The sequence below is a fragment of the Cyprinodon tularosa genome, unplaced genomic scaffold (assembly GCF_016077235.1).
Source record: "Cyprinodon tularosa strain WSP-4 unplaced genomic scaffold, ASM1607723v1 ctg908, whole genome shotgun sequence".
Lineage (NCBI taxonomy): Eukaryota > Metazoa > Chordata > Actinopteri > Cyprinodontiformes > Cyprinodontidae > Cyprinodon > Cyprinodon tularosa.
Window position 1 is genome coordinate 3,907 of NW_024039683.1, and position 288,358 is coordinate 292,264.

The window sequence follows — 288,358 nt, forward strand, 5'->3', positions numbered from 1 at the left end:
TTTTTTCAAAGTTTAAGTGTCTGATTTCTGACAATATCAGACCAACCAAACAAAGCCTTATTTTCAACAATTATTTTTGGACTAAATCAAGACTATGACGGTCTGATTAGATTTAACTTAAAATCCAACGTATAAATGATGCCTGGTGTTTAGGGGATGAGTCCAGTTTGAGTTTAGAATCCTTGAAGATGCGCAGACAGGGAATTTTACAAGAGCACAGAAAGAACAGGCTTCATTGTAGACGAGGAGTAACACATGTAAAACAGGTTTTCTTGAATCCTTAAAAGGACACTTCTAATGAGCCCTAATCATGGACACCAGTGCTCATCTGGAGCCGTAATGCAGGACAAGAGGTGAGACACAAAAGGCCGCTATACTGACACAACAAAATAAATATTAAACATATTTTTTCAGATAAATTCAACAGCTGGGGAATTGTGCCTATAAGAACTGTACTTTTACCCTTTTGCTTTTAATAGGAAAAAAAATCTAATTAACTTTTAATCCATCTTATCATTTGATTATTTATCTTTCTGCTTTAATTGCCTTTAAATGTACTCCCAAATGTACACTTAAATATTTCATAATCAAGTTTTTGCAGCAATTCCATCTTCCTTATTAAACAAGCACAAGTAGTGACATTAAAATGCGATATTAATTTATTTGGATTTAAATATTTCCTTAATTGGAGGATAAAGACCAACTTTCATTAAAAAGTGATGCAACAATGAATTGCAACACACTCAGACTCTGTTTTCAAAAACTACTTAGAAACACTCAAAATAAAGAAATAAAGTAAAAATAAAAACTGTTAAAAAACACAAGCCGTGTTCTGGACGGGTTTGTCTTTGTTTAAATGTTTTTTTTTTTTTATCTCCAAGAAGCATTTGACTCAACTTTTGGGGATTTAAAAGTATTTTCCTAATTCATCATGATTTATTTGCAGCTCTAAGCGCTACATAATAAAGTTACAGTTGTCATACTTTGGGGAGTAATATCTGAGTAACATCAGTCCTCATTACCTAAAGTGTGATGTTGCTGAATAAGCATAAATGCTGGAGATAAACATCATCCTTCTGCATGTATACCATCTGTTGTTCACTACTGTAAATCGCTGTAATTATTACACAGTAGCTTTTGGTACATTTTCTTGTATATCTGTGTCTAATACAGGAGCCCAAATAGTTCAAACTCTATGATATCATTCTAGCCCTGGCAGCACCAAGCAGGCAACATCTAAAACTCTTATTAAATTGCATAAGCAGATTTTTTGTAGGCTATAACAGAGGTTTCTTTAATTTTGAATGTCACTGTGTGGGATGAATAAAGTAAGGACTCCATCGAGACATTGTTGGCTGCATCTGACTGAGGCTCAGTGGGTTTATAATGATAAGCAATTTTTCAATGCTTAGACAGAAGCTCCCTGAAGAGCCCCTCTGTCCTTCAACAACACAGAGCAGTCTAAACTGGTTGCATTGACTATTTCAGACTGTTTTGGAGGAACATAAAAGGCCTCTTCTTAAAGATCCATTGCAAGTTTAGAGGGCAAATATTGTTTTCTCTCCCCTACATGTCGTCACAATTGCCTGACATAAAAATAAGCTTTGGTCTACTTGCCACAGTGGCCTCCATTGGCTCTGTTGGCTGCCGTACTGAGAGTACAGGGGAGATTGTTTTTGAAGATGGATTTCAAAGGACCAGCCACAAGTGTGCCTCAAACCCCATCAGTCTCCCCACAAGAATAAAAACATAAAACTTTCATTTACTGTGCCGTCCAGGGCCAATTTGGACTTCGATCGATTACTGAAAAAGATGACAAAATGTCGGGGATGCTTTTAAAACGGAGGGAGAAGTGTTCTGATCATATTTGCTAAAATGGTAAGATGCTCCGTTAGAAATAACTTTCCCAAGCCTCTAAACAAAAGACCTGGGCAATCACAGCGGCCAACTCTGGTGCTTTTTTCTTACATTCTTGTCGCCAGAGGATGGCGAACTTCTGCAAAAATCCTTGTGCTATGCTCTGTTAAACAAGGTGTAAAAACGGGTTTCATCACCTTGTGTGTCTGGTCACCCTTGCTTATGAACAAGCTTTAAGGTTTCTACGGTGTTCTACGGTGTGAAATGTGTTTAAAAAGACATACATGTTTCTTCTGTGGATACAGAGAATCTTATGCTTCAAGGGCTAGATTTTTAGCTTTGTATGTGTATGCCCCACACATATAAAGCCACTACACCCAGAGGGTCCCCAGCTGGTGAAATGCAGGAGGGAAAACACTTTAATTACATTTGCTGGTCTCCAGTATTAAGGATGAATACTAAACAAGCAACAGCCTCCATGGAAATGAATTCATCTGTATGAGTGTGTGTATGTGGAGTGCAATGAATTACTAACCCTTAGATATCTTTATATTTTAGAGAGTTTTATCAGGATTTAATGTGACAGGCCCTCAAAAGGTGGGGTCTATTTGTTATGAACAGGGAAAACAGTACATGTTTTCAAAACATACACCATGGAGAAATTCTACACAGGGTTAAGTTGAAAAAGACAAAAACAAACATTTTTGATCATTTAAAAAGTGGAAAGGTAGAGGTACATTAGCATAAATTGAGACAAGAGAACACCAACCAAGATATGAGAATCTACCTAAAATGACAGACGGGGAGCAAGCAGAGGATTAGCAAATCTGGAGGTCCACCTCTCAGGTGAGTAGTCATCTCTCTATCCAGCTTTGCCAAGCTTCAGTTATATTGCAAAGAAGAATGTGAGAGACAGTACCCAAAAGACTTAGACCTCATAATGCAGTGGAAGGCTGAACAGATTATTGTCCACTGTTTCCATTTGCCATATGTTTCTTATATTAGTCTATTAAATAAAACACAGATAACACATACTAAAAATAATGGTTGGAAAGATACAAAAGCTGAAAACAATTAAGGAGTATAAATATGTTTGGTTTTGGTCATTGTATGCTAGAAACTGGCGCTACCTTTTAATGAAAGACTAAGCAGCCCTGGGAAGGTGCTGGAAATAGTTTCTCACGCAAACTGTGCAAACATATTTTGGTAAAGCATGATCCTGTTGGGTTTGGCTATTTGCCGAATGACACTTCCCATGCTCTGTAAGTTTGGGTTCGTTTTGTAACATTATGTTAAGTGTTGTTTTGAAAATATGTTCACTTATTAATACCAGTTAACTAGCAGGGGAAACTGGACACATAAACGTTAGATACTGTAGACAGTTTAAATGTTTTGTAGTAAAACCCTTTTTAAAGATAAATAACAAGCTGATTAAAAAATGGTGGTGCTTAAATTTTTTTCTATAAAGAAAATATCCACTAAGTTCCATAAAGAACAAAATGTTTGAGCTATTTTTTTTTCCGATCGAAGATTTCTACAGCTTGAAGATTGTATATAGTTGCATTTCTAGGTTTTCCTTTTGAAGATTATGGGCCGGATTTATCAAGATCCAATTTTGCGTGCAGTAATTTGCGCTTGCAAACTGGAATTTTGCGCGAGGGGCGGAACCATGGTTTGCGGGTGATTTAACAAGAGCGATTGCGTAACTGGTGGCAGGTGCAAAACTGTTGGAGACACCCTATTTAAATGATGGTTTTGCGCGTTTTGTGGTTTGCGGCATGGCGAGTTTGGACAGCAGAAGGCGCAAAAGGAAATTCGACCGCATGGAAATGGAGGTATTGGTGGATGAAGCCAACAAACATTTAAGTGAGCTACAGCAAAGAAGTGTGCCTGTCACAGAGAGGAACGCTATATGTGAACAAATCTGTAATAAAGTAAACGCTGTTGGTGAAACCTTGCGAACAGTGGATGAAGTAAAAAGAAGATGCCAGGATACTAGAAGGCGAACCAAAGAAAAACTGGCATATAACAAAACATCTGCGAACAAAATAGGAGGGGGCACAGAGATGCCTCTGACCAGCATTGAGGAACAAGTACAGCTGACGCTCTGTGAGGAGCAAATCACTGGAATTGCAGCTCCAAAATGGCAATGCTGGATAAACGAAATGTTTTGATGATCGTTTCCTCGTTCATTCCAAAAATATTCACACGGAGTGAAAAAATGCGTTCTCTGCGTCTCCTTGCTTCATTTCGATGTATCCTTCTTGCGGCAATAACCGCTGCCATGTGTGCGCAATTACGCATACAGACCATTTGCACCTTCTTTTGAAACGTGTTAAATATAGAGTCAGATACCGTTAGCAAAATTGCTTTCAGGTTTGATAAATCACTTTGCGAGTGCTAAATTAATATATTTACATGTTCTCCTCCCACAAGACGCACTTTTGCGTGTAAACGCCCCATATTGCATATTCATTGCAGAAAAAGTACTAAATGGATAAGAGGCGCTATTTAGCACGTTTTAAAGACCAAATCCTTTTAGCACGCTGTTGATAGATCAGTTTGTACATTTCTTAGCGTGCGCAGTGAAATAGCTCACGTTTTTATACACGCAAACCTTTGATAGATCCGGCCCTAAAACTGTAAAACCAATATCTGCATTTCTTTATAATATCAGTCCAGATAATGGCTAAGTGTGTAGTATTTGTGCAAATAATATTAGATATAACACTTTCAGGATGAAATTAACTGCTTCATATACAAAAAAATTCACTCAGACGGCGGTTGAATGCTAAAGTTTTAAAACTGCAGAAATTATTTATTTAAAACACCAGCAGGACAATATGTTGAGACTGTAAAGGTATTTAAGGATGATATTAAAGGTATCCTTTATACTTTAATAATCTTCTTAAAAACCAATGTAAGAAGCTTGGATTCTTTTGTATAGCTGCTTTTATGAAAAAAAGAAAATGTCTTAAATACAATATGGCTGTTTATAAATATGAAAAATACAACGTTCTGCCTGCCATTATAAGATTGACTTTAAGATCTATCTTCTTCTTAGTGAGGTATTATGGCCTTTAAAAGAGGAGAAAGCTTCATATTGGCATTCTGCATGTAAATGGAAACACAAGGATATTTTATTTACTCTCTTACTTAGAGTAGCAGCAAAGAAAAAGTTGTTCACCTTGGAAAAAAGCTCAACATCTGCCGAAATAAAAACAATAAGCAAATTGATACAGGAGTTTGTTTGTTTGTTTTTTCTTATTCCAATTTTTTTTTTTTTTTGCTGTGAGCCACATGTCTAAGTTTATTTAAAACCAATTGGAAGTTCATACTTTTTAAAAGGATGTTAATTTTACTTTGTAGTTATCAACTTATTGTTGTTACTCATATCTTCTGTTCAGAGATTGTTCATGCAACTCACTTAATCAGATCCTTTCAACTCCTTTCAACACTTGGAGGAAAAACTAAACCAATAAGATAGAGTTTTATGACAAGTTGTGGAGATCTGATTCCTGCAATAGCAAATAATGTATGCTTAAAGGAATAGTACACCCAAAACATGATTAGCCTTCATTTTCTACTCACCTCCATGCTGAACAACACTCTGGAGTACTTTTTTGATATCTCAAATGCATCTGGAGATCTGGGAGGCTTCTTGCTGTCTGCTGACATTCAAATAATGGAGGTCCATGGCGCCCGAGACAGAAAGGTCCATAAAAGTCCACAAAAACGTGTCAATATTCCTCCATACTGCTCGTCCAATGTAATCCAAGTGTCCTGAGTGGGTAGCATCCAGAATTTACTCGAAACGAAGTCATTTAGAATGTTTTTAGAGCATAAACAGTAGTGTATAGGATTTCCTAATAGCGCCCCCATGCGCGCTCACGATTCTACGGAAGCCGGCAGACCAAACCGGAAGGAAGTGCGCATTCAGCGTCTGGTCTGCCGATAATGCAAGCGTAGAAGAAGAAATGTGCTGTTTACCTGTGCAAAGAAAGAAACAACGAAAGAAAAATGTCTGAGGACTTCAGTGTTGAGGAAGAGCATGAGTTCTTTGCCGAGCTGAATGCGCTGGTTTGGTCTGCCGGCTTCCGTAGAATCGTGAGCGCGCATGGGGGCGCTATTAGGAAATCCTATACACTACTGTTTAGGCTCTAAAACGTTCTAAATGACTTCGTTTCGAGTAAATTCTGGATGCTACCCACTCAGGACACTTGGATTACATTGGACGAGCAGTATGGAGGAATATTGACAAGTTTTTGTGGACTTTTGTGGACCTTTCTGTCTCGGGCGCCATAGACCTCCATTATTTGAATGTCAGCAGACAGCAAGAAGTCTCCCAGATCTCCAGATGCATTTGAGATATCAAAAAAGTACTCCAGAGTGTTGTTCAGCATGGAGGTGAGTAGAAAATGAAGGCTAATCATGTTTTGGGTGTACTATTCCTTTAACGAGGGCCCAAAGAACCTCCCAGAGAAGTTCACTAACTCAGGCAAGAACTATTAATTATAGGCAAGAACCTATTAATGTATTTTAGTATAAACGACTGATTCCAGTTTCCATTAACTGTTTGTAGTCATTCACTTACTTACAACAATAAACACAATGTGAATAAGAATATCAAGCACAGTGTCTTTGTCTAAGATCGAACAGTAATTCACTGAGGATAGTTACAAAACCATCTGACCGACATAAGTAGCCAAATTTCTCAGGAATCTTTATCTTTGTCTTTAAATTTGTTGAATTGTCAGAGTCAGTTCACATCATTATTATTATTGCCTTCGTCTGCAGCAATAAACTTGATCTCAGCATTAGCAGTCCTTGAAGCCATGCTACTATCTCTGACCTTGTGTTTAAACAGGAATGGGAAGGTTTTTCTAAAGGACTTTTGAAAGCTCGCTCCCATAAAGCCATAAACTATGGGGTTGACTGAGGAATTGGCGTAGGACATGCAGTTAGCCCAGGTCTTGATCTTGTACATTGTGTAGTTAGGTTGGTACTTTGGATAGAAGGATTGGAAAAGCACAAAGATCTGGATGGGACCCCAACAGATGGCGAAAAGAAGGACAATCACCACCACCATCTTGGAGACTTTGCTCCTGATGCTGATCGTTCTTTCAGACAGGAGGTTGACCTGAGAAGGAAATCAGAGCAGATTTTTTGTCACATTTTTCATTAAGAAAAATATTTTGATCATGGCCTTAGTTGTGGTTAGACCATTTAAGGTTTTTTTTTGTCAAACATTAATGTTCTTTGGGGTATGACACCACTTGGACAACATCTATATCTTCAATTAGAAAAGAAATGGGGAGTCCAAAAGGGGTACACCTTTTCAATTTTTCAAGGAGTCTATTTTAATTTACTTCTGAATAAGTTGATGCCAGCAGAATCTTCACATTGCAGGGGGGTAAATTCATTTCTAGCCAGGAATGAAGACCATGCACTTTCTTTTCTCTACCTTCAAGATTTTGCTCAGTGATTATGAATCCTGATCATTAGACATGATTTTTTAATATTGATAAAGTAAAACAACCTCCTTACAGTAAAAATAATTTCAGTAAAACTATCTTCACATCATTGTTCAAATGAAGATTTTAAAAGTAATTTCTTCTTATCGACTGCAGACACAATCTTTAAGAATTGGCATAATTTCTGATAATGATAAGCTGCATAACCGGATATAAAACTCCAAGCCTCAAGGGCCAGTGTCCTGCATGTTTTAGATACATTTTTGTTAAACACACCTGAATCAAATAGTCGGATCACTAGAAGGACTCTGCAGAATTCGGTTGCGTGCTGAGAAGGTGACTCAGGTGTCTTAGATCATGGGACATATCTCAAAGATGCTGGACACAGCCCTCGAGGATTTGAGTTTGACAACCCTGCTTTATAGTGGCCTGTGCATCTTATTTACACTTTAACAAGGAATTGGAGTAACATGGCCTTCTATCTGCTACAAGTAAACACAATAATGTAAGGATTCCTGTCTGTGAAGCTGCTGTGTACATTCCCATGATGTTAGCCTTGCTCCCTCTGCTGCATGGGCAATCAAGTCTGAGCAGTTACACCTGTGATGGTTTATATTACAGCGAGTATCTGCACATGGGATGTGGACTATATATTTCAGGCTTTCACAGTGTGCAACCCCTATGTTAGTGAAAGATGGTAGTGTTTGTAGACCTTCCAGGAATCCTTCTTTTGCCCTCTTGATCTTGAACTGTCTTGTTCCTTTTTTCTGTTGTCTGGCATGCCCCTGTTGGATATTCCTAAAGCCTACTGATCTCTTGAAATCTACCTCCTGCCAGACATGCGCAATGTGGAGTCAACAAGTCATCTCCATGTCATTTATTTAATCTACCCAGCCAATTAACCAGGTGAGTCCAATCTGCACAGGTTAATTCATTGTGAAAATTGGACTCACCTGCTTCAGTGGCTGGGTAGAACAAATACATGACATGGAGATGACTTGTTGACTCCACATTGCCCATGTCTGCCTCCTGCCTTGCCTCACAACCGAGTCTGTTGGCCACTGACCCTTTCTTGATTGTACTGTCAATCATTTAGGAACAAACCCTGGATCTCGGTTCTGCCTCTTGCCTTTGTCAGTCTGGAAATCTCTGCTTTGTCAGGGGCGTCCTGTTACTGATTCTGTCAAGTAGATTTTGTATTTGAAACCTTCAAGAAAACACCGCCCCCTGTACAGTTTCTCTGTGCATGACCGCCAGACTGACAATGATTCCCCCACTATTCTTTGCCATGTCTAGCAGCATTAAAGGCACACTATGCAACATTTTTCAGTTAATTAATGTGTTCCATAACGTTTTGGATGATTAAATGAGTCATTTCAGGTTGAACAAAGGTATTCTCGGCCGCCCTGGTGGTCTGTGGAGGAAATACCGCACTTGCAATTGCAGGAGCCCTTGGCCCGCACCCACAGGCTCAGTAGTCTCGCGAGAGTCGGTCTTGCTTTACGGCGAGAACTGCTACATGCCCCCAGTTAAAAGCATGCTCGTTGCTAGCGCAGTGGCGATATTTGTGCAGTTATCATGGCGGAACCAGCGTGAAAACAGTGAAAGCCCATGTCGGAGCAGGCAAGAAAGAGGAAAAGGGCTCCGGACAGAGAGAGGAGTCTTACACGGGTGAACATCGGGCAAGCTTTTTCCGAATGGCGAGAGCTAAAATAAAAAGAAGGCTGCAAGGCTGACGCGGACCTCGCGTTTCTGCTGATGCGATTGTAAGTAACATTGGAATGGTTTCTCTCTCTCTGTGTGCATGTTCATACTTTCACTGTGTTAGTCATTCGTTGCGTTCGCCTGTCTGCTAAGCTCAAAACAACCGCGCCTGGCTTGACGGAGAAACCAGGAGAACAGCTGTGCATATTTACGACAGTGCACTTTTAATTTCGCCCTCTGGCGGGAGCCTCGCTGGAAAATCAACACCGGTTGCATAGTATACCTTTAATATTTAGATCAGTCATTCAGTGATCTGAATCATCTAAACAGTGCAACTGGGATAAATCATCAGAGACAGCACAATTTCACAGCTTTTGAGAAGGGAATCCAGTTCCAGTCAGCTCCTGTTCCTAATACTAAATGTTACTTTTGAATACATTTTTTTAACCCTTACTATGTGTGTCAGCTGAATTATTGGGTCTCCTATTCTGCCCAGGCATTATACAAAAATGTCCATTTGGTCTTTTTTTTAAGATTGTAGAAGTTTAGTGGATTTTGCTTTTTTTAAATTGTATATACAAGTCAAGCTTGGAAATATAGATTGGTAGTTCAGAATAGCAAACAAAACAAAAAAATATGCAAATGTAACATTTGTTTTAGGTTTTTGTGGTGAATCCTTGTGTAGTCTCTTTGGCAGCTCCAAAGTTTATATCTGTGCAAATGTTGGATATCTCATGGCTATTAACTACTAACGACAATCATCAAAACAATATCACTTAATTTTTTTATTTAGGAGAAACTTTTTTTTTATGTTTTACCTGATAATTGTTGTCAACAGGCTCTACAGTGGGTTGACCTACTCTCTTTACCATCATAGAGTAGCAGAAAGAAATTGTGAGCACCGGCAGCAGGTAGGCGGCAATAAACTGGTAGAGGATAAATGCACGCTCATGCGTCTTGGAGGGAAATCTCTCCATACAATATTGTCTCGGACCATACCAGTAGCCCTCCTCTATCCGCTGGTACATTAAAATTGGGGTGGAAAGGATGAAGGAGCCTGGAGAAATTAAATATACTTGTATTTAGAAAAACACAATTCTTTTACACATTTAGTATTGTTTTTGTTACATTTTTGTTTTTCTGTATATCAGCATAGATAAATCAAAGTTGCATACCAATCCAAATGCAAACACTGACTATCATGGCCACTTTTGGAGTCCGGTGACGGAGAGATTTAAGAGGATAGACTGTGATGTAACATCGGTCTCCACTCATGGCAGTCAGGGTGATACATGTTGCTTGCACCGTCACCTAAGAAGGAATCACAGTCAAACACATTTTATATATGGACTCTCATTATGTTTCTTAAACATATAAAACAAAAGCATGGTGTGTAGGAGGTGTATTAAATAGCTGACTTTTAAATAAACAACAAATCAATACACCTATAAGAATTATGTTAAATAGGGAACACATGTAAGCACTGAAAACAGACATCTGATTCTTTGCTGTTTCATAAAACCACTCACGATGTTTTTTTTCCTGATCCCTTTGTGAGAATTTCCCAAATAATAATGCAATACTACTGCATTATATCGAGGATATACTTAATAGAATACCATTACTTAAAAATTGTATTTATTAAGAAATTTTCACCTCCAAAACCGCAAATTTTCAAAATCACTGCCACAATAGGTATACATCAGCTTGGGTGGTTTAGGAAAGTTAGTCCATGAAAACTGTTAAAATATATGATAGATATGCGTAGTGTAGATTGGAGATAGAAACCAGCATCCCTCACGACGCCAGCAGGGATAAGTGTGTCAGAAAATGGATGGATGGATGGATGGATGGATGGATGGATGGATGGATGGATGGATGGATGGATGGATGGATGGATGGATGGATGGATGGATGGATGGATGGATGGATGGATGGATGGATGGATGGATGGATGGATGGATTATAACCAAATACTAAAGACAAGCAGTGTCTTGTGATTGCAATCCTGTACATGCTGACTCCTTGGTGAGGTTTGCACTTCTATATATCTTGCATCTCTATGTATTAATATGTACATGCCCCCTCTAACATATTATAATAAACAACAATTTAAGTTATGTTGTGGGGGAAAAACAGTATTCAACTATTCGCTTCCGTTAAATAAATGGAGGTTGATGGATTTCACTCAGTCGGCATTTCATTACATCTTTGCAAAGAGAGAACAAGACATCATTATTGCATGGTAATCAGCTCTGATCTGGCTAGCGTTTGTCTTCCTTACTTACAATAATAGAAAGTATTCAGAGTTAAAACACATTACAGACACTTTGGTTAAACAGTAACATATTATGAATAAACCTTGAGAAAGGATCTGGCTTGTTATGGGAATAGTATTTTCTTCTATGCAAACACTCCTCACTCAGACATTTTGTGGCCTTGCAGGTGAAACAGATTGAGTAAAAACATTTTTCAGTGGATAAATAGCATAACTTAATGTATGAAATAAGAGAAAAATAAATTTTCTTACTACAGTTATCATAACAATGCACACAACACATATCTATACTTAACCATGTTACTAGATTACTATGAACCCATTTAAGAGCTGGGTAAGGGTGTAGAAGTAATCAATGTGTCTCCTTTGTAGATTCTGCACAGTGATACAGTTTGTAGCACTGTTTCCTTGCAGAAAAAAGCTCTTGGATTTAATTCCCAGTCTTCCTACATGGAGTGTGAATGTTATTTCTGTACACCTATGGGTTCTCTTTGGGTACTAAGACTTGCTCCCACAGTCCAAAAAAAGAGAAAGTACATTATTAGGTTAACTGGCCTCTCCAAATTGCCCTTAGGTGCTAATGTGTGTGTAGGGTTATACACTCTGTGCAGAATTATTAGGCAAGTTGTAGTTTTGAGGATTATTTTTTATTATTGGGACACAGTTGTGTTCTCAATCAACCCAAGACTCCTTAATATCAAAGTTTCATATTTTTGGAAGTTGATGTGTTTTTGTTTTTTTGTTTTTAGATTTGGCCGTTTTATGAGGATGTCTGTGTGTGCAGGTAAATATTACGTTACGAATTATTAGGCAAGATAATAAAAAACAAATATATACGCATCTCACTTTTTTTATTTTCAACAGATAAACCAATGTAACAACTCAAAATTCAGAAATAAACATTTGCGACATTCAAAAACAAAAAAACTAATCAGTGACCAATATAGCCACCTTTCTTCACCATGATGCTCAAAAGCCTTCCATCAATAGATTCTTTCTTGATCTGTTCGCGATCCATATTGCCTGCAGCAGCCACAGAAGCCTCCCTGACACTGTTCAGAGAGGTGTACTGTTTTCCCTCCCTATAGATCTCACATTTCATGAAGGACCACAGGTTCTCGATGGGGTTCAGATCAGGTGAAGAAGGGGGCCATGTCATTATTTTTTCTCCTTTTAGACTTTTTCTGGCCAGCCACGCTGTGGTGTACTTTGATGCGTGTGACAGAGCATTGTATTCTCATGAGTGTGGTCTTTTTTCATTTTCCAATAAAAAATAAAAAATAAAAGCATTTTAAAAGAAACACTTTTGAAAATTTCGGATTCATTATTTTCCTGTTTTGTGTGTCAACTTTCACTGTTGCTAGGCTACAGAGTGTTCACAGAGAAAGCTGCAGAAGGCTAGACCTGTTTGAATTCACAGCCTAATCTCTTTCGATCTCCTTATTTTCAAGGACTTCGAAGGATCCAGTCCAGGTAGATTGCATCCTTGGAAGCCCATAAATTCAAACACAGCCTGACTCTCGTTAAAAGTTGAGAGAGAGACTAAGAGAGAGAGAGAGAGAGTGCAAGAACCGTCCTTTTCCAGGACCTGGTTTAGCAAAAAAAAAGCTTGGCTAAGTGCATGTGTATGGAGGATAAAGTGCCAAAATTAAATAAATTTATGGGGTTAACGCGAATCGAGTCGCCACCTACTGTATCAGAGTATGTTTACAACCTGTGGATCACAGTCTCTGTAATCGATTTGCTTCGCCTTAATGTGCAGGGTGACCAATCAGGTGTTAGATAACCGCCCCCTAACTTTGATGGGTAAGTTTGACAGATTCTTTTAATGGTTTCGATGCACTGCGACACAGGACCATGAAATAATTAAATACACACTGAAATAATTATATATATTTTTTTTATAAAATGAAGACGTATTTTATTAAATTAATGACACATTTATATATTTAATTCCTTATTTATTTAATGAATTACACATTTAATTAATTGTTTATCGCTGTATTTATTTATTTAATTGTGGCACTTTATATGAGTGACGTGGTTTTAATTAATGAATGACACATTTATTTATTTAATTCCACATTTAATTAATTATTGACACATTTCATTATTTATTTTATGCTGTATTTATTTATTTAATTTTGGCACTTTTTATCCTCCATACATCTGGCGAGGCTTACACTTTATTCCGCTTTCCCTACCTCTTTTTTCAAACGTCAGACCCAAAGACAAGTTTTCTGTCCAAAATCACTGATGAACTGCATAGCAGCATTGTATCTGCAGCAATTGTAGTATCTAGGCAAGAGCCAAGGTTAGCTGTTTTATGAATTGCAACATAAAACTGATTAAAACTAAACTAAAACCTTTTTAAGTTTTAGTTAACTAAAACTATCAAATATAGTAATGACTACAATGTTACTAAAACTCATCAGAGTTTTCGCAATCTAAGATGGCTGTCAAAACAATACTGCAAGGGGTGAGGTGAGCAAGAGGAATCCAGGCTGAGGTGGAACATCTGTCTGATGAGGCGTGCCATATGAGGGAGCTGAGCATTACCCTGGAGTTAGCAGGAATGCAGATGAGGTTTGCAGTTTGCAAATGAAGGTAGAGTTCTGGTTTAAGCTCTTAGGTGAGTTAGGGCAGCAAAACAGCCTGGATGAGAGTAAACAGAGAGCTGAGTAGAACTGTCAGCAGATGTTTCGCAAGCAGTATAAAAGAATAAGCTGTTAACAAGCTCTAAGGTTAACAAAGCACAGGAGAGCAAGAGATCACCATTGATGTGTAATCATCCAGTGGAGAGTGGAGGTCCTGGCCTTCCTTAAATACTTCCAGCTTGATGACCCAAAAGAGCTGGAAGTGCTCCAAAATGCTCCCGTCAGAGAGGGGGGGGCATGGACACACAAATAGATCATGGCACTTTTAGATATTTAATTCAGTCTGCACTATTGCCACCTTCTGCAGGTGTTTTTATTATGTTTGGAGCATCATATTAAGATATAAAAGGACTGGTTGTAAAAAAAAAAACTGAGAGGGGTCATCATAAGTTCAGCACTTTAGCTGCTGAGAAAATGATCCCATAAAAAATGATATTGTAATGTGTAGGACCCATGTTGTAATACACCGCACTTGGAAAAATATATGGTGATTCAAATCTAGATATTTACTAGCAAATTTAAGTTTGGAAAATAATTGTTGGATTATTTAAAGCAAACATACAGTGATTATCAGGATTATCAGATTTTATTAACAGAGAGCTTCAATCCATGTGAGGAAGCAATGCTGTTTTTATTATTGTACTTTACTCTTAACATACAAATCTTCACCTTTCTCCATATTTTCATGTTATATGCATCAACTGTATTAATGTGAAGGTTGAAGTACAAAAAGGTTAAAGTACAAGACAATCTTTTTGATTTTGATATCCAAATACTGTAGATATAGAGTAGAATTTAATGTTCTTGTCCTGGTAAACCAATTTAGAGGTAATGTGTTGGATGTACTGTAATCTGACCTAAAACTGTAACTTCATATTACATGATGATATTTTTTTGGCCTACCTGTTAAGCTATAACATTGCTGATAACTTCATGCCTGACCTTTTTTGCATTTTTGAAAATGTTATTTGCTGATTAACTTGGTCCACAGCGTTTTTTTTGTTTTATTTTGTTTTGTTTTTGTCTTTCTCTGATACATCAGAAGGATAATATTTTAGCTTTTTAAGAAATCCTTTAAATCAAAATGTTTAAATACATTGGTATTATTGTGGATTTGAACTTAGATTTGGGAATTACCATGTAATCTTTATACAGTTTTTTAAGCTTATGAACCCCATATATCTACTGTACCCAGACCTAAGTTGGTAGATATATCTAAACAAATTAGGGCCATCAAACCTTTACCAATTTCCTTATATTCAATTGAATTCAAAGAAATCAGTAGGCTGGATAGGTAAGATTAGGTGGTTGAATGCCATTAAAATAATTTGAGTTCAATCAGAGGATTTTGAACAGCTCTGAAGAAGGGCAAACAGAAAGGCTTAAGGTAGTTCAATAATAAACTCAAAGTAAACAGAAGAAGACATAGAGTAGCCAAACACTAAGGGGGAAAACATGAACAATGATCTAAGAGCAGTCTTTTGAATAACTGCATTTCATAGTGTTAGTTTCTCATTAACTGAGTAATCAAACTAATTATTTTTCCCATACTGGTAAAGATGCTGTATTACTTCCTGTTATTGGGACGGTTATCTGTGCTATTCGAAATGACTTCTTTCTGTTTTCTCTACAAGGGCGGATAATGAGAGCTGAGATAGAGGCATAAGTGTCTCCGACTGAGGAGCTGTAATGTGAATGGTTGTTTAGCATTCCTTTGTTACATTTACATGGAAATCAGCAATCAAAATAAATAGCCGATCAGACTAAAAAGATTTTATGTAAATATGCCAGTTTGAATATTTTGATCAGATTCGGCAGGATCAGAATAAAATTGTATTACGACTTCACAATTGAAAATTGAAAAAGAAAGTTATTATACATGAGTCAAGATGACTAACGTTTATGCATCACTGCATCAACGTGACATATTTTCGCTTTGTGTGGCTTGCTGCACCGGCTAGATGCTGTTGGTATATTCCGATTTGCATGTTTCAATTACACACTTTGTGCATTCTTCATGTGCTTCTTATTATTTATTAATGTATTTTTAACAATTAAACGTAGTAAACATTTAAAAAATTAAGATTATAATGAATCTGTTATTCTAATCAAATCAGATTAATAATAATTAGATATTTCAGGTACATTGGATTATACTGATTGAGGGCTAACAGCCTTTAATCATTATAATTAACAGTTTGGATTAATAAGTGAATTTTGAACTCATTTATCTCACACAGGAGGAATTTGCCTCTGCATTTCACCCATCCCCTTGGGGAGCAGTGGGCTGGCACTGTGCAGCACCCGGGGAGCAGTGTGGGGTTAAAGGTCTTACTTAGAGACCCAGATTGCAGGCTGTGGGGATAGAACTGGGTATTCGCAACCTTCTCAGAGCACATGGGCAGTGCTGTAATCACTAGGCCAACACTCCCCTATTGTTCAATAATTATTAACTAAATTTACCAGCAGCTATGGTTGCTTAAACCAGTTGTGGAACTAGGCATTGTTTAACCACAAGTTAATTATTTTGATCTATATAATTTTAGTTGGTAATTATCAGTCTATAATTAATAATAAATGACTGTTTATCAAGGGCGTAGGTTTGATTTGAACTTTGGTAGGGACAGCTTAGCAACAGCACAGAGTCAATAACAACCATATGTTCAACACCTTTCGCAGAATTGTTTGATTAGCACGTTTGGAGTCGATTGTCATGATCTGGCTTGTTTGCTCCTCCCTAATTAGTAATTCCTCTCACTTGCCATTTTCCCTCCCTGCCTCAATTACAATTTATTCCCCTCACCTGTTTCCTCTGGTTTAAATTCAATTCAGCCTGAGCATTCAGTGTCAGATCATTATTTGTTTTTCTTTAGCCTCTCTGTTATTTTGATTCCTTGGTTCATGTTTTGGATCCTGGCGGCCAGTGGAAAGAGGGTTTTGTGTTTGTCTCGTCTCCTGATCGTCCACTGTTCCTCCCCCGCTGAGTCCTCTGGGTTTTTGGCTCTATATGTGGGGAGGTTCAGTTTTTATCCAAGTAAGCCTGGCTCCAGGGAGGAGACCAGTTTAAAGGTCCTCCATTCAAGTTCTGGTTCCAGGTCCTGTCTCTGCTACCCTCTGCCACTGAGCCAGCCCATCTGCACCTGATCCCGTCTGCTCCTGTGCGTGACCACCTGGTCACGCTTCCAGTCCCAGTCAGACTCGGAACCCGCCTGGGAGCTCTTTGATGCATGGAAGCCTGGATCCTGCCACCTGTCTGTTCCAGCCTGATCTGGATCCTGTTCCTGTCTGTTCTGAATCCCTGACCAGGATCGGCTTCCTGCAAGACCTCTGGAACTGCAGCACTGGGGACATTCTAGGACCGGACTGTTAAACTAGAGTGTCCCCTCCTGCAGTATCCGCAAGCCACAGCTCCGCTTTTGTTTTGGTTATGTTATTTAATAAACGTTTTGAACTTTCCTACTGACTTTCTCTCCTTGAATACTGGGTCCATCTGCATCGGTTCATGACATCGATAGAAAAGGCAGTTCCATCCACCAGGGTTTCTTCTTTTGAGGAACTCTTATATTAGTAGAACAGTGTAAGACTCGGTGGCCCAACTGACTACAATTGAGAGTCCCTCCCTCAAACAACAATGGCGCTCTGCAGGAGGAAGGCAAGACCTATCAAGCTCAATAGGTTCCTCAAGCAAAACATATGGACTGGAATACAAAGGGGAAGCAGACTCAGGAGTGGGAGTATGCCAGGACTTAGAATCACCTGTCACATTGTGTCTCCTTTGTTTCTGTGAGAAGTTGTTTGAAGAAGCCTGTTCTCTCCTACATTCATAAAGTCTTTTTTCAATCTTATCAAAAAGGATATAAGAGAGTCCGAATCCTAAGGTAAATCCAACAGTGCCAAATTATCCTTGAAAGAAAGACCATTTAAAAAGGCATCAAAAAGAGCGGCTTGGTTCCAATGACTGCCAGCTGCCAAGGTACAAAACTCAAAAGCATGGTCCAAAACACATCACATGTTCTGACCACCTCCCACCCAGGTCTGGTGTGCTGAAAAATATGGGTGTAACTCTTAGTGAAAAGATCAAGTGACCCACAAGTGGGAGATTTTCGTTCCCAATCCTAAGTGGCCCATGCTTCTGCTCTGCCAGAAAGATGGCTGATTATGAAAGCAATCTTGGCTCTTTCAGTAGGGTAGGAATATTACTGAAAATGGAGGCCCAATTGTGTCAAAAATGTCTCACACTGACCAGAGTCCACAGAAAATTTCTCCAGACAAGCAAGATGAACAGGAGGGAGCGGAAGCGATGAAGGCTTGGCAGAACAAGCTTCTCAAATTTGACTGAACCAGATCCTGATTACTGGCAGGCTGGTCAGAGGAGCAGTCGACCAGGAAGCTTAATGGGTCTGTGACAGCGGACATGAACTGCTTTGTTGTATATTCAGCCCTTTAACTTGTAAAAAAGCAAGTTGCTATTCCTGTTGGTAGATCAATCTCCCCTGGCCACCCAAGACATTTAAAACAGAGTAGGAGTCCGCTGAGTCGATTGTTGGCCAGTTCATACTGTCTTACAACTCAGAAAAGGGAGGACTCAAAAGCAGGCTTAAAAACAGTTTGTTTTGTTTGAAATAGGAATGGAAAAGAATAAATAACACAAGTAGCTTTTTACTAACATGAAAGCACCTGACAATCTGTTTTCGGCTTCCGCTTTGACAGACATGTTTAGGGTTGGGCTGCTGTCGCACATTTATTACTGTTTGGTTGGCTCATCTGATCCACTTTCCGGGGGGCTTTCCTTGGATACAGACTGTTAAGGGTTCATTTTCCCCTGTCTTTTTTTCTTTAAATAACAACATAAAAAACAACAAAAAAGCATCAAAGAAGGATGAAAAACTTGCAAACTGAATAATAAATCAAATGCTTCAACTCTTAACCTGTATCTGAGTCCTAAATTCGCAAGGAGAGGAAATCAGGTAGTAAACCCACAATGGCAGAGTTAACAGAAAAAAGCAAGGAGAAAATACAGGAAAAAGCTATCACAAAATGAAAACCACACTTCAAAGGATTATTGGGAAATATGTTTTTTCTTGTCATTTGTTTTAATTTTTTTTTCAGATTCGGGTTGTGAATGTAATATTTTGGTCTTGCCATTTAATTCATTTATTGTATTTTGTGTCATACTAATGCCTTTTTATCTGTTCTCTGTATTTTTTTTTTCTTGTGATAGTTAAGCTTTTTCACTTTTTTATATAAACATATCTTTTGTTTTTCAATTCAGCTCAGCTATGATAATTTCACTCCTTACCTTAATCACCAGAGTTTACACTCTCCCTGAGATGATCTAAATCTATCTGATTAAGCTCTCATGGCTTTAGGGCCACTTGTCTTCCTTTGCACGGTACTTTAGCTTCTTGGGTTTCATTGATCCATGCTGTCGTCTTCCTTATTACACAGATTCATGTCTGGTTCATGTTTATCAATGTGGGAAGTTTCTTTATTTTCATTAATTCTCTAATCATTGTGCAGCTTCAAAATTTCTCTTTGCAATTTGGTCCGACTCAGACACCCATGTCTTCCATTTACTGCATGCTTTGCTGTTGCTTTCTGATTCTTTGTAACCATTTTTTTAGAATCCTAAAAATGTGTATGCATTTTTTGTTTTTTCCAGCTTTTATGCCCTGCCGGCTTTTGTGTCTTTCCTCATAAGGGTCCTTATATATATAGTCAACCAGCCATTTCCTCCTGTTAAGTTTGATTTCAGTTTGTTCTCTTTCCTCACAGCTAGACGCTGTAACCAATCAACCACCTGCTCCTCATTCATAATAATATCTCCAGGTAGAATCTCTTCTGTGGTCAACTCTTAGCTTGCTTTTTTTTTGTTGGTCCTGGCAGTATCTCCCTCAGTCTCCATGTAACCGGCCTTTTAATTTTCACCTTATATAAATAAAATCGATAGTTTTTAGACTGCAGTCAGTTTGAAAGCAGCTACTTATCTTCCTTTTTCTTATTTCATAGGGTTTGCTAAAACATAATAACTATGGATTGGAATAAGAAGTATTGCAGATATTGTATTATGTCACTCTTGTGAGTTAATAGAAACAAACTTTGAGTACATTTTGCATATACTTATGATAATTGCATTATTGCATAAATAAGTAAAGTAGAGATTAACACAAATGTGCTTAATTCCAAAGCTATTTAAGACCCCTGCTGATGAAGATTCTATTTAAGACTAACACAGCTTGTACTTGTAGCTTTATTTACTAACAAGATCAAATGTTGGCTAAAACCCTATTAGTTCAAAGTGGTTCTGAATTATGCTTTTGTTAAATTATTGAATATAATGAATAAATGTACTTTTTTAATGAGAACAGTAAAATCCTGTCTAAATAAAGAACTGTTGTCGTTTTTACACACAATACAAAAGATCTCGCATACTTTTTTGAGGGTAAAAAAGGCGGTATCAAAAGTAACTAGTAACTTTATTATTGTGTATAAGTAGAATAACAGGTTATTACTCTTTTAAATCAGTTGTTAACTTAACAATAACCCTTATACATACCTACTATGCCCCCCTTAACATTTCTGAACTGGCATTTGTATATAGCAATAGTGACCTTATTCAGGGTATTTTTTTAGATGATTTTCTATGACACACATTTTAGTTAGCCAACTTATCTTTTAGTTGAACAATTTATTATCAAACCTAAAATGTAAAACAATGCATAACAATTTGCTAAAAGACAACTTAAGAAAATGATTGTCTATGCATTTTGTTTTACTTTTTTAGCCCTATCATTCTTCTACCCCATACTTTAAAGATTCTATCCCTGCAAATTGAAGAGATTTTTTTAGTCTTAAAATGACATAATATACTCACTAAAAACTGTAAAGTTGTCTACAAAAAGCCTTCAAACTAATCTGGATACATATTTTAATTGTTTTTTGTTTTTTTTTTGTTTTTACATACATATTCAGTGCAATGAAAGAAATTACACTTGAGCATTCCTCTTCTTGATTCCCGAGACTCATTCCCTCTCCAGACTCTCCAAGTTCTCCAGAGTCATTTCATCTTCCAACCAATAAGCTTCAGAGGTGTAGCCCGAACATTTTTATAAGGGTGGCCAGGTAATAACTAATGCAAACTGAGGGGTGGCCGAAAGTGGATAGGCACCAGAACCTCAGGGTAACTCTACACTGTTCCAATGGGAAAATTAACAAGCAAAACATCCATATTTTTAAAATGAAGACAAACTATTCTTTCCCATAGCTTTTGCTGTCATGATCTGCTGTGGTAGCTGGCCTTAATTACTCATGCCTTTCACCTGCTTCACTCTTTCCAGCTCCTAATTATCATTCATCTCATCCACCTGCCAGTTTGCCTTATATTGGGCTCGGTTCCAGCTATCAGGGCCAGATCATTAGATGTTGTTTTCTGTTAAGTCCTGTTGATTCTAGGGTTTATGTTCTGGATCCTGGCAGCCAGAGGAAAGATGTTTTTTTGTCTGTCTCGTCTCCTGCTCGTCCACTGTTCCTCCCCTGCTGAGTCCTCAGGGTCTTTTGTTCTTTACGCGGGGAGGTTAAGTTTTTATTCCAGGATGCCTGGCTCCAAGGTGGAGACCAGTTTAAAGGTCCTGCTTAAGTTCTGGTTACACGTCCTGTCTCGTCCTGTCCCTGCCCTTCTGTACCTGATCCTGTCTGCTCCTGTGCGTATCCGCCTGGTCACGCTTCTGGATTCTTAACCTGCCTGGGAGCTCTAGGATGCCTGGAAGCCTGGATCCTGCTTGTTCTGTCTGTTTCTGCCTGTTCTGAATCCCTGTCCAGGATCGGCTTCCTGCAAGTTCTCTAGGACTGCTACACCAAGGACACTCAGTAATCCATACCGCGTCTGTCTTCAGTCCAGCGGCTGGATTGTGCCCATTTCCAGGGAGATGGACTGGACTGTTGAGTGTCAGAGATTGGGCGGTGTCAAGCCCCCCTCCTGCAGAATCCAAGAGTCGCAGGTCGTTGTAGCTCCACTTTAGTTTCAGTTTGTTTATGTTTTTATATTAATAAACGTTTTGAACTTTCCTACTGACTGTCTCACCTTGAATACTGGGTCCAATAAAAAATATTAAAAATATAAAAAAATTAAAAATAAAATACTGGGTCCATCTGTCCTTTTTTTGACATTTGCAAACAAATACAAAAATATATTTAAACATCCATGCTTTCTAGATAAATGGTATATGGAATAAAATTCTTTTAGGTTTGAGTTCTGGGGCAAACATCTTTTCCATTGTCATTTCTTACTTACTTTTATTAATAATCATTATGCATAAAACTGATATTTACAAGTATTAATACCTACATAAATTAACTATTTAATAAGCTTTTACTAAAATATTTATTTATCTATGATTTCACTGAAGACTCCAAGACGAATCTTCTTTACCCCATATAACATAAAATGTAACTCTGAAAAAAGCATGAATTCTGTACTTATCATCTTTAATGTAAGTATATTGATGTGCATAATTAACCACAGCGTTTTTTGTCAAATAATTGTTGATATATTAAAATGTTTTGAACATTCCACTTGAGAGGTATCACTGCTGCCATCATCTGTAGTAGAGGGGGAAAAAATGTTAGGGGTGGCAACAGGGGTGGCCAATGATTGGCTAAGGGTGGCCATGGCCACCCCTGGCCCCCCATCTAGCTCTGCCCCTGATAAGCTTAGAGAATGCTTAGTTATTCTTCAGTAGTCCCTCTATGTGCTCCATTCTTACATAATAGGTAATGATCACAAGTGAACCTAAACAACTATTGATTTTGTTGCAAAAGCTGTACTTTACAGTTGACAAGTGAAAAAGTTTTAACCAGTAAAATAATTCCTGTTGTCAAAGCATTTTCATGAACAATAGTCAGTGATGGTATGAACGTCTTCAAGATTATAGCTAGTGATGCATGATGTCCACCTTTGCGAATGGATAGTTAAATGCAGTTTAACCATCACTGATGGTTCTAATCCCATAATGCTATTGGATTAGAACCATAGCATTTTTTGCCAGGTAGAGCAGTCATATGCTATCAGATTATGTGGAAAATGTTTAACCTGTTGGACTGGTAAGATGCGTTGACGGCTTTTTCCTGAAGAGGTTCCCAGCACTGGGCACTGGGCTATTTAACCTTGCTTGTTTTCCAAGCACCTTAGACCCAGACTGGAGCTGTGTCATTATAACCATATAACTTATTGTTTGATCAACCCCATCCCCACATTAAAAAGATGTGTATCAATAATCGTCCAACGCACCAGTTAAACATTGGAATTAATTGATTTAAAGCAAAACAAGCAGGTTAGAATAAATATAAAACATTATTTAGGATTAAAGACAAGAGAATGAGTCAGTCTGTTACCTGTTGTAGAAAGGCAACAAATTTGCACATGAAATTGCCAAAGATCCATCCGGGGAGGGGATAGAGAGTGGCAGTGAAGGGGACACAGCAAACCAAAAAGATAATATCGGTAGCAGCCAGGTTTGCTGAAGAGAAAGAAAAATGAATGTCAGGTTAACAATCTGCATAAGATATGCTCGAGTGTCTTTCACATAAAAAGGTATGGGCACAAGCAAGACAGCCCAATCAGTTGATCAGTGTCTGCTTACAAACTACTTTTACATCAGTAAATCATCACAGGCTGAGAAAGAAAATACAGACAGACAGACAGACAGACAGACAGACAGACAGACAGACAGACAGACAGACAGACAGACAGACAGACAGACAGACAGACAGACAGATAGATAGATAGATAGATAGATAGATAGATAGATAGATAGATAGATAGATAGATAGATAGATAGATAGATAGATAGATAGATAGATAGATATTTGGAACAATCTACAAAAGAGTTTGTATTGTAGTGTCCAGATGAAAGTCAAACCCTAGTAAAAGGCACATCACAGTTTGTCTGGAGTTTACCAAAGGCCACTTGAAGGACTCTAAGACCATGACAACAAAAAGCTCTGGGGCCTGATATACAATACTGAATAGAACTGTCTGTCAGTCTCAACTACTGCAATGTACAACAAGTCATTACAATTTACATAAAAACTCCCATATTTCTAATAGGCACAAGTCATCCCACAAACTAACGTGAAGAATAATCAATGTTCAAAATGATGCAGGACCTCACAAAAATGAAAATAATAAAATAAAATAGAAGCAAGCCATCGCGCATAGTCTGCTCTTTGACATTGAAAAAACATTTATGCTCCTCTGCACACAGACTAATATGGATTTAACCAGATCGAAAGGAATTTTTACATTAACATCTAACCAAGGCTTTTTCTATTATCTTTCAAAGTTAGGTTGCATTATTATTTAAGGCTAAACTCTTAAAAAAAAAACAGGTAGGTAAGCTTTGGTGGTTCATAGATTATTTCTCTATTTACCACACACTTTCAAATCTCTCAAAGGAGTGGCTTCAGAACCAGTTTTTTAATTTGAGTGGCCAAGCCAGAGTCCAGACTTGACTCCAAAGAAGAGGGTCAAACCACCTTAAGATAGATGAACCAGGCAAGTGTCAACATATTCTAGAAGACTTTGGGCTCTGATTGCTGTTGAAGGTAGAGTGCTATAGTTAATAAGCAAAGGTTGTGAGTAATAGTATTCATTACTTCTCTGTTTATACTAAATTTGAAGTCTAGACTAGTTGTCAGACACAGAATCCTCCCACTTTCCTAAAAAGTCTATAGACTTTCTTTTTAAACCTTTATGTGACTCATACCTTCGAGCAATGGGAGTATCTATTTCCTTTGCAAATCTCAGGTTAGTTTGTATTGCACCAATTCACAACACATGACATCTTAAGTCACTTTACAGAGACAATTCAACCAGATCATACAGTCAGATTGGTTCACAGTTTTCTGTCTCAGGAAAAACAGCTGACTGCATCAACTCATTAACTCTAAGGCAATCCCTCAAGCATGCATGTAGCGACAGTGGAGAGGAAAACTCATTTAGGAACTTATGTGCCTGGATAGTTTCCTCTGCCCAAAGTTCAATGACAGCCTCATTATCTGCATCATCCCAGGTTGCACCACGCTCTTTTTATGCCATTTATTGTTAATAGGCTGAGAAGAATTTTGTGTTGTGAACAAGATCTGTGAATTGCAAAGCCAGACACACTGGAAAACACATGAAATGAGTCAGCTGACTGTAAATAGGAGTTGACGCGGGCTGCTCATCTGCTCTTTGTTATCAGAGAACTGAGCCGCAACTGAAGCATGCCAAACCCTAATGTTAAACTAGTACTAGATTTAGCGCAGTTACAGTAGGTTGTGTCTGGCACGGTCCGGTTAGGTTGCATTTAATTTACACTCAACAGTTATCACAGTTACTGTGTTCAGACTGTTCTCAACATGGTTTCACAAGGATAGTGTAAATGGAGCAACAGGGGAAAAAGAGGCAGGGACACAAAATGCAATGTTTCAGAGACATCCAGGCTGTGAACTAAAGAAGAAAAGGACTGCCTTTAAAAAGTGTGAAATTCTAAATGGATAGAATATCTGTCCCTTTAAAGTACCAACATTTGGAACTTATAAACAATGGTCTTAGTTTTCTAAAAAGAACACTAACTTTTGTACAGTCTGAACCAATCAAGTTGACATTCATGCATGATACATGATGAAACTTTAGTCCAGATCTGTCACTGGTATCATGAGCCAAGAGACTGCCTTGGAATCATATGTTTTTTTTTTTCATTGTGAGTGTTTGTTTTTTTATGTCTGCAATTGTGTTAATCATTTTATGGACTATTTATCAGTCTTTATATCCACAATCAATTAAGCTTGGGAATTTAAATTCTAGTCATAAAAGCCAGAGCCCAGAAAATGCATTGATGTGTTGATAACATATCAGTCAGAGGTCTGCAGTCTGGCTCACATCTTCCTCCTTTATCCCTCAAAGCGGCAAAGATGTCAAACATAATTCCCATTTGTTTTATTAGCTGATCTAATCCCATTCCAACCTATGTCTGATGATGTGGTTGCAAGTGAAATTATGGTGAATATGTCACTCTTTTAGTGCTGTGCCGCTGGGATATATTAACCAAGATCAAATTATTCTCAACATCCAGACTGCAATATACAAACACAGACACTCTTAGTTCATGCACAAGGTCACCTAGCTGCAAAAACATTATTTTAATTCACAGTTAGGTGTTTTTTTCTCCTATTATTTCTTGCCTCTGTGAATGAAACCGAGGTAAGTTATAGTTTTGTTAATAGCTGGTATCAATACCTGTCGGATTGCAAAGATATCCATATTCATGCCTTTATCTCCATGTAGTATTTTTATGCATATCTTTTGTCCTTGGTGCTTCAAATAATGAGCTGGTTTTAAACACTACCATCAGATTCATGAGATGTGATATGTCGCAGTTTTTCATGTCCTCTTCCGCATCTGCAGTATACTCATTTAGCCTCATTCAGGTGTGAGCACACAAAAGTGGAAAAACAATCATTGTTCAGCAGCAAGGTTTGGGAGCACATATTGATTTGCAGGGGCTTCATTAACTAGACACTTGTGAAATCTCCAATGTGCATGCTTTATGTTCAAATAAAATCCACACAAACCCTTTAATGATTATATTCTTCTAAAACTGGTTTTATTTAGAAGAGATTATCATGTTTTCAAGGCTTAGAGCAAATGCAAAAACTCACTATTATGTACATTAAGTCTTGGTATATCAGGATATTGTATGACATATTTTACTTTTAACCCGATACAACTGAAAATCATCATATCTTTTTTAAAGTGGTGCATAATCAAATGAAAAAGAAAAAAGTGAAAAAAATTTTAACATTATTTTTTTTTACATCTTGGTAAACAAACTAAACATCCTCAAGAAGAATGTTAACAGTCAGGTCAGAGTATGGTAAGGCAAAACGGCAAACTTAATTAGACATGCATGTGTGCACCAAGCTTGCAGGTCCGGGAAGCAGGGCAATGATCAAACGCAGTCAAGATCCACAATATAACTATGAGGAGAAGCTTCAAAGATTCAAAACCCATGTGGGAGAGTCAGTTAAAAACACAAATAATGGTGTTACACTCCAAAAATCTGACTTTTGTGGTAACGTATTTTTTGCCAAAAGCCATGTAGAGGAAACAACATCATATGGAAAACTGAACCTGTCACCTTCTTTGCAATATCTCAGTAATGATGGAAGATCCTTACATTACTCTGAACACACCACCCTGACATGTAATATTTTGGTGGTATAATGTCCTGTTGTTGAGATCATCTTGTGCAAATAGAGCCTTACATGTTTCTTTTGGAACATTAATAAACGTAGCTATATAAATATCAAGAAACACAGCACATGGACTGGTGATGAGAGGACAAAAAGAAAGTGTAAAGATATGTGCTTTAATGCTTTCTCATGGTAGAGGTATCATAATGCTGTGGGTATAATTTTCTCCAGCACATGGACAGCTGTTGAGTTACTTGTTGAAAAACAACAGGAGAAGAAAAATCCACTTTTTACATTTGATAGACTAAAAGACAAAAAAACAACAACCCTTGAACCGCAAATGAATGCAAAGATGGCCCTACTAAAAGATTGGCTTAGAGAATTGAATACAAATGCATGTGTTTCAAAGTTAATCTTCGTAAATAAAGCTGAAAACCGTCTGTCGTTTTCCTTGGTATATTCCATAAAAACCCTCCCAAAATCCTAACCCTAAAATGTTGTAAAATGTCATATCTTATGAATACTTTTGACAGGCACTGTGTATCATTCCTTCTAGCATTCTTTGTCTTCTTTGTGATCAGTGTTGCCGGTAACGCGTTACTTAGTAACGCATTACTGTAGTCGGACTACTTTTTTCAATAACGAGTAATCTAACGCAACTACAATTCCAAAACTAGTAGTCAGATTAAAGTTACTTTTATAAAACACCTTGCGTTACTACTGCGCGGGTTGTTTAGGTCTACCATAAATTTTTTCTTTTCTTTTTTTTTGTCTATCTCTTACGAGGTACGTCATATCTGTTCCGCGGCGCCAAAATCAGATCAAAGATTCTATCTCGTCAGATCAGATGTGATGTGAACAATGAACATGGAAGGAGAGAAGTCCGCCTTTAGCAGCTGGAAATACAGGCATTATTTTGAATTTATTTCGGTTAAGGATGACAACATTAAGGTCCGTTGTACACTTTGCGCTGGTGACAGAGTGTTGTCTACATTCAAAAACACGACATCAAACCTAAAAAAACATCTGGAGAAACAGCACAGCACAACGAAGCTGACGGAGCAAGTCCCACCCGCAAAAGACACAGATGAAGGAGGTCCCAGACCCAGCAAGCAGAGGAAGCTGGATTTCGGTGTAAAACCAGTAAGTGGGGCGGAGTTGAACAGGATGGTTGGGCATTATGTGGTCGAGGAAATGCTGCCTGTGAATACTGTTGACTCACCATCGTTTCGAGCCATCATATCTAAGATCCCTACCAGTAATGATACCGAGCTGCCTCACAGAACATGCTTTTCTAGTTACCTGGACAAACAATATGAAGCGATGGAAAAAAATCTGAAGGCTGCGCTACATGAGGTCGATTTTGTGTCAACAACAGCTGATATTTGGACAGCTAACAATAAAAGTTACATCGGGGTGACATTACACTGGCTTAGTAAAGACACGTTAGAACGTAAAAAGGCCGCTTTAGCATACAGAAGAGTGCGAGGGAGACACACGTATGACGTAATTGGACAAGAAATTGAAGACATCCACTCGGCGTATGGGATTGGGAACAAGGTGGTTGCAACAGTGACAGATAACGGCTCGAACTTTGTTAAGGCGTTTCGAGTTTACCAGGCTGTGTCTAGCGATGATGAGATGGAGGAAGAGCCAAACCCCGATGATGACGTCACGTTTTTACCTATGGCAGAACTCTTGTCAGCTGAACATGAAAGTGATGCCGAGGCGCAGATTGTGCTTCCTCCACACCACAGGTGTGCTTCCCACACAATCAACCTAATTTCCACAAGCGATGTGGAAAAATATTTAACATCTAATGCGGACATTAAGGTTGTTTACAGGAGCAGCACAGCAAAATGCTCAGCTCTTTGGACAAAAGCAAGTAGGTCCACCAGCGCATCAGAGGCAGTAGAGGAAGTCAGTAGAAGAAAGCTCCTGGTACCAACCTCCACTAGGTGGAACTCATTTTTTGATGCTTTGAAGAGGGTTACAGAAATCCCCATGAATGAGCTGAATACTCTGTGCACAAAGCTGGGAGTGAAATGCTTCAAAGAGAGAGAATACCAATTCCTTAATGAATACTGCACGGCCACAAAGCCCCTGACTGTGGCTCTGGACATTCTCCAAGCAGACTGTCCTTATGGAACTTTATTACCAACACTGGAAGTCCTGATGCAGAGGACCCTGGCTGTCAAAGATGCCCTTTCCACCATGACCGCAGGCCTTCCAGATGCTATAGTGCAGGTATGATCCACGTTTAAGCTATTCCACTTAACACTATACACATTCACAATGAGAGTCAAAATGCTCACTTATGCCAATATTATGTTCAACAGTGTGCTATTTAATAAAAAAAAAAATGAATAAATAAATAAATACACATACACAAACAAATGGGATATTTACATCACAGCACAAAAGAGAAAAAAATGAAAAGAGAAACAGAAACACAGACAGACAGGTTATTGCACGTATCCTAAACATAGCAATTTATTTTTATTTTTCAGGCGGTCAAGACCCGGTTTGGTGATCTCCTGCAAGACAGAGATGCCCTTCTAGCAGCTGTGAGCTGCCCAAAATTCAAACTCAGGTGGCTGAGAGATGCCGATAGGAGGGAGCAAGTCAAACAGCTTCTAACCGAAGAATGCCGCGCAACTGCTCCTCCAATACAGAGCTCTGCCAGTGTGGCCAACACAGCTGTCACCCAGGGTGAGATGAACTTCTTCAATTTTGAGGCAGAGCCAGAGGAGACCTACTCTGCAGAAAAGGAGGTCATGAACTACCTGAGCTCATCCCATGATCTGCAGATCCTGCATCGGTTTACAAACATCAAGAAGATCTTCATGAAGTATAACACTCCAACCCCATCCAGTGCTCCTGTGGAGCGTCTCTTCAGTCTGGGGGGTTTGGTACTCACGCCAAGAAGAAATAGACTGTCTGACCAGAGGTTTGAAAAGCTTCTGTTAATGAGGTACAATCAGTGGTTCACCTGCCCCACCCAACAGTTCCTTGCATACTTACAACTAAGTGAAGTCATGAATACAGATACAGGTTTGATTTTTTTTGTAAAACTCCTTGCTGTTCTAATGTGGGACAACTACAGGTTCATTAAAATGTTAACTATAACTTCAGTGTTACAGTAATTCATACAGATAAATTCAATCAGAGTTAAATGCATGGAGTCAAGAATGTCTATTGTATTTTGTTTTTGTTTAAAGAAGTGTTTATGTCAAATTGAGCCAAGAAAAGCTACTTTATTTTTTATAGGAAGTATTTAAGTTGGATTTAAGGGAGTCAACAAAACCGTTTTATTTGTAATAAGTATTTCAGTTAAATATAGTGAAGAGTATTTTGATTTTTTTTTATATGGTTTTATTTCCCTAAAACCAATTTTTGCTGCTCTAATGTTAGACAACTACAGGTTCATTAAAATGTTAACTATAACTTCAGTGTTACAGTAATTCATACAGATAAATTCAATCAGAGTTAAATGCATGGAGTCAAGAATGTCTATTGTATTTTGTTTTTGTTTAAAGAAGTGTTTATGTCAAATTGAGCCAAGAAAAGCTACTTTATTTTTTATAGGAAGTATTTAAGTTGGATTTAAGGGAGTCAACAAAACCGTTTTATTTGTAATAAGTATTTCAGTTAAATATAGTGAAGAGTATTTTGATTTTTTTTAATATGGTTTTATTTCCCTAAAACCAATTTTTGCTGCTCTAATGTTAGACAACTACAGGTTCAATGTGATGTTCAATATAGGCCTACATGTTCATTCATTTATCCTGAAGGAGGGGGGGATATTAAGCCTATGTACTACTTTTATTTGTAAGAGTTTTTTGAAAAAGATATTTCAAGTAAAGTCAAGAAAGACTGTCTTTTATTTATTCTTCATTTAAAAAACAAGTAAGCCTATTTCCAGAAAATGTTTGCAAATGTTGGAGTCAATAAAGTGAGTATTGGCAGAACTGGTGGTCATTTTCATGTTATAGGGCTGGGCCGGGGATCTGCTGAAAGTAACTAAAAGTAATCTCATTTAGTTACTTTTAAAAGCAAGTAATCAGTAACTTAACTAAGTTACTTTTTAAAGAAGTAGTCAGTAGTCGGATTACTGTTTCAAAGTAACTATGGCAACACTGTTTGTGATACACCATGAATAAAACATTGGGCTCTTAAAATATGCTGCTGTAAACATGTTTTTTTCAGGGATGTGCGTGCAATTTCCAGTAATATCACACAGAACCACATTCTGATATAAAATACATGGACTGGCCTGCCTAATCTTTCCACTTGCCAAATGAATGAAAAAAAGCAACATTTCGTTTGATTTGAAAGCTACACTGCTTTTGCAGAAATTATTGTGCAAACATCACTTCTTAAATTCTTTGTCACTCTTTTCCTCTACTACTAGCAGAGTGAAATAAGGGATGAAGAGCCCTGTCAGTCTAATTGTTGCTTTACTTATTGGCTGATTATTTTATTGACACATTTTAGAAAGTCATGGTATCTCACTCTCATGTCCTCATGTATTTCTGTCACATTTTTCACTGTCTAAAAATAATAAATATAGTTTAAGCTTACCTATGTAGAAGTTGGTGGCAGTTCTCATCTGCCTGTGTTTAGAAATAACATAAATAACAAGAGAGTTGCCCACTAGTCCAACCAGCATAATGAGAGAGAAGAACAGCGGAACCAGCCAGGCGTCTGTGAGAAATGGATGCTGGTTCCCCTCCTCATCTATGTCATATGAGCGTCTTACGAGAGATGCGTTTGCTTCTGATCCATTGAGCCCGACCTGATCTGTGGAGTTCCATGGCTCCTCAAACATTGTGTTAGAAAGAAGGGTGGCTGCAGCGAGGGAAGATGAAAAAGATACTGAGGAGGGCAGGTTGTGGATTATGAGAATATTTGTGTTGCAATATGCTTGCTTTATGTCCACTTTCCTCTGGGGCTGAGAACGAAGGTCGAGAAAAACAAGGAGAATCCAATAAGAAACTTGAAAAACTGTGATTGTGAAAGGTTTGAGATTGCAGCAAAATTTGGAAATTCAAGAGAAAATGTAATAGAATACGTATAATATCTGTCTGCAAAAAGTTCTAAACTCCCAAATTAGAAAAATAAAAACTACAAAAAAACAAATTTCTTTCAAACTCAAATTGCAAACATAGTGACAGAATCGATATTTTTGCGGGGGGAAAAAGGAGCGTTTCCAGAGCCAGCTGACATAGTTATGTCACCAATGCATGACTTAAAGCATGCTGGGTCACGGTCTAGTGAGATCTGCCATCCACCAAACAAGAATCCAAGTGCAGACAGGCAGAGAGAGGTTTTCTCTGAGCTTTTTCACAAGCAAGAGTCCACAGCTTTTTTAAACCTCTCCTCGTTTCATATCCCTTCCTTTCAGAGTGAACCAAACCTTTCAGCGCTTCCACATACTTTGAAAAAAAAAAAGAAAAAGAGCAACTTGATGAATCAGAGATGGTAAAGATGCTTATCAGTGTAGGAGTTAAGGTTTGTTCTTCGGTCCTGACAAACTGTGCTTAAAAAAGGAAACAACCCCAAGCATTATCAGCTTTTTGTCCTCCCAGCAGAGCTTAGTTGATTTTCCTTTGTTTGTGCTTCAGTGAAAATCACAGAGAGTGTAGTGAGTGAACCCGATGCTGGCGGCTTTTATAGAATGAGCAAGAGCAAGGACACACAGGCGCAATAGACAGGGGAGGTGTGCTCCTATACACGTACAAAACTCAGAGCACGTGGGCAGCTGGATGACTTCGGGATAAACGTCTTCATGTTCGGGTCTCCTAGCAACATTATCCCTTAATGTTGCTTGATGGAACAAATTGCTATTCTATAAATAAAGATCAGGACCAAAAACGGTAACAATTAACTGATACTATCTGCCACAGGAAAATTAGGAACTTAAATTCTGTAAAAAAAAATGCCTCAATGAAAAAAAATTATGTCAGAAAGAGTTGTACATGTTTCATTCCTTGTTTTGAGAAATATCAATATGTACTCCTGATTAAAAAGGAAGACCCTAAGACAGCCTTTTTGTTTCTCAATTATCTTTGAAAGATTCACATAGAAATACTGAAAAAACAACTCATAAAAACAGGGCTTTTTAAATGTATTTCCAAATTTAAACGGTTCGATTGTGTAATAGACATTATTACTCAACATCTATCTGAAACATCTATCCATTGTTCCAGTGGGGGACTTCAACGCCCACGTGGGCAGCGACAGTGAGACCTGGACAGGGGTGATCGGTAGGAATGGCCTCCCCTATCTGAATCCGAGTGGTGTTCTGGTATTGGACTTCTGTGCTAATCACAGTTTGTCCATAACGAACACCATGTTTGAGCAGAAGGATGTCCATAAGTGCATGTGGCACCAGGACAACCTAGGCCGGAGGTCGATGATCGGCTTTGTAATTGTGTCATTTGATCTATCTCGGACACTCAGGTGAAGAGAGGGGCTGAGCTATCAACCGATCACCACCTGGTGGTGAGCGGGATCTGCTGGCAGGGTAGGAAGCCAGTCAGACCTGGCAGGCTTAAGCATGTCTGTTGGGAACTTCTGGTGGATCCCTCTGTTAGTGCAGTCTTTAACTCCCACCTCCGGACGAGTTCTTACCAGATGCCATGGGAGGTTGGAGACATGGAGTCGGAGTGGTCCATGTTCTCCTCCTCCATTGTCCATGCGGCCATTCGTAGCTGTGGCCGTAACGTCTCTGGTTCTTGTCGTGGTGGCAATCCCTAAGCTTCCGTGGTAAGGTCTACTCCAGAGTGCTGGAAAGGATCCAGCTGATAGTTGAACCTCGGATCCAGGAGGAACAATGCGGTTTTTGTCCCGGTCCAGGCACACCGGACCAGCTCTATACCCTTCATCGAGTGCTCAAGGGTTCGTGGAAGTTCACCCAACCAGTCCACATGTGTTTTGTCGATCTGGAGAAGGCGTTCGAACGTGTCCCTTGTGGTGCCTTTGAGAGTTACTCAGGGAGTATGGGGTGTGGGGCCCTCTGTTAAGTACTGTCCATTCTCTGTATGACCGCAGTAGGAGCTACGTTTGCATTGCCGGCAGTAGGTCAGACCTGCTCCCAGTGCATGTTGGCCTCCGACAGGGCTGCCCTTTGGACAGAATTTCTAGGTGCAGCCAGAGAACGGAGGGTGTCCGGTTGTGGAAGCTCAGGATATCATTTCTGCAGTTTGCAGATGATGTTGTCCTGTTGGCCTCATCAAACCAGGATCTTCAGCATGCACTGGGGTGGTTTGCAGCCGACTGTGAAGCGGCCGGGTTGAGGACCAGCACCTCCAGATCTGAAGCCATGGTTCTCCACCTGAGAAAGGTGGACTCCCCTCTTCAGGTCGGTGGAGAGTCCTTGTCTCAAATGGAGGAGTTCACGTATCTCAGGGTCTTGTTCACGAGTGAGGGATGGATGGAGTGGGAGATCGATAGACGGATTGGTGCAGCATTGGCAGCATAAATCCGGACTCCACATCAAAAGGAGCAAGCTGAGGTGGCACAGGCATCTGTTCCGGATGCCTCCTGGTTGCCTCCTTCGGGAAGTGTTCCAGGTATGTCATATTAAGAGGAGGCCTCGTGGAAGGCCCAGGACCCACTGGAGGGAGTATATGAGCTGGCCAGATGTCACTTTGGGGTCCCCCCAGAGCAGCTGGAGAAGGTGAGTGTTGATCCTGAAATCTGGGCATCTCTGCTTAGACTACTGCCATCGTGACCCGACCCCGGATAAAGCAGAAGAAAATGAATGGTTCTATCTGAGGCCTATAGAGATAATATTTTGGCATCATTTAAATCTAATAAGGGTTTTAATGAGATTTCAAAAGATTGTAAAGTCAGTCACTGGTTACAGTAAATATATACGACACTGGACAGTCAGCCTCCAAGTGTGTGCTCACGTCATCCAAGCAAGTTTCTCCTGAAAACAGAAAATGCTATATGCTAAAGGACTTGTATAAAATCCTAAAATGTCTTCATTTGAGGACCTACACCAGGATCTTATAAATATTTACCTTTAACTGTACCAAAATGCCAAATCCGTCAAGTTTGCTAGATAAACACATTGATTATTAAGAGGATCTCTGAAATAATGTTCTTCAAACTGAGCTGTGTCTAAATTTGTGACATTTCAACACTAAAACAGAGGAAATGTTTGGTATAAACCTACATTAGCAATCAAGTTTAACAAAGCCTCTTTCAAACTTTGAAGCATTAAACAGGAAGTTTCATGGTTTGGAGGCACCTGTTGCAGCAGCTCAACAACATAATAATCCACCATGTCTACTGTGTATCAGAGAGTATCTAAAGAAAATGTGTGACCATTCATGCTGAAGCTAAACTGGACCCTGTAGTATGATGACCTCAAATATAACAGTGCTGACACCAAGAACTGGCCTAATTAGGAAACAGAAAGTCCTGAGTGGGTCTCCTTACATCTCCACTTTCTTAGCTAGAGCTAATATCTCTTTTATTTAATGACAAAATTGTTTTGTTTTTTTTACTGAAAATAATATAACTTTTTTGTAAATAAATACAGAAATAAATGGGTGAACATTTGTTTGAAGGAAAAAATATTTAATACGTTTTTTTAAGTTTTCCAAATGATATGGTGGCATCCATTTAGACCCACCCTGTTCAGACCTGTTATCGCACAATATCCTTGGTGATTCAGATGTAAAGAGACAAGCCAAGCAGCAAAGATTTCCTCTTTGCATTAAAAGTCTTCTTTAATGATGAGAAAACAGGTAAATTCTTTAATGTGAATAAACCACATCACAGAGTTGTCTGTCAGATGATAAAGTAATCAAAAGAACCTCAACAGGTCAGTCGATGACTCTGTGTCTGATATGTTTAGTTGCTTGGTGTAACAATCAACATATACCGAATCGAACCGAACCGAAAACCGTGACCACGCAACCGTGAATCGAACCGAACCTTGGATTTTGTGAACCGTTCCACCCTTAAAGCAGCAGTCTGTAACATTGAGAAGAGAGCAGACTTCGACTGAAAATTTGAAGTACTATTGGGAAAATTACAAAATCCAGATATCCATGATACTGTAACTTTAACAAATCATTATACTTTTAACCATTGATGAGAATTTAATCAAAACATGTTTACATTTTCTTCATACACTGTTCTCCTGGAGGTGCAGAGTTACTAGAAGAGTTAGAAAGAGCATTTCCAAAGATTACAAACCATTAAAAGGTGGCTCCTAAAGGCAACAGCAGGGCAGACAGACACAATCTCAAAATAGTCATAGGGCCAGCACAGAAGTACTGTTAATTGGAAATTAAGTGCAGAGAAGCATCTCCCAGTACCATTCAATCTGTTAAGTTAGACCCACCGAGGTCACATGGAAGGGTCCATCATACAACAACCCTTGAACCACATATCCTGCTAAGGCAACCAGCTTAGCACACAAGGTTGAATGTAATAAAAAATAAATAAACAAAAACATTTTAATCCATTATGAGAAATATAGCATTATATGTCAATTTCAAAGATGTATCAGCAATAATAACAATGCAATCCCTTGAGATTTCAGATAAGTACAGCATGCTATGAAGCTGGCAAAGTTATCTCTGAATCGTGATGTGAGCTTTGATTGCTTTAAGAAATATGGCCCAGGCCGTTCCCTCCTTGAAGTTATATTTTATTTTCATATTTTCAATGCTAACACACGAGCCATCCTTTATTATATCAACAGGGATGAACAACCTTAGAGGATGGAGCGGGAAAGAAAAAAAAAACTACAATCGAAACAAGAGCAAAAATCCACTGCTGAGAGTAATAGCTTTAGGTGATAGCTTCACAATGCTTATGTAGTCTCATCTGTTCACCAACTAAGCCTAACCTTCTGAGAACCCTGCAAACGTTAGAAACTGACGTGCCAGTGTGGAGGGAGGCATTCACTTGGGCAATATGAGGAATTGTCTCTTGGCTGCCAGGTTTATCATTAGCTCTTGTCTATAGTATTAACTCGGTCTGACTGAACAAATAATGAGATTTGGGTATAACATTAAAAAAATCAAAGGCAATTCATTTTCAAAAAACAATACCCTTCTCTCTTTTTGGTACCCCAAATAGACCTTGAAAATAAATGCATCTACAGTACATTTATTATTGCGGGAAGTTAGTCTTACACAGATATCCTTTGAAGAAAATGCAATATTTGCTTGGAGTAAATATGTCCTGTGGGTTGAAAGAGGAGAAAACATGTTTGCATCCAAGTTGGCATTTGTTTTATGCAATCTCAATTTACTCATTGCACAATAATAGGCAACATTTAATATTTCTCTATCTTATTTCACAGAGCAATAGGAGTAAAGATTTTGAGAAATCTTTGAACATGGAATCTGTCTGCATGGAATCAATAGTTTATCCTTAATCCTGGAATCTCTGCAGTGGCCCATTTAGATCAGCCTACAGGTTATCAGAGACACTTATTATGGGGGAAAGACTGCTATTAGAAGAATATATAGAAGAATATATTTATATTTATATACGTACATATAAATACCTATGCGTGGACCGGGCCAATGAACTGAACTTATGGTGTAGTCTATATTATTGTAGTGGGTATACTGTGCTTAGAAATAAGCACGCCAGTAAGTGCAATGTAATTGACCATTTTTTTTATTTTTAAGCATATTTAACATTGCTTAATTTCTCAGTTGCTTACATTTGAATCAATCAACAACAAACTGTGCTACAGTTGGCTTTGTATTGAAAAGACGTAGAATCTATAAAACAGTACAACAAAACATGCTTAAGTATCAAGTACTACATGTAAGTACAGAAGTACTATGCAGGTTAAAACTGTGTCTATAAAATGTCCCAGACATGTTTGTTTTGAGGCTCCTTATGTTTCACTTGTCTTCTTGTTTCTGTTGCAGAGCGGTGGTTTCTTAACCATGTGGTCACATACTTCCTAGGTTCAAGAAGATTAACAGGAGGCCCTTTTATACTGATCATCATGAGATGACTTATATTTGACAACAACAGAGAAGATCTTTTATCTGTACAGATATTGTTCATTAAGCTGAACCCTCTTTCACACTCAGCTGTGCTACATGGAATGGTTTGCAAGCAAGTGATCAGTGGTTTAAGGTTTTCAGGCTCCCTGCTCTATCCTTTCTTTGCCTTGCAGCTATATTTGCTGTGATCAGTGGGATAAAGTAGTTTAATATGTTTTTAAGTGGGAAAGTCCACCTGAAAACTTCATCAGTGCTGTCAGTTCCTCCAGATTACCATTCTGCCTTGCAATATTATTTCTGCCGGAGCCGCTCAGACCCCCCCCATACCGACGGTGCACTGTCAGTAGGAATCCCATTTAACAGCAGCCTATGGCCCGGTCGCCACCTCCTAACGGTTCGCTGCGGCGGCTGGAAGCGGTTTTCATGCACGTAATCCAAACTGCAGGCACCAGGATAATAAAAGCAAACACGCTTTGTTGGCAGGTTTGAGCATTGTAAGTTAATTTAGGCATTAATAAACTGTTTCAGATGAGTGATCATAGCGCTCTGTATCATCAGCGATGTGTCTGTCACCCTGCCAGCTCCCAGATCAGCGTCTCTGATTGGTTGATGCGGCACGTCCAGCAGCAAAAGTTACATTTTTCCTTCTCGAACAGCAGTGCATTTGCGGCGCGTCGCGCGCGCCTGCTGCTCAAAAGCGCTGCGGGACCTTTTGCTGCGCCTTGACGCGTGTCAACCATTGACTTTGCATGTAAACTTGCTGCGCCTGCTGCGTCCAGTGTGAACGCAGCATTATTGGGCACTTTTAAGGTGTTATACGGAAATTCACAAGCTTTTCTAGACTACACCACTGGTTTGATAGCTGCGGGCCCCGATGGTGTACTCCCCTGGGTGCTCAAAGCTTGTTCCAACCAGCTGTGTGGAATATTTAGCCTAGTCTTCAGTCTGAGCATGCTCCTCCAGAGAGTACCTGTGCTGTGGAAGACGTCCTGCCTCATTCCGGTGCCAAAGACGTCGCGCCCTAGCGACCCTCAGGACTACAGACCGGTAGCACTGACGTCCCATATCATGAAGACCTTTGAGAGGCTAGTCCTGAAGCAGCTAAGGCCCATGGTCAGGCCCTTCACTGATCCAGTACAGTTCACCTACCAGCCCCGCCTGGGAGTTGAGGACAGCATCATCTTCCTGCTGAACAGAGTCTATAATCACCTGGACAAGCCGGCGAGCACAGTGATAATCATGTTCTTTGATTTCTCCAGTGTCTTCAACACCATCCGCCCGGCTCTACTAGGTGAGAAGATGACTGCGATGCAGGTGGAGGCCCCCATCGTGTCTTGGATTGTTGATTACCTGATGAGCAGACCACAATATGTACGCCTACAGAACTGTGTGTGTGACAGGGTGGTAAGTAACATTGGGTCCCCCCAGGGGACTGTCCTCTCCCCCTTCCTCTTCACCCTTTTCACCTCAAGCTTCAGCTATTGCTCTGAGTCCTGCCACCTTCAGACGTTTTCTGATTACTCAGCAATTGTTGGCTGCATTGAAAAGGGTGAGGAGAGTGCATACAGGACTGTGGTGGGCAACTTTGTCACTTGGAGTGAGCTGAACCACCTGCAGCTCAACGTGACAAAGACTAAGGAGCTAATAGTGGATCTGAGGAGGACAAAAACACCTGTGACCCCTGTTTCCATCCAGGGGGTTCCTGTTGACACTGTGGAGGAGTATAAGTACCTGGGAGTGTACTTTTACAATAAGTTAGACTGGACTAGAAACGCAGAGGCGGTCTACAAAAAGGGCCAAAGCCAACTATTCTTCCTGAGGAAGTCCTTTAACATCTGTGGGACGATGCTGAGGATGTTTTATGAGTCTGTTGTTGCTAGCACGCTCGTCTTTGCTGTCACATGCTGGGGCAGTGGGCTGAAGGTTGCTGAAAACAACAGACTGAACAAGCTGATCAAGAGGGCCGGTGATGTTGTGGGGGATCAGCTGGACACCCTGACCACTGTGGCAGAGAGGAGGATGCTGTCCAGGTTTCAGTCCATCTTAGACAATGACTCACATCCTCTCCACGACACACTGGTCCAGCAGACAAGCTCCTTCAGCAGAAGACTCCTCCTACCCAGATGCACCACAGAGCGCCACAGAAAAATCATTCCTACCTGTGGTCATCAACCTCTATAACGCCTCCCTCAAGTGATTCAGCCCCCCCCCCAACCCCCCCCCCCCCCGGGGTTTTTGACATTTATGCACTATTTTTGCACGCCATGTATCACTTTACTTGGATTTATCACTTTACTTGGATTTTCACTTTATTTGGATTTAGTTTTTACATATGCATAGATATACGTACATATATATATATACAGAAGAGCTATATGTGTATATATTTTATCTCTTTTTATTCTTATTTTTTATCTTTATTATATTGTGTAGTTGGATGTGTGTATATATTATATAAAACTGTAACTGGAGCGTGTAACAAAATGTAACAAAAGTAATTTCCCTCTGGGATTATTAAAGTATTTCTGATTCTGATATATACATACATATACATACATAAAGCATTAAAATCTGAAAACCACAATACAAACACACCTTAAATTTAAGCCATGTCTATGCAGTCTTTATAGCTTGTCAACAGGAGACCCCTCTACTCTAATGATTTCCAATTCTAGACTATGCCCTCATAGATTTCAGAGAAATGCAATACCACTGCATTGTGGTGTCTGTAACAAAAGCTGCAGAGGCTGCTTCAGTGCTGGAAGGGAGCTGATATGTAAGGATGAATTTCAGGAGAAGTCATTAGGACCAGTTTTAGGTCATTGAAAACACCACTATTTCTTGTCTTGTTTGTTTCATGGGGGACATTTGATGTTTTTAGTATATAGCTCCTATTTGAACCAGTATAAACATTTGAAACAAGAACTATAGGCAGGTGCAACAACAATGTTTAGTATTATGCAATAAAATTTCATTGTTGCATCAAATTTATTTTTTTACTGTTTAAAAAAGGCCCTCTGCATTCTCATCCAGATACAAAAGCCATCATGTGAGAATAGCTTTTTTCTAGTGCTGTTATAATAAATCCAATCAGTCATAGGTTAAGTTGGTCCTTTTTGTCTGATAAAGTGGGTGTTTGCTGTAGTGCTCAACAACTGTTTTTTTCTTTCAATCATCAGCAGGACTGTTCCACTGGAAGAAGAGAAACAATTATTTTTTTTGTTTAAGAGTATTAATTTTGTGTAGAATTTGACCAATAAACAAGTGTTTAGAGCATGTTTATTGTATGGGAACCTGAAAAAATAAAAACAACAACACATACATTGTTTTGGATTAAATTCAATAGTATCTGGTTAAGGAAACGTAAGGTGAGTTTATTTAAGTAGCACATTTCAGTAGCAAGGTAACTCAAAATGCTGTACATGAAAAACAACAAAGTTAAAAAGTACACTGCAGTAGTATAACAGAAATAAAAAAATCCAAATACACATAATTAGAGAGAATATAATTAAATGATTACAATGAAATTATATATAATATAATAAATAACTGATAAGATAATGACAATGATGGACTGGCGACCTGTGCAGGGTGTACCCTGCATCTCGCAGACAGCTGGAGATAAGACACCAGCACCCCTTGCGACCCTGCTTGGGATAAGTGTGACGGAAAAGGGATGGATGATGAGATAATGAAAGGAAAGTTTGACTGAAATCTTTACTAATACTTTTTTAGAGGACAGAGTCAAAGACAGCTCTGAAAAAAATTCTATTAAAAGCAAATCACGTTTACATCATTCAGCATTTTTACAGTTTTCTTGGAGTCTATTCCAAGTTCCTAATTGCTAATCCTAGTCCTAAAGTAATTCCTTTTTTCCCGCTGAATTAATTTATCTATTTCTGTGTAATCTGAGAAAAAAATTTGAAAAACAAATCTTATCCTGTCAACGGAGTTGCAGAATCCTCCCTCTATAAATAAATTAATAAAAGTAAAAAAAAAAATGTCAATGAAAAGAATGCAGACCATTCTTTAAGAGGATCATCATCAACCGGACATGAAATGTTTCTTTTTAATGCCTAATGTTTCTAACGGACCCAGTGAATGATTTTTTTTAAAGCACAAAACTACAAAAAAAAAAAAAAGAAACTAACAAATCTGAAAAAAACAAAAAACAAAACGTGATTTGCCCTAAGTAGAGCGGAAACAGAGAACACTGTGAGTTTACGAAACAAAACCTGCTCCTGCTGCCTTACCATGCTTTCCCCCGCCTGCCCGGTAAGGCAGGCGAGGGTTCAACACCTTCTATACTCTGCTCCGACTGAGAGCAATCGTACAGCAGAACACCTTAATATACACTACCAAAGGTAAAAAGGTTACAACTTTTCTGCTGAGTGAGACTCTAGCCCCCTAGTGGTCCGCCACAGCAACTTAGTTTATTTAGATAATGAAACTTAAGCCCACTCTGAGCTAAAGCTAAACAGGTCAATCTCAGTCACACTAAATGAAGAGAATCTCTGAACATAAATTTTTATAATCAGATATAAATCTGAACTTTGACTAGAAATGTCTTATATATAATTAGGATTTGCTTTAAACCATATTATACTCGGTTCTTAGGGGTCTGTGTTCTCATGAAAAGTGAATCTTGACCCAAGTCTCAGGCCTTCTGTAACCTCTAAAATTATTTGTCCCAAATGATTTCCTGTATTTGTGTGTTCCAGATAATGCGTAAAGTCAGTTTTCAACCAAACAGAGCTTCTCATTCAAACTAAAAGAGTCTGACCACAAAAACTTCTTTCAACATGTTCTATCAAGAAAATGTTGAATATGTTCAATGTATACTTTATGTATTTTATGTTCCTTGTAGGCTCAAAGGTGTATAAAGTATAGGTGTATTTGTGCAATGGCGTCTAAAACTACTTGATATTCTAAGCACCAAGTTCCTGAACTTTAGGACCCATCAATAGGAACACAGAGGAGGTAATAGAAAGGTAATGGGTCAGTGGTGAGGAAAAGTAAATGGTATGAAGGCAGAATAAAAAGGCTAAAGGGAAGCGGGAGTTATGGGAGAGGTGAGAATGGGGAAAAAAAGACAAGAGGTGCACAGGAGAAAAGGTCCTGCCTCTCAGTGGATTGGTTTGTGAGAAGAGAAACACCAACAGCCTACAGATAAAGCTTGCCTGAAAAACAAACAGTTTTTTTTTTTTATTGTTTGGTGTTCATCATTTTACAAAACACCAAAGATTTAATTCAATTAACATGGCTGAATGCAAAAAAACTGTTTCTTATGTCTCTTATGGGAGAGAAAAATCAATTCCATTAGCAAAATTAATTAAAACTACTCTGATCAGGGTTTTGTGAGAACAGTTCAATAAATCCACGAAACCTCTTCTGTATTCAGGAAAAAGAAAAATTGACAAATCCATTGAAACCAAAAAAAGGGAATACATCTTTTTAAGCCTGTACTATTGAATATTTTGCTGAAGCTACTTAAAAAATATAACATTTTTATTTTCACATCTAATTCTGCTGTGTAGCTGTAGACCAAACAGTGTTTTTTTCTAATCCAATAAAATTGTGCAGTAGAAGCTTCTTGGAACCTGTTTGACATTTGTTTTAGCCAGGTTTACTTTTCCAAATTGTCTTACCTTGCTGAGAGGTTTTTATACTTTCCGCAAACAGAACCAAAAACGTAGCCATTTTATGACAGATAAAGGGTTTTGTTTTACTTTTTTATGATATTTTATTTTGGAGCCTTTGATAATGTCTTAGCTGGATTTAGGCACTAGCAACCCTCACAACCCCAGCTGGGATAAAGAGTGATGGAAAATGGATGGATAGCTGGCTTATTATCAATGTTTCACTTTGAAACTAACAGGAGTTCAAACTGCCAGTGGGAACTGATAAATAAATACAGGACTTGCTCCAAATGCACTGTGCTTTCCTCTGACTTTTCACCACTTGTGGTTTAAAACAAAGCGCACACACTAAAGGCAAAAAAGCAGCAGGTGTTGGTCACAGGGATGAACTTGGAATAAAAATAAGCAAAGCCCAGCAGTGGAAAAAACCTTTCCTCTTCCATTATCATAATTCTGAGCATTGCTTCAGATAAAACAAAAACATGCACACCCTGTTTATAAGTAAGTGAGAAAACTGCACCAGGGAGAGTAGAACTGCTCAACAAAGGGTGTCAATAAACTCGCTGCAGGTGGTAGGTAACAAAACAGATTATATGAAAAAATATACAGCTTCTGCATAGTTTCTGAAAACTATACACACAATAAAATGTGGTTTTGGTAATTATCTGATGGCATATGTGAAAATTAAAATTGTTAACTTGTTCATGGTAAAGCTATTCTATGTATTTATCGTTGTATAACACTACTCTGTCATCCATTATACGAATGACACTTCTGGCATGTGATTTCATCTCTAAATGTGTGCTGTAATGTAGAAAACTTGATAAGTCCACAAAAATGCTTCCAGCACTTACTTTTTCTTATTTTACTCTTATATGATATAATGTAATGTAATGTAATATATATCATATCATATAATACCTAATCTAATGTAATATATATCAATAAAGTGAGCACAAAGAATTCAGACCCAAATTGACCACTATGGATAAGACGCAAAAAATATCTTTTAAAAAACTAAGGCTCTTACAGCAGCCAAAGACATAATAAAGGGTATAATTGAAGCTTTCCTCCATCGCAGCTTCAAATTTGACTGTTCTGGTTAAAGAAAAGAGCCGTTGCATTATGGGCCCACCCAGGGGCTGTGATTGGTCCATTCCGTGCTGCCCAATTATGTTGTGTATAGCTTTTAGTATTTATGATATCTATATAAAACATGTATATTTTACTTTCCATATAAATTAAATTGAATGTGCTTTACTGCTAAATCTTCATAATACTAATTTGTGTTAGCTGATTTCAACTTCAAAATGCATTGAAGTTTAAAACTTACTATTATAAGTACATAAAATAAAAGTTTAAAAATATATTCAAATGAGGAGTTATGATTGTATTTTTATTCACCACCTTTTTTTATGAAACAAAATGAAATTGAGGAAAGCCATTTGCCTTTAGAAAAAATCTAATTATTGAATAAAGTTGATTTGTTTCTAGTGCCACCCTTATTACAGATCAGGCTGTTCTCTAAAGGCCTCACAGATTTGGTACTGATAACGATTGAAAAAAGGCATCATAAAGAGCAAGGAACATGACAGAGGTCATATAAGGTGTAAAGAGCCATTAGGTAATAGCAATATATAACAGCACTCTGTTCAATCCATTATTGAAAATGAAAAGAGAATAGCATAGCTGCAAACCCACAAGGACTTAAACTGTATTGTGGGAGATCAAAGTACACTATATTGCCAAAAGTATTTGCTCACCCATCCAAATTATTGGAATCAGGTGTTCCAATCACTTCCATGGCCACAGGTGTATAAATTCAAGCACCTAGGCATGCAGACTGTTTTTACAAACATTTGTGAAAGAATGGGTCGCTCTCAGGAGCTCAGTGAATTCCAGCGTGGAACTGTGATAGGATGCCACCTGTGCAACAAATCCAGTCGTGAAATTTCCTCGCTCCTAAATATTCCACAGTCAACTGTCAGCTGTATTATAAGAAAATGGAAGTGTTTGGGAATGACAGCAACTCAGCCACGAAGTGGTAGGCCACGTAAACTGACGGAGCGGGGTCAGCGGATGCTGACGCGCATAGTGCGAAGAGGTCGCCAACTTTCTGCAGAGTCAATCACTACAGACCTCCAAACTTCATGTGGCCTTCAGATTAGCTCAAGAACAGTGCGCAGAGAGCTTCATGGAATGGGTTTCCATGGTCGAGCAGCTGCATCCAAGCCATACATCACCAAGTGCAATGCAAAGCGTCGGATGCGGTGGTGTAAAGCACGCCGCCACTGGACTCTAGAGCAGTGGAGACGCGTTCTCTGGAGTGACGAATCGCGCTTCTCCATCTGGCAATCTGATGGACGGGTCTGGGTTTGGCGGTTGCCAGGAGAACGGTACTTGTCTGACTGCATTGTGCCAAGTGTAAAGTTTGGTGGAGGGGGGATTATGGTGTGGGGTTGTTTTTCAGGAGCTGGGCTTGGCCCCTTAGTTCCAGTGAAAGGAACTCTGAATGCTTCAGCATACCAAGACATTTTGGACAATTCCATGCTCCCAACTTTGTGGGAACAGTTTGGAGCTGGCCCCTTCCTCTTCCAACATGACTGTGCACCAGTGCACAAAGCAAGGTCCATAAAGACATGGATGACAGAGTCTGGTGTGGATGAACTTGACTGGCCTGCACAGAGTCCTGACCTCAACCCGATAGAACACCTTTGGGATGAATTAGAGCGGAGACTGAGAGCCAGGCCTTCTCGTCCAACATCAGTGTGCGACCTCACAAATGCGCTTCTGGAAGAATGGTCAAAAATTCCCATAAACACACTCCTAAACCTTGTGGACAGCCTTCCCAGAAGAGTTGAAGCTGTTCTAGCTGCAAAGGGTGGACCGACGTCATATTGAACCCTATGGATTAGGAACGGGATGTCACTTAAGCTCATATGTGAGTCAAGGCAGGTGAGCAAATACTTTTGGCAATATAGTGTATTTTCATGTTTTAAAATGTGCCTTTAATTTACCAGACTTGTTTTTTATAACATGATAAACTTGAGAATCTTTTATTCAATTGAAGACTTTGCAAAGCCCTGTTGGCACTTAAATTCATGGGAAACGGCTGTTCCAACGGTTGCATTTCCGAATTCTCCCGAATGGTGCCTGACCTTACACGAGTGGAAAAAGTGAATGTGTTTGTTCGTTTATCAAGGGGGCGGGATTGTTGTGGCAGAAGGTTCGCAAGCATCTTGCTAAACAGTTAGTACCTTAGTGCTAGTAGGTTCCTAATGGTAAATTACATTGGGACCAAGTAGCACTAAATTGGTGACTTAGAAACGACACTGTCAAGGAACGCTATGGACAGTGGAAACATGCAAGAAGAGGAGGAGAGTTTGTGTGGGAGATCATGGATGAGTCTCCTCCATCATACAGTTTTTATTTAGAGGAGGAAAGCGGGGACGAAGATGTTGTGGAAGAGGACGCCAGGGGGGAAGAAACTTGGTTTGGTGTAGAAGGCTTACAGTCGTACATGTTTGAGCCCTTGCCTCACAACGCTGCCAGTTCTGTTAGCTCTACGCCTGCCGAAGGCACAGATGTCCTTCCTGTGAACACTGGGGACGTAACTCAATGGTTAAGTAAATGATTCTTATTTCTTATTTTAACCATGTGACCATGCGACATATGATTCAAGATGCTATGACTGAAAACATTTGATTAGCAGATGACCATTGATATATGACTGGCCGAATTTAGGTGTACAAGCTGACCTATAACTAACTGACCTGCATAAAGAAACGAACAAAAAAATCTTTAAATAGAATTTTTCTAACTTTTGGGGCAATATGGTCTGATAAAGAGTACATTTATATACATGTTTAAGCATTTAAAAATCACTTCCCTAAGACTGTAATGTTAAGAAGTATTACACCCTGAAAATGGGGAGGAATAATGACAGTGAAAAGAGATGTTTCCTCAATGAAAACTTTAACTCTAATGAGGAAAAGACTGCGGCATTTCCAGGCATGTGGGCGGGGACGGACAGTGTCCAGTTCAAGATCCCCTCGTAAATTGTAAACTCATATTTCTTTACCACATATTAGACAATCAGGAAGAAAATAAAACATGTAAGGCAAACCACTTCTTAGCATTTTAACCCTTTTAGATAATTTTCTTGATTACCCAGTGTTAGGAATTTCTGCATTTATTGTATTACTGTTATTTATCACATAACCACAATTAATTGTCTTATGTCTAATTCTAATCCTGTAAAAACCACTGTGCAGCTACATTATAGTTTCTTTTTATTTATTGACTGTGCAATATTCTTTGCAATATGCTGAATGTGCAATATTTCTACACCTGTATATAAGCCATCCGGATTGTACATATGTTTATTTCTTATTTTTTTATTTCTTATTTTTATTTTGTTTTTCATTGTGTGCGATACATGTACACTTGCACCTTAATCCTATTTATCTTGATATACTGTATATACCTGGATATACTGTATATATATTGCTTATTCTTAATGCACCTTTTTCCTCCCTGTTTGCACCTTCTGTAACTTCTATGCCAATATGTGACGAGTGAATTTCTCCGCTGTGAGATCAATAAAGCTCATCTAATCTAATCTAATTATTAATAGCTTCTATTTTAACCTATCACGGAGGCAGATACTGTCCTGGTTGGTGACCATACCAAAATAATTCGCAGCACTCTTGCCTTGCAGAAAGCAGGTCATGGGTTAAATTTCCAGCCTAGGATCTTTCTGTTTGGATTTTGCATGTTCTCCCATTGCATGTGTCGGATGTGTCTGTGTACTCCAACTTTCCTCCACAGACCAAAAAGAAACCATGACAAGTGTGTGTATGATTTTATGTCCATATGTTGCAATAGGCAGGCAACCTGTCCAGGTTGCACCCCACCATTTCACTTATACCCTGATAGAGATAGGAACCAGCCATACCACGACCCTGATAGATGAGTGGCATAGGTGAATAGATGGACGTTTATCATATGGTATTGTCAGGTTATTCATTAGGTGCTTCAGCATCTTCATAACTCTACTCTGATGTGTTGGAGAAACTGATATGTTCTAAATGAAGTTTGATTACTCAGAGTAAACAAGAACATAATTCATTCATGTAATGATAAAGAGCAATATCCCAACCATTAGCACCAGCAAGATGGAGATGACTTAATTTAGTTTCACGGCAAGCAATATCCTGTCTCATCATTTTCTTATTTCTGCACAAAGATTAAAAGGTGCAGAAAAGGGATGCTTCTTTTTTTGGTGGCATCAACCTCAGTTAGGCACAGTTAAGGTGTATTATTTAATAAACCTCCAGGGTAAAATTAGTGCAAAACAAAAAAATTATTTATGTTTGCATGTGTCTCCCTACAGTAGTTTTCTTCAAACCTATTGGAAAAAAATCTGTGTCTAAGTTGGTTGCTTGAAGCTGTGATGACTCTTGAGTCTGCCAGAGAAAAGGCTGTTGAAAAGCAAGTGTACTGGTTGGGCACATGTCACAGATCTTTGTGGCCTAATTGAGATGATGGCTAGAGTACCTTAAATCTGTAGGAATGGAGAACGGGGCTGGGGAGCCAATGATTCACTGAGGGGACTTTAGCTCTATAGTAAGATGAAGGCAGCAGGGCGGGTCCTTGAACACCGTTTCAGGGCCTCCGGCCTCACTGTCCATAAAATTATTTACAGGAAGCACAAACTAAAATATGCACAGTCCCTCAAAGAGGCAAGGTCACAGTTTTACTCAAATGCCATCAGAAACAACCCAGGAAACTCCAAGCAGCTTTTTTCCATGATAAACCACCTTCTCAAACCACAAATCCCCCCCACTTACTGCAACCACAGAAGACCTGTGCAATAATTTCATGGAATTCTTCAAATCAAAAACTGCACTTATTCGCTCTGCTCTCTCTGGTCCTCCCACCCACACTGTTCCCCCAACTCATAACGTCTCCAATCCCCTGAACTACTTTCCTGAGGTTTCATCAGAAGAGGTGAAGAACATCATCTGGAAGATGAAATCCTCCACCTGCCCCCAGGACCCTCTCCCAACGTCCCTGGTAAAATCCCATATTACTGTCCTAAATCCCCTGATCACTGCAGTTATAAATAATTCCCTTCAATCTGGTCATGTTCCCCCGTCTTAAAAAAATGCCATTATCACACCATTGCTTAAAAAACCCACTCTTGATCCGGAAGTACTATCCAACTACAGGCCCATCTCAAATCTCCCTTTCATATCAAAAGTACTTGAGAAAGCAGTTGCCACTCACCTTCAAGAACACCTCAAACATAAAAACCTCTTTGAAAAATTCCAGTCAGGTTTCCACTTCGCCCACAGCACAGAGACAGCACTAGTCCGAGTCATAAACGACCTCCTCATGTTATCCGATGCTGGCTCTTCATCCCTCCTCATCCTCCTCGACCTTTCTGCTGCATTTGATACTGTCGACCATGGCATTCTCCTAAACCGGCTCCACCTCAACGCTGGACTAAATGACACTGCTCTCAGTTGGTTCAGGTCATATCTCACCAACCGGACAGAATCCGTCTCCCTCAGCCGCTCCAAATCAAATCCGCATACAGTTACGTGTGGCGTCCCTCAGGGGTCAGTCCTCGGCCCCATCCTCTTCATCCTTTACCTTACCCCCCTTGGCCAAATCATCAGCCGTCACAATATCTCATTCCACTGCTATGCTGATGACATACAGCTCTATGTAAATGTCACAGCTGACCCCCCACCCTCACAGTCATCCCCATGAAAACTCACTACCTGTCTGGAGGAGATAAAGGTATGGATGGAGAAAAACTTTCTTCAACTTAATAGCTCCAAAACCAAAGCCATCCTGGTTGGAACTCCTCATCAAACTAAATCATTAACCATAACCAGCATCACTTTTTCTGGGACTAACATTCCGCTTTCATCAACCGTTAGTAATCTCTGTGTAAGAATGGACTCACAACTCACTTTTGAAGCCCACATAAATCAATTATGCAAGACTTCTTTCTGCCACCTCCGTAACATCTCCAAACTCCGTCCCATTCTCTCCCTCCCAGACGCCGAGAAGCTGGTCCATGCCATTGTCTCCTCCAGACTGAACTATTGCAACGGACTTCTCATTGGGATCCCTAAAAAGAGTCTGCAGAGGCTTCAGTACGTTACAAAACTCTGCAGCTGGGATCCTGATGAGAGTGCGGAAACATGAGCACATTACCCCGGTTCTCCATTCACTACACTGGCTTTCCATCCCCACCAGGATAGAATACAAGGTCTCCCTCCTCACACATCAATGCATCCATGGACATGCCCCCCCCCCCACCTCAAAGAACTTATCAAGCCACAGAACACGTCCCGCTCCCTTCGCTCCACTCACTCAAACCTGATCCACATTCCCAGAACCAGACTCAGGACAATGGGAGATAGAGCATTTTGTGCTGCTGCCCCACATCTGTGGAATTCCCTCCCTGACACCTTGAGGGCACCTCAGTCCACTGAGTGTTTTAAAAAAGGCCTTAAAACATTTCTTTTTAGCAAAACATTTGGTCCCCCTTAGATGTTTCTTTTTTTTCTTTTAAAAATGCTTTTATTATTTTATTCTATATTTTGTATTTCATTTTATATATATATTTTAAATTTATTTTATTTCTCTTATTTTTATGTATTTCTTTTTTAATGCTTTTTTTAAATGCTTTTTTTGTAGCACTTTGAGGCCTTTTTGGTTAAAAGTGCAGTATAAATTAAATGAATTATTATTATTATTATTATTATTATTATTATAAATATTATTATAGGTGGAGATACTGTGGTTTGACACTAAATGTTTGTTGTGACAGTAAATCCTTGATATCCTAAGGTAGTTTGGAAACTTCTGATCCCCTAAAAAGTTTTCAAGAATTGGAATCATTGGATCCCTACTCCCATACCTAATGGGCCACAAAGGAGCAGGTGATTATTTGCACAACTCAGCCCACAAAAGACAATCTCCTGTTTGCAGACCTTCCTCCTGACAGACTCAGAGTCATGCCCGCCTCCATCGACAGACTTAAATATTGATTTTTTTTACCAACAACCGCTAAAAAAATCTTATAGGAACACATGAAACACACACACATTTCTCTACTTGTGTAAGGACCAGATTTTGAGTCCTATTGACTTCTATTAATTTTGTAACATTTTTTTACCCTTTCTTGACCTAACAAGACCCTAAAACCCTAAACATAAGAAATATCAGTGCATACCTCACCCTGACCCTAAACTACATTTCCACCTCAGTGTTAAACCTAAACTTTTGTAAAATATTTTGTGAGGACCAGTAAAAATGTCCTCACTTTGCCGGTAAAATAAGACAAATGGTCTTACTTAGATGGCCAAATAGGGGCATACATTCTAGAGTTATGTGGAGCTTGTCTTCATCTCTTTGGCCTAACCTAAGTGTTGGATTAATTGTACAAGTTATACTACTTTAATCATATTACTTTAATCATATTATACTTACACATTTGCATATTCCTGTATACTTGTATTACACAGAGTGTTGAAATGTTTTATTTGCTGTGTTACTAATGCTTGTTATTAGTGTGTGCAGGAAGACGAGTCGAGGTCAAGGAGAAAATAGAGAACTGCACACACAAGCACCGGATAAGGAGTGGAAGCTCTCCTTATCTTATGATATTGTATGATGTTATGCAGAACTTCTGGTTCCGACTGGTTTCACCCCCTCCTCCCTTTTAGCAGTCGGAACCACCTTTGTAGTCAGGGAGTTCCTTAATAAAAGCTTGGAGAAAGCGGAAACTGTTTCAGAGTGGGTTGGAGTTTGTAACTGAATGCAGTTTCTGACCCCCTCTCCTTGCAAGTAAATTATACTAAATTCTCTGTGTCATTCTTTGTGCAGGTTGCTGAATAAGGTGTTTGGTGTTTAAACCTAACACTAAGGCCTATCCGTTACCAATACATCCCTGACATGTTACTAAGTTTGAAACCTTGGCAGGCACAATCACAGACACAGTGAAGTTTTAAAAGGTTGATTGAATAAATAATGAGAAAGTAACGGGATCTGCAAATCCTCATGATGGGAGTCTCTAAATTGAGATAGGATAATAAAGAGGACAAGAGAGGTCATTAGGCGGTTACAAAAGCAGGTGCGAAAACCATCTGTCCCTCTCCAGGAAACTTACCCCTTTTGAAGGCTGCACTGATTGCTCGATATGAGCTTCAGCTGGACCCAATTAGGCCTGGGGAGGAAACACCACACAACAAACACCAACACAGCCAGCGGACCTAACAATCTCTAAACCTAAAACCCTGTCACACCTTGACGATTCAGTCAGCGTATGCCTGAGATCCCACAATCTTCTAAAACACTTGCATATGCTGAACTTTCTACGTATTTTTTTATTTTAGACATATACATAGAGTATTAATAATGAGTCCATAACTTATGTCTGATGACAGCCTAATTTATGCATAATGCACTGCAGTGTAATGCACATGAATGCACCTGGAGGCGCCCAGAGACACCCGGCCTGCATAAAAAGATCTCTGACCACTGTATTGACTTTGCAGCTGTTTACCACCCACCAAAAAAAATAAGAATAAATAAATAAAAAGAAAGAAAAAAGGTTGGCAGTCGCAGCTGATGCAGCATCATGTCTCTCATAGGAAGTTTGTTGGTGGTGACTGTGGGTTTGAACGCAGGGCAGATCCATCACACTTGCCTTCTCGCTCACCCTAAAACTGGAACAGAGTCAAATTTATGAGATCATGCTGATGTTGGAGGAAAGGTAGTATGCATTCCCATCTCAGCCTTGCCGGATCCTCCATCTCTTTTGGAAAGTTCTGCTCACTATGAAACCTGAAGAAGTACAGACGGTGTCTGCCTGTGAACCCTCTTTAATACCAAAAACACTGCCAATACGCCATTAAACGGTAGATGTAAGCTTGCTCCTATCTTATACAAATCTGATCCATCAATTATTATACATATGCCAGGGTTTTTGCCAGATTTCTCTTATGTCATGCATATGCTGCCTAAATCGTCAAGGTGTGACAGTGGCTTAACCAATGCTCAATTCAAAGCTCAGTCCTAAAAAATAACCCCAAATCCAAGGAGAGCACTTTTTCATGGAGAACAGTCGATCAGTCCATACAAGTACCTTTAAGTCTGTGTAGTATAGCACATGTTTGGGAAATAGGCTTTACACTGTACCAACAAGCAACAAGGTAACAAATACTTGGCCACATTGCACCTGCACGCCCCTCCAACACCCATAACATACAAACCACACCTCCAAATTCAAGACAGGCTATTTATTAAACAAAATACTTATCAAATTGACATTCACACTGCAGACAGACATGTAGCCAGACAACATGTCATTGTGTCCTGTCCAATGACAATAAAGCTTCTTCTGATTGGCAGCTAAATTATCCACCTAAATAGGACTCCAAGGACTCCTGACACTAATAACCTTGAAAATAACACCCTAACCATGTGTTTGACAAACTGAAGCCTTATTAGGTAAATCACTCCTTTTAATCGCACAGTTATTATCCGTCAGTAAACACAAGGGAACAATGTTCTACTATCCAAAAAGAAATTCCTAAATCCATATGGCCCTTATAATTAGAAAAAGTGAAAGCCTTTAGAATGGGTTAAACAAAGTGGGTAAAATATCAGCCCACATTTTCTAACATGTGTTAGAGAAATTAAAAATGAATCTACCTAATGTTAAGGAAGTTACTTTAGGTTTTTTTTTCTTTCCATTAGGATTGTTTTTCAGTATTCTCTTGCATAATGAGTCTTTAAAACCCCATGTTTAATTGGCTTGTTGTATGATAGCCCCACAATTCTCAAACTGCATAATTGTTATTTAATGGGTAGCCTTTCCACTTAACACAGCTAATGGATTTTTATCCTCACAAGCTGAGTTACACAGAAAGAATAAGAGTTAGCTAATTATAAAGAGTGGATTATTAGTTATATATATTTATAGGTTTTTTTGCTGATATATTGGACTGCCAATCAGACTATGGTAATGATTTTCGTAAGAGACCACTGTTGTGTTTCTGTCCTTGAAAAGTCTCAGGAGGTTTGATGCATGACTAAGACTCATCAGCCTTATTATAGCTGATGTGGTGCCTTAATGTGTCAATGCCTGTGGAAATGAGCCACTATAGCAAAGTCTGAAGAAACAAAATATTACAATAGACTTTGACAACTCATTCTCCTTTTGTCTTGTAAAACCTTAGTCCTTTCATGTGAACCTTGCCAACAGCTATTCACAATTTTCACAGAGAAATCAGATTTCATTCCTTCTTAACATTAAATCTTTTAATTACTCTTTTTGGAAATATTTACAGTAGACACCCTCAAAACAGATTTTTTTTTTATATTAAGCAGCTCCAATATATAGAAAGTTAGCTGAAAAACACACTGAAAAATACCTAAATTACACAAATGCAGATGCTAACCTATTCACTGACAAAACTAGAAGCTGCTCCACCAACCAAGGTTGCCAACCTAAGACTAAATAAAACCACTGTCCTTTGCAGAACACAAGGATGAGGTATATGTTTTCAAAAGTGTAAAAGATGACAATATGAAAAACAAAATTTCAACAGGCTTTTGAAAATGCTCTTTAAGTTGTTTGCTCTTAATTTATTTTTATAAGTGTGGCTGCTGATCTCAAAAAAGCACTTAAGTATAATGCATTAAAATTAATTCTGATTCGGTTCATTTGGAAATTCAACTGAGGGATATAAATTAATGCATCAATATTACATTTTTCTCAGTTTTCATTTTAATAAAGACCTGATGTGAGATATTGCACAACAAATGGTTTATTTAAAGATAAAATAAATACAGATCTACAGCAAAGTCCGAAATCATTATGTGTCATACTGTATGAGCTGTGAAATAGTTAACAACTATGAAAGAAGAGATATGTATAAGAGATTCTTTATTGTGTTTAAGGAGCAGGTCAAGTGAACACATGGCTTCTGCTCTGACTCTTGAAGGAGGCGGTCGCATTTTCCTGCTCCTCTAGAACTCCCTGCTCTGTCCCTGTTTTGTTGTGTCTTGTCTTTTCTGAGCCCTCTCCTCATATCACCCGAATTCAAATAATGGATCTGGTCAGCTGGTCTCTCAATGCAATTGATTAAATTTTCTCAACTGGATGACAGGGAAAAGGGGACCCTTCCTGTAATTCCAGGACATAATTTGTGGGATAAACCATGGACTCCTGCAAGGCTTGGAGGATGGTGTGTTTTACAATGTTGTCAGTGGAGGATATTGAAGATGTATCGATTTTCAGATTTATGATACTCGGATTTCTCCTGTTTGGATTTGGAGGTTACCTGATAACGACAATTACAAAGGATGTCAGCGGCAATTTGGGCATCGATCAGGTGTCATGTTTAGGTTTACAGACTCTGAATAAGAGCAATCACGGAGGCAAGAATCAGTTAAAGGGTTTTTATTGATGGTTTGAGGCTGTACAGAGTAATGGCAGGCAGGGTTTTCAGGATTTGAGAGGGCGGCTTGGCGTCTGTCTTGGGAGGGTGGTGACCAGAGGTCCAGGCAAATGGTGCAGGTCCGATGGGTGAGATCTGATGGTGGTGTCAGAGGGTGGACAGGCAGGCGAGCTCAAGCAGGAGGGCTTTAATAGTTAAGAGGCCTGTAGCCTCACTGGTTCCTTGAGGCAGACTGGAACGTCTCTGATAGGAGTCCAGAGTGAAGAGGTCACTGTGGAGTGGTTTCAGGCTTGGGATCCTGGGTTCTAAGAAAAGGAGCAAGAGAGTACAGGGTTAGGTTTTGCAAAGCTAAAAAGCAAGGCTTGGTAAAAGATCAGTTGTAACATGCTGGAGCATTAACGAACTGACGTCCTCCTCCTTGTTCCAGCTCCTTAGGAAAGGTGGAAATCAGCTTGATGAAGAGCACCTGCCCGCCCAGCCCTGCGGAGAAAAAAAAGGAAAAACCGGCCTGCACCCAAGCCTAGGAGTATGACATAAGGCTGCTGGCAGGGGATGACGTGCTCACATAGGCTGTGAACGAGCAGGACTGTGACCTGAGCCATATGCTCTGTGCGATTGAGCGCAGGCTTGCTTTGTGGTTGAACTCAAAGGTGAGATGTGATAATATCTTGATGTGCATGCTTGCTTCAAGGCGGAAAAGCCCAGCAAATTCAGAATATTGGATTTGCATGTGGGCAAGAAAAGACTCGAAGGCTGACCGAAAATTCCTGTGCAGCCTGCTCTCAAAACAATAAGTGTTATTTTGGATTTGGCCTCCCCGTTATCAAACTCCCCTGGATGTGATGGCGATTTACTAAGGCCGGCTATGCATGGCCTTAGTAAATCATTCCCTCTGCCAGACATCTTGCCAGACATATTTCTGCAGACAAGGTTGTGAACTGAGTGCCATTGCTTTTACCTTTGGGTAATGAGGAGGAAAGGACATCATAGGAGTAGTCAGTAGAACCAGAGATAGGCTACTGAAAAGTCTGTTCACAGACTTTAACAGCAACAGGTTCCAGGACTAATGTGATTCAGAATACGTGAGAACACAGGAGACAAAACCGGTAAGAACAGGGCTACTAGGAGAGACATGGTAATCATGGGAGTTTTGGTAAGGTTTACCACACAGGGAAATTTAATTAGCTTCTTGTAAAGCTCCACTGACAAGAGGTAGATGGAGAAGACCTGTAGAGCTGCACCTGCCCAATCACACCCTATAGAGAGGAAGAATATAGAAACACACAGCCTAGATCTGCACCACACTAGTGGATATGAAACCCTGGCTGTTTCTCAAGAGTACAGACCGTGTTCTTGTCAAGTCCAGTCTTGGCAAGAACACAGGAAAGTATGGACTTGGCGAGAACGCTCTTCTAGAGCTGCATTTTGCCTCCTGTTATTAATAGTCTCTAGATAATAATAAAGTATTACTTTTTCCATTGAGTGGGGGAATAATGATGGACACAGTCATATAATCAAAAATCAAATGAAAAATAAAAAGAAATCACCATCAGAGCCAGATGTCTATGCTGAGAGAGGCCTGCTGCAGTTGGGTTGCGTTTAGCCCTGGCTGCCGTTACCCTCAAAGCTCTGCTGGTAGCCGCGGTCCTCTCAACTTCGGAAATCTTTTTTTTTAAATTACGCATTAAATCAGTAAATGGACCATATAGTGACCCTGTAAAGTATAATTTTCTCGCCAAAAATGATCTTAAAACGTACTTTTATTGAACAACAGCAACAGAAAAGAGAATCTTTGACCTTCAATGGAGCGCTTTATTGAAAGCTGCTGCGGCCGCAGTGCATGCTGGGACATCTATCAAATCTCAAGAACGGACAAGTCTGCTCTGATGCATGCTGGATAAACAGGGAGGGTGAGAACAACATCTGGGGATTTGGTGCATTCTCTGTCTCGTGTTCTCTGCAATTGGAACAGTGCTCGGGCTGAGGCTGATGACATATCAAGAGTACATGAGCACACAAGAACGCTCAAGAACGCATATTGAGAACTGGCCCCTGTTATAATTATAATCAAGTTTATATTTGGCTTAATGTAGGTCACAATCTAGGAGGCAGGTCAAAGTTTGCTGATTGATGTTTGCAGATATTTATAGTATTTCTTGTTTATGTGATATCCATATATAAATGCATGTATAAAATAATTTGGTTTGGATCAGATAATATCTTTTTAAGCTGTAAAATAAAAACTTCCTGTTAGCATAAGGTTTTATGGTGTAACACACTTTGAACTGTCATGCAACTGAAATGTGCTTCACAAATAAAGTTTTAATCACTAAGTTACTTACTTATTTGGATCATTACTGTAATTTTGTTTACTTTTCAGACATATACATTGTCTAATTATCCCCTCTTTATAAACAAATTATTTTCTATCCTGTCTTTAAGCCATACTATGTTGTTGGTTGTGTTGCACATAAAAACTGTAAGTATTAGTATTGAACAGGTTTATTTTATATTATTTAAGATTATCAACATTTTTTGATATAGAAGCTCATAAAATGCTTCATTCTTATTCAGCTATACATTTGTTTTAAATCTTTTTTCTGTTACACACATATGAATTTTATAAAGTATCTAAGACCCTTGCTCACATCAGAATAACCTGCTTGTTTTAATCTTGTCCAATTGTGGTGGGGGTTTTTTTATCATTGGGTAATAAAAAAATGTGGAATTAAGTATTTATATCCCATACAGACACTCTTTTTTACTATCAAAGACGCACTCACCTCAACATTCTAAATGGGAGGACTGGATATTACTTTGGCTGATAACTATTTCACAACTGCATATTTGCTGTCAAAGATCATGTGGTCATCATTAGATGTATAAATAAAAAATAAAAAAAACATGGCAAAAAACATATCTTACTGTATCCTAATCTGGTACAAGATGAAGACAGTGTGCTTTATTACTGGGAAATTTTAATTCCTTTATCTTTATTCATGTGCATCAAACAAAAGTGGCTCATAATACATTTTATGCATTATTAATCTTACAAAATCCATTATTTCGTAAAGTTTATATTCAGTCAAACCATTCTGAGTTATTATAAGTTAATCACCTTTCTTTCTGTAGGCTTAAAAAACTAGAAGTGGATTCTGTTTAGATTTTTTCTTGATGCTTATGATAGAAAACAGGGAAATAACAAAACCTGCTTTCAGAGAATATCCATTAGTTTTCAGAGTATTGAAAGTGAAAAGCCTGTGTGGCACAAAAAAAATCTAAAAGCACTTGTTATATATATTCGCCAAGAAGTATCTGTTGGTTGTTGTTGTCTTCTATTATATTTTGCTTTTCTTTTTTTTTTCCAAGTACAGCAACTCTGTGTGCTTTTATATAGAAATGTGGCGAGTGTATCACTTCTGCAATTTACCACCATCAGCAGGATCCGCAGATAGCATCAAACACCTTACGATCCCAGACTGCATGCACAAAAGACAGGTTGTGTAAAAAATTTTCAATTCTAAAAGAAACATATTCTGAATACACACTGCCTAGTTATCCCCTTTGCATAAAGTAAGAGTTAAAAATGCGTTAAGTTCTGTAAAAGTCATGTTTAAATAAAATATTAACTCAATATGACACAAATAAATCAGTTATAATGTTTGAGCTGAAAAAGGTACAGCCTTTTCATTTATGAGAACTGAATATTAGTGTGCACATAAACACAGAGTGAAGCTACGCTAATGGTGCATGATTATTTTGAGTGGAACATTACGCTTTTTGTCTTGTCTCTCCTATTAAAGCATGGCATTTGTCATCAGGGTAAGACGGCACATTCTGATTTGTGTTTAGGCTGTGTGGGTTTGTAATGGAACCAAAGTGGTACAAGATATGCCGATAACTAAAAAAAACAAGCAAGCACATTGGAACACAGTGTCCTTTCTCCAACATTACATACTCAAATCATAGAGGACTGTACACAGGCTTTAAAAAAAATGAGCTGCATTTGTTTTTTTCCACTCTTTCCAGCAACCTCCCCACCTTAGTCAAATAAATGTAATTGGTGTGATAAGAAACATTTTTGTAAGGTTGTTTCTTGTTCTGCTGAGTGTATGACTACAAAGAAAAAAAATCTGTTTTCTACAAAAAATAAAAAAAATCTCCAGATAAATGTTTTCAGAGTGCATCTCATGTGCCCATGGTAACATTAAGTGTGGTACTTTCACACGAGAACATCTGCAATTACCAAGCTATTTGCAGATCAGATCTTGTTGAAGTTGCATGGGCCAGCATCAGCATAGCTGTCAGGATGGTCCCAAATGGATCAACTTTCGACACAAGCAGCAAACAAGTATAAAATTATGACAAAGTAAGCTGTTTGGTCACAACTTGTCTTTAAGAATGATTAAAACTTGCTTCCCAGTCAACAACACTCAATACAATAATACTGTATTGTTGTGTAAGGGCCATATTTTGACTCCTATTGAGTTCTATTCATTTTCAGACATTTAACCCTTTCTATTGCCCTAACCCTAAAGCCTTACCATTACCAGTGCATACCTCACCCTTACCCTAAATTCACACCTCGGCTTTAAACCTAAACCTTTGCAAAATATTTTGTGAGGACCAGTCAAATGTCCTCACTTTGCTGGTAAAATAAGAAAAATTGTTATTTAAAAAAAAAAGAAAAAAGAAAAATATTATTTCTTTACATCAAATAACAAATTTATCGAATCAGTAATCCTCTTGCAAGATCTAAAAATAGACTTCTGCACATATTACGTCTTTACTTCTCTGTAGTTCCCTTACTCTGCTACAGATGAATTGTTCTCAGAGACATTTTTTGCATGTTTCTTTGAAAAATGTTCAGTTAGGTCATTTTTTTCATGATTGTCATTTATGGCAATCTGTTTTGTTAACAGCAGTGGAAAATGTATCTACATGTGGTTAATATGTGCTATTTCAGTAGAAAGAACTTAATAGATCACAACTTTTATATTATTTTATATGATAATATGATAAAACTATTTGATTGTTAGTTTGTTATTCATTTTATAACAGTGGACAAAAAACTTAAAAGCAATCCTGCAATAATTAGAAATACATCAATAAATAAATATAATCCACTGTTGAAACAATAGCTTGACATTTTAATTAGTGAGCCATTAAATGCAAAAAAAGAAATAAAAAATGCAACATAATTTAAAATTTGATAAATTGCTCTGCTCTGCCTTTTTGTGTTGCAAAAGAACTGCCAGTGCACCACAGTCAATCACAGTTACAATCGTGCCCATTAGAGTCCCCCGGAAATTCCTCTGAGCATGCCTCGCAGACGCAGCATTTTCAAATATTATATGTAGGCAGAAGTAATGCTCAGAGGCTATGTAAGTTTTTCTTTAAGAATATAGCAAGAAGTAGTTGGATGAGGTGATAAATAATCCAAACATGGCCTGAATTTACTCGCACCAGGGTTTAGTCACAATAGAAGCTCTCTGCCAAGTATGGTTGCATTATAGGATAAGAAAAAGTTTGTAGATGAAAGCTAATCAGATTAAGGATTGGCAATAAAAAATAACAAAAAAACAGCTAAATGCATTCAGTCATTGACCATGTAGATTTGTTCCCCCTGAAGGAACACATAGGGATAATGGGATGTCACTCACTTTGGGTCATTCACTTACACCCAGCCCTCATACAAAGTATATATTGAAAGGGAGAGAGACACTGCCTTTTTATAGAAAGAAACCTCCAACAGATACAGAACTGAGTTTATTTGAAACAGCCATGTGAAATGACCAACTGGGGATTTGAAAAGAGAATAGGAATACACAAAGAGAATATAGAATGGGGAATATGTTCTATGTTAGAGAAGATAATGGTTAACTGGTTCCATAGGTAACTTTGTGTAGGGAAGATGCAGTTAAGCAGATGAGCTCTGAGCAAGTTACGAGGTGAAGATGAAATAGAGCACATAGAGTACATAGCAGTAGGAGACAAACAGGGGTAAACACTGTTGAACTAGACCAGACATGGGCAAACTACGGCCCCCGGGCCGTATACGGCCCGTTAGGCTTTTTAATCCGGCCCGCCGAACTTGTCCAAATTACCGTATTTTCACGACTATAAGGCGCACATAAACGTCTTTTTTCCCTCAAAATGTGCGGTGCGCCCTATGTGTGTTGTAACTGCGACTTTTGAGACCATGTCATGGAGGAGATGATGAAAGAGTGGCTGAGGGAGGTGAATGTAAGGAGACCAGGTGGTTTTTTCCACTCATCACCATCGCCGTTTAAGCATCTGACGCGCCGCCAACGCGCTGCTGCTGCTGCTCGAGATGGAAAAATTGAAGTTTTGCTGCTGGAAGCGCCGCATCAACCAATCAGAGAAGCTGATCTGGGAGCTGACAGCGAGACAGACACAGCGCTCTGATGACATATGATATTAACGCAAATGAAACGGGCTGGATGGATGAGGAGATGATGAAAGAGTGGCTGAGGCAGGTGTATGTGAGGAGACCAGGTGGTTTTTTCCACGCATCACCATCGCTGCGTGCCCATCTCACAGCCGATGTGAAAAAAAAAGGTGAATCAAATGAACGCTGTGCTCGCCGTAATCCGGAAGGTCTGACAAAGGAACTTCAACCGTTCGACATCAGTGTGAAGCGGCCGTTCAAAGTAAGGCTGCGAGCGGCGTGGGAGCGATGGATGACCGACGGAGACCACAGTTTCAGGAAAAGTGGAATGCAGCGCCGGGCAATTAACGCCACCGTTTGCGGATGGATTGTTGCTGCTTGGACTAACGTGTCTGCTGGCTCTGTTGTTCAAGCTTTCGCAAAAGCCGGCATTATTTCTCAGGAGCCGCCCGGCACGGAAAGTGACTCTGACAGCGAAGAAGGGGAAATTGGCATGTCTGATTTAGCGCAGCTGTTTAATTCAGAAACAGAGGATGATGACTTTGATGGGTTTGATTAATACTTTGTAATAAATACTTGAATAAAGCACAAACATACTCAGTTTTGCTCCCGCTCTATTTTTCTACCTGAAAACTTAATTCAACAGCAGCCTCTGGGCCGGTCTCCTCCGCGTATACCGCGGTGGCTGGCAGGTGTTTTTCATCTAAATAATCTAAATCTTGCAGCTATATTTGCTGTGATCAGTGGGAATAAAGTAGTTTTAATATGTTTTTAAGTGAGAAAGTCCACCTGAAAACTTAATAATTGCAGTCAGTTCATCCAGATTATCATCCTGCCTATACTATTTCTGTCGGAGGCGCAGAATTGCCACAACGAAACTAACTCAAGACTTTGATGCACTGGCAAAAAAAGGAGAACAACAACACTGTTCCCACTGAAATGTGAGTTTTTCTACTGTGTTATGAAAAAAATAGCAACTTGCGCATTTACGCACATCAGCGGTACAGTAGCTTAATTAACATGCCGCACATCGCTCTCATTTTAAAGACCCCTTCCTTTCGTTGGGTAATAATATGTTCTGAATGTTGAAAGTGATTCCATTGATTTTTTTTTTTTCACTAAATGTTGATTTCTTTAAATTTGCACCTTCAATTGTCTGTTTTTTTTATACATTTCAATCCCCAGGTTTAATAAATTACATTGCTTGTCCAAATGCTCCTGGCCCGGTCCTTCTGTCAAATTTTAGAACCCATTCTGGCCCGCAAGTCAAAAAGTTTGCCCACCCCTGAACTAGACCAACAGCAGCAGCCAGTTTGATGCCTCCCTCCAGGACAGCGTCATTACAAAAAAACGAGTGCCCTACCAGATGTAGCTACTATACTATAATGACAAAAAGAAGAGACAACGTTACATTAAAAGTTGAAATAACTAAATGCAAAATCATCAAACTATATGTGTTATGGTTCTCCCCCTTTGGGAATTTGAGTTTTAAGTTTTCAGTTATCAGTTATTCTGTTTTGTTGATATCTGCTCCATATTCAGCTCAAAAGCCCATCCTTTGCTCTGTTCCCCTTATATACACCAACTCTGTAGTCACTCAGTGCTGGTTTCTTGTTGTTAAGTTGCTTCCTCATCTCTGGCACCCCACGTGAGTTTTCCTTGATGTTTGTTATTTTTAGTTCTCAGTATTTTGTATGTTGGATTTCTGCCTCAGTGTTCTCATTAAATCTACAAGACTCACCTCTGCCTCCTGATCTCTGCATTTGGGTAATCAAAAACCTCCACCCAACTGTGACATGGTGGGTCTGTCTCAATTCACATATCCTAAGAAGAATCCCTTTGTCCACTCTCCTAACTAGGATCTAATCTCCTGTCAGCTCTGTAGCCTTATAAGCTTCTGCGTCTGGAACTCTCTGGCAGCGTCCGCTGCATATTTTCAGTCGACTTGCTGGAATCATCCTCATTCCCTGGGCACGGACTGAACTGTCAAACCAGGTTAGTGACTTGTCCTTCTTGCCCGAATTCTGGGTCCTACCTTCTGAGTCATTACATCAATTTACTCATAACTTCCAAGTCTGGTTATAGTTTATGAAAGTATCCTTTAAGTAAACTGAGATCAACCTTTTATTTTATGAAAACATAATCAAGTCCCATTGAATATGAAAATTTTATTTTGCACAAGTCTAATAACCCAGGACAGTAGGACACTTGATCTGACTGGGGCATTGATGTTCAATTCATCAATTTTCCATCTGGTCACATATTTAACTACCATACCCAGCAAAAATTAAAAAGCATAGTCCCAACCAAGACCAGGCGCCCAGACCCTGGCAAGCAGTCACCAAGGTGGGACAGAGGTAGTCACCAGAGGGGCAGCAGGGCGAAGTAGGAAGATTAAAGAGAGATGTTGGGACAGTGTGTGACTGTTTTATCAGCTCATCAGAACAGCACGACCCAGACCTCACCCAGGGCCCCATCCCTGCCCCCGCTTCAGACAGGAAGCAGCCCCCCCTCACATTCTAACAAGTTGCAGGCCACAAAGACACGCAGATTGAGTCCAGTCCCCCTTCACGCAAGGCTAACCTCCTCCTACCATTAAAGTGACCCCAAAAAGTTTGGGAGCGCTTGCAACCAGATGGTGAGGAATATTCCTTGGAGTATCCTTTGTGGCCCATCATTTCTTATGATTCAGGTCGAAGGACATTTGGTTAAACTTGAGTAGCCATGATGGACAACATAGACAAAAATTGTGAAAACAACTGAACTAATACCCTTTCTGTGACCAGAAATAAATGTTTTAAGCAAGAATATGTTTATTAAACCAGTATATCTATTTAGTTTTTATTATTCCAACTGAACTGGCAGTCTTCCCTCCCTCTCTTGAGCAAGGCACCTAATTCCCGGCTCACAGAGTTGAACCTACCCCAGGGTTTAACTATTGGGTGGAAGTCAAATGCATAACTCGGTAAGATAATATCCAAACTTTGGTATTTTGCTTTTTTTATGTCTTTAATTTGTTATGCAGTATTTTATTTTTGCTATAATTTAAATCAGGCTTAAAAATGAGAGTATTATATTTTGGAGGGTTATTTGGAGATGAATAATTAGCTCATCTTTATGACTGCTCCTCAAGGAGAAAATAGTCTTGATCCATGCAAAATAATTTACCATATGTGTTGATTGGGTATGTCATGCTGAGAAGTGGGGCCACAGGTGGACTTGCTGGAACCTGTTAATAAATGCTTGCAGTTCTAGTTATCCTTGTTTCCCTTTTAGCTGTATTAAATTACTTTCACTAATTTTTCAGTTTTAAAAATTTCAAAGGTCAGTTTTTCTCTTCTTATCTAAGTAACAAAAAAATGAATTAAAAAGATTTAGCTGCAGATATCAGTGGTCTGGAGAATTCTGTCACATTTCCTTAGAGGTATTTACTCAAGATGATTGACGAACACTGACTTTTTACAACATCAGTAGAAGCAGCTGGACTGTAATTAATGGAAAATCTATTAATAATATATTTAATTGGCAAATGTTTTGCATAAAAAATGGATAATATCAGATAAATTGTTAGGTTGGCCTTTCATTAGTTTTTGAATATTTGTTTTCTCTACCTGTTACATTCAATATTTAAGGGTTATGGACTTAAAAAGTATGGTGTTTTAGGGGCACATTATGAATATTTATTGCAGGAAAGAATAATATCTTTCTTTGAGTTGAGCTGATTGACTCTCGTCAGCTAATACACTGACAACAAGTCTGTAATGTCTGTTAGTGATTTATAGAATAACAGCAGTATTTCAGAGCATATTTTCTGAGACAAAGGGTGCAAGTGTTACAACTTTTGAACTGGGGTAATGTGCTTCAATTCCTTAGTTGCATTCATCCGACCTGAACGCCATTAATAATAAGGTCACTATCCTGGGTCTTTCTATGAAGAAGCGGCAAGAAAAACAACAACCATGGTGGACGATGATGCGGAGAGCAGTATTTATGTTTAAACATCTTGAAAAGATTTTTTTTTTATGGTTGGGAAAGATCGCTAGATGCGCCTACGGCTCTACCATCCATGTTTACTTCCATAAACCCAGAGCACGCTGGCCTGTGACGTCATTGCGTCCTCTACTTCGCATGCAGGACACTTGAGTTCCATGACTGCAGTTCAGACAGGAGATCACATACAAGTCATATTTGGAAATGTGAACTGCAACGCAAAAAAAATTGGAATTGAGTATCAAGGCCTGCAGTGTGAACGTAGCCTAACTGTATTATTTGAAGCTGTGAGCTTATTTTTAAACTCTCTTTCTGAGGTCCAAAAGATTTTGCCTCAGTTTTGTTTAGGAAGAGCTTGGTGCACATTTTTTCCCTCAGTTTTTGTAATTTATTTGGTGAAATTGAGATATTTTGTAAGGGACAGTTCTTGTTGGATACAAATCTTGCATTAGACTTGATATAGGTGTACAGACTGCCCCCCTCATTTTGTTGTTTTGTTTCAGTGAAGAAATTATCAGATTTGTTTCCGGCCTTGGTAGAGAGGTTGTTTTTATAAGGCACAATCTTATTCAGTTCCATTCAAAATACATAATTAATATAAAATTAAATGTTGCAATAACACAGTGTTTTTGTTTTTTCGTCAATTTGTAATAGGCAATGATAGCTGTAGGCTGGAAGGATCTTCTGTATCTGTCTTGCACCAGATCTGGAAAAGCCTTTGACTGAAGACACTTTTTTGTTGTTTAAAAATCTTCAGAAGGTGATCCTCACTGTTGTCTATAATATTTTTAACTTAAAGAATCCTTTTCCTTTGTAAAAGGAAGCTTTCCATAAGTTCTTAGAACAGAGCCGGTCTTATTTATTAGCTTGTTGAGCTTTTTCAAGTAATTTTCTTCTGATGCTTTTACCCCAGAAGATGATGGAGAAAAAGTGTCCAGGATCAGATGAATGTTTCCACACCATGCCACAAAGCAGTTCACCAGATCTCGGAACTCAGCTTCTTGTCCATTTTTGATGGACACATGACTGCAGAATCTTCTGAGTATTTTTGCAGATGACAGGACAGTCTAGTACCTGAAGTCAGATGTTGACAAAGTAAAAAGGAATGTAGAGAGTACCGCCCCCTGGTGCTCCTGTGCAGCTGACTACTTGGCAACAATGACATATCTTCATCTGTTGTTCACGAGCACTGCCAACCCACCCCCTTTGTCCGGTCTTCTAGAAATCCCTGTCTGCATGGCCAGAAACCCTGTGAGAAACGGTGGAGTCTGAGATGTGATCCTGCAGCCAGGTTTCAGTAAAACACATAATGCTGAATTGCTGATATTCTGTCTGGGTCATTGCAAGGGCTTGGAGTTCTTTTTACTTATTTCTTAAAGATATCACAGTCCCCAATATTTATTGATGGAAGAGATGGCTTAAGTTTGTTTTTCCTCCTCATGTCCTTGCTTTGGCATCGCATCCCCTTTTCAACTCAGCTGGTACTTGCCGAAGTAGCTGATGTATTATATTAGTTGTAGAGATTTGAATTAGCTGCTGTGTGGTTATGCTTCATAAAAATCCTCAAGTAAGAAAAAAAAAGCAGAACAACATCCATCCAGTTTAAAAGCATTCAAGACCAGAAGCAAAAAACATGAGAAAAAAGAAACTGATCCACAAAAGAAGTAATTTCCGATTCAAGCTAGCAGAGATTCTCCAACTCACAGCCAGCCTAAGCAGCTTAGTTTTAGATTGTTTAAATCTTATCTTTCCCACAGAAGTTCCTCTGTTCATTTGGGGGAACTTTCATCATCTGTTGCTTCACTTAAATTTGGTGTACCGGAAGGCTCCATATTAGGTCCTGTTTTATTTTTACTCTACATGCTCCCTCTGAATCATTTTTCAGTAGCTCCCTCTGAAACATTTTCAGTAAAACAATTATACTTAGGATGTTAGGGTCAATGTTCCTTAAAAAGACCTAGTTAGGAAATGGGACAATAAAAAAGCGCAACAGGATTCCTGTTTAACAAATGTACAGTTAATTCCAAGGTAGTGTAACAGATTCCCTAACTGATTGCAGGCATTCTATTTATTCTTAATAAGGCATTTGTGACATTTATTAGAACACAAAATGTAGTTACAGACTTGCACTGTTAAAACTCTCTGCATTGTTCTCCCTCTGAAGTATATTATCTACAGTTTTCTCAGCAATGGGTCATGTTAAGTACTAGCTCAGGGAACAATGGCAGGCATCTTTTAATCAGAGAAAAGTCTTCATGGAAACAGTGAAACAGTGGTGAGTCATAAGTTATGCTAAAAAAAAACTTTGGGTTCAAGAATCATTTGTTTTTCCTTCAGCTGCCTCTGGGATTCTTTTTATTTTTTCAGTCACAAGAAACAATCAGTCATAAGTCTTAAAAGAGAACTCAGTGCAAAGACTATTTTTATCATACAGTAAAGGATTTTGTTAAATGTGTAAAAAGACCTGAAACTGCTTAATATCCTTTTAGTAGAATAGACTAAAAAGATATTAAGCTGATATTATTTAGAGTATAAAATGACAGTCAGAGTAATGTATCACTGTTTTTCATAAAGAAAAAAAAATCACCTGTCCATACTTACTGACGGCTAAATTAATTCATATGAAATGTATATGAATACATTTTACATTTAAACGTTGGCCTGCCTTTAGAAAGAGACCATTTCTTTAGACCCATTTTTAACACTCTAAACATCGACATATAGCAGCTTTGCCCGTTAATCACTTTCTAATCTAACATTACCAAGTTACCAAATTACCACAAAAAAAGAAAACATATATACTTAGGAAAGACGAAGTTAGACCTGACCATTGTGCTATCTTTTTATGTTTATCAAATTTCAAACTTGCATGACTAAGTTTACAACACATCTGTTATTTACCACCTCACATTTGAGACGTAAGAAAGGACACGGTTGGCAACATTAACAGCTGAATGACATTTTGTGAAATGTGTAAAAAGACCTGAAACAGCTTAATATCCTTTTAGTAGAATAGACTAAAAAGATATTAAGCTGATATGAGATTTAGAATATAAAATGACAGTCAGAGTAATTCAAAACTGTTTTTCATAAAGAAAGAAAAAAAAATCACCAGCCCACACTTACTGACGTACAAAACAATTCATATTAACTGTACATGAATACATTTTACATTTAAACATTGGCCTGACTTTAACTGCAAATCAGTGACTTACTGTTTTCCTCCTACTCTGTAAATGTGATGTCAGTCAGTAATTCCCAAAGTTACTGTTCAAAATGGGAAAGACTAAAGTAGACACTATTGAAGTTAGACAAATGTGTTTTAAAATAAAAAAGGAAATGAAAATAGCACTTACACCTAAACATATCTATTGATTATGAAAACATTAGGAATATATGCTAATTAAGAGAATTGACAGTTATATCATGGATTTGATAAATACTATTTCTACACTCCTTTTATTTTACTTAAACTGCTGATAGCTTATTTATGGTAGTTGACATTTTGCGTTATAAAGAGACAATTTTTTTGGTCCCACTCTAAACATTGACATATAGCAGCTTTGCCCGTCAATCACTTTCTAATCTAACTATTAGCAAGTTATCAACAAAAAAAGAGAAAACATATATACTGAAGAAAAGAAGAAGTTAGACGTGACCATTGTGCTATCTTTGGATGAGCAACTTTCATATCTATCAAATTTCAAACTTGCATGACTAAGTTTACAACACGTCAGTTAATTACCACCTCACATTTGAGATGGAACAAAGGACACGGTTGGCAACATTAACAGCTGAATGACTTGTATTCTCTAGAGGAGGCTGACAAAGATTTTACAGAAATTTAGACCGATGATGTGAAGAGCATCTTAACAGGTGACAAAATCTGTCAGGGTGCCCTTTATTGAAATTAATGATGGGAAAATGTCAAGCTCCTGGATGATTAAAAGTTGTATGTTGAGAGTCTCTTTTCTTGTGCAACTGTCTGTATTTGTTTTTGTGGAGAAGTGAGTCATGTTTAACATTGACTTGATTTGATTGCTTTTTTTTTCTAAAAAAAAAAAAAAAGCATAAATTACACACAACTTACAGATTCATCCATTTAATCCTGTAAGTCAACAGTACCATTGTAATAACAGTTTTTTTAGTAAGCCATGGTTATATGCCACACAAAATGGGAATATATTTGACTTAAAGAGATTATCATTAAATTAAGACAAAGTAGCATGGCATTGTAACAATAAAATCTTACTCCCAAGTGATTGTTTACCATATATTATACATGCAAAACATGTTTGATCAAAAAAATAAATAAAGATACATTAACTCACCTACATGGAAAACTAAATCCGCTCAAGACTGAAAGAAGTTTAAATTGCATAGTTTACCTTGCAGTAGTATTCCTTTGAAATTAGATGTGAGGTCTTACTCTAACACATTAATACTTAATTTAGTTCAGAAATACTTTATTATGACCAAAAGGAGATTAAATATAATTGGTACTAATATTATAGGGGTTTCTGTATATAATTGCTGCAGACACAGGTGGCAGGAAGGATCTCCTGTGGTAGTCTTTCAGTGGTTCTGGAGAAGCTTATTGAGAAAAGTTGTTGATGTAAAACAGTCTAGTGACATTCTACCTCAAACAATAAAATTAAATTGTGGCTCTGGCTGTGTGCTTTAATTTAACCCAATGGAAGGTAGGGCTTCACCCTAGTCAATTTTTCTCAAACCTGGGTTTTTGTTAGGATTGCCCTTTATTCATGCTAATGAAATGCTAAATGAAAATATTCCCATTGCATGACGCCATAACCACTACATTAAACCAAACAATTGTATTGGTTACATTGAGGTGCAATCAATTTCCCATCATTAAAAGCATTTTGCATACAGGCCAATGAGTCAGTTTTTGTCCTCTTTGACCAGGCCCCCAACAACATTTTTATTCCTTCACCTCTATGGTTTCTGCCAATTACCAAACAGGACTTTCCTCTTTTTCTTACCACTGTTCTTTAATGGCAATATCTGTGGGGTGCACAGCTAATGGAGTATAACTTCATTTTAGGAGCAGGGCCACACCCAAAGCACTCCTCCAATTATGTATTACTCTATTTATACGCCACTCATCCTTTCCTCTCAGTCTGTTATAATTCATCAAACCCACCCTCCCTTCACCCATTTTCCTTTTCCTCTCTCCGTTCATCTCATTACCTCACCTTGTTCTCAGCTGCAGGGTCCATCTGGGGGTTCAGTGCAGGCTCACAGAAATGAACCAGAAACGCATCCTTCAGGAAATCATACCACCATACAGAGATCTTCATACCTACTGTTTACTCCTCAGATGTTAGCGACCCCCTACCCTTTCATCCCTTCCTTCTTAATTTCTTCATCCCTCATCCCTTCATCCCTCATACCTCCATCCCCAATCCCTTCATCCTTCTTCCCTTTCTCCCTCATTTCTTTACCCCTCATTCCTTCATCCCTCGTCCCTTCATCCCCCATCCCTTCATCCCTCATACCTCCATCCCCAATCCCTTCATCCGTCTTCCCTTTCTCCCTCATTTCTTTACCCCTCATTCCTTCATCCCTCATCCCTTCTTCCCCATCCATTCATCCATCTTCTCTTCTCCCTCATTTCTCTACCCCTAATCCCTTTATCCTTTAATCCCTTCATCGTTACATCCTTCCATACCCTCGTCCCTGCTTCCCTTATTCCTTTTCATCATCCCCTATTTAGTCAATAAACCTTTAAACTCATATTAAGTTTTAGTGTTGTCATTGCTAGTAAAATAGCTGTTGTGTTGACCAATTATCCTGCTGAGAATTTCTGAAGCTCATTCAAGGGTACCATTGAATCTTAGCTGGATTTTCCTTAATAATCCAGTACTTTAGCCTGACTCAACATTTTGGTGTAAACCTCATAGAGCGTGCACTAAATTAGCAAATTAATTTGCTCATCTACTTTTATTTACATGATCTTAAATTACATTCCATCTCTAATCCATAGAGGCTCGATATGATGTTGGTCCACGCTTTGTAGCTAGAACTGCTTAAATTCTTATTGGAAGTCTTTCCACAAGATTTCTGGTAACTTCTGACCATTTTTCTAGATGTGCATTTGTGAGGTCACACACTGTATTTGGACTAGAAGGATTTACTCTCAGTCTCGGCTCTAACTCATCCCAAAGGTGTTTTATTGAGTTGAGGTCAGTACTCCGTGTAGTCAAGTTCATTTGCACCAGATTCATGTCTTTATGGACCTTGCTTTGTGCATTGGTGCTTTGGCCACAGTCATGTTGGAGGAAGGGGTATGCTCCAAACTGCTCCCACATATTAAGGAGCATAGAATTGTCCAGGGCTGCTCAGTGGAGCACTGCTCCCTTGCAGCAAGAAGGTTAGAGGTTTGATTCCTGGCCTGGGGCCTTTCTGCATTGAGTTTGCATGTTCTCCCTGAGCATGCGTGGGTTCTCTCTCTGGGTACTCCGGCTTCCTCCAAAAACATGACTGTTAGGTTAATTGGCTTCTATAACTTCTCCTTAGGTGTGAGTGTAAATGGTTGTTAGTCCCGTTTGTCTCTGGGTTGCCCTACGATAGACTGGCGACCTGTCCAGGGTGTAACCCGCCTCTGACCCGTAGACAGCTGGGGATACGTGACCTCGTGACCTCGTGACCCCAGCAGGGATAAGCGTGACGGAAAAGGAATCAATGGAATTGTCCAAAAGAATTCTTGGTCAGCTGAAGTATTTAGAGTTCCTTTAACTGTAACTAAGAGGCCAAGCCCAGCTCATGAAAAATAACCCCACATCATAATTCCTCCTCCACCAATCTTTACATTTGACACAATGTGGTCAGACAAGTACCTTTCTCCATAACCACCAAACTGAAATTCATCCAAACCTATCATATTTCCAGATGGAAAACTGTGATCTATCTCTGCAGAGAATGCGTATCCATTGCTCTGGAGTCCAGGGGTGCCATGTTTTACTCTACTGCAACCAACAATGTGCATTGCACTTGGTAATGCATGGCTTGGATGCAGCTGCTCGACCATGAAAACCCATCCCATGAAGATTTGGGCAATCTGAAGGCCACATGAAGTTTGGAGGTGTTTAGTGACTGAATCTGCAGAGATTTGCCGACCTCTGAGCACAATGTGCTTCAGCATCCGCTGACCCCACTCCATCGGTTTACATGGCCTAGCACTTTGTGACTGAGTTGCTGCTGTTTCCACATACTTCCATTTTTAACGATACAGGTGACAGCAGAATGTGGAATATTTAGGAGGGAGGAGATTTCACAACTTGATTTGTGACACATATGACATATTTTCAAAGTTCCATTCTGGAATTCATTGAGCTCCTGAGTGCGACCCATTCTTTCACAAAGTTTATAACAGCAGACTGCATGCTTGGAGGTTGATTTGATCAACCTGGGACCATGGAAGGAATTGGAACACCTGATTCTAATCATTTTAATATGTGAGCAAATACTTTTGACAATGTAGTGTATATGCCACTTAAATATGTAATAGAAATGGGACAACTACCTAATCATGAATTTCTAGGGGGGAAAGCCAATGTAGTTCCAAAATTAATGTGACTTAAAATGGTTTGGGTATGTTTATAGTTGATTTAAAGTTACTTTTTTGGCTATTTGCGTTGCACATCTTTAATATGCACCCATCAGATCTAATGTCATAGATTTATAAGCAAACTGCTTTCTTAAAAACCTTTCTACTGCGCTGGAACAATAGTGACATCTAGTGGACATACAAGGAAACGTCAGGCTCTTAAATGCAGCCTTTGGAGATGCATTTGTATTCTTAGATTATTTATTATGTTGTTTTGAGCGATGTTAAATATTAAAATGTCTTTAAAACAAATATACTAACGTAGATAGGGATATATATATATATATATATATATATATATATATATATATATATATATATATATATATATATATATATATATATATATATATATATATATATATTTATATAGGGGTTGTGTCCTAATCTTATTCTCTGAAACGTTACAACGACTGTAAAGTAAGTCACATGCTGGATCAGCTGACATCACCAGCTTCTCCTTTTGATGCTCTTCCTCCTCTACAGGCGGTCACTGATTCAAAAGAATCAGAATTACACCGTTTTCTCCGCTTCTTTAATGTCAGTTTTTTAATTAAAGCTGATCGTAATTAGCTGTCGTTGCAGTTTAGATAGATAGCCAGATAGATGTTGTTAGAGTGGATGATGAACGGACACGCCATTCTTTACACGGGGGTCACTTTGGCCTTCTGGAGTACCATTCTAGTCGTCGGTAAGCTTGCAATGCTTTAATATAAATGTTTATTAGTTGAGTTAATGAAAATGGATCTTTAAATCTTTTTAATACCCAGTAGTCATAACCTATGTTTTACCATAGTTGGTATTTTTTTTAGATGAACAGCGCTCAGTGGGTCCTGGCTACTTCTTGGAATTAGCTTTGTAAGCGGCTTTTTGGCTAGCTGTTCTAATTAATTTAACGTTGGGTGTTCGCATATGTTCAAAAATAAATGCCAGAACATACATTGGTTTTGAGAATAGTTCACATTTACACGATTTAGTCTACAACTAGTGTCATTTAGTGAATGTACCCTCTAGCTACAATGGTGTTAGCACCGAAGAGCTAAGTTTTTAGAAAATATCATGTCAAATATTCATGAGACAGAACATGTTGGCATATATGTTCACTACTTTACTGCCTTTTTTATATAGTTAGGGTTATTTTGATCAACGGTTGTTTGGTAAAGGGGTTTAAGGCCTGAATTTGTTTGGTTAGCTAACGTTAGCATGTTAGCCTGTCCTAGCTGAGAACAAAATACAAAAACTACAAACAGGAACTGCTGCAGTTCACGTGAGTGTGAAGCATCGCAGAAATGTCAGTTTTCCAGGATTTCTGCAGGGCCCTATGTAAGGGGCATTAGTTTATTCAAGGTGAAACAAGTTTCACAAACCGCATGCTGTGTTGCAGAACTCTTAATTTGCGTTGGGTTTTATATTATATGATAATAAAAAAAAAAAAAAAATATATATATATATATATATATATATATATATATATATATATATTAGTTCTGTAGAGCAGGCTCCTGTGTTGAGCTGCATCTCAGTAACTAAAGACATTATGTTTTATTTTAGTTATTCGTTTGAATTAGTTCAACGTGTCTTTATTTTTCAGATTTATACATGATTATACATTTCATGTGTTTCTCTATTAGTAGCATTGTGGCTTTAAAAAAAAAAACCCTCAAACGTTTGTTTCTCAGCATTGATTAGGAAGATCTTATTTGTTATAAAATAAAACTGCACTGGTGTCCAAAAGGCAGCAGTTGACACCCTCCACAAGGAGGGTAAGAGTCCCTCCATTGCTAAAGAAATTGCTGGTTTCTGTTATGCTGTGTCCGGACATAACCAGGACTTGATTGGAGGGAGAAAAGTATAGTTTTGAAAAAAGAAAGAAAGGATAAAAGAAACTAGGATTGCCTTCATCTCGAAAGGATTATGTAGTGAAGCGCGTTGTTTCATCCATATGAAATAAACATTGATTACATGGACTATTGTTAAACCACCCCTGAACCTGAGGTGTGAAAAATGTCTGTCCCAGGCAGAAGGAAAAATAATACAATAAATGTTGCTTGGTGGTCTGAAGTTCTTTTACTTTTCATTTTGAAATCAGATCCCAGATTCTGAAGCTGTATTGGAGAACCACAGAATTACAGATAATTTTTAAGGTCCGCAGTGAGATTTGGACACAGTAATAATTTAAAAAGCCATGCCGTCTGCTTGTGCTGGTCAGCTGTTCTGTTCTCAAGTCCAAATTCAGAGCAGCAATGTGCCCAGAAACTTTAGAGCTCTTTATGATTCCATCTGCTCACAAGCTTTACAGAAGCGCTGATTGCATCCTCTGAGCAGCACTTGACCACGTCAATAAAAGTAAACATTAAATGGTTTACATCAAATACCTTCAGTGATATTGACCCCTTTTTTAAAGACTTGGAGCAGGAGGTTATCAAATCTAGTACAGAGCTGTTAAAACAAAAAGCTTTTTAGGCATGTACCAAGGGATTTTCAGTGTTGCTACTAATAAATAATCTGGATCATAATCTACACTTTCATTCACTGCAAGGAAATGTCTCTCTTTAGCTATTTAACAGTTTCAAACTCTTCTTCTCCTCACAGGTATATGCTATACCATATTTGACCTTGGATTCCGCTTTGATGTGGCATGGTAAGTATTGTTTTTATTATTCTTTTTTTTATGCCTAATCCTTTATCTCTAAAGCACAACAAAAAAAAGGTGGAGATGAGGACTGATCTGAACGGATATTCTCCCATTTATACCTTCTTTCTTTTTCTTCCCTTGTATCTGTATCTAGCCGATATTTGCATGTGTTGGCTGATTCATTAGCGCAGTGGTTCCCTAACTAGGGCCACCCTATGGGTGCCAGGGTGTATTTGTAGGGGCCATGGCGTAGTAGTTGTGATTTACTAAGCCAAGTAGTTATTCTTTATTTGTTTTGATAGATATATTTAATTCTGTTGCGTGTTAGAACAATTAGCCAAACTTAAACTAGTTGCCCTTTACAGGTGGTAGTTTTTGCAATTTAAAGTAGATTGCAGTTTATTAGAATGTGGTATTCAATTTACTCTTTCTGACTTCCATCTGTTCAACTGTTCAAAACATTGTATTATGGTTGGAGATTGAGGAGGGTGTATTGCTGCCCCCTCTATTTGTTATCCATTGTTAATATCTAGTTTTATTTATCACTTAATATTTGTTTTTTGATTAAATTAAGATGTAGTGGATGGAAAAGCAATAACACTTCAAAGAACCATGCCAAAATACTGACAGTGCTTTTTGAGATTGGTTAGACCAATTTCTGCCAAAATAATCTTTAGTCTTTAATAAAACACCTAATTACTCAATCTTTAATGTTCCATTTGTAAAATAAAGGATCTATCTATTTAATTGACATTTTTGTTTAGGACTGGTTCTCATGTCGAAAACGTATGAGACATACATGACGATAAAGTTCGGGGATATGACAGTTTTCATCGTACAATGTGTTCTGTCCAGCCAGTCGGCCAGCACAGGAGCAGGTTTTTTGGTCAGAGCATCTTGATTCAAATGTCGCAGCTAATATGCGAAACGGTTGAAATAAATAAGAATCATCATTTACTTTACCATTGAGTTACGTCCCCAGTGTTCACGGGGATGGACGTCTTTGTCTTTAGCAGGCGTAGACCTAACAGAACTGGGAGCGTTGCGAGGCAAGGGCTCAAACATGTATGGCTCTAAGCCTTCTACACCAAACCAAGCTTCTGCCGCCCTGGCGTCCTCTTCCACAACAACTCTGTCCCCGCTTTCCTCCTCTAAATAAAAAATGTATAACAGAAGAGACTCATCAACGACCTCCGACACAAAACTCTCCTCTTGCATGTTCCGCTGTCCTTAGCGTTCCTTGACAGTCTTGTTTTTAATTTCTCATTGGGAACCTACTAGCACTAAGTTACTAACTGGTTAGCAAGATGTTTTCGACAAACTGGCCACAACCAAATGACCTTAACTGAGTCAACAAGTCGGCTCATTCAAGGTCAAAGGGATCTCCCCTCTGCTAGCCCTCTTCCTTTTTTATTTTTAAATTTAAATTCTAAAACCGTCCTGGTCCAACAGTAATGCTGCATTTAACAGCTTCCATGTCGTGGATGCGAGATCCAAGATGCTTTGCGCTGCTGACGATTGTTGTGGAATTTTTATTGATCAAAGTTGGACAGACCACCACTCAGTTAAACAAATTGAACTTTGTCTTGCAAATGTATTTAAAGGTATAAAGCATTGGAAGGCTCCTGCTTTCATAGGCAGAAAGCGTTGAAGGAAAATGTGCACACAATTTCATAGATTTGAGGAGGGGAAGACAGTATGTTGTTTGTAGCCTAAACCATTCTGTTGTCAACATTCCTCCTTAGCTGGCCTTAGTGTGTGAATCTCCTCTGACACCCACCACTTTAAACACAATCAATAGGGAAAGATTTAAGACAGAACATGGAAAATGCGAAACAGGATTAAAAATAATCATATGTGAAACTGTTCCACCACACAACAAATTCCCAACCCTGCAACCCTAAAATGAGGGTGAATTCCTGGCTCCTAGAAATGTTGATATTCATCATGTCTTATTTTGACTGTTCTAAGACACTGTGTGTGTTTTAAAGCAATTTTTTATATCCGTGTCAATTTCCACATTAGACATACAGTGACCTAAATTTAGTTTACCCCCTGTCAAAAGTTAAGATGCCTTGTCACAGAAGCCTCTCCAGATCCGCTGTTGGACAGACTGCTACAGGAAAGCCTTCCTGCCTGGAGCCATTTCCCTCCCTGAACAAAGCCCTATCAGGGCTGCAATGTTTAGTTTTTATTTGAAATAAGCTGGCTGTGAAATAAAGCACTCGATCCATAAAGTTTTTATTTATTTTTTTATTGAATCATTAGTGTAAAGTTTCTTTTATTTATTTACCTACAGGTTTTTGACGGAAACCTCTCCTTTCATGTGGGCCAGTCTGGGCATTGGTTTGGCCATTTCTCTGTCTGTAGTGGGAGCTGCTTGGTAAGTACGAGGAGAAACCCCCCCCCCCCGTCCATCTGTAGTTTAAAATCAAACTTGAGAATTTTGTACAGTAGTTTCCAAGCTTCGAGTTAAGACTTTCGTTAGATACAAATGTCCCTCAAATTCTAATGCAGGAGTGATCAATAATGCATAATTTATATTAAAGATGCATTGGTTTATAACATCTCTTCATCTTGTAATTCTTAACACATTTCTAATGCTATACTAGGTTTGGGAAAAGCAAGATATTTGAGGACGATAATGAGTCTTAATATAGAACACAAATCATTCAACGTTGATGCAGCTGAACAGTTGAGAAACTCATCATTAAAATGAGTCCAGTTGCTGCAGATCTTCTCTCATTTCCTGGTGATCTTTGGAGAGGAAGCCCTTATTACCCTGTTTATAGCCCAACAACTATGCAAACTGTCATAACATTAATTTAGAGAAAACTATGATGTATTGCAATGTATGAAAACGCAGAGAAATATGGAGTAGCTGCACTGAGCTGTTGAATCTGTATGTATTCTAAGCTGTATTGGTCTAATTGATGCAGATATAAGCCAAGAATTTATCCTAATGCCAGAAACCAATGGTGCAAAAGAAGGTTTGGTATTTAAAACCACTGAAGCCATCTTTATATATGTGCATGTTGGATATGAGATTTTTATGAATAAAGATGTTTGTAAACTCTAAATATGGGGAATTGTTGGGATTCTCACATTACTATGTGCTGCCAGCTAGCATCATTGTAATACTTGGTTTGAGTTTTTTATTGAACATGTTGTTAAGTTAATTTAAGAGTCATGTCTGCAGTTAGCCTTGATATCAAAAAGTGTTCTTCCATCTTTGAGGAGTTAGGTCATCCTGAACAGTCTTTAAGGTGTTTGTGGATTCATTTGTAGCGATGTGGATTACAGTCAATGTGTTAGTGTCCCGAAAATACTAGTTACCACAATCTAACTTCAACTTAATTTGTTGGACATTCACCAATATAAAGTATTTTTTTTTTCTCATTCCAGGGGAATCTACATCACTGGTTCAAGCATCATTGGTGGTGGTGTTAAGGCTCCAAGAATTAAAACAAAAAATCTGGTCAGGTAGGTTCTTCTGAAAATCTGTTATTTAGAATAAAACTAACAATGCAAGTACATCTAGTTACTGTGAAAGTCAATAAAACGAAAAGTAAATCATGTATTTAGATCAATTAGGTTTCTGTGTGCATATTTTTACATGGTGGGGACCAATGTCTGGCGTCCATGGGTAGAAATGCTGTTTTAGGCTTAGGAGCTTAGGTGTTATGTTAAGGACTAAGGTGTGAATTGATTTTAGGTTAGGGTTGGGTATGAACCCGTAATGGTTAAGGGTTAAGTGTAGGGTAAGTGTAAAGTTTAGGCTGTAGAAATTTATATATATATATATATATATATATATATATATATATATATATATATATATATATATATATATATATATATATATATATATATATATATATATATATATATATAGATATATATAGATATAGATATAGATATAGATATAGATATAGATATAGATATATATATATATATAGATATATATAGATATATATATAGATATAGAGATAGATATAGATAGATAGATAGATATAGATAGATATAGATAGATAGATATATATAGATATAGATATATATAGATATAGATATATATAGATATAGATATATAGATATAGATATATATAGATATAGATATATAGATATAGATATAGATATATATAGATATATAGATATAGATATATATAGATATAGATATATATAGATATATATAGATATATAGATATATTGATATATATAGATATATTGATATAATTCCTGCTTTAAGTGGGTTGCTCTGTCAGCTAAAGGCATACTTACAGTCTCTAAACTCCTGATAAAATGTTGTTTTATCAGGACTCTTTAATCATGACAGTTTGTGAAATGTTTTGTGAAGGATGTCAGTAACTTGGAAACAACTGTCCAATCAGCAGACCATAATTTAAAACCGCTGTAAAAAAAAAATTAACATCATCTGGTGTTCCAGGTGGCGCATTGGTTGGCATGCACTACCCATGTATGGAGACCTTAGCTTGACGCTTTCAACCCGGGTTCGAATCCGGCGAATCCAGTGTTTTCCTGCATGTCTGTCCCTCTCTCTCATATTCCCTTTCCTGTCAGCCTACTGTTGGAAAATAACCGAGCCACTAGTACCGTAAAAAAAAAAATTAAAGGTCATCTTTCATTGACCCTATAAAGTATGATGTTAAAACATTAGCTGTAAACTCCAATCAACAAAAAAGCAGTAGTTTGTCCTTTTTAAGTTGAATTACTGACATTGAAAAACTTATCTAATTCCTAATGCGTTATCTTTTTCTCTGTGTTTATTTTGCAGCATCATCTTCTGTGAAGCTGTTGCCATTTATGGGATCATCATGGCTATCGTCATTAGCAACATGGCGGAGGTATAGAAAAACTCTCCTGTAAAGCTTTTTCCATCATTATAAACAATAAAAGTAGTTCTACATAGTGAACAATGGGAGCATTGAAAAAAGCTGGAGGCCTGAAATACAAAACTGTAATCCTACGGAAACGGTAAAACAAAGAGAAGTTATTGTCCCTAAAAATAATCTCTTCTCATCATACAGAACTTCAGCGCAACAACCCCAGAGACCATTGGAGCACGAAATTACCAAGCTGGTGAGTTAACCTGCTCGCATGTCTCAGTTTTAAAGGGGAAAAAAACCCAAACAGACTCATTTTGAATTGCTTCTTTAACATAAAGCTGAAACCTGAAAAACGCAATGTTAAGTGTGAGATTTCATATATATTTTTTATTTCCCTTGCTGTGTGATATTGAACCCATGATTTATTTCATCCCATGCACGGCTAGGTTACTCCATGTTTGGAGCTGGCCTCACTGTGGGCTTTTCCAACCTTTTCTGTGGGATCTGTGTGGGCATTGTGGGCAGTGGAGCTGCTCTGGCAGATGCCCAGAATGCTAGCCTCTTTGTGAAGATCCTTATTGTGGAAATCTTTGGCAGTGCAATTGGCCTGTTTGGAGTCATTGTAGCAATTCTGCAGGTAAAACACACTTTTAAGCAATACTTCTTGGCATTTGCCTGCATTTACTGATACATTTCTCTAATATGTTTCTTTTCTTCTTCTCTTCCAGACCTCTAAAATAAAGATGGGCGATTAGATGCTCTAACATGCTGAGAAGAAAAGTATACTGCTGAAAAATCAGATGGATTATTGTGTACATACATCGTAAATTATTGGAATGTCTATATTTGGTGTGTATTGTTTTTAACCATCATTTGTATAAGAGTGGGTTGATCCTAAGGAAGCTTGCATGTTGAATAGGGAAAAAGTGTTTTTTTTTTTCTTGTGCATTTCCTCATGTTCTCACCAGATAATTGTAACAATTCAGCTTCATGAGTCATGGAAGTAATCTGCAGCTTTCAGCTGTGAGGCTTTGCTTTCTTTGAGAGGTTTTCTTGTATAATCTTTCAGACCACTCTTATTCAATGATGTTTAAAACTGAGTATTTGAAAATAGTGTGTGTGTGAATGCAGAACATATGATTCACCTTTCTTTTTTCTTCCTTTCTGTGAAGCTTGAGGACGTTTGTGATTGTGCTTGTGGTCTGGTTTGTCAGTTTTTGTTTTTGTATTTGGAAATCTGAAGCTGGGCCTTTCTGCAGGTGGTTCCCATACAGTGTTTATTTTTTTCCGTTCCCTAGCTCCTAATAGAAAACATTTATGAATTTTAAATTAAGACTATTGTAAAGTTGTAATTGTGCAACATATAAATCAGAGCAGTCACTCCCAAGCCAGCCATTTGTATACCACACAGTTCTTGCTGTTTCAAAACAAAAATTCATTTTCAAATTACAAGACATGACAGGCTGTTTAAAAGTTGTAACAAACTAAAGGAATCTTTTAGAAGACGTATATACATTTTATGTTTTCAAATAAAATGTCCATCATTGCCTCGTGGCAGCCATTTTTGTTTGTCGTAGCTTCATTCACCATCAGTCAACTCAGAAAAAGAAGAGGCATGTTTGCAGTAAGAAATTGGTTTCTTACTCAGTTTAAATCGGTCTCAGTTGATCTGATACTTCAGATTATTAATGTTTTACTTCATACTTTTTTTTTTTGTATGTTTGTATCCATTTTGGTTCAGATGATATTTGACAGTCAAATCTGCATTATCTGCTTATTGTTTACCAAGATTTAACCAACATTCCTCAAATTGTGTGACGATTGTGGTTGTTTTGAAATGAAAATCAAGACGAGGTGACTTCTGATATATCCCATGAGCTTTATTAATGCTTAGACATTTGTTTGTAAATCCTGTTCATTAGGAGTCTTTCGGGTATTTTAATTTGAAGTTGCCTGATAGAAGAAAATATTTAAATCAAGGCATTACCAGAGATGATACAGTTAATTTTTCTGTTCCCTTTTCCTTCACTGTTTTATTTGAGCGTAAACATCAAATCATACATTAGAAAGGTGCATTGTATTTTGTTAAACAAATCTCATTCTAATTAAAACGCCTAAAAGAAGATTTATGATTCAAAATGGACAACGAAATTCTATGAAATTCTGGGTTTGTAGTAACTGTAGATGGTACTGTGTATACACTATGTTGATGTGATGGTGGTCAGAAAATATCCCATTGTTTTTTAACATTGTGGAAGATGCAAGCAAAATCTGATTTTCCTTCTGGCTCCATAAATGTTGGGAAACAAAATAAATGGTTTAATCAACTTTTTACTGTCTGATCTGTTTCATCAGTATTTCATAATCAGTGGCGTCTTGTTGCTGAACTCCGTGTAACCTGGCCTGCTGTGCTTCAGTGCACTACCACTAGATGGCGACCTAGACCATGACTTTCTGCTCAAAACGGGTACAATGAATTTTACTTACAAATCTTACAGGCAAATGAACACAGAGCATAAATTTAACAACATTGTAATGGGCAAAAAACAAACATTGAAATGTATTAAAACTATAGCAATACAACTAAAATATATAAAAAGAGCTGAACTCGCTAAAGACCTTTTGTATATGGTGTGCTGCACAAGTTCAAAGACTTAAGGCCATGTTCAAACATACAATAAAATTGTTAATTTTTGGAGCACTGGTTCAGTTCTTCATTATAACATCAAATGTAAGTAGACCTGCTTTATAATCATACAGTAAACGGATGTGTATTAATATGAACAATGAACCTTATTTAAACTGTAATGTTTCAATTTTTCTGGTTATAAGAAAGATTTGACATTGGTCTGCTTCAAAAGTATCTGATATGTAGGCCTGCAGAGCAAAGCAGCAATAAAAGTTATATTGTATCTCAGTTTTTTTTTTTTTTTTTATCTTTATAAACTGATTTTCTATCTTTCAGATGATTAGGGGCACAAAAAAAAAAAAAAAATTAACAGATTTTTAAATTCTGGCTTTAATCTCAGAATTCTTATATTTTTTCCCCTGAGAAAACTGGCTTTAATCTCAGAATTATGATTTTAATCTCAGATTTCTGTCTTTAATTTCAGAGTTATGTCTTTTATTCTCAGAATTCTGACTTTAATCTCAGAATGCTGACTTTCTTTTCTCAGAATTCTGACTTTAATCTCCCAATTCTGTCTTTTTCCCCCCTCATAATTCTGATTTTAATCTCAGAGTTCTGTCTTTTATTCTCAGAGTATATTTTTTTACTCAGAATTCTGACTAATCTCAGAACTCTGACCTGAATCTCCGAATTCTGGCTTCAATCTCAGAATTATTTTTTCCTATATTAAACAGAAATAAAATGTAAAAATCAGTTAACTTTTTTTTTTTTTCCAGTGGCCCTAATCCTCTTCCGTATTTATTAAATCAATCAATACCTCCTTTTTTCGTTTTCATTTTTAACTTTTTTATGTAAGAGTTTGATTTTTGAAGACTTTGACTAAAGCACATAGATTCTTGTATTTGTAGATCTAGTTGAATGTATTCCCAGCTGCATCTCTGTTCAGTTTAGCAGTGATTTATGATCATCTTTTCTGTTGATGAAGAGCACCGCGATTCTTCTATCACTAACATCACATGTTCAGTGTTTTCTGTTTTTTAATAATAGCATTGTACATGCTCGGCAATTTTAAAGGTTACATTTCCATAATTTTATCAGATTTCTTTTTAGTTTCATCAGTTCGTTTGTATCTATCCATTTATTTAAATGGCTGATTTATAGAAGTCGGTGTAGCATCGTTTACGCAAAAGTGCGAAATAGAATCTCGACCGCGTAGGCTTCCGTAGGCAACAAGAGCGACGGACCTGCTCGCAGCCTCATCCTCAGACAGCATCATTCCTACCATCCTCTCCCTAAAAGCCCAGTGCGATGACAGGAAATCTGGAAAACCCTGGGATTGTTTCTTCTCTGTCGGTTCGCGCATCTTTCCGGGTGTGTTTGGGGTTTGGGGCTCAGCGTGAGGCTGCTTCCTCGGTGAGGAGGGGAGGACATCACAGTCTGCGTGTTCACACAAAAACAACACAGAGATCCTGATCACAGCCACATCTCAACCTCCTGGGTTTCGGAGGGTTTCTACATTTTAATAGCACGCAGATTTACGTTTCTCTGCTGGTGTGAGAGGAGCTGTAACAGACACATCATCACGGTAGGTGCTCTGTGTTTGCATGCTTTGAGGTATTGTTTCCCTCTGCCTGTAATATACATGCATGCTTTGTTTGTCTTCATTCTTCCAACACAGAGACACAGAAGTCCTGCAGCGCACATTGCGTTGCATTCGACCAAGTTGAGGAGATCAGATCTCATCTGCTGCCCCCTGCACCCCTACATTCCCTCCTCAGGCACATTTCCATGAATTAGCAGCATCCTTACACCCGCCATACTAGGCTTACCTCACCCCTCCATATATTCCTGCTCAGCTCCTCTGGCTGCTGATGTGAATCAACTCTTTCTACTCCAGCAGTGCAATTTTCTGAGAATTGCAGGTTATTACGGATTCTGTGCACTTAATAGACCCCAGCTGCATGTCTAATGGTGCAGAAGGAGCACAGGTGTGCACAGGTATTGTAGGAAAAATTGCGAAAATTATGGGATAAAAAAGAATGCATCTTTATCAAAGCTCTCTCTCATTGATGGCAGTATCTCATTGTGACAGTGGATATAGAAAGTGGACTGGGATCAACTTATATTTCAGACTTTTAAAGGAGATTTTGCTTTGGTGAAAGAGATGGAGTTATTTTTTTATCATTATTCCTGTTTGGTCCAATTAATCTTAAACACTGCCTTTTTAAATTGTTTTTATTTATTTTTCATCTACTCTATACAAGGTTACACTCTGTAAAATAATCAGATTATTTAACCAGATGATAATTCTGTAATTTACCACTTGTTCTGGAAAATATAAGATGTTCCTCTTCCTGTTACAGGAAGCCTAAAGCGATATTATGGGACTGTATTTGTTAATAAAGCACCCTCTAACTGAGTTTCCAAAGACTCAACAGTTCAGTAAAGATATATTTTTTGGGCCATATCAGCTGAAAATAAAGCACAGAATAATAAAAAAAAAAAGGCAATTAGTAAAGACTGAATCTATTTAGCTGCTTTAGATGCAGGTCCACCCTCATTGCTCTCTGGGAATACAGGGCAGCTGGTATTGTCAACGAAAGGACTGGAGATTCTTTCATTGACTGCAGATTTAAGCAGTAAAGTGTCTCACTATTTGAGGTGAGTCATTTCAGTGAAAGTAGAATTAGTTTGATTAGGTTCTCGCCTATGACTTCCAGTGAAAGATATAACATCAGTAGACGCTGTGGAAAAGGGATGGCTTTAATTAACTGAGGTAATTTTCTTATGCTGTAGAAAAATGCACGTAACCTTATCTGTTATTACTTCCATTACATTTTTTATTTCAAGCTTATGATAGAGCAGAAATGTTGTGCAATAAGTGTTTTTAGGGAAGTTTTTTTAATGGCAATTACTTTATATTATCTGCATGATTTTGGTTATGCATTTTCTTTGTACTCTTCCACATGTTTTTATCTACAACAATTTGCTGGAATATTAGCCCATTCCTCCATATATAGCTCTGTGTTCATGTACCGTTTTAGCTCAGCTGTCAAATTTGATGTGGTACAAAGATCAGCGTTTTGTTTGGGCCACACCAAAATTTAGATTTTTTTTTTGTCTGCTTAGAAAAATCATTTGGGCATCTGTTGGATTCCCCGGTGTTAAAGAAACTTGAGATGCTAAAATTCTTTTTTTTCATTGCAAAGTAACTTTGTATAAACTTGGCTGTATAGAATCCCTTTTTTGGACATAATGGACAGACTAAACCATTTTGTTCCTTTAGATCAAATTAGATGCTTTTAGAAAATGAAGGTTTTTGTCACTCTCTGCATTTAAATGCATAAAGTAAAAAAAAGTTGTTGTTTTTTTACATTCTTTAATTTAAAATATACCTATCTTAATATAAAATGCCAGTGATAATGGACAGAAGTAGAATAGAATAGAATTCAACTTTATTGTCATTGCACTGTCACAAGTACAAAGCAATGAAATATAGATTGAACTCAAGGAAAAAAACAAAAACAGTGTCTCAGATACCCTTCATCAGTTGACATCCCTTAAAGAAAAAGGTCCTCATAGACTCAAATAAAAGATATATGCATCTGTTATGTGCTTTCCTTAAAAATAAAATAAAAAAAATAACAGAAGCATGAAGGGAAACAGCTTTTATGGGCTGTTGACACTAACTCATCTGTCTGACTATCCAGACTAGATCCTGGGCCCAAACACTCGAGGAAAATTACATTTTCACATGAGGTTTTGCATATATCTTTTCCAATATATACACACATCTTTCAGAAGGGCTTAATTTAGGTCGAAGTCAACATATTTCTAACCATATGTAAGTTATTTAATTCCTAGACTTCCGTTTTCCTCATGGGTCAAACACAACATATAATAGCAGATGGGTTTTGGATTTAAGTTCCTAGTTCAAAAGTACCATTTGACATCAGATTAGGCCGTTCTATCTTCATGTGTATATTGTATTTTCATGATCTATGTGCAAATGAATGAAGAAACCATAGACAACCCAACTTCATGCTGTAAGGAATTCAAACCCTGTAGATAGTGAATCGTGCTGACCACTATCCCACCAATACAGCTCAATTTCAAATAATCGATAAAATAAGTAACATGTTGGTATTCATGTTTTCATATAAACCTTATTACAGAAACTATGTTAAAATTTTTCAATAATCAGTTGAAAATCTTGGTGGTCAGACGTGCCAGTGGTGCCCCGCTTCTGTCAGTGTGCTCCAGTCAGCTGTGGCTACGATGTAGCTTACCCATATCGGGCTGTGAATGTCTATATAAATATATTATTGTAGGAGGTAGACCAATATAGTTTTTTTTAGGCTGATGCTGATACAAATTATTTTGAGATTAGTCAAACCGATCCTCAATATGTACTGGCAATTTTATGGGCCAATTTTTTTTAAGCCAGTTTGCTTTTTTCAGCCATTTACATGATAAAATAAGACACGGTGATAACAAAGGTTGCACAAGTTTCAATTGAAACTTAATTTAACTTTAACTTAACTTTAATTTTTATTGAAAAGCAAACAAAACATTAACAATAGAAGGAGCGGCAATGGATGTGTTTCATGTGATTGCCAGATGGGGCTGCTGCATGCACTAATGAATTTGAGAATGCATGCATTTATTTGGGGATTCCGATTCAATGCAAAAAAAAAAAACGCTCAAATCAGCCTAAAATGTCTTGTCTAGTGTGAAGTATTTTGAAGGCCTTGAACTGTTTACAATTTATTTTTACCAATGTTGCTGATCTGAAACCAGGTTTTTCCACCACTTTCTTATAAGCCTGAAGGGACGCCAGGCTTTACTGCACCCAATTTAAAAATACTTTATTAATCCCAAAAGGGAAATTAAGTTTAAGTACAGCAAAAGAAGACAAAAAAGAGAGAAAAAGACCACAGTGGGTAAGAGGAAGAAAATACCCCCCCAATAAAAGTAAAATAAAAAATTGGCACAAGATGCTGCGAAAAGCGCCGTCCTTATGTGTTTGTCAACTACTCAAAAGTTGACGTAACTGTTGCCAATTACTTATGATCATAGTCTATTATAACATGGAGCAACTGCAGCATGGGGGAATCATTGCTCTGGTCAGATGCCTGGACCTTTAACTGATCAGTCTCTTGATTCCTTGTTTGCACTTTATGATAAAATGACCTGCATTGCATTGCATAATTTCAGATTCCCTGGATTCATTCGAACTGCAAAAAATATTTATTTTAACAGCTGTTTGATAATTTCAATAGAAGTTTAACAGCGTACCATTTTTTTCAACAGATAGAGTTAACGTATTGTCACATGTTTATTTTCAACTTTTCTCTCTACTTCTCACATTTTTATACCAAACTATGGTGGGCTTCCCTAGAGGTGCCTACCACTGGGCTGACCCTGATTTCTCGGGGAAAGCCTGGCAATATGCCTACATCTTTATTTTAAGGGCTATTTAAATGAAAGTCTTCAATTAACTTAGCATCTATTTGACAAGAAAAACAAAAGTAACTTTTTACACCATTTTAAATGTGCAGTAAGGGGTTAAAGTGTTGTAAAATGCTGTAGTCAGTCCTCTGGAGTCATTTCTGCTCAGTCGAATGGATTCAAATAAACTGGTTACGCTGACGCCAGTGAACCTTCCATTTTCCCTGAAGCTTGTTGAATGAAGCAGTTGCTTTGTTTTTTGTTGTTGTTTGGCTTTTATTTATGCTTTTATACTCATTAACCTCACCTCACTGGTCCCAAACAGCGACAGCATGTGATCCATTCCTCGATTGCTCCATTGTTGAGATTTTTTGTCATGGGGGCTAACTAGGTCGTTTCAAGTTATTGAGCGAGTTACGGAACCCAGCCTATTGTGAAAAAATATTAGGTCCCTTTTAAGACGATAGGAAATTCCTTTTTTTTAAGGACATGGCTGCTTATCAATGAATCGTTAGTTGATCAATAAGATCAGTTAACTTTAGATTATTGCATTTATTGATCATTTGCATCCTTGTTTTTAGCACTTGCTTATTGTTATTTTTCATATACTACCAGACTGTCTCAGACATGAAAAAGCCATGGAAACTGTTTTTCTTTGCTCAAAACATCTGGCTTTATCTCAGAATCACAAGAGCGTCAGATTTTCTCATCTTCATTTGTTCAACAACCCTTAAAAAAAAAATAAAAATATTTCTTCTAAGACTTCTTCCTCACTTGTCAAAAACAATCCCTCTTATGGCAGGGGAACAACTACAGCCCCGTGGGGAATTATAGAATACACCATACCCAGTGGCGCTTCTAGACCAAATGTACCAGGGGGCCAGATGGGGGCCATAATTTTTTCATGGGGGCATAGAAAAGCATGAAATAAAAAACCGGGCAAAAGGGTTTCAAATATATTAAGAGAGCTGCATGAAGTGAAATTTCTATTCAATTAGGTTTAATTCAGATTCTATCTTATGAGGTCAATATACATTCATAATTTAGGAATTTTACATATGTTTCACATAATTTAAGTTATAATTAACATTTTATTTAAAATCTGAAGTAAAACTCAAGAAAAACTGATAAATTCAGCTGTAAAAATTAGTGTTTTTTTATTTGTTTAAAAAAACATCTAGCAGATGAAAACTGGGATCCTATCTCAATACCACTGAAGCTATCACCTTATTGTTTTCAAATAATTCGTAAAACATAATTTGGAAAGAAAAAAATAAAAATGGATCCAAAGGACCTATCAGTAACCATGTCTGTTCCAGTGCATATCATCATTAGAATGTCTTTTCAGTATTTTTTCTTCAGTACAGGGACTATAACAGGGCCAGGACATGATTTTCAGGGGCACAGGCTCCCGTTGGCGCCTGTCTAGAACCGCCCATGACCATACCTAATATGTTCAGGTAAGATAAATATTTTTTAGACCTCAAACGCCCTTTTAACGAGAACAGTTATTCTAAATCTTTTCTATCCCAGCTATAGGCACTTTATGTGCTCTGCTGCCAGTTTTAACATACAGTATAATGTGGGAATTTTACTGAAAAAGTAAACAAGTTCCATTTTATACAGTCCGTTATAATCCAATCATAAGCGAATACACCACAGTAAGATTCAGTGTATAATCCTGTTAAACATGTTCCAGTTGAAGCCATATCATTTTTCCTCAGTACATTTGAACTCAACTCAATTAAGCCGTAAGATAAAAAGGGTCTCAGTACTGATGGGACCCCCCATGTTTCAGGAGGCAAGAAGAAGAGTTATCTGGTCTGTCTGTATGTCTGTGTGCAAATGTAAGAAAATGAAGAGATAAAGCGAGACTCTTGTCTTAACAGCATGGGGTGGAGAAGAGCTCTGGTTGGTTTCACATCTAAAGTGTCTCTATTCAACCAAAGCACTCCAGTTCCTCGTGGCTTTTTTTTTCTTATTTAGACCTATTTTGTAAAGAAAGAACTATTAAGAATAATGTGACATATAACATTTAGAATTTCTGGGGATTTTAAACTTTCTCAGACATTACTCAATAATGTTGGGTGGATAAGATAATATTTAAAAAGTGATATTTGGTGCTAAAATGATCAAAATATAAATTGAGTTTCATTTCAATGCCTACCTTTGTGAAGCAGGAAAAAGACTAATACTAAGTGAATCCAGTAGAACTTTTTATTTGGAATGGATGACAATAGTTGAATAAACTTTTGGATCTCAAAATGGTATCATAGCCCTATTTGTTGGTACTTGCTGATACCGATACCACCCTTTTAGTGCAGTATCGGGGAGCCGCCCGATACTGGTATCGGTGCAACACTAATTATTACATAAAATAAAAATCAACAGACAAACTGATAAATATGTTTTGGGTAAAATACCCCAAAGCTGCAGCAACCTGGTGTGGTAGATGTGCACCCTCTTAATATTTTGTCAAAGTGCTTGTCAGGATTAAGTCCTTTTCTTTAGGACTCTAGCATCATTCATTACTATGACATATTTATATTGACAAAAAAATATTTTTTAATATTTTGAGTCTGCCTAAAAAAAAATCCTTCGTATCTATTAGTTTATGATGCAAGAAGTGTCCACAGAGCACATCTGAAGCTTTTGGTTTAGAATGAACTGTGGTTCAAACTGCAGTGTACAGTTACCATAGGTCTGCAGAGAAGTTCATGGGACTGACCTTTCCTATATCCATGACCTGTATAAGTCCAGGCCAAAAAAAGGGGAGCTATTATTTCCGCTGACATGCTACTATTAATCTGTTTTTCCTGTTCTGACCTGTTAACCAAGCATTTTATTTGGTTGTTGTTTGATCTAATGATGTGAGCAATGGAAACATAAATTTAAATTCTTTGTGTACATAAACTTGGCTATTAAAGTTTATTATAAAATGTACTGTCTTTGATTGTCGCTAAGTGCTTCCCTTTAGGTTCCTCTAATTAGAAAATTTGTAAGAAGCCCGGCTGTGGATTTCTGTACATGAAACCACAGGATGAAGTTGCATTAGTGCTTTATTCTGCTGTTGTTTCAGTAAAACTTTTAATATAGGCTGAAGAAGGTAATCAAATTAGCGGAAAATGTAATCTGGTTAAAAAAACAAGATATTAGTAGTCTAGGAGGATCTGAAGCCTGGCATGGCTTTAGCCATGCTATGATTTCTTTTTGACTGGCTGTTGTTAATATCAGCATTATCGCTGATATTAAGTCTAGTTCTTGTAATAGAACATGTTTGACTGGAATACAAGAAGTTGTAAGGATGTGGATTTGATCTAAAATAAGGCTACTGGGATTTAAAGCTGTTGATGTTTCAAAAATCTGCACGTTATTGATGTATTTTTAGTATAGGACTTGTACATATTTGATTTATTGTACTATTGTGAACTTCTTATTAATATTTTGCAAGATAATTTGACTTTTATTGATTTTCCTCTTTCTAGTTAACAGTGTTGGGCTGCTGCTTGTGTTTGATAAGCGCTATCCAAATAAAATATGAGTACAGCCTGTCTGTAAGCTAAGGGTTCTTTTGTCAGATCTGACATTATCAGACACGACACTTTGTCTTTATACAAGAAAAGAGGACACGTGATATCAGCACGTCTCACTCGCAGCACTTTAGACCTGTCAGCTCAGGATTAAATGACGTTTCCATCTGCTTGTTCCCAGATATTACAATACTTAGCTCAACTAGATTCATCTGCTCGTACTTCAGGTTTGCAAATACAAAAAATAAATTTGTCTGAAGCATTAGGGCTTTACCTAATTTAGTCTTGATTCAACCTTGAAATAACCAAATATTTTATGTGACCTAACTTTACTTTATTATGCAAAGCACAATGTATTTATTTATCGTCATAAATTAAGCGTAGGACTTTGCACCATCACAGGTTCCTTCTGGTTTTTTGCTTTGCTAACACACTTAAGGCTGGGTACAATTGAGCTGGGTAGTGTATTATTATAGTGTATTATTGTACAATATCTGATGTATCTAATATAAAATAGTATACAGTAGCCTTTTTATTTTTACTAAATTATTCCTTTTTTATATGTCAGTAGAGTGTATATCTGCCTTTCATGTAAATAATTTTTAAAAATTACTTTCATAAGGTAATTCATCCCCTCCATGTTTTATAGCGGTACACTAATAAATCACTATAATGTAACAATTGTAACACAAACAGAGGTTCAGATTGTTAGGTTTGAACACCAAACACCTTATTCAGCAACCTGCACAAAGAATGACACAGAGAATTTAGTATATTTTACTTGCAAGGAGAGGGGATCAGAAACTGCATTCAGTTACAACTTCAAACCCACTCTGAAGCAGTATCTGCTCTCCAAGCCCTTTATTGAAGAAACGCCCTGATTACAATGTGGTTTCAACCGCTAAAGGGGGAGGGAACAGAACCCAGTTGAAACCAGAATTTTCGTACAACATCATACAGGTGCTGGTCATAAAATTAGAATATCATGAAAAAGTAGATTGATTTCAGTAATTCCATTTAAAAAGTGAAACTTGTATATTATATTCATACATTACATACAAACTCATATATTTCAGATGTTTATTTTGTTTAATTTTGATGATTACAAATGACAACAAATGAAAATCTCAAATTCATCATATCAGAAAATTAGAATATTACTGAAGACCAATAAAAACAAAGGATTTATAGAAATGTTGGCCAACTGAAAAGTATGAACATGAAAAGTATGAGCATGTACAGCACTCAGTATTTAGTTGGGCCTCCTTTGGCCTGTATTACTGCAGCAATGCGGCGTGGCATGGAGTCGATCAGTCTGTGGCACTGCTCAGGTGTTATGATAGCCCAGGTTGCTCTAATAGTGGCTTTTAGCTCTTCTGAATTGTTGGGTCTGGTGTATTGCATCTTCTTCTTCTTCACAATACCCCATAGATTTTCTATGGGGTTAAGGTCAGGAGAGTTTGCTGGCCAATTAAGAACAGGGATACCATGGTCCTTCAACCAGGTACTGGTAGCTTTGGCACTGTGTGCAGGTGCCAAGTCCTGTTGGAAAATGAAATCTGCATCTCCAAAAAGTTGGTCAGCTGCAGGAAGCATGAAGTGCTCTAAAACTTCCTGGTATGTGGCTGCGTTGACCCTGGACCTCAGAAAACACAATGGACCAACACCAGCAGATGACATGGCACCCCAAACCATCACTGACTGTGGAAACTTTACACTGGACTTCAAGCAACGTGGATGAAGTGCCTCTCTTCTTTCCCTCCAGACTCTGGGACCTTGATTTCCAAAGGAAATGCAACATTTACTTTCATCAGAGAACATGACTTTGGACCACTCACCAGCAGTCCAGTCCTGTTTCTCTTTAGACGCTTCTGACGCTGTCTGTGGTTCAAGAGTGGCTTGACACAAGGAATGCGACAGCAGAAACCCATGTCTTTCATACGTCTGTGTGTGGTGGTTCTTGAAGCACTCACTCCAGCTGCAGTCCACTCTTTGTGAATCTCCCCCACATTTTTGAAGGGGTTTTGTTTCACAATCCTCTCCAGGGTGCGGTTATCTCTCTTGCTTGTACACTTTTTTCGACCACATCTTTTCCTTCCCTTCGCCTCTCTATTAATGTGCTTGGACACTGAGCTCTGTGAACAGCCAGCCTCTTTAGCGATGACCTTTTGTGTCTTGCCCTCCTTGTGCAAGGTGTCGATGGTCGTCTTTTGGACAACTGTCAAGTCAGCAGTCTTCCCCATGATTGTGTAGCCTATAGAACTAGACTGAAAGACCATTTAAAGGCTTTTGCAGGTGGTTTGAGTTAATTAGCTGATTAGAGTGTGGCACCAGGGGCCATCAATTTTGAACCTTTTCACAATATTCTAATTTTCTGATATGATGAATTTGAGATTTTCATTTGTTGTCATTTGTAATCATCAAAATTAAACAAAATAAACATCTGAAATATATGAGTTTGTATGTAATGTATGAATATAATATACAAGTTTCACTTTTTAAATGGAATTACTGAAATCAATCTACTTTTTCATGATATTCTAATTTTATGACCAGCACCTGTACAACATCAGAGGATAAGGAGAACCCCTCTCCTTATCTAGTTGCACAGTTCTCCATTCTCCTCCACACCCTTAACGACATCTGTTAACAGCAGTCGCAGTCAACATCCCTCCTGCACAGACTTAAAAAACATTAATGACACAGCAAACAAAACTAAATGTTTTAACACTCTTTGTAATATGAGTAAGATAGAGATAACAAAATGTGTAAGTATAATATGATTAAAGTAGAATAACTTATGTACAATTAATTAACCCAACATTTCCCTCCTGTTTATTCACTTTAAGCTATTTATTTTATCATTCAATAGTTACTTCTTTTCAGATTTTCAACTAAGAAATCATTCTTTTTTCTTTTTTTAGCTGTAAAGGGTACACTCAGAGGTACTTTAAACTGGTGGGTTATTGTCGTTGGGATTAGGATAAAAGTCAGGAAAGTGTAAAGAGAATTCATCCTCTTCGCTGTCTTCATCATCCGATAGGTGTTCCTCAGTGGACATAAGGGCATACATTTCTGTTTTCATGGGTTGTATTGCAGTGGTAATTAGTCTATTTAGCAGCGCTCTAATACATGGAATACAACAACATCCACATAAGGTCAGGATGGCGGCAAATAAACTACGACATCAAAAAAAAGTACCATTTTTTTGTTTTTACCAAAAATGCTCCAATCCATCCCACATTTTTGTGTCAACCCGAAGGTCTTTCATTTTGCTGTTAAAGAGCAAAGGGCCTTCAAGGGCCTTGTGAGGCTGCCATCTGCAGCATGTTGTTGGAAAAAGGTGCAACACTGACTCCAAAAATAGAGCACACACCACCTTTTTCAGCTAACAAAAAATTCACAAAATACGGTTCGGGAAACCATCAAGGAGCGACAATTGTTCATGGACGGCGGAGAACCTTTGTTCTGTTTTTTTCCCAGCCTCGGGACGTTATAAGGGGAGTAGTTGACCCTTTTTCTACATTTTTTTTTATAGTACACCACCAGCATAAAAAGATTCAAACCTGCAGAAATTTTGATTCATTTTTTTTTAAAACTCATCTGGAACACCTCTGGGTACCCCAATACTGCAATAAAGTAGGTCATCTGGACCCACCTTTCAAATGCCCTCCTTTTTCTAGTATCCTGTATGTGGTAAAAACTGTTTACAGTCTTAACAATTCACCCATTGTGGGGAAATAATAGAAACAGTAAAATAAAGGTACTGCAGCACACAATCCAGTGGTGTTGCATGGAAGTCGAAAACAATCTGTCATCTCCACACCACCACCAATTCACTGCGGGATTGGGGTTAAAAAAAAAGGGGTGGATACCAGTAAAATACTTGCAAAATTTTTTTCATTTAGTGTCCCCCAATTTTGGGGGCCCACCCCGGGTCCTGTTTACACGGGTAAAATTTTGCCACACCACTTTTTTCAAAAAGATTTTTTTTTTTCTTCTCATCGGGGTCAGGGGAAGATCTTACCCCAATGGGTCAATTATCATTTGGGAACTGTAAAATTTCTTTATATTTAAAAAATTTGAGGATTATGGTGGCAGGAACCCACGTAACAGCGGCGGGCTCCCATACACACAAGCAATCAGTGACACTGTTTTGGGCTGCTTTTCGCCATTAAAAGCCAGTTATTTGTTTGCCCAAATTCCAGGGGTGACTTGAAAAGTTCTTTCCGTTTTAACGGGTCATTAATTTTTTTGAATTTTTATCTTTTCCCGGCAAAGTAAGAATCCCTTGAAACTCATTTTTCTCTTTGTAACATTTGCAGAGCACAGATACAAGCCAACAGTCGTTTCACTAGACCGTGCACATATAAATGGGGGAAGAACACCCTTCCTTCTAAAGGGGGTTCTGCTGTGGATTTATTGTCATAGTGAAAATTTGAGGCAGGGTTAACAGTGAACCCTGATTTTTCACCATCCATTTCTTAGCTAAAGATGTCCACCATCATCCTTTTTTCCACGTCCAGGGGTTCTGAAAACTCCCCCAACTCTTTTGAGTTCTTTAACTAAAAACAGGGGAATGGGTAAAATCAAACCTCGCCAATCTCCCGGGTCAATTTTAAAAAATTTTGCGAGAATGTTTGAAAAAGGAATAGTCACTACACTGTTACTTATAAGTTATAGCAGAAAAGACGCCCCTTTACAAATAGCTGCTCATGGGGGCAACAAGAATCCTTGCCCTGAGGAAGCAAAAAAAAACTAATTAAAAATTGCAACATCATCTGGGTTCAACTTCAAAAGTTTCCTATGGTAACTTTTACACAGGGGTCTACTTCCAAAGACCTCTGGGAAAAAGTTTTTTGAACCTTCCCATTTGAGAGGGTTTATGCTAAAAAATAAACCCCCTTTGTACGATGGATTTCCTTAAGGCGGTAAAGGAACCAAATGCTATTCTATAACAGGTACCACAGTAGAATTTACTAAGTGCTAAGCAGTAGGGTAAGGTTCCACAGAAAAAATTAAAAAAAGTATTTTAAAACTTTATCATCTATCTATCATCATTTTCTTGCAGTGGACAAGGGGATCCATGTCCCCTTCTTTCAGCTATTTTTAATGCATTTGGAGGGTCAAAAAAACCCTGATGGGGTCCTTCCCACTTGGGTAATCCCAAATGTTTCCTCTTTATGCCTTTATGAGGACCCAATCACCGGTTCAACAATTTTTTTTCCTGGGGAACACAGGGGGGGGACGTCATTTGGGTTTTCAGCTTTTTCTTTTGTTGCTCCAGCATTTTTCTCATGTATCTCTAGAGTACTTTCATCACTTTTTCCCAGCATTATTAAAATGGGGGAAGTCTATAAGGTCTCCCAAATATTTTTTTCAAAAGGGGGTCAACCCGGTCGTATTTGTAATTTTTATGTGATTTTAACTAAACCAAACATGAGTCCATGATTTCCCGTTTTTTTTCCATACTTTTCCTAAGTGGGTTTTTAACGAATCCGTTCGTTCTTTCCACGGGCCCGGGCGCTTTGTGGATGGTAAACGGGTTTTTTCAATCTATGTAAAGGGCTTGTCCTTTTTGGTTTTTATCTGTTTTACAAAAGTGTGCCATTATATTTAAAAATTTTTTCTCTGGAACCCAAAGGGGGAATTATTCTTTGCAAAATGCTTTTGCACTGTAGTGCTCGGGATGTTTTTGTAGGAAACATTCTACCCATTTAGAAAACAGTCAACTATTACAAAACAGAATTTTTTTACCTTCATTTTAGGCTTAGTTCTATAAATCCATTTTAAAAATTTGAAAGGGTATTGGGGTTTTTGGGAATTGCCCCTTTTTTAGGCTTAGGTTCCCCTGACATTGTCTTTGCAAAATTTTAACAGCTCTAACCAAAAATTTTTTAAATAACAAAAACCATATCGATTTTTTTGGTTTTACCAATCCTCCCATCCCTCCGTTGACACATGGTTTTACCAGGGGTCAACATAGCTCCCATTTGTATAAGTTTTTTGGAAGGAGGGTTTAAATTTTCGGGCAGGGTAAATCCCCCCTTTAATCGTGCCCCTTTTTGTTTTTCCCCTTTTTTCTTGTTCCTTTTAGGATTTGCTGTCAGTTTGTAAATGTCGTTTTTTATAATTGTCTTTTTAATTTTAATACTGTTATTTTTTTAAAAGCAGCTTCTTTTCTTTTTTATCGAAAAGGAATTCCCTTTTGAAACAGCACTTTTCCCATGTGGGGCCCACATTTGCATATTGCCACTGTTTTGGCAGCTGACGCTTTGTAAAAGTTCTTTCATAAATTGGCATGGGTCACATTTCCCGTTGATGTTTCCATGCCTCTTTTTTTTTCCAATGTTGTGCAAACTATTGTTGTACATAAGAAATATTGACTATCGCCCAGATAGTTACTATTTTGTTTTTCATCATTTGCATGCTTCATAAGAGCAATCACTCGCGCTTGTGCAGAAAATTTTGTGGTAAAGCTTCCGCTTTTAGCACAGCGGAAATGTGTCACTACAGCAAACCCAGTTCTTGTTTTCCCTTTTTCATTTTTTTTAGAGGATCCATCAACAAATAATGTTTCTCCTTCTGACAAAGGGTGCTTTCAAATCGGGCCCTATTTTTGCATTTTGTTCACCCAGACCCTCAAAATCATGAGATCCCCATCACTGGTGTGGGAAAGTGTTGCGGGGTTCAGCACCGGGGAGCGTTCTATTTTAAAATGCCGTGACAGAATAAAGACATGCATGAGACTGGCGGGGATAAAAAGTCTTTTTAGTTTGAAAAGCAAAGCAGACACCGAGGGGGGAAATTTTTTTTAAATGTCAGTGATGGAATAATATATTCAGCACTGGACTTACTGCCAAAAAGCAGCTATCCTGCTCGCACACATGTGGAAGTGCACTCACAGCATCAAATTTAGTAGAATAGTATGCATTGCCGTAATTTTTTTCCCATGCATTTGAGTTAAGACCGGTCATAAAATGACCTTACAGTCCACCTTTTTACAAATTCTTTTCATAGTCTGGAGTGCTAACTCAACTGCCACCATAGCCTGCTTAATGACAGAAAAGGCCGCTTCTGCTTTAGATTTTCCATTTTTTTTGTCTGACATTTTCAGTTCCTCTTATACAAATAAGTTTTCGGTGCAGTTATTTTTGCATAATTTGGTACCCAGCTTCTGCAAATAATTAGTGAGTCCTAAGAAGGACATCATTTGTTTCTTTGTAAGTGGCTTAGGCGCATGCAGTATTGCTGCTTTTCTTTCTTCCATTATGGTTCTGCCGCCAGCACTTAATTGATGTCCTAAGTATTTTACACGTTTTTGGCAAAATTGTAGCTTGTTTTTGCTAACTTTATGGCCTTCATCTGCCAAATGTTTCAGTAATGCGATTGTATCAATTTCACAACCTTCTTTAGTCTCAGATGCTATCAAAATGTCATCAACATATGTTAATAGTTGGCTTTGTCTAGGTGGTTCAAAGGAGGACAAGCTGGAAGAGATCACTTGGGAATATATCGTAGGACTTTCACAGTATCCCTGGGGGTAAACGCGTATATGTATATCGTTTCCCTTTAAAGGTGAAAGCAAACCAGTACCGACTGTCTTTATGTACTGGAACAGAGAAAAAAGCATTGCTAATGTCCACTACTGTGAAATATTTAGCTTGAGGATTTAGGGAATTCAATAATGTGTGAGGGTCTGCAACACATGGTGATCTCTGTATTACTGCATTGTTCACTGCTTGTAAGTCCTGAACCATTCGCCATCCTGTTGATGGGGGTGCCTTTTTAACAGGAAATATTGGTGTGTTACAGGGAGAATCTGCACATTCCACCAACACTCCTGCTTTCTTTAAATCTTCAATGACTGGCTCTATGCCAGCTACAGCATCTGGTTTCAATGGATACTGTCTTACCCTAGGACGGTGTTCTGTTTTAGGTCTTATTATCACAGGTAATGTTTTCTTAACTAGGCCTACATCTGTAGGTCCTTGAGACCACAATTTAGCTGGAACCTGCTTCAGCAGTGTTTCCTCTGCTTCTGTGAAATATATCTGTCACTGTTGTTCTTCATCTAAATGGACTCCCGCCTGAACAGTTACTGTCCAGAACAAAGCTTTCTTTGTTAGTTCTGTTGATGCACTGTACCATGTGTTCACAAAGGTTGCTATCCAGTCGCAGGCTCGTTCCCCTCTCTCAACCAATCTCCCCAGGTCTTGCCATTTGTCCTGTTTTGCCTTACATAAGGAAATGTGTGGCTTCCAATGTTGGTGGAACAAGGGAAGCAAAGATGATGGAAGGAGTACTGCTGCTGCGGAGCTAGACTCCACATCAGAGTAAACATAAGAGACTGTGATTTTTTCAGGGGTAGCTTTATCTAGCTGTTGCTTATACTGGGCATCTGGTTGGCCTCTATACCACATGGTTACATGCAGATCATCAGGAGGCATTTGATCTTGTACATTCCTGACTGCCTGTTTACCTTCCTCCATAAGATAAGCTCCAGTGGACGTGGGGGGTTTATTCGGAACATCTAAGGCGTAGTAGTATTTTGGGCTCCCAGTTCCCCTGAGAACAAACACTTCTTCAGGTTTTTGTCTAATGATTTTCAAACCATTTGGAGTTGGCATGATGGCTAGGGAAAGCGCCACCAGGCCATCTCTGCCCAATAGGTTAACTGGACATTCAGGCAACAGTAAAACAGGCAGCTGACATGATTTTCCTTCAGGGTCTCTGAGCCACAACGGCTCAGTCTCTGGAACCTTTTTTGTGACACCTTGGGCCGCACGCACTATTGAGTAATTTGAACTTAAGGGTGCATGTAGTATGGTTTCTTTTACAGTGGTCCTGCATGCTCCTGTATCGCACAAAAACTTCACAGGAGTGCCCTGGACCATGAGGACTATTTCAGGTCTATATTTTTCTTCAAAAAACAAATCTTCTAGGTTTAAGACATCCATATTTTCATCCTCTTTCTCTCTAATAGAAAATGGCTGCTCATCTAGTCATGCTGAGCTCCCTGAATTTTGTGGGTTGCTTCGACAGTGCCTAGCCATGTGGCCTTCTTTTCCACATGACCAACACACTCTGGAATTATCAGTTGAGCGTGATCCAAAACCTCTTCCCCTTCCACGGCCTCTGCCTCGGCCTCTACCTCTGGACTGCTGATAAAACACAGTGTCCTCCTCCTCCTGATAAAACACAGTGGATTCTTTACTTTTATTCTTTTTACTTTTTATGACTTTCTCTGCATGCAGGGCGTGATTTAGATATTGTTGGAGCGTTCCACCACTCATGTCTATGTGGTGGCGCTCAACCCATCCTTTGATTTCTGGTAATGATCCTGCATGCAGTGCATTCTTCAACTGCTGTTTAAATGCCCCATCATCATTGTCATTAAAGAGCAGTCCACTATGTGCCCTGAATGTTTTTTCCATCCTTACCCTGTATTCATCGAAAGACTCGTCCTGCTTTTGCTTGCATCTCCCTATCTCTGTATAATTTGCTTTCTTCTGATATCTGGCCCTGATACGATTAATCAAATGCTCAACTGCTGTTCCTAAGTCTGTGGAGTCTGGTTGCAAAGGGGTAGGAGGATCAGCGTTTGTAGTTGGCACAAAATTCCCTTTAACATGGTGCCATTCTGATCCTAATTGGCACATCCAGACTTGCTGAACCTCTGCACCATTTAAATGGTAAGATTTTCTCAGATTTTCCATTTGAATTATGCATTCTTCTACATCCTCCTTTGGAGGGGGAATTCCTTCTACTGCTTTTCTAACATCTTCCTGTGTCCAGGTTCTATATACCATTATTGTGGCTGGTTGTCGGTTATTTCCTTCAACCTGGCCCGCTAAGGGGTTTGGTAATTCTATTAAAGGAAGCGTAAGGACTTCTCCTACACCTTCCTGTTTTACAGGCATCACTCGGAGTGCCTGTGGGGACAGAATGTCACTAAATGTTGTCGCTAAAGTTTTTGACCAATCTCCTACGGACCCTTTGGACCTAGTAGCATATCCCTGGGAGGTATTAGCTTGTGGAGAAGCTGCTTGAAGAGGGGCTGTTTTCAATGATCCTTCTGGAGGAGGTATATGCTGTGGGGGAGTATATTGTGGAGGATCCCCCGTGAGTGGCGGAGCTGAGGGATCGGCTGCAGCGGCAGCACCTCCCATTTGTGGGAGATTATGTATTTGATGTAGCAGGTCAGAATAGGGCCCTACGTACTCATCATCTTCCTTTCTATGAAACATTATTGATCTTTCCTTTTCCTTTTTTCTTTCTTCACTTTCTCTTTCTTTCCCTTCTTTCTCTTTTCTTTGTCTCTCCTCTCTCTCTCTTTTAGCTCTGCGCTCTCCCTCTTCTCTCTGTCCTGCTAATTTCATCCAAACCATGGTTTGCATGTAACCTTCTTTTGCCATCAAAGTGTCTTTATTTTTGCTTTTTGTTTTTATTTTTTGCTGCAATTCCTTTATGTTTGTGGTGCTCAATTTACCATTAAAACCGTAGTTTTTTATCCAGTAACACAACGGCTCTACCGCCCATGGGTCATCATTTTCAACTGCTTTCCAGTCTTTACACTGGAGTTCCTCCAATAACTTCTGTTTTTCTTTACTTTGCCCCTTTCCCATTTTGAACTAAATTTGGGCCCAGTGGGTTTTCAACACCTGTCGTGTTCTAAACACTGGGGCTTCAGACAAGATGGTGATCAACGACTTTTTGTGGTAAAACTCACTTCAACCCTTACAGGTGGAGTTTTCTTGTCTACAAACATCCACAAAAGCTCACCATTTAACCCTTGTCTTTTTGGTATGAAATACAGATATCTAGTGATATCTATATTTCCTTACACACGCACACACACACACACACACACACACACACACTCACTGCGCAGTTAACTTTTACTTTATTTCTGTTTACTTATTTTAAACACAGAGGACGCCGCTATCCTATGCAGAATTTAACTAGTTTACAACTCGGGGAGCCTGCCCTTACAAACTAGGGGAGCCTGCCCTCCCGCGGACTTTAACTGTTTTAAAATTTCTATTTTACCTGATAGAGTCTAGAATTGTCAGGGTTTTAGTACAAAAGGGGGACCTTGTTACCCCATGCGGAATTTAACTATTTAAGATAGAGGACACCGCCGTCCTTCACGAGGTTTAAACTGTTTGCAAAGGGGAATCTCGTGACCCCACGCTGAGAGGACTTCAAAAGGGGAATCTCGTGACCCCACGCCCTTCACTTCGATCTTTTTTTTCTTTTTTTTTTTATATTATTATATTTTTATAAATTTTTTATATTTTATATATTTTTCTTCCAATAATTCACTCACTCCTTATTAAAAGAAAAACTACTCACAATTCTCTGCGTCCTCGAAATGCTTCAACCGTCGGACCCCAGCTTGTAAGGGAGAGACCAGTCCCGTAAAGGGTCTCTTTGCTGCGGCCGCAGGCTTATCTGGATCTCACTCACCTGCTGGGGGTCGTCGGGTATCTTGCAATCCGGCTCGAAGGACCAATTAATGTTAGGTTTGAACACCAAACACCTTATTCAGCAACCTGCACAAAGAATGACACAGAGAATTTAGTATATTTTACTTGCAAGGAGAGGGGATCAGAAACTGCATTCAGTTACAACTTCAAACCCACTCTGAAGCAGTATCTGCTCTCCAAGCCCTTTATTGAAGAAACGCCCTGATTACAATGTGGTTTCAACCGCTAAAGGGGGAGGGAACAGAACCCAGTTGAAACCAGAATTTTCGTACAACATCATACAACATCAGAGGATAAGGAGAACCCCTCTCCTTATCTAGTTGCACAGTTCTCCATTCTCCTCCACACCCTTAACGACATCTGTTAACAGCAGTCGCAGTCAACATCCCTCCTGCACAGACTTAAAAAACATTAATGACACAGCAAACAAAACTAAATGTTTTAACACTCTTTGTAATATGAGTAAGATAGAGATAACAAAATGTGCAAGTATAATATGATTAAAGTAGAATAACTTATGTACAATTAATTAACCCAACACAGATATATGCTACAAACAAGTCCAATAACAACTTTGCCACGTCTAGATATGTTTCGCTTTCCTTGTTTTTGTTTTAGCAAAGTATGAGGTGTGTTGTTCCAGCCAAAGTGAGTTGATAGAAAATAATTTTTTAAATTATGATTTCATTTACTTAAGGAAAAACTAAACTAAAAAAGCTATTAATTTTAACTAAGTTCTAATTACTGCATCAGTAACCATAAGCCACAATTAAATTTTGTAGAGAGCCACAGGGTCCGTTTCTCGAAGCAGGTTTGCTGGAAACTTCTAAACCTGAAATATGGGAAACTGCGATTCTTCTGGTTCAGGAAGAGAGTTTCCTCGACCATTGTTTCAGTCACCGTAGTAACATTCTCCTCAGAGCTAACCTGGTCTGTAGCAGGTTCTCTACGGTAAACTCTGTGTTGTCTGTCTCCTCTCTCCTTTCACCCAAACACTTTATTTTATTTCCTGAATTAGTGAGAATTTTGCTGTAATTTTGTGCATAAAAAAATATATTTTATTAGTTCCGTTAGACACATTAGTTTTTAAAAATAAACATTGCATGTCCATTTGACTTATTGAAGAATGATCTGCATTTTTTCACTGAGAATTAAATATTTATAGGGAGAGGATTCTACAACTGCCCTGCGGTGGCGACTGGCTACCTGTCCAGGGTTTATTTATTTATTTTTACAGTACATGAAGAATTATCCATCCATCCGTTCATCTTCCTCCACTTATCTGCTGTCGAGTCATGGGGGTAGCAGCTTCAGTAGGGAGGCCCAGACGTCCCTCTCCCCAGCCACTTGGGCCAGCTCCTCTGGGGGAATCCCAAGGCGCTCCCAGGCCAGCCGAGAAACATAGTCCCTCCAGCGTGTCCTGGGTCTGCCCCTGGTCCTCCTCCCGGTGAGACGTGGCCGGAACACCTCACCAGGGAGAGGATCAGGAGGCATCCAAACCAGATGCCTGAGCCACCTCCACTGGCTCCTCTCGATCTGGAGGAGCAGCGGTTCTTCTCTGAATCCTCCCCGCTCATCAACCCTGTCTCTAAGGGAGAGCCAAGACTCACTACGGAGAAAACTAGTTTTAGCCGCTTGTATCCGGGATCTCATTCTTTCGGTCATGACCCAGAGCTCATGGCCATAAATGAGAGTAAGAACGTAGATCAACTGGTAAAACGAAAGCTTTGCTTTTTGACTCTCTCTTGACCACAACAGACCGGTTTAGCGCGCGCTTCACAGCAGGCACCGCACTAACTTGTCTGGCGATCACCCACTCCTTCTTCCCCTCATTTGTGAACAAGACCCCAAGATACTTAAACTCCTCCTCTGGGGGCAGTACATCCTCCCCAACCTGGAGAAGGCACTCTACCCTTTTCCGGCTCAAGGCCAAAGTCTTAGATTTGGAGGCACTGACCCTCTGCTGTAAAAATGTAATTTAGAAAATGTATTATAGTTCAGTCTAGGAGTTTGATTTTGATTCTAGTGATCTACAAATGGAATAACAGAGAGGAGAGTGCTTTTAATAAATGTAATAACGGCCTGCCACTTCCACAGTCCACTTCATATAAACTTACGCATTAACTAGAGCAACAATCTTCTCCTTCTCCACCTTCCTCTCCTTTGCAGCTGTAGCGCTGTTTCTCTGTCTTTTAAACACATTCTCCATTTTTTTCTGTCCTCCATTAAAATCTCAGTGAGATGAAATAGGCACTTCCTGTTGCCCATTGTCATGGTGACTCATCGAATCTGGGCTCCACGGACCATGGCTTTTCATACTTGTTATGCATGAGTCCAACTCTGACTGGACCTACTTAGAGCTGATTGAATAAATTCATAGCAGCCTTTGTGAAACTGAAAACTCAGAGTTTCGTCTAGATCAATTTAGAGTTTCGGATTTGAATCTGAGTTTGTTAAACCTGCTTCTTGAAACGGACCCCTGGCTTAGAATGTACACAAAATTACACATATAGGAAATATAAACATAAGAATGACCTGTGGAATCAAGAAATATCTTTAACGGTATTTGATGACATAAGGAAGGCAACAAGGTATCAAAACGGAAAACCTTTTGTACCTTTATAAAAAGAAAAAAAATCAAGAACCATAGTTATTGAAACATGAGTCTGGAAAAGGGTATCATTATAATAGGTTATATTTCTAAGGCTATGATATCCCTGGTGAACCATGATATAGACCATTATCCAATAGTATATCTCTTAAGTAGAAATCAAGCACCTAGCTTGTGATAATTAAATTGTTTTATAGAGCATGACAACGATCTCTAAAGCTCACCAGAATGTGCATCTGTTCATTTATAGAAAATGTTAATTTATAGAAAAGTTAAACTACAGTTTATTTTTTAAATCATCAAGAAGAAAAGACAGAATTTTTTTTAGCTTTTCAGTACTGCATATAACATTGATAAGAAAAGGTCATATCCAACAATACAGGGACAATCATCCAATTTTAGGGCACAACTGGATATTTATGGCTTTAGGCCAGAAAACCCATCACTGATCTGCCTTGTTTGAGTAAAACTGTCCTTAAAACCGCAAAACAAAATCTCACTCTTTTTCTCTACTATCACTCTCCCTGTAAAGCCTTTCTTCCACTGCAGCACTTCATTTGTTTCTTTGCTTCATTGCCAGATGAGCAGCTGGATCTTAGAAAAGGGGAATGAGACAGAGCAAAAGAGGACAGAGAAATGATGATGTTTCCACTGTAGCATGTGGGCTGGTGCCACAGAAAGGACTTTATGGGATTTGGATAATGCAGACTCGTCCTGCCTGCTGAGAAACAGAAGAAGAGTTTTTGGAACGCTTCAAGGGTCTGATTTGGTTATTTAATATAATGATACTTTCCAAAGACTTCTCCAAATTATGATGTATCCTTAAATTCCCCTGCTCTGCTGCATCAAAACTTTAGCTTTGTTTGGACACTGGAAAAAATAAGAGATCGAGTGGAGATTGAGGAAAATGTCAGGATTTGTTGTTGGATTTGAAGAAGCAGGATGAGGAGCAGGATAATAACAAAATTTAATTAGACCAGCCTCCTTCAGATCAGAGGGAACAGTGTGAGATTATCCGTGCAAACAGAACTGAGTGGAAGAGGTCTGATCTCAGAAAACACTGGAGTGTTATCTTAGTTTATGTTGTGATCATCAAGTGTTTTCATAACTTTGTTTTGGTATTCTCTTGAACTGAGGGGATCATGTTTGGATGAGGTCATTCACTGAATAGCAAAGAGCTTTCCAATGGCTCACAAATAGTAATGTTAAAATAAGCCTTTTCTGGAACAGGGAGAAATACCAGAAGGCTTTGTGGGAGTAATGGATGTACTACCATACCTGGAAAAACCTGAATAGACAGGTTGATCTTGAAAAACCAATCATCCTTCAGATCAGTGTTCAGTCTTTAGTATTTAGCATACACAATCTGTTAGAATGTACCAGCTAAAATATGTATTTTTACAAATGTTGGTGTCTGTGGATCGGGTAACTGATCTGCCTCTGACGGCTGCCCAGTCCTCATGGTTACCCCTGCAGGTGGTGGCCCCACTGAGGGATCGCCCGTGTCGCCCCTTCCAGCTGGGCCTTGCCACCAGGTGCTCGTCGTGGAACCCCTACCCATCGCCTTCTTCCAGGGTGGGGTACCGGCTCTGCCATTCTGGGCAATATCACACACCTCGATTTCTTGGTTGTCATGGGGACTTATTGAACTACTTTTTTTGTGACGCATCACTAGAGCCTGTTTGCATTGGGAAACCTACACGGGGACTATGTAAGCCTCTGACAACATAGCCTCTGGGATAAACCACTCCACTACCTTAAGGTGATGGTTCAAGAAGGGGGAGGAGAAGGCAGCTTCTCCCAACAGAGCTTGAGGACGTGTCTGGAGAGAGGGAATCCTGGAAGTCTATGCTGTGACTGCTGCCCCCCATCCCAGATGAAGCAGAAGATGAAGAGTAATAGTATTTGCTAATATTGAGGCGTAGGACTCTTCCAACAACATTAGCAGATGACAAATCATGAGCTTTCCTTCTTTTCCTGTCTTACATCCTGTGCATGTTATTGAGGTCCAGAGACACCAGAGCAGCCCCTGGAACCTTATAGTTCTATCACTATCTTTAAGGTCAGGAAAGTGAGATACGCAAATAAACGGCTTACGGTTAATTATTAAAGGCACTGAGATCAAAATTTGTTCAGTTTGAATTATTGTTGATGTCCATTTGAAAATACTTTCTGTCATGTTACCACCATCAAATACAAGGTGCCACTGTTTATTCTTAAGTGGAGACTTACTGGTATTTGGAAGAGAAGTGGTGCCAGAGCAAAGGCAAGCTTGAATGAAACCATGAATCGAGCCAGAGTCCAGTCCCAGATTATTTATATTATATAACTGTGACAATGTTGCCGGATGAAATCAGTCAATGCATATGTTGCCATGTACAATCTGAAAAGGCTGAGTATGCATTTCTATTCTGTTCTATTCTCTCTATTTTACACACATAAAAAATATTAATTTCTACTTGCAGGTTTAATTTGGTGCAATGAAAGACTATTTGAGAGCTCTAAACTTATTCATAGATCTATTTCTTACATCACAACTGTAAACATTCCTAAACCTTTCACCTTAACAGACAGCTCGACAAAAGGAGCATTATACAGAGAAGCAGAGGAAAGTTGTCGGATACTCATACAAAATCATAGTAAAATACCCTGAAGTTTGTGGCAGTGTGGAAAAAAAAAAAGTTAGGAGACAGATATGCTCCTAACCTTTCTGACATCATTGTATATGGCCTTGGTGTAGTTCTATACCATGGTATAATTGATCATCCTTGAAACTTTCCCACTGCTATCCTCCTCCATCTGTAAATTATTTCCTTAACTGTGACAATACACAGAAGCTCTTCAAGTGTCACAGCACGTTGTTAACCTGAAGAGCAGCATGGTTCTCATTCAGTTTAACCAACAGCCTTGTATAGCTCTAAGCTAACAGTAGAGAACAATAGGATAATGTTTTTGGTATTCTAAAGTTTCTTATTTTAACAGAAAAAAGGAGAAAAAACTTTAAGACGAAAATATAAAAATGCTTAAAAAGTTGAACAAAGGTGAAATAAAACTTTAAGTCAAGATGCAACATCGGGGGTAAAACAGTCTCATCATACTCCAAAATATAAGGCAATTTTAGCATTGCAAAGGTTTTCCAGTTTAGAAAAATGTAGGTGCAATCTGAAAACTTTTCAAGGTGGGTCATAGTAGTATTTTATACTCATAAACCCAGAATATGATACCAAAAATACGATGGCGCTCTAGTGGAAAATGCATTTTACAGATTTAGAAACTTGAAGCCAGTGTCAGCAGTGTGCTGCTTTGTCATTTGTGAAATGTACAGAAAAAGATCTGTTAGGCTGTTCCAGTTCATATTTATTACTCCTCCAGAATATACAGAATGTTTTAAAAAGAGCAACAAAACAATGTAAAAGTTTTAGTCTGAATGAAATCAATCTATAAAGAGAAAAATGTGTTTTTTTTCCTCAAAAGCCTCCAGATCTTTAATATACTCCTCCTGTGAGGTTATTGACTGACAACTTTCTTGCAATTTTCTGTAGTGAGGAAAAATGTAGCATAGGGTTCTTGGCTGAATGTGAGTCATAATTTTCATCATAATCCCAACAATACTTGTCACTTTCTGACCAACCTTTTTACTCATGGTCTTTAAGGTCCTTTCAGCCTTGCAGATATCTCCTATTTTGTCTCCTCAATCAGCTCTTTAAACTTCCTGATCATTTTAGAGAGGTTGGAATGGATAACACTGCTGCTGCAGACAGATGTGCTGACCTCAGCCGATTCACATTACGAACTGAGGTCAGTAGTACCTGTTATCAGTTGTTTGATTGAGCTGTGTCCAACATAGGGACATCTTACATCTGTAAAAGATAAAGGTCAGTCTTCTGAGTAAGGGGTTATTTCATTTAGTGGTGTCCAAATTAGCTTTTAACTAAACTCTGGCTGATCTTTTAACCCAAAATTCTCCTCAAGATGAAAATGCTTTAAAAAATGTTCTCTATTTCTTATTAAGTGAGCAAAGCTTTAAATTCAGCAGGCCTTCACATATTTATTTTTCCCACTGTCATTCAGCACAGACAGCATCCTTATATTCAGAAAACCATTCTTTGTCAATAGTTGTGTTTTTTTTAGAAATACAAAACAAATGTTACTTTGCTCTATGTAGAGGAAGAATTAAACTTTTAGAATTTTAACAAAGACATGCAGACATATTCAGTTATAAAAATCAGAAGGCATTACAAATTAACTTGTGATTGTATTCCTTTGTTAGTATTCATTTTCTCTTGTTGATACTCAAGCGGTTTTAAACTCAAATCAATTAAAGTAAAAATTAGACTCACAATTGTAAGATTCCAAATAAAAAAATATTTGCTCGACTGCTTAAAGTTTGTTTGTCATTTAACACTGCATTTTAGTAAACTTTTAATGAATAAGTCTTCTGTTTACATAAAAAAAAAAGAAAAGTAACTAATCATGCATGACCCGTCAGACATCATGCATGACCTGTCAGAGGATATCTAATGGTTAAAGGACTACTTACCCCTGAAATTAACTTTCCTTTTTGTTGCTGATAAACTGAGTAAACTGAGTAGGGAAGTGCTGGCCTAGTAGTTAGAACAGTGCGCTTGTGCTCTGAGAAGGTTGCAAGTACCCGGTTTGATCCCCACAGCCTCCACTCTGGGTTCCTGAGCAAGACCCTTAACCCCACACTGCTCCCTGTGCGCTACACAATGGCAGCCCACTGCTCCCTAAGAGAATGGGTTAAATACAGAGAGCGAATTTTCCCATTGTGGTACAATAAAGGGATTTACATTTTTTTTTTTAACAAATAAGTGTCTTATGGAGCCTAGGCGGAAGTTCAAAGAAACTGATTGCTTTCCTACATCCACCTACGACACACCAATCCGCTTTGAACCACACCTCCATGAAGGCCAATCGGCATCGAAAGTTCATCTTAAAAGGCCTCCGATCCACAACTCTTCTTCTACCCTAGTGCGCAGGCGGTGGATGCACCGTGTGACTTCATTCAGATGACCCCATTTTAACCCACCTCCAGCCCCTCCTCCACCATCATAGCTAAAGCTTCATCAGTGTGCCATTCCTCCCAGACTCTTGCTGCATTCCGCGTCTCATTTCAACTGGTCCGGCAGAAGACCGACATGTTGAGCCTGGTTCTGTCAGAGGTTTCTTCCCAACGGGGAGTTTTTCCTCTCCACTGTTGCTTCATGCTTGCTCATCATGGACAGGTTCTCTCAACCTGTATTATCCAAGCTGGACTTCCATCTTCCAGGTCCCTGAGTGAAGCTCTAGTATCAGCTCATGCTATCCACTGGATCTCCCCATAAAGCTCAGCAGACCGTATCGCTAACCAGCAGTCTACAGACTGACCAACTTCATCTATCTCCACTCCACCATGTTCATGCATATCTATCAAAATTCAGCGTTAATGTTTCCTGCCGAGGTCTGAGTGCCAAAGACCAAGTAATTGCATCAGTATATTTCTTCTAATTGTCTTTTCTCTTTGTGTGAGATTTTCAGATTGAAACAGTACTATGTATTGTCCCGACATTATTTGAACAATTCACTGCCAATTTGTTGAAATCCTGCTTTTGTGTCTAAAACTGTCCTGATTGCTTTCTACATTTTAAAGGTTGCAAAACAAAAAAATATGAAATACACTAAATTTGGATTAAGTCTACATCCTCTGTCCAATCTAGTATATTGATTTGTTAATTGTGGCAGTCGCATACATGACCTAAAAGCTGTCAAATGGAAAAAAAAATATTTTTGAAAAGAAAATGCTTCACAGTTGTTTTTTTCTTTTCTAATGAAGATTGTTTGGTTGTTTGTGTAGACGTAAACTGCTAGTGTCCTGCTTTGAAGCACATCGAGACCACGCTATGCACGCCTTTCAGTGGCAGCATTTTTATGTATTTCATGTTGGTAGGTATGGCTCTGGTGCGGTATAAGTTGTACTTTAACCATCACAAGAGTTGGATTTTTGTATATTTCAGATAATGTCTTTGAATCTAAAATCATTCAGCCATCTTCCTGAAACTTCTTCTCTTCTTTAAGTAAGAGGATAGAAGGTCTTTGAAGGTTAGGGTCAGAAAGGCTCGCTCTCTTTGCTCTCGCTTTCATGCTTCAGTTCTTTAATTCCTATTGAATCATTGTCTCTTAGCCACTGCGTAGCTTTCAGCCGGGCTGCTAATCTGTCTCACTGTGTCATATTAACTTGTAGAAGTATAAGTCTATAAATTACATCAGACAGCAGCAACAGAGCTATCAAAGTGGCACACATTGTGCAAAGTATAAAAACACCACAGGTAGGGTTTCAACTAAATCCTTTCCTCAGACACAAGAGACACTTGATATTAGTGTGAACCACTTAGCAGCCCGAAACAATACTTCATCGATCATGTAATAAGACTTATCATCAGAGCCATTTACTGGGCTTTTGATGTAGTGTTACCATGGTAACATTTTCAATTGTAAGCATAGGGAGTCCATGATTTTCTGAGTTAATCTGCTTGGTTGTATTTCTCTCCTAAATGAGCCACTACAGGGGTTACTATTGCTGCTAATCCTTAACTTTTCTCTCACATAGAAAGTTTTCCTGTTTTATTTCTTTTTGTGCGTATGCTGTTTCTGTGAGAACACCCAGACGGCACCAGAACGCCATACACGCTGAGCTTTGTTTCATTTGTGGTTTCTTTCTCTTAGGTGGGAGATTGCTTTCCACTATTGCGACATGCATGCTTTTTATCAGTGATTGCTGCAAAGATAACGCAATGCCAGCAACCATCCATTGTAGCTACTAATTCTGCAAGTCAGTGAGTTGATGCAATCAGTGTGCTTTCTTAGATAAAAAAAGCTTGTTTTTTGACTGGAGTGACTCTATAAATTATTTTGTGACAACACATGCTGTTAATCTATATGAATAGAATGGTTTGAATTTTTTTATGCCTTTATAGTAAAGTTCAGGTTAAAAAAAAAAAAAAAAAAAAAAGTTTTTTTTACATTGTTGGCAAGTAAACTTTTTTTCCCATTAGTTGATATGTATCTCCACTTCTGCTTTTCGTGTGGGGATACTTTGATACCGGTAAATGTTTGATTGCACCTTACATATAGATGCATTGCTTTTGGTTTCAACTGCCCAAGGTCTGGCTCAGCAAAAAAGGAGACTAACCCATTTTTATAGGTGGCATCTATAAAAGTCTGGATATTAGTCTCATTTTTTAAATCTTTGTAAAAGGGTAATAACTTATAGACGTGCTTTATAATAAAAAATTGTAAAATTAGTATCAAACTAACACAAGGCTACAAGACAATCCAATATGACAAAAAAATCAAAATGCATTCTTGAACATGACAATAGTTGTGCACACAGAACCGTGTCAATATTCAGCTAATTTTGAAAATGCTAATTTTTGGCTATATTTATATTAAATGAGAAATGCAATTAACATTGCACATGAAAACGTTTGTTTCCTTGACAACTTTAAAAAAAACAACATGGCAGCAGAGGATGTAAACACATGAGATATATCCACATTTTAGCCATGACTATAGCACTCATCATGCTCATCATTAAGAACCTATTGTAAAAAATAATCTCCTCAGGAATCCAAATTTGCCACGCCATCATGCTCTAACTACTTCAGGTCTTCTTCTTCTTTTATTTACAAGCAATATTGTCCAGCTGCAGATTACAGGTGCTGGTCATAAAATTAGAATATCATGAAAAAGTAGATTGATTTCAGTAATTCCATTTAAAAAGTGAAACTTGTATATTATATTCATACATTACATACAAACTCATATATTTCAGATGTTTATTTTGTTTAATTTTGATGATTACAAATGACAACAAAGGAAAATCTCAAATTCATCATATCAGAAAATTAGAATATTACTGAAGACCAATAAAAACAAAGGATTTATAGAAATGTTGGCCAACTGAAAAGTATGAACATGAAAAGTATGAGCATGTACAGCACTCAGTATTTAGTTGGGCCTCCTTTGGCCTGTATTACTGCAGCAATGCGGCGTGGCATGGAGTCGATCAGTCTGTGGCACTGCTCAGGTGTTATGATAGCCCAGGTTGCTCTAATAGTGGCTTTTAGCTCTTCTGAATTGTTGGGTCTGGTGTATTGCATCTTCTTCTTCACAATACCCCATAGATTTTCTATGGGGTTAAGGTCAGGAGAGTTTGCTGGCCAATTAAGAACAGGGATACCATGGTCCTTCAACCAGGTACTGGTAGCTTTGGCACTGTGTGCAGGTGCCAAGTCCTGTTGGAAAATGAAATCTGCATCTCCAAAAAGTTGGTCAGCTGCAGGAAGCATGAAGTGCTCTAAAACTTCCTGGTATGTGGCTGCGTTGACCCTGGACCTCAGAAAACACAATGGACCAACACCAGCAGATGACATGGCACCCCAAACCATCACTGACTGTGGAAACTTTACACTGGACTTCAAGCAACGTGGATGAAGTGCCTCTCTTCTTTTCCTCCAGACTCTGGGACCTTGATTTCCAAAGGAAATGCAAAATTTACTTTCATCAGAGAACATGACTTTGGACCACTCACCAGCAGTCCAGTCCTGTTTCTCTTTAGCCCAGGCAAGACGCTTCTGACGCTGTCTGTGGTTCAAGAGTGGCTTGACACAAGGAATGCGACAGCAGAAACCCATGTCTTTCATACGTCTGTGTGTGGTGGTTCTTGAAGCACTCACTCCAGCTGCAGTCCACTCTTTGTGAATCTCCCCCACATTTTTGAAGGGGTTTTGTTTCACAATCCTCTCCAGGGTGCGGTTATCTCTCTTGCTTGTACACTTTTTTCGACCACATCTTTTCCTTCCCTTCGCCTCTCTATTAATGTGCTTGGACACTGAGCTCTGTGAACAGCCAGCCTCTTTAGCGATGACCTTTTGTGTCTTGCCCTCCTTGTGCAAGGTGTCGATGGTCGTCTTTTGGACAACTGTCAAGTCAGCAGTCTTCCCCATGATTGTGTAGCCTATAGAACTAGACTGAAAGACCATTTAAAGGCTTTTGCAGGTGGTTTGAGTTAATTAGCTGATTAGAGTGTGGCACCAGGGGCCATCAATTTTGAACCTTTTCACAATATTCTAATTTTCTGATATGATGAATTTGAGATTTTCATTTGTTGTCATTTGTAATCATCAAAATTAAACAAAATAAACATCTGAAATATATGAGTTTGTATGTAATGTATGAATATAATATACAAGTTTCACTTTTTAAATGGAATTACTGAAATCAATCAACTTTTTCATGATATTCTAATTTTATGACCAGCACCTGTATGTGACTTTTGTGATAAGAAAAATATGTTTATTGCAGTTTTGTTAAATATAAGAATTTTTGATGCAATCGAAACACCACCTCATTTAAGCGTTAAAAACATTTATTGGAAAAAGTGTTTTTTTTTTTTATTGCAGTGTTTCTATTTAGTACATTTATTTTCTTAATTACAATTTGCACAATAGAATGGTTAAACTAAATGCAGCAGTGGTTTTACACCTAGCTTAGGATGGGAAAAAACTGTATTTTTTTTTTTTTTGCCCTTTATGGTCGTGTGAGAATTTTTTTTGATCATGCCGCATCGTGCATCCTGCGCTGTGTCGTATACAGGGGGTAATGAGGGGCGATTAGCCTCTTATGACCACCTACCGATCAGTAATCGTAAGGTCGGGAAAAAAATCAAACATCTTTGAAACTCAGTTGGCCCTTGAGAGGCATTCATGAGCAAATCCTGCTGTTGAAGCAGAGCTATGATCGTCTACGAGCCGATTTACCTGAATCTTGCGCACTGCCCATGTGCAAACAAAGGAGTACTTCTTCCAGATTGAGGAGTCTGACCTACATCATCTCGCTGAGTATGCTTTTTGGACGTTCAGTTTGAGCAAGTAGATCGCATCAGAGCGTCAGACCGTACATTGTAAGTACATACATCGTGAGCTGTGAACTTTTAAACCCTGCGGTTTCGTCGTACAGTTTGGGATATAGCTGAATACAACGATTTAAAATATCATACAGTGTATGCCCAGCTTTAAACAAAGAGGAGATTACCAGGCTTCTGCAGCACTCAGTGGGTGCTGAAGAGGGAATGCAATCATTTGATGTAGATGTGTTAGGATGGAGACACATCTAAAATCTGTACAGTGATTGTCCTGAGGAGCAAGCTTGAAATAACAATGTTTAAATCTGAGATTTAAAACAAGGAAATTAAACTGACCTACTTTCTGCAAAAGGGTCTCCATTAATCTAGGAGGAAAGAATACCTTATAAAAGGGCCCATCGGTGTCCATCTCCACAGCAAATTAAATGATTTGTCAAATATAAAGCCTAGCCCTTCCCTATGCCTTATTACACCGGTATAAACATTGCTGTTATTTTTTTGCAATAAAAAGTTGGGAATAGGATGCACCAAAGCTTGGGGTGTCTGACCAACACATCGAGATGCAGACGCCATGCGGTGCCCAGTGATCCTTTTTGGTTTTGTTCTAATAACAAGCCTTCCTATTTCAGAAGAAACTACCCATGGGAAAGGCAACTAAAAGGTTTGGAAAAATGGCCCTCTTATTCTATCATTATGCAAAATGTATGACTAGAGGCTTTGCACAATGTTATAATGTGCAAAAAATAAGTTAGAAAGAAGGCAATATTCTCTTTTATCACGGGTTTTTATCAAATGTATAAACAGACCCACAATCAAGCTAATTTCAGGAGGCAGAACAAGGATTTCACAGCAGTATTTCTTAGGTCTGATGTTGTAGGATGATAAAACTGATTTTAGCCCGCCATATTTTTATTTCTTTGGGGATGTATAATTTGATTAGAACATCAACTGTAGGCATTTTACATATGTAACGTGAAGAAACTCATCCAGATCCAACAATGAAAAACGCAGCTGCTTGGTGACTTGAAGGAAAAGAGACTTAACAATATTTACTTTTATCCTGTTATAATAGAGACAGATTTAGTGCTGAGACTGCAGGAAACAAATGCAAAAAAAAAATATATATATATATAATAATAATCCCCCAACTTTAGCCAACATTAAACGTTTATAGGTATAGTTTGGTCTTTTTGTCAGCCTAATATATTGCTTCTATTCTAGCAAGATGGAGACAAATCATATCTACTTAAAGATCCCACAATTTCAATCTTAAGATGCTGATATTAATTTTACTCATCAAAATTATCAGTAAAAAACTGTACTTTTTGTGTCAAACAATAGAAGCCTACTGTCAACTATAATGTGGCACCAAGATGACAAACATCATTTATTCAGCTGCTATCAGCCTCATCACCACAGTGACAAATGACGACACAATGAATCAGCCTCTCAGCAGGGGACATGACAGCACTGACCTTTCACACTTCATTAATCAATTTAATTCACTGTAAAGATGGTATTTTAAAAGCAGATCTATGTTTTCTAATTAATGAACACAAGCTTTAAATAGATTTCTAGATTCAATTAAGGCTAACAGAGCAAACAGGACCTCAGTACACAGTGCTTACTTTTCAGTTTAGAGACTGTAACATGGACATGACATTATCCTCTTAAATAATGTCAACTGGGGATGATTCTGTAAGCAGTCTATCATTGAAGCAAAAGATTGTATTTTACTGTAATTTTAATTCCTTTTTAACAATCACAAAATTGTTGAGAACAGTGCTAACAAGACATTTTAATCCAGCCCTGCAGCTGGATCACCCAAAAATGCTTAACGCAGCTTTTAGGACAGTCACTCATAGCTGAGAACACTCCTAAAATGTTACTATTATTATTGTTATTGCTCCCAGAATCACTGCTGCTCAACCAGAGAAACTAATAATTACTAAATCCTGTAATTTAAGACAATTTAGGTGTTTAATTTAACCTACTTGAAGACTCCTGTGCAATTTGGCTGATCTATAAAAAATACATCTACATGCATGCTCTGGTATGAAAAAATATTAAAACTGAAGCAAAATAAAACTTAGATTACACAAAAAATTATACTCACATCTACATAACAGTTTCATTTTTTTATATCACAATTTACAAGTTAGTAAGCACGTTTAAGATATTTTTTAAAAAGTTGGAACTTAGAACAGAAGCAAAAATAGGTCATGTTTGTTTCATATTTTACTGTGGCTATAGATCAATGGCATTGTGTTTGACTTAAAGTAGAACATTCTAATAAAAGATAAATTATACAAAAAAAGCTCCTTTTTATACATCTCTTTGAATGTACCTTTAGTGAAATTCAAGCTAATTTTCTTATTACAGTCAACTCAGAATGCATAGGGGGATAGTGCCAAGCCAAAGATAGCTTCTGTCCGTCCCACTGTGCCCCAGTTGGTTTTGTGGGAGATGAACTTGCCTACAGCAAGATGTACTGGCGGCATGAGAGAGCTCAGAGGCTCTACAGTATCAAGTGTAGCATGGCTAATGCATTTTTCATAGGACCGGGAGGGCTGGCTTGTAAGTTAAAAACGCAATTGGCCCAGAGCTCAAGAGACACAGTGAAAGGAGGAGGAGAAGAGACAGAGGGTGTTCTTGAGGCTCTGATCTTCTTCCAGTTGAAGATTTCTTCTTAGCTCTCAGACTTATTTACTTTTTAGGATGTCTGCTTCGAGTTCGAGTCAAGATATAAGGAAATAAAACATTCAGAGAAAGGGTGTTGGAGAAAACAGAAACAGGCTGTAATTGCAGCAACAACATATCCACATAATTCTATTTTTGCACAATTATTTTGCACAAGATAGTATTAAATGTAATCACGCTTTACATTGCCAGCTGCTGAGCCCAGTACCCAGGCTAGCTTTGATTAGCATTAAGAACTATAATAATTATTATTTTGATTTTACAATTGAGGAATGAGGTCATGTGCAATTTATACGTGTGACACTGTGCATGGCCTGTTTGTTATCTTTACTGTTTTGTATATTAATTACGGGATGCACAGTGGAGAAGTGCATCCCGTAACAGTGGGTAGCACTGCTACCTTGCAGCAAGAAGGTTCCGTGTTTGATTCCCTGCCTGGGGTCTTTCTGCATGTAGTTTGCATGTTCTCCCTGTGTATGCGTGGGTTCTCTCTGGTTACTCCGGCTTACTCTCACAGTCCAAAGACATGACTGTTGGTCTAATTGGATTCTCTAAATTCTCCAATTCTATTTGAATGGTTGTTTGTCCCGTTTGCCTCTGTGTTGCCTTACAATAGACTGGCGACCTGTCCAGGGTGTACCCCTCTCTCTCCCATTGACAGCTGGAGATAGGCACCAGCACCCCTCGCGACCCCAACAGGGATAAGCGTGAAAGAAAACGGATGTATGGATGGAAATATTTAATACTGAGGACAACTGAGAGGAGAAATGCATTTCAATTTCTTTTTGTTAGTATACAATGGCAATAAATATTCCTAAATATTGTATCTTATAATATCATATTGTACCTATGTTTTGCATTTGAGGAACAAGGAGTCTTCTTCCCTGATTAAAAAAGCATGCACGACTGCCTTTAGCAATTTGATCTAAATTGTTGTAACACATCTTGAGATGACAGCTGCTTTGAATTGGTGGAATATAATATACTATATTGTGTCAAAACTACTGCATCTATATTATGACACTGGGAATCAGCAAAAAACAGCTCCATTTTTATTTTACAACCCAACCTCAACATCCTTCTGAAGTTGTGGGCCCATTTGGGGGAGCGCTTCATGTAGCAATTTCATGCTCAGTCCCAACCAGATTTACCTATTTATGTGCTCAACTACCATTGAGGTTCTTAAATGAAACTTCTTCTAAACCCTTAATTGAAGCCAGTTGGCAAAAAGACAGCCCATCTGTTACCAATGTCCTTCACGACATAGGTCCGGATCGTTGGGTTTCTAAAACTCATACTCTGAAGTTTCCAATTTAAATTACACCTTAAAAAGATAGCCATTCAGCAAGTATCTATTGGTGCTTTATAGGTTAAACTGCAACAAAAGGTATCTATAACAAAATATTGGGTCAACTTAATGTTCCAAAATCTTTTCTATTAGAAAAACTCTGTCTCTGTAAACTGCCTTTAGAAGATTAAATTATGAATCTTTTCAACATATTCTAAAGGAGGTCTGGGCATTTGTCCACAAAATGACTCCAAAGAGAAAGGGGGTCGAGCTGCAAGCCAGAAGTCCTAAGCACACAGCTCATTCCAGCAAACAATGTTTAAGAATATCCAAGTCAAATTCTTGCCCCTAATCTAATGCAAATGTTATAAAAGGAAACACACCATGCTTTCTCATCTAACTCCACATAATAGGATTTGCATGTACATTACCTTAAATAACAAACATGATAAAGGGTTCAAGAAAATACATATTATATTATGCTGACAGTAGCCATATAAAATGTGTTTTATTGTAGATTGAAAAAGCGTTTTTCTACATCTCTTTAAGTAGTAAAGATGGGAGTTGTACATCTGCTGTTTTCCTCATCTGTTGGTTGAGAAATGAACATAAAGCAGACTAAACAAGGCTTGGAGCCTGAGGGCTCAACTGGGAACATCTGCTTAAGAGTTAGAAAGTCACGACTTAGTTGCTTGTTTAGTTTAAGAGTTTGAGAAGACCAATAAAAGTTTGAAGCTGCAACTGTTAGGATATTCTTGCAAAATTAAAACATAGAAGTTCGAATATACAGCACGAAATGATACAACTGGGCTAAAGGTAGTAGGTGTTATTAAGTCTATGGGTGGGAGAATAAAAAGTTTTTACATGCATCATTTCAGTTGGAGACCTTGGAAAAATAGATATATGCATATATGTGTAAGCAAAGAGAAAGAGCCATCTCCCTCTGCTGATGCTGGGAGAGGAGAGGCTCATGGGATTTATTTATTTGGTAGCGACAATGTGTAGAAATATGTAAATGTGCCATTAGACAAAAGGCCATTTTTCATCAAAGCACAATTTGACTCTGAAACCAACAAGTTATACAATCAAGGTTGAAATTACAAACCACACCACATACTTGTCTATAAGCATTAGATACATAAGGAAACTACATGCAAATTTCACAAAAGTTATAAAAAGTAATTAAAACTTACTTGTTCATGATGGAACATAGGTGGTAAGATTTAGGAAATTTGGGGCCCTATGCAAAGACAGGCGTGGGGCCCTCTAGCTTGAGAAGACAACTCATAATACAGAGCCATTATAGAGTTACATAAATTTAAATAGAATAGACAAACATTTACTAAATTTTGACTGCCCTTAATGATGTTTTATATTTTTATATTATGTCTAGTGAAAAATAAGATTTCAAGATATCTTTAATCACATTTTTGAGAGTAAAAATGCTTTTTGAGATTTCTCAAATGACGTCAACTGATATGTCATTTTAAGTGTCACCCATCCAGAATTATAATCCAGATATTTCAGTTAATTTGGACTAGTCAAAATTATATTTTTTTTATATCTGAATTATGAAATGTCCCCCTACTTCTGTGACTGCAATGCCCTAACAATTGCCTGCAGAACTTTACATGGCTGAAATGGTGCTGGCTCTTCTTGACAACGTTTTTAAAATGCCACAATATGGAAAGAACTCAGCAGCATGGGATGTGCAGAGAACAAGAACTTTGTGAACTCTAAGACTGCTTCAGAAATCTATCATGAACTGCAGCGGGGAAGTTAGTTAGAAGCTGGATATTCAAGCTTGCCACTGAGTTAGTGGCACCTATCTCACAGTTGATCCGATTAAAGAGGTCAAACTTCGGCCAGCCCTGTTACTCCCTCTTCTTCCCAGCGGTGGTTCATTAACAAATTTCCAACATACGCACTCTTGAGAAATAGAAATAAATAAATCCCTTGTCTCATGACCAACTGAAACAAAGGGTAAATCCTGCTACTTCATTGTCTACTTTTTTGTCAAAATTTTATATTTTTCTTCAATAGCTTCTCTTCTCTGCTCCTCTCATCTCTTCACCAGTGTGGCCAACTCCCCAGCAAGAAAGGCTGCTATTGGCTGTCCTAAAAGGCGCTGTAAGGCACTAGATGACGTCATTACCCAATGTGCATATTTCATATTATCCAGCTGTAGGAGATTCAGAATCCCTGCGATTTTATTAATTTTTTTGGTGGGGTCTGTCAAAGAAGTGCAGAAAGATAGCTGGAAGGGAAAACTTGTGGGAATTTTAAGAGTATTAGCCTTTATAGAAAGAAGCAAGTAAATAAAATACATATAATTCAGCCATTTAGCTACACACTGCATGCCAGTTATTGTCAGTAATTTCCATTAGTTTTTTGCCAACCAATGAAAAAAACCTCAGTAACAAGCAGAAATGGGTGCAGAGACAGGAGGAGCAGAAAGAGGGAGGAATTTAAAAAAGCACCAGTTCATTTTTATAAAAATGGTTTTATAAATTATTTTGTAACCTTGAGCGAGATTAACAAGAGCTTTAAACCTGTGCATTACATTTGCAATATGAATTCAAACTTTAAAGGTTCTCTATCTGTGCTTACAGCGCAGCGTGCAGGCAACCTGCCCTGCATGAATCATGACAGCAGGAGGTGGGGTTACCAATATACATGCTCTGGAGAGAAGAGTTTGATCCTTTTATATGTTGTCACCAAAGTCTCCAGTAGCAGATAAGAGTTGCTAGGTGTGTTACCAGTCGGTTTTTGCAATAAAAAGCGCTAGAGGGGTCTGAAAAGTCACTAAATATAGCCAAGAAATGAGTTAAGTTGGTGACACGGATCTGTGTGCTATTTGTTTTCAAATGGTTTGCTGCTGTCTGGACCTTTTTGGGCACATGTGCAGCAAATGGATGATCCAATGCAGTGGACACTAAAGGGGGGCCCCGAGACACACATAATATTATAAACATTCTGATGCCATTTTAACAAAAGAATAAAAAAAAAAACATAATTAATATGCATAATAAGTAAAAGCTGTATTAACCATAAATGTAAACAGAGTTTTGTGTTGCCCCCAGGAACTTAGGGCCCTACTGCGTAGTTTTACCTAATGGTAAGTCCGCCCCTGGTACTTACTATACAGAACATTGATAGATGTAATGTGTTATGAGCCAGTTCTTTAGTTGTGAAGTGAATTCATCATAAATGGCAAATGTGCCTCAAACATCGTTAGAAATTATTAATGATAATTTCACTTAAAGGCAAATCAAGCCAACTATCGAGGTAATATTCTTTAGCCTTTTTAATGCTAATGTAGTGACAGGTGTGGGACTCAGGATACTGTATAATTTGCGAGTAGTGACTCCATCTGCTCTACAGGTTTGCATCTGTCTAGTTTACAGTTAACTCACATTTTTCATCTTCCCTATCTTCTCTGGTCCTCAACATGCTTTAACATTGTGACACAGGGTAAATGTCCATCAATCTATACTGCTCCGAAACAATGACATACATTGTTGCTGGAGTGTTTGTTTTTCCTTGCAGCACTATCCAACTGTGAATGTAATTGTGTGTTGGTTGGTGTGTTGCTGTGGCAACTATAAAGTCTTGTGTTATCTGGTTGAGGCTCACCTGTTAAAAAACAAGCTAGAGGCAATCAAAGGTGTGAGAATGACTGATAAAACAAATAAGAGTTGTAGCACCAAAAGAATGTGATTTTAACACATGTGAATAGAGTAGGGATGAATGTGTTTAGTTTTGCTTTATGCAATCAGTTCAATGCTGTATCATCCAAAACAGACATAGAAACAGAAAGAGTTAAGGTAAAGCCTTTTTATGACCAGTGTGTTGTTTTAGTTTTAATGAAAGGTAGGAGGCTGGGCAAATTCTTACAACAGTAGAACTTAATCTTATCAATAAATATAAGGAAGCACATTTCGAAGTGGAAGGATAATGATACACAGTGTACATTTTCATTCAGTACCTGCTTCTAGCTTTTAATTTTTGCTATTTTATCATGCGTGAAAATAAATCTCTGATGGCATATTTGGGGTCATAGTTCAATTACGGCAATCACAGAACTCTGTTTTGAGTCTTTTCAAGCTTGTGAAGGTATTTCTCCAGGAAATACCTTCAGGGAAATCCTGCATTTAGCTAAACTTAACTTACAAACTATCCCAAACGGCTTCCCTTCCCATGCTTAAGAAAAAGGCAGAAGATTAGACATGCGCAGATTCATTTATTTTCGGTCCAATCCAATACCGATAAAATAGCCATACCATGGAAACCATAGGCCATTTCAGCCTGAAGGGGATTTTTACACCGCTGCTACTGCATTGAAAAATCAGCAGCAAAAAGAAAGAAATAACAGTTTAATGTAAAGTTCACAGGATTGCGATATCCAATCCAGGTAACTAGTCAATATCAGAGTCGGTATATCCTAGTATCAGATCGTTGAATCTCTAGTGAAGATAGTGGGTTCAAGATTATAGGTGGTGTTTGTCTTCAACCACAAATAAAGCCTTAAATTTAAGCCCAGCAGAACTTATGCATGAGCCATGGATCTCTGGAGCTCCTCCAGAGTAACTGTTTTGTTCTCGGCTCCTTTCTCTGCCTGATTTACTCCTTGTCTGGTCAGTTCGGCTAGACAAATGGGGTTTGCCTTTTCTGTTTGGTGGATGAATAAGTGCTCTGTGAGATGTTCAAAGCTGAGAATATTATTAAAACCAAAACCTGCTTTGAAATATTCTGCAGCTTCATCTTCTGCTTTGTTCCTTCGTCTTCATTATGCCATTTGCTCTCTAATTTTCTTTTTAAGTCTTGTAAGGTCTTTACAAAACTACCATAATGTAATTTTAATGGTGGTCTATCACATTTAAAAAAAATAATACATTAATAAAATACATTAAAACAACATTTGGAGAAATTAATGGTTTGAACGCTTTTGCTGGAAAATAAACATGTCTCTTTAAAATTCTAGCAAAAGATAGAGTTCGTCTATCAAAGGTGAAAACAATATAGATTTACTATAAGGATATATTTCTAAAATTCTAATTTTTTAACTAAATTAGAAAAGGTAATGGAGGAGGGAATTAATGTTATCTGCACTAAGAGATCCCTTATCTTTGCCCTCTGAGATTCACTGAGGGTAATCTCCATCCCGAACAGCCACTCCTTGTGACCAACAGGAATCATTTAAAATTTGCCAGACTTGAAATTGTCTTGATTATGGAAGTCTGTGTCACAGACAGACCTCAGTCAGTCCAGGTCGGACACACACCTCTGATGTCACCAGTCTAAGCACAGGCTTCCCTCAGGGCTGCGTCCTGAGCCCCCTGCTGTTCACCCTGATGACACACGACTGCGTCCCCAGGTTCACCACCAATCACTTTGTGAAGTTCGAAGATGACACCACAGTGGTGGGCCTCATCAAAGACGACAACGACCAGGACTACAGAGAGGAGGCGGAGCAGCTGGTGCAAAGATAACAACCTGATCCTGAATGTGGAGAAAATTAAGAAGTTCCTCATTGACCTTGGGAAGAACCGGCCTACGTAACAACGCTCCACTGGTCATCAACAGCTCAGCAGTAGAGGTGGTGAGCTGCACCAAATTCCTGGGATAGCCCATCACAGACAACCTCACCTGGACTGTGAACACCACCTCACTGATCAAAAGATTAAAAAACCACATGTACTTGCTGCGGAGGACCCATCCTCCCGAGCTTCTACAGAAGCACCATAGAGAGCGTTCAGACCAGCTGTCTCACTGTATGGTGTGGAGGCTGCAGTGCTTCAGACTGGAAGAAGGTGAGGAGAGTGGTGAGAACAGCAGAGAAGATCATCGAGGCTCCTCTTCCCTCAATAAAAGACATTTCATCCCAGCGCTGTCTCAAGCCTGTAACATCATCAGGGACACCTCACACCCCCACCATGGACTGTTCTCCCTACTGCCCTATGGGAAGAGGCTTCGCAGCATTCGATGCAGGTCCAGCAGATTCCAAAACAACTTATTCCCCACTGCTATTAGAGTGTGAAATGTTGAATACAAAAAAGAAAAAAAAATGTTTGAAAACTGTAAATCATATCTCAGTCTTATGTTTACATCTGATCACCACGTTTACATGTTAAAACTGCTGCACTTTAAGAAACTGAAATGTCTTGAGAGCTGTACTGAACTATATTTCGTTTTGTATACACCCTGTGTGTACAAAATGACAATAAAGTTGGTCTAAGTCTAAAGGAGTGAAATTGGCTAAACATTGAATACCATAAACCTCTATGATTCTAACAACCACAGACAGGGATAGAATATTTTTTCTACTTTTAAAGCTCTGTTTGTGACAGGTTTTATTCTATGTAACTGATGATGGGAGGCCCGAAGTTTTGTTGACCCTTCTTGTAAAAAGCCCCTTGTTACAGACCATTGCTCCCTGCAGCATATGCTTGGTCCCATGTGATGAATTATGTAGCATCACAAATCACTAATCTGGGCATCCATCTGCTGACCACATAAAAAATGTAAGATACAGATGTTGGAGAGAGTCTCTGTGCCTTAGTTTGCAAATTGTTTACATTTGCTCTTTGACATAGAGATGGAATTTTTGAAAGTAAGTAGTCTTTTACATTTATGTGATGGAACTTGATAGCGTTGATGGAGCACAGCGTCTCTAAGAAGTCTTTCCCAGTCTGCCAACATTACAGGAGTTTAGCAGCTGGATTCTGAAACCCTGCATCTCAATTACCTAATTTGAAAAAATGAGTTTTCTCACAGAATTATCTAAAAACACATTACCTGACACTGAAGTATAGTTTTGTCATTTTTTTCCAAATGTGATCTAATGAAGCGTTATGAGTGATGCAAATTGAAGAGGTGCCTCTTATCTATCCTTCCCAGATCCAGTATTTCTTTGAAAGCCTTTTTAAACAGCTAATTATATATCTGTGGTTCCTCTGATTTAATAAAAACTTCTCCTTTACTTAGCAGCAGAATTCACCTCAGAATGTGCTGTTGTCACTGCAACCTGGTAAAGCTTCTGCATGGCACCTTTACTGATGTAAAAAATAATCCTGTTTATTCATTTAAAGAAGAAGCTCCAGCATTGACTTAATTCGGGTCACTATAATAGACTATGCTTGGTATACAGCACTTGATTAAACTATGTTTTTACTGGTTTGACTAGAACAACCTTAACCTTTAAGACCACATTAGTGATAGTCCCATTTAGGGCTGTGAAATTAATCAATATCAATAGAAAACATGTTCAGTGAAATGTTCAATAATACCAATGAAAACCAGAACCAAACGGCATTCTGGGGGACGAAGGCAGAGGAAACAATCACTGCCAAACAAGTAAGGTTAGTAGTAGGGCTGACATGTTTTTTAAAGGTGACATTTAGGCTACATTCAAACTGCAACCTGAAGTGACCCAAATCCAATTTTTTTGCCCATATGCGACCTGGATCTGATCTTTTCATTCCAGTCGGAACAACACAGATCCGATTTTTTTCAAATCCGACCCAGGCCACTTGGCTTTGTGGTCCTGAATCCGATACGAATCTGATCTTTTCAAATGCGACCTGTGTCTGAACGGCCAGGTCGCATTCATTCTACCTGCAGGTCATTAATACCCGACAAAGGTCACTATTCTGCATCTTGCTACGCAGAACCAGCAAGAAAAACAACAACCATGGCAGATGATGATGTAGAGAGCAGTATTTATGTTAAACCATATTTAAAAGATTGTGTTTTTATGGTTGGAAAAGATCGCTAGATGTGCTCCAGCACCACCACCCATGTTTACTTCCGTAAACACAGAGCATGCTGACCTGTGACGTCATTGCGTCCTCTACTGTGCATGTGGGACACTTGCGTTGTATGACTGCAGTTCAATTAAGCATCAAGGCCTGCAGTGTGAACATAGCCATAAATACAATAGGGTAACCATTTACAATAAAGCTTCTCTTCCCCTTCTTCTTAACACTAGAACTACCAAGGCCGTTATTTTGACGGTTCTGAGATTTTAAAGGGAAAAACTTTATTTACATTAATCATATGTTGGTCATGTTAACTGACTTGGCCTGTTTCTTTTTTTTACTTCATTTTCACTTAGTTTTTTTAGTAAAAAAAAACATAAAAAAATTAATATTGTTAATTTTACCTCGATCTCCCACAGCCGTCATTTTGACAGCTCTATTAATTGCATAATAGCAATTCCGGCAGAGAGGGAGAGACCGATGAGGGTGACTGGGTGGGAAGCGGCTCAGATTCTGACAGCGAGTGCGAGGATATCGCCCATCCCCGGTAAAACGCAGTAACCCATTAGACATAGTGAAACTTTTGTTCAAGGTTTTGATAGCACTGCCCACACCTTAGCCAGTACACTCAGCGGCCCAAAATCCAAACCAGAGCCCGTGTTCTACTATAATAACACACAGGTTGGCGTGGCTGTGTTAGATCAGATGATTAGAAAGTATTCTGTAAAAGCTCCAACACCAAGGTATTTATGGCTGTATTTGTTGATCTTATGGACATAGCAGCTATATTCAGGAGCTGTTTGAACCTCACCATCTCACACAGACATTTTATTTTCTAGTTGCATGCCAACCACATGTGCTCCAGAGGTTACCAACCCCTCCACCGCAGAAGAGCAGCTTTGGCGAGTCAAAGAAATAAGCACCAGTTACTTCAGCGCTGCACAAAAAAACCCGCTCATATGATGTTTGTCATAGATATGAAAAGATGGTGTGCGGGAAATGTTTAGGGGTAATCCATCAATTTCTGTAAATAAAATTTTAATTCCATGCGTTCCATTGGGGAAAATATCACCTGTCAAATTGACGGCCAGTGGGAGTTCTAGTAGGAGTCCTAGTGTCAAAGCCGGGCATACACTCTACGATTTTTTGCCCTTTTCCGGCTGATAATCCAGCTGTACGAAAATTTCGTGTAGTATACAAGGGAGGGCGATTAGCCTCTCACGACCACTTCCTTATCAGGAATCATAAGGTCGGGAAAAAAAATGAAACATGTTTAAAATTCAGCCAGCCCTCGCGAGGTGTTCGTAGAAAAATCCTGCTGTTGAAGCAGAGCTTTGGAGTTATGAGCGTCTATGATCAGATTTATCAGAACCTTGAGCATTGCACATGTGCAAACAAGGGAGTTCTTCTTCTTCCAGAATGACGAGTCTTACCAATGCCATCTCTCGGCGCAGAGTCCGATGTGTGGTTTTTGGACGTAGTGTGAGCAGTTAGAGCACACCGGAGCTTTGGGACGTACAATAATCGATCTACTATCGATCTAATCGAAACTATCAAATTCAACTGACATGAGAGGCTTATATTGTGATAGATTATTCACCTATATCGCACAGCTCTATTCCCTTTGAATCAGAAATAAATAATAATAAATAAACAATAATAAGTGCTAAAAATAACTGCATTTACATTTCAAGCTTTATAGGAAGTTAGAAGCATTCTATGACGATTATTAATCTATTAAAATGGGATATAAGCCTTATATTACTGTTTGCTTTTAGTAATTTTACCTAGTTTAATAGACTATCATTTGCAGCATACTTCTCTCATTATTTCTCACCACTCTTATAAGCCTATTGTTTCTATAGTGATGATGAAGGTGAAGCAGCACTGCTACTTAGTTTAAACAGAAACTGGCAGTTATTATTGCAGTATTTCTCTGTGGGATCCTTGGCAGACATGATATAATGGACTTCTGTTATGAAATTTATTGCTGTTGTTAAAAAGGGAGTTACAGGCATCCTTGAATAAACTGCTTACATAAAGGGTCTATTTCTCACTGAGTGGCGCAAAGTTTCCATCCCTCCCTACTTTACGCAGCCTTTAAAGATTCATTCCTCATCTTGTTTTGATTTTACTTGAACATATTAAGGTATGTGAGGACTGAGCTCTGCTCTTCTTGATATTTTCAGACCTTTGCTTTAGAGATACACAGATAGAAACCCTAAAGAGAATTGCATTTTGAATCAGATGACATTTGAAAAACCAAAAAAATAATAGAAATACATCTTTCAACTTGGTTGCTAAATAAGGAAATGAAGATGTTGGGAGAAAATTTGATTTTAAGCTCATGTTTTGTTTTTTTTTGTTCCCCATATGAAAGGAAGAGCTGATCTGTATTCTGTCTTCACTGATCCTTGAGACTTCCTGTTCAACTGAACAAAACAGGACCTCAATTCTGTCTGATTTTTTTTCTGTTTCCCTGCTGAGCTTTGCAATTCAGTACCTGTGCTGCAGAGGAAACTATGCTCCTCTGAGATTTTTCATTGAAAGACAAAAAAGGTTAAAGCATTTCTTTCTTTCAGACTGGTGTTGGGTAAGGCGATGTGACAAACACATGACAATAAAACACGTGACATGGGAATAGTGCTGTAGGATGCAGGAGTTTGTCCTTAACTTGAGGGTCGTTGGTTTGAAGCCCAACTCCTTTCATTGCAGTTGTGTCCTTGGGAAAGACACTTCCCCTGCTATGCCTACTGATGATGGTCAGATGGCTCTGTTGTGTCTGTGTACGGCCACTGTGGCTACAATGTAGTTTGCCATCATCAGTGGGTGTATCGCTTGATGTGTTGTCAAGTCCCCTGACTTGAAAAATGCTATATAAGTACAGGCCCAGGGGTTTTCTGCTACAAAATTAATATCGGATATCAGTCCAATATTAGCCAAAAAACTATCGGATTATATCAGCCTACAGATTTTTTCAAATCTTCAATATTGGCACAATGATAGAAACATTCTGCTTCTGTTTAAAGCTTCTATGACCCATTGGGTAATATAACATGGGTCATTCTGTAACATGGGTCAGTTGTTCTCATATCTATTGTTATTGACTGTTCTCTGTTTAGTAATATCAATTGATCAAGCCTTCTCTAAAAATTTTAAGTACAAAATAGGGTTAAAAAAAAAAGCCATGTATGATTAATATTAATATATTGATATTGTTCAAATCTCAAAGCTGTAATAACTCAGTATCGTTTCAGAAATCCAAAGTTGTATTGGGACATTTCTAAAGTTTTGTCATATTAATTTGTACTCTAATAAAATCTACTGGAAACGTGAAGTAAGATTGTAAAATGTATATTGCTCCATAGGTCCATAGGTCAATGGAGATGTTGTGCAACTCACTCATTCTTATTTACGTTCAACACAAATCACTCAAACAAAACCAAGATTCATTCAGTAATAGTGAATGAATCTTTTCACCTTTTGTCAAAAACAACTATGAAATTTAGTGTACTTTAATGGGATTTTATGGAACAGATCAACATAATCTGGTGCATAAATTGTGTGTGGGACCTGAATTGACAAAAAGGATTTCATGTCCTTAAATAATAGTCAAGTGCCATCGAATAAAATCAAAAGTCCCTCAACCAATAAAAAGAATCCAAGTTTGTTTTATTTAATCTCATTATGAAAAAAGCCGTTCTATACAGGAACTAAGTTGTGATGAAGTTTAAAGCAGGTGAGCTCTACGCAATGTCCTTAGCTGTCGAACAGAACGCTGTTCAATCCAACATTCTTTATTATTTTAAAATGAAGAAGAAGAAAAATGTTTACGGTTTGCCACAAATGTGGAGCCAAAAGTAATGAGGAAGAACATGCACTTATCAGGTTAGTCCAGAACGAAAACCTTTTGGTCAACATGTGAAAAAGTGTGAGAGGCAGACAGCTAATGTTGCACATCGCCCTGAACATGCATCCCCCTATTAAAATATGGGAACAGCAGGAGGATGTTTTGGTTAGATGGCTAAAAACAGGTCAACCTTAAAAAAAAAAAATGGAGCCTGCAGATGAGATGGTCAGAAGCCTTACAGCAGATCAACTTTACCCCTAACCCAGAGCTGTTGGTTTATAACCTATGGTTGAAATGGTATAATGGTATAGACACATTTCTACACTGTGTGTATAATCACTTTTTCCAAGTAAAAAAAAATTGATGGTCTTCACTTTCTTGTATTTAAAGTTTATTCTTTTATTCAGTAGATACAATTGTCAAGTAGAAGCCATGTGTTGGCAGTGGGAATCACCACATTTAGTAACTATGAAGTTTGCATAGACATTTTGTAGCGTTGTGCTATAGACCATGTATGTTGCTTAAAGTTTAGATTGTAGTATCTCAGTAGAATGTGGAGGACTGCTCTTGTTTTGCTAAACATAAAGCAGTAGCGATAAAGTGAGCCTGCATAGATTTTGGATAGTGTATGATTTCAGGCTTTTTTCAGAGAATGTGTATGATGTTCCCCTCTGCAGAACATCAGACCCAATATTCTTTAGATATCTGCTATTAGCATAGAAAATAGTGTGATCTTGTGGTTTTTATCAGAGCTTCTGATATCATTCAGGCTATTTATCTTTCTCATTTTTTCCTCTCATTTATTGGAAAAGCTATAAACCTTCAGTAATTCGCTCCTGGGGATAAACTAAGTGACTCTCCCCACCGCCCACATCCCTTCTCTCCTTTCCTTGTATGTTCATTGCTTTGTGTATTCCCACTTGCAGTCTCCTCATATCATAAATGCCTTTTAAACCACTTGACTGGAAATTTGATTTGGTATGTCAATTTGGCTGAACTGCCCCAGTCAAGGCACTAGGTTGGTTTGGCTTGTTATCGATTGTGGAGTTTTTTTTTTTCTCCTTCCTTTATATTCCTTGAAATTCACATGTGTACTTATTCCTTTTCTTCTATATTTTTCTTGCTATTTAACCTGACATTGACGAAAAGAACAAGGTCACTGCTTTCTAAGTGCCAGTGAAAGATCGATGATGTATGGTTGGATTTTATGCAGCTAATAATACAAGAAGTGTCTGAGTCAAAACATGCCTCCATAATTAATGGCATTCAACCTGCAGTTTTGTCAGTAAGCATAATAAGAAAATATTTAACTGCTTTCAGAAAGGAATATTTTGACAAATAAATTGAAGGACCTTATAAGAAATGTATTTACCATCACACGTTTTTGCTTATTTTCACATGATAAATATTAAATCAAATACACCACAATAAATCCAAAAAGCAAATATTGGCCATTTAAAACCAACATAACTCCAAAAAAGAATAACCTTGTACATCTAACTTGTGCAACTAATAATGGAAGCAACTGCCATCAGATTTTTGTGATAACTTGCAATAAATCTGGATGTTGTTGTTGATGAACTGTTGCTCACTCATCTGTGCACAAATGGTTTAATTCAACCATATTAGAGGCCTCCAGCATGACCAGTCTGTTTAAGGTCATGCATCAGTGTGTCCAGACTTTGACTAGTGATTCCAAAACATTAGTGTAGATTTTGAGCAACTGTACTGTACTGCAAAAACGATCTACCAATAAGTAATATATTCTTAAATTAAGTGTATTTACACTTAATTAGAGGCGGTAAATAAGATGATTTGCCAATGCAGTGAGTATATTTACTCTTATGCTGCGTTCACACCGGGGGCAGCAAAAGCAGCAAAATCGCGTCTGCTGCTTCATTTTTGCTGCTTGTACCAGTGAATTCTGACGCGCGTCTGAAGCAGCTTTGCTGCTCTCGCTGCGCGGTCCAAAAGTGGCTCTGACGCGCGTTGGGCGGAGCTTCACTATCCTTTCTCTGCCTTGCAGCTATATTTGCTGTGATCAGTGGGAATAAAGTAGTTTTAATATGTTTTTAAGTGAGAAAATACACCTGAAAACTTCATCAGTGGAGTCAGTTCATCCAGATTACAATCCTGCCTCGCACTGTTATTTCTGTCGGAGCCGCTCAGACCCCCACATACCGGCGGTGCGCCGACAGAAGGAATCCATTAATCAGCAGCCTCTGGTCGGGTCGCCTCCTCGCGGTTTACCGCGGTGGCTGGTAGGTGTTTTTCATCTAAATAATCCGATCTGCAGGCACCAGAATAATAAAAGCGAACATATTCTGCCGGCAGATGTATATATTTTAAATTAATTATGCTTTAATAAACTGTTTAAGAGAAGTGATCAGAGCAGTCTGTGTCATCAGCGCTGTGTCTCTCTCCCAGCCAGCTCCCAGATCAGCTTCTCTGATTGGTTGACGCGGCGCGTCGAGCAGCAAAAATTCAATTTTTCCATCTCGAGCAGCAACGCGTTTGCGGCGCGTCACGCGCGTCAGATGCCAAAACGCGCCCGACGCGCTGCTTCAGCTGCTCAGACGCGCTGCGCTTGCTGCTCGAAACGCGCCGCGGGACCTTTTGCTGCGCCTTGACGCGCGTCAACCATTGACTTTGCATGTAAACTCGCTGCTTCTGTCGCGCCAGCTGCCCCCGGTGTGAACGCAGCATTACAATAAGATAACTAGATAGTATGCACTTGAAATGAGACAATGCAATTGTTTCTTCTTATTTTAAATGTAAATTGTCTTGTTCCATTGGTAAGTGCCCCACTTACCTCCACAATTCAAGAAAATATTATCTTATTATAAGAACAAAATGACTTAATTACATTCCAATTTATGAAGTGTATCGCTGTCTTCCTGCTAATCCAACTTCTCTAAAAGTAAAGAGTAATGAACCAATTAATGTAAATTCTCCTTTAGGATATAAAAGACTCTTACTATAGGTTACAAATATACACATTTCTTATGGATAACTTTCTAGGTGCTTCCTGACAGATCAATTTCAGTTTTTTTTTTTTTTGTCCTGCATTTCTTTTTATATTAGGACATGATTTGATAGTTTTAGAGATCTTTTATCTCATTGAATGTCAGACAGGTTCCATTATAGTGAATTCTTGATTCTACAGGTTGGGCTTTAATCAGCTCTGGATGTCAACAATGAACTTGAATCTGGTTAATTTTTATTTCACGAGGAAACAGTTTTGGGTAGTTTTTTTATCCTTAATGAATAAAACAATTTTTTGAAATCTCTATGTTGAATTGATTTATGTTATTCTGTTTTGCTACTGTATAAAAAGGTATTTATTGATATGCAATTTTGAGTGAAAAAAGTGGTGACTTTTTCTTAGTAAGGGTTACAAAAGTCTTACTCAACTGTCTTTCTTTTCTTCTTCAGGTCTGTGACTACCTTCGTGGTGCAATGAGAAAAAAAGACTTTCTAATGGACTTCCCTGCAGATCCTCTGTACAGATGAATATTTGTGTGACCAATCCGTTAAATGTTTTTTCGGAGAACTTCAATGCAAAAAAACACATTTTTGACTAATTGGGCTGTGTTAAAAATGGAGTATCCCAAAGCTTCAGCTGCCACTTGACACATCTACATGTCTGGATAAGTGGAAATGGTAAAAATGGTGGAACTGATAGGAGTAGAGCTTCTGCACTAGATGCCTTTCAAAGTATTTTGCTCCTTTGTGGTGCAAAAACAACACCTGAAGGCTAACCACAATCAAGCCAGTCTTGAAGAGTTTAAACATTGTGGATGAAGCTGAAGAAGTGGTCTTCCTCTCTTCATTGGTGACCCCATGACTCATACTGTAGTCAGAGTACCAACAGTCCACATGAACCCATACGAGATCTAACAGCAGCTGTTATCACGCACAGAAACCACAGGATGAGTGTATTCCCGTAGCTACGCCAGCGTTGCTGTGGCTGGCCGTCACAAGACGGCCAACTCCTTCTGCCATGTCACGGTTGATGCTGGGCCGGACTCTGGAGCGCATCTGCAAAGGCGTCCTGCTGCTCTGCCTGCTCCACTTCCTCATCATGATGATCCTGTACTTTGACGTCTACTCGCAGCGGTTTGACATCTTCAGCCGCTTTAATAATGGCAGAAATGGGTCCAGGAATAACAGCAGTGGAGCAGCCAGCGGGCATCATTTTTACTACTACAACCTCTCAAGACCCAATGCGACTTCAGCCCCCTACCTGGCCGCAGGTGAACAGCTGGTACCGAGCTCGCAGCCTGAGAACAATCATACACCTTCTCCCAAACCGCTACCACCGTGTCCTGAGAACCCACCAGGCCTCGGTGAGTAACGACAATGGATTCTCTCTTTGTTAGAACTGTATACTCTTTGATGTGGTTAGTTTAAACACATCTCTCCCACATGATCCTGCATGTCTTCTTAAAACTATTGCATGTTTTTTTGCTTTGGAGGTAAAAAAAAAAATGGCTGCCTGTCTTAATATAATTCAGGGAAGTTCTGCACGTCTCTGGTGAGTTTTTTTAATCATGTATTTAGAAAACTAAAACCATACCGGTCATGGTCTGCAGTGTTTAGTTGGGTGTTTCACATAAACAGATGAAAATGTGATGCAATGTTTTGTTTGATTTTGTAGTCTGATTATAAGATTGAGTGGCTTTGTGGCACAGCAGGACTAAAGCCGGGCATACACTGTACAATTTTTTACCCTCTTTTGGGCTCCAGTTCTGTGAGAATTTTTTCGATCGGACCGAGTTTCAGCCTCATGTTGCGTCCTGCCTTGTGTAGTACACTGGGGGTAATGAGGGGCGATCAGCCTTTCACCACCATATCCCAATCAGGAATCGTGAGGTCGTGAGAAGATCAAACATGTTGAAATTCAGTCGGCCCTTATGAGGGGTTCATGGGTAAATCCTGCTGTTGAAGCAGAGCTACGTGCGTCTACGAGCCGATTTTCCAGAACATGGAGCACTGTGCATGTGCAAACGAGGGAGTTCTTCTTCTACCAGATTGACGCCATCTCTTGGAGCTGAGTCCGACGTGTGGTTTTTGGATGTGCAGCGTGAGCATTTAGATTGCATCAGAGTATCGGGCCGTACAGCGTAAGAACATGCATTGCGAGCTTTGAATTTTTAAACCCTGCAGTTTTGTCGTACAGTTTGAGCTGTGGCTGAGTACAACAATTTAAAATATGACATTATGCCCGGATTAAGGTTTGATGGAGCATGGCAATAAAAACCTTTTTGTGCTATTCAGTATAATTATTTGTATTCATACCGTGCAAATGCATTTCCACCCTTTACATTTTTAACGTTATTCATTACGATTACAGCCTCAAATCTGAATCTGTTTTATGTGTGTGTGTGTGGTCATGTTTTTGTTACTCTGTGTGGATGATTTCCCAGGAACATGCTACATTTTGGGGACTTACAGATACTTGTGGGAACCAACGACTGGTCCTCATGAGAGGTGTTACGGACTAAGGTGTGAATTGAGGTTTGTTTAGGTTTAGAAATGGGTAGCTGGGTGCACAGTTCTGAAGAAACACAAATAAATATAAATAAACAATCCTTGCTGCATATAGAATTTTAAATATATTTATATTTTAATTATAGATATGAATCATTTATATATGTATTTTTTCATTTCATTGAATGGTTTAGAGCAGAAGCATATTTCCATGGTTGAAAGATGCCGTCATCTATAATTAAAGGCAAATGAAAATCCAAATTTATTTTTCAATCCTTGAACTTTAACTTTATTGTTTACAAATGGTTTCCATCCACTCTAGTAGTTGTAGTCTGTTTTTCAAAGAGGTATATGCACATTTTTCACAGGCAACGCTGTCGGAGTCGTACCAAAAAGACTTGCAGCTACAATTCCACCTAAAAATGTTTCTACAAAGTACAGAATCAGACAGCTGCACACGTATACCACAACGCTTTTCAGCCCCTTCATTTTAAAAACTGGCCTTAGTCATGCAGCATTATTCTTCCATCTCACGGTGGTGTTTTCCTTTGTGTGTTTGTGTCATATAATACATTGTGCTCATAAAAAGATCTGTCACAAAATGCGAAAGAATATGAATAATTTTGCAAGGTGCAGCACATGCTCCATCGCTGTGTTCAACTGAGTCTTTTTATTTTTAAAGCTTATGTTTTTTTAGCTAAATACATTGCAAGGCGAGATGTGTAAAAGAGGAGGATGTGCTTATAAGTGATTGCTGTAATGAATGAATAGATAAGACCTAGACCTTCTAACCCGAAGGTTAAAGAAAAAAAACACATTATGTGTGAAAAAAAAGAGAGAAAAAAAACACCTCTCTATTATTTCAATTAGGAGAGAAACAGTAAGTGTCTTTTTTCTAGGTCAACCTACAACATTAAATAGATTTACACTGTCATATTTCAACCTGATAGACTCTCCATGCAGCTATTAGCAGAGATTCATGAAGTGGGACCCTGAAGGCCCTCCGCAGGAACAAAAACAGCAGCACACGGACTCACTAGAGCTTTAACATTTCAATTCAGCGACTTATTTTTTTTAATTTACATTAAACTTAAAAGCAAATTAATAAGAAAAAAATCACAGCAAATTAGAGAGAAGCTTTACGGATATTAAGTATAATGGTAGATGTTGTTTTTTCATATTGTGCTGAACAAAGGGATTATTGCAGATGATACTACTGCACATTTTATAAGATTCACTTTAGAAAAAGCAAGTTTCTAAAGAACCTGACACCAATACTGGATCTCTTTCCCTACTTATGGCATATTTCAATATTACCCATACCAAAACACATTATAGTGTACCAAACCACCATATGGTTGCATCATATTTTATCTCAAGTATGAAAATTAGAATAGATTTTAATTAGCGTTCCTAGTTTGAATTTAGTTTTGCCTGCTTTGAAACCATTGCTGTACAGCCGGCTCTGCTTGTGCATCAATAAACATGTCAAAGTGATAAGACATTGATCTCTGGATGATAGTGGGGTTCCTTATCTCCTCACTCTCACTATGTCCCTATTGATTTTTCTGGAGGCTGCTTTTCTTTGCTGTACTGTTGCCAGTTACTTGGGGGGAAAAAATCTAATGTTTGCTCTAATTATGTCAGTCTTTCTGTCATCCACTCCTGAAACACTTGATTGTACTTCTTCATTACTACATCGAATAGGTGAAAATATAACTTATACAGTTTTCAAAGCTGATGGTCCGTACAGATATTGCATCTGTGTTCCTTCTCTGAAGTCCAGAGTTTACTCTTTTTTTAAAGAGGCAAATGATCTTTGTTTTTAGCCTTACATATGTGTGGACCTGTCTGTGAATGCAGACAGGTCCACACAGATGGACCTGTCTGCATTCACACTATAGATATAAAAAAATATTTTTTTAGGTTTTTCCTGTATATCTGTTTGGATATCTACCTTTACTTACATAAACTAATCAGTAAAACTGCAACACTGAAGAAAACTAGGAAAAAAAAATCTCTTACACCTCACAAAAAAATCTAGAATTAGGATTAACATGGTATTTATTTAAGATTAGGCATGGGCTAGAATTAAACTGTATGAAAACCTTTATTAATTCAACAGCATCATGCAAAATATAAAATGTATAACCTGGCCTAAAAAAAGTCTCCCACAGCTCCAACAAAATCTGAATACATCATATTATAATAATTTAGGATTTAGGAAAGTTAGAAAATGTTGCTGTGTATGTGTCAGATATTTTACAGTTATAGCGTTATAGTGTTAAACAGTTTGTAATTTTCAGTCAAATAAATCTTTATAAATATCTTCTTTTTAAAATTTCCTATCATTATTGCACTTTATTTTATTGTAGACAGGCAAGAAAACTGTAATGTTGCTGGAAATATGTCTTAAAGTTAAGGACCTATGCCCTGAAGAGTAAAGCTTTAAATTTTTTTTAATGCCAAATTAATTGCTTGCCACTACTGATTAGGAGCTGTTTACGTGTAAGATTTGTAAACCTGGGTACTTTTAAGGGTTCTATTCTGTGCTTCATATTCACCAGTGCTTTTGCTGATTGCATGAAAGCCTTTTTATTCACCTTCACCCTCCATCTGTAAAAGATCTTTGTATATTTAATCCATAAAAATATATTTTCGTTGCACTGTTTTCCTCTTTTCCTTTTTTCTCATTGATGATTGGTTTCCTCATTTGATATTGAGGCCCCTATCGTGCTTTGGAACTGGGACTGGGAGATAAAGTGGTGAGGTCGCTTCGTCTGAAGATGGAGCCTTGCTGATTTCATTATTTCACTTTAAAATGCCCAAGTCACAGAGTCTGGGTATGGCATTCATGCAGAGCACTGATGTACTCATACTTGTAGCTTATCTCTGGCCTTTTTCAGTGAACGAGTGGCTGCCTCTGGGATATAATGAGCAGGGAGGCAGAGAGAGACTCAGAGAGGCTGTTTTTTCAGTCCCAGGTGCAGAGAGGGGGAGATCTAATGTATGGAAGTATGATGGTCTGGTATGAAGAGAGATAGGTGGAATATGCTGAAGGAAAGAACAGCAGGTGGAGAGGTGAGGAGGTACTGAGTGGGAAAAATGGAGACCCTTAAATAGAGACACACACACACACACACACACACACCCACACACACACACACAGTGTGCTAAAGGGAGAAAGTGAGGGAGAGAGAGAGAATCAGAGAGGAAGAAAACAAACAAGCCTTTGGCTGTCCCACAACACCAGCTGACAGGTGCTGTCTGTGTGAGTGGCTAGTATCCACATTTTATATCCTGTATGCATGTGCATCCACGGTGTGTGGATGCACACAGTGTGACTGGAATTTTCTTTATCCCTGTAATGCCAAATGTATCATATTTGATACATACGGTTTCTGAAATGTTTTGCGTCTGACACCTTTTGCATAATTTAATGGTAAAAACTTTGCTCAAAATCCTATTGTACACAATCAGATATACCTGATAACAGAGGGCAGAAGACTACACAAAAAATAATCTTGACTTGTCGCATAGTAATAAATTATTAATATCAAAAATGTATTTCTGTTATTTCTTTTTACATATTTTGTTAAAAGGGCAAATAAGGACTTCAAACAAAAAAAAAAGTAATTTTCTGTTTAGTTTTATTCTTGAATCGGGCTTTAAAGGGTTAAAGCAGCTGAATAAATGGAATGTCGACTTAAGAAAATCTTTTTTGGGGTGGAAAGTGTTTTCTGAAGGGACTACTTACCCTGAAATATTTTTTTTTGCTAAAAGAAAAAGCAAAAACAAACTGTATGGTCTTATAATGCCTGTCTAAATGTCCATCCATCCATCCATTTTCCATCAGGTTGTTGGTGCCTATCTACGGGCGAGAGGCGGGGTACACCCTGGACAGGTTGCCAGTCCATTTGCAGGGCAACACAGAGACAAACAACTATTCGCGCACACACTCCCACCTAAGTAGAATTTAGAAAAGCCAATTAACCTACCAGTAATGTTTTTGGACTTTGGGAGGAAGCTGAGATATCCAGAGAGAACCCACACATGCACAGGGAGAACATGCAAACTCCATGCAGAAAACCCTGGGCTGGGAAACGAACCCGGACAATTTGTTGTCTATTTGTTAGAGTCCTTATTTTGTGTTTAAAACTAGAGAGGGCACCAAATAGACGGTTTCAAAGGTCACTGCATCTGATTTTTTGACTACCGGCTAACCTGAGATCTATCCTGGGTAGCTGCACTCTGCTGAATTGCTCCTCCTACACACAGCAGTTTGCTGAAGGACTAATAATAATGAAATAATTTTCTGATAAACAAAAACCAAATGAAAGGTAGAAAATGCATTGAAACTGATTATAAACAATTTTGCAGCATCTTTCAGTCAAGTCTAATATGACATTAGCTCTGAGCTAGATTACCAGGCACTGCTGGTGTATTACTGAAATATTTGTTACCTTGATGTGATGTGATTTGTTACCTGTTTATGATTGTTCAGATGTGTGTTCTGAAGGAGGCTCTGAGAAATATTCTCTATAACTTTGTGTCATTTTAGATCAGTTTGTTCAATTAATATCCATTGGTTTTTGATCACACAGAGCTTCACTGTGGAGCATTGCAAGATGGTCAGGCTTATTTTGGCTCTATAAAGTAGGTGGAGGAATTCTATTAAGGCTCAAAATGGACCATTAAAACAACATCAGGAGAGGCGCTTGGTGTATATTATCTTATTTCAAATAATTATAATTTTTTTTGTTGTATAGGGATATAATGTTGCTATGCCCCTTTAAATTTGAATAGTATCCTAGTATTAATGTTAAAGTCCTAGTTCTACTGTATCCTAGATTTTAAAAATACAAAAGATTTTGACCTAATAAAATTATGAAAAATTGGTTCTCTCTGCAACGCCACTGTGCCAGATGGAGCTGTGGAGCCCTTTTGCTGTGCGGCACAACGCCATATCTTTAGTTGAGGCAGTCACGGGGGAGGTGGAGTGACTCAAACCCCAAACAACATGGATGCCAAAATAACAAAATGATCAGTATGAACATATCCAACACTTGCTTTTATATCTATACATTTATTTTTTTATAGCTGGGAAAAATATCGCAATATATAGCAATATTGCAATATCGTGATGATATCGTATTGTGACCAAAGTCACAATACGCAGCACCCATGCCAATACTCACCTCTATTATTGACAGCTCCCATGAGAGCCACAATCTGTGGGGGGAGGGAGGAATCCCGACAGCAGTGCATTTAATCGCCTCATGACCACTGGCTTTCTCCACAAAAATATTTCTCTCTTTCCCCCCCATTTCGTCTGACTCTCCTGAAGATGATGGAGAGGAATCCTCCGAGTGCCTGGTCTTAAACCTGTCATTACTGTGATCGCTCTGTTTGCCATGCTTGTGTTGCTGTAAGTGCCAGTGTCATTGCTGCTGTCGAACATAGACAAGACAACGGCCAGCCCTCTCTCACCTGCACGGCCCCAAGTAGATTTAGCTTATTCTATTAAGTCAGGAAATATAATCAATGGGTTTTTTTTCTAGTCTTTGTCTTGTTTAAAAAGTGCTAAATGAATAACATACAGTAGGTAGCTGATAGTTCTTTAAGGTCTTCTCAATTTAAGATGTATTCTTAAATTGAAAAATGTGATTAATGTGGAAATAATAGCAGACGCATTTTAAAGCCAGTTTTATTTCATATCGATATAGATTTCCAACTGTGTGAAGGCTGAGTGGCATCATATGTTTAATTAGCTTTTCATGCCATCTTAATGGAAGGGGTAAATACGATGCACTGGCTTTGGAATTAATCTACTAGTTTAGGGCTCCTGCAGGATTAGGTATATATTTTAATCAAGATTTTAAAATTTTACCAAAAGTAAAATATTATAAGACTTTACTATTTCCAAGCTCTTTTGCATAACTATCCCTCCACAGCTGATGGGGATTTGTCTTGAAATAGTATTTCTCTTAGAACTAAAAGCAAGGGAGAGTTGTTTATAGGTTTAAAAAAAAAAAAAACTTATTTTTCTACTGAAGATGTTGGTCATTTATTTAGTCTTTTTTCACAGTAAATGGGACTCTAATGTATCTTAATCTCAATGTTTATTTCAACCTCTTTTAATTAGGGCTGCAAATAGTGATTATTCTTTCAATTAATCATTTAATAATCAAATAGCCAAAGGTTCCTTAAAAAAGATTTTTTGCGCAATGAAACCAGGTGAAACTGCTATAGGGATGTTTTAGAGTCTCTATACTCTGGTTAATGATTAATTGATTACTAAATTAGTTGACGATTATTTTAATAACCGATGAATCCAATTAATAGTTTTAGCCCTACTTTTAATACATTGAGATTTTGGGATCCTTCAGTTCAGCCCTGAAGGATCTAAGCTGGAGGGTTCTTTCAGTGAAAGACTGCTGCATCTTAACTGCACTGAGTTACTGCAAGTTCCTTTCTCCCAGCAGCTGTTAGACTTTATAACCATCACTTCTCTCATCTAGCTCAATTAGTGCACTTCAATCCATGCAGTAATATTCACAGGTTTATTTGTTCAATAACTTCCAATTTCCACTGCTTGTTGCTTCGCTCAGGTCTGCACTTTGCTGCAATTCATTTGTAGTCCTAATTTACACTGCATACGCTTTGTTCTGTTCCACTCTGCTGCGCTCAGAGGTGCTCAGAGAAGCATGTACGTATCACATAATAGAGGGACATGTTTTTTTTGTTTTGTTTTTTTCAATTCACGGTCTGCAATAGTACAATGAGAGCAGATTGTTTGTTCAGCTTGGTGTATGTAATGCACTGTTAATGTGAACGGTATCCATAACCATAAATGATGGATTCATAAATCAAGGTGTATGTTTATTATCATAGAAAGATATTTTAGAAGTTCTATCCTGTCTTTAAATAATTACTCAGAGAATACAGATTTTGTACCTGTTTAGTTTACTGTTGGTGAGGTGCGATCTTTGTAGCTTGACTTCGGGCTGGCTGAGACATTTTCACATGCCAACGCCCAGCCCTTCACTCTGGTACCATTCCCATTTGAACCAATAGAGTGCCGATGCCTGGTACCTGGGAACAGGTGTCTGTACTCAGTGGTACCTATTTTTGTTACCATGTTGACTTTACATTGAACACTTGGCTAATTTATCTGGAATTTATCTGACTAATGTTGCACACATCCTAATGGCTGATGCTCCTGGAAAGAGTAGAGACTTTTAATTTGAATGTGTGTATTTTTTGCTTTTTTATTAATCATTTGATGTTATATTTTGCTGGTTAGAGTTGATCTTCACGATCTTCCCCTTTGTACATTCAGCAAAGACAAAAAAATTAGTCTTGTGAAAGTGGAAAATGGCGTGTTTTCCTATTGTTGTTAATAAAGCCAGTAAACAAGGCTTTTTTTCTTTACAAACACATTGCTATGCACTCCCATGCAACAATGAAGCTGACACAGCCATCACCACGAAGACAAGGGCTCCTGACAATGTAATGGCTGCTAACTTCATTAGAATGACCTGCTTCCCCTTCCTTAATGCCATTTGCCTCTTTCCTCTTTTCTGCTGCGTTTGTGACTTTTATCCACATGAGGCCCGATAATTAGGCTAGTTGTACTTTTTCTGTTCAGTCAACTGTTCTTTTACTATCAGCTTACAGTAAGTGAGCATTTGGGACTTGACTTGTATTTTCCATTCTTTTTCTGAAAAAGCTTTTTCTTGATAAATGTCACTTATTTCTATGGTCATACTCTAAGACAGTTAATATAAAGTATAAACTTGGAAAGCTGCCCAGACCCCCAATCCTTTATATTATATGCTGTGAAATCCCTCGAGTTGGTAAAAGCAAACAATGAGGTCAACTTTGATAACAACCTCTTCAACCCTATGAAAACCCACAAAATAAATCATTTCCACTGTAGATCATTCTGGGTTGGACCATTTCCCATACTCTAAACAAGTCCTATGCAAAGGGAATTGGTATCTTTTGAATGCAAAATTGCATGTTGTTAAGAGACCCACCAATGACAGAGAAATTAAATCTTATTCCTTGTCTCATATTCAATGTGTTCTTGTGTTAAAACAACACAAAATTGCGGTGCATTTTTTTTCATAATCATTCTTCCTATCTGTTGTTAACCGTTTTCTTTTTCTTTTTTTGCCTTGCTTTTAATTATAATTAGACTTCTTGGTTGTTGTTTTATAAAAATGATTAAGTACACAGCTGTACTTTAATACCAATGCAAACTTGTAGTGGAAGAGCAAATGAAATGTTTTTATTGCTTTGCCTGGTTAATATGTTTTCATCTGATTTTTATTATTCGGCATTACAATGTGATGAAAAAGTATTTTCCTATAGATTTCTCATGGTTTAGCTTTATTTTGTCATACTCCATTAATCCTTATTTTTATATGGCCTGTATAAAAACACAAAATCTCTTCTGATTCAAGTCTGGACTTTGACGAGCCCTGTTTGCAATTTAGAACCTAACCTCCATCGATATATATTAAAAAAAGGGTTAGATACTTGGCAGTGTGCTTTTGATCAGTCTCCAGCCTAAAATCCAGGTGTGCTTGAGCTTGTCACAGACGGGTGGCCAAACATCGGCTTTCAGGATTTTCTGGTAAAGTGCATGCCAACATTTTGGCACATGTGAGACAGGCCTTTTGTTCTAACTTTTTCCAATTTTACCATCTGTGTGTGTGGGGGGTGGGCATTCACATGGTGTTGAGCTGTTAATCTGATATTAAAATGCACTCTCTAATTTTTGATCCTTCTGGTTCAAAGTGACTATTAAAGTGCTTTCCTTTAAAGGAAAACTCCGGTCAGCAAGGAATAACCAATGGGTCAATATTTATACCGAAAATGTATATGTTCTCTGTGATTTAATTAATTTAGCATGAATCAGTAAAAAAATAAAAACAATATTTTTCTTTGCGATCACTGAGTCAGGGAACGGCCATTTTTTGCCCAAATATAGTAACACCTCACTCCTGACATCTTCCGGCAGTGACGTCACGGTGCGGTATTCTTCTCGCTTTACAAGCAAAATCAATGGGAACTACTCAACACCCCTGCAATCAACAACAACTATTTACGATTTAGAGAGGAATTCACCATTGAAATTCATGAGAGCTATAGTTAAACTGACAATGCCCACGTGTATAGCAGTTGGATGTTGTAATACATCGGGTAAAAGTGAAAAAAAAAGAAGTTATTTCACCTTTCACCATGGGTTCGTCATTGGTTTGCCAACATGAAGAGGGAGGATTTGCCATCGAACTTCTAGCCAGAGAAAAAATACGTGGATGTCTCAGATTAAACAAATTCAAATGAAATTACTCTTAATAATTTAGTATGTAATAGAAACAGGAATCTGTCAAACAACATTTCCATCATGGGAGAAATAGAATAGGTTATGCCTCCATCAGCAATTTCATACTTCAAGTACTTTCAGAAGTTTGTATTCTAAATGTGACCAGACTTTTTCTTTAACAAGCAGGAGTTCTAAATGTTAAATGACGAACCACGCTGCTTGCAACCTGCTGTCATATTGCAAAACATTCTCTTATTCTCTGAACACACAAATAACTGCAGCCACCAAGACTGGCTCTGAGTATGTTTTTCCATTTTTTAACTTGCCTCAGTTTTATTTTCTCTTTGATCATGGCCTTTTTCTCTTTAACTTTACAAGATTAAAAAATAAAATAATAAAATGATTAACCATATAATAAAGGTTGATTTCTTGCAAAGTATTCACAATGTCAACCCTCCGTTTTAAACAGTTATTGTAGAAAACAATAGTTGAATGATGAAATGTCAGGAACAACGTTACAAAAAAACGTCTGACTTAAAAACTTTACGAATTATTTTGTTCTAAAACACTCTTCAAATGAAGAGTTCTTTGACCGATCTAGCAAAAGAAACCGATAAAATCCAGATTCAGGATAAAAGGAAAGGTCAGCCACTGGTGTGGATGATAGAAGATAACTGCTTTCTACTTCACATGCAATGTGATGTCAACTTCGTTATATAACAATTTAGCCAATAGAGGTACAAATCTTTATTTTTTATTAAAAGCTAAAAACAACAACAATAGAATATTTATATATTATGCCTTTATGTCATTTACATCATGCAACATGTAGTTTTTTTAGCCAAACAGTGAACTAATTATATCCATGAATTATACAAACTACCCTGATCTAAATAATAATTTGGTGATGAGCCATAAAGGTGCACAATACACAACTGATCTAACCATCCGTTTACATACTTTAGCTGCTTTTCTCCAAAGATCTTCAAAATATCTTCAATGAAACATTGATTTAGTAACAATAGATGTTTCCAATAACACTGTTTTTCTTTTAAACAAAAATACTTATGCCTGTCCATACATGTCAGAGGGATTTGTGTAAATTTGTTGCGTATTTAGAAATGTAGATTTTATATTTAGAGCTTCTCAGATAACATATGTCAGACTTCAGGTACAAACCAGAGTCCTGTCATCGGCAGAAATACTTGGATGGCTGCAGCTGTGTCAGACAGCGACCAAGGATGAACCAACCTTATCATATCCTGTTTGTGAATGAAAAAACAAAACAAAAAACAAGAGGGAAAAAAAAGTTATAGTTTTATGGAGAAACAGGAATCTGTCAAACAACATTTCCATCATAGGAGAAATAGAATAGGATATGCCTCCATCAGCACTCCCAACTACTGTACAGATTGATTTAGTGCAAGGTGACAGAACTGACAAAGACTCCTGTGGAAATGGTTTCAGAAAAACTATGCATAAGTTTGATTACCTCAGATTTAAACCTTTTTTATGGAAATAGTTGAGCAGTAAAAATGTAACGCTATTCTTTTAGATTACAAACTGGAATCACCTCAGAGAATCTGTGTACAATAAGAGTCTGAGCAAACGGCCTTTCTTTACAGTAGGAAGGTTTACTCCTTTAGATTTTATAGAAGGTTACTGTAGATTTTTTTTAAAGTTTATAAATGTGAAATCTCTTCAGCTGTTGTGCGAGCAGCATCAGAGTCAGAGACTCAATAAGCCACACAAAGCTGATAAAGAAGGTCAGCTTTTGTCAAGTGACTGATCTGAAATCTCTAGAAAGGATGGTAGAACGATTGATGCTACTGGGGAATGTATCGAGTGAAGTCCTCTTCACAGGACTGTAATATAAAAACACACTTGGATCAGTCAGAGGCTTATCATGAGATTATTGACTTCTCCAATGGCTGTTTAGTATTTTCAAAATGAATTGAACTAAGTTAAATAATCCACAATTAGCTGAACCTAGAAATGGTAAACTTTCTCTTTATTTTTTGGGGAATTGCTGCTCCAATTTGCCTGTCTCTTCTTTTTGCTTTCACCATTATAAAGAATGTTGTTTTAAACAAAAACAATATATATTTATTTAGATTTATCCATATTCCGTGACTCACTTGGAAACTGTTTTAAAAAAAATTATTTGGTTATAACAAACTTTCAAGTTGCAAAAAAAACATCTAATACATCTTTGCTTAGCTATTCTAATCCAGTAGGGATGTTAGGGTTAAGGGCGATTTATACTTCTGCAACCACACACATCAAATGTCGCTTGGGTCTGGTCACAAACCAGTTTTGATGGTATGCTTCGGCAACATCGGTCTGGAATGTCTAGGGACGCACAGCAGTTTCCCGCCAAAGTGCAAGGGGGAGCCTATTGGAGAACTCACAAGAACTTCTATGGCGGCTCCGGCAGGAGTGTTTATTTTCCAAAACATGTCTGAGGCATCGTACAAGTGGTTGTACTTCCGAACCTCCTCTATCAACCTTTCTTCGTGGTTATCCAATTGTTGTTATTACTCCTCGGTTTTTAAAAATGGCGCGCCCCGACACAGAATCGAGAAGGACAACCACACCGACACCTGGAAAGGCATACCAAGGACCAATCACAGCTGCTTTTTGTCTGCGCACTTCCGCTTGAGGTGTGCGCAGGTTTGCGATCGTCCAACGTGTAGTCAAGATTTTTTTTTAGGTGCGCAACGACGGTTGCAGAACCTCTGCGCGAGGGCCGTGGTTGCGCACACAGTCAGATATGAAGGTTGCAGAGGCTATCCCTCAGAAGTATAAATTGGCCTTTAGTAGTATCTTTGTTGTTCTTGCTTCTGGCTTCTTTCTGCTTAATCTTATTAATAGGAGACAAACATTGTGTGGTTAATAATAATAGCAATTCTCAAATTAACTAGAAACCCTGTGAGATGTTCTCTTAATGTCTTCGTGTCAAAATAGTTTTAATACCAAATACATCTTAATATAAGGATTAAACAGAAACATGGTGTTGTAGCACTCAGTTATTTTCTCAGGTCCAAGGAGAAACCCAACACGTTTTCTTTTTCAAGTAGAGCATCACAACTTTAACTGTAATCCTCAACGTGATATCCATGTAGATGTAGAACACTTTTACAATACAACATTTGATATCCAAATGACACAGAGACATAAACAGAAGGGAAAAGGAGAAAAAAGAAAGGGAGACAGCCAGGTGAGTCTTAAAGTTAAAAGGGAGAGAAGGTGATGAGAATAGAGGAGAGATTACATTTTGCCTCTTAAATATTCAGAGCTTCACAGATACTGTATGTCATGTTTATGTTTATGCTCACTCTGTCTTTTGTCTGATATTTCCTCTCAAAATCCCTCGTCCTGATGGTGTTGTTGAAATGTGGGTTTATTTTGTAGATATTAACAGCAGGTGATTCTGTTCAGTACAGCTGATGGATAAAACTCATTTGTCAAACGACAGCTGCAGCAGTCACCTAGCCATCAAATCTGTGCATGTATTTAAGCACAGATTGGATTGTCATCTTAACTTTCTTATTTTGTCATTTCTTTACTATATTATTCATAGAAACACTTAACATTATAACATATCCAAGTTAAAATAAAAAGGCATTGTTTTAGAGATAAAAAGTTTTCTTCAACTTTACAACTTTCAGGATTTTGGGACGATAGTTAAAGACATGATGTCTTTTTTATTATTATTTTATTTTTAGTATTATCGTTTTAACATCTTTACCACTTTTTTTAATCTCATTGAAATCAATAATAGAGTTTGTTTTTTTTGCTGAAACTTGCAGAAAATTATGTACATACAGGACATCCACAGACTTTAACATTGTTTAATAAGCACAGCATTAAACATTTCTATTGGATATCATCATGAGGGAAACCATAATTTGTGAGTTTATTAGTGTTCAGATCATTCATGTACATAATAGCATAATAGTGAAACTTCTCAGCTTATTTTCCCTTTAGTGTGAGGATTGCAATTTGTTATACTTAACACTCTGCTAGCTTTTATGAGTATAAGTAGGTTGAACTCAGCATTTTTCCTGTGATCATTGCTGTGAAAAGAGCATTCATTCATAATGCTTTGTGCATATATTTAAAACATGCAGACAGATGCAGCTGTGCTTTGACGTTTCTTCAAAATGTAAATTTCCCAAAGCAACAGCTGTGAACTGTCTTGACATGTTTTAGTCAAGATGTATGTTCTGGGGTAATACTGCTATGATGTTATATAACTGTAGGCTTAACTCATTGTTCAATAATTTTCACATCCATTGGTCACACATGAGGCAGTTAATTTACTGACACTTTTTATTTGTTTTTCACAGTGGCTGAGTTATTGGTCAACAGAGCTGATGAAGTATAGAAGGTTTGTATATGGATTTGATAACGCAGGGGTCGGGAACCTTTTTGACCCAGAGAGCCATGAAAGCAAAATATTTGGAAATGTATTTCAGTGAGAGACATATACTATATTTTAAGACTGAATTAAAAATTGAACTTCATTGATCTCACACTGGAGACATTTTACCTCTGCATCTTAACTCATCCTCTAGGGATGAGTTAAGATGAGAGATGAGAGGGCAGGCTGTGGGGATCGAACCGGGTACTTGCAACCTTCTCAGAGCACAAGCACACTTCTCTAACCACTAGACACACTCCCCTTCAATTAATACAACTAAATGTGAGTATGATACTCACCATTAATGTGATGCCTGGTGCTGCATGGATTTTCTGAACTGAACTGCGACCAATGGCTTACGTCTATTGATTCATCCAAAGCCATGGAAAAGAACGGCGCTGCATTTATGTCCTTCACTTACGTTTCCTCCACTTGCTTTGTAGTGTTGCACCCATGCCATTTTTTGGCCCTGATACTGATACCCAATACATGGCTGTGCAGTATTGGCCGATGCCGATACCATACAGATACCATCTGTTTGAAATTGATGTGTGTGTATATATATGAAGATATATATGAAGAACTGCATACTACTTGGTTGTAAAATAATTGCCATCATGGCTTGTCAAGCTGTTGCCTACCTTTGTGAAACAGGAGAAAGAATAAAACTAAGTGAATCCAGTAGAATTTTGTAATGCCTACCTGGAATGGGTGACAATAGTTGAATAAACCTTTGGCTCTCAAAATGGTATCGGTGCCCTATTTGTTGGTACTAACCGATGACCCCATTTTAGTTCTGGATACTGGTAATGGTATTGGTGCAACACTATTGCGTTGCCATCATGATGGTACAATCTGAACAGTTCTTGCTGACAGAGGCCTGTCTTGTAGAGGCTTGTAGAGGTGAGTCCGCTGACTGGACTGGACCAGGCATTCAAACCGAGCCATCAGCTCCGGGGCAGCTGGGGACGGAGCGACCCAATCCGACCTTGTCACGGTATATTTTGAGGGGGCCACAGCTACCATCACCGGGTCGGGTTCGGTCCCTCTGTGCCCCGCTGGCTCCCTCCCCTTGTCCGCCGGAGTTCCTGGACCACCCCTGGAGCTGACGGCTCGGTTCTGCTGCACTATAGTCGACCAAAATCCCGGACGATTTTGAAATTCCCCTTGGAAATTTTTTTTAGGTATGAAAAGTAGGACATGTCCAAGAAAAAGAGGACGTCTGGTCACCCTACCATATTAACAATTTCGATGTTTCAGTGAGTGAGTGCTTGTTGCTATGATGCGTCTTTGCTCAGCAGCTTCACTCGTTGTAAACCAACCAAGCTTCACTCGTTGTAAACCAACCAATCAACGCACAGATCACCTAAATATTCAAAAGGAAGAAACCTTTTGTTTCACTCTAGGGCTTTTAACCAGGCTTGTATTAGGGCTCATAGAACAGCAAATATGCCATTTTCAGCCCAACCAATGTTACACACCCTATTCCTTAACTCAGGGTATTTGTAGGGTAAGGTAATACCCTACATAATCATTCTATGACCCCTTTAATTAAACACAGTTATTAACAACTGTCTTGGTTTAGAGAAGAAAATCTGCTGTAGTGATAAAATGTGAGGTAAAAATATTTTTTCAGAGCCCCTGACGTTGTAAAGATGTAGAAGTAGTCTTTATAGTCCATTTATTTAAGATCTACACACACTTTCATGTGTGTTTTGCATTCAACTATCAAAGAGACTGCTTTGTTTTGACACACTGTGATTTTCTATTTTCCTTTTTCCATGTCAGGCTTGTCTTGTTCATAATGCACAACCGTGCTGCATCCCACCCCGTTATGTGAGAGTGTGAGCTCTCTGCACGTAAATAGTTAAAATGATGCCAAGCCCAGCAATGCAACAAATTACCATCACAATTTAATTATGCATGCCACAACAGGGAAGTGTGTGCAGATGGAGCAGTTGTGGTGAAACACCATGCCTAACGGATTATCATAGCAAGAGATTTGATGTGGTTTAGTTAAAAGGATTATTACTAGTTATATCGTACTGTGGACAACAAATAGCAGGCTTGATATATTTGGAGATTGAATGAAAAGGATGAATTCTGTTAACCCGTCAAAGGAAATTGGCCTGACAAATTCACAAAGCAGTAATGTTAAGTGTCATTTGGCTTGCTTCGTATCTTGCCTTGCATATTTCTTCCTATACTTAACTTGGACACAAATAATACTACAACAATTTTAATTTGAAAAGCCGGACAACCATAATTAAAGTACAACAATATTTTATTCTACTAAAATCTGGTGGGAAGTAGTTTTATCTAAATAATTGTTTTGTGATGCCATATATGGTTAGATAAAGACGTTTATTAATTTAGGTCCGAGTTATTTAAATAAAAAATGTTATTCGCTTCAAGGAAATACATACGATTTTGATAAAGTTGTTACCTTTTAATTTATCAAAGCCAGATTTTTTTGAACCGGTTAGTTGTGTTTATTTTCCCTTGGGAAATACTTTCTGATTGGCTGCAGTGTCACAATCAACAGGCCGCATCCTCACGTAATCACCCAGTCAAATTGATAGATAGTTTGCAACATGACCAACAAGTAAATGAGGTTTAATAGAGACTGCTGGCATCTATCAAAGGAAACATCACATATTCAGGATAATTCAGCTTTTGTATGATAAACAAGGTGTAACAAATTGCATTGTAAAAAGAAATATTAACCCCATTGTGATCTGAGCTCAGTAATCTGGCTTCTTTCAGGTCCTCCTATACTATTCAAAATGCATGTTAATTAGGCAACATAAAAAGCATTAGATTTGGCTGGTTACAGGTGATGCTCAAACCCAAAAGTTTAAATTAACAACATGCCCAGTTATACATCTTTAAAAGCGGTTAGTCATTCAGTTTCTGTGCATCTTTCTTTGTTCTGTCATAAAAACTACATTTGGGCAAAGATATATCAGAGGACAAGGGATACACATCCAAAAGGGACTCCTATGTTCACTTTTCTGCCATGGTTTGACAATAAAAACTCCTTTGATGTCATGCAAAATGCTTTCAGAAAACTTATAGAACCTTGGTCCATATTTGTTTTTGAAAGACAAGTGATCAGAGTATGTGTGAGTGCAACCTTTAGTTGGTTAATTATTTTTTTTTGAAGCATTTTATCAATACTTTATATGAGAACTGTCAGTACCACAATACAGAAGATTACCCACAAGGACCATATAGAATAGATGGTTTTTAATAAAACAATTTAAAGATTTAAAGAGTAAGTTGCTCATTGCTCAGAGGCAGGGAGTCACAAAACGACCCAGTGGAAAATGTTGGTGAATATTCTCATTCATCCAGGTCATAGTCATTCCAAAAAAGTTAAAAAACAATCCACAGGACTTTGTTTCAAAGTTTGAAGACGTTTTGCGTCCCATCCGGGAAACTTTTTCAATTCAAAATGTCATTTCAGTTATGTCAAGTAATGTGAATAAACAAAATGACAACACAAATAACTGAATAAGTAAATTAATCAAAAACTGAGGGAACAGAGGCAGAAAATGTAACACAAAAACAGCCAGAACCTGAAAATTATGACAAAAGTTTTTTTTTTTATCATTTTGGATGACACCCAAAACAAGTCCCCTCATGTGTTTTAATTTTTCTTATATAAAATATTAACAAACATGTTTGTTTATGCACAAATTGAAATTGTCTTGTAAATAATTCCTTTTTATTTGATTCAGTTACAATCTCAAAGGTCTTGCAGCATAATATTTAGCAGGGCTTGACCAAATCATTATTTTGTTTATTTATTTTTTTTTTTTATTAGAGTTAGCAAGTCACACCTCAGAATGAAATAAAATATTTAAATGCCCTATAAACCTCTGATCTTTATATTCTCTTAATACTAACATTTTTCTGTACAAAACTTTATCAAGTATTGTCCGTCTGTCAGCTTAAAGATTTAAAACATGTCCTAAAAACATGTTTATAATTTTGATTTTACCTCAAATCAAGACAGGTCATGCTACTAGTTGTGTCTCCACCAATAAAAAACAGAACAGTCTGACTTGAAATCAAAGAATAGTGTTAAAAATTCTTGAAAGCAACAGAACAATGCAGTCTTTGCTAAAATGGTCCGTCACTGGTGATCCAACGTTATTTTTTCTATTTCACATCAGGGTATCAACCTAAGAGTAAGGGGCACACCAATTTTATTTGCCATTTTTCCTTGCAACCATGGCATAAGGCAGGCAGCAAAAAAAAAAAAAAAAATGTCTTCCTGATTTTATGCTGTATTTTCTCAGATTGATGCAGCTGTATGTAGTATGCGCACATTCCTGGGCTGTCTTTAGTCATTTCCTATGATATCAGGGTATGCTATACATGATAAGACAATCTATCAAATCATTTAGTCATTCATGTGTCATGTTAGTTGTAAGGAAGACTAAAGGCTTTGTAGGGTAATGATTCTTCTCTGAGGAATGGTAGATAGTGGTAGAATAGACGGGGCAAATTAGAAGAGCAAATGAAAAGATAAAAAGAGGAGGGCTGTAGAAGTGAGATGAGCTGATGATGAGACGATTAAAGATAAATAGAGGAGGAGGGCATGTGAGTGCAAGGTAGAAAATGATGAAGGTAGATGGAAGACTCTGTGATGAATTGGGGAATTCAGATCGTCTGTGAAATTAGAAAATCCATTTAGAAAGGCGCACACACAAACACATAGGCTGTGTCCGAATGTTCGCCCTAATCATTTAGGGCACTATATAGGGATTACACCTTTTTAAACGAGTGTCTGAAAGTCTGGTGTCTGAAAAAGTAGTGGACTCCAAATTTCCCCACAATTCACCTTGAAAAGCAGTGATCGCCCATGGTCACAGCAGATATATCCCCAAATGCTTTGTGCGGAGAGCTCACCCCGCAAAGCATTATGGGATTTGCTGTCACAGCTGCCCCGCTGTCGCCATTGGCTGTCGCTGCCCGACAGCGATAACTAATAACAAAGATGACGCAGGCACTGTGCATTGGAGGAGGAGTTACGTGACCAATAGTGAGCAAAAAGTAGTGATCATCTGTACGATTGGTCAGTTAACTGAGTCCACTATATAGTCCTTGTCTATATAGTGACTGAGGGATTTAGGGTTTAGGGCGGACGTTCAGCCACAGTAAGCTATTATAAGCTATACAAACAGCAACTTTTTAACAGCGCGTGCACAAGGAGAAGGGGGCTAGTACATGCGCTCACACGCGTTCAATAGGGATTCCCTCTTGGCAACAGGTACAGGGTTGTGCATGTGCATTTTTTTTTAACTGGAGAGGGAGGGTCATTTAAAAATTCGCAAAAATCCTGCATGGTAACTTTTAAAAAGATCTTAAATTGGACATCTGTTGCTGAAACATTATCATTTACATGGGGAGAGGAGGGGAGTGGGGGTTTAGTGTTTAGTGCATAGAGCTTGGGATCCTGAGGTTCTGAGTTCGAGCCCCACTCCCACAGACTGCCACTCTGGGTCTCTGAACAAGATCCTTAACCCCTGATTGCTCCCTGGGCGCCCCACGATGGCAGCCCACTGCTCCCCAAGGGATGGGTTAAATGCAGAGGTAAATTTCTCCAATGTGAGATCAATAAAGTTTAATTATTTTTGTTAATAATAATCCACCCAATGGTTAATCTCAGTCTTTACTGGTAATCTATCAGAACTAAATTCTAAGATCTACAAAACACTAATATTAACCCTCTTCTACATTTGTCAATCAAACATGTATGATTAGTTTTCTATACATAATTAATGAATTAGTTATTAGAAACTGTGATCCAACAAATCAAAGTTACTACTGTTATTTACATAAAGTTTGCTCCATGAACATACAAAGCTTTCCCAAGAAGCTTAAATAAAAAGAAATATATATATAAAAACACAATAGTCAGGAGACCTCTCTCAAATTCCATCTGCACATTATGTTTTTCCTGTGCAGGTACCTTAGAAAGTCCCAGAATATTGTGGCTTTAATTGGCAGCAGCTAGCTGTGATTGGTAGATGGGCCAGTCAGTGCACGGTAGATAGTAACGCACAGACAGGCAAACCTCCAGTTTCTGCTACAGTTTTCACTAACATGCTTAGTGACGGTTATTGGGTGACTCAACAATGTGTTATCTGGCAGGTCTGTTCAAATATTTGGACTTGGGAGCCGTTGTTTGATGTGTCATCTATTTTATGCTCCAAAGGTCTCTGGTTTATTCAGCAGGTCAATAAATGTCTGGCAAATTAGTTTGATAGCAGTAAAGCTGCTGTGTTGAGACATAGATGGAAGCATGCAGAGAGAAGATAATTGGCTTCAGTCAGGAACAAAGTCTTCAGAATGAAGTTTTAACTGGAAGGAGAAAGCTGGTTGGCATTTTTAGGTACTAAAAGAATCGATGTCCCCAGAGCTCCCCCCAACACACACACAAGTGTTGTCTCACACTATCCTTGTAAGGATTTTCCCATAGATTTCAATTCATTTACCATTAATTTCTTTGGCCTAACCCCAACCCTTACATTATGCCTAACCATTACCAACACATACTTAGACCTAGACCTAGCCTAAACTCAATTCACACCTTAATCCTAAACCTAACCCCAATTTTAAGAAGAGAACTGCTTATGGGACCAGTTGTTGGTCCCCACACGTACCTAAAAGTCCCCAAAATGTAGCATTTTCCTGGGAAATCGTCCCCACAGAGTAACAAAATCCTTCCCACACACCCACACAGAGATAAATATATTTATTGTTTTTTCTGTTACATTTCAGACAATTATACCTTCACATTTTTATGGTTTTTGAAAACATGTATGGGTTTTGTTCGTTTTTTTTACTTGTGACTGTATTGGTTTTCTCCAGGTATTCCCAATTCCTACTTGAGTAAAAAAAAAAAAAAAAAAAAAAGGTACTATTAGGTTGTGGTATTTTCACTGTGATAGACAGGATGTAACCCACCTCTTACCCAAGCTGGAGATGGGCGGCACAGCTCTGCAATGCCCTACAGATAAATTCTGTTACAGACCATAGATGGAATAATTTATATTTTCACCATAAATGTACGTGTGGTGCATGCATGATACTTTAATTATAGTGACTCACTAATTTAAAATGTTTATGCTTTGGTGTTTTTAAGTTGGATGTTTTTCTTTTCTTTTGAGAAGCTCAGCTGTCATACAGTGCTGACATTTCATCAGTCATTTTCTAAGCAGACAAGCGGGAGTTATTAAAACGACTACCCAGCTGATGTATAATTTTCTGCTGTTTGAGATGAAAAATTAATCTTATTTTGCAACCAAACTTTGTGCAATTGATATATGGACTGCTCTGTTGTGTTGATTGAGATAACAGAGGTCAGAGTTTGTTTTGTTTCGAATAGACTCATGCTGCTGATTAGAAAACACAAGATAATTAATCAATAGAGCATAACAAGCTTTTCCATGAGAGAGTTGCAAAACTGATGTTTTCCTCTTGAGACCTTTGTGTATTTGTCAACCTATTTTATCAGCCTTTTCATGTTTGAGAAAATCTCTTTGAGGATTTAGCCTTGACTCCCCCGGGGATGATACATGATCACCAGTGTAAATGATCAGGTAAAGGAATACAGGTTATGATACAACAAGTTCCCTTCCCATTCTAGTATTTGGTAAACCTCAGACAAAGAAAGAAATGGCTTCAATTTGATTAAAAAATAATCAATCCCAAAGAGAAATAAAAAAAATGCTCAGGGTTTTAAATTGCCATAAACCTTTGGGGGCAAAAAATTATGAAAGAAATTAAACATATATTTTCAAAGGTTTGGACATAATTTTTTACATTTTGGATTCATATTTCTTTGTTAAAAGATGTGAGAATATAAATATAATTAAGAATTAGTTAAATGTTTAATTTTTAATCCTCTTTAATTCTTAAAATTATAAAAAATATTCCATATTCTCAGTTTTAAGAGTATTTTCTTGCTTTTTTATGACTTAACATTTTTTAAGCTCACAAAGGGTTTAGCTATGTAATAAATGGATGGATAAAATTTAAGTTTTTCATTATTCAAGTTCTAAACGGTGTTCTTTTGTTTAATTATATCCTGTAAAGGATGTGCCATTACATGACCACCATCTGTTTGCACCTAGGTTTGGGAATTGATGAGATTTTCTCGATTCTGATTCCCTTATCGATTCTTTGAAACGAGTCGATTTTCTTATCGATTCCATTTAATGAAAAAGCATTACTGTACAATTTCGGGAAATAAACTCATCTTCCCCTGATTTAAATAAATGAGCGTCACCTTAGCCGGACATCCCAGACTTCACCTATGTACCACAACTTGTATAATTATTTGCTTAACTGCCAGTCTTACTTTTCATGAAAAGCACTGATGCCTTCTAAAGGTTTAGTCATGCCCCTGGAATAAGTGGAGCATGGTTGTGTCAAATATTCTGATCATATGGAGTTAATTCTGGCCTAATTTTGTTTCCCCACAAAGAGTGATCAAAGTAGTTCTTAAAGAAATTATAATCCTGAGTGAAACACTATCAGCCAACATTATAACTGACTGTCTGGAGCAAAAGAGGAAGTGATGCTTCATCCCAGTCACAGCAGCACTTCCAGTTCAGCCAGAGCTGGGACACTGGAACGCCCTTATTAGGAAATTTGATTTTTGAAGTTACTTAAAAGAGGAAATGACAAATAAGGAAGAGGCCCTCTCTTGATACCAAGTTAGACAGTTGTACGATGATTTTGATTTTACATTGTTCTAACGAAACGTACTTATGAAAAAACTAAGAACTTGATTCTGTCATAAGAATGTGTAAAATGTAACAAGATGAGCAACCTATGGTGTTTCTGAATTAAGAATGAATAATTAATACAGGTTTGGAGGAAAAGCAGGAGTACATGACGCCAGTCATTATAAGAAACAGCACAGGGTGGAGGCAGGTAGATGATAACAGAGGCCATGTGCTATTCACTGCTATTCTTTTAATATTTATAAAATATGTGTTTTTTTTAAATGATTGTGGGGGAGTACCCAGTTCGATCCCCACCACCTGCACTCCAGGTCCCTGAGCAAGACCCTTAACCCCACACTGCTCCCCGGGCGCCACACCATGGCAGCCCACTGCTCTCCAAATGGATGGGTCAAATGCAGAGAGTTAATTTCTCCAGTTTGAGATCAATAAAGTGCAATTATTATTATTATAGGACTGATCCGACTGCAAAATTTACCAATGACCTAAATTAACCTTTAATGGAAACAGAGTGTTTCTATCAGCATGAAGATATTGGATAGTTTAAATGCCGGCCGATAAAATCACTTGGACTGATATCCAATGTTAATCTCGGATCAGGACTTAGCAAACATACTTTGTTTGTACGTTGAGACCTATTTTAGGGTGGTACTTGTTAAACTATTTAAAAAAGGAATAAATTAAACTAATATTTTACAGACTTTAGGAAAATAACATTTTCAACGACCTACAGGTGAAGTCAAATGATGGAGGACTATGTCTTTTATTTTAAGGCAGTCAGTAGTCGTACTATAATGTAACATAACTACTGTCAGATAGTTTAATTATTCCATTTTTCTGTGTGTATTTGTACTTGTATGTTACATTTTCAGTTATCTGGATTCACATCATGTAATGAAATGTGATGAATGGAGACACACTTGGTTGTCCTGGACATAATGTTACAGCATGAAGGCTAAACGTCCTTTTAGAAGTATATATAGTATCAGTGTGTGATTTGTGAATGCATGGAGGACATCAGCCATGATGCCCTTCTGGAAGAGAGCATCTTCAATTCAACTGGATTAGCTTTTTTTGACGGATGATTTAAGCTTCTTAATGAAAATGAAACTCAAGTCGGCAGCTGCCTCCTTCCATCAGATCGTAGTTGCTGCTCCAATCTTCTAAGATTTCAGTGTCTATAAATAATTTAAAATGACCCGCATTTCTCCGATCTGATCTTCTCTTCGCTGTATATAAACCAACAGGGGTATAAATAAACCTTAAGTGTACTGCTCCCTTTGGAGAGTTATTACCCACCCCATCAGTCACATAACAGCAACATACAAATAAAGCTCGTTTTATGAGGTAGTCATAAACATTGTCAAATAATGTAATTTTAAGTGCACACACTGCAGTACATATGCATCTAGAAGAAATGAACATATTTAAAAGCACAACCGCAACACACTCTATATCCATCTCATCTCCAGCTGCTCAGTTTTACGAGAAAAGCTAAAGCTGAGACACACCTGAGACTATTACCTCCTAACCTTTCCTGTTCCCACACAGTCTCCCCATGATATTTGTTGGGTTTTTTTCATGTGAAAGCCCATGACAGAAATACTGCATTCCAGTTGCAGCTCCTTAATTTCCACTTTCTCACCTGCGAGGCGTCTTACCTTCGAGGTTTCTTTCCCTAGACACAGATTATACAACTGTTTTTGTTCCAGCAACGGTTCAGAGACTCACACACGCCTGCAGAGACAGTATGAAATCAATACCTTGAACAATGCAGTGTGTTCCTAGGAGGTACAGGTTAAGACTGCTGGTTCAGATGTTGGATATTTAAAGATTAAGTTTCTTGATCCACTCTTCCATGAATTAGTTAAACATCAAAGATCTTACATTTTTTATTTTATGTAATAGACAGTTGTAAATAACCCTTACTGGTATCTCTTAGTCACAATTAAAGAAATAATATTAAGCTTTTTTGGTGTCCAGAATTGTTTGTCTCAGTGTAGATCAGAACCCTGAGGTTCTTAAGGCATTCGTTATAGATCTTATATTTCCTTAATGATTCCATTTGAAGGTGTTTGAAAACTCTTAAGACGTCTGTAAATCATTTCTTTTAGGTTTCTACTTTTCCTACTTTGAGGATTAATAATTTTTCAAATGTTCTTATCAACTGCAAACACCCGCCCCCCCAATGTAAACATGAAAAAACAATGTTAACATTTAAGGTAAAAAAAAAATTTTCCTCTATCATTATGCTCTATCTAAAACTCCTCAAGTGGAAAAGTTTTAGTGTCACCTGGTTTCAATTTCGTAAAAAGTCTTCTTTAATTAACCTTTGGCTATTCAATTATAAATCGATCAATAAAAAATTATCGACAAATTAATTGATTAGCAAAACACTGGTCAGTTGCAGCCCTAGTGTTGTTAGGGAGCGTTGTCAGAGCGATTGGACCAGGATTCAAGGCAGACAAACAGATTAAGCAAGTCGTTTATTAGAAACAGAACTGCAGTGAACAGCGTCTGCATCTAAGGCAGGAACCACTGCAGGAGGACTGGTTCCTGCAGAAGAGGACAGCAGGTTAGTGACCAGATCTATGATAATTAATGTGTGAGTCACTAACCTGGTCTTAAAGTTCAGTCGGAGCCCGGAGGATGAGCCCGTCGGCTGCCAACAAGACGTGGCGGGCGCTGGCCAGAGAGTCTCAGATGCTGATGTGCCGGAGGCTGGAGATCAGAACCGAGCAGAAGAAGGACGGCGGGATAGTACAGAGGGCAAAGCCGAAGCCGGTGTCCAAGACATGCTCTGTCAGAGCCAGGAGATCAGAGGTCTGAAGAGGTGCCGAAGGGAATCCAGAATGATGTCGGGAAACAGTTCCAGGTTTGGTTCACAGACCGGCAGAGATCCAGAAGGGGTCTGAATACTGAGTTTGATCTCCCAAATTATGCAGTCGCACCTAGACTCTTATCCTTGCTCTCTAAATACTAGATGCCCTGACTATGAGTGGTAGTAGCTTTACAATAAAATTTTATAACTTACCCCTTTAAAGCCAAAACCATCATATAATTGCCATAATATATATATATATATATATATATATATATATATATATATATATATATATATATATATATATATATATATATATATATATATATATATATATATATATATATATATATTTAACTAGAGTTGGCAATGAACACTCTGATGTCTGCAACAAAAAATCTGAAATTTAAATTAGATAATTCATGTGTATAATTTGTAATACAGTAGGCTATTCTGTGCAATTTATTACAACTTATCTGTGTACTAATGAATGCTCCTAAAAGAGCATTCAGACATGCCTCCAGCTCAGTTAAATGCAATCTGTCTTAAATTCATTTCAATATAATGACATCATGAAAGCCCTATAAATATAAATACTCCTGAGTGAATCTTTATGTCACTCACAGTGATTTTTGGGATATAATCTTCAGTATGGATGATAGCAGTCCTGTTATTATAATCATCCCATCAGTATCTTTAGTTCAAGACATTTCTGATTTTATGTTGCACCTGTTGCTGTGAATATAGATGGGCTTGGTTGTGACTTCTTGGTAATGTGGGGCAGCTTTTTCACTGCATACAATCCTGCTGTCAGCTGTCAGACAAAAGCTAGTTTGAAGGATTGCATCCAAGCTGTCATCTAAACCTCTTATGCCTTCGGTTCCCCTGCCAGCAAAATTGAGTTATCCTGCCGGTGCGCCTAATGCCTTGTTTTTGGTAAAGCCTTCATGCTGCCTAGGGATGATCAGCCACTTTTTTGACAGTTTCCTCAGACATGGACTGAATAGTTTAATATGAAATTAACATGCAGCCAGCAGCGGTTGTCAATTTAAAAAAAAATCTGCCTCAGAAGAAGAAATAGTGTGTGTTTAGGCAGCAGATCTACTCTAACTCATGTTAGAATAGTAAAAGCTAATAAAGTTCAAGTGTGCATTAATATAGAAATGTTTTATCAGACTTGTAAAAGTGTTTATACCCCTTGGATTTTTTTTTTATTGGGACATTATAACTATAAACCTTAAGAAGAGTTAAGATTAAATTTTATTTTATCATTTATTAGATAATTGTGTGATTTTTTTTCCCTTACAAATTTGTTTAACTGAATCCTTTTTCTGATCCCCTCAAATCTTAGAAAATATTTTTGTAGAACCAACTTTTCTTTTAATTTGAACTGCAATACTCTAACCACAAAATCTCAGCGAAATGCATTGAATTGGGTGTTCAAAATATGACATTGTATGGAAAACCTCAGAGGATACATATATTTTTGTAAAGCAGTGTACCCTAACCTAACTCTAAATAAAGGAAGCAAATAAAAACATGGTAGCTCAGTGAATAAAAAGCATTTTCTATTTTTAAAAATTGAGTTTAAAGGTATTATGGATGATTTTGCGCAAATCTTTAAAAGGACACGCCCTCTCCACTTAAAAAAAAAATGCACATGCAGAACCCTGTACCCTTTCCCAAGAGGGGACACCTATTAAAACACATGTAAGACCATGCCCGACCAAATTTTTCCTCGTGCACGCTCTGTTTAAAAGTTGCTTTTTGCACCGCTCTTACAAGCAATTTTTCCACTATGTCAGACAAATGGGGGCGAGCACGTAGGACGGCCTTACGTAAATATATCACCAGAATGATTGACAATTAGGAGGACCACTTATTTGAATGATCCATCTAGAAAAAGAACATCCTCCACTATAACTTTACCGTTTACATTTTCTCAGGGGATCAAAAGCTAGAGGACATTCCTGGATTGGAGGTTACCACAAATCAACGAGCAAAACTCAGTTTCTAAGACCTTATTAAGAAATAACCGTGAAATACATTTTGTTCTATTTCACATAAATGTCCTAAAAAGATCAGCTTTTACCTGTTAGTCACTTTAAAGGGTATCTCTTTAGACATGCTGTTAAAAATTCACCTCACTGTGGTCTTAATTAAACCGTGTCTGAGTGATAAAAATGTAAGTTTTCCAAGTTATTCATGAGAGCTTGCTGATATTTTACCTTTGAGCTTACATACTGTATGTGCATTTATCTGCCTTATCAATACTGCATTTAGGGCTACATTAACACTGCAGATAAATGTGGCCCAAATCCGATTTTTTTCCATCATTTTGGAGTTAATGAGTATTTGAGCAGAAACGATCCAAAAGAAACTTGGGGTTTGACTACAACGCTGCACCCACACCTTTCTCCTCGTACTTGTCACTGCCATTGCTCCTCCAAACACCTTAAATTCTCCTCTGTCTCCTTTTCTGCATTTACTGCTCCAATCATGGTTTGACATAACTTTTTGATTGTTTTTCTGCTCATCACTTCAGGGCCCCAATTGGAGATGGTCATTTAGACTTAGACAGATTTGTCATTTTGTTTTACACAAGTGTAAAACAAAAAGAAATTTTGTTTGGAACAGCTCTCTGGACAATTTCATCTTTTTTGAAAAGTGCAGCCTTGAAAAATTGTTTAAAAAAAATAATAAAATCAGTTATATAAACATATGACTGTAAATTTACAGTTCTAACATTTTCATTTTTTTTATAATGATAAAATATAATAAATACAATAAAATACGATATATGTGATTACAAGCAATACATGTGAACAGCCACACAAAAAAAAAACCTATCTTGGGTTTGCCATGGCACTAAACCCAAGGGAAGAATTTAAAAGTAGTCCATGGTACTTAAATAATTGGCAGAAACCTACTGCAGTCCAACAATATCCCAACATTATGCATTTAGTGTACTGGAGTATGACGATAATCAGTTTTTAACATATCCAGCCGTTGCCAAATTACAGGTAAATTCAATTTGGAAAACTTAATAAATTGAAATGCTGAATTTCCCTTACCTCCCAGTTGCTGTGTATTTTTTAATCTGCACATTATTGAGCTTGTTTAACTGTATTGGTAGATATTAAGGTAAAATCTGCATTAAGTGACATAATATTAATATCACAAAAAGAAGTAGACATATTAGAAGTTGATCTGAACATCTTAAAAGCACCAAATTGACTTTAATTTTATACTAACACTTTTTTTTTAAGTGTCTGAAAGAAAATTGTTCTTAAGAAGTAAATGTAAATGTGTGCAAGACAGCGTCTGACTAATGACATGTTTGTAGTTGTGCAATGTGTGCATGGTGTACTCTGAAGATCCTGAGACTTGAAGGCTGTGATGATGTGAGCTGACAGAGGAACTGCTGTCCATGATAGGAAGGTGTTGGATCGTATTTGACATTAAAACTTTCTGTGCATGGAGATATGGCAGAGAAAATATCTGCTAAGGAGATAGCAGGCCAGTCTAACAAAATGTGTTTTCTTTTTTCTTTTAAGTTATTAAAATTATTTACCTGTTTATAAAAGCCAAGACAGTACACATAACATATACAGTTTTTTTTTTATACAGGATGTAACTGGCATCTAAATTTTGAAAAGCACCATATTTTTGCACCGTTGAGAGTTTTCACATATGGCCAGGTCTGCATTGTTCTGCTGTGTGGGCAGGCGGCAGAAGCTTAAGTAGTGATTTATCACCTCGTCCTACGTCTCTTATTGTGCTCTATATCTCTATATTGACAGGACTGGCAGATTTAGCCTTGCACATAATTCAGACCTGACAAACAACATATTGTAGTTCATGCTATCCAGACCTATATTTTTATATTTGCATAAGGCATCTTCCCTTTACATGCTTTTGTCATTTAAGTAGCATCTTGTATTTTTACAAATTGTGATATTTTTTAAACGGGGAATTGCTTGGAGTATATTCCAGCAATGATGAATGCGCTGTAAGCTGAATATGACTGCATAGATTGTAAAAAGGTTTTTTTCAGTAGCTGCTTTTCAGCCTTTTTAGAGAAGCCTCTGTGTGGTGCATTCATTTGCTACCTGTATTTAGGTCACAGCTTTGTACAGTAAAATGGTTGAATCATGTGTGCATATACTGCATGGTACACTGGATGCATACACTTTCACATGTACTGGCTCATTGCAATCTAACTATGTACAACAGCTCTTGGTTTCTTCCTACAATAATTTGTGTTTTCTAAGCGACATGGGTTATACATCTAGTCTATTTTCACTTACGTTTCTTCAAACTTTTTATGTCAAAAGACATAGAAAAAAAAAAAAAAAAAAAACGAATTATTTTTCTGGCCTCAATTTTCAATAGGCAAAAAAAAAATCCAGCTGTGAAACATGCTTGTACTATAAACACATTTTAGAACAAACAATTAAAATAAAACACAGAGAGACACAGAGAGCTAGTTTATCAGGTATGAATTGACATCTGAGAACAAAAGTGATGAACTGATGTCATAGAAGGCTGAAGTGGATTGGTTAAAAAAAAACCCGAGATTTTTGCAAAATTTTAATCTTCATAAATAAAAATAAAATCCCAGTGATTGATTAATCATCCATCCTTACTTAAATCCTAATCTTGTTTTTTGAATTGACAATGCAATTAAATCTTTTCCACCTTTCTATTTGAAGAGCAGATGGTTAATGAATTAATAATTATTATAAAAATAGGACAGCAGCATTTTTTATTTTTCATTTTTTACATTTCTTTTTTATCTCATCCACTCTATTAATTTTACAGAGGCATTTTCAAAGTGCAGCACAGTAAACTAAACATATAAGTAACACAATGTTATAAAGAGTAAAAAACAATAAAGAAATAGGTGAGAAAAAAAAAATACCATAAAAGACGATAAAATTCATGCAGTGTTAAAAGCCAGAGAGTAGGAATGGGTCTTGAGACAGGACTTAATAAACTCACATGGAGGGGCTATTTTAGCATAAAGGAGCAGATTGTTCCATAATTTAGCACCAGCTACAGAAAAGGCCCTGTCCCTCCCAGTTTGCAGTCTCGTTTTATGGACCACAAGTTGGAAATTAGTTGGATTTTTTTTTTAAATGCACATTCTTACCTTTAATATTTTTTGATTGACCAGTAAAACTGTACTTTATTTTAGGGCTGAAATAATAAATCGCTTGTGATTAATTAATTAATTATTGAAATGATTGTCAACTAATTTAGTAATCAATTAATGGTTAACTTTAGTATAGAAACTGTTAAACATTCCATTATCTTAAAGACCATATTTTAAAAACTACATCAACATTTTACATTTAAGGTGAAAAACTTTTTTGTCCATTAATGTGCTCTATTTATTAGTCCTCAAAGGGCATAGTGTTAGCTTTACTTTGTTGAAAAATCTGTAAAAAAAAAAAACTTTAAGAAACCTTTTTCCATCCGATTATTAACCAATTAATCGAAAAAAAGCATTAACGGATTAATCAGTTAGCAAAATAGTAGTTATTTGCAGCCCTAGTTTATTTATATTCAACAAATAACCATCAGTGCCAAGGAAAGCAGCAGGAATAATTGACTTGGATTGATGGTAATTGAATTGTGTGTTTGAGTGGAATGAGGGTCTAGATATGGGGGTTTGGGACTTGTTCTTGTTCAGGCCAAAATGATCTGCTTTGGAAATAATTCCTCTCTCCTTTGCCCCTTGTTAGGCTGAGATACCGGATAAGCCTCTGAGCATTTGGACTGGGTCTCAGCCATCTGTGTGTTCAGCAGTGTTGCTTCAGAGTCCAACTCTTTTTGTCTGAAGCTCCATATTATGTTCTCTGGCGTATTGTGTGTCAGGCTCTGTGTTTCCCCCATGTGTCCTCCTGCAATTCAGATACAAAGTTTTTGTTAAGAAGTTTTTAATTTGTCTTAAGTATTTGTGCCAAACATAATTAGTTTAATAATTCTAATAAAAATCAAAGCTAATGCCAGATTTTTTTTTAAGCTTTAGCTTTGTGATCTTGATTCATAGTCATATATAGAACAAAGGACCAAGTAAGGACATGACCTTCTATTAAAGCTTTTTATTTTTGAATGTTTGAGCAAAACATATATTTTTTAATGTGTCAGTGTTAAACTGATCTGTATTGTAAATCTCTACGTCGGCCAAACAAGGTAACGAGATAAAAAAAAAAAAAAAGGTTAAGGAAAATGTTTGAAGCAAGTCAGAACTTCACATGTATTTAATGAAAATCAACACAGATACCTCAGCAGGTGTAATACCTTGACAAGCTATATTTGGTAATATCTGTCTTTTCAGATGTAAAGTCAAGATCAGTGTTCGGAACATATTAATGAATAAAATAAAGAAAAGGGTGGAGAATTTGTGTAAGAACAAAAAACATAATAAACTACACTTTTTTTCATATTATGCAGCCCTTTTGATTTAGGTGAATATTTTGCTCAATACTGCACTATCATTCTTTATATTCCATCAACAGGATTTTATGACCACTTCCAGGCACACTTAACATTGTGTTTTGCTAAAATCCTTTGTTGGTTGTTAACACACGCACCTTGAAACATATGGGTCTCCAAATATTGTGGTTAGGGTTATTGCTCAGCTCTAATTGAAATGACAATCATTCAAAATTCCTCCAAAATGTGTTACTATAGATATTTTTTACTATGTTGCTCCCCTTTGTTTTGTTACTACTACTACTGCTACTACTTTTAAATCTTTTTAGTTCCACTGTCTGTGTAAAACACAGAACAGCCAACAAAGATCTTTTACAAAGAAAACACTATTTGCACTCTGACTGTACTGATCCAAATATGTACTTAATCAGATATTTAATTGACTGTGGCTTTCGATTAGCATAATAACCTCGGAACATTTATATACTATGCTGAATGTATCATCAAGGTGTAGATAAATATATTCAGAAGAAAATAGGGTGGATTTGTTACGCCTAATAAAGACAGCAGCTGAATCCTTTATGGGTCTGCAGAAAGCTCAGTTACAGGAAAGGGTCCGAATTTATAAAACCTGAACATTATCTTCTTGCTAAAGCTTAGTGGTGGCAGCATCATGCTGGGAAAATAGTTTTTATCAGAGACATTGAAGTTGAAACTAAAATTTCACGTTACTGGCGTGCTGCTCCAGGCTGAGTGTCAAAAAAAGCCTCTTTGAATCTTGAATCTTTGAGTATTTGTGCAATGTGCTATATTTGTATATTTTAGGATCAACCTTAAATGGTCAATTACAGCACATCTATATTTAAAAATTGAATTTGAATTTAAATTAGAAACAAAATACTGTTAGGTTTGAAATAATAATTTTTTAGATATTATAGTAAACTGACCTATATTATAAATACATTCAATTAAATACCTTTACTGCCAAAAATGTGTATTTATGTGTATATTTTTCTTTCTCTTTAATTGTTAGACAATACATTAAAGTTCTGAAAGATCCAAACAGTGGAGATATATGCTTTTTCATTTCATAGAAGCTACCCAGTAAATGTGGGCAACAGAGATTGCGTTGTGAATGTGATCCTCACCATTGGGCTGTGTAATCCTTCAACCAGATTTTCTCTGGGATAAAACCTCCACTGCTGCCAGCTTCTTTGGCAGCAAGTCACCTGCTGGATGAAGCCCTGAAATGTAATTTAGCTACTTACAAAATAAAGTTGTTGAACTGTCAAAAAAAAAAACTCTAATGGGCCTTTTTTTCTTTCTGGGGTGGGAGTCAAAGATTCAAATCTAGGGAAAACTGTGATCACTGAAAGTTGATTAATTGTTCTCCACATCATACAGAACATTAAATTAGTGCACAGCATATATCACACTACGAGGGCGTTTGCAGATTCCTTTTTTTTTTTCCATCCACTACGAAGTGAAATTACATTAACGCAGCATTACATTCTGCTTTATTTATCATATTTTTCTTCCACTGAATGCAAATTCGGATCAACATTATCACAGCATCAAAACACAGTGCCTTCATCTGCCTAATTGAAAACCACCCAGGGACATCCTGATGATTAAAGAGATACTCATCCTGCAAGATTACAATCCTTTTTCATTTTACACATTTCTGTGGAATAATTGATACTTTTATCTCATAGCCTCTCAAATGAGACAGTCTGCAAGGAAAACCTTAGCTATGTGGATGGTGGTAGACATGACTTTTTGATAAGGGACCTATAGATACCATATGATTATGCATTAGTGTACACATTTACAGTTCTCAAGATTGAGGAAAACACTTTTAGAAATGGTTTGCATTACTTTGATGTCATCTACAGCCCTTTAATCATGGAATCTTGTCATGTACTGTATATACTTCAATGATATACATGAGGAGAGTAAGAACCAGATTGCATTAATGTAATGTCTTAGATAATGTTTTATGGAAACAGGTTATACCTCTCCAGTCCTGCAGTCTAAGTTTTCCTCACCCTTCCAGTGTCAATCAAAAGTTTACTTAAATTCCTCTTACTTTGGATGAGTTATTATACAATGTAGGACATAAATTGATTTTTGAAAACCCACTGGGTGCAAAAGAGTGAATTTCTTAGTATATTTCTTTCTGTTTTTTCATTGAAAAAAGTATTTAATCACTCTTCTAAACAGAACTTTGGAGCTTATTTTACCGATCTGGTTTTCCTGCCACTGACCTACAGTATATTTGGACTTTATAATTTTTTAAGGTTTTAATAAGATTTCATAAATATTAGAAGATGAATTTATTCTAAATTATTTCTTCAATTCATCTCAGTTTTTGATAGGCTTGAACTTTGGTGGTTCCTGGGTTTTTATTTAGGCAACAAGAAGTGCCTATTTCATCCCCCTGGAACAACAAATTTCAATGCAAAAATGCTAATAAATAAATACTAAAAAGGAGAATGTGATTAAAAGACATAGAAAAAGTGCTACAGCTACAAATGAGAAGAAGATGGCAAAGGAGAAGATTGTTGCTCCAGTTAATGTGTATGTCTATATGAAATGTTCTAAGGCAGGCCGTTTTTACATGTATTAAAAGTACTCCTCTCTGTTGTTCCATTTGTGGATCACTACAATAAGATTCTTCCTGATCACAATCACACTCCTAGACCTAACTGTAATAGATATCAGCTATTAGTAATGCATATTCAGTAAAAGTAGTACATATCAAAAGGATTTACGATAGAGGTTGTTACCGTGAAAATATTGCACGATTATTTTGAAATGGTAGTAGAACAATGTATCTCCAAAAAATTTAAATTAAAAAGGATCCACTGGACTTTGTTTCCAAGTTTGAAGATGTTTCCCTCCCTTCCAAGAAGCCTTTTCAATTCAAAATGTCAGGAATAACTTTGAGTTTGAGGTTTTATACAGTAGCCCAACAAAACCTTGTTTTTGGTTTTGAAAACATGCAAATTGAAAAGGACAAGGGGTCCACCCCTTTGGAATGGGGGTCGTTTGGCTTCATTTGTCAGCCTGCAATACCCCATGCCCATCTAAGTGTCTGGAAGGGGGTGGGGCGGTGGGGGGGGGGTGTTGAAGGGAATTGTTGGCCTGGCTGAATAGGTGCGCAGCCACAGCCCCTATACAGGAGAGCGGAGGACCTCGCCTATTCAGCCAGGCCAACAATTCCCTTCAACAACCCCCCTTTAGAAACTTAGATGAGAAGCGAAACATCTCTAAACTTGAAAACAAAGTCCAGTGGATTGTTTTTAATTTTCTTTTTTTGGAGACTTGGATGACTGAGAATCTTCACCAGCATATCAATGTATCTATTTAGGTGAAATTTTCTGGCAGCAGGTGAAGATGAAGAAAAGTTCTAATTTATAGAACATTTGGATTATCTCATGCATCCCTCCTCATGTTTATTCCATTATAAGCAGCTATTAGTCCCATAGAATGGCTTCAGATTGTGCCAGTAGGCTCATTAGGTTTTTATCGAGTGAATCCTAACCCTAAAGTAATTCCTTTTCCCTCCTGGAATTAATGAATCTATGTATGTGTAAACTGACAATAATTTCAGTAGTTCTTTATACAAACCGGATTCCAAAAAAGTTGGGACACTAAACAAATTGTGAATAAAAACTGAATGCAATGATGTGAAGATGGCAAATATCCATATTTTATTCGTAATAGAACAAAGATGACAGCTCAAAAGTTTAATCTGAGTAAATGTAACATTTTCAAGGAAAAATATGTTGATTCAAAATTTCCCAGTGTCTACAGATCCCAAAAAAGTTGGGACAAGTAGCAATAAGTGGCTGGGAAAAGGATATTGAACAAATAAGGAACAGCTGGAAGACAAACTAACACTAATCAGGTCAATTGACAACAGGACTGGGTATAAAAAGAGCCTCTCAGAGTGTCAGTGTCTCTCTGAAGCCAAGATGGTAAGAGGATCACCTATTCCACCATTGCTGCGCAGAAAGATAGTGCAGCAATACCAGAATGGTGTTGCCCAGCGTAAAATAGCAAAGACTTTTAAGTTATCATCATCAACCGTGCATAACATCATCAAAAGATTCAGAGAATCTGGAACAATCGCTGTGCGTAAGGGTCAAGGCCGTAAAACTTTACTTGATGCTCGTGATCTCCGGGCCCTTAAACGTCACTGCACCTCAAACAGGAATGCTACTGTCAAGGAAATAACAGAATGGGCTCAGGAATACTTCCAGAAAGCATTGTGAGTGAACACAATCCGCCGTGCCTTCCGCCGTTGCCAGCTGAAACTCTACAGTGCAAAGAGGAAGCCATTTCTAAGCAAGCTCCACAAGCTCAGGCGTTTGCACTGGGCCAGGGATCATTTAAAATGGAGTGAGGCAAAATGGAAGACTGTTCTGTGGTCAGATGAGTCATGATTTTAAGTTCTTTATGGAACACTGGGACGCCGTGTCATCCGGACCAGAGAGGACAAGGATAACCCAAGCTGTTATCAACGCTCTGTTCAGAAACCTGCATCACTGATGGTATGGGGTTGCATGAGTGCTTGTGGCATGGGCAGCTTGCATGTCTGGAAAGGCATCATAAATGCAGAGACCTATGTTCAGGTTCTAGAACAACATATGCTTCCATCTAGACGTCATCTGTTTCAGGGAAGACCCTGCATTTTTCAACAAGATAATGCCAGACCACATTCTGCAGCAATCACAACATCATGGCTACGTAGGAGAAGGATCCGGGTCCTGAAATGGCCAGCCTGCAGTCCAGATCTTTCACCTATAGAGAACATTTGGCGCATCATAAAGAGGAAGGTGCAACAAAGAAGGCCCAAGACGATTGAACAGTTAGAGGCCTGTATTAGACATGAATGGGAGAGCATTCCTATTTCTAAACTTGAGAAACTGGTCTCCTCTGTCCCCAGACGTCTGTTGAGTGTTGTTAGAAGAAGGGGGGATGCCACACAGTGGTAAAAATGGCCTTGTCCCAACTTTTTTGGAATTTGTTGACGCCATGAAATTTGGAAATAACATATTCTTCCCTTAAAATGATACATTCTCTCAGTTTCAACTTTTGATCTGTGATTTGTGTTCTATTCTGAATAAAATATTTGTTTTTGACACCTCCACATAATTGCATTCAGTTTTTATTCACAATTTGTTTAGTGTCCCAACTTTTTTGGAATCCGGTTTGTATATTGTAAATATAACACAAAAAAAATAAAAGAAAATGATCCACATCTCACTCAACTAAACAAACGAAAAACAAGTAATCTCATGTCCTGTCAACTGAGTTGTAGACTCCTTTCCCTATAAATATTTAATTCTCTGTGAAAAAGTTCCGATCATTATTTATTAAGATCTTCATCAAACTGACAATGCATGAGGTTTAAAAAGAATGCTTGTTTTTAAACCTAATGTTTGTAACGGACCAAGGGAATGATTTAATATTTTTTTTTTTGTGCACAAATCTACGACAAAAATCCGACTAAATCGGGAAATGGAACAGCGTGATTTTTGCATATTTTGTTTTTAATTAGCATGATTTTTCTTATTTGCAAATCCTTTTTCCTGAAATTTTAACATGTAGAGCTTATTTAAATCTATTACCTTAGGATGCTGTAGGCCTTTGAGTGTTCTTTTTTTTTGTTAGATCTTTTATCTGTTTAATGCATTAATTTAGCCTCCTCTTCCTCTTTGTGTTATTTTGCTTCCTGGCTGTCTTCATCTCCTCCCTCTTCATTCATCCGTCCATCCATCACTGAGGAGGCTGCCAGCGTCTGCCACGCAGCTTATCAAGTCTTGCAGCGCTCAGGCTATGCTAATGTGCTGCTTGTGCTGACACAAACAGTCTGTGTTCCCTGTTTGTCGGGCTTAGCAGACAAAGAGTGATGCCCCTTCAGCGGCCCCCGCACATGTTTGGCATTTACTTCCCTCAAAGCTCCAGTTCAAGTTATGTAGCCTTTTTTTCACATCAGTTCAGTGGCTGCATTCCTGGTCTCTATGCAGATGTTGATGGTTCATGAACAGATTAAAAAGCACTTCTCAGATTACTTAGTCTTCTGTTGCAGAATAGTTTATTTCAATGGCCCAGGCTTTACTTGACACTGACCCTTACATTTCCAAATAAGTCCAGCTCTTCAAAAAACACTTTTTAGCTACTAAGAAATGCTTTGCTATTTCTGCAAGATTTTTGCTGAGCAGTAGTTTGTGAAAGATTTGTGTTTGAATATCATCTCTATAACATATATGACACAAAATGTCTGGCCATGCATCACACCCAGATTCTTTTTAGGTCCCTTGAGATCGACTAATAAATTCATAGAACAATGGACTCTTTTATTTCCGCTATTTCTCCATCAGTACTGGCGAAACAGTACAGATTCTTAACTTCTTGTAATTAGAAATTACTAGATTTGAAAAACAATAACAAAATTATCTTCATGTGTCTGCACAAATGGTTAGAAACCAACTCAATGAGGATGATATGTTCATAAAACACTCTTTAAAAACATCCAAAAGGTCCTGTCCCACGTGGTCCAGAAATGTTTTAAAAAGTCTTATGGCACACCATCTATTCCTGGTTCATTGCCAGATGCCATCTGAGACACAGCAGCAGTCAGTTCCTTAAGAATTCTATCCAAACCAGAGCCTCCCGATCTCTTGGACCCATTTGAGGAAGGCCCTGATGAAGCTCTGCAGCAGCATTCACACCACAGCCGTCCGCCCTGAACAAGTCTGTATAAAAGTTCACTGCATGCCTCCTCATCTCCGTTGGGTTTGTGGTCACCTTCCCATCCGGAAGACACACAATCAGTTTTTTTGAAGCAACTGACTTCTCCAGATTAAAAAAAAAGGTGGTTGATGCCTTGTAGTCTGGTGAAGTGTGCTTGGACTAAAGCCCCTTTCGCTCTCTCCTGCAGGAAAGAGTAAAGCCTGTGTTTTTTTTTTTTTTTATCATAAAAGATCATTTTGCTGATCTCCTTGTAAGGCACTTTCCAAGTCTCTTATCTGGTCCTCTAACTCCACTTCTCTCTTGATGTTTGTTATGACACTGGCTGTATATTCCTGACAAAACACCCTAACCTGGGCTTTTCCTACCTCCCACCACTGAAGCCAGACAGAGAAAATCATCTGTGTGGGATCTCAAGTAGTGTAATGTACCAGATTCTGACCCAAGATTCAACCCCGACAGGTCAGTGACAGTTTATTGAAAAGCAGGGTTAAACAGCGCCGGCTCACGGGCAGGCAGCTCTCGCTAGCGGGCAGGAACTTCTGGAGGCAGAGGGACAGGTTAGAGGCTGCAGTGGCAGGTTAGCCACCTGCTTGTGGCCCGTATCTCCACACTAACTTCACACTAGCTCCAGTAACATTTCGTGTAAATGGAGCTAGCATACACCGTGTAGTATGCCTGCTCATTTCTAACATGGAACACAAGGGTGTAACTTTGTGTTGAAAGTTGGTGGGGACGGCTCATAAGGAAAGGGAGCTACCTGCGCGACGCCTTTTTTTTTTGTTGGAAAGGATAAAGCCAAAAAAATGCGAATAACATTTATAAATTTAATGCTTACAGTTGAAAACATAACTGTTACAATATTCACTTATATATTTTGTGCAAAAAATATCACATAAATCTAAACAGACAGTACAAATCAAAGAAATCAAATAAACATATCAATTTTGTAGAACATTTATTGACGGTCAATTTTAGGTCACTTTTTAAAATTAATTTACTTTTAAACCAGGACTCGGACAAGATCTTATGGGGCCTTAAGCAGAATAAGATTAAGCAACTCCGTCTTTCTGTCAAGAACATCCACCAGCAGGCTATGATATCAATACTGATTTGATAGAATCTGGGAGAGCGGACTATGTTCAACCATCCATTTTCTTTAACCTTATCCCTCAGTGGGATCAGGAGGTGCTCGTGCATATCTCTAGCAACGTTCTGGGTGAGAGGTGGGATCACCCTGGACAGGTCACCAGTCTGTCGCAGTATGTTCAACCAGCTTTAAAGTAATCGGTAATCAGATTTATTATTTGCACTTTTACTAAGTGAACTTTCTAACTCCCTTAAATCTGAAATTCCAATGCCAAAATTGTTTAAATCTTTTATCTTTGGACCCCTTGCAGAGTGACGTCACACCTGCAGGATCCTATCCTTACCTTCCTGCTAGATTGCAAAAAGCAGCTTGCTCATGAGTTGTCAACATAACTTGCTAAATCTTAAATGTACATGTACATATAAAAGAAAAAGGGGCGCAGTGCTTGCTACTGAATATCAACACTATGACAAATATATAACAAGGTCAGGAAAAAGTTTTAAGTGAAGCCGGGATTAAAACAGTAGCTACAAGAAGCTTCATATAAAAGGTGTTCTTTATGTTCAACCTAAACACCAACTCCGATAGATCATCAGTAGAGCAGGTGTTTAAATTAATCAATCACTGCTGCGAAAGCTTATAGCAGTGAAAGCTAATATACCACAGCCATCACTTAATAAACGCAAAATAAACAACCCTCTAAAAACGGAAAACTGTAATGGACTGAAAGTCCTGTTTTTTATGTGGGAAATTATTTGCGTGTGTTTTAGTATAATTCTGATATATTGGCGCTGTTGTCTGTTTCTATGGCAACGATACTGAATGTAGTGTAGCTTAGAGACCTGCATGGGTCGAGTTTTACCAACCCGCACCCGCCCGAACCCGTTAGGATGACTACCGAACCCGACCCGTCACCCGCGGATATCTTCAATTCAAATCCGAACCCGACCCGACCCGTTGATATTTAACCCGCAACCCGACCCGTTAACACATCATAGGCTATTGGACGCTGCGCTGCACCCAGTGCCTGATTAATATAACATTTCTGATGTCCATAACAACACACACGCATAAAAAAAAATCACCAACTACCCGCCCGGACTAAAAAAATATCCGCCCGACCCCTTTATTTTTATTTATGTATTTTTCGCGGGTACCCGACCCGTTGCAGGACTCTAGTGTAGCTGACATAACAGGGCCGGAAAAAAGTGGTTTGAGTTTTTTTTTCCAACAGTTCAGTTATATTTTAAATACGGTATTAACTTATTTTTACACTATTCTCTATTCTTTTACTACTTTAAGTCTCTCCTGACTAAAATTAGGTCTTAATATTTCCACAAGTCCCTCTCACCTGCAAGTCTGAGTCCACTGCTGTCCCTGAATGGGTTAGCATTTTTGGAGGGAAGCGACAGGTGTTATGGGGAGAGGGCGGAGGGGGGTGATGGGGAGAAAGCGAGAGGCAACGGATTCTTTTTTCTGAGTTTTTTTTTTGTCGGGGTTTGTGGACGGTGAGCAGCGGGGAGAACTTTTTTTATTTTCTTTCTGAGGAGCGGCATGAATGGGGTTTTAATCAGATATACACAGCACCGAAAGCAAAATACGTGTACAAAATATTGGTGGGGACTGTCCCCCTACCGGTCAAGATTGGTGGGGACATGTCCACACCAGTCCTTAAGGAAGTTACGCCTATGATGGAACAAGACGTCCAGTGTTTGAGTGGGAGAATCCAGAAACATGAACACTTGTCTTTGCAGAGAGTGAACATGTTTCAGTTTGGCGTCCTTACAGCCCAGACTCACCACCAAGAAACCGCTCGCAACTCTAAAGCCTTGTTGGAAATAAACGGGGGAACATCAGACATGGTGAAACCTGAAAAAACTGATTATCCAAGACCAGCCCACTTTCTATTTCTTTCTTCACTTTCTTACTAACAGATTCCAGATTTTTCAGAAACACAAATACCGCCTTATTCATGTGTGAGGCATATGAGATGTTTCCAACCTGTTCTCCTACTGCCAGCAGCACCTGCTCCACCGTAGTGCTGGGCTGCGTCATTATCCTCAGCCTATGCTTCAGAGGCAGGGACGGCGCCATCGAGGACGCCATCCCTGTCAAAAAACACTGCCTACCTGCCCCCGAACCACCCAAACGCACAGTAGCGTAGAGTGACAAAAACACATAACAATTAACAAAAAATCATACAGTAAACAGTTTAAAAGAAGAGCGAAAACAAGTTTGAGATTACTCACAAACTCTAAGCCACGCTCTCCACCACCCAACTCCCAGCATGAAATGAGAAAGAGATGTGTACATATGAGTTGGAGTCAAGAATGTTTTCTAGAGACCACAGACCACACCTATATACCTTTATTTTTTTGTACATCACAAATTGCTAAAAAAAAAATGCAAATGGCTTGTACTTATATCATGCTTTTTTAAGTCCATTGACCTGACCAAAGCACTTTACACTAAATTCAGTCATTCCAGCCACAGCTGCTCTAGGGCTCACTGACAGAAGCGAGGCTGCCATACACTGGTGCCACTGGGCCTTCTGACCACCATCAGTAGACACTGCAGGTGAAGTGTCTTGCCCAAGGGCACAATGACACTGAAAGCTGGAGGCAGAGCGTGCAAGCACTCTGACTGCATTTATAAGCTTTAATATTACTTGCCCACACATAGATATACACCCTCTAAATGTAATGAATTGGTTTACAATGTGAATGATTTATTTTAGAAAACAGTTACCTTTGTCATATTCAGAATAAACATTTTGTGTGACAAAGTGTGTTAAAAAGTGTCTTTTTAAGGAAGTAATTATTATAATTTTATAATTTAAAACCATAAATTAACTAGTTAATGTGAATATTACTGATCAAATATCTGATTTAGAGCTACCTGAAGAAGTGCTAACTTGATTACCCCCATTTTTTTTATTATTTTAATTACACTTAGCATAAATAAAAGTAAAAAAAAGCATATTTACCAACAGAAAAAGACTTAATGGTCAACAAGAGCAATAAAAACATAGTATTTAGTCTGAGATGGCACCCAGCGGTGCTGTGATCACTGATGTTTTTAATTCATTTAAATTCATTTTTCCCCAGTTCTATTTTAGACTGTAGGTCCTACTCTTAACTATTAGTGTTTCAAAAGGCTGCTAAGCCAACTTCCAAATCCCTTCTTTGAGTCTTCCATTTGTAGTGACATCTACACAAAAGTGTAATTAATTGACTCTCAGTACAGTGCAGTAATTTAGCAGAAAATTATTTTTGTAGTTTCACACTGTTTAGGGTTGATCAGAGCTAATTTCTCGGTATGTTTGTAACTTCCATTTGGGCTTTGTGGTGAAGGATTCCCCTTGATCAATAACTTTATATAAATATTCAAAGCCATTTCCTTTCTTTTTTTTGTATGAATGGTAAAGAAAGCTAGCAATTTAGCAGCTAGAACAGGGAAAAATAAAACATAAAAGAGCCGAAGTCTGAGATAAGCAAACAAACCGTGCATTGTGAATCTTGAGACATATCCATCCTCAAAAGAGCAGCTGCAGGCTTTGTGATCGATAATGGAAGAAACGTTGGTTTCTTGACAAACTGGAAAGAAAGATTAGATAACCACAGAATGTACTCTTCTCCTTTTCCTGCTCTTTGACTTTCTTATTTCTTGACTTTCCCACAGTTTACCTCTTAAGTAACTCAGCAGCAGTGGCCCAGTGTTGATGAATATTTTAGACGTGGCCTCCAAATATATTCAGACTGTTCCTGCTTAAAACAGTTTTTCTCAGAATTCATTACAAAGAAATAATCAAAAATGATATAAGTCAGAGAGAAAGGTTGTTTGATAAAGGACAAAGCTAGTGGTTGCCATGAAAGTATTCTGTGTACTTAAACCTGATGTTTATTTCTCATGTGTTTAGAATGTTGACTAATAACATGTCTAAAGGGAAAAAGATAATACAATGTAAATTGTAGTAGACAATAAAGTTGATTGATTGATTGATTGTTTGATAATGCTTCTTTTCAATCAAGGATAATTTGTTTGGACTTTTTCAAGCTGTTTAAATAATAAATGGCCTTTACTTATATAGCACTGTTTCAAGTCAAGAGACTTGACTAAGTCGCTTTACACTACATTCAGTCATTCACCCATTCACGCACACACTGATGGTGACAAACTACATTGTAGCCACAGCTGCCCTGGGGCTCACTGACAGAAGCGAGGATGCCATAAACTGCTACCACCAAGCCATCTGACCACCATGAGAAGACAATGCAGGTGAAGTGTCATGCCCAAGGGCACAATGACACCGAAAGCGAGAGCTTGAACTGTCAACCCTTCGATTTCAGGGCAAACTCTTACATCCAACGCCACTGTCGCCCCCTGTTTAGCAAATTTCCTGAAAAATATAAACACAAAGTCTAGCACAGATACATTCTGGACCCCTCTAATAACATGATATACAAAGCTTAATGTGGTTGAAGATACTTGTTTTAATTCCATGATAGCAAGGCATTTCACAAGATCTTTTTAAGACCTTTTCTTTGAAGCTTTCTTATTGGATAACTAATTACCATTCAGCACTGTTGTTCACTCCACGTTATTAAAGCAGGCAATTTTTATGTCAGTTGGTAGTTTTACAAAAGACCACAAAGTTCACATTTGGCATTCCCCCAAAAGTCCATCTTATGTTTATGCTAGATGTGTCTGCGAGGTCTGCGCAGCCAAAGTATGCATATTTGCGCTGCCACTCCCTTTGGTGCAGCCACACCTAGGAAAATGTGTAACTGTACGCGGACAGAAATCATGGCGGGCGAGCAGCTCTACCTGACGAGAGCTTGCCAATGTAAACATTTAGAGACATAAGGTGAATTTGCCCATATATCACCACTATCAATAGATTATCGAAAAGCTCTTGGAAAGAAATGACTTGATGGCATGAAAAGGCTTTGAAAAAGTTGTAAACAGCTGTGTTTTCTACTTGCCTGTGTAGTGTTGCGTTGTCAGGCACCCTTCCAGGAGTGCCTGACAACGCAACACTACACAGGCACACTACAGGATGCTTTAGATGCTGTAACGTGCAGCTTATTATCCATGCAGATTGTACCTTTAGGATCCCTCTTATTGAATAACTATACATTTCCCTTAATTCAGATCTTAGTTAGCAACAACATAACTTAACACAACTTTGCAGGTGACACACAGCTATGCATTACACTGCCACAAGGTGGCTGTGAACCCATTTCAACCCTGGATAAATGTATAGAGGAAATTAATTCATGGATGCACCAAATTTTTTTTCAGCTGAATCAAGGCAAAATTTGTCATACTTTTTGAACAAAAATAAGTTAGTACAAAGCTTTTGTTACCACAGCTATAGACCACCAATCAGGCTTGAAATCAGAGTGTTGTGATTGACTCGGGCCTGAACCTCTAGAGCCACATGAAGACAGTAACAAATTGACCTTCTATCACCTAAAGATCTCCAGGATTAAAGGACAATTTTGGCAAGACCTTGAAAAAACATACATTACTCTTTTGTAGAATTAGATACTGCAAATGTGTCTTCACAGTTTTGCCTATAAAAAGTATATAAGGCAACTTGGACATCTAAAAAATAAATGTATATATTTTTAAACATTTAGATTTTATAATTTAATTTTTTTTTTTTTTTTATGTCTTAATCAAGGCCATTGGGTGGGTGGGGCTAAGCCCTTGCGCCCTCTATTGGCCAGCCGCCAACGGATTGATCAGCTCAAGCTGGATTGAAATAGTGAGTTAATAATTAGCTGGAGGGAGTGTGATCTCTTCTTGCCATCTGCTGGGGTAACAGCATCAGAGCAAATTAATTAAAAAGCTCACGGAGTTGATAAAGAAGGCCAACTCTATTCTAGAAAATCATCTAGAACCTTTGGAGACTATTTCACAATAATTCTTAATAGAATGAAGAACATTAATGACAGCAGTTATCATCTTACCTTGCAAGTAAGATGAATTGTAGCATGTTTTGTGAATTCATAAACTCCCGAAAAAATATCTTACCAAAAGGCAATTAGATGCATAATGTAAACAAACATGGCTGCACCGGTTTGAGCTGGAATACCCTCTATTTCTTTTTTGACAAACAAACAAAAGGATGAGATTTATAACTCTTTGGATGGGAAAGATGTTTGCGCGCTCCTCCCGACCAGATTTGGCAAGAGTTTACTAGTTAACTCCACTTGTTGTGAAACACATCAAGGCTGTGATATGTCACAGCTGCTACTGCTGCTCGGATTGGCTAAAAGCTTGGCATGGAGGCAGGTGCCACTTGGTGATTTACCCAATCAGCCTGAAGAATTGCACTGAATGTCCCTCCCTTTCCATCTTTCCAGATGGATACTGTGTAGAATTCAAATTGAACTACGAGTTTCATTCAGGCCTATGCCAGGTTAGTGATCATCCTCTATACTCTAAAAACCAACTGAGTGTCCTCAATCAAAGGCTTGCTCAGATCCCTTGCAAGACAGACCACTATAGGAGATCTTTCCTGTTTACACTTAACAACATCTACAAAAACTAATTGAAAAAAATGCCACAAGTTAGTACAACATTGAATTACTCTTTAGTATTGAATTAGTATTTTTTCATTAGATCCCATTGAATGTGTTATCTGGCAGAAATTCAAAGTTATTATGTTCTACTCTGTATCCTTGTACTGTATAGCTGGATAAAAAAAAAAAAAAAAAAAAAAAAAAAAAAACAGGAATCTTAGCGTAGTTTTTAGTTTCAAAGCCTTTATCTGTTTCTCTCACCAAGTGTCCTCTTTTTTTTCCTCCTTCCCTTACATTCAATTCTGTTTCTCTTTCACCTTTGGGTACATTACTTTATCACTTTGTCTTTCTCCTCCAATTTCCAATCCCCTTCATTCCCCCCCTCTCAGCTCTCCATCATCCTCACCCACCCTTCACTATTCTCCCCTACCCGTCTCCTCTTTCAGGTTCTTTCAGAGCTCTCTGCTGAAATGGGATCTGTCGCTGTGTCTTTGGAGACAGATACAGTGCGGTTGCCAGGGTTTCAGCTCTGCAGAAAAGCAAAACTTCAGCTGCATGGGTGTTCATTTGGGCCAAAGGCCAAGCCTCTTTTCTACATCTTCATGGGAGTATTATGGTATTGTTGAAATCTATTGAGGAGTCTTCTGGTTGATAGTTTAATCCAAATAAATATCATCTTACACACCTTTGATGGGTGAAAAGTAAAATGGCCTCCTCAACTAACTCAAAACCACAAAGCTAATCTTTGTCCCAAGAGCTAGAAAAGATAAGCAAAACTGGCAGGCTTCATTCTCTGAGGATCTCAAATATCTTGAGCAGCTTTTCTTTGATCTCTTTCCAATTTTGCGCTGTGATATAATATCGTTTTGGAACAATGGGTGCTAATTGCTCACTGTTTGTGAGGCGTTCGTGTACTTTGAAAAGAGTACAGATCTAATCTTAGCTCAAATTTGAAAAGCAATCTTTAGAAAAAAAAACTCGTTAAATTTGTTTGGGTGATTCTGGGCTGTAAATGTAATATAACTAATTGAAATTAAAGGGTTGTGCATTAAGAGCACATTATCCCTGAATGATTAGAATGATTTCCTCATTCCTGTTTTAATTACTGTATTCTGTTACACTGAATGAGTGACTGACATATAGGGCTATAGCATAAAGGAATGGAAGGTGAAAAGTGTAGACTTATATTTATGTTTGTGGTATATTAGTATTTCCTTGTAAGTACATGTGGTTATGTGCATTAACATTTCAATTAGCCTACATTAAAATTGTACCATGCCTTATCTGTTGCCATTCAAACATGGAAATCCCCTTCAATACCTTCAAACCTTTTTTTTTTTCGGAAACACACATACAAGCTTCTCTATGCATATGGTTGTTGCTTTTCTTATTTCTTTGATCTTTATGTCTCTATGATTCTTACAAAGGTAATAATGGAGCATTGTGCCATTTGCATGCCATCTGAGTCAAAAAGCATTTGCTAAAAACCAAGAATTTTGTACATTTTATTCAAAAGGAAATTATATTGTTAATGCACCAATCCTGCAAATTTGGCAGGACTTGTTACTCATTTCACCCTATAGTTTCATAGATTTGATCACCAGCCATTTAGAATTCCCACAGAAATGCTCTCACGTCATGTATAGAACACAATATTGATACATCATCATCAACGCAATTGCAACCGAGATTTTTGCAACAATGTCCAAGACATTAGACCATTGACTCATCTCTGATATTACCGACTGCTACAAAAATTTTTATGTTCAGCCTGTTCCATGATAAGGTTTGAAAACGAAACATGAAACAGGGTTATCCAGCCTTGTTGTTATCTACTGAAAGTCTTGGTCTCTCTCACGGAATGTTTTGATATTTTGTATAAAGTAGTTTACTTTAAAAGTAGCCTTTGTCATCTCTCCTTCCTCCAACTTACTTTTAAACCCCTTGATAATGCTTAATCTGCCAAATTTAGCCCATGTTCTGTTGCCTGACACTTTTAGGAAGAGTAGAGGGTAGCTCCTCCTAGATCACATCAGACCACTTCTGCTACTCTTTGCTAATATGCGTCCAAAACATCAAAAATGCCTTGTATACGCAGTTAAATAAATGTGGATCCAAGCTTTTAGGATGAAGCAGCAGAGGCCTCTTTGGTGTGAATGCAGCATTAGCTGGTTAAAGACAGTAGTTTACGTGTGCAAAATTACTTAATGTTATTGAAATGCCTTTGAATTAGAAAAGAATGGTTATCTGCATGCACCATTTATTAGGGCTCAAAATCAAATAATTGCATGATGGCATGTGTTTATGTGCAACAAACATTAGTCAGAATAAAAGCAGTTAGACTTTTTTTGGAGGAGAGGAGCGCAGGAGGAAATTAACCTCCATCAAAGTCCTGGGTTGTTATGGCGCTACTCCCCTGGTTCTCCACATACCTGCAAAGACTGACCAAGCCTTTAGATGGCTGCCGATCAGATTATGGATCGGCATAAATGCTACTCCTACCACCAATCGGTATCAAACTTCATTCAGATTGACTGGTGGTAATAATTTGTTGATTGACGTTCAAGTTATTTGCAGACACATTGCAAAAACAATACACAGAAACAAACAAAAACATCCTTAAAGGAGAACCTCATGCCAACAGAAGAAAAGCACAAGTTATTAAATAGTAAGCATACTTTCTAACTCTTTGAATAAAAATGAGAAACCTCTGGAGAAGATGTAAACATTCTGGGAAAAAAAAAATCAGGTAAAAGGAAATGTAGCATGTAATACAGTAGATGCTTTGTGCTGAAACAATCAATGAAATTGGCTGTTGGTGTATTTAATTGTCAGCAGGGGTGTTTTGTTCCGGTTACACTGTTGTATTCCATTTTTGTCCTAGGTGCACTAGCACGAGAGTAAGGTGAACCCAGACTACACTTGACATCACAGCTTTAGAGGTTTATTTCTGTTTTGGATTGTTTCCCCTGTTCATATCTATGGAATTACTTTACCAGTTAATTTACATTTGAGTGAAAAGCTCTCGTTCAAAGCATGAATCATTACTATTTTTCGCTCTTCCTCAGTTTGAGTGGCTTGTTTAGTATTTTACCTCTACTAAGATCTAATTGAAGTGATTGTTTGGTAAAGAGAGGAAAGCAGAGAGGAACTTTTCAGAAGCCTATTAAGACTTTCGGCCAGACAGACCAAGATATCTCGTTCTTGCTTGCTTTTTTTCTGTCACCCCATATTTCTGTGTTTTATTCACTTTTTTCTACTAGAAAGCCACTCGGAAAGCGCAGACCTCCACCAAGCAGCATCCCATTATGCCACTTACACTTATTTACTGAATGCTCCTTGGAATGAGGTGCAACTTTGGGAACAATTTCCTGATAACCCTTTCATAAGTTTATCAATAAGGCACAGCATGTGTCTGCAGTCTCTGGTGTTTGTTCTGCTCTCCCCTTTGTCACTTTGCTCACTGCTTTCATCTTTGATCAGTAGATTCAGACTTCAAGCAAGGCATATTTTACCTTTCCTGTGATTTTGTCTTCAGTATAATACCTTTGTACTTTTTTGAGTCCGATCCTGTTCCTGTCAATAGTAACTGCTGCCACCATCTGGTCTAGGGGGGAACTGCTTTTTCCACCAAATAATGTTAAAGAATCTTTAAAATAATTCCTGCATCCAGATTATGATGTGGATCATCACCAAAATTTTATGGATTATTCCTTGGACTGAGGTGCATCTTTGGTTAAATACTTAATTAAAATCCGTTCATAACTTTTCAAGTCATCATGTACACCGAGAGGCAGACAGACAGACAGGCAGACAGACTCGACTAAAAACCTCCTTGGTGGAGGTAATTAAACCTACTTAATACCTTGTTAATTTCAGTCTCATTATGAATAACATTATGCATTACATCAATATTACTTAATACTTTGTTTTGCCTTTTTGCAGTCCTCTCATAGCAGTGACCAAAAATCACCTTCCTACTGCTTTTCTAATCAGACTTCCAGTCAAATACCTTGAGAAATAAAAATAGTTTGCCAAATAAAAAATAAATAAAGCTGACTAAGCTAAATTACCTTATATGTTAAGCTCATTTCCTTTGCTTTAGACAATAGAACAAAGCACTCCAGCTAAATGATAGCCAACACTCCTAAACGGTAAACATTTAAAAGACAAAAACAGATATAGTCTGACCTGTTGGGATGTGAGGATATCTGTAAGTTAAAATTATAGTGGAACATTTTGGCGAATTTTTGAAAAGACTCGCCTTTTCCACTTAAAGAAAAAAAAATGCACATGCACAACCCTGTACCCGCTTCTGAGAGGGAACGTCCATTAAAGGTGTGCGATAGCATGCACGACCTCCACTATACCTTTAATTCCTGGATTTACATCAACTAAGAGTTACTTTTTAGTATGGTGTGGGTTAACTAATAATGATATTTGCTTAGGTTTAGGAAGTAACATGCTTTGGAAAAAAGACATAAGGCTTCACCATAACTCAAACTTAAGCTTGTAGAGGTGCTTTCTTTGACCATTTAAAGAATGTAACATTGGTGATATCTTGTGAGATGCCATAAAGATCATTTGCCATCATAACAATAATAACTTATATAAGCTTTTTAAAATCTGATTTAAAAAAAGGTACTTTTTTAAGAGGCTTTAAACAAATAGCTTCTCATTCATCCAAAATTCTGGTTTCCTTCCAATTTAATCCTGTTTGTGATTCTATTACTGCTGTTTTCTGGGTCACCATTTTTTCCCTCATTATAGGGATGTAGTCAGGCTCAATAGATTGCATGTCAGTTATGAAAGGAGCAAGGAGCAGGTGGAGCTTGATTTCAAAGCTGGAACTTACAGAGTCAGTGGAAACAGTTTTGGACTGATCAGATAGCTATGGATGTGATGCAAAGAGTCTCTTAAAATAGCAAGTTATTGACATTTTGAATATATAAGCTCTTTCTGGACATGATCAAGGCAAGGCAAGATTATTTGTTTAGCACAATTCAGTGCAAGGAAAATTCAAAGTGATTTGCTTGAACTGAAAAATAAAAGGAAAAGGGAAAAATAAAAGCATAATTAAATAAAATAAAGATAAAAACAATAAATGGTGTCATTAAAACATTGCCCTCTTCCAGCTGCAATCTTGACTGTTATGGTTACAGAAAACTTCTGTTGAATTATTGGCCCCCCTACTGTGCTGTGATTGGTCCAGTCTGTTATGGACCAGAGAATATTGAGTCTTACCGGATGGACTTATGGCCATGTAACTCAGTATGGCTGACAAGGCTAATGTAGATGTAACCTGAAGAAAATGAGTGTGACTAACCAACAAGCTTTGATTAATTCTGCGGTTGCTGATGAAGAATATGCAGCTTTACATGCAAAGATAACTGTACATTATTGTTAGTCTTTCTTTCATTCTTGCTTGTTTCCCTATTCAAAAATGTATGAAAATTTAGACCAGATGGAGGTTGACTAATATCCTGCTCAGATGTTTTTGCTACCAAATGTAGGCTTTCGGATTTATTGGAGTATTTAACATTTATTGTAAAAATCCCTGGAGATCTAAAAAGATATTCGCTGTAATACTCATACAGTTTAATGCAGTGTAATACTCTGCAGTTTTGGAGCTTTTCTGTTTTTTTTAATGAGGGCTCAGTTTGGTCCATATACAGGGTCACCTTTATATACTGCTATATCTTTTAACAAAACATGTATATATTATGGGCTGAACAGTAGGAACAATGGGTAGCGTTGCTGCCCTGCAGCAAGAAGGTTCTGGGTTTGATTCCAGGCCAGGGGTCTTTCTGCATGAAGTTTGAATATTCTCCCTGTGCATGCCTGCAGTGTGCATTGACAAAGTCTAAAAACACGCTTCTCTAAATTCTCCTTAGGTGTGTGTGCATGAATGGTTGTTTGTCCCGTTTCTCGCTGTGTTGCCCTGCGATAGACTGGCGACCTGTGCAGGGTGTACCCCGCCTCTCGCGTGTAGACAGCCGGAGAGAGGCACCAGCACTCCTTGCGACCAAAATATGAACAAAATATGTATATATTTACACATCTAAATTTCTCCACTGTGAAGGAGTCAAGGACATTTTTATTCTGCTGCATTTCAGGCCTATTTAAGTTTTTTTTTTTTTTTTGGAAGATTCATAAAACTATTGAAGAACTAAAAGGTGTTTTCCTAGAAAATAGGAGTACATTAGACTAATGGCATTAGATTATATATTCAGCATTCTGGAGCTATGTCATTGTTTTTTTAATATTAATTACAGATGGTGTCTGTTTACAGACAAAGCAGCACTCTTTCCCATGATTGTGAAGGAAATAACATATCGTTAATATATACAACAACAAATTAGAATATTCTTACTATTGAAATGTCTAACAATTAGTCTCTTTTGGTTCTATGGCATCAGTGTGTTTATAAATTACCCTTTGCATTTCCTCTTTAAACATTAAAAGGATTTTATCAACTAGCTGGAAGGGGGGAGGAGTGTGTGTGGGTTGAAAAGAAAGGTGACTGCAATCAGTTTAAAAAAAATAACCTGCTTTTATAGTTAAATCCACTTCAGTGTTATAGTTTGACACTTCTTTTTTTCCTAGTAGATGATTAAATGTTCTGCGGTTTAATGCCATTTTAAAAATAAATGACGAAATATGAGCATAAAATGTCAACTCTTTGTATCTTTTTTATTTTATAGGAAAATGAAAATTTTCTCTCAGTGTTTTATCTATTATTTCTTGCTACATCTTATTCAAGAGAGCATTAAGAAGGGAAGTCTTTTCTATGGTATATATAGGCCATCTGGAAAGTTCTGGGTATACATTCCCAGAATACCTTCAAAGATGGGAACCATGGATCCAGATTACAGGTGCTGGTCATAAAATTAGAATATCATGAAAAAGTAGATAGATTTCAGTAATTCCATTTAAAAAGTGAAACTTGTATATTATATTCATACATTACATACAAACTCATATATTTCAGATGTTTATTTTGTTTAATTTTGATGATTACAAATGACAACAAATGAAAATCTCAAATTCATCATATCAGAAAATTCGAATATTGTGAAAAGGTTCAAAATTGATGGCCCCTGGTGCCACACTCTAATCAGCTAATTAACTCAAACCACCTGCAAAAGCCTTTAAATGGTCTTTCAGTCTAGTTCTATAGGCTACACAATCATGGGGAAGACTGCTGACTTGACAGTTGTCCAAAAGACGACCATCGACACCTTGCACAAGGAGGGCAAGACACAAAAGGTCATCGCTAAAGAGGCTGGCTGTTCACAGAGCTCAGTGTCCAAGCACATTAATAGAGAGGCGAAGGGAAGGAAAAGATGTGGTCGAAAAAAGTGTACAAGCAAGAGAGATAACCACACCCTGGAGAGGATTGTGAAACAAAACCCATTCAAAAATGTGGGGGAGATTCACAAAGAGTGGACTGCAGCTGGAGTGAGTGCTTCAAGAACCACCACACACAGACGTATGAAAGACATGGGTTTCTGCTGTCGCATTCCTTGTGTCAAGCCACTCTTGAACCACAGACAGCGTCAGAAGCGTCTTGCCTGGGCTAAAGAGAAACAGGACTGGACTGCTGGTGAGTGGTCCAAAGTCATGTTCTCTGATGAAAGTAAATTTTGCATTTCCTTTGGAAATCAAGGTCCCAGAGTCTGGAGGAAAAGAAGAGAGGCACTTCATCCACGTTGCTTGAAGTCCAGTGTAAAGTTTCCACAGTCAGTGATGGTTTGGGGTGCCATGTCATCTGCTGGTGTTGGTCCATTGTGTTTTCTGAGGTCCAGGGTCAACGCAGCCACATACCAGGAAGTTTTAGAGCACTTCATGCTTCCTGCAGCTGACCAACTTTTTGGAGATGCAGATTTCATTTTCCAACAGGACTTGGCACCTGCACACAGTGCCAAAGCTACCAGTACCTGGTTGAAGGACCATGGTATCCCTGTTCTTAATTGGCCAGCAAACTCTCCTGACCTTAACCCCATAGAAAATCTATGGGGTATTGTGAAGAAGAAGATGCAATACACCAGACCCAACAATTCAGAAGAGCTAAAAGTCACTATTAGAGCAACCTGGGCTATCATAACACCTGAGCAGTGCCACAGACTGATCGACTCCACGCCACGCCGCATTGCTGCAGTAATACAGGCCAAAGGAGGCCCAACTAAATACTGAGTGCTGTACATGCTCATACTTTTCATGTTCATACTTTTCAGTTGGCCAACATTTCTATAAATCCTTTGTTTTTATTGGTCTTCAGTAATATTCTAATTTTCTGATATGATGAATTTGAGATTTTCATTTGTTGTCATTTGTAATCATCAAAATTAAACAAAATAAACATCTGAAATATATGAGTTTGTATGTAATGTATGAATATAATATACAAGTTTCACTTTTTAAATGGAATTACTGAAATCAATCTACTTTTTCATGATATTCTAATTTTATGACCAGCACCTGTATATGCTGGAAGTTCCTGAACTGACTCCTCTAGGTTTAGGGCCCTCGGAGCAGCTGGGGCTTTGCTCCAAGGTCCCCCAGATGACAAAGCTTCTCATCTTATCTCTTGTAGGAGCAAACGCTAATCCCCATTACGGACTGCTCCAGTGCATTCTGAAGGTCGTGACATGAAGATGCAGTATGTTGATTTATAGCATGCAGCTCTACTAATCTTTGGGATGGATCACTAAATCTTGACTCCTCTAAATGCCTTGCAAATAGCCTGTATTGAGGTTTGGTCTCTTAAAATGTTTGAACAACAGGCATCTCTTCCACATTTAACAATAAAGTCTGCATCTTCTAATGTGATCCAAGGTTTGTTTATGTAGTTTTTGAAGGTTTTGCTATCTATCTCTCTGTGTGAAAATGCTTTGATATTATTTCCCAGCTGCCTTCTCCTAAACACCCAAGGTTGCTTGCGTGTGTTACTTGTTATGTGCCTGACATGTGTGCACATTCAGGATTTTACATCTATTCTCAGCTGGATGCATGTGTATGGCCTTTTGTTGTGATGGGCAGATGAAAGAATTTCCTGGAGGAAGGAAAGAAGATTAAAGGAAGGGGAGATCAAGACAGATGTGAACAGAAGGAGGTTGATATGTTGATGGATTTAAGTACATCTGCGTGAAAATGTGATATGTGATCCAAACACACACATGCATAGTATCAAAATTTGCCCTTAAAAAACTTAAAATGTCAGCTTCATGTCAATAGAATTATGAGCAACTATTAATACATTATTTTTTTCCATCAGATTTTTTCTCCTTATAATAAAACTGGATCAGGAAATATTTTTAGGTCAGATGGACATTTTTAGAGTTCGGGTTACTCACATGCATTTGACCATAATGGGTATATATTGCACACCAGTGTGCCATGTCATAAATAAAAGAATATAACAGGATTAAAAAAAAAGGATACAGACAGACCATTGTGTTCTTGTTAATTCACATCTTGCTGTTTATGTAATTCTTTTCTATAATATAGCTGTTTCCCCAAAACACTGTACAGTAAGAGGTGATCAAATTGACTTTTCGCTGTTTCTATGTTTCATTTCTGTTTGTCTTTCTTTTTTTTTCTTTTTTTTAAGGGCTAAACGGTCAAGAAGGGTTAAAGCCGATTCAGGTTGTCAAAGCCCATCATCAGCCTGCATAGCTCCACCTTATGCCTCCTTTGCTTCTGTAATACTGCCTCACATGTGTGCAGGATCTTTCTGCCTTTAATGGTCACTCAGTCAGAAGTAACTGAGTGCTGCTTGTTTCTCATGTAAAGTGGCTTTATGAAAATTTTCAACCTTTTTTTACCTCTAAGAAGCATAAAATTACTCCTGCATTATCATTAACCTATTAAAAGGTGTATAACTGATAGGGATACAATTTAAATCATAAAGCAGTTATTGCAGTTGAGTTATTTGGTATTTCATAGCCTTCTATACATGGGAGAAGCTTTGATGTAACTGCCATGTGCACCCCTTGAGGCAATTTTGTGATTTTAGTAACTTTTTAAATGCGTAAGCTGAATTTTCAGTTTTGGCCCCAGATAAACCGATGACCGGTCCAGGACACATCCAGCATTTTAAATAGAATTATTCAAACTGGCATTCTTGCATATTGTTTGATTATATCTGCTTAGTCTTAAACTGACTTCACACTTCTTTGTCCTGAATAATCCCATCACTTTTGATAAAGCCGGTGTTGTCATTTGGCCCTCTTTGCTGTTTTGTGGCCTTTTTTGGTAGATGTTTACACAAGTGCATTCAAATGGCGTACAGACCATCTTCTGTGACGCTTCTTTCGCCTTTCTGCAAGCTACAGCACTGAAATGTCTTCTATTTCTAGATTGATCAGCTGGATCTCAGTCAAAGTGCACATTGGTCCAGTCGCCATTGTTGTTGAATGACCTCACGCCACCCACCACTTCTTGTGTTGTGGCATGGAACAACAGAGAGCAGAGCACGCTTCAAAATTGGGCATAAATCAAAAATATCTTTGTCATACCTACGACAACCTAACTGCAATACACTGGGGAGTATAACCAACAATTTAGGTGGAATGAGTTGCCCTGCTCTGTCACAAAACAAACACTAATATCTTTCTTTAACCATGCAAAGTGAATTCTTAAACATATTTTTTGTTTATTAAACACAAAAACTATGAGTACAGGTTAGATAGATTTTAAATAAATTAGAATATTTATGAATATATGTTCACATAAAGGCAATGTCAGCGTTGGCAGAAGTTGTATGCAAATGCAGAGTAGAAGAGGCAGAGATGATTACCTGCAAAATGTTATGAAAAAATAAAATACATAGTTCAAAACTGATCAACAAGAAAACTCAAGAACCAAAAAACTAGCAGACACTAGGGGGGAATAAACCTAAAGAATGACGAGGATCCATCAATGAGTAACTGAACAGGAGGTGCTTTTATGGAAGACAGAACATTAGGAGGAATAATTGGCTTATAGGGAGCAGATGTAGACAGAAGTAACTAGAAGGAGCTAAGTGGAGAAGAAAGGACACTAGGGGGCAGTAAAACTAAGAATACAAAAATTTGAACCCCCCCCAAAAAAACTTAACAAAAATAAAATTTCCAGAAGGTAAGACCTTAACAGGTCATTTGAGAGAATTGAAGTACTTTTCCATTTCTGCATTAACAAATTGTATTTATTGGTCTTATATAATCATCTAATACTGTAGGTCTTGTTTCAATTAACTGTATGTGATTAATCAACATAATTCACAAAAAGAAATGCTTGATAACGTCTTTTTGTGTTTAATCTCTGTAATCTGTTTACTTTAGTAAATCATAAACTCAATTCAATTACCTTGTGAATAATCATTTATTAATTAGGTAGGATACTGCATATCCTCACTTCTGTCAGATAAATTTATCAATATATAATAATATTTCATTATGTTATATCTGTTTAGATTAAACAAAAATCTAAACTGTATGAAGAGTATGGTACGATGAAAATGGTGGGATTTTTTTTAAGCAGTGTAGTTTTGGAGTAGCTAAAACCTCCCAAGCTGATTTCGTCATTCAAAATATAAAATAATGATCAGTGTGATACAAAACTTGTTTTGTTAAGAAGCAAAGACACAGCTAGAGTCTCATAAATTATTATTTTTTTCTATTATTGAAAATTTATAATTTTGTCACATTTTTTAATGAAATCTTCAGCAGCAGAACTAGAGCCTAATAGAAAAAAGGGAAGCTGCTGTCATTCAGTTGATCTGTTGCCATGGTATTTGGCTCAGGACCTGAAAATCTCCTTCACGTTGTTATTTATTTCCTGTGTTTTCTCTCCCATTTCATTTTCTCCTCTTCTGTCAATGTTTTTCTGCCTTTGCTGTTCAGCTGTCATCCTTTAATAACTGACACTTTATCTCTTATATTTCATAGCGTATACTTCCCTTCTTCCCTTATCTCGGGTTTTTCCTCTTACTGCCAGGACATGCATGCTCCATCTGTTTTATGCAACCAGTCTCTTTCGTGTCTGCACATCAGTTGGCATACTGGCCTCGTGGATTTTTGCCATTAAGTTGCCTTTGATTGTTTGATTATTTTTTTTGGTTTCCTGGCCTGTTTACATAATGATCTGAAACAACAGTACTGAATCGTAGCACTCCAGCGAATGCTGATAAAAGCATTGTTTCACCATGTAAGGAACTCCATGATCAAATGATTTCCTATTTATGCTCAGCACTCTTATCTTTTCTCACTGTAATTAGCTTGATCTAGCTGCTTAAAATTCACACTTATTAATGAGAGCTCTTGTTTAGACTTGTTTATATGCACCAAACTTGTTTGTCTTACATCACACCAGAAAACACATCCTGTTGATCAGAGATAGTTTTATACCCAACCAATTTGTGGCTGTGGGTGTGTCCGAACATCGGAACCAAGCAAATCCGAAGAGCAGCTTTAATAGCTGATATGCAGTCTTTCAGCTTCTTCAAAAAATACTGTCTGAATAAATGTAACAAGAAAGAGAAATGGTTCTACATTATTTCTCTGAAGCTACAACAGCTTTTACACATGAATGATTTATCACAATACAGGGAAACACCATTTAATTTATGGTAATTTAACAGATATATCTATTCAATGTAATTTTGAATTCTTTATTGTGTATATATATATATATATATATATATATATATATATATATATATATATATATATATATATATATATATATATATATAATTTTTTATATTGAAAAATGAATATGCTTAAATTAAACAATTAATCAGATTAATCATGACTAATTGATTATTGAAAAAATCATCAACTAATTTAGTAATCGATTATTCGTTAACTGGTGTATAGAGAGTAAAACATGTCTTTAGCTGACAGAGCAATCTTCTTAGAGCAGTAGTTATACCAAAATTGTAAAAAGAATTTATCAACATTTGCATTCAAGATTAAAAAAAAGAAATAAAAATTGTCAATATGCTCTATCCAGAACTCCTCTAGGTCAAAAGTTTTAGTTTCACTTGGTTTAATTTCATAAAAAGGAATCTTTGGCTATCCAAATATTAATCAGTTAATCAAAAAAAATAATCAAAAGATTAATTGATTTGCAAAAAAAAAACAAAAAAAAAAAAAACATTAGTTGCAGCCCTAGAAGGTTTTAATTTGAGCTAATCCAGTCATTATGACTGATTTACTCACAGCTCTATTCGATGGAGCTTCAGTAATGTTATCTTCTTCAGTTTTTTTTTTATCACACACAACTTTTAAAATTATCAGGCTTCCTTTTTTAATTACCGTACATATTTCAGCTGAAATTAATTTATTTATATAAGGTTTACTAAACACAAATTTGAATGTCCCATGGAGAGATACTATATAGTCCTATAATGCTAGTTTGTAGCCTTATTTAGCAATTTTTCTGCTAAAGAATAATAATGTGATAGGACAATGAACAGTCAAAGTTAAATATTTAGAAAAAAAATCTTATTACCCTTTTGGTTAAAATGTGGTAATGTATTGGAGGTTTTATGATAGATAATAACAAAGTTTGGCATAACTGAAGTGTAACAGAATTTATATGCGGTTTTCAAAGTGCCCCAAAAATATGAAAAATGTGGTGTATGTTTATATTCAAGCACATTTTTTACTGACATCCCTTAAAAAAAAGAAATAAAAAGTTTGACATATTTGCTGGTAAAAACCTCAATATTGCAGGGTTAAATCTGTTAATAGATTGATCTACAGAACTGAGAGGAGCTAGATAAAAATGCTCTCCACATGTTTCAGATTTTTGTTTTTAGAAATGTGAAACTGGTGTATCAGGTATCCATTTTCCTTCCACATGCCTGCAGTACTTTGCATTTGTTCATTATTTAATCCCAACACACCAATAAAATGAACTAAGGTTTGTCACTATACAATCCCTTATGAAAAGATTTCCAAGATTTTCAGAAGGATAAACTCATTTGCTCCTTATATGGCAATAATCCACCCTTTAAAAAAAACCCTCACATTTCAAGTTGTTGACTCTATTTTGTCTATTTCTTCTTGTCCTCTTTCAATGCCACAACATGCTATTATAAAAAAGTATTCCTATTCCAATTTGTTTGGCAGTTGTTTTTCTTTAGATCCATGCAATCTTCTTTCATCATCTGGTTTTCATGTTCTAGCTGCAGCTATGGGACAACAAAGTGATGAATGTGCCGGAGTTAAAGCCTTCCCTCTACCCCTCTGTGCTTTCCTGTGAGCTCTGAATAAACTATTTCTAACATTTTTAGCTTGTAAGTCGTGGCATTGCATGTATACAAACATCCTTACCAACAAATAGTATACAGTGCTGCTTGAAAGTTTGTGAACCATCCAAACATGGCCATTGTTTTCTAAAGAAAAATTATAATAATCATGTAAAATGAACATCCAAAGCTCAAATTGTAATGCGGACCTTCCAGATAACTACACAAAGACAAAAAAGATGCATCTTTTTATTATTTATTCAACAAAAGTATTTTATCTGTCAAAGACAGAAAATATGCCAAGTGCAAAAGTATGCGAACTCTTTCAGTTACGTAGTACCTTGTGGCACCGCCTTTTGCAGCCATTACTTCAACTAAACGTCTTCTGTAACACAAACAAGTGTCTCACATCTGCTTTTTGGGATTTTTGTCCACTCCTCCTTGCAGAACTCTGCCAGTTGAGAGATGTTGGAGGGACATCTGGCATGTACTGCCCGTTTCAGATCTTGCCACAGCATTTCTATGGGATTGAGGTCTGGACTTTGACCGGGCCAATCCAGAGTGCAAATCTTCTTTCTCTTAAGCCATTCTTTGGTACTTTTGCTGGAATGCTTTGGGTCATTGTCTTGTTGCATAATCCATTTCCGTCCCAGCTTCAACTCCCTGACTGATGGCAAGAGATTCTGATCAAGAATTTGTTGATAGCCCTGGGAATTGACGGTTCCCTGGATAATATGGAGTCGTCCAGGTCCAGAGGCAGAAAAGCAGGCCCAGACTTTCACATTTCCACCACCATGCTTCACTGTTGGGAGGAGGTTCTTCTCTTTAAATTCAGTGTTTACTTTTCTCCAAACATGGCGCCTGTGATTGTGGCCAAATAATTCAATTTTGGACTCATCCGTCCAGAGAATGGACTTCCAGAAAGCCTCTGGTTTGTCCAAGTGTTCTCTGGCAAACTTTAAACGTGCAGCTTTGTTCTTTCTTGAGAGCAGAGGCTTCCTTCTAGCAACTCTCCCATGAATGCCATGTCTATTGATATTTCGCCTGATTGTAGACGCATGTACATTTATCCCAGACGCTGACAGAGAGGTCTGCAATTCTCTGGAGGTGATGCGTGGGTTGGCCTTTACCTGCATCATTATTTTTCTGGTGCTTCTTTGTGAAAGTTTTGACGGCCATCCACATCTGGGCAGAGTTGTAGTGATGCCTAGTGCCCTCCATTTGTAAATGATTTGTCTTACAGTGGATGGATGAAGCTGGAATCTTTTGGAGATGGTCTTATAGCTTTCCCCAGTCTGATGGGCTGTCACCACCTTCTTCCTGACGTCCTCAGATGTCTCCCTTCCTCTCGGCATTGTTGATCTGGTCTTTATGCCTTGACACAACAGTGGTTTGTTTGGTTTCGTCTCCCTTTTAACCAGTGCACCTCCAAACTTTTCCCAAGAACGTCTCATTTGATTGGTCTGCTTAATTGATTACTCAAGCACTAACATGTGCTTCACCTGAGTCTTTTACCTGATTGTCTTTACCAGTGCAGCTGTGGTTCATTTACTTTTGCAGATGCTCTGATTCCGTTTTTCATTTAGTTTGCTTTCAACTCCCACATTTTCCTCAAAACAAATGAATGGAATTGATGAACATAAACCTGACATTTCATATACAAAAACTGGTGATGAAAAAATAAGAAAATCATGGTAAAAATAAAGAAAAATCTAAACTACTCAACTAGTTCACAAACTTTCAAGCATCACTTTAGATGTCTTTTTTTTATCTTACAAAGATACTTTAATGTCAGTAATCCTATGAGACAGCAGACAAGCTCACATGCAGCCACTGTTGAATATGGCCTTTGCCTGCAATGATGTCCTCAATTTCTGGAAAGAGGATAAGATAGCAGGCAGTTAGGGGTGAACACAAAGAAGACTAAGAGATGAGAATAAACAGTTAATGGTTTAAAAACTGTTTATTTATTTACTTTTTTCCCTCTGCTTTCTTTCCCCCCCCTCTTTTTCTTTTTTGATCAATTGGGAAGACTATCGATTATCACCCAGAGTTGATGGGAGCACTTATAATTGATTGAAAGAGAAGTGGAGGAGAGAGTGGACAGTCTAATGAGATTGTGAGAGCTGAAAGTCACTGTTGTTACCGAGTCTTTTTTAGCAGCATTCTCCTTTTTTATACTTTCATTTAAATATTTTTAGAGGGAGTGGTGGCTAGTGGTTAGGGCATAGAGCTTGGAATCCTGAGGTTGTGAGTTTGAAACCCACAGACTGCCACTCTGGGTCCCTTAGCTAAAGACTCTTAACCCTACGTTAAATACAGAGAGTGAATTTCATTGCACTGTATTTGTGTGAGTGTAATGAAAATAAAACACTGTGAAAAAAAGAAAAAAATTATTTTATATACTATATAGCTGTCCTAACTTTCATTGTTCACTCTTTCTGAGGCTACAGAACATAACTTGTTTATAAATTGAACTATAGCTGCTTGGTTGTCACTTAAGCACACAAAGCCTTTCAAGACTGTCAGAACAGGAGCGGTGAGGAACAGTCTGCTCTGTGATTTTTCACGCTCAGATGGCCTTAACAATGACACTACAAGGACATCACAAGACAGGGATTTTGTGGTCATAACAACCATTGAGACATACTTCATACACATACTTCCATGGATTTGACTCTTATTTTATGCTACAATTTATTGCATGGTTTTTAATATTTGCAACAAATACATTTTAAAGTACATTCCTTCCTTAATCTGATCTAACTGAATTAAATGTAGTCCTTCAAATTAGTTCTAAAGGAGTCCTTGAAATTCAAATCCAGTGAAGACCAATTAAAACAGCAGACGGGTCCAGAGGAAAGTTGTGCAGAAGTTTAAAGCAGGGCTAGGTGATAAAACATTTTCCAAGATTTTAACATCTTACAGAGCATTGTTAAGTCCATCAAAATGAAAATAAAATGGTATAGAAAAAGTGCATATTTACCAAGGCCTGACATCTGCAAAACTGACTTGGCAGATTAGAACCATGGTAACCTTGGAGGATGCTAGATTTGTTGCTCAGGAAAGAGAATCAAAACAAGCATGAGACATGTGTAAGAAGGTGCTACAGTATGATCAGATGTGATTAGAATAAAAGTTATTGTTTGATCTGCACAGTAATCGGAGTCGAGAATCAAGAATCCACCTTTCGTATTCCATTTTCAGAGTTTTTTAAAGTGTTTAACAGAGACGTTAGCACCTCGACGTCGGAGTACACAGAGTGAAGCGAAAAGACTACAACTGTGTAAACAGGCCCCATTTCCGTTTCCGGTGGCGGAGGAATATTGACTATTCCTACAGAACTCAATGGGATTTACAAAATGCTAAATAAAACACTACAGGAACGGTTTTTCTTCACGAAACTTTTTTTGGAACGTCATTGAACAGCGCTGACGACCCGGTGAGTAGCATATTTTAAAAAAAAGAACGTTTAAGGTTGTTTTAAGGACATTATAGGACATGCTCTATGCAAGCCATTCTAAAGCAGCCAGGGGTTGATTCTAAATGAGCCAAAAAGCAGAGACAGGACCAATTGTCAAACTTTTGGTGTCGATCATTCGATTTCATCCTGGACACTACAGAAAATGAGCTTAAAGTGTATAAAACCGAACTTCTCCTTTAAGTACATTCAGGTTGTAACTGCATAAAATATGGCTGGTTTTGTCAAGCACATTAGAAAACAGACAAGCTACATGACAGACTAGTCATCAGTATGCATGTAATTTACGTATATGTATATTACGCATGCAAATGCGAAAGAACAAAGAAATTACTGTAAATTTGATTGCAATCAATGAGGGCATTTTATATTGGTGTCATCATAAGTAGATTTAATTTTATTCAGGACTGAATAATGCATAATACACAAACTTTCATTTTCAATTCAGGATTAGACATGGACAGAGATGATAGACACTATAACACAATGAGCAATACCTTGTATATCAAATGGATGAATGAATTAAAGAACCTACTTTTCTGGTAAGAGAACCAGACAGCTTTGGCAGTATGGCATGTATCTTTGATGCAAATAATACAGCAACATGGAAATAGTAAAGGCCTCGTCAAGTCAATCTGGTCACAAGCGTATTTTATATAAATCAGTTGAAGAATAAAAGTAAAAAAAGAAATGGACAGTTGCACTTAGGCAGATTATATTTAAATTTCCAGGTTTGTGAAAAATACATTATCCCTTGTCAGGTATAAAAGGCACAGGTTTTTGTGACTAACAATGGAGGATCATGCCTCCAGCACCAGCAGGACACCTGCAACCACCTAATGCATGAATCAGCAACAGGAGAGATGGTAAAGTTAAAATGTTGACGTTTTTAAAACTGGTATTTGGTAAAAACTGATATTAACAATGTCACCCAAAGAGATCCCTAATTATCTTATTATAGATTTTACAAGCTTTCATTTTCATGTTGGACTTTCCTGTTTGTATAGACACATTTAGATACAGTATTTGATAAAGACAGGTACAGTATATAAAAAGCAAATTTTAGGTGATACCTTTATTAAGGGACAAACTGTCATGATTCATCTAACTCTCCAATATGTCATATTTGAAATTCCCTCCCTATTAAAAGATGAACAAACCGTTGAGAAACATGTTTTTAGGTTTCCGTCACTTGGCTCCTCCAGGCCTCATCACTACCCCAGTTGTGCAATTTATAACTCACTTTACTGGTACTCGATTAACAACATGAAGAAATTCCAAGACTGATGACAAACTTATTGGCATCAATTTGTTAAGCGTTTCCTCACATCTGATGACACATAATCTACATAAATGGAATAGCCTTAAAGGTATGTGGAGGATTTTTGCAATTATTTTTAAAAGACCCACCCTCTCCACACAAAAAAATGCACAACGTATGCACATGTACAACCCTGTACCCGCTCCCAAGAATGAACACCTATTTAACATGTGTGAGAGCATGCACATACCCATTTCTCCTCGTGCACGCTATGCATGAGGAGAAAAAGCAAAACTTGCGTCTTCATAGCTCACACAAGCTTACCATGCCTGAGCGTCCACCCTGAATCCCTCAATCACTATATAGCGCGGGGACTATATAGTAGACTTTATAGCAAACTCAGTTAACTTACCATTCGGACAGATGAACGCTGCTCTTTGCTCTGCTTTGGTCACGTAACTCCTCCTCTACCGCGTGGTGCCTGCGCCATCTTTGTTATTAGTCACCACTGTCGGTAGCATCAGCCAATGGTGACAATGGTGGTGGCTGTGACAGCAAATTCCATAATGCTTTGCGCAGAGAGCTCTTCGTGCAAAGCATTCTGGGATATATCTGCCTCTTCTGAGGCCTCTCTTTTCTTCTCATATACTTCGTAGAAACTTTTTCTCTTATGACCCTCAGCTTCAGTGACTTTCTGAAATCGTAGCTTATATATTTATATAGATGGGTATAGCTGTATACCAGCATTTCTGAACACAGAAATGACCTGATAAACAATCTAATAGACCTGATAAGAACACTGTAGCTAGTATGGCTACATAAATACGATGGTGACCCAGAGAGATGGCTGTGTGAACTGATTGTGTGAATGTTTGCAATAATTAATCAATCTTTCCACTCTGATGTTGGAGTAGATATTTGGTAAATAGGGCAGAGCAAATAAGCAAAACAAGACATAAGGAAATAAACAGAAGCAGAATAACAGAAAGGATCATGCAAATAAATGCAGCACTGATCACATTAGAGCTCACTAAGAACCAATCTGAATGCTCCAGTTTTCACCCAGTTTTTGCTTCCTGTTGACCCATGCTGAATGCTTGCCTCAAACAGGCTAAGCAGGGTTTGTGTTTGTGTTTAAAGCAGTGCCTCAGGTGTGTTCACACTTTATTGTGACAGTACATGTGGAGCTAGCCTCACTGCCTTGAAATATAGCTCATTATTACTGTCTGTATGTGTGTGTAGTGGGTGTGTGTATTACCATATATATTTCCAACCAACACAATGGTGTACTGTATCCCTCTGCGGAGCAAGTTGTCCTATATAAAGCAATCACACAGCCTAATTTTCTAATTTATTACTGTTACATCTCCATACATGTACACATGGGAGGCTTTTTTGCAAGTGTGAATGTAATAGTAGGCTGGGCGGTTCAGATGATTTTGTTTTTCTTTTTATTGTTTTTCTCCATCACTAACTGGATTCATTTTTTTTTGTTTTACATAGAAATCTTTTACAGCATGTCCATAGATAACACTGAGTCTTTCCCGATCTTCCAGTATGAGCTTCTAAGGTTTGATGGCTTGTTTGTGTTTAAGATTAATACTCAATCAATCTATTTAAACTTTCTGCTGGGATTAAGGTAAAGGATTGGAGAAAAACTGCTGCAACATCAGAGCAAATTCCCATGTGTCCTCCTCCTTAAGACTGGGACAAAGCCCTTAATCTTTTAGTCACACAACACTGCAAAGAATTAACTTTACAATTGTTCTTTGGGCAATTTTTTTTTTAATTTGTCTCTCACATAATAAAAGTTAGTTCATGTTTCTTGAATTCAATCTGTAAAAAATAATATCAAATATAACAGTTTAACTCTTAAAATACTATTTAACGCCATCATTGGATTTACTGAGAACTACAGTATTATTTGAAATGAGAAGTTATTGAACGATGGATTTCTAACATCCTATGTGATGCCCTTTTTAATTTTTTTATTCAAAAATGAACCATTCGAAATTTTGTGGCCATTTTTTGATCCTGTTTTTGCATACTTTGACCTGCTAAGGCTGAGTGTAAGTGATTGCAAGTATAATATGAAGGTATCAGAATATAATTTAGAATTTTTTTAGCAATTGAAAATCAAGAGTACGGACTAGCATTAACAATAGAAATGTCCAAACAGTGGCTAACATTTTTAAATGGAGCATTATCCATGATAGAGTTAAAATCACCCAAAGATAAAATGGAGCCACTTGCCTATAGTGCCTTCAGCCTTCGTAATATGTGACAAAAATCTCTCTCTGTCTTTTCTTTTTTCAGTGAACAGGTCTATCCCCTACAGAATGTGGTAGAAAATAAATTTTTATGTAAAGTAGCTATTTACTGTACATCATGACACTTCCTATCATTTAAACCCTATATACCTGGAAAAACCCTAATACTGAATTTTCTCCCATCTATAATATTAAGCCTTAACCTTACAGCCAATTTATTCACATTGACTTCCAAGACCTTTAGATATATTTTTAGGTCTGATTCATTGTTTGCATATACAGGAAATATTTTGTCATCAATAATGTCTACAGTATTGAAATTATCTTGACTTTTAAGAGAGGAGAGATCCAAGCTCAAAGAAAGCAAAGTACTGAGTATCTGTCTTTAACTGTGTCCCACAGGGTACAACATACATTTATATGTCATGTATAAAAGGTACATTATCTTATGCAACAAGGCTTGAGTTTATTCTATCTGCATACCTAGTTTCAGTTCATAACAGGGACTATTTCTGGCTAATAACAGCTATTGTGCTTCCAGTTATTCTAACATATCCTTACACTACTGCTGTAAACAGAGTTTACAATAGGCAGAGTATTACCTACCATAGAACAACTGTTCATCATAATAGTGTTTTTGCTGCGAAACAGAACTTTTTCTTATATATTCTTAAACATTTTGAATATATTTCTGGTGTTTTTTAAACCACTTATGCTTAACAACTGCGGGATATAAGCTTTCTACTCTGTTCATGTACTGTGTAGTGTTATTGTTTTCTGTTCAAATGTATAATCTTGTCACAAGGAGCCGCAGCCACCTTGGAGCTCATGCAAAAAGTAGGTGAGGAGAAATCTTGACAGTTATGACTGGAAAAAAAAACAATCTGATGTATGAAACATGAACACCTTGGCTTTATACATCTTAATTGTCTTTAAAGGAATATATACTTTAATCCTGTTTTCAAATAACCATGGCAACAATGTTCAGAAGGAAAAAACTGAGATTAGTTAAGCTAATTGTGAAGTTCAGACATATAAGGAAATCTTATTTAGCACTTTTTCCTCTGCTATGAATATTAAAATGAAAAATACAGAGTGAGCACTGTCCTTTTCCAAAATCTTCTTTGTATATTGTCATGTTACAACTACAGTTTGGTTTTGGAATACGTGAATACGATGTAAATAAAAAATAAGCTCTCTTTATCAAAGTCAGATTTTTTAAATGGCATTATGTGCAGGGGTGTAGGGGATCTCTTTCATTCGATTATGGAAAACATAGTTAACTTTTTCTCTCTACCATTTCTTCTCTAAATGAAGGAACACTAAAGGTATAGTGGAGGATGTTCTTTTTCTCGGTGGATCATCAAAATAAGTGGTCCTTCTAATTGTCAAACATTCTGGTGATATGTTTACATAAGGCCGTTTGTTTTACCATAGTCCATCTTAAAAGATACCTTTAGATCTTTACAAAACAATTTTTTAGCTTTTTCTATCTAAAATATTGACATTCATCTAAGTGCTGCTTTAAGGAAATTGGGCATTTCTAGATTTGCTGGGCTGGTAGAGAATTGCACTTGTATTGATTAAAAAATGTATCCATTAAATTAAAAACTCAATAAAATGCCTCCAACTTTGGGGTGGCAATTTTACAAAACATATAAAGGTTTAAAGTAGTATACTTTCTAAAGACACCTTTAACCTTAAGATAAATTTAAATTTATTTATCTCAAAATGGTGAAATTAACTCTCTCCTTTTAACCCATCCCTTATTGGGAGCAGTGGGCTGCCACAGCTCAAAATAACCAATTAATTGCTTTGGTTGCAACTCAAAATAAATGGTGCAACGATTTACCTGCTATAAAATAGATGGGATTTAAATTGAAAATATCAGCAATCTATAGTTTTGTTTGTAATGCTTTTTGTAATGCTTATAATGTTTTTTGCACACAATTTATCTCACCCATTTCTACGATGTAAGCACTTTTTGTTTGACATGAGACTGAAGATAAACATGAAATATTAAATATAACTTTGAGCCTTCAGCCCCTGCTTTGGAAACATTCCCAATAGGGTTGCAGGGCTTGCTTGTATCACTTGTATAATTTACATATAATGGATCTCAGAGTGAGGAGATTTTAGGCACTTTTCTTTTAGCTGCTCTGAATACACAATCTAAGACAGAGAAACACACAGGCATAGATTAAATTTTTAACTAGTTGCTCTAATAAATGATGAATGCATTTGTTTGGATACAGCCCGATGCCTTGGCATTAGCTTTGTGAAGCCTATAATTTTTCGTCTTGTGTTTGGAATAGAATAGAAATATCCTCTCATGAATCGCTTTTAAGACAGTTTTTTTTAACAATGCATCTTTTTAAAACTGTCTACATCCGACTGAAATCTGCATTTTGAAGAGTGCATCTCTAGAATCTATAATGGCAGCCTGCATTCCTAGAGCTTTTTATTTAAACTAACAGCTATGGGCCGGATCTATCAAAGGTTTGCGTGTGTTAAAACGTGAGCTATTTCACTGCGCACGCTAAAAAATGTACAAACTGATCTATCAACAGCGTGCTAAAAGCATTTGGTCTTTAAAACGTGCTAAATAGCGCCTCTGATCCATTTAGTACTTTTTCTGCAATGAATATGCAATATGGGGCGTTTACACGCTAAAGTGCGTCTTGTGGGAGGAGAACATGTAAATATATTAATTTAGCACTCGCAAAGGGATTTATCAAACTTGAACGCAATTTTGCTAACGGTATCTGACTCTATATTTAACACGTTTCAAAAGAAGGTGCAAATGGTCTGTATGCGTAATTGCGCACACATGGCAGCGGTTATTGTCGCAAGAAGGAGACATGGAAATAAAGCAAGGAGACGCAGAGAACGCATTTTTTCACTCCGTGTGAATATTTTTGCAATGAACGAGGAAACGATCATCAAACCATTTCGTTTATCCAGCATTGCCATTTTGGAGCTGTTGGGGGAACTCCGAATGGATTTGGAGCCAGCCACAAGGAGGACCCACGCAATACCAGATATCACAAAACTCCTTGCAACATTGCACTTTTTTGCATCTGGGTCATTCCAGCGTACGGTTGCAGCGTGAGCTGGGATCTCCCAATCTCGTTTTTTCAAAAGTGCTGTCCGACGGGGTCGGGGTTCTCCCCCTGCGCCTGTGGAGCAACGTGCCAAATGCTGCGGGGATCTCATCCACAGTCACAGGCCAATACAAAACACCGGTTTTTTTTTTTGGTTTTTTTTTTTACTGCAGCACATACCACCTTAGGGAATAAAGGTTGCCAATTTATAAATATATATATATATATTTACTTATTTTTTTTTTTTAGTTGGGGGTCACTGTAAGATTTAAATTTCTTAATGCACTAGTCTGTACAGACTACAAACTACTTTGCCGCAAACCACAAAACGCGCAAAACCATCATTTAAATAGGGCGTCTCCAACAGTTTTGCACCTTCCACCAGTTACGCAATCACTCTTGTTAAATCACCCGCAAACCATGGTTCAGCCCCTCGCACAAAATTCCAGTTTGCGAGCGCAAATTACTGCACGCAAAATTGGATCTTGATAAATCCGGCCCTATGTCTCTCCCTCCCTGCTAAAATCCCTTGTGTCCTCTGTTGCAGTTCTTGCTCTTTTCATTTATTTCCATTTTCTTCTTTTTCTTTTTACCCACAGTTTTCCCTCTCATTTCTAACTCTTCCCTCATTCTTTCTCCCCTCTTTTGTTTCCAGTGGGACGCTTGCTGATAGAGTTTAGCTCCCAGATGACGATGGAGCGAGTGCAGAAGGAAAACCCAAACGTCACAGAGGGAGGCCGTTACAAGCCACCTGACTGCCGGCCAAGATGGAAGGTATTTGGATGCTTCTCTGTTTGTATTTGTTGTCTTTTTTTATTTATGATGTTGACAAGAATAATATAAAATGTGGTACAATAATCTAACCCCAAAAAAACAGTCAAAACTTGCACTTTTCATCTTTTGTTTTTCTCTGGTTTGTTTTTAAATGATTGAAAATGTTGAAGTCAATTGATTTTTTTATCAATATACTTTTTTTTATTCACATTAAAAAAAACTTAGTAATACACCTTATGTCAAAAATGATTGATGACTAATGACCTGACCTTATGACCTTTTGACCTCACCCCTCCCCCCTTCCGGTCCCCTCCCCCCCCCCCAAATGATTTATGACCCACCCCTCCCCCACAAATGATTTATGACCCACCCCTCCCCCCACAAATGATTTATGACTTATGACCTTTTGACCTTACCCCTCCCCCACAAATGATTTATGACCTTACCCCTCCCCCACAAATGATTTATGACTCTATCACCCACCCTCCTTCCCTAAGCTAACCAATGAAAATAGGAGGGTGAATTATATCCTCTTTAAATATTGCTGGGGAGAAAATTTTCTGTATTTTCAGCAAGAGAAAAACACTTACATTCCTACCGACAATGTCAAGAATTCCGAGAGCTATTCTTAAAAGCAGAGAATTACGCTCTGCATTGGAAAAAGAATCGGCGTTCTCTGAGCAGCTTGAAGTAGGTGTAAAAAACGAGATCCGTTTTTCTGCCTGCAAAGAAATGGAGGACGCGATGGGAGAATTCGGGATCGCATCTTTGGTGAAAGATGCTTCAACTTCGACAACCCTGGACGCTATGGAAGACTCTGAGACTGCGCTGTCTGTGAAAGATGCTTCAACTTCATTGACCCCGGACTTATGAACTATGAACTCTATGACCCACACCTGATCAGAGGAATTTCTTATAACCCTTTTATGACCCGTAAATTTCTGCACAGTCACGCACCATCACATTTTTGCTTCATCAATCAAATTCTTGACTATAAACATTGTTTTCTTCCCATTCAAAAAGATATGCCAGCTTCTCATCTGCCTTTCTTCTTTGCAGGGTAATAAAAAAGACAGTCCCCCACACAAGGAATTTCCCTCCCACCACCCATCCCATACACACGCACACACACTGAGCCCACAGACCCCTCAGCCTTTTCCCTCATAAGACAACAACTACACATTTTCCTAAAATTAGGCTTAAACATGTGTTTAAACTATTCCATTTCCACTAACAAATCTTATTTTATTTTAAATACAGATGTCCTTTCAGCAAGCCTCTGTTTTACTTTCTTAAACGGATTTACTCTCACAGATCAAGCTTTCTTTTGTGTAAAGACCATTGTTTAATTCATCATTAAAGTCTGTGTTACTCGCACAAACACAACTTGAATTGCTAACAAGTTTCCTTTTTAAAAATCAATCCAACTAACTTTTCTATCTGCAAAATCTGCTTTTATCATGCTTCAATGTATTCTCTCTATTTGTCTATTATTCTATGATCAGCCCCCAGAAACCTTAATAATCCATCCTTCCAGAAACAGTCATCCTTCAGCCCTCTTTTGTGTAAAGACCAATGTTTAATTCATCATTAAAGTCTGTGTTACTCACAAAAACACAAACACAACCGGAATTGATAGTAAGTTTCCTTTCTTTAATCAAACCAACTAACTTTTCTATCCACAGAAAACCTGCTTTCATCATGCTTCAATGTATTCTCTCTATTTGTCTATTATTCTATGATCAGCCCCCAGAAACCTTAATAATCCATCCTTCCAGAAATCAGCCAAGGTGTAAAACATTTGTTGGCTCCTTTCCCGTGCTGTAACAAGATACAGTTTAAAAAACTCACAACCCAGAACTTTCCCGCACTGTAAAAGTATTTTTCTATTATTCTTTAACAGCCCCCAGAAAACCTTCCTTTTTCATCCTTCCAAAAATCAGCCAAGGTGTAAAACATTTGTTGGCTCCTTTCCCGTGCTGTAACAAGATACAGTTTAAAAAAACTCACAACCCAGAACTTTAATTTTAAAAACAGACACCCATCCTTAAACTTTTCACCTTTTTCCTACACCCAGCCCATCAGATTCACACACACACGCACACCCACACACACACACACACACACCGCTGAGCCTACAGACCCCCCACCATCTTCCCTCATAAGACATCAACCACACATTTCCCTAAAATTAGTCTCACCGATCAAGCTTTCTTTTGTGTTAATGTTTAATTTAACATTGAAGCCCATGCATCAAGATTTACAAATCACTGCTATGTTTATAATATTTGTTAGTCACAAACACAACCTGACTTCCTCGTAGGTTTTGTTACTTAAAGGGCTTTAAAATGTGTTTATATTACTCTATACCTTTTCCATCCACAAAGCTTGCTTTCATTAAGCTTCTTTTTATTTTTCTAAATTAATCTACCGTCACTTTCAAACTAGGATACAAACATTACTATTCAACATGTTACATCCATAGTCTAGTCTGCTAGATATTGCAAAAAAGTAAAAAAAAACAAAAAACAAAATAAATGGAAAGCTCTCCCTAGTTTTTCAAAACATAACTTGATTACATCCATATCAGGTAGAAGCTTTTGCTTTTTTTTTTTTGTTTTACCTTCTTGGTTTTCAGAGTGAGAGAACCACAATCAGTTTAATAACAAAGAGAAGATCAGTGTTTTACGATGGAGTAGATCCGGTAAGATACGTGTTCTCTGGTAAACTGTAGGACCTCTGCATGGTGTTGACCACATCTATCTTCACAGGGCTCCTTTTGTCAGGATCAAATTTCCTTCTTTGCTGTTCATTTGAGGGGTGGGTGGAGTTAGGGAATGGACGTGTGATGTTTGGTTGCTGGGAAGTTGAGCCTCTAATGCTCGTAACTGTTTTTACCCTATGAAAGATTTGTGTTGATGAGAGCATGAACTATCAAACAATTAGAACTTTTGCTCTATCTGTTGTCTTCGCTTTGAAGCAGAGTTTAGGCTTCATGACATGTTTGTAAGTAAACCCTTTAAGTTATGCAAATACAAGGAGTCCATCTATGTGTGGATAATCAGCCTTCTGGGGCTAGTAGATGTCATCTCTGCAGCAGACCGTCTGAGGAGTAGAACTTTGAATATTTTCCACCCAGTTATCTGTTTTCTATACCCTACTAGCTTCTCCTTTCAGTCTTGTTGTAGAGTGAGTTCCTCTCTCTATCTGTCATTGCATGAAATGCAGGAAGCAGCCAGCGCTACTTGCTACTTCACTGCAATTTTTTAAACATATCTGCAGTTTACAAACCTCGTTTTGCAGTAAGATAATCTGCCTAAAACCTCGCTTTCATTTTTGAAAAAACGTCTTTTTATTTCGGTATTTATTATTTTTGTAATTAAAACCTATGGATTTAATTAGAATCCATAGGTTAATCACAAAATAAAAGTCAATAAATTTTTCTCCTTATTTTCAAATGTCCTTGATCTCCACCACACTCTTTTAACAGAAAACAAGAACGAACAAATAAATGTTCTGGTAATAATATCACACTTGGAAGAAAGTTTGTGGCTTAAAAAATAGTACATTTAAAACAACATCAACAACAACAAAAAAAACTCACAGAACGGACTGTTTCTCTTAGAACTTTTTCTGTTTATGAATTGACAGATTTATTTAGTTTCTAGCATCTAATAAGTAACTATGTGTTCATCACTTTACCGTAAAATTTTCTCTTTTTTTTATCTTTTCATATCGGAGAATTTCTTTTTCTAGCCCACTTTGGTAAACATCTACTTTTCATTTTCCTAACTTTTCTCAATACAAGCAAGCACAAAATAAAGTTTTTAGATAAATGCATTACTCTCTTGAAGCATTCTTTTGGAGACATACTAGTTTTAAATTTTTTAGCTGATACAAATCTAAAAGAAAAGCAAACTATTGCAGAATTATCCAATACTGTCTGAATCAAATGTTGGTTGAATGAACATGTAGGAAAACACAGCATTACTCACTATTATTTTAGTTTTAAAAAACGTACAAAAAACACTTTAGGAACAGATTAGTGGGACATTCACTGTACAGTAAAAATGTAAACCTAATATTAGAAACTGCACAGTTTCTACAGATGCTACAGCAGTATAGCTTAGATAACTTTTTTAGCAGTTGTTCAGCTTTCTGTCTCCTTGTTCAGTAGGTTGTTGTGGTGAACACAGTTGACCAACTGTGAAAAGTGTTGCAGGTTTTCTTTTTCATCTTGTTCCACTGCAATCTTTTTAGTAATCGTCATTTGTTGTTTTATTCCTGATACTTTAATTTTGCTTGTCTTTTTTTTTTTACTGAAGAAACTCCATATCATGACTAAAACAAAAATCAAACCAATCTCTCAGAAGTCTTAAACATCAATTGTTTCAGTGATCATACCATCATTTCTGTGTATAACTAACCAGTATACCGTAGTCATGTGAATATAATGTTTTTAATTGCAATTATTTGGGTTATATTCTTACGTTGAAACCATCATGTTTGTACTCTCTAATGCAAGTCTGTTATCAATAATGTAGGTAGTTAACCCATAAACTTAATATAACAACTGTGCCTAACCCTTTACCTAGAACTATATTGGTCAGCAGATGATAAAACCATGTAAAAAAAAACAAAACAAAAAACTACAAGATCGGGATTTCAGCTGTGTTGGATCCAGTAAACATTCTAGATTATAACTTTTACAGTATTCTACAAAGAATTGTATGACATCTTTTAACTAGATTTATCAGTGAACACTGGTTAAAAGGTTCTCCTCTTTGTAACTTGTAAGTGAATTACATCTCAGAATGCAATGTGATGAAAATCAAGTCACAATCAATAATCAATTGTATTATGAGTAATGCTTTTTATTAAGAGACCATTCATAAACAAGTATATTTCTGAGAAGACCTTTTACCCTACATTGTGTGCTGGTGCTCATAAAACCCAACCCCCACCTCTGCTGTAGATCCTCACTGCTTGTTCACACTTTGCTTCATCTGCAGGCTCAAGTCTGCTCTGCATACCCCCCAACCAAACTCTATTTTCTTTTAAGTTTGTTTGCATTTTTGTTTTTCATGGTTTGTTGATGTACAAAACTTTACTTTTTCTTATTACTGAAAATGCGCTATAGAAATAAACCGGCCTCACCTTAAACCTCCTGGTCCTGAATCTGGGCTATTCAGCCACGGGCAGGAAAATCAGCTGTTTCACAAAAGCTTTTGGTTGGACCAGCACCACAGAGCTATAATGTGAACAGTTAGTTTCCTGGTAATGCGGCTGTTTTTAATGCTTTGAAAAGAACAAGGCTATGGTCATCTTGAGTTACTTAATCACCAAACCATATATAAGTGTTTTGTTGTAGAGCATCTGCACTGCATTGGTCTACAAAATAGACCTTTTTAATTTCTCCTATAGCCCACACAAATTTTTTTGCGTTAAACCTAAGATAATGTTTTGTGCTAACAATAGGGAAACCATAGTTGTTACAACTAGAACTATAGATGAATTGGTGCCAATTTCAAATTTTAATTTTAGTGGAACCTTGTTTTCCTTGTCAGGCACAAGTATTTTTTTACTTGTAGGTAAATTACATCTCATAATCTAATGTGGCGAAAGTCAAGTCACAATCAATAATCAATAGTATTAAGAGTAATCCTTTCTATTAAGATTCCATTCATAAACAAGTATATTTCTGAGAAGAACTTTTACCCTGCATTGTGTGCTGATGCTCATGAAAACCAACCCCCACCTCTGCTGTAGATCCTCACTGCTTGTTCACACTTTGCTTCATCTGCCGGCCCAATTCTGCTCTGCATACCCCCCAACCAAACTCTATTTTCTTTAGAGTGACCTTTGACCGTGCTAATTCAACTGTAGGATAAGTACCATTGGTTTTATGTTTGTCTGCATTTTTATTTTTCACAGTTTGTTGATGTACAAAACTTTACTTTTTCTTGTTACCGAAAATGCTCACGTGATAAAAGCGGGTTTCACTTGAAGAATGCATCATTCATGAAAACATTTCGGGTTGTGTATGACAAGAGAAGACTGTTTAATTGCGGTAAAACCCTTCCTTTTGGCTACTAGATTGTAGTGGAAAAAAAAAAAAAAAAAAAAAATGTCTTGTTTTACTGAGCCAAAAGAAGTTCATTTTGATTTTAGACTAAACTGTCCTTTTTCTGCAATCATTTCTGGCCCGTCTGGAGCGGGTAAAAGCTTTTTTGTCAAAATGTTGATGGATAATCTTGAAGATGTATTAAACTGTGTACCAGAAAATGTTGTCTGGATTTATACTTCATTTCAAAGTTTGTACGCTGATTTGCAAAGAAGAAATAAAAGAATCAAGTTTGTGAACGGTCTCCCATCTTCATTTCAAGACGAGGAATTATTTCCTCCGGATCAATCTCATCTGGTAATTCTAGACGACCTCATCTTTCAGGCTGGAGAAAGTGAACAGGTGGCCAAGATATTCACACAGTTTCGACACCACGCCAACATGAGCGTAATACTAATTACGCAAAATGTGTTTCAGCAAGGAAAGTTTAGTCGAACCATTAGCTTGAATGCTAACTATATGATTCTATTTAAAAGTCCGAGAGATAAACTCCAAATCAATATATTAGCCCGCCAAATTTTCCCATCCCAGAAGGATTTTTTCCTGGAGAGTTTTGAAGACGCTACCAGTCAGCCTTTTGGATATTTAATCGTAGATCTTACACCAAAGTGTCCAGATGAGTATAGACTGAGAACAGGATTACTTCCTCATCAGTGGCCCGTCATCTATCTCCCCAGATCAAAGTAAGGTGGTTCCTATCGATCATGTCCGCCCGTATAAAAAGAAACGCGCCTTTATTAAAGGCTCTGTACCACGCTACTCCTCAGAAACGTAAAGATATATTGGCACATTGCTCACCCGACTTTCTCCAAGCTCTGTGTGAAATTTCTCTCAATATTTTAAAAGGAAATATCAAGTTATCTCCTTCTCAACATCAAAAATTGAAAAAGCAAAAAAAGATAGTCAGACTACTGGCGGATAAACGGGTAGGAATAAAACGAAAGCGGACTGCCCTCAAATCTCAGAAAGGGGGTTTTATTCTCCCAATCTTGGGAGCTTTAGCGCCTCTTTTGGGCGAATTATTGGTTGGAATTGCCAGGAAATAATGGCTCTTAGATCATCCCAAAAAATGTACCTGGTTTCGCCCCACCAGTTTAAACGTCTGAGCCAGCCGGATACTTCTATTAGACAGACGGCCGAGGAAGAATTGGATATGAAAATGAAAGCGGTTTTGAATGAATCCGGGTTAACCCCATACGAAAAAATAAAGAAATATGAGGCTTTGCTACAGCGGTATCTGACCTTGATCAAGCAAGGTCGGTTAGAGGAACCTCGTATGACTATTTCTCTTCGGCGCGAGGAGGCAGAAAACGAACCGGCCTCCGTACCTGTAATCGATTCAGGCCAGCGGTCCGAAATGGATGAAACAGCCGGCGAAGTGATAAAAAGCCTTCCGCAAAAGGAGCGGAAAAATGCCGAGTACATTTTAAGAAAACTTTCTCAGCATAATGGGGGATGGACCTCGAAAGGAGAATTTATTTTTCAAGACCGCCCCGTCAAAGGGTCCAATTTAATAGATCTAATAAAGAACCTTACACTCCCTTATAAAAAAAAGACATTACAACCAACGGGATGGAAATATTTCCTCAGTACTTTGGATCGATTAAACATACCGGTATCGTCTGTGAATAACCCACACGCGCGTGAACAATACCGTCGTCTCAAGATCGAATCAGAAAAAACAGAGGAGGAGGAGGAGGAAGAGACACCGACGGTAAAGAGAAGAAAGAAATTTATTCTTTCTCCTCATTTCTCCGGAACGAAGGAGGAGGATGAAGCGAGAAAAGAAAAAAGAACGACCGAGCGTCAGAAAAGAAGAAGAAATCCATCCGCCTGGATCACCTTTTCCCCATAATCTATGCATTTAAAAAATAACACCGTACGCTCTCTGATTATCAATAAAGAAATTTATTGAAATTATTTCAAGCATTCATTCGATTATTTTCTGCAAAACATCACAATTTATAACAATCTTTAAACATTTTTAAAGAACACGTGCCCTGGTTAAAGGAGCTGAATGTATGATTTTGAATACAACGTTGATATTTTTTGACAAAGTTTGAAACCATTACATCATTTTTTAAAACATCATCATCATACAAGCTTAACACTTCGCTCATTGAAAAACCGCATGCTCTATGACATAGGTAGAATACACAATGCTGACCACAAACGATGGAAAGAAGTTGTTGTTGCTGATCGTGGTACTGATCGTGGTACATTATTTTAGACGATCTTTCTTTCAAAAATGAAAAAATGCTGGGAGGGTAGAAGCCTAAATTAGGCTGGAAGCCGTAAGAATAAAAAAAAGTAGATTTTCCGTTCTTTTCCAGGGTCAGAGCCAACCAGTGTTCCCCCGACATGTGTGAAGGGTGGGTGTTAACGATAAAGTATTGCGGTCGCGTAAGATGGCGTGGCAGCTGGCTGAGTTGATCGCAGGCCCAGACTCCTCCAAACACGTCGCCGAGGAGATGAGAGAGCAAGGAATTCAATTGATGATTATTCATATTTAATAATAGTCCACCAAAACTTGTCTCTTTGAGTCAATCTCCAGTATAGAATCGTAACAGGCGTAAACAATGAGTGTAGTGGTGTGAGGTAGCGGTTCTCTGAAGCGCATTTCCAGCCTCAGATTACCGTGAGACACTGGAGATAGGGCCTCGATATCGCCTCCCGGATTAAGATTAAAAACAAAAAGTGTGTATCCGTTATCAAAGTCCTGTCGAGTGATGGCGAGTGGATGATCTTTCAAATGACGACCCGTGGAGGTAATCATACTGTAAAATTCCCTCGCAGAGTTCCCGCCGTTGAACTGGGGTTGAAAAGCTTTAGCCGGGATCTGTTTTCCATCTCTGCAAAGCGCCAGAAACTCTAAATTCATGTGCCTGAAGTGAAAGGGGGATAAATCTCTCCTCCCGGTAAAGGCCTCGTGATGTACTAAGCCCAGAACCACATATTTAGGTATGGCCCCCAGAAATAGATTCTCTTGGTTGCAAATTCTTGAATTTTCCGGGATAGAAAACGTCTTCACATTAACTCTCGACAACGGATAAAGAGCATTACCGCGCATCAACGCCGAAGTGTGACCTAAGCGTATGGCGGGAGAGACTGAGACCTTTTTCACAAAAAGAGAAGCCCCTAATATCTTTAGTCGAAAAGTAGAATCGCGAGCCCCCATTAAACAAAACGCGTCGCTGGCTCGTGTTAATTTAATTCTCATATCAACAGAATTCAGAAGGAGTCTTTCGCAGAAAAATATATCCCCGTGCAGAGCTCCTATCAGATGAACCTCTTTAGATTCTGCCGTAAAAGCGGCTCTCCGATTCAATCCATGGTTTGGTCCGTTGGTGGTGACGATTGAATCAATAGCACCGGCCGTATCTTTAAAAAAAAGGCCTGCGCTAAATTGACTCTTTAACGTATCTTCTGAATAGTTGAGCAACGTTTCAATTATACATCGGTACGGGTGAGTAGCGCTGGATTGGGAAATAAGTCTATCTCCCAAGGTCACATCGCACTGACTAAAAATGGTATTTAAAGGATAATTAATTAATCCGACGGGAGCGTCCGGAGCTAGGTCGCTACCATCCGCGTTAGTAATTTTGAGACGTAGGTGGATCAGTGTGTCGTTTAGATCCAAATATTTATCGCCTTCGCCGCAGATAAAAAATTCGATAGGACCCGTCTCTGTAAGAGCCGAGAGAGGATGAATTTCTGTATAAACCTTATCTTCTATAGACAGTTGCGTCATCGGAGCGGAAAATAAGTCCAGTTCCGTCAAACTGCATTCCGGGGACTTTTGATGCAGTAGAGCCATGTCTTCTCCTCCTCACTGAAAAATATCTCCGCTCCTGACAGACTTCTTGCTCTTAGCCTTGCTTCTTCCTAATGATTTCTTTCTTTTAACGCTCTTGCGTTTTTGAAAGTTCCAAACACGTTCTCCGGGCGGACGCTTTTTGTTTCGTCGCGATAAAAGCAACAGCCCCGAACCATCCTGTTCATTTCCGGATATCTTCTTCATAGCTTTTCCGATCACGTCCGAGGCTATGCCGCTCGCCGCTCTTTTAAGATGAGGTTTAGCTATAGAAAATCCGCTTTTAAATAGGGGTGAGACAAATCTGAATAATCTTGAAAATATGGCTCCGATCCCACGCCCGTATAACACGGGAGCGCCGGTGAATCCTCCTAAATCGCCTCCGACCTGATTTTGGTAATAATGTATAAACCTATGGGGATCCGTATTCAATCCGATACGCGCCATGGTGTGATTTTTTTTATTTATTTGCTTCTCTCCGATGCAGCGGGGTAAAATAGTTCAGAAGGGGAGTCTACGGTGAAGTGACGATATGAACGTTGTTCCCAGAAATATATATCTTGAATGATCGGTGAAAATTACACGTTGTATTGTATGTCTCTTCTCCTCATAGGCTTCGAAGAGACGGGTCTAAAATGTAGTTTAACGACGGTCTTTCCGTAGGTGAAATTAATCGGTACGTTTTGATCGGATTTTATTTCTACGTGGATATTTTCTATATGATTTTTTGAAACGGGTAAATAGTGAGGAGGATTGAAATGTTGTGTGATAATATCGCCGTATCGGCCTTCTATTTTCACGGTACGTAAGAGAGGGGCATAAGCGTCGCCCACCACCTGTGGAGCGACTACGTCGCTGTAGCAATACAGAAGATCCATACCGCCTTTTAGATCAAAAGGGTGAGGAAGGGTTCTTTTACTAGCCAAAATCCATTTCCCCGGCTCTGCCCCCAACATGTACGCTATAGGAGGATGAAAGCGTATATTGTACCGACCCCCTGCTTGACAAAATATCCTTTTTTCGATCATATTTAACTTTAAATATATATCACTTTCTATTTTTCTCAGATGGTTTTCAATCTCCGTTTTGAATCGTGACATGTCATCGTAATATCCGTGCGTTATATTCTGCCGAAAGAACTGCTCCCGTCCAGCTTCCCGCCATTCAAAATAGGCCGATTCTGCAGGGACGTTTAACCACGTGTGGGGATATGAAATCTCTACCAAGGCAACCTGCCATCTACCTTCTAAATTTATATGCCGCCCCAAATTTACGCGGAAACTAGATCCGGTATTATTTTTAAATACGTCCACGCTGCTGTTAGACGGTAATGTAATATAGAATCCGTCGTCATCGCTCACCGGATCCATGGTAAAGTGTCGGAGGTGGGTTCAATGCAGGGGTTTTTTATACATCTCTCAAGTCTGCCGCTCTGACCCAACTGTTAAATTTCTCCGGCCAGTTCTTCCATTTTACAAACACTTGTTTTTGACCTCTGAGCGTACGTCGTTTTAATATCTTCTCCACATGGTATACCTTGTCTTTGGGTATTTTGACTCTCTGTATTTCTTCTTCGTAAAAAGACCCCTCGATCTGCTCTCCATCATAGTCCGTTAATTTATACACAGGAGGAGAACGATCGACGCATTCGGATACGGTGAAGATTTCATCCGTAAAGCTTTGTTCGTATTTCTTATCAAACACCCCTCTTAACTTTTAAATTCTAACCGGGTCGCCCTTCTTAAATTTCCTCTTTGCCGCCTTCTTTCTTTCTCTCCCCACCTTCCGACCGTAAAGATTCCTCAGGACTTGGTCTTTATTTTCAAAGGAAACCTCCATAGGGGACATTTTGATGCTGGAATGAAAGGACTCATTATAACTTTTTACAAGATCTTGAAGCACGTCCAGATATCTCCGTGTGTTATTAGCGGTGAAATATCGCCACATTCTCGATTTGAGGGTGCGATTAAATCGCTCTATGATGGAGGCCTTCACATCGCTGGCTGTCGCAAAATGGATAATTCCATATTTTTTCATTAAGGCCTTAAAGTCTTTGTTAAAGAATTCTTTCCCTGCATCGGTTTGAATCTTCTTAGGAATTTTACTGTCTTTAAACACCGATTCAAACGCCCTTACTGCTTCTGAGGCAGTCTTTTTTTTAAGAGCTCGGACAAAAGCCTTTTTGGAAAACAAATCAATTACCGTTAATAAATAATTGTATCCGTCATTTTGATCGGCTAAAGATTGCATGTCACAAAGATCTGCCTGAAATTGTTTCATCGGCCCCGAGACAAAAACTCTGTTCCTTGGAAAATGAAGTCTTGCCGGTTTGTGGAGAGTGTAAGCGTCTTGCTCCGACAAAAAATCTTCAACCTCGGCTACCTTAATATTTTCCCCAGTTTCATTCTGCAAAGCTCTCCTTAACCTATCTATTCCCCCAAAACTTCCAGGATTGGAAGGGTTATAGTAGACTTTTCTTATAGCTTCCCGGTCAGACATCCTATTCCTTACACCAGCACTCAAAAAATAACGAGGCTTTTTTTATTCTTTTCTCCTTTATTTACATCGGTTAAATGAGTAAAACAACAAAACACAAAAACCAAAAAAATTCTTCATAATGTAACTCTTTTCAAATCACATCTACAAAACTACAAAATGTAAAAACTTGAAATGTAAAAAACAAAAATCACATCTACAAACTACAAAATGTAAAAACAAAAACTTTTCAATTCACATCTACAAACTACAAAATGTAAAAACTTGAAATGTAAAAAACAAACTACAAAATGTAAAAACAAAAACTTTTCAAATCACATCTACAAAATGTAAAAACTTGAAATGTAAAAAACAAAAACGTTTATTTATTTTTTTTTAAATCTTTTTTTTTTCTTTCTTTTTTTTTTCAATCACTTCCAAGTGATACAGAAGATAAACAAGCAACTAAATAGCACATCATTCATCCAGTGCGACCAAAGATGTTTGAAATAGCACAGAGTTGTTTGATTTTGTAAATTTCTCTGTTGTTCCGATACACTTCTTCAACAGCAGCACACAGTCCGAACGAAGATCTGAGTTCGTACAAAAGAGTCTCCACAATTATCTTCACCCTGAAATCCTCCGCTTCTTGTCCGCGTTCTTTCATCAGATGTTGAATGGCTGGAATGAGTTGCGGTGTTTTGAGTCGACGTTGAAGCGTGATAAAGTTAGTCTGATAGAATTCTTCTTTCAATGCTTCGAGACAATGATGCTGTAGTTGACTCGGGTGGTCTGTTTGACATCCGTAACAAGTCTCTCGATTATATTCCAAAGCGACGTTGTTAAGCAAATGAAGCACGGCTGTTTTTACTATAGCAATGTGAGAGGAAAAGATCCATTCCTCATCCACCTCCCCGTTTATAATCGGTGGAGTCTGCGCCGGATGCACGATGAGGCTGGTTTGCTCGTCTTCGGGCGAATCAGGTGAGGCTCCCGCCGCCCTGTCTTCTTCAGACTCGGAAAGAGTGGGAAGCAATTTCTTTTCCTCCTTCAGGTTATTTGCTTCATTAGTCTCGCTTGGAAAAGGCGCTGGTGATGGTGGATGATTAGCTTCGTCTGGAAAAAGCACCGGTGATGGAGGGTAGGGTGGTGAAGGTGGGAGAAATGGTGTGGGGGAAATAGGAGAGTATAAATCCCAGTACGACCCCATTCTATCAGCTGTAGGTTCGCCTCTTCTTGAAGAGATGTGTGCCGGTATGCTTCCTCCCGCTAAATATATATAGGGTGGAGGGTGGAGGGCGTGTCTAAAAGAGGGTTTTTTTCACAGTCAGAATGTCAAGCCAGCAGCGCGAACTCCGGAACAGGTTGGAAATCCGATCCCCAATTTCGATCATTTTTTGGCGCCATACACTAAAAGGTATCGCCAGCATGGTCCTAAAGATCCCGCTTTCTATGTTGAAAACTTCTAAAACAAACAGGTCGGGGGAAAAAGCCTCGTAGCTACGTCGCCTGCTCGCTCGGAGAGACCAGGACCCGTTTATGGTAGATTTTGTTTCCCAAACTGCGCTAAAAAGCATCTCTCCGTTGACGATTTCAACATCGGATGGAAAACCGATCAACTCTGACCGATCTGGTGTAGCCAATTCCCCGCTTATTTCTGTATTGTAGGGGACCACCAACCTCAGCACTGCCCAGTCATTATAGGTAAGGTTGCATGTGTTGGAGAAGGGTGTGAGCTTCTCTTCTTGATCCAGTTGGTAAAGGTAGAGCTCACCGGATTCGTATTTGAAGATGTATCCCCACGCCCCAACCATGCCAGAATCCTCTAAAGACCATTCTTCATGCAGTGTTTCTAAGGGAGGGTGCTGAACCCGGCATAGATACAACGATGATTTCTTGGGAGCTTCGAGGGGGTGGTTCGAAGCTTGGAATACAGAAATTGGTGTCTCGGATAATAAAGATGTTCCGCTCGGCAACGCAGATCTTTTATTCACCTCCATCGCGTCCTCCATTTCTTCGGCCGGTCTAATGTCTGGGGGAAGGCGTGGTCTCAGAGTCTTCCATAGCGTCCAGGGTTGTCGAAGTTGAAGCATCTTTCACCAAAGGTGCGATCCCGAATTCTCCCATCGCGTCCTCCATTTCTTTGCAGGCGGAAAAACGGATCTCGTTTTTTACACCTACTTCAAGCTGCTCAGGTAAAGCCGATTCTTTTTCCAATGCAGAGCGTAATTCTCTGCTTTTAAGAATAGCTCTCGGAATTCTTGACATTGTCGGTAGGAATGTAAGTGTTTTTCTCTTGCTGAAAATACAAAAACTTTTCTCCCAGGCAATATTTAAAGAGGACATAATTCCGCCCTCCTATTTTCATTGGTTAGCTTAGGGAAGGAGGGTGGGTGATGGAGTCATAAATCTTGGGGATCCGGAAGGATGGGGGATGGGGAACGGAATGGGGAGGGTTAAGGTCATAAATCTTGGGGGATCCAGAAGGATGGGGGATGGGACCGGAAGGGGGGAGGGTTGTCATAAATCATTTGTGGGGGAGGGGTAAGGTCATAAATCATTTGTGGGGGAGGGGTAAGGTCAAAAGGTCATAAGTCATAAATCATTTGTGGGGGGAGGGGTGGGTCATAAATCATTTGTGGGGGAGGGGTGGGTCATAAATCATTTGGGGGGGGGGGACCGGAAGGGGGGAGGGGTGAGGTCAAAAGGTCATAAGGTCAGGTCATTAGTCATCAATCATTTTTGACATAAGGTGTATTACTAAGTTTTTTGAGACGTGGTACAAATGGAGAGCAGCCATGGAGGAACATGCCTAAATAAAACCTACAACCTTTTTAAGGTCTGTTCTCCACCTGCAGACATGCTGATGATGCAGACGCTCTCCTCGCCGCACGCAGCCATGTCTGCGGACGTTCAGCCTCTGAGGTCTGCTAAGGACAGTGCTGTCAGAAACGTTTGATTATAACGGAGCGCTGCAATCAATGAACATTTTGATCAATGATCTGCTTGAACATGCAGGAAGGATAAACTCCCTCACCTATTCCTTTGAAACAGACTTCTATCTGACAGAAGCTGCTCTGTTGTTTCCCAGGAAGCCTGTCTAACAAGATATCTTAAAATTTTAGTTCACAGTGAATTCATTAAACCCGCTTCAGCTTCTGTTTTTCTAAATGATTGAGTTTGAAACTTCTTCAAACCTTCACTTCCTGTAGAGTTCAGTTCAATGCATCTGGAAATGTTAGGATATTTTAGGTGGAAATGTCATTCTCTCATTTCTTAGCATTATGCAGAATTATTCCTGACAGGCATGTTGGTATAGAGGATGTCTGAGGCTCATGGATGTTAATAATGCAGCAGCCTGGAGCTCCCAGTGTGGAGCTGCTGTTAGAAAAAGATCCCATTCAGGATCTGCAGAGACTTTGAGCAGCATTAAGAACTGGTTTTAATGGCATCAATATGGTCGATTACAGAAAACATTCAGATCAACTACTTAAATACTCAGATGTAACCCCCCCCAATCGGTTCTCTAAAAAAAAAATTACAACTTGTATCCATCCAGGACTGAGCTCATCGATTACCATCAAGATCTCTGATCTTATTAGTGCTTTAAATCTGGTCTGAATGTGGAAGGAGTGGAACTATAGCTGCTTCTGAGCTGCAGATGTTCACCAACTCAGATACAGGTTCTATCACTATATTTACTATTTCCTTGGTAAATATATGAAGGACACAAGATGGATGGATGGATGGACGGACGGACGGGTAGATGGAGGGATGGACGGGTGGACAGATGGTTGGAGGGATGGACGGACGGACGGGTAGATGGATGGATGGATTGACGGACAGATGGACAGAGGGATGTAGGGAAGGACGGATGGATGGGTAGTTGGAGGGATGGAGGGATGGAGGGATGAATGGATGGACAGATGGTTGGAGGGATGGACGGACGGGTAGATGGATGGATGGATTGACGGACAGATGGACAGAGGGATGTAGGGAAGGACGGATGGATGGGTAGTTGGAGGGATGGAGGGATGGAGGGATGAATGGATGGACAGATGGTTGGAGGGATGGACGGACGGGTAGATGGAGGGATGGATGGACGGGTAGATGGATGGATGGATGGACGGACGGGTAGATGGAGGGATGGACGGGTGGACAGATGGTTGGAGGGATGGACGGACGGACGGGTAGATGGATGGATGGATTGACGGACAGATGGACAGAGGGATGTAGGGAAGGACGGATGGATGGGTAGTTGGAGGGATGGAGGGATGGAGGGATGAATGGATGGACAGATGGTTGGAGGGATGGACGGACGGGTAGATGGAGGGATGGATGGACGGACGGGTAGATGGAGGGATGGATGGACGGACGGGTAGATGGAGGGATGGACGGGTGGACAGATGGTTGGAGGGATGGACGGACGGACAGGTAGATGGATGGATGGACGGACGGACAGGTAGATGGATGGATGGATGGACGGACGGGTAGATGGAGGGATGGACGGGTGGACAGATGGTTGGAGGGATGGACGGACGGACGGGTAGATGGATGGATGGATTGACGGACAGATGGACAGAGGGATGTAGGGAAGGACGGATGGATGGGTAGTTGGAGGGATGGAGGGATGGACGGGTGGACAGATGGTTGGAGGGATGGACGGACGGACAGGTAGATGGATGGATGATCTCGTCCATTTTCTAGCCTCTCAGACTCCACTCAGCCTTCTGCTGTAAGCTGGCGCCACGTTGTGACATTTTTAGCTAACAGACGTATAAAAACAGTGAAGCTCTAAATCCATATTTCCTTCTCCAGCAGCAGGGAGGGAAACGAGTCTCTCTGCTTCAGCTGCTGATGCAGGAATGCAGCTCAGCTGAGGTGGGTCACTAAATGCTGAGAGCGGTTGGTTAGAGGAGCCTGGGGATTTCATTCAGAGACTGTAGCCATTCCTCACCTCCGCTGTCAGCTAGCAGAGGACAACAGAGATGGGTAAAGAGAAGGAAGACAGCAAGAAGAAGGAGTGGCAGTAAATGATTAAGTATAGCTGTGACTTAATTTCCCCAGCATAGCTCCATTTCTTTCCAGTCGCTAGCAGGAGATTCATCTCCCTGACAGCAAAGGAAGGAGGCCTGTGTTGTTGTTTGTGAGGTCGGAGGGAGCATATACGGAGAGGAAAACCAGACGCAGACATCCATTAATGAGAGCTTTTCACTGTACCAATCACATGTTGTCTCTTTCAATCTCCGTCCGTCACTTTTCCCCCTCCTTCAATCTTCTCCCTTCGTTTCTCCGGCAGTCATAACAAATGTGGAAGACGGCTCCTCTGGAGGGCCTCATCACTTACTCTCTATGAAGAAGAGGACAGGGAGAGGAAGATGGAGGGGCCCGCGGCGCCCAGAGCTAAATGTGCTTCTGGCAAACCTGAAAGATTATCTTTACGACTGCAGGCGTACTTCCTGGGTTCAGACCAACTTTTAAAGGCAGACGTCCAACATGTCCTTTACTGTCACAGGAAATCTTTTAGCCACCGATCTGATCCATTTACAATCTCTACAAAAAAACTGAATCAGATCAGAAAACTCTTCACTCGCAAGCAAGAGGTATGATCATGTTTCCCAAACTGAGCAGAAGGTTCGTCAGATACGCTCCTGATTGGCTGATCGATGGGCTGATGGGTCGCTCGCCGCTCCATGAGAACAGCGGTAATAAAAACAGCTGGAAGCTGCCGGCGATTAATGGATAATAATATCTGTATATGAAGGCAGAGGCTTCATCCAGTTAGTGGTAATATTGACTGGATATTAGTGCTTCTAATAACCTTAAACTTGCATTAAAAACAAGAATAAAATTCCTTTATTTATTGTTCATTTTTATTGGGAATTAATGGGTTATACTGCCAAAAAACTACTAGTTCTTATATTAATGATCAAATTTAACAAAGTTCAGCTTTTTGGAGGAGGAGAATATAATGTTGCTTTTTTTAGCGATGCTGGTGGTTTTTTTCTGTCAGGATGACAGTTTTCATGCTTGTGGACTATATAGATTAGCCACAGCGGGACAGGAGCTGGATAATCTGATCAGGAGATTTTATTAGGCTGCATAATTTAGGACCAGGAGAAAAAGAAAGCTTCCAGTTCAGCTGAAACTTATGGACAATAAACTATCTAGGTTTTAAATCAGATCCAACTTGAAACCAGTCGATCACATGTATGGGACTGGCTCTCAGAAAATGACGCTTTTGTTTGTTCTGCTGCTTCCGTCCTGCAGCTGAAAGCTTTCTAAATGTCAAAACGTTTCTAAAAGCTGCTGCCTCATCCTCTGCTGTTTCACTTACAATCAGTTTTATCATTATCTCCCTTTTTTTTCTTCTTTCTTTCATCTTTTCTCATTTTTTCTGTCTTTTCCTTACCTGTTCTACTTAGATTGCAGTGTCCATATAATCTGTAAAACTCCCTGCATGAATTATAATAAAACTTTTCTATGCATAAATCAAGCGGAACACTATGGCGATAGCCGTACTGCTCCACTGGTGAAAGCAAAATCTGTTGGGCTCTTTTTGGCATCAAGACAATAATTCTTATTGCCACATTGCCAGACAGGACACTGTTAGAAAAAAAAATAAAAGAATCGGTTTCTAAGGTCGTCTGATAGAAAGGCACAGACAGGACCAGAAGCAAAGGTGATGCAAAGCCGGAGAACTTTAAACCTGCATGAAAACAAAATAAAAATAATTTCTTCCTGTGAAAAAAGGAGATCATTAAGAGTTCATTATGATCTCATCTCGTTTCTCTAATTCAGGGTTTCCTTTAGCTGCCCAGGTAACCACCTCATGGTGGGATCTCTCTTGCTGGTCAGGGCTGTGGAGGTCACCCTTCAATGGAGGTGGTGAAGGTTGGAGGAGGCGTTTCAGACGCTCAGGTATGAGAAAGTAAAGCTCATTAAGGTGGGTGTGGGTCAGCCGCCGCTACAAGCCACTCCCATAAATCAGTCAGCACTTCTCTGCTCCCAGCAGGAAGTGTTTTAATTAAATTTAATTAAATTCATTTATATAGCGCCAATTCACAACACGTCATCTCAAGGCGATTTACAGTTAATGCGATTGAAACAGAGCCCAGAACACAGCCTGAACAGCTTAAAGCTGGGTCTAACATAATGGACCACTTTGTTTTGGTTCTAAAAAACGTTCTGGTGACGGATGTGGATGATTCAGATGCAGAAAAGATCCACAGGTTCATCTACTGAATTAACAACATTGGTCCAAATCTCTCTACCTGGGAGATCCAGACCACAGGTCTGCTTTCTGCTCTCCAGCTTCCGTCTGCAAGGCAGAGCATCACAGACATCTGCATAAAACACCAAGCTCTGCCTGATGTCGCTGAATTATCTGATGGCAGCAATATTTACTGGAGTAGACCAGCTGCAGGCTAGAAAGGTTCCTAAGAAAACCAGCAGCTGATGGAGGCGCCGCCTCTCTTCATCAGGACACCTCTACTGCTGCACATTACTCCTTGGGGTGGTGGGTGGTTTCTGTTGACGCTGCGCTGACCATGCTGCTAAAAAAGGGTGGGGTAACGGGAGGCACAGCAGTTTTAGAAAAGTCTGAGGGGAAGCTATGAGGGGGAGAACCCGAGCAGCTGTAAAATCTGCTGCACAGCAAACAGCCCAGGGTGAGAACAGAGTTAACCAGGAGGAAAGCCCTCAGCCTTCGGCCACGCGTCCGTCCCAGACCAGAAAACATCTGCAACTGACCGTGAAACCAAACGTCTGGAGATTAAACCCAGACTCAGAAAACAGTTGATAACAGAATAAGAGCTGATAAAAAATTTCTGTCACTCCAGTGGCTGGAAGTTGGAGGGGATTTGGCTGGTAGTTGCAGGGAAGTGGGCTGCCATTCAGCTGCCGTTGGACTGGAAAGGACCATTTAGTTTAATGTGTAATACTGCAGTCAAGCTGCAGAGACGCATGAAGAAGATCCTCATATAACCTCCACAGACTGATTTTTTTTAAATCGTCTCTTTCATTTAACAAATACGTTCCTTTTGAGGACAAAGAAAGAAAAATACAAATGGAAGCTGTGCAGTATTGATCTGCCTGTGGTTCTCCTTTTAGAGCTCACTGCTCCGAATGAGGCTCCATGCTGCCGCCTTGCTAAATCCAACCCAAGAAATGCCTCCAGCACATAGAAATTATTTCCACTGCAACTTTTCTAAGTCCTGACATAGGAAGAAAAAAAAAAAGCAACGAAGGAGCACAAACAAATAACACAACATGTTAAGAGCACAGGAGGAGCACACCTTAATAGGCTCAAAGGCAATTTAAGCTTTTAGAGGCCTTACCAGATTTACTAATGTAAATCCCAGCGTGAGAAAAGCGATGAGCGGTGACAAAAAGGCTCCTCCGCCTCCGATGACTTCAATGGAGAAAATCCAGCCTGAAGGACAGTCAGCAGAGAAACACAAGAATGAGATGATGGCTGAAAACAGACAAGACAAAGAAAAGCTGCAGCAGAAAAATAAGAACACAGCAAGAGAAGAAGGTGGAGGTTTCTGTTGAGCTGTGGAAAAAAGAGAGGAAAGTGCTGAATATCAAAGAGCGAAGGCCTCAGAGGATCAAACCCGACTGACAACCAGACGCAGACTGAGCCGCTCCTTCCTCTCATTATCACAGCCCACATCCGTCAGACGTCCCGGCTCTGTTTGTGATGCCGTCAGCGGGCTTCTCCTACCCATCATGGCTCTCTGTGACACGCAGCCATGGAGGCATCGCCGCTCTTTACAGCGTGTCACCAAACGCTCCAGATAAGGAGGATCAGACTTCTACAAGCAGAGACTTATTCCATGTCGCCGTAGAGATTTCATCCATAAACCCAAAGAAATAAAATGTGTTTCAGGTTCTTGTTCCAACGTCTGAGCAGGAAAAATCAACTAGAACAGCCGTGAAGGTCCAAACTCACGGGCGAGTCGGGTCAAAATGGCTGCTGCTCATCTATGTCAGAGTCCTGCACCGGGTCTGGTACCCGTACAAAACCTATATCTACGGTCTAAAGAAAAACCCAATATTACTTCACACATGTAAATGAACAAAATGCAGGTATAATAGAGTTAGAGCAGTAATGAAACTTATTTATATTTTCTTATTTATTAACTTATTAACTTAATAATATCCAGATATTAGTATTTTTTTAAGCAGTAAGGCAAACTTTCTAAATTTGGCCAATTAACAGCCATTAATCGGTGAGCTTAGCGCACGCTGGATGTGAGCGTGAAGCAACGATCTTTACTGCTTCTGTCATCATAAATAGCTGTGTGTACACTTTGTGATCATGGGTCAGGTCACACCTCGTTATTTACTGGTCGGTCTGGTCCTGGTCGGGTTTCAAATGGGGATAATTTCGGGTCACAGGTTGTTCTGAACTCTACGGGTTCGGGTGGATTCAGTTCTGAAAACTCAGACCCGTGCAGGACTCTGATCTACGTTTCTACTTTGATGGTTTTCGCCGTTCGTTTGAGTTTATGTGATATTCAATCAGCTGTTTTCACTGATTAGAAGACTAAATGTTGTGACGGTGTTGATTATGAACAAAACGCCACATAGAGAAGTATTTTAGTCCTTATTGTTGTAATAGGGCCACATTTCAACAACTCCAAATTCTGAGATCCGAGGTTAATGGATAGAAATGAATCTGACAGAATTATAGGATTTGTTTTTAATTTATCCATTTCAATAAGTTTCTAATCAAAGGTGAGCTCAGTTCCACTGATCAGCTAACAGCTGGATTAGAGTTTTTTAGCGATGTTATGAGATGATTCAAGATGTGTGTCGAATAGTAGAGGGAGCGTTTCACTATGGCACTAAATCAGTCTCAATTTTCACAAATACACATCAGGAGAGTCTCAACAATCTACACACAAATGCAGTGAAGTTTACAGACCACTACTCTGAGATTTAAAGTATGGTTGTTTATGGAACAGAAATACTTTGGCCAATCTTGTCCTGTGCATGTATGAACCGCATGTATTTGGGAAAATAGAACCAATTTAGCTCCATAAAGGTAAAAAATAAAATAAAAATCTTTGTAAAATTTAACCTTTTAGAAACAACTGAAAAAGGGGAAAACTTTTTATGTAAAAAAAAGTTTGTTTTTAATTCAGGGGTTCCATTCAGTGAATTTATTTCCGTTATTGAAATCTGCACAATTTAATGGCGGAGGGAAACACTCCTAGCGATGGCCAATCTGACCTCTGGGAACGTTAGGAGACTAAACCTGTAAAATGTCTTCTTATTGTGTCATGTTGCCCAGGATGAAGAACACCGCTGGAAATCAAGCTGGTTTGGTTTGTTCTGAAATACTAAACGCCGTTGTTAGCTGAGGACTGGTACAGAGCAGGAGTTTAAGTTCAGACATATTTATCATTCTTCCCTCTTTCCATAACAGAGCAAATCTCTGCAGATTTCCTAATGTTCACGGCTGATCCAGATCACAGCGGTGCTTCATTTCCAGTTTTTCAGACGGTTTTCTACCATTTGTGTTGATTGAAAACTTAGCTGCAGCTTTCCTGCTGTGTTATTCAGTAATATTGGAACAGATGCACCATAATAAAAACTGGGCTGGTTATTACAGTAATGACTGTGGTGTCAGATGTCATTCTGAGTCTGCAGGCCGGGCTCATTATGGCCGACTCCCGGCGAGGAAGAGACACTCTGGTGTGACTTTGAGGGGACGGAGGGGCAGATGGAAGGAGTGAAAGAAGCAGCAAAAAGCTAAACCTAAAAGGAGATCCTCGTCCTGATTCTGTCCTCTATGGCGCCGCCTCAGCTCCGGGTCCAGATGGCCGCCCTCTCCTCTGCAGAGGGAGGCTAGGCCACGCCGCAGCGGTCAGAAACCACGAGACATTCTGCCCTGGAGCCCGATCCGATCCGCATCCTGTGATAAACAAACGGCTCACACTCCGATGCTCCTAATCTTCATTAACCATGGAGGGGGGGGGGGGGGTTCTGTAATGATCCTGAACCGCAGGAGGAGTTTTTACTGCTGCTGATAGCTGGTAGCCTGGTACCGTTGTACCGTTGTGTAACAGCTCTATGATGCCAGATTGGCTCATCATGTGAAACAACAGCAGCCATTAAAGCTGCTTTGTAGCGACTGAGGCAATGAGGCTGGGGCGGGGCAGGGGGGTCACACCGAACCGGGCCCCGCCCATTTCAGGGCCTTAAAGTTTAAGATGGCAGTAAACTGAACGGTGAGTTTTAAGCCAATTAAATGCTGCAGCTCCAACCTCTCAGAGATGTTAACTCCATCTCCTCCAAACGCCGTTACTCATTAACAGCAGCAGCCGCTGCATAAAGCTCTTCCGCCATCGTAGGATTTTAATGTTTTCAGGTAGCAAAAAAACATTATTGCTTTTTTTTTATATATATTTTTTACAGGTCTTTTGAATTAAACTGAAGTTAAAACATCTCTAGATAAACACTTTCAGCAAAAAGATGGTGAAGATATCAGCTTCTAACAGTACAGTAGAAACTCTGACCTCCTTTAATCATTAGCCTCACATATTAGAAAGAGAGGCAGCACTGGAAATATTTAAATCTTACTAAGTCATTGTTTCTTAAAATAAGTGCATTTGTTCTTGGTTTGAGGAGGTAAAAGAGACATTTTGCCAATTGAACAAGACTTTTTACATTTAAAATAAGAAAACACAATTGCATTGTCTTATTTCAAGTGCATGTTATCTAATTATCTTATTTTAATTCTATTGGCAAACTACCAGGGTAAATACACGTAATTTAAGAAAGTTTTACTTATTTCTAGATTGTTTTCCCAGTGAGGGTACACCCAACAGGTCGGCGGTCCATCGCAGGGCCAGTTTCCTTAAATTAAATGATTTTACTTAAAAGTTCTGATGTAAAGAAATAAAATATTGGATCCATCAGAAACTGTTTGCAGACAGGGAGACATGAGGAGAGATTTCTGCCAGAAACTCCATCGAACTGAAATAGCAAATTCTGTTCGACCTTTGATGCTCGACTTTCATCAGGAACATCATAGAACTCAAACGAGGAGTTTTCTGCGATCGCACTGCAGGAGATTTCGGTTTTATTAAGATATTTAAAAAAAAAAGGAATAAAAGCAGGTTTGTTTCAGAGAATTTAGAGGTTGATGAAAACAGTTCCTCCATGTTAAGCGTTTCATCTCCTTCTTTGTTCTCCTAATGAACAGCAGCCATCAGCAAACGACCTGCTGACAAAATCAGCTAATTCCAAACGACTTTGCGGCCGCAGGAATCACAGGCCTGATATGCAGAGACTCGTCCTGTTGGGAAGTAAAATATTACATTAACTGATAAAAACAGGAACCAACCTGTTTCCTGAAACTGGGGCATGAAACTAGTAGACTAATATTTTAGTGTTTTCTCAACATCGGGGGGGGGGCAACAACTGCAGGTTTCTGGCCGATCACCGTTATTTCAAAAGTCTGACATGTCGACGTCGATTTTCATCAATCCTGCCTTCTCTACAGCGGACAGTCAGTCGTTATAAGATCACAAAACAACCTTCAACATTTCAATCTTACCTTCCCTTTGAAAAAAATAAAACTTCCCAAATATTATCTATCAAACGGTTAGAGCAGGAGATTTTTCTGTGTATCAGCTGAACACAGATCTGCTCTGGTGCCATAAACCATGATCATAATTTAGCTTCATATTAAACATTGTTTAACCTCTTAATATCCACCTCACTTTGGGAAAGTCTCGCCTATTTTGCAAAATCTCGTCTGCCGCTTCCTTTTTACTGCTTGTACCAGTTAGTTCTGACGCGCGGCTGAAGCAGCTTTGCTGCTCTGGCTGCGCGGTCCAAAAGTGTGTCTGACGCGCGTTGGGCGGAGCTTCACTATCCTTTCTCTGCCTTGCAGCTATATTTGCTGTGATCAGTGGGAATAAAGTAGTTTTAATATGTTTAATCAGTGCAGTCAGTTCATTCAAATTATCATCCTGCCTCCCGTCGGAGCCGCTCAGACCCCCACATACCAGCGGTGCGCCGACAGTAGGAATCCCTTCATCAGCAGCCTCTGGCCGGGTCGCCTCCTCGCGGTTCACCGCGGCGGCTGGTAGGTGTTTTTCATCTAAATAATCCAAACTGCAGGCAGCAGGATAATAAAAGCCAACATATTCTGCCGGCAGATTTCTGCATTTTAAGTGAATTTAGGCGTTAATAAACTGTTTCAGAGGAGTGATCACAGCGCTCTGATCATCAGCAATGTGTCTGTCTCTCTGCCAGCTCCCAGATCAGCTTCTCTGATTGGTTGATGCGGGGCGTCGAGCAGCAAAAGTTCAAATTTTTCCATCTCGAGCAGCAGCGCGTTTGCGGCGCGGCGCGGCGCGTCACGCGCGTCAGATGCTTAAATGCTCCCGACGCGCTGCGCCTGCTGCTCAGAGCGCGCTCCGGGACCTTTTGCTGCGCCTTGATGGGCGTCAACCACTGACTTTGCATGTAAACTCGCTGCTTCTGCTGCGCCCGGTGTGAACGCAGCATAAGCCTAAATTACATGTATGATACATTATTTGAAACACCTTCTAGTTTCTGAATATATACATGAAAATTGGGTGAGTAAAACACCCAAGCTGCATCAAGCCAAAGTTTTTTTTTTTATTCTCTGTATTTTTTTGAACAGCAGTAATAAAGACATTTTTGCTTGTTGTAGCTGCTTTGTCATGGGATATATTTTGACATGCTGCCATATCTGTTAATTGTGCTTTGGTGCTCGTTATGTCCATAAAATGATCTAGTTGGTTAAATTGTGGAGAATCTAAGCTTTCCAACGATGTCTAAAGTGTCTATAATTTTCATGCATTCTGAGTTATTACTTGTAAAAACTTTAAAACGGGTCACCGGCGACCCGCTGGGTTTTGAGAGGTAAAGAGGATTAAGGTTTGCAACCCTGAGTTCAGCCTCCGCTGGGCTGAAGGGGAAGTCAGGGTCAAAGGTCAGGAGGTGATGTAGCTCAGGCAGCGTTCCTATTGGCCGCAGCGCATTGCGGCTTGACGGAGCCCCGTTCTGGTTGTTCTATAGATTTATTTCTGTTAACTGGAAAATGTTCCTTTCCACTGTCACCACATGATTTCCCAAAATGAGGGGTTGTTGTAAACTTTGGTACTTGAAGTAAAGGAACCAACTAAATGAAAAAAATCACCTATAAAATAAAACACATCCTTTTAAAATGTAACATTTAAGGCTAATCTTAACATGTAAGGAAGGTGAAGGTTGGTTTGAATAAAAAATGATGCAGAGAAAAATATTTGTCCAGATAAAGGAGCTTTGAAGGGTAATCAATCACCTTTCATCTCTCCAGGAAGTCTCTGCTTTATCCAACCATTCAGTTCATTAGAAGCTCCTGTAACTTCTGCAAAAGGTGGTTTTGTTTGCATTTTATCATATTATAAACAGTGAGCAATTCAGCAGATAAGAAGGCTGATAAAAAAGAAGTGAAAGAAAATCACTGCAGACTGATCTTGCAAGTAAAGACAGGGGGGGGGGGGGGGGTGAGCTGAACTCCCAGCAGAAAGAGAGAGGAAGAGAGGACTACATGACCCGAATAGCTGCCATTCTGGGGTTTATCACCATGGAAGGTACATGACGATCTGTGTGATCGTTATTGTTCTGACCCATTTCCTCCCAACAGAAACAGGAAGTCCAGCCGTTAATGTTTCTCACCATAAATGCAGAGAACATCATAAAAAAGAAGGAACACAGCAGAAGTACTGAGGCCCCGTCCACACGAAGTCAAAACGAACACGAAACGCTAATATTTTCCAGAACGTTTGTCGTAAAGACGGAGACGTAAATAAATGTGATCGTCCACACGAATACATGAAAACGCTGCAAAATGTATGCCAGGCCTGTAAGTGGCGCTGTGGTGCCAAAGCAAAAATAGGCGACGAAATGTTGGGCATGCGCACTAATATTTATACATGGTTGCCCTGCGGGTCCATTTTGGTGGTTCAGTCAAGTTCAGGTGCTGAACTATGTGGTGGATATTGCTCTGTTCTTCCTGGAGATATTCCAGAAGAAGAAGATTCTGTTGTAAGCCCGACAGCAGGGTGAGTAGCATGAGCAGCAACCATTCAACACAGTACGGCGCCATTGTTGTTGTGATACTGTGTCGCGCATGCGTGTTTAGAGGCGACGCTATGACGCATGCGTGTAAGAAAAAAAATGCAGTTAGAGCGTAAAGATGGAAACGCAAAAACAGCGTTTCAAAATCTTCCCACTCTGAAGGCTGAATAAAAAAAAGATTGTTTACAGACCCCCGAAACGCCGGCTTCGTGTGGATGAGAGGCTGGTTTGGTGAAAAATTTGTTGGTGTAGGCCAGGGTTTGACTTGGTGTGGACGGGGCCTAAGTAAAGTTCTAAACCGAAGCTAAGTTTAATCCAACATCTGGACACAGAGACAGGAATGACCCCCTTTAGGGCCATCAAAACGTCCCGCAGAGAGGGAGAAACACCAGGAAAATGGAGAAAGTTTAGTGGAAGATGGACGGAGCGAGAGACGAGGAAACAGCAGCTTCAAGAGACGCTGAACAACGACCCGAAACACGCAGTCAAAGATGGTTGATGGGTTTAGATCAAAGCAAATGCATCTGTGAGAGCGGCCTAGTCAAAGTCCAGCCCTGAATCCCACTGAGGTTCACAGGCCTGTCTGGCCTGCCTGAGCTTTAACACAGCAAACATTTTAGCCTCTTTATGAGCAAAGCAGTATAGATTGGGTCATACAGGTTTTTTATTTTTTTCTCTCCAATGCCAATTATTTTCACATCAGTTATGTGCTGCCCATTTCTGAAACCAAAATCAGTTGTTCTTCCACCATTTATATGATAAAATGACAACAATAGTTACAAATACATGATTTTAAACAACAAGAAACATTTATTAACAAGTCAAACATTAACTAAACGTCCTGTGCCTTCCATAACCTCAGGACGTGGCTGCTGAATGCACTAATGACCTGGGAATAGAGAAACACATTGACATGGTAAAATCTGCTGATGTAAAGGTCTATTTCTACTAGGGCTGAAACAATATATCAAATTAATTGATTATTGAAATAATCGTCTACTACTTTAGTAATCAATTAATCGTTAACTGGAGTATAGAGACTCTAAAATATACCTTTAGTTGACAGAGCGACCAACTTAGAGCTGTAATTACATCAAGATCGTAAAAAAAATATGTAAACATTTTGAATTTAAGATAAAAATAATATTTCCATCTGTCAATCTGCTCCATCCAGAACTCCCCAAGTGGAAAAGCTTTAGGTTCACCTGGTTTAAATTCATAAAAAGTCTTCTTTAATGAACCTTTGGCTATCCGATTATTAATCAATTCATCGATAAATATTTGTCAGATTAATCTATTTGGAAATTATCATCAGATGCAGCCCTAATTTCTTCAGAGCAGAGATGGAGCCCTAAAGACCTGCAGCTCTACAAATAATCAAACCAGGCTGCTAAATACTCATTTCAGATCTGTACAGTTTTCCTTCCACTAAATTATCCAGCAGTCAGTGATCTCTCAAACAATGCAGAGGTTTGTGATTAAACAGTTCAACCTGATAAACCAGAATAAATGTGAGATTAAATGTGTAATTTAGTCTGGCCCCGATGAATGAGACATTGGAAGATTGTTAATGAGAGCAACCCGTTGCCTTTCAAACCGCTCTCTGTGCCTATTAGCCAACGCTCTGACCAATGAGGGCAACTGACTGTGGCGTAGCTCAACAGAAAGCTGGTGGGGGAGCGTAAACAAACAGCCTGTCGGTAAAATGGCGAATACGTCCTTCCTAAAAATGAACGAGCGTAGAGCCTCTTCCTGCTCACGTTTCAACGAAAACCCCCAAAGTCTAATCCTTCCAACACTGATTCCAAAGGTGAGTCAAACGAGAACTGTTCAATAGTTGTTGCCATCTTCCTTGTTGTGCTTTCCCCAGCGCCGTGCAGCTTTATCGTCACGTCCTCAAAACCGCTTTTCAGACAGAAATTCAAAACGCATCTCTGCGCTGTGATTGGCCCATCACTTCTAGGGCCAGGAGCATTGATCAAGGCTAGACCAGTCGCAGGCAAAAAGGATTTTGGCCGCTGGCGGGTGGAGCTAGTTTACTAGGCTAGGAAAACAGTCAAATTTGAAAAAATTTATTTCAAAAACAAATATGGAAAAAAAAAGTTATTTTCAATACTTAATTAACCCTTTATTGCAAAATGTATCATATTTGATACATACGGTTTCTGAAATGTTTTGCGTCTGACACCTTTTGAATAATTTAATAGTAAAAACTTTGCTCAAAATCCTATTGTACACAATCAGATATACCTGATAACAGCCAGTAGAAGACTACACAAAAGTTAATCTTGACTTATCGCATAGTAAGAAATTATTAATATCAAAAATGTATTTCTGTTTTTTCTTTTTACATATTTTGTTAAAAGGCCAAATAAGGACTTCAAACCACTACCATAGTTTGAATTTTTTTTTTTCCATATTTCCATGTGCAAAACATGCTTGCTGCTTGCAACTATGATGGAACAAACTTCCCTCCATATCAAGAAGGAGGATCTGCAGCAGGAGCTTAGAGTTGGTCTGGATTTGGACGTTTAGCAGGGGGGGGTTCAGGAGGAAACGTAGCTCCAGCAGCAGCTCTGGTGGTGGTGGGATTTCCAGTCACAGACTGGGAGCCTTCAGCAGCTCTGTTGTTAATTTTCTGCACTGCTTGCTGGCAATATCTTCAGCTGATCATTAAACTCAATGATACAAAGAAAGCTGGAAGCGTTCCCCTGCTGGAGTTTGATCTGCCAGCAGCTGAGGGAAGAAAGAGTTATCTATAACCCACATTAGAAGAACAACTGAATATGCTGATGAAGGTTCTCAGTCATCCAGGTCATAGTCATTCCGTAAAAATTCGTAAAAAAAATGAATGATTAGAAACAGTATGGAGGTAAATCTGTGTCGCTGAAATTTAAATGTTGTGTGTTTGTATTTACTGTTTCAGTGGTAAAATATATTCAGAACACATTTTTGACCTAAAGAGAAGTTCATTGTCATTATTTCTACACAGTTAAAATGTTATTTATTATTTTCTCTTCAAGCTAAACATTAGCCATAGATTGTGGCGTCCAACACCCAGCCAATCCCGTCACGTTTTCTTAGTCACGTGACGTGACACTTGTGGCGCTCATACGGAAGGAAAACCAGCATCACGGAGCCGGTCATGCAAGCTAACGCTAACTGAACAGTGAGTTTATTACTTTCATTTTTCTGTAGTTGAGTTAGCGTTAGCTTGCATGACCGGCTCCATCATGTTGATTTTTCTCTGCTCTCCTACTCCTGTTGCATTTTGGTGTCAAACTTTGCTCACAATGATTTTTTTTTTAAATCTCTGAATTCTCAAAGCAGCTGAACCAGCTGAAAATGGCTGTGGAGTAAAGAAAAAAATCAGGGAGGAACTGAGATAAGACGGATTTTCGGATGAGTTTGGGGACTTTGGGAGAGATTGTGGTTTTCGTTGGAGGCAGGACAGGACAGGAAAGGGAGGAGGGTTAAAAGTTTCAACTCCCTGTTCTCCTCTGCTTATGCTGCTGGAAGAAAAGAGAGAAGCATTAGATATGCGGTTCTTGTTTTCTCCCAGGTTAAATAGGAGGTGTTTTTTACTTTATTCTGATTAATTGAAGCAGACTTTTTAACAAATCCTCATAGCGATCACGTTTCCTCTAGTGAAAAGGCTCCTCTGAGGATGGAGACATTTAGAGGGAAAATTCTGAATGTGTTGCTTCTTATCTCGGTGATGAAGATCAGGGAGCTCTTAAAATGACTCCGTAAACAAGTATTCATACGAGGTGCGCAGAATACATGCATGATTAACCCGTCGGTTCGCTCAGTGTGTGCCAGCCAGCGCCGACGCTGCAGCAGCTGGGAGCGAGCTCTGAAGATTAATGAGGTCATCACTGATTCTCTACATGCTTCATTTCTCCCTCTTTAACTCAGATATCAGCTATATGTCCGCTCTCCTACCTATAACCGCCAAGCAACAACACTGATTCAAACCCAAACACGCCTTGGATTTCATTAATGAACTGATCTGAGGGCTTCTTTTTCATAAAAAAAACAAGAATGAATGGCAGAAAACTGACAGAATCGAGTTTTGAGATAAAAAAATAAAATAAAATAACAGCTGACATTCTTAGAAATGCAGAGATGGTGCATCACCTGGGTCAGTTCTGCAGGAACCATTAACTTGTGCCGTCCACATTGTCATTTAGCGTTAGCAGAGCCTGCGTTCACCAGAGCTAAAGAGAGCCGCCCCTGCTCTGCAGGTCCTTCATGAACCTATAAAAGTGTCTAGAAATTTAAAGTTAAAGTCTGAAGGAGGTACATGAAAGATGGCCACCACTTTGTTGTTTCCTCTGACTTTGTTGTAAACATAACAGGTGGGTAAGGGGAAGGGATGGAACGGTTTATGAAAACCGTCAGAATCGTTCGGTTCGACTGTCTCAGTTCGGTTCACGTGTGTTTCGTTCGGTTCATGCGCTGCTCCTTTTTCTCATAGGTGAAGGGTTTACACTCCAGAGCAGAAGGTGGCGGTACTGCGACCAAAGCCAGCCACCAGTAGTAAAGAAGAAGAAGAAGAAGCGAAGCAGCGTAGCCGGGTGTAGCAGAAAAAAATCAGTTGTTGTGGAGAATTGTGTGGGTATGGCGAGTGGGAAAGAACAGGAGTTGGAAGACGCGCCAGCAGCACTTTATGGGTCTGCTGTATGGGACCACTTTGCATTTAGAGTGACCTACGATGACGGCGGAAAGAAAGCTGTGGATAAAAGTGCAACAGTGTGCAAGCATTGTGCAACACGTTTTGTTTATGCTAACAGCAACATGTCATGCTAACCCCGAAATCCCTCATACTCCATCAGCGCTCCGCCCCGCTGCGCTCCAGACCGGCTGCTCAAAGCAAAGCCTGCAGCCCCCGCTGTGGCTCCCGTCCGCTCCGCTCTGAGTTCCTTGGAGATGGTAGAGAGCATGCGCCAGATGATTAAATTCAAAGCAGAAAAACATGCGGAAATGATCCAGGGTTTCCGCGGATCATTAAAAATAATTACAATTCATATTTTTTTTTTTTTTTTTTTTTATTAATTTCATTAATTTTTATGGGATTTCAGTGTAACTATCAACATAAACCGAACCGAAAACCGTGACCACGAAACCGTGAACCGAACCGAACCCTGGATTTTATGAACCGTTCCACCCCTACTCTACAACCGTCATTGCTTTGAACAAGCTTGAGTGTTTCTGTCTTTATCATTGCTGTAAATGATGTGTTGGAGTTTTTGATGCTGACAGCTTTTGCACATCTGGTAAAATCATCCTACTCAGGAACTCATCTCTTTATTTCTTGGTTTCTTTCTGATAAAAACTTTCTATACTGCACAGTCTCCTTTCCATTTTGATGTCATATTTTTACCTTTCTGTTGGTCTGCATGCTTTCATTTGCCTTTCACTTTGCTGCTGATATAAGGTAATTTATTTTCTATTCTATTTCCTAAGGATCCATGGAAAAACGATCGTGCACTAAATGTGTGTTTTTTTCTTTAGCAACATGAAGGCTCGGCTAAGCTCCTTCCTCCTCAGGGAACCCAGAACCTTACGCTCTCTACATCCAAGAAAACGAATGTATGGAAAACTCCAGAGCTTTTCTCAAAGAGCCCAGCAATGATTAAAGGCAGGGCGGCGGGAAGCTGAGGTCTTACATCACACAGGAGTGGTGTACTAACACAAGAGGAGTTGGAGGTGAAATCTGACACACAGGCTCAATGTTTGCACACACACACACACGCACATCCACAACCTGTGACATTTAAACAAAGATTAACCTCGTCGATCACCCCTTTGACTTCCCGCTCAGGTGCAAACAGGTAGATCCACAGGACAGGAAGTCAGACACAAACAGATTAGGGCAAACACCAACTATGCAAACATGCACAGCCAGGAAGAGTCGTTAAAGTTTGATTCAGTTCTAATGACCAAACAGATACAGAGGGATGCTTAGATAAGAATATCTGTGTAGACATGTGATCAACAGATATTTGCTATGGTTGAAAATCAATAGAATAGAATCAGAAAACCTCCTTTGTCTAGAAGTGCTTTACGAGTATGAGCTACAGGCAAACATTAAGGGAGTTTGTTCCATCTGAAATCAAGAAACGTTTTTGAAGTAACTTTGCTGTATTTTAAAGTTTACCTTTAATCAATTATTTTCAATTCAATTGAGTTTATTTTTTATAACGCCAATTCACAACACGTCATTTTGATTTCAAATTGATTTATTTTCAGTCAGATTGATTCAATGTTTTCTATCTAAGGAAAACCAGCTGATTGCATCGACTCATTGACTCTTCAGCAATCCCTCACACTAAGCATGCTTGTAGCGACAGTGGAGAGGAAAAACTCCCTTTGAACAGGAAGAAACCTCCAGCAGAACCAGGCTCAGTGAGAGCGGCCATCTGCTGAGGCCCACTGGGGTTCAAGGAGACAGAAGCAGACATAGAAAAAGAAGCATAGATACAAAAAGCAACTGTAAAAGGCGGCCCCGTCCAGGAAACACACAGCCAGGCAGACGAGCTCCGAGCCAGCTCCCATGCCAGAGGACGAAGAGAGCACATCCAGTTAGTCACAGTCAGAGAAACAGGACTACACTGGAAAACAGGCCAAGCTCCAACATCTAGAAACAAAGGTGTTGATGGCAGCAGCACAGCTGATATTTCTCTCCAGGATGGAGTCACAGCCAAACAGGAACAGACCAGATGAAGCTACTATGAGAAAAAGCAGAGAGAGCAGAACGTTAGAGATTGAACTAACAGATTCTGCAGAGTGCGAGAATAGAGCTATGATTAAGGTTTTAGAAGAACAAACATCAACTGATGTGAATATTGAGTCAGATTTTTGTGCATCAGTCAAAATAAAACAAGTACAGTCTTGAGTTTGGAAGCGAGCTGTTTTTATGGAAACATTAGCTGGTGAGTTCCAGTATCTGAGACCCTCTCTCTTCAGTGAGTTTGTCTCAGAGCTGGCAGCTCAAACCCAGTTTATCATGTCTGACCTGGTCTAAGCTGCGGCTCCAGATGCGACTGGGGCCTAAAATGAAAATGGACAGATGCCATTCTGAGCCCCGAGGCTGCGAGCCGACCTGTCAGAGGAAATAAGTCAAACTGAGGCAGGATCATCATCTCAGTTCCTCTGTCAAACCAACTTCTCACAGGATTTCAGCCTATATTCTAAACTCAACATTTGCAGTTCCTACCACAGCTACTGGTAATATAATAATAATAATAATAATAATATCTCACATTGGAGAAATTTCCCTCTGCATTTATCCCATCCACCTGGCGAGCAGTGGGCTGCCATCATGGGGCGCCCTGGGAGCAGTGTGGGGTTAAGGACCTTTGCTCAGACTCAAACTCGTAAACAGGCCCATTTAGCTGTGCTGCATGGAGGAGCAGTAGAACTTATCTGCTCTGCTCTAAAGGTGAGGATGTGGTGATGAAACATGGAGGACATTATGCTAAATGTCTTCCAAATGATGCTAGAAATGAACACAGTAGACGGGGAAGGATTTTATGAGTTAACACCCTTCATGGAACTAAGAAAAAAAACAGAACCACCTGTTTAAAGGCGCTGCTAAAAGCACAAAGCGTCTGTTTGCCGCCGCCATGTTGCCTCTGGCCGAAATTAAGAAGAATAGAAGTTTGCCGCGGGCCGCTTCTTCCGGATCAAACCAAGAGCCTTGGCAGACAGGGGTGCCGTACTAGCTGTGATCGGCTCAGTTGTTTCACCCAGTCTGATAAGAGGAAAAACTCTAATAGCTGTCTGTTAGTAGCTAACTGACGTTTGTAATTCTGTTTAACAAAAAATTCCTCATTCAACCGGGAACAGCGCTGAGCGCAGCCGTTGTGTCATGTGACCAAGAGAGCTAATTTCATTGGCTAAAAGCTGCTCGACTCTATCGAGTGTAGATTGCTTTTGCTTGAGTTCACCAAAAGGTCAACACTTTTGCGGCTGAAGTTTTTTCAGATGATTTTTTTTTTGCAGCTGAATTTTTTTCTGGTGAGTTTTTACCAGATAAAAATTGAGTGTAAGGAATTCAATAAAAAAAAAAAATCAGTGTTTAAGATTCAGTGTTAAAAAAAAAACAGATTTCAATTAGCTTTTTTTTCCTTCCATACCTGTGCTACATATCAGGTAAATGACATTTTCTTTTACTTGAATCCCAAACGCAAATGATAGCATAGCAAGGCTACATTAAAGTCAAATCTTCATAAAGAAGAAATTAATGAGAAGGTTTACATGAGCTTTCTTTCTTCTTTTGGTTGAGTTTCAACTCTCTTCTTTTCCTCCGTTTTGACTAGAGGTGTAGGAAGAAAAAAAAATCATTCTGGCATATATTGTGATTTTTGGCTGCCTGATTCAATCTTCTTGATCTTTTAGTTCCTAGTATTGATTTTTTTTAAAGCAAAACTTTTTACCTAAAATGGAGGGAAAATGGGCTACCTTCGCACCGCCACTCTGGCAGGTAGTCCTTTTGCTGTGCGGCGCGGCGCTATATCTGTAGTGGAGGCACTCACAGTGGAAGATGTGGACTGACTCAAACCCAAAGCAACATGGATACAAAAAATAACTGAACGAACAATATCATCTGCTAAACATATACAGAGCTTGCTTTTATACATTGAATTCTGTTAGCAGGAAAAAGATTGCAATATATGATTACATTGCAATATGGTGATAATATCGTATCGTATCGCATCACCCATGCTAATACTCACCCCTAGTTTTAACCCATCTTTCAATTCAATTCAATTCAGTTTATTTATATAGCGCCAAATTCACAACACATGTCATCTCAAGGCACTTTACAGTTCACCAGATCATACAGTCAAATTGATACAAAGTTTTCTATCTAAGGAAAACCAGCTGATTGCATCGACTCGTTGACTCTTCAGCAATCCCTCACACTAAGCATGCTTGTAGCGACAGTGGAGAGGAAAAACTCCCTTTTAACAGGAAGAAACCTCCAGCAGAACCAGGCTCAGTGTGAGCGGCCATCTGCTGAGGCCCACTGGGGTTCAAGGAGACAGAAGGAGAGACACAAAAACCAGCTCCACAGGCGGCCCCGTCCAGGAAACACACAGCCAGGCAGACGAGCTCCGAGCCAGCTCCCATGTCAGAGGATGAAGAGAGCACATCCAGTTAGTCACAGTTAGAGAAACAGGACCACACTGGAAAACAGGCCGATCTCCAACATCTATAAACATCTTGGCTGCTTTGCTGTATGAAGTAACAGCCAGCCTAGGCACTGTGACTTTCCCCTACGTTGGCCGCCACGCTGCTCTGTGACACGCCGTAATCGCGCTTGGAGAAAACACCCGTGGTTGGAAAACGCTCTTAGTGGCTGATTGGAAACCGAAAGCTCTACAAAATGAACCCCCATTTTACCTGCATATGGTAAAATAATAAAATGACCTCTTCTGAGAATCATTTTAATCAGAGATTAAAATAACATCTGGTAAAGGGACTTTAAGAGGGCCCAATGCTTTCCAAAGCTGTTCCTTCATGAAAATACGACACAAAGTGGTATTTACCTTGATTCATGGATCTCTCAGCAATCATCTTGGGTTCTGCCATCTGAGCAGTGCCCCCTCCCTGTTTGCTAAAACCGAGTGGGCGACTGTTTTTCTTCTGGGTTGGAAGAACTGATTAATACAGTAATAAAGAGATTATTTCATCCTATATTTGCCTATAAGTGCTTTAAAGAGCAGGGTATAAAACCTTTAATGTTGTATTTCATTCCTTTTTTTATTTCCAGTCATCTTTCTATTTAAGATTACAGCAAAAGAAATGTGTTCACTGCTAAGATTTGTTCATTCCTAGATTACCAGCTGGTTTACAATCCTTCAAAGGATGCAGCCTCTGAACTTGGAAATGTTATCTACCATAAAGCCTCGCTGGATATTTGATCTACTGTTTATATGTCTAGGTTTGTTTTTTCGATGATAATTTGCTGAATCTTTCTTTAAAATCTTGTAGGAATTAATGCTATTTTTAAAATAAAAATGAAAAGGTACTAATAACTTGTCCAATGGGTCAAACTAAAGACCATCAACATGGGCATTGAAGCTTTAACCCTTTTAACTCTGAGGGTCTTAGGAGCAAATTCCACCTGAAATTACGTATGTGAATGAAAGCAAGTCCAGCTCCCGAACTATAAATTGGAAATGCAATTGTTTGTGTTTGTGTAACAGAAAAGCAGACAGGTGGAAGCACTGTTTTAAATGTCACCATGTCTGATTTATATTTGATTAAACAAAGAAAAAAATGAAAAATATTTATCCATCCATCCATCTTCCTCCGCTTATCCTGGCTCAGGTCGCGGGGGCAGCAGCTTAAGAAGGGAGGCCCAGACTTCCCTCTCCCCAGCCACTTCTTCTAGCCCCTCAGGAGGAACCCCAAGGCGTTCCCAGGCCAGCCGAGAAACATAGTCTCTCCAGCGTGTCCTGGGTCTTCCCCGGGGCCTCCCCCCGGTGGGACGTGCCCGGAACACCTCACCAGGGAGGCGTCCAGGAGGCATCCTAAACAGATGCCTGAGCCACCTCAACTGGCTCCTCTCGACGTGGAGGAGCAGCGGCTCTACTCCGAGTCCCTCCCGGATGACCAAGCTCCTCCCCCTATCTCTAAGGGAGAGCCCAGCCACCCTACGGAGGAAACCCATTTCGGCCGCTTGTATCCGCGATCTCGTTCTTTCGGTCATGACCCAGAGTTCATGACCATAGATGAGGGTAGGAACGTAGATCGACCGGTAAATCCAGAGCTTCGCTTTTTGACTCAGCTCTCTCTTCACCACGACGGACCGGTACAGCGCCCGCTTCACGGCAGACGCTGCGCAAATCCGCCTGTCGATCTCCCGCTCCCTTCTTCCCTCATTCGTGAACAAGATCCCAAGATACTTAAACTAGGGATGCACGATATTGGGATTTTGGCCGATATCCGATATGCCGATATTTTAAAACTCATGTAGCCGATAACCGAAATCGATACCGATGTTAAAGCTGGACAAAAATAAGAAGTCATTGAAAATAGCAGTTTTGTTATCCATTTCTGACACTTTGAAAAATAATATACTCAAATATATTTTCATATGCTGATATCAAATAGATTTTTTAAAATGCGGTATCGATCTATTTTACTTTCAAAATCTGGTGAAATTTCATGGTTCTGTTACAAACTCTCGTGATATTTTGCAAATTCTTGTGAGATTTTGTTAGTAAAATAGATCGATACCGCGTCAATATGTCAACATATAAAAATATGGCAACATTTGGTGAATTTTCGGGGGATTTCGTAGCATAACGATGACATATAGCAATATTTCATTAGTAAAAGAGATTGATATGGTGTTTTTAAATGGCAATATATCAGCATATGAAGATATTGGGATATTTTAATGTATCAATATTTTTTCCCTCGTCTTTAGAAGTTTTTAAGTCTGTAAAAAAGAAGTTTTTTTAGGAAGAAGAAGAAGAAGTATTGTTTTTATTTTTTTTAGACTTTAGAAACTCAGAAGCTGCTCAAATATCGGGTTAAATATCGGTGGGGTGGCCGATGTCCGATATTCAGTTTTAAGGCCGATACCGATAGCGGCCCATTATATCGTGCATCACTAACTTAAACTCCTCCACTTGGTGCAGGACACCCCCCCTGACCCGGAGAAGGCACTCTACCCTTTTCCGGCTCAAGACCATGGCCTCGGATCTGGAGGCACTGATCCTCATCCCCAATATTTAGCCTCGCCAAATATTCTGATCATTTTCAAACCCATTTGAAACTATGGATGAACCCTCAAACTTTAAAGATTGATATCTTGACAATAGCTCAAGCTAATTTGGACTGAATAAGTTGAAGCATGTTTGTTCCACAAACGTTTTATTGGGCAGTGAGCTAGGGAGAAATGCAATGTTGGCCACTCATAAAAGGGAATCTGGACAGACAAATGTGCTGATTTAAATTACTGGAGACCTTCTGCATAAGACAAAGCCTTTTCTCCTAAGATTTAGTCCTTGTTTCATTGAAATTTACCAATAATATCACCAAACTGAATAGAAAATAAGAATAACAGAGCAAGCTTATGTAACTCGGCGGAGTGTTTATTTTGCAAAACAAAATTTCTGAGGCATCGTACTAGTGGTTGTACCTCCGAAGCTCCTCGATCGACCTTTTGTCGTGGTTATCCATTGTTGTTATGACTCCTCCGCTTTTAAAAATGGCGCGCCCCGGCACCGAATCGAGAAAGACGACCACACAGACAGCCGGAAAGGCGTACCAAGAACCAATCACAGTTGCTTTTTGTCTGCGCACTTCCGCTTGAGGTCTGCGTGGGTTTGGCACCGTCCGACCTGTAGTCAGGATTTTTTTGACGTGCGCGACGACGGCAGAGAGAGACAGATTTGACGGTTGCATAGGCTATGCATCAGAAGTGTAAATTGGCCTTTACGCCCACAGAGTCACACATATCAGTTGGAAATCTCATTTTATTTGTTTACACAGCTATAAAACAAATAGTATTTGTGAAAAAAATTGTTTTGAAAAGTTTTAGAAATTTTAAACGCCCCATTTGAAAGGCAAGTGGATGAAACACCATGTGACTGTGTTTAGGCCATTTCTATAAATAGATAAACATGAGCAGGTGTCAGTTGGGCCCTGTACCGGGCCCACCGGGCTTAAGGGGTTAATCTGTGGTTTAAAAAGCTTAAGGTTTGAGTCTTTGTAATAAGAAAGAGAGAAAAAAGTGACAAATATTGAGATCTTAAATCTAATGATAGTTTGAGAAACACTGAATTTTAAGAAGGAACAGAGACAGGGAATAAAAGGCATCAACAAACAGGCTGAGCTTTGCTCATTAAAACTATTTTCTGTGACCTAGCGGAGCTTTCATCCCTCCAGGTCTGAGACAGGTTGTGAATATGGAAAAAGTTTGATGATCCTGAGATCTCACCAGTAAGCCTGGTTCAACCAGTTCAGGACTTAATGGGTCCTGAATTATTTATCAATAAGATCAACTGAACACATTTCCACGCTCTAAACAATGATCCCGCTCTCCGACTTCCTTTCATTCCTCTTTGTTTTCGACTCCGCCAAACGATCAGACTCGGCGCCATCTCGTATCATCCGGTTCATTAGCCGCACGCCTCCTTCCCCACGACAAGCCGACGCCTTTTATCGGCTCTAGGGAAACGATGTGGGGGCTTCAATGGCTGCACGGTGAGATAAACAGGTACAAATCCTATCTGCTGCTTCCTCTGCAGCTCTCATCATCAACCTGAGCTGCAGTGCGAACGGGAGCAGAGGTGGGAGCGGCGTGTTCGTTCACCGAAGAGCAGACATCCCACATAGAGAGGGATGCAATAACAGAGAGTACCACAGAAACGGCTCAAGGTTACGGGAGGAGACTTCCACAAATCAAGCTGTTTTGTGGGAGTTTTAATGTTGAAGAAAAATGATCCGCAATGAAAGGTTGAGCAGTTTTATTCCTAATAATAATCTCTATGACCATGGGAACAAATGCAGACTTTTTCCATCTAGACTTTGCAGCTTAGATCAGATCATGTTGAAAGGAAAACCTGAACATTCCCTTCGCCAGCAGCACGTTGTTTCCAGGGAATCCCAATGACTATCTTGTCCCCTCAGCAGGCTTTTATCTAGGAACACCGTGGTGTATCACATCTTTAAGCTTTGGAAATGTAGACCCTGGAGGTCCAGCTATTGTCTTTGCTCAGCAAGAAAGAAAGAAAAATAAAATACTTGCATACCAAGATCATTAGACCAGATGTTTTTGAGCCATTAATGTTAAAATTGTAAGATATAAAATCTTAATTTAGGAGTTCTGTTTTTATTGGATTTCTCTGCATTAGATTAAATCTCTAAAGATGCAGACCTGCAAGTTCGAATCCAGACGTTTGGGGTTTAGAAACATCTCACTGGGGATTTTTTATTCATTGCGATGAGAAATCAAATGGTGCGACAGCCAGCCATCCCTAACGGACGGATGTGGATCCTATAGTGAGACATTGTTTTGCAGCAGCTTATCAATCCGTACTGTTCTCAGCCTCTGAGCATCAGCTGAGCAGCAGCTTCTTCGCCGTTTGAAATCAAAAACACACCCACAGCCTCTGGAGGGAATGACTGTATAGAGCCTAACCCACACGGTTTGGTTAGGAACCATAAAGAACACAAGAGGTTCCCATCATTCTGTCCTTTGGTGCCTTTTCTAGTCAAAAACCCATTATTATCACACCAAGCTTCAGGTTTGTTTAAACTTCTTTAACAGAGAGCTATTTATCAGTTATGAGGAGACATCTAAGAACAAACCATGATGAACTGAGGTCAGTCTGAGTCATGGACGCCTGGAGAATAGATTGGCTTTAAAAAACAATCCAGAATTTCCATAAAATGACATCTTTAGAAACAAAGAATCAGATTAATCAGCCATACATCAAAGTAAGAGATGAAAATGGAGGGAGGGAGGGATGGAGAGAGGGAGGGGGGTGCGGGAGAGAGAGAGAGAGAGAGAACCCATCGCCGAGGACAACATTGGGATGGGACTGAACTTTTAGAGTAGGACCATTTAAAGTCAAAATGTCTGACAGGATACAGGAGCGCTGACCTGTTGCCTCTCTAGTTTGATTGTTTTCAATATTTTAATAGAAGTGTGATGAAAGTATGAATCCAAACCAATTTTAGCCCAAATTTCTATCTAACCTGGTCATCACCCATAATTGCTGGTCCTCTCTGTCTACGGGAAGAGAGGAGGCTTTCTAACTGTCAGATCTCCCATAAAAACACCCAAACATTTCCACGGGAGGCCATTAGAAGGCTCTCCACTCAAAGCCCTGTTCAATCTAACCTATGTTTTTCTCATGTTGACTGATTTTTTATTTTTGCTTAAAATGTTGTTCTGTCTTCATCCCTGAAAGCAGAAAATCACCATAGCAACACCACATCTTCTATAGAAGTTCAAATTCCTCATAAGGCAAGAAGAATTATAATTGCAGGCAGCAGATTCCTCGGCACCAAGGATGCCTTAAATTTAATTAATTTATTTTACATTTATACATTTTCTAATATTAAGTTGTTCTCAAGTTAAGAAACATTCTTTTTGTAAGATCTGCCTTTTGTAAATCAGGAGAGAGGATTGTACAACAGCTCAGCCTTTAGCTGTAAATACTGTAGTTCTGACATGACTGGTATTTATTAGCATGTGTGCAGATGCATCTGACGCATATCGACCGTCTGCCTCTGCAACGGCAGATGGAATGGAGAGATTAGCTCGGCTTTATTTGCTGTGATGAGCAGGAAATTATTGTCCTAAGATGTTAAAGCAAGAAGCTCCAACAGGAAAAGGTTTTCTGTGCCATCAGGTCATCAGGATTTTGATCCTACTTTGAAATAGTCTGTAGTTGTTCTGACTCCTGCAGACTTTAACCTTCAGTGATTCACGGCAGCTGGAGGTGATAAAATTTGAGTACTAGAATAGAAACTATGTATTAGTTCATGTACTAGGATTTGATAGTTCAATCTCTGCTATATGCTAACAGTGTTCTTCCATTCCATGACCAGAGACATTTGAGGAACAGAGACATTGCTAGGGTCTGGTCGTGAACCAGTTTTGCTGGTATCCTTCTACACCGTGGGTCTGGAATTTCTAGGGACGCACAGCAGTTCCCCGCCAAAGCGCAAGGGGAAGCCTATTGGAGAACTCGCAAGAACTTTGGCGGATGGTCACAAGAACTTTGGCGGCGCCAGCTGGAGTGTTTATCTTCCAAAACAACAGTGGCGCATCTGCAAGATATCACGGTCACAGAGATGGATCTAGAGTTGCTAGACATTGAAGAGGAACAGGTTCTGTTAATAAAGTTGGCAAAAAGACCGATTAACCTTTCGTCGTATTTGTCCGTTGTAGTTGTTACTCAGTTTTTAAAAATGGCGTCCCCCGGCACCGAATCAAGAAGGACGACCACACAGACAGTTGAAAAGGCATACCAAGGACCAATCACAGCTGCTTTTTGTTTGCGCACTTCCGCTTCAGGTCTGCGCCGGTTTGCGACTGTCCGACGCAAAGTCAGGATTTTTTTTTTAGGTGCACGACCGCGCCCCCAGCGCAGAGGTTCTTAAACTGTCGTCGACATAGATAGATTAGCAGATTTGCAGAGGCTATGCATCAGAAGCATAAATTGGCGTTAAGTTTACAGCTTTTTCCTCCTGGTCTGTATTTTTAACCGCTGATGTTAATGTTTTTGGCATTTAATTAATCATATTTCGTTGCTTTAACACAATTGTTTCATGTTAGCAGGATAGGACATAAAACAGTTGTGTTAAAGTAACTTGTATGATCTGGTTGAACTGTAAAGTGCCTTGAGATGACATGAGTGAATTTGGCGCTATATAAATAAACTGAATTGAATGGAATTAAATATGATTAAGTAAATGCCAAAAGCGGTTGCATTATTTTTTTCCAGAGTAAACAAAGCACAAATCACTAGTTATGGATATCAAGTTGATATTCATAACTGATATTACAGGATCATATTGTAATTGTTTTCTGCCAAGTCCTATGCTTGATACACAGAAACTGAAAGCTTTCATTGCTAATAACGGCAGACGGCACAGACTGAAGCTCATTGTTAGGTTTATTAAATGATGATTATAAAATTAATGTATGTACATATGAAACATTGGAGAAATGAGATGCTTCACTCTGGGTTGTGAGTCAGTCAGTGGAGCATTCTGTCTTATGACCTGATCAATTGTTCTGTCAGAACAATACTCTGTTTTGTAACCATGTGTTATGTTCTGTTAATAAAAGGCACTGCAGATGGAGGGGGGGGCAGAGAGAGAGTAGTGTGTTGGGTTGCAGCTCTTTCTCCCCTCCTGCAGGAAGCTGTTGAAAATCCCTTTCTGTGTGTACTCAGTCCTTCTTTTACGAACCTACATTTTTTAACCTAACACTCATATCTCCATACTACATGTAGGTACATGGTACTACATGTAGAGAACACAACTGTTTCCTACATTTTCAAAGACTGATGGTGTCCAAGAGTAACACTACTGTCTTTCCAAGAGTTTTTCCACAATCTATGGATAGCAGTGATATTTATTGGCCAATTTATACGATGTCAAGAGATGTTAATATTTCGTCCTTGAAAGTAGGATTCACGTCTCACTGATGGATGTGAGGATGATGAAGTTTGCGGCTTGGTGTGAAACTCATGGTGAGCAAACCCCATCTATGATCTCCCAACCTGAAGTTAACACGTTTATTAACTAAGCTGCTCATTCGATGTTTGGAATAGTGACGCAGAAAATGACTTTGAATCAAACTGAACAAACCAAATGAGCACTTTTTAGGTAACATTCACAAAGATAGATGATGTTTGCTCTATTTGGTCTATTTATCACAGGAAATGTTTTTTTGGGGCTTTTTGCATCCAGATATTCACAGTTTAAAACACTTTGTGAGAAACATTTAATATGATCAGAAGAAAAACTAATTTTCAGCCACATTAAACTTTCTGCCCTGGAGGGAAAAAAAACTTCTTCTCTGGTTTAACATCTACAGTCTGTTCATATTAGCATCTACATCTGCTGTTAAAGGCACTTTAAACAAGCCTGGGATCTTGTAGTTATCTGTTTCAGTGCCTGGAGGTTTTAGTTTCTCCTGATGTCTGTGAAGAAACAGAAGAACCGGCTCCTGGAGCCAGAACCAGGGTCAGGTCATCGTATCAGCCAGTCTGTCACTCGTCGACCTCAAAGAACGTCTGATTCAAGCAGATTCGTCAGAAACTGTCAGTCTGGACACGACTGAGCCGTCCGGGTCAGTGAAGGCATGCTGAGGGCAAAGGTCACATCCAGCAGGACTGACAAGCACATGGGAGATGGAGACAGATGGGAGCCTTCAGATGGCTTTAGACCCATCTGAAGATCCACTGCCACTGTTGTTTCTTTTTAGAGACACAACGACATAAACTACAACCGTCTGGAATAAATGTATTCAATTAAAGATGCACCTGGTGAAAAGCTGCCGATATGCTAAATATAGAAGCAGCCATAGATGGGATATTGTAACATGAATATCAATATTTTATACTAAGGATGCTCCATAATGAAGCTAAATAAAATGAAAAAAAAAAAACATACCCCCAGAAAGGAGGAACACAGACAGAGCTGCTGATGCACATCAACGATTGATTTTGCATGTAAACCGGCAGCTTCTGCTGCTTCAGCAGTGTACAGTTTGAACGTAGTATTAATGTGTACAAGCTTCAAAAATGAAGCAGCAAACACTTTTTGCTGCCCAAAGTGTGTCCAGTGTGAATGTAGCATAAGATAAGAAGCAAGAAAAGAAGAAGAGCGTGCACCAATGATTAGCTGAGATGTTCTTCTTCGTCAAAACCCGAAAACATCCACATTGATAGCTACACATCGCCACGATTTTTTAAAGTGCCCGACCTTAATCTAGACAAGCGTCAAAGATGAAGCAGCGGCCGCTTTTTTTATTGCTCAAAGCGCATTGTGAACGTAGCTTTAGACTTTCTGATTGCTTGAATTAAACTCTGAAACATAATATTGTATCTAACTATGATCTCATGCCCACCCAGGGCTGTGAATTCTCACCAATTGGGGTGGAGACTCCCGCATATCAGTGTCTTCACAAGCTAACAATCCGTATCCCCAATTTTTCACGCTAAAAAAACGACGGACATTAAAACTCACCTCGATTCCACTCATTTATATGTAAAAATACCATGCTGATAAAAATCCAGTCCACATTTTCAACACAACTTTAGTGCTCACACAGGAGGACATGCCAGGTTTATATCCAGTCCATAGTTTTGCACCAGACCAGCTATTATATTCACTGTGCTGACGAGCAAAGCTGAAGGACCTGCGCCACATATTGTAAAAAGACCGGGATTTCTGAGCAGTTACTACGAGGTATAAAATTGGATTTTTTTATCTTGTCCTTTTCTCATCTGGACTAAGATAATTGACTAAAATAATTAAGATTTTAAGCAATCTAGCACTTGAGTAAATATGAATAAAAAAATGGAGCAGCAAGCTTAAATCATCAATGTGGAAACTTAATGTAGGACGACACCAAAATGACAATAGTTTGTTTTTTCTCTACATTCAGTGCTTTTTTAGTGAGCTTTACTCCTTGTTTGCTCTAATTTAGCCACTTGATTTAGTCCCAGTTTTAGTCCATGTTTTAATCACAAATTAATTATTGCTCAGTCTAGTTGAATAATCTACCGTTGGAATTTAGGACTTATTAAACAAACGCAAATCTTCATATTCTTAAAACCTTCTTCTATGCCTCACAAACAGATCAACAAAAAAAAAAAAAATCATTGTATTTTATTTTTCAAAAGATCAGTCACCTAAGAAAAGACCAACAACATAAGAAACAGAGAGAATGTGCAGAACAACTCGGTTATCCAGGATTCATAGAGGGAGAACCACAGCGATGTTCTCACTTTATTATTACTTATATTATTAATTTGTCCATAGTTTGGTCAATGAATATGTTTAAAAATGAAATTAACATCACATTTTGTAAAATGAAACATCCAGAGGAATGTTGTCTTGTGTCATGGTGAGTTTTTATAGAATCTACCCGGGCTGAAACAATTAATCCTGATTAATCAATTATTGAAATAATTGTCAACTAATTTAGCAATTGATTAATGATTAACGGGAATATAGAGACTCTAAAACTGTAAAAACAAATATGAAAACATTTTGCATTTGAAATAAAAAATCTTTTACATCCATCAATCTGCTCTATTCAGAACTCATGAGGTGGAAACGCTTTAGCTTCACCTGGTTTAATTTAGTAAAAAATCTTCTTGAAGGAACCTTTGGGTCTCCGATAATTAATTGATTAATTGAAAAAAACAGAGTTATTTAGCTGTTTTCTCAGTTGTAAAAAACACTAATTAGATAATGAGTTAAGATTTTTAAATCCTTAGCCCATTATCAAATATTCATACATGGTGTAGTTTGCATATGATTCAATGCTCTGGTTCCTGCTTTAGTGCCAGTAATCCAGTAATAACTTATTAGCTTCCCATTGTTTATTTTACTTCAACTGCAGAGAATAATTAATTAACTATGTTTTGAAATTCTTAGTTAACAGTATATTTAAGATGCAAGTATTTTAGTAGAGCAAGTTCTTCTTTAATTCAATTCTCTGAAAATCATCAGAATACAGAAAATAACGTAAATTGTGTGATTTTTTTTTTTTATCTAACCGTGACAAAGGTTGCCTGTCAAATATTTCTAAATCTCACTCCAAGGGGGAAAAACTTGGCAGGCCTGTCAAAATTATGAAATTTCCAGCTCTAATCAAGCACACATACTTCCCATAATCAGGACAAAAGGAATGTTGGAACAAAGACAAAACATTAGCTGCATTCCAGAGTATAAATTTCTGAATTTTCCAGGGTAGAATATCCCTGGACCCCCTGCACCGAACAAAGCCTAAAGATCTGATACACCAAGGGTTACACCCTATGAAATATTCCTAGCTTAACGCCTGATCTGAACCCATATGATCCAGGACCAGAACCTGGCAGAGAGCAGTCAGATACGTTTAAAGATTAAACCTTCAGAAACCAAAGACTGTAAATGAAGGAGATGTTCCTGTTTGATGTTGGTCATTTTGACCCAGTTTTAATGAGAACACAGAGCTCAGGCAGCCTGACAACGTGCAGTTTACGATCCACAGCCTCCCAATCCTATCAGGCAAGTTACCAGTAACTTTCCGAAACATTCAACCCCCCCACCTGCCCTTGTGTAACTGGCCTGCAGCGTGGAGCAGCTTCACCAGTAAACAGGCACCTTATAAACCTCTCTGCTCTACAAAGCTGAGCCTGTATCTAAAATAAACTCTCAGCAGATCTGAGGGACAAACAGAATGAAGCTAAAGGTGCCGTCAGCTTCCTGCCTTCATTTCTGACCAAAATGAAGCTCAAACTGAGTGAATTCAATCCCCTTAGAAGGAGCTAGTCTTACCAGCAGAGGAGCAGAATCAGGAGGTCGGTCCAGCAGAGCTGCCAGAGTTAAAGTTCTCCTCCAGCAGCGATCTGAATATGAAGAGGCTGAAACTCTGACAAAAGACCCTGGCAGTGCAAACCCCACCTCACTGCCCCCTCCATCCTCACACTGAATCACAACACCCTGCAGGGGTCCACTCAGAAACCCACCCCCCGCCTCTCAAACAAATCATGGAAAGGACCAAAGCCAGCAGCACCGCATGAAAAACCCAAAGTGATCAGAAAAACCCAGATCAGATGTTCTGATCTAAATTAACCCAGTTTTTAATTAACCTGGAGGCAGATTCCTGGTTAAAGTTGCTGGAAATCTGGGAAAAGTATTCTGCTTTTAAGAAAAAAATAAATAAAAATCTTTTAAAATGAAATTCAACTAAGTTAATAAAGTAAAGAAAACAAACTCCCTGCTAGTTTCACTGCTTTATATTCAACTACTGGATCATATTTCAGATGTTCTAATTTCCCAAAGGTCAAAATAGATGTGCCAGTGCTTTCATAACTGCTGACTAACGCCAACGTTTGATCGTCTTACTTAAAGTATAAAAGTATAAAGTAACCTTTAAAAAAACAGCCAGATGCCGCTATATGAACTGAAAGCTCAATTTTTCGACTATTTCAAAAAAATTCTTTGAGATAGGGCCAAGGACGAGGGAGGTCTTGTTGGTCTCCGTCTCCCGATACGCTCTCGCCTGTGTCCGACCTTTCAGACATTTCAGCATCTTTTTCTGAATCCCACATTGTAGCATGGCATAGACAATTCACGTTAGCAGTTTGAAGAACACCTGCTGGCTTCTGATGATTTCCTTTAGCTAACCAATGAGTGTTTGCGTTCTATGACTCATCCAATCACACTAGTTTTCACTAGATGTGGGCGGAGCCAATGATCTGCATTGGTTGGAGGACATGACGGGAAATAAACATTTAGAAACATTAAACCAGGGGAACCAATTAAAAATTATTGGGGTCCAAATAAAGAAAATCATCAACCAGTAAAGGTCCGCAGACATTTTTAATGATCTGTTACTTTAAACAGAATTTAACACTGAAAATAAAATTTGTTTTTTTATGCATCCATGTTATACATTGAATAAAAAAAAATAAAAAAGTGTTTTTTAAAGTAGAGAACAGCAATCTTTTAGTTTGGTATATAGACAACTTCCTGATTGACCCATCTCTGTCACACATCCAGTAACTGGGAGGATATTTTTGAAGTGGACTTCAGGACAGAAGCTGTGGGAGGACAAATGAAGAAAGTATTGTTTTGATGGACGAAGAAAGGTTTAAGGTTCTGTTTTCTGTTAAGGACAAAGTTAGCCCCATGTTTCTGGTCACTGCTCTGGTGCGTTTGGACCGTTTACCCATGAGGGACGGAGTAAGACGTCTGATCTAATCAGCTGAAAGCGGCTCAGTGGGCCCATCTGGACAAATGAAATGTCCCTCAGAATTAGTCTGAACCCAGAGGACAGGTGGGGAGTTCAGTCCGCACTTTTATCCGGGTCAGCGCTTTTATTGGAGTTCAAAGAAACAACCGGACCCCATCCCCCAACAGCCCGCTCTAACCATCACTGAGAACCACAGAGGGGTCAGAACCTCTGAGTCCAAAGATCCACCTGATAGGTTTGCTTGTCTAAAGTCACAACTGGAATAAAAACATCGACGTTTCTGACTATTCTGGTCTGAAGGTGTTTTTCTTACTTTGAATTAACGGCATCTGCAAAGAGCATCAGAGCCAGGAAAACAATGCAGCACTGGGGACAAACCTGCATAGAATAAAAGTCAAAGCACAATTTGGGTCAGAATAAAAAATTGAAATTTAGATTTGGCAAATTGTCAGAGCTCTAAAGCAAAACATTTATTAGGCTGAGCAGAGAAAAACTGAGATATAATCGTAATTTCTCCACTTTAATAAGGGATAGCAGGGCTCGATGTTAACCATCGCCCGATCTCCCGGGGCAAGTCGTTTTTATTGTTGGGAGAGTACAAATTTCAAATGATCGCAAAAAAAAAAATTATTTATCAATCAAAATAACTCCGACATTTGATGAAAACGACCCAGAAGCGTTGCCGGCTCCATTTTTGTTGTTTTGTTCACATTCTTGTGTGATTTGAAAAAAACTGGTGATTTTCCGCCAGATTACGCTACTGGTGGAATTGGTGCAAATCAGAAACTTTTTTTCGACTTTGCAGGCTAAGAAAACAACAACAAGGCAAAAAAAATATGTAAGTACAGTAACACACCCACCACCTATTTTACCCTCCACCCATTTCACCCACCACCCACGCAAAATACTGAATTACAAAAAACATTTCAAAAACAAACCTGTTTCACTGATATATATCCAAAAATGAATATTAGGAACTATATTTATAAAACATTACACTGGGCAAGTAAAAATTGTTTCTGGGCAAATCAAATGTGAAAGTCACTTGCCCTTTGGGCAAGTGGTAAAAATCCTTAACGTCAACCCCTGGATAGACCGATACATCAGCTGGACGATATTTAAGGCCACTATTAGCATTTTTCTTGTGTCAATATCAGCTATACATACATGCAAATAATGGCTGATTGATCCGATTGTTAAGAAGCCATGCTTTCAGTTCATGTGGTGCTCATTCATTACCGCTCCCTCCATTTACCATCTATTGTTAATGATTTTTTTAATAGATGTTTCTGATTAAATTGAGACTTTTATTCATATTTTTTAATTACTGTGTGATTTTTTCCCTATGTAAATAGAAGAAAAAGCAACAAAGGCCTGAAGAATCGTCCCAAACTACAGGTTAGGGAGTCAGTTAACTATCATGTTAAAACAGTCCGTAGATCAGCCTTAGAAATAATACATAAATAAATGAGTGCCAGTCGAGCTTAACCTAAAACCATTAAAAAAAAAGTTTATTTCTTTTTAATTCATCTGTTTGTTAATCTGTTAAAAGGTCTCTAAAGGTAATTTCTCATTGGTCAGTAAATCACAAAGCAAACTCATGCTAGCAGCTGTTAGCTTTGTGGGTTGAATCCTGACTTCATGTCAGACATTAATCAGTCAGCAACTGAAAGCTCAACACAAAAGGATATAAAAGGAAAAAAGCTGAACAGTAGCTTCAAAGTGATTAGAAATATAAATGTCCGCTTCACAGATGAATTTAAGCTTCACTATCCTCAATAGAAACAGTAAAGCTAACAGTAGCTCAGCTAATACAGCAAATGTAGCATAAATCCTTTTAGAGCAGAATTTCTACTGCTTTCAGAACACAATTATTACAGAGTTAAACTACATTATTAATGATGACGTCAGCTTTATTAACTCTTTAACACAACAGAGATTATCCTAAAAAGATGCTTTGCTAACAACACTAGAAGCTACCAGGAAGAAAACAGAACAGGCCCAAAAGGCGGGATTTCCTGAAAAGCAGCCAATCAGAGGCAGTTTGCTTTCTCAGTTTGGTTCCTTCTTCAAAGTGACAAAGGTTAACATGAGAACACAGAAACTGGTCCAGATGGGAGAGGAAAGAATCTAAAGCAATAGGGCTGAAACAATCCCATAGTGATATATTAATCTAGATTTTTTTCAGCTTTTATTGTCATTACACTCTCACAATTACAGAGCAACGAAAAGAACCTGTTGCATTTAACATGGAGACGCCATAGTTGGGCGTCCAGGGAGCAGTGCAGGGTTAAGGGTCTTGCTCAGGGACCCAGTGTGGCAGTCTGTGGGAGTGCGAACTCAGAACCTCTGGATTCCAAGCTCTATGCCCTCACCACTATTTAGGGGGGAGGGGGGATTAATATTAACTGGAGTCTAAAGAGCGACCCACTTAGAGAAGCAATTATACCAAAATATTGAAATGAATATTTAGCATTTGACATCAAATAAACTTTTTTGTCTGTCAATCTGCTCTATCCAGAAGTCATCAAGTTAAAGTTTTAGTTTCACCTGGTTTGATTCTGCAACATATCTTCTTTAAGAAAGCTTTTCCTGTCCAATTATTAATCAATTTGTAAATTAATGGATAGTTGCAGCTGATTATTTTCTATTATTTTGCAAATTGATCAATCTGTCAATTATTTTTTCAATTATTAATCTGATAGCCGAATTTTATAGCTGAAGAGAGCATATTTACAGATGAAAATATTTATATTTTCATATTAAATACAAAATGTTTTTTTTGATTTTGCAATTTTGGTATAATAACTGCTCTAGGTGGGTCGCTCTGTCAGCTAAAGACATGTTTTACAGTCTCTATACCTCAGTTAATGGTTAATCGATTAATTTAATAATCGTTTAAACTGATTAATCCCATTTTTTCAGCCCTAGTTGCAGCCCTATACAGGAGCATAAAAAGATGAGAAGGAGCATGAACTCATGGTTGTGACAGATTGGGGTCATCGCCATATTACATTTGGAAGCATAAGACATTCAAAATGTGCGTGGACACTAGTTTTTATGACTTCATAGTTTTTGCACCAAAATCAGTTAAATTTAACCCTTTAGTAAGCAGGAAAGGTGTTTTTTGTAAAAAAAATAAAATAAATATAAATAAATAAATAAAAAGAAGAGTATGTAAGTGAAACTTAAAATTTTCACATACCCAGAAGCTCTGGGCGAGGAGGAGGAGTAGCAACAATCTTCCAGTCTGACTTACTGATTACTCCCAAAACAATTAATACCTACAACTCTTTTGAACATTTAACCCTTAATTTCCCTGATCCAAATTTCAAGGCAAGAAAACCTCTTCTTTTTGTAACTTGGTATCGTCCACCAGGTCCTTACTCTGAATTTTTAGATGAGTTTTCAGAGTTCCTTTCTGATTTGGTATTAAATACTGACAGGGTCATCATAGTGGGAGATTTTAACATCCATGCTGACATTGAAGGCGATAGCTTAAGAGCAGCCTTTAATGCTATCTTAGACACTATTGGCTTTGTTCAAAATGTGAATAGTCCCACGCATTCTCATCTTCATACTTTGGATCTTGTGCTGACATACGGCATAGAATGTGAAGAAATAACAGTATTTCCTCACAACCCTGTCCTCTCTGACCACTTTCTAATAACCTTCAGGATTACTTTAACAGAGTTCTCCTCCCCCAAAAGAAGGTTACATTTTAGTAGATCTTTATCAGATAGTGCAGTTATAAATTTTAAAGAATCGGCTTCACTTTCTCTCTCCTCTGTGTCGCTGAGCAGTGCTGCAGAGTGCAAAAGCTTAGCTTATTCCCCTTCACAGGTTGATGATTTTGTTGATGGGGTTGCTAGTTCTCTGCGTATTGCCTTAGACAACGCAGCTCCTTTGAAAATGAAAACCGTTAAAAACAGAAAGCTTGCTCCTTGGTTTAATGCAGAGCTGCGTACTTTGAAGCAAAATGCTAGGAAACTGGAGAGAAAATATCGCTCCACAGGCCTGCGAGAGTCCTTCCAAGTCTGGAAAAATGGTTTACTGCTGTATAAGAGGACCCTTTGTAAAGCAAGAGCAGCAAACTTCTCCTCATTAATAGAGGAGAATAAGAATAATCCTAGATTTCTTTTTAATACAGTTGCCAAACTCACCCAGAGCCATAGCTCTGTTGAACCGTCCATTCCACCTGCTCTTAGCAGCAATGATTTTATGGGATTCTTTATAAATAAGATTGATCTTATTAAAAACAAGATCATAAGCACTCCTCTATCCGCGATTGTACCTGAGGTAGTCATGGAATCTGAACCGGGTTTAGACTGCTTTGATCCAGTTGAACTTTCTGAATTAGCAAAATTATTGTCTTCATCTAAGCCTTCAACTTGTATGTTAGATCCAGTTCCAACCAGGTTATTTAAGGAGGTATTCCCTTTGATCTCCTCCTCCATTTTAGATGTGATTAATCTATCTCTGTTACAGGGATATGTACCTAAAGCTTTTAAGATTGCTGTAATTAAACCTCTGCTTAAGAAACCGTCTCTTGACCCAGATGACTTGGTCAATTATAGACCTATATCCAATCTTCCTTTCTTATCCAAAATTCTTGAGAAAGTAGTTGCCAAACAAGTTTGCGATCACTTCCACCATAATGAACTTTTTGAAGAGTTTCAGTCTGGCTTTAGAGCTCATCATAGCACTGAAACAGCTCTGGTGAAAGTCACTAATGATATTCTCATGGCCTCAGATAATGGACTTGTATCTGTGCTCGTCCTGTTGGATCTTAGTGCTGCATTTGATACAGTTGACCATAATATTCTTTTAGAAAGACTTGAATATTTTGTTGGAATTAAAGGAACAGCACTAGACTGGTTTAAATCTTATCTATCTGATCGAATTCAGTTTGTTCACGTTAATGATAGATCTTCCACACGCTCAAAGGTTACCTGTGGAGTACCACAGGGATCAGTGCTAGGACCAATTCTCTTTACTTTATACATGCTCCCAATCGGTAGTTATTAGACAGCATGGGATTCCTTTCCACTGTTATGCTGATGATACTCAGCTATATCTGTCTATAATCCAGATGAAGCTAACCCATTACATGGATTACAGGCATGTCTTGAAGACATAAAAACCTGGATGACTCTTAACTTTCTGCTTCTGAATGCAGACAAAACAGAAGTTATAGTCTTTGGACCAGAGTCTTTGAAAAAGAAGCTGATTAGTCAGTCACTTTATTTGGATTCGATCAAATTGATCTCAGATAATAAAGTAAAACATGTTGGTGTTATTTTTAAACAGGACCTCTCATTTAAATCCAATATCAAAGAGGTTTCTAGAGTTTCTTTCTATATTATACAGAACATCGCAGAAATTAGAAATATGTGGCACAGGGGTGATGCTTAGAAACTATTCCATGCAAGAATTACAATAGTCCAGCCATTCAAGGCTCAAGTCCACAAACTGTAGTTAAAAGCCTTCAGCTGATCCAAAATGCTGCAGCCAGAGTTCTGATGAAAATTAAAAAGAGAGATCATATCTCTCCTATCCTGGCTTCTCTTCATTGGCTTCCTGTTAAATCCAGAATAGAATTTAAAATCCTCCTTCTCACATATAAAGCCTTAAATGGCCAAGCTCCATCTGATATCAGAGATCTGATTGTTCCTTACGTTCCTAACAGAGCACTTCGCTCTCAATCTGCAGGTTTACTAGTGGTTCCTAGAATTTCTAAAAGTAGAATGGGAGGCAGATCTTTTAGTTATCAGGCTCCTCTCCTGTGGAACCAACTACCAGTTTTAGTCCGTGAGGCAGACACCCTGTCTACTTTTAAGGCTAGGCTTAAAACTTTTCTTTTTATAACGCTTATAGTTAGGGTGGCTCAGGTTATCCTGAGCTATCTCTATAGTTCTGCTGCTATAGGCTTAGACTGCTGGAGGACATAGGGACCCCCATTTCATCATTCTGCTTCATTCTCTCTCTGTTCTCCTAACTGCAGAATCTGTTAGTTCAATCTCTAACCTTCTGCTCTCTCTGCTTTTCCTCAGAGTAGCTTTGCCTCGTCTGTTCCTGTTTGGCTGTGACGTCATCCTGGAAAGAAACATCAGCTGTGCTGCTTCCATCAACACCTTTGTTTCTAGATGTTGGAGATCGTCCTGTTTTCCAGTGTGGTCCTGTTTCTCTGGCCGTGACTGAGTGGATGTGCTCTCTTCATCCTCTGCCATGGGAGCTGCCTTGGAGCTCGTCTGCCTGGCTGTGTGTTTCCTGGACGGGGCCGCCTTTTACAGCTGCTTGTATCTCTGCTTCTGTCTCCTTGAACCCCAGTGGGCCTCAGCAGATGGCCGCTCACACTGAGCCTGGTTCTGCTGGAGGTTTCTTCCTGTTAAAAGGGAGTTTTTCCTCTCCACTGTCGCTACAAGCATGCTTAGTGTGAGGGATTGCTGAAGAGTCAATGAGTCGATGCAATCAGCTGGTTTTCCTTAGATAGAAAACTTTGAATCAATCTGACTGTATGATCTGGTGAACTGGAAAGTGCCTTGAGATGACATGTGTTGTGAATTTGGCGCTATATAAATAAACTGAATTGAAATTGAATTGAATTGAAACTTAAAGCACTTTCTTCACTATTTCACTACAGACTCAGCTGATGGCTTATTACCATCAGAAAGGACCACGCTTTTAATATTTTCTGGGGGTTTTTTAGCTGCAGATGAGATCCTTTTTATTTTCTTATTTAATAAAGGGATTCAATTATTAGAAAATCTTCCAAGTATTTCTGTAACTCATAAATTTAGCTAAGGTCATCGAGTAAAGAATTTACCTAACGGGACTTTTTTTTCATCTGATTACTCAATCACAGGAATGACAGACAGGATAATAAATGACTGAAATAATAGTTTTCTCCTGTCTTAAAGTAGAGGTCAATGCAGGTCAGAGAGAAGCAGGACTGGGTCAAAGTTTACTGCTCACTATAATCTAGAAAATGAATGATCAAAGTTATTCGTCTAAACTTGGATAAATGATATTTCTTAAGTTTACATCCTTGATGTTAATTTTCTATCCAACATTATGATCAGGTTCGGCTCATGAACTCCACATGCTGGTAACTGTATAACAGACAGTTAGCCTCAGTGGTTCATCATCTAAATTAAGAAATAAAACTTAAAATGTAAGTCAGAGATGTGTGTAAAAGAATTTGAGTCAAACTCCTGACGATTGTACGATCATGATTCAGATGCATTCATGACTGGCAGCGAATCAAATGAATCAATGCGCTGCTAAAGCCATGATAAACAGCTTCCAACAGCAGCACTTGACTCCCACTTGTTAACATTTAATCCTCATTGTTGCTAAAATAAAACTGGCAAACAATTTTCAGACAGGAAGGAAAAAAAGGAATTAAAAAACATCAAGCAGAAAAAAGGAGCTGATTTCAATCAGAGTGTTTATTCACCTGCAGCCGAACAAGAAAACACCAACCTGTGCTTATTTCTACATACAGCCTTTATTTCTGACACGGCAGGCGGCACAAAACCCAACAATCAAACAACCGTTTCTGCCTTCTGATTACTGAAAACAACACTTATAGAGATGATGACCACACTTTACAAACAAATGGAAAACAAACTGCTGTCATCTGCCGTCCCTCGGAGGCAGGCGGCGGCTGTTATGGCGCACATGAGCTAAACAGGAAGTAAGAATAAAACCGGTGCATTTTGAGATGAGGGGGAGAGCTGTTTGATAGCAGGATGGGTTCGTTTGTCACTGATCTCCATTTAGTCACTGGATTGCTGAGAGTCGTTGGGAGTACACGGTGCTGTGAAGTCACCAGTCGCCATATTGGTACTCCCTAGTTAAGGGCAGGTTATCCTCCCTGCAGCAGTGTTTCGTAGATATTTTTGATTTATGCCCAATATTGAAGCGTAGTCTGCGCTGTTATTCCATGCCACAACGCAACTGGAACAATCAAAAACTAGCTGTGGGTCTAGATACGGCCGACGCGGTGAGGAAGTACATGAGGGCGAAAAAAAACGGGGATCCAGGTGTAAAAAGGGTCCCAGCGTTCTCGCGCACTTCGCTCTTCTAGCTGGTCCAACTTCACGAGTCGTTTTCCACAATGGCGGTCAAACAAACATAACAAGCCAGTAACGTACTGAACAGGAAATACGCATTGAGTAGAGTGGATGTAGATTTGACCAATCAGAGGCCTCCTGTCTGCGGTAGGGGTGTAAATAATAATCGTTTTGTATCAATGCATCGATACGTCCGCAAGTGTATCGATTCATGTTTTTTATTTTTCCTCCGGTCTATTTTTATCCATTTGCTCCTGGGCGTAATTCTCCCTCCCGTGCTGCGGTGCCGCTAAACCTATTTTGCCCTCCTACCGCGCTTCCTGGTTATACTCTTACAGCAGTGTGTTGCAGTGAGCTTGATGCAGACATTTTAAAATTATGCTCAGTATTGAAGCGCGGTCTGTGCTACACGCTGTGGGTCTAGATACGGCCGAGGCGGCGAGGAAGTGGGGGCGAGTTTAGTCCGACGACGGAGGGACATGAGGGCCAAAAAGAGCGGAGATCCAGCTGGAAAAAGGGTCCCAGCGTTCTCGCTCACCTCACTCTTCTAACGGGTCAAACTTCACAAGTTGTTTTCCGCAATTTCGGTCATAAAAACAAAACAAGCCCGCGTCCTGTCTGCGGTCAGCTACAATTTGGGAGAGGAGCAGCGGAGCGTCTGTGGAGGGGGCGGGACGTCTGGAGCCGAGGTATTGAATTGCACTCATTGCACTGATTATGTGCGTATTTTTTGATGCAAGGCCTTTCAGAATCTATAATGCAGGGGTAAAAAACAATTAACCAATTAATCCAATCGAATCGTGGTGTATTCTTGAGTACCGCCAATTGATTGGAATCGTTGGGTCAGGAAATCGATACTGAATCGAATCGCCATGATGAATGTGATCTATACCCCTAGTCCGTGGTTCAGCGGAAGGGGCGGGGGCACATTTGCGTTTACTGCGACACACGCAGACGACCTGGTTTCTGAGTATAAATCAGCCTTTAGACCGTTCGCAATGTAAATAATATCAAAAAATTATGATTTTCTCGTTTTCAGGGGAGCGTAAGACTTTTAAATAAAGCTAAATTCATCACTTTGACAAACATATTTCACAGCATCAGTAGATGATGCAAGTAGTAATACCAACAGCAAACTCACAGCAAAGGAAGGGAAGGGCTCCAGACCACTAGAGGGAGTGGAAAAAAAAAAAGCAAACCGAACCAAGGTGCTACTAATATACATGTTACTATAATTATGCTGTTTTTGAAGATGCAATGAAAGATAACAAACCTCTGCTTTCTTCCTCCAACTTTAAAAAAAAAAAAAATCTTGCATTAAAGTTTAACTTCCTGTTTGTATGGAGGGTTTGCTCTGATATGGTTTGTTCTTATCAAGGCTGGACGACATGTAACAATTTTTCATAACTACATTAACTATAAGGTCAAAAAAAGAAAAAAAAATATATTTGCTCTTAAAAAATATTTGGTCTCCCCCTAGTGGTCAGTAGAGATGTTGTTTTGTGGAGTGTGTTTGCTGCTTGTTTTACTATTTTCAACATCAGAGCTCAGCACTACTGTAACGCACAGTGGCTGAGGGCTGATGCTCTGGGCTCTTTGAAGCCTGAACTTTCAGCACACCTCCTTCAGTCTCCTTAAAGGTTCATATTTAATTATATTCTAGGCAAAAAATAAAGAGAAAGCAACATGATTGAATCAAAACCCCCCCTAAAGATGTTAGTGTACAGAAACAAACCAATCGCCACGCCTCTCACGTTACATTTTAGTTTTAAATTTTCGGTAGCACAGCACAGCCGAGGCTGTTAAAAAAATGAACCCAACGTAGAGAAGATGAGAAGCTGCAGAGAACACAGTGTTCAGGACGTGACACTTCCACCTTCTGGCAACAGTTTCCATTAAAGAGAGAAGTCGGGGTGGATGAGTGATTTCAGCGCGCCGAGGTAAATCTGAGAGGCCCAGCTGCCTAATGTCTCCTTCTGCTTGGTCAAACACGTTATTTATTTCTCATTGTGTGTGTCCACAGGCCGTAAATATGTTTGTAATTACCCACACGGCCATCAGGTGGGGTTAATGGAGAAGCCATTAGCACAGATAGAAAGTGGATGGATGACGCTGCGGAAGGGAAACTACATTAGAGAGGCTGTGGAAGGAGAGGCCGGCATAATCAGCAAATATTAGTCATTAATTCTGCCATTTATGCATCCACCTGCAACGCTTGCCTCCTCCTGGACCGGGTCAGCAATTAAAACCCAGTCACGCTGAATTAAAACCGGAATATAGTCGTTAAAAGAGGCAGAAGTCATGCTATAAATATCAACATACTTTTCCTGTCTAACTTTACCGTCTCTGTGTGTGAACATCTCTAAAGGAAAACATGCAATTTCCAGGAAAGGTGGAGTAATTAGCCAGTGATTAACAGGCCAGGTCTATTCACAGCAACAGCTCTTCTCCTTAATGGTCCACTGGTCCATGACCCGCATAGACCGCTAGATGTTTATCACTTTAAGGCAGCTTAATGTTTGGACCAGATGAAGTTTCGTTATAAACCAAAGGCAATCAGCACAGCAGACATATGCAGAGAAGGTTGAAATAAAAGCAGCGATTATTTTCAGTTTGGATCTCTGGATCAAACAGCATAAATGGAGCGAAGTTTGTTCCATCATTGGTACCAAAAAAACATTGTAATAGAAAAAAATACAATACAGAATTAAGCTATAAAAAACTTCTTAATTAAAAGCAGGTTTTGAAAGTAACTTTGTTCTTTTCTCGGATTTAACTTTTGAAATTATTCTTTTTTTTTTCATATTTTAATTTTTGAATCTTTTATAGGTTATATATTTTCATTAATTATCTTTTTATAGATTTCACATTTCTACTTTTTAATTCTCCCCCCCCATTTTCTTTACTTCAAGCCATTGACCGTTCAAAAATATTGTTGCGAACGTCAAGCAAAGGAATAGAAAGGCATTTTCCTCACTGCAGATGAAAGCCCGCCCCCAAAAGTGAAGAATGCAATTTATTAAACACAATCTGAAAAAGAGAAACAAAAAATAAACAAAAACTGAAAATAATTTCTTTTAAATTGCTTATGTTTAAAATCCATTAACAAAACATGTATTTGCAAGGCAAAAAAAATGACTTTCCTTTATCAGGAAGGCAACAGATTGTCCTTCATGATCGGTTCGTTTTATTGCTGAATTCATGCTGAAAACTGGCTCCTAGCTTCCCAAAGGTCAGACCTTAACGTTCAGTAAAAGCCTGATAGGGGCCTCCGGCTTTGGTCAAACAGTCTCGATCACCAGGACCAGTAATGTTTTCACCATCTACATATACATCGGTGTCATCAGCGTAAGGCTTGATCATCGGTGTCGGCAGACCCTTTTCACGGGAACACGTGCCCCGTTGTAGATCTGCAGTGCACCGCCCTCACAGCGGAGTTCAGAGAGATCAACTCTCCACAATAAGCCTTTGCAAAAACGAAGCCGAGCCAGTGGCAGATGGCCAATAGAGGGCGCTAGGGCGCCGCCCCACACCCAATGACCCTGATTAAGACATAAAAAAAATAAAAAATTATAATTTCATTTTAAATTAAAACATTAAACATTTCGAAATATATCTCTACATATTTCTTTTAGAAGTGCAACATAAATATTGAATCTTTAATGACTAGTAAAGCGTCCATTTTTCGTCAGATTAGTGACGTATTTCCGCTCTAGGCTGCAAAAATCTTTACCCATTGACTCTCGTTAAAAGTTGTACATGCGCAGAAGCTCCTCTGCAATACAGAGGTATAGCAGAGCTCGGGGCGCACCAGTACTGCGCCCTGAGGAACTATATGTGCTCACCACCTCCCACCACAGTACATTGTTTGTGGGTGATTGACAGGTCGAGTTGCGGGGGGTGGAGAGAGCAAAATGGTGCAAGAAATGTCCTTTTTCAGGACCTGGTTTATCAAGAAGGCTTGGCTAACTGCATGTAACTTTATTCTGCTTTTCCTGCCTCTATAATACAGCCTAATATAATACAGTGTACTTTTTTTAGATGTTTGTTAATTTGCATAGTTGCTCATAAATAAACAAATTTTTAGGAAATAAACAGTTTTTATATATTCAAAAATATATATAAAGCTGACTAAAAGCTTCCATTATTAAACTGTTAAATTATTTTTATAGGTTTGTGACTCAATGTTGGACCATGAAAAACACTGATTTGCCTTCACAGAGTCTCAGAAGGGCAAGATTTAAGTACAAAAAGTAAACTGTTCATTAAATTATGTTTTGTTTTTACAATATTTTCTGTTGTTGGCTTCATATCAATATACTGGTGTGATAACTTATATAACTTACCGTTTACTTTTTAAAAAAAATGAACATCCAGCTCTCCCATCTTTCTGGCCATGATATACACAAATAGAAATGATAAACACAGACATGTATGTATGTGGAGGGGTTTTGTTTTTCCTTTTACAGTTGCACATTTCAAGTTTTCAGTTTTCAAGTTCATATTTGCTGACAGATATTTAATGAAGATAAATTGTGCCTTCATCAGTAGTGAATTAGAGACAAACAGTTAAGTTCACAAGTGGGCCAATCAAATTCAGTTTGGTTCAGGTAGATATTTAATTATGCAGAAAATAAAAATCTGATTGTACAATTTATTTATGACGATTTAGAATAATAAATAATTGCTGTAAAATATTTGCTAACGTGCTTGCATTAATTATCTGTGCCCATGCTTTTTTTTAAATAAGTGCCAATTTTTTTTGTGTGTGCCCTATTGTGCCCCTGTGTGGTATTGGGTCAGCTGACGCCCCTGGGCTTTATCCCGTCACCAGGTTTCCTGTCATATATTATTTTTTTTAAAAGCAAATCAACTATAAATTAAACAAAATCTAAGGTACCAAGAATGCAGAGAAACCACAAACTACCTCATTGGTTCTGGAATGTACCAAAAGAAGTACCAGTTAATACCAACAGTTTCAAGAAAACAAATCTCTTTACTTCTCGTCACTTTTAGTTTTCATATTGCAATAGTCTTTTAAATCCAATCGGATTGAAGGCCAAAAAAAGGTTCTGCTGGTTCCACGGCAAATCCATCCTCTCTGCTATCAGGGTCAAGTTGGTAGCTTCTATCTGCCTTTTAGATTAAGGTCTTCGTCTCAGTAGTTGGTCCATCTGGTCTCCGTGTCCAGATAATGGACTGAACAGAGTTCTGGGAGATTGTTTTGGAACCTAACCCTGCCTGAAACTGGCCCTCTCTAAGGCCGGGCCTACACTGTATGATATTATCAATCGTTCTCAGCTACAGCTCAGACTGCACCATGAGGCTGACACTTGGCCTAGGGGTGGAACGGTTCACAAAATCCACGGTTCAGTTCGGTTCACGGTTTCGTGGTCACGGTTTTCGGTTCGGTTTATGTTGATTGTTAGCCTGACATGTTGGTCGTGTTGCTGTTAGCATAAACAAAACGTGTTGCACAATGCTCGCACACTGTTGCACTTTTATCCACAGCTTTCTTCCCGCCGTCATCGTAGGTCACTCTAAATGCAAAGTGGTCCCATACAGCAGACCTATAAAGTGCTGCTGGCGCGTCTTCCAACTCCTGTTCTTTCCCACTCGCCATACCCACACAATTCTCCACAACAACTGATTTTTCCCTACTACACCCGGCTACGCTGCTTCGCTTCTTCTTCTTCTTCTTGTTTACTACTGGCGGTTGGCTTTGGTCGCAGTACCGCCACCTTCTGCTCTGGAGTGTAAACGCTTCCCTATGAGAAAAAGGAGCAGGGCATGAACCGAACGCAACACACGCGAACCGAACCGAGACAGTCGAACCGAACGGTTCGGACGGTTTTCAGAAACCGTTCCATCCCTATTCTAAACACACTTAGGTCCTCTGCATTTTAAAGAAAAAACCAGAGCCAGACTTAAAAGACTTTAATTTCAAAAGTTGTGTAAGCCGTCCGAAAAACATTTTTTTTTTTTATATCAGCTAGTTTTAGAACCATTTCATCTCATTTTAAATGAAAAATAGACACCAATATTTCAACTTTAAATTAGTCCTTTTATTAGATCGACTGCAAAGCAAAAATCCGTCAGCTGTTACAGGCAGAATAACTTATAAATAATTTACAAAAAAAGGGATGTTATGCAAAAAAAAAATCAAAGTTTTTATCGTTAGGAGGCAGAATAAAGAGTATTAAGAGGCCATTAGATGCATTAGCCAGAGATTACATTAGGCCCCATTAAACAGAAGCCTGCTGCATTACTGTACTGGATATACTTTTGGAATATCGATTAGGCTTTTTTAATGGTTCATTTTCAGTTTAGCACACAATAGAGCAGGAAGAAGTCATTACAGGGATCCACAGGCCGGGTTGAAGGAGTGAAAGACGGCTGACATGGAAAAGACAAAGAAGAGCTGATCTGAATGATAAGTTTGTGCTAAAAACCAGGGAAAGGAGCCAGAAGGCTTCAAGGAAACAGCTTCATCAGAAAACCGTCAGCCGTTATGAGGATGTCTTAAAACAAACGTCTGGTCTTAAAAATTCTCATTTCTAAAAAGTTGTAATAGATTGAAAGGAAATTCTCCAATGAAACACCTGCAAAGGTCAGACAGGCTCTTAAGGCAGAGACTTTAAACCCTTAAAAGCCTTAAAGACTCCAAATGTGATTCAAACTATAATCTCCCCTGATCAATGAAGTGATACTGCAGCCAAATGGCAGTTATATAATCTCTCCTCGGGTTGTAAAAGCTGCCTCTCCTACTCCATCTGGGAGCACCACCAGCATGCCGATGATGCAGGCCAGGATATGATATAAACGGCTAAAAGTAGCGGCTTCATCTTATAGAGGAGCAGGTCCATAGCTGCGGGGCTTTAAAGACAAATACTGACTTATTTTGCATAAAGACAACATTTCCTAACCTCTAATCAGGGTTGAATTTCTTCCAGACAGGTGGAAGAAACTGGAAGAGAGTTCTGGTATTAGCTCATATTTTGGAGAACTGGGATAGTTGAAAAGTGAACTCACTAATGTATCCACAAGGAGACATAAGGAGAAATATTTATGAGAATATAAACAGTGACACAAATTAAGAACTGATATAACTGAAGTAGGGCTTAAACAATTGAACAATTAATCAGATTAATCGATTATTTAAATAATTGTCAACTAATTTAGTAATCGATTAATCGTAAACTGGTGTATAGAGACTCTAAAACATGCCTTTAGTTGACAGAGTCTAAAGATGTGATACAGCAATGCGTACAAAGCAGACGGTACTAATGTAGTCCATTTTTCCTCCGTTTTAGGTAAAAGTGTTTTGCTTCAGAAAAATCAATACTAGGAACTAGGGGTGTGAATAATAATCGTTTTGTATCGATGCATCGATCCAACAGCCGACGATCCGATGCATCGATACGTCTGCAAGAGAATATATTAATTTTTTTTTTTCCTCCGGTTTATTTCTATCCATTTGCTCCTGGGCGTAATTCTCCCTCCCGTGCTGCGGTGGCGCTAAACCTATTTTGCCCTCCTACCTCGCTTCCTGGTTATACTCCTGCAGCAGTCTGTTGCAGTTAGCTTGACACAGACAGTTTTGATTTATGCTCAATATTGAAGCGCTGTGGGTCTAGATACGGCGAGGAAGTGGGGGCGAGTTTAGCCCGATGACGGAGGGACATGAGGGCCAAAAAGAGCGGGGATCCAGGAGGAAAAGGGTCCCAGCGTTCTCGCACACCTCGCTCTTCTAGCGGGTCAAACTTCACGAGTTGTTTTCCGCAATTTCGGTCATAAAAACAAGTGTATAAAATAAAAAAATAAATAAAATAAAAACAATTAATCGCATCGTATCGTGGTGTATTCTTGAGTATCGATAATCGAATCGCTATGATGGATGTGATTTACACCCCTACTAGGAACTAAAAGATTGATATTATACCAGGGAGCCAAAAATCACAATATATTGTCTTCAACGTTTTCCAGGTCAAGGATCCGCAAACTGATGATGAGAATGAGCGGGGACCCCCTAATTATATATCCATCCATCTTCCTCCGCTTATCCGGGGTCGGGTCGCAGCAGCTTAAGAAGGGAGGCCCAGACTTCCCTCTCCCCAGCCACTTCTTCTAGCCCCTCAGGAGGAACCCCAAGGCGTTCCCAGGCCAGCCGAGAAACATAGTCTCACCAGGGAGGCGTCCAGGAGGCATCCTAACCAGATGCCTGAGCCACCTCAACTGGCTCCTCTCGACGTGGAGGAGCAGCGGCTCTACTCCGAGTCCCTCCCGGATGACCAAGCTCCTCCCCCTATCTCTAAGGGAGAGCCCAGCCACCCTACGGAGGAAACCCATTTCGGCCGCTTGTATCCGCGATCTCGTTCTTTCGGTCATGACCCAGAGTTCATGACCATAGATGAGGGTAGGAACGTAGATCGACCGGTAAATCGAGAGCTTCGCTTTTTGACTCAGGTCTCTGTTCAGCGCCCGCTTCACGGCAGACGCTGCACCAATCCGCCTGTCGATCTCCCGCTCCCTTCTTCCCTCATTCGTGAACAATATCCCAGGATACTCCGCCCTTTGTCACCCTAATTATATATATGGTATGAAATAGTGTTCTATCAAACTGGTTCTATAGTCACTCTATTACAGATGGAGTAAAGTAATCCCTCCCTGGGATTATTAAAGTATTTCTGCTTCCTGGTTGATGGGACAGGTGTTGTGAATGAAACGGTGCCCAGCTTGAAAGAGCTCCTGTGTGTCTCTGAATGTGAGCATTGATGACTGAAAGACATCTTCTGCCTCCATTTATCTGTTAACTGCAGTCTGTTGAATTCATGTTAATGCATATTTAAGACCTCCCTATGCGATGTGAAGCTTGGTGTCCTGCCTGATGACCATCTACAGAACAGACCATATAGGATAACAGCTGTTTTATATAAACAAATCAAATAAGAGGGTTAGCCTGATTATTAACCTATAAACCCGGTTTAAAGGTTTAAAGACGCAGGATGGAAGTCAGCCATCGTATCAACATGATAAACACACCGTGGCTGTTTGCAAGGCTGATCCCAAACATCTGAGGGGGTTTTAACTCCATGCCAGGATGAAGCTCCCACTCCTGGTTCACTGCCGCTCTCTGGCTTTTTAAGGATTTTAAAAACCTGCTTAGAAAATAAAAGATCATCTCACTGCTGCTTGAATGAGAAGCTTCCAGAACATCCTGTTTCTGTAACAGGTCACCGCTGATCACATGTTGAGTGAGTCATCGCACCACCAGGACCATGACCACCTCGGCTGGGATCTCTAAATATTGACATCCCTCTGACGTGCGCAGAAAGGCACACAAACACCTGAACGTGTGCTGGAAGGCGCGGACGGCCGACTCTCATCCCGTCAGGGAACCATCCAACCTGCAGGGATTAACTCCTGCAGCTGTCAGTATTCCTGTTAATCTCAAACGTGCCGAACGGAGCTGAGGCGGATTATATCACATCCCACTGTTTGCTGTTTGGAGCACACCTGCATGCAGCATGAGTTCTGATAAGGAGAGCTGAATGTAACCTGAATGAGCAAAGCTGACGCCTCTCTGTCCGTCTAACAGCGGCAGTCGGATCAGAACACACCCAGAGGGATCCGCCTCCATGAGACGGGATGCCACAGAGATCCATCAGTAACCCCTCCTCTGTGGCCGACTTTGTCACGCGTTCATGTGATGAAACGGTAATCTGATGTTGGAATATTTCACCAGGAAGTAAAAGCCACAGCGTCACCCAGGAGGCCAGCTTTGCTTCATTTCTTTCTCTCTGTTATCTCCACAACAATCCTCCCACCATGTGTCGTCTAATGAACCCCCGCAGAGGAACCGCCTCAGAGGGCAGAAACGATCCACTCGCTGGGGCTGATAAAGCTGGGACTTTAACAGCAGGCTGTCTTCCATCCGCATAAACTGATGACACTAAAACCAGAAGTTTAATATTTACTTTGCAGTTCATCTTTTGGTTTTAATGCTGAACCTAATTGATAGGTTGACATTTGATGAAGAGGATGTTTCCACAACATGAAGGGCTAAATATTTTTAACATTATACTGAACTTAAAAAAGTATTCATAAAATTTATTATATTAAATAACTGTTAAATAAAAGAAAAACCTTTTTTCTCAAACATTATCAAACATAAAATTGAACCTATTGGGTGACTAAATAAAAAAAGATTGGATATTGGATAACTTATTTCCAATGAACACAGATGTAGATCTATCATTAACAGATAGGGTATGTTGCTCTGATAACTGTCAGACTGAGGCTGTTTGTATGGACTTGTTTTCTCTCCAAGTACGTTCTTGACAAGAACAGAGGAAGGTATGGACTCAGGGAGAACGGGAGTACGAAGAATGAATCGTGGTCAGTTAGGACAGTAGCGACTCCTGACATCACCACATTCAAAGCTCGTCTAGGGCTGCATTTCACCTCCTGCTCTTAAGGTCGTAGGGAAGTAATGTTTAATGCTTAAACATGTATATAAATGTACTCTTTATTAGACCATATTGTCCCAAAATTTAGAAAATTTCTGTTTAAAAAAAAATCCTGTCTTATAATCTGTGGGTTTTTTTAATTATCCTATGCATGGCAGTTAGTTATACTTCAGCCTGAACACCTAAATTCAGCCAATCATATATCAACGGTCATCTGTCAGTCAAATGTTTTCGGTCATAGCATCTTGATTCATGTGTCACAGCTAATATACGCAACGGTTGAAACCAGAATCCTTTCCTTTCCCATTGAGTTGCGTCCCAGTGTTCACGGGGATGGACGTCTGTGTCTTCGGCAGGCGTAGAGCTAACAGAACTGGCAGCGTTGCGAGGCAAGGGCTCAAACATGTACGGCTGGAAGCCTTCTACACCAAACCAAGCTTCTGCCGCCCTGGCGTCCTCTTCCACAACATCTTCGTCCCCGCTTTCCTCCTCTAAATAAAAAATGGATGACGGAGGAGACTCATCCACGACCTCCGACACTAAACTCTCCTCCTCTTGCATGTTTCCTCTGTCCATAGCGTTCCTTGACAGCGTCGTTTCTAAGTCACCAATTTAGTGCTACTTGGTCCCAATGGAATTTCCCATTGGGAACCTGCTAGCACTAAGTTGCTAACTGGTTAGCAAGATGCTTCCCACAGATCAGCTACAATCAAACTTCCCCCTTCCCCAAACAACAATCCCATTCACTTTATTCACTCGTGTAAAGTCGAACACCACTCGGGAAAATTCGGAAATGCAGCGGTTGGAACAGCAGCTTCCCCACGACTTTAATAGTCTCTAGATGATAATAAATTGTGACTTTTTTCTGTGGGGGAATAATGATTAACACAGTCAGATAAACATAAATCAAATGAACGTTTTTAACAGGTGGAACTCAATGAAATGTGTTAACTTACAAATGTCTTCTCCTGGCCTCGTGAGACCATCCTGATCTCGCGAGCTTTCAAGGTTTCACTCGCAGATCAGTCTGGAGACTCTCCGTTAAAGAAAATTTGGAGCCGTTCACCAAACGAACGTCCAATCAGCGTTGGCTTGGAGGCGGCTTGAGGTGTGACGCAATGAGAAGCGCCACAGTTCAGTCTAAAGAACATGGCGGCTTCAGCCGATGAAACTAGCGTTAGCGTGGCTATCGAGCAAGTTTTATGGGAATTACAGAGTATTTCTTCGCTGAAAGAAGAGCAAAACACTGCTCTGGAGGCTTTTCTCAGAGGAAAAGATGTTTTTGCTCTTCTCCAGACCGGTTTCGGCAAGAGTTTGATCTATCAATTGGCTCCTCTTCGTCGTCGCTCTGTTAGTACGTCATATGCTTCGTTGATCTGATTGGTTTATTTGGCCCATCTATCACCAACATAGGCCAATCAGCTAACCAGTATTTTCGCCCCTTCCCAAAATTACTTCAACAGAAGGTTTCCATCTGGAGGAGTCAGGTTAGTAAAAATGTATATAACAAATCAATTTAAACAATGAATGTAAACATTTCTGTCCAGAAAGTTTCCCATCATAGCCTGCAACACGCCTTTCTGCACGGCGCCGTGCCAGGCAAGTGGCTGTGTCTCGGTCCTTGGATCCCAAAGGGAAAAAGAGGAAGATTTAAGAAGTGGATTGCATCTCCAATCTGCACCACTGCAGCTAGTTTGGTTCCAAACAAGGAAAACCGTTCACAGATCCAACAGGTAGAGCTCTAAAGCAGGGATGAGAACTTTCTTCCATTTTCTTTTCCCAAATACTCAAAATGACCAAACCAAAAATCTGATTTCTTTATTTTGTTTCTATATCTCATCAATGATATATACAATATAATATATTCATATTGTAATGGAATTTCAACTTAAAGCACCAAATATGGTACAACAGAGTAGTCACATGATGTGACATTTTAATCCAAGTTAAACTCTTAATCACGAATGCTTATTATGTATTTAAGCCCACATAGTCCTTTTTTACAATGTTCTAATACATTTGTTGCCTGTTTCGTACTATGAGGCTTATAGAAGACTTTTACATTTTTTCAACTCCACACAGATGTTTTTTTTTGTTGTCTAGTTTGTCTCTTTAAACAGTTTGAGTTACTGACTCCTGTGCTAGAATGACTCAGTCAGTACTGATTTTCCTAAAACTTAATTTCTGTGCATCTCTTTCTATACTTCTACAAAGCACATCAAGTATTACAAAAAGGTGAGACCAGGTGTTCAGCAGCATAGGATGGATATGAGCAGATAGAACGATTAACCAGGAAACCCACTGGTGACTAACACTGGTTTGGTTTTCAGCTGGAATGCTCTGACAGGGGACTTTTTTCAGTCAACTTTTTTTCTAGATTAAACCCCCAACATGTCTGCAGTTTGTTCAAGCTGCAGGGGAGTGAGAGAGAAAAATACATCAGAAGATAACAGGAAGGTGGACTGCAGAGGAGGGAAGTCATCATTTACAGTTTAATCTATTAATTCTCAGATTTTTTAAAGCTGCCAACATTTTTAAATCCAGCTTGTTCTGTAACAGGCTTGAGTTTAAGACTCAAAAGCTGTTTATGTGACGCTAGCTGTGCTAATCCCATTGATATCCAACACTAAAGCTACTTTGAAATGGACTCCAATGTTTATGTTTAGTAAAAGTTCTCTAAGACAAAAAAAATATTTTTAAATATTCTTTTTTTGATAAAACCTGAAGTGAAAATAACAATTAAACATTAAAGGACAAATTAATTTATCATTGGGAATGAAATTCATAATTAAATAGCTGCAGTTCAGACAGGCTGCGTTTGATCAACTTTCTTCCTTTCAGACCAATGAAAGAGAAAGCAAACCGTCCAATTCTCCTCTCAGAAACACCTAGGCAGTGCAACCCCTCCCCTACTTGTTTCTGTGCAGTGTCAGTCAACAAAGAAAAGAGGCTAATTGGAGACAGCAGCTCTTCATGCCTGTAAAGCAGCTGACTGCAGGCTAGCAAAATAAACATCAATAATGAATGAATAACGCCCTCATAAATCAATGCTGCATAATTAGTTTAGACACATCTTTAATCCCACATTTACCCATTTTTATAGAACACACGACTTAAAGACTAGAATAAATCAGCACCTCTGGTTTTACTTTAAGCCTTTAAATGGGTTTGAATCATATAGACTCTTCCCGCCGTCTCCTGTTTTTAACTCAGGCTTTGTGAGATAAATTAACCGCAGCCATCCAGTCGGAGCTTTAGATGCTCCCATTACTCCGGCAGAGCCTCAGCACACATTAAATAAAAGCTCTTTAAGCTGATGAGGTCTCCACACAGCAAATGAAATCATCTTAATATGCAAACTCACGCTCAGTCGTCACAGAGAGCCTGGAAGAAGGGGCCCGGAGACAGCTGGGGGTCCAGCACTCCGACATGCATCGCCGGGTTCCCTCGGCTCACCTCGCCAGCCGCAGCATCGACATGAAGCGTTGGAGGTGAAGTGTGAAATGGTTCTGCTGCAGCTGGAGGCCAAACTCTGGGGACTCATCAGGAGGTTCGGCCTCACACTTGGAAGGATTTGAGTAAATGTAGAGGACGTTTTCCATTTCCCGACTCGGGTTTTTTCACGCTTCCTGGGCGAGTTAAGTAAGAAGTCGGCTGAGGCAGCACTTCGGCACACCTCCCAACAAGTGATAAATATTTAAACTGCACTCTGGTGGGCGCAGAGGTGAACATTCAGCAGTGGTATTACAAGGAGTGAAGCAAGGAGGGGGAAGAGAGACCAGAACAGCCAGGTTTAATTATTTGCAGGTCTGTCCTGGAAAGTTCCCTCTGAGGAAGCGGAACCTGCAACGGATCCCAGCCAGCAAACAGCTTTCAGGAGAGAAAACGGCAACACTGAGCTGCAGTAGTTTCAGCCTCAGATGCCAAGAGAAGTCGGGTTTTTCTGACAAAACAAGGTGGAGCGATTCGTGATGGGTGGGCTCTAAACCAGTTTTAAGGACTGTTTTTCACCCAAAAATGAAGCTGAACTGTTGAAAAACATCATTATTCTTCCTCTGAACCACCAGGTTTAATAATTGAAAGAATCAAATTATCTTATATGGTCATAAAACGATGAAAAAAAACATTAAATGATCAAATGTGCTGCCGATAGGTTAGGTGTTAATGTATGTTTTTAAATTTTATATACAACCTTTTTCGTCAATGGATTTTTTTAGCCACTGACATGGCCTGATTAGAGGGAAACACAACTATGCAGAGTAATAATACTCCCAGTCAACAGGTGGCGCCAAGGGAAAAGTAAGAGCTGCAGAAAACAGACCAGACCTGTCGTTTAAATCTAAAGGAAAGCAGAATCCACTTCTGAAGGAAGAAACCACTGAATTAAACAGCAAAAGAAACATGTAGGTTAAAAAATCTTTTCTTATGTACGGCCTATTGTCAAACCAGCACGTTACTGCCACCTACGGGCCTGGAGAGGAAAATTCTACCTACTGTAAAAACATAAACAAAAGTCCTGAAACAAACTAAACCAGTAGTGGTAACCAGTAACAGAACTGCATTAAAAATAAACACTGACAGTGCTTAAAATTAGTCAACTTAATAAAAGAAACGTTAAGGTTTCACCACCGGCTAAAACAAATAGCCCAGAAACATGAAAGCTTCCCAAGGTGATGGCCTCTTGTTTTCTGTGGCTAAACTAAATCAAACTCTTTCAGGTTTCCTGAATTGAAGCAACTTTATACATCTAAAAAAAAGCATGATTTAGTACAAAATGAGACAGTTTAATAGTCTGACCCCAGGATGGAGGATACTGAGAATCTGGATGAAGCAAACCGAAAAACAAATGGATTAGAAGAAATCCAAGTTCTCATGTTGTGAATGAAATAAATAACAATAAGCATAAATATATCTGTGGCATTTAGGGAGGAAGATAACTGCTGAAGTTTAAAGATCAAACTCCCCTCATAAAGAATCAACCCTAATGATAAGACTGCATCTTAGTACGGTTTCTGTTCAAATCCAATATATATATAAAACCACTAGATCAAATGAAATCTGATTTTATCTCCAGAGAGGATGGATCATCATATGAACAGCAACATAATAATTCAGGGTTAATTTGTGCTTCTGTTCCATGTAGAATTTAAATCTGAATAAAAAAATAATAATCTTTTATTCATTTATTAAAAAGGAACAAACCGGTGGAGGGAATCATTAGCCAGAAATCTGGAGCAGATAGTTTTTAGGAGCTGGTCTTGCAGGATGATCATTCCTGGATTTGGTCATGAACCCAAACAGAAGCAGGTTTGGAGTTAAAAATTATGATAAAACGAGTAAAAGCCTGAGAAAGTAGAGATTCATTTTGGGGTTTACACTGGGAAAAATAAAAATCTAGATTTTTTTTCTTAAAATAAGTTCATTTGTTCTTGCATTGAGACATTTTTCCAAAGGAACAAGACAATTAACACTTAAAATAAAACACAGTTGCATTATATTATGTAATTATCTTATTTTTAGAGTAAAATATTCATTCCATTGGCAAACTATCTAATTTACCTACTGAAATTAAGGATAAATACACTTAAATTAGGAAGTTTTTCCTTATTTCTAGTGTTTTTTTCCAGTGTAGAAGCATTTCTGGATCAGTTCGACCTTAACAGGCAGCAGCAGCAGAGTTTCAGGCTCACATCAGCGGGATGATGAGAGCTTTAAACAGCTTCTGCTCGCTCAGATGAGAGGAAAATAAATAAAGAAATCCCCCTCACCTGGAAATCTCAAGGTTGTTCCTTCCACTTGTGTCCTGAAGGCAGAATATCCATGAGCTAATCCCAGAAGGTCGGTAAAACGTTCAGATTATCCACCCGATTAAAAGGAAACGCATCAGAAAATAATAAAAAAGAAGATAGAGAAAGCGCTGCTCCCGATCCCCAGGATGCGGCTCCGCTCCAGCAGGACCGCCCTCATGCGCTCATGCTAGCACATCCAGCGGAGACAGAGAGCGAGCAGAGCCGGCTGATGGAGAACAAACCCCCGCCAAGTGCTGCGGAGCTCCAGGGAGCGGGCGGTCGGGAAAGGCCGCCTCCGTCAGGAGTTCACCCCAGGACGGTCGCCTCCGAGCCGGGTGAGCGGAGCACGTACAGCTGCAGCTGTCAAATCCGGTTTCTGCCGGTTACTGGGTGTTTGTGGTGCCAGCTGGCCCCGCTGTAGCCACGGACTGAGCCGGTCTAACGGTCCGCGGAGAGTCGGTCGGTCTCGCCTCCCTGGACCATCCTCTGAGCTCCTTCTGGAAAAATGAGACAAATCCAAGAAGCACCGCCTGTCTCCGGAAAAAGCCCCGCCCCCTTCACAAACAGCCAATAGCGGAGGCGCTCCTTGCCTGGTAGCCCCGCCCCTCTCTCTTTCTCGGAGAGTTTGGCATCGCTGAGCTTCTCCACAGGACCAATAAACACATTCAGCCTCCAGCTCGAGCAGACGCGCTGTCCGCCAAACCCGCTCAGCCACACAGACACTTCTGTTCACACCTGACTGGAACACATGGGGACATTTCACAGCCTAGACCGAGTCACCACCTGAAGCTCATCTCAGAGCGAACCATTTTCACCTGTACAACTTAAACCACCTTCTTCTGTTATACAGTAGAGACTTTAACCAGCTGACCTGCTGTTATCATGGTCACTGTGACCTAAATGGCTCAGTGCCCAGGGCGGCAAGGTGTCTGGGGTCACCGTCAACATTTTCTATAGCTGATTAGCTCGGAGCAGGGGACTCCAGCTATACTGTTGGGACCAAAATGATCCATATTGCTGCCTATTTAGATTTAAAATTATCTTAAACCATTTTGTTTTCATAGCAAATACAAGAGTAGAAAGAATAGAAAATATATCAAATGTTATCTTTCATGTGTGAATGTTTTTCCCATATTCTTAATCCATGGTATAACTTTATTGTACACTATTATTGGTAGTAGCCTTTTATTTCGATTATATGTCACCATTTGTTCCTTTTGTTTTGTCTTTCTTCTCTGCTTGGGCCCTTTTAAAGAGCAGAAATCAATCAACAGAGGTCCCTGTGGCCCGGTGTCTTTTATTAAACTCTCCCATGCACCTGAATATGTGCATATGTTACTTTCCACATACAGGTTTGGATTTTTCAAGAGTGGAAATAAGAAGGTCGTTAAACCAACTGTGACCCATAAACTCACATTTTGGAGGAAAGAGGAAAACAGATGGTGTTGTGGAAAATTAAAGCCAGATTAAGCTCTCTTAGATGTTCAGATCTACTTTATATTAAATATTAATCATAGATCAACATCATTATAAGGATCTAGTTTAATTTGTGTACATGAGGAATTGCCAACTAAAAAAAGGCCTATGAGTAGCTCAAACCCTAAATCAAATTGTGTGTAAACCTTTTCTCACCATCATTTTCCTCTCCATGATGATCAACAGGTGAGGCGTACCACTGATCAGCACATAAATATAAAAAGCTGTGATGCATTAACACTGATTGCTGTAAACACTTCAAACCACTTCCCAAAATAGATGCTTTATTCTGCTGGAGAACGCCAAAAAATGAAAGAGTTAAGATGGAATCAATATGGTTTCCTGGCCCATCATGATGACTGGTTTATAAGTCGATCAGACTAATCGGAAAGACCCAACCCAAAAAATGGATTTGACTTCACACCATGGTTTATTAAAGATCCATTTATCCACTTATAATTATAAATATTTGTAGTCAATCATTTTTTGCTTTGATCAAATCTTGTAAATAGCTTGGTGGGCTTTATATCCAGATTATGGTCTCTTTAAAATATATTTTTTGTGATTTTAATTCTCTTTGGTTCCTGACAATTGGCCCTTACCTTTAGGAATTCCCTCAAAAGTGTTACAGGTAACAAACAAATAATGAACTCACTGCCTGAAACTGATTTTACGAAGAAAACAACTGTGAGTTTATGCATAAAGCTGAAATATCACAGCAGAGCAAAGCAAAACTGTGCCACGATGTCTTGGTTGTTATTGCTAAAAGATTAGTCTATACATCAGACATATAATGTATTTACATTCCTAATAATTCATTTGATTTGTCACATTACTCTTTATCCCATTCTCCACCTCACTCACCAACACATCTATTCTGCCTCAGTTAAACAGCTTTTTTTTTCATTTCAACAACTATTTTCATTCATTTCAGGCAGAACTATTCACATACTCGTCACGTTTTGGTTGTGGTTTGGAGGACCCAAATGATGAGGCAGAGGTGATGAAAATGATTAACAAAGCAGGAATCCAAAAATCCAACTAAAAATGTAACAGACCAGAACCATGGAGACATCAAGGGAAAACGCGTACAAGGAGCCGGGGAGAGACGAGGTGAGACGACAACAGCGATGACAAGACCAGCAACAACAAGGAACCAACAAGGAGTGACTGCAGAGGGGGAGTATATGTAGCTGACTGAGACAAAGGCAGGGCTAACCAGCTGACTAGCAGCAGGTGTGAGGAGACAACAAGGGAGCCAAGGGGAAATCTAGAAACTACAACAAAATAGGAATTAAACCAATAAACCTAGAAAACAAGGAGCAAAGTAAAGCACAACATAACCAAAACCATGACACTCGTATTATATTAAATTGCACTTCCAATATTCACCACTGTGCGGCGGCATTTCACTTTTTCCTCCGAGCATGGAGCAGCCGGCTTGCTTGGAGAAGCAGTGAATTGTGGGATACCTAAGGCTACGTGGGACATAACCACTCTTCCTTTAAAACTGTCAAAAAGAAGGCTGCATAATGAGGAGTCTTCCAATCCGAACAGGCCTCGGCGCCATGCTCTAATGTAATCAGCCGACGAATGTGTGCACTGAATACCAACACAGCATTGGTATTCAGTGCACCCCCCCTCTCATGTTTTAAATGGTAGACTGTGTGTACCTGTACAGAACCCACGAAAGCTCAGGGAGAGCATGCAAACTCCATGCAGAAAGTCCCTGGGCCAGGAATCGAACCCAGAACCTTCTTGTTGCAAGGAATCGTCGCTATCCAGTTCAATTACAATAACAAATAATTGATTTACACAGTTCGTTTTCTTGTATTTTAATAAACAAGGGGAATTTTAGAAATCTACATCACAACCAATTCAATTCAGTTTATTTCTATAGCTCTAATTCACAACACGTCATCTAAGGTCACTTTAAAGAGACAATTCAACCACATCATCCAGTCAGGTTGGTTTAAAGTTTTCTATGTAAGGAAACCAGCTGATCGCATCGACTCATTGGCTGCGTTCACACTGCAGGCCTTGATGCTCAATTCCAATTTTTTTGCGAACTTTTTTTATGTTGCCGTTCATATTTCCAAATATATGTCATCTATGTCATCTTCTGTATGAACTGCAGTCATACAACGCAAGTGTACCGCATGCGCAGTAGAGGACGCAATGACGTCACAGGCCAGCGTGCTCTTTTTTTCCGCAAGTAAACATGGATGGTAGCACCAGCGCACATCTAGCAGTCTTTTCCAACCATAAAAACACAATCTTGATTAAACATATATACTGCTCTCCGCATCATCATCTGCCATGGTTGTTGTTTTTCTTGCTGCTTCTGCGTAGCAAGACGCAGAATAGTGACCTTTGTCGGGTATTAATGACGGCCAGGTCGGATGAATGTGACCTGGCCGTTCAGACACAGGTCTCATTTGAAAAGATCAGATTCATATCGGATTCAGGACCACAGAGCCAAGTGGCCTGGGTCAGATTGGAAAAAATCGGATCTGTGTCGTTCAGACTGCCATGAAAAGATCAGATCCAGGTCGCATATGGGCCAAAAAAAAAAAATCGGATTTGGGTCACTTCAGGCTGCAATATGAATGTAGCCATTGACTGTTCAGCAATTCCTCACATCAAGCATGTTTGTAGCGACAGTGGAGAGGAA

General features: G+C 38.7%; 3 protein-coding genes and 1 long non-coding RNA gene across 4 annotated transcripts; 2 read left to right on the forward strand and 2 right to left on the reverse strand.

The window, feature by feature from the left end:
• Positions 1-6,357: 6,357 nt before the first annotated feature.
• On the reverse strand, positions 6,358-32,830 carry kiss1ra (KISS1 receptor a). The gene is made up of 5 exons (XM_038274317.1): positions 31,788-32,830; positions 23,361-23,485; positions 10,211-10,346; positions 9,854-10,092; positions 6,358-6,997 (listed from the first exon to the last, which is right to left on the reverse strand). The coding sequence occupies exons 1-5, from the start codon at positions 32,032-32,034 to the stop codon at positions 6,617-6,619; spliced, it is 1,128 nt and encodes a 375-aa protein (XP_038130245.1). The 5' UTR covers positions 32,035-32,830; the 3' UTR covers positions 6,358-6,616.
• A 41,956-nt stretch (positions 32,831-74,786) lies between these two features.
• atp6v0b (ATPase H+ transporting V0 subunit b) lies at positions 74,787-84,175 on the forward strand. The gene is made up of 8 exons (XM_038274321.1): positions 74,787-75,056; positions 76,958-77,006; positions 79,300-79,383; positions 80,406-80,483; positions 81,793-81,862; positions 82,046-82,097; positions 82,291-82,481; positions 82,573-84,175. The coding sequence occupies exons 1-8, from the start codon at positions 74,972-74,974 to the stop codon at positions 82,597-82,599; spliced, it is 636 nt and encodes a 211-aa protein (XP_038130249.1). The 5' UTR covers positions 74,787-74,971; the 3' UTR covers positions 82,600-84,175.
• A 1,494-nt stretch (positions 84,176-85,669) lies between these two features.
• On the forward strand, positions 85,670-210,753 carry LOC119776087 (beta-1,4-galactosyltransferase 2-like). Its single transcript, XM_038274318.1, has 4 exons — positions 85,670-86,058; positions 136,513-137,426; positions 209,762-209,880; positions 210,565-210,753. Exons 2-4 carry the CDS (start codon positions 137,081-137,083, stop codon positions 210,751-210,753), a joined length of 654 nt encoding a protein of 217 aa, XP_038130246.1. The 5' UTR covers positions 85,670-86,058; positions 136,513-137,080.
• A 19,879-nt stretch (positions 210,754-230,632) lies between these two features.
• LOC119776091 lies at positions 230,633-284,732 on the reverse strand. Its single transcript, XR_005279732.1, has 3 exons — positions 284,188-284,732; positions 283,622-283,694; positions 230,633-230,727 (listed from the first exon to the last, which is right to left on the reverse strand). It is a non-coding gene; the product is annotated as an uncharacterized LOC119776091 (long non-coding RNA).
• Between the last annotated feature and the right edge of the window lie 3,626 nt (positions 284,733-288,358).

What these genes read in the sequence shown, in the direction of transcription:
- kiss1ra (XM_038274317.1), bottom strand. Translation starts at nt 32,034, where the DNA reads ATGTTTGAGGAGCCATGGAACTCCACAGATCAGGTCGGGCTCAATGGA. An exon ending in CAGTGTTTGCATTTGGATTG is followed by an intron (nt 10,093 to 10,210) that starts GTATGCAACTTT and finishes TAATTTCTCCAG; the next exon opens with GCTCCTTCATCCTTTCCACC. An exon ending in CTGTTGACAACAATTATCAG is followed by an intron (nt 6,998 to 9,853) that starts GTAAAACATAAA and finishes TTTCCTTCTCAG; the next exon opens with GTCAACCTCCTGTCTGAAAG.
- atp6v0b (XM_038274321.1), top strand. Translation starts at nt 74,972, where the DNA reads ATGTTGTTAGAGTGGATGATGAACGGACACGCCATTCTTTACACGGGG. An exon ending in GAGTACCATTCTAGTCGTCG is followed by an intron (nt 75,057 to 76,957) that starts GTAAGCTTGCAA and finishes TTCTCCTCACAG; the next exon opens with GTATATGCTATACCATATTT. An exon ending in TTCCGCTTTGATGTGGCATG is followed by an intron (nt 77,007 to 79,299) that starts GTAAGTATTGTT and finishes ATTTACCTACAG; the next exon opens with GTTTTTGACGGAAACCTCTC.
- LOC119776087 (XM_038274318.1), top strand. Translation starts at nt 137,081, where the DNA reads ATGTCACGGTTGATGCTGGGCCGGACTCTGGAGCGCATCTGCAAAGGC. An exon ending in TGAGAACCCACCAGGCCTCG is followed by an intron (nt 137,427 to 209,761) that starts GTGAGTAACGAC and finishes TTTTGTTTCCAG; the next exon opens with TGGGACGCTTGCTGATAGAG. An exon ending in ACTGCCGGCCAAGATGGAAG is followed by an intron (nt 209,881 to 210,564) that starts GTATTTGGATGC and finishes TTCTCTGAGCAG; the next exon opens with CTTGAAGTAGGTGTAAAAAA.